The sequence below is a fragment of the Morchella sextelata genome (assembly GCF_020137385.1).
Source record: "Morchella sextelata strain SCLS chromosome Unknown scls_10, whole genome shotgun sequence".
NCBI lineage: Eukaryota > Fungi > Ascomycota > Pezizomycetes > Pezizales > Morchellaceae > Morchella > Morchella sextelata.
Genome location: NW_025408625.1, coordinates 510,776 through 785,608, shown reverse-complemented (window position 1 = coordinate 785,608; position 274,833 = coordinate 510,776). Strand labels below are relative to the sequence as shown.

The window sequence follows — 274,833 nt, the reverse complement described above, 5'->3', positions numbered from 1 at the left end:
AGTTCCTGTACCGGAGCCTGAAGAGATTGAAGGAGAACAGAACTGGGTTGTCCGGGAGGTAGCTGATAGCCGGGTCAATAAGAAAAGAAGACGAGTGGAGTACCTAGTGCTGTGGGAAGGTTATGAGAACGAGGATGCTACATGGGAACCTTGGGAGCATCTCAAGAAGAGTGCTGAAGAAGCCCTTCGAGATTTCCATATGAGGTATCCTAAGAAACCCAAGGACAAGCGGATTGTTGGGGTGTAGTTTTTTCCTTTTGGGTTTTCATTTCCTTGCATATCACGGAGTTCCTTGTCATATAGATTGAATAAATAATAGAATGGTTATAGATCTTGGAGACCCAGATCCTGGAAGAGGGGAGTGGTGTAACGGAGCCATTTCAACTGTCTGGTGTATGAGTACACACAGGGCCCGATTACATGCTGAGAGTTATTGTTAGAAGCCAGTTGCGCGGTGATATGCAAGTACCGGCAGTGTGGTTAGCTACCAGCTGTTAGAGTAACTACATTCCGGGCGCTAGGAAGGGGATCTATTCATGGGAGCAATGACTGACGAGTCTATGCCTCGCCAGTGACTAGAAGACCGGCCAGAGTGAAGCTCTGATTGTCCGGTGATCCTCTATATCCTCTGAGCATTGTATGACCGCCAAAGAGGCAGGGACTATGCTAGGGAAGTCTACAATAAGCGAAAGCTCTACAGCAATGATTAAGCTTACACCTGAGCGGCAGCTCATTCATGCAGGCCCTCGGTTGTGTGGCAACCAAGGCTGCAGGTGTTACAAAGGCTTTGACTAAGGGTGGTTGCCTTGGGTATCGGAAACACCTGCTGACGCTTAGAGAAAAGCGGGGTAGCGGTGGTATTGTTTCCGGTACTGAGGGAAGGCCCACCGGAACTTAGTAAAGGAGTTAGGAGCAGAGAATAGAGGCCTTTGGAGTATAAGTACTCAGGTTCATTCTCGCCCTTCAGTCCTATTCTCCCCAGTCTTCATCAAAAAAAAAAACCAAGTTCTTATCGGTAGCAGAGCCCTTAAAGATTATTGAGTTCTAGCGATAGTATCTTTGAATAATCTGCAACCTGATTGTCTATCTTGCACGGCCGTCTCTATTCTATACATATCTATTATCTGTAACGGGGGTCTCTTCTAAGTGGAATAGAATAAAGTAGAATAGAGACGGCCATGCAAGATAGACAATCAGGTTGCAGATTATTCAAAGATACTATCGCTAGAACTCAATAATCTTTAAGGGCTCTGCTACCGATGAGAACTTGGTTTTTCTTTCTGATGAAGACTGGAGAGAACAGGACTGAAGGGCGAGAATGAACCTGAGTACTTATACTCCAAAGGCCTCTATTCTCTGCTCCTAACTCCTTACTAAGTTCCGGTGGGCCTTCCCTCAGTACCGGAAACAATACCACCGCTACCCCGCTTTTCTCTAAGCGTCAGCAGGTGTTTCCGATACCCAAGGCAACCACCCTTAGTCAAAGCCTTTGTAACACCTGCAGCCTTGGTTGCCACACAACCGAGGACCTGCATGAATGAGCTGCCGCTCAGGTGTAAGCTTAATCATTGCTGTAGAGCTTTCACTTATTGTAGACTTCCCTAGCATAGTCCCTGCCCTTCGGCGGACTTACAATGCTCAGAGGATATAGAGGATCACCGGACAATCAGAGCTTCACTCTGGCCGGTCTTCTAGACAATGGCGAGGCATAGACTCGTCAGTCATTGCTCCCATGAATAGATCCCCTTCCTAGCGCCCGGAATGTAGTTACTCTAACAGCTGGTAGCTAACCACACTGCCGGTACTTGCATATCACCGTGCCACTGGCTTCTATCAATGACTCTCAGCATGTAACCGGGCCCTGTGTGTACTCATACACCAGACAGTTGAAATGGCTCCGTTACACCAGGTACTCCCGAAGCACCTTCAGTTCGACTTCGGATAGGGAGTAAACGGGTCCCCATGGTGGTTGCTTCCCTGGTTCGAGGTCTATCGCATGGTCGTAAGATCGATGCGGTGGTAATTTATCTGCTTCCGATGGTAGGAAGACTTTAAGGAATCCGTGGAGCCAAGATGGAAGAGTTTCGCGGAGGTTAACCGATTCATCTTCCAATAGACAAATGCTACCGATGAATTGGGCCTCCGGATCGTCCAGTACACCCTCGTCCATTTCTATTTGAGGTTCCTTATCAGTGAAGCATCGACTCTTGCAGTTCTCGCCATCGTAGGAGACTTCCCCATTTGACCCTATAACCGGCTTATTTTCTTTCAATCACCAGTTCGGTAGTATTGCATCGATGCCAGACGGGAGAGGGGCGATTTCGAACGATAGTTGCGTTTGATGCCCCCTTGACATTATAAGTAATGGTTGTGTAAAGGCGTGTCCCGTGCCCTTCATAACTTCTCCCGTAAATCCAAATACCCGGGCCGGGACGTCTCTTTTCACCTTCGGGACTTCAAAACTATCAACAAAAACAGCAGACAAAACAGGACCAGTTGCACCAGTATCCAACAACACCTTACAAGGTAAACATTTTTCCGCAAAACAAATAAACTGATTAACGATTGGTCGAGGACCATGAATAGGTTCCTCCAAAATTTTTTGTTTTTTCTTCGGTGGGGACTCTCTCCCCTCCTGCCTTTTTCTTTTCATATTTTTTTTGTTGTTTTCCGTCAGTGATAACATAGCAATCTGGGGATACTATTGACCTGACTCATCAGAGTCCCCTTTTAAAAATCCTCGTCGAAATCCATCTCAAATTCCGATCCGCGTTCTCGCACAAACGCTTGCCCACTGGTGTACTCTGCCGCACCCGTAGCAGCCGGCTTCCTAGCACGGTGCCTCATACGCTTTCTCTGAGGTTGGGGTTCCGGTGGTTCCATATCGTGGTCGCCATCGTCATCGCGGGTATGCTTTCGGGAGAAAGAGGAGATAGATGCACTGCTGTTAGCATCTGAACGACACCATTTCCAAAGATGACCCTTTCAGCCACATCGCACACAGACACCATCGGTCTTTCGCTGATCTCGGACCGGCTGTGGAACTCCTTTGGTGGCTTCGTCGTAGTCGTGGAATATTGGTTTATTTCCTGACTTATTCTTGCTGGTGCTCTTCTTATCTTGCCCTTTCTCTTTCTCCTCAGTCTGAGCCCTCCCCTTAATCTTAAACCCTTTCTCCTTCTGCCGAGAATTCCCACCATTGTTCGACTCCCTTCCTCTCGACTCCGCTTTCCCCAACATCTTCATCTGCTCTTGATAAGCCTCGTGAGCCTTGCCGGCTCGTTCCAACTGTTGGATCTACTCGGAGTCGTCATCGGTTGGATCGAAGCGTGAGTGGCGCTCTCGAATTTCATTAGGTAGCCCTTGGAGCAGGGCGGCACGATAGGATGCTCCTTTCATTTGAGCATGCTGGTTCATAATCTCCATCCTCGTCAGGTAGTCGCCGATGTTAGCAGAGTACTTGAACTGCTGCATCTTCATCGCGTTTTCCATAGCCTCCTGAATGCTTAAGAAGCGTTTCCTGATCTCCTGACGGAACCGTGTCCAAGTAGCGTAGTCCGCGGCTGCCGGTCCTAGCATCTTGGTCTCAATATATTCCATAAACCACTCCTTTGCCAACCCACACGTATACGTCCCAGCGAACAGTACCTTGTTTCTGTCCGTTCGGAACTTCTTTGGCTTCTGCTCGAAGTAGATCTCACACTCCATGAGCCAATGCCTCAGGTTATGCTTCCTGGCATTATCGAACTCAAAGGGTATTTTGGCGAGCGAATCTACCATATCGTCGTCCTCAGGCGGCGCCGAATTCCGGTTCCCGCCTCGGTTCATTCTCCAATTCTTCCGATCGTGCGACCATTCGCTGTTATCGTCGTCATCGTCGTCGGAAGGTTCTGGGTCTCCCCCAACATTTCCTCTTGGTGGGTTTCGGGGAGGTAGATTTCCACCATTCCCTCCTACTGGAGCAGCGCCTACCGGTCACCTGCCACTATTTCCCTGCACTGGGCCGGCATCCTCCGGTTGCCTGCCTCCATTTCCTCCTACTGGACCAGCGTTTCCTCCTACTGGGCCAGCATTTTCGGGGTTCTTGCCATTGCCAACAGGAACCGTTTGGGGTGCATTAGGGTTCAAGGGAACACTCACCATGGAGGGTGCTACCGACACATGTTGTCGTAGTCGTTCCTCCATCTCGGCTATTCGTTGGTTTCTTACATCATCGGACTGCTTGAATTGCGCCAACAGCTCCCGTTGTTCCCTTTTCTCTTGCTCTCGCTCTTCTCTTGCAACTCTCAGCTGTCGTTCCGCCTCCAACAGTTGGTTCTGGATAATCCGATGGTTACGATCCAGAACCTCGTGGTCGGCGGCTCGTGCAGCTTCCTGTACTTGTCGAACATTTTCGACGAGCTCAAAGAGCGATTCGAGATGTTGCTTCTGGGCAATGGCTTCTTGCCGTACTTTCTTATCCAGGATTTGCCCACTCCCCTGCACTTGTTCCTGGAGGTTTTGTAGCTGCTGCCAAACGGCCTGTCCAGCTGTACCAAGATCCCTCATTTGTGCCTCATGGGTATCCAAAACTCCTGCATGGACCTCGTAAACTGGGCTTGAGCAGAGCGTTTACTCGTCGACCTAGTTTGTGTAGAGGGTCCTCTCTGGAGTAGAGGATCTGGGCTATCAGCCCTTGATATTACCATAGAATCTTCCCCTCCGGCCTCCTCAGTTACTGCCGAGGTATCTATGAAGTAATTATCCCTTATGGTAGTCATTGCAATTGGGGATAATGATGATAGTTCTTCTTTTTGAGGTGACTTCGTTACTCCAAGTGAACTTGTGAGTAACAATATACTGTGAGGGATGCGTACCAGACCACAAGAGTACACTACGCAGAGCTCAGAGTTCGGCTAACAGCTACAAAGGTAGGAGTCTCCAAGTTCTCTTCAGTCAACGTCGAGTATGAATCTCCTCGATCCGATACGGGCCCCGCGAGCTACGTTATCAACAAAGATTCACTAGAGTTAGTGTATAGGATTCGACCGTCTTCGACGTAATAGTTCAGGTAGAGTCCGAAGTCACAGTAGAGTAAAGTAATTCCAAAAGTATAGTCAAATAAAGTTGTAACTCACGTATCAATGATTTATATTGTTAAGACTCTGATTTCGCCGATGATGGTTTGGCTAGTCAGTGAATGACACAGTATTTATATCCCTCGCTTATGTCTCGAGGACCCAGTCTACTAATAATACAGTATACACTCGGGGCATGCCCGAGACCCTGAAAAACAACCCAGAACATTTAACTCCTAAGTCCGTAACCCAAACTCCTAAACCCGCTGAAACCCCTCAACCTATTTATCCACTCTAATGCACGTTTCCGTGTCGATGTTTCTTCTCCATCGGCCGTCTGGTGGATAATCGTCAGCGTCGGCTATTCGGAGGTCTCGGACGGCAAGGCTACCTACTAAGGCCTCTTCCCACATCGCTTTCCCACATAGCAGAGTCCTCTCATGCCCACAGGTACCGCCGATAGGTACTCGGTCGGCTGGTAGCTTGCGCCGATTCGCTCCGGGTGGTCCGATCTTCGATCCGATTGATTCCAGCTGTCCCTCATATATCCACCGGTCCAAAGGCACTCCCCTCCGGCGGTTTGACGCTCCGGGGGTTATTATTGGGGTCGAAAACGTGTTTTTTAACTAGGAAAACCGCAACTCCGCATTTGGTCGCATATTGATCGCACCGCACCTCGTGGGTGCGAACCGGAGTTTGACATTAGTGTACAGAGAGTATTGTGGTATCTACTGGCCTTTTCTCTTACTCCCGTAAATGCTTAGCATGCCCGTAACACTGGAGCACTACTTACGAGCGTTCTGCAACTACGAACAAGATGATTGGGCAGAGCTCCTCCCGTTGGCGGAGTATGCTTACAACAACTCGGTTACCACCGCCACGGGTCAATCTCCGTTCTATACCAATTACGGTTATAACCCAAGAACCAACTGGCCGACGGAAGCCGAAGTGGTCAACCCAACCAGTGACCTGTACGCTCACTTCATCCGAGGAGTTCATGATTCTGCTCTCGTTCGCTTAACAGATACCAGAGAGAAGATGGGGAAATACTATGATCGGAAAAGGGACGAACCGCCTAACTTCAAGGTGGGAGACATGGTTATGCTCAATGCGATCAATATCAAGACCCGTCGCTCCACCAAAAAGCTCGATCATAAGAAACTCGGCCCGTTCAAAATCATCCGACTAGCCGGAAAACGAGCCTGTGAATTGGAACTGCCACCACAAGTCAAAATTCATAACCTGTTCCACATCGAACTCTTGGAACGTTATCGACAGAGCAGTATCCCAGGCCGCGAACAACGTCCCCCAACTCCCGAAGAGGTCGACAAGGAAGGAGAGGTTCTGTATGAAGTGGAAAGTATTGTGGGAAGTCGGAAGAGTAGAAAAGGATTAGTGGAATACCTGGTGAAATGGCGGGGCTACTCAATGAGCGACTGCACTTACCAAGTCATGGACGTTATGGACGAAGATGTACTTGATCTAGTCCGCGACTTTCATCGAAGGAACCCCAAGGCCGTGAGGGACCAACGCCTGAGACTATAGAGGTACCCTACGGGGCTAAGTCCTTCCCCTCCACAGACACCGCGGGTGATATGTGGAGCAGGTTTACTGGAACCATTGTCTGTCGGAAGATGTCCCGAGACGTGACACCCTGGAAGGGGGGTAAGCTGTTACGGGCATGCCAACCATTTACAGGAGTAAGAGAAAAGGCCAGTAGATACCCCAATACCCTCTGTACACTAATCTCAAACTCCGGTTCGCACCCACGAGGTGCGGTGCGATCAATATGCGACCAAATGCGGAGTTGCGGTTTTCCTAGTTAAAAAACACGTTTTCGACCCCAATAATAACCCCCGGAGCATCAAACCGCCGGAGGGGAGTGCCTTTGGACCGGTGGATATATGAGGGACAGCTGGAATCAATCGGATTGAAGAACGGATCGTCCGGAGCAAATCGGCGCAAGCTACCAGCCGACCGAGTACCTATCGGCGGTACCTGTGGGCATGAGAGGACTCTGCTATGTGGGAAAGCGATGTGGGAAGAGGCCTGAGTAGGTAGCCTTGCTGTCCGAGACCTCCGAATAGCCGACGCTGACGATTATCCACCAGACAGCCGATGGAGAAGAAACATCGACAGGGAAACGTGCATTAGAATGGGTAAATAGGTTGAGGGGTTTCTGCGGGCTTAGGAGTTTGGGTTACGGACTTAGGAGTTAAATGTTCTTGGTTGTTTTTCAGGGTCTCGGGCAGGCCCCGAGTGTATTCTGTATTATTAGTAGACTAGGTCCTCGAGACATAAGCGAGGGATATAAATACTGTGTCCTTCACTGACTAGCCAAACCATCATCGGCGAAATCAGAGTCTTAACAATATAAATCGTTGATACGCGAGTTACAACTTTATTTGACTATACTTTTGAAATACTTTATTCTATCGTGACTTCGAACTCTACCTGAACTATTACGTCGAAGACGGTCGAACATCATACGCTAACTCTAGTGAATCTTCGTTGATAACGTAGCTCGCGGGGCCCGTATCGGATCAAGGAGAATCATACTCGACGTTGACTGAGGAGACCTTGGAGACTTCTACCTTTGTAGCTGTTAGCCGAACTCTGAGCTCTGCGTAGTGTACTCTTGTGGTCTGGTACGCATCCCTCACAGTTGTATTCTTGTAGCCTACTAAGTACTTTGCCGACCAGCTCCGTGTGTTCCTCTCGGGACTTGCTATATATTAGGATATCATCAAGGTATACTACTACACCTTGATCCAAGAATTCTCTCAGCGCATCATTCATCATATTCTGGAAGGTCGCCGGCGCATTTGCCAGCCCAAAAGGCATGACGAGGTACTCAAAATACCCGTACCGCGTACGGAATGCTGTCTTCCACTCATCGCCGTCTTTGATCCTGATGAGGTTGTAACCTTCCTTCAGGTCAATCTTCGAGAAGATAACCGCCCCTGCCACTCGACCTCACAGTTCGTCCATAAGCGGTAATGGATACCTGTTCTTAATGGACACACGGTTAAGTCCACGGTAGTCAACGCAAAGTCGCAGACTACCGTCCTTCTTCTTCACAAATAGGATTGGGGCTCCTGCTGGGGATTTGCTGGGCCTAATCTTTCCCAGTCGCAACATTTTGTCCAGGTACTCCCCAAGCACCTTCAGCTCGACTTCGGATATGGAGTAAACGGGTCCCCATGGTGGCTGCTTCCCTGGTTCAAGATCTATCGCATGGTCGTAAGATCGATGCGGTGGTAATTTATCTGCTTCCGATGGTAGGAAGACTTTAAGGAACCCATGGAGCCAAGAGGGAAGAGTCTCGCGGAGGTTGACCGATTCATCTTCCAAGAGACAAATGCTACCGATGAATTGGGCCTCCGGATCGTCCAATACACACTCGTCCATCTCTATTTGAGGTTCCTTGTCAGTGAAGCATCGACTCTTACAGTTATCGCCATCGTAGGAAACTTCCCCATTTGCTCCTATAACTGGTTTGTGTTCTTTCAACCACCAGTTCGGTAGTATCGCATCGATGCCAGGTGGGAGAGGGGCTATCTCGAATGATAGTTGCGTCTGATGCCCCCTTGACATTATAATTAATGGTTGTGTAAAGGCGTGTCCCGTGCCCTTCATAACTTCTCCCGTAAATCCAAATACCCGGGCCGGGACGTCTCGTTTCACCTTCGGGACCTCAAAACTATCAACAAAAACAGCAGACAAAACAGGACCAATTGCACCAGTATCCAACAACACCTTACAAGGTAAACATTTTTCCGCAAAACAAATATACTGATTAACGATTGGTCGAGGACCATGAATAGGTTCCTGAAAAATTTTTTGTTTTTTCTTCGGTGGGGACGCTCTCCCCTCCTGCCTTTTTCTTTTCATATTTTTTTTGTTGTTTTCCGTCAGTGATAACATAGCAATCTGGGGATACTCCTGACCTGACTCATCAGAGTCCCCTTTTAAAAATCCTCATCGAAATCCATCTCAAATTCCGATCCGCGTTCTCGCACAAACGCTTGCCCACTGGTGTACTCTGCCGCACCCGTAGCAGCCGGCTTCCTAGCACGGTGCCTCATACGCTTTCTCTGAGGTTGGGGTTCCGGTGGTTCCATATCGTGGTCGCCATCGTCATCGCGGGTATGCTTTCGGGAGAAAGAGGAGATAGATGCACTGCTGTTAGCATCTGAACGACACCATTTCCAAAGATGACCCTTTCGGCCACATCGCACACAGACACCATCGGTCTTTCGCTGATCTCGGACCGGCTGTGGAACTCCTTTGGTGGCTTCGTCGTAGTCGTGGAATATTGGTTTATTTCCTGACTTGTTCTTGCTGGTGCTCTTCTTATCTTGCCCTTTCTCTTTCTCCTCAGTCTGAGCCCTCCCCTTAATCTTAAACCCTTTCTCCTTCTGCCGAGAATTCCCACCATTGTTCGACTCCCTTCCTCTCGACTCCGCTTTCCCCAACATCTTCATCTGCTCTTGATAAGCCTCGTGAGCCTTGCCGGCTCGTTCCAACTGTTGGATCTACTCGGAGTCGTCATCGGTTGGATCGAAGCGTGAGTGGCGCTCTCGAAGTTCATTAGGTAGCCCTTGGAGCAGGGCGGCACGAGAGGATGCTCCTTTCATTTGAGCATGCTGGTTCATAATCTCCATCCTCATCAGGTAGTCGCCGATGTTAGCAGAGTACTTGAACTGCTGCATCTTCATCGCGTTTTCCATAGCCTCCTGAGTGCTTAAGAAGCGTTTCCTGATCTCCTGACGGAACCGTGTCCAAGTAGCGTAGTCCGCGGCTGCCGGTCCTAGCATCTTGGTCTCAATATATTCCATAAACCACTCCTTTGCCAACCCACACGTATACGTCCCAGCGAACAGTACCTTGTTTCTGTCCGTTCGGAACTTCTTTGGCTTCTGCTCGAAGTAGATCTCACACTCCATGAGCCAATGCCTCAGGTTATGCTTCCTGGCATTATCGAACTCAAAGGGTATTTTGGCGAGCGAATCTACCATATCGTCGTCCTCAGGCGGCGCCGAATTCCGGTTCCCGCCTCGGTTCATTCTCCAATTCTTCCGATCGTGCGACCATTCGCTGTTATCGTCGTCATCGTCGTCGGAAGGTTCTGGGTCTCCCCCAACATTTCCTCTTGGTGGGTTTCGGGGAGGTAGATTTCCACCATTCCCTCCTACTGGAGCAGCGCCTACCGGTCACCTGCCACTATTTCCCTGCACTGGGCCGGCATCCTCCGGTTGCCTGCCTCCATTTCCTCCTACTGGACCAGCGTTTCCTCCTACTGGGCCAGCATTTTCGGGGTTCTTGCCATTGCCAACAGGAACCGTTTGGGGTGCATTAGGGTTCAAGGGAACACTCACCATGGAGGGTGCTACCGACACATGTTGTCGTAGTCGTTCCTCCATCTCGGCTATTCGTTGGTTTCTTACATCATCGGACTGCTTGAATTGCGCCAACAGCTCCCGTTGTTCCCTTTTCTCTTGCTCTCGCTCTTCTCTTGCAACTCTCAGCTGTCGTTCCGCCTCCAACAGTTGGTTCTGGATAATCCGATGGTTACGATCCAGAACCTCGTGGTCGGCGGCTCGTGCAGCTTCCTGTACTTGTCGAACATTTTCGACGAGCTCAAAGAGCGATTCGAGATGTTGCTTCTGGGCAATGGCTTCTTGCCGTACTTTCTTATCCAGGATTTGCCCACTCCCCTGCACTTGTTCCTGGAGGTTTTGTAGCTGCTGCCAAACGGCCTGTCCAGCTGTACCAAGATCCCTCATTTGTGCCTCATGGGTATCCAAAACTCCTGCATGGACCTCGTAAACTGGGCTTGAGCAGAGCGTTTACTCGTCGACCTAGTTTGTGTAGAGGGTCCTCTCTGGAGTAGAGGATCTGGGCTATCAGCCCTTGATATTACCATAGAATCTTCCCCTCCGGCCTCCTCAGTTACTGCCGAGGTATCTATGAAGTAATTATCCCTTATGGTAGTCATTGCAATTGGGGATAATGATGATAGTTCTTCTTTTTGAGGTGACTTCGTTACTCCAAGTGAACTTGTGAGTAACAATATACTGTGAGGGATGCGTACCAGACCACAAGAGTACACTACGCAGAGCTCAGAGTTCGGCTAACAGCTACAAAGGTAGGAGTCTCCAAGTTCTCTTCAGTCAACGTCGAGTATGAATCTCCTCGATCCGATACGGGCCCCGCGAGCTACGTTATCAACAAAGATTCACTAGAGTTAGTGTATAGGATTCGACCGTCTTCGACGTAATAGTTCAGGTAGAGTCCGAAGTCACAGTAGAGTAAAGTAATTCCAAAAGTATAGTCAAATAAAGTTGTAACTCACGTATCAATGATTTATATTGTTAAGACTCTGATTTCGCCGATGATGGTTTGGCTAGTCAGTGAATGACACAGTATTTATATCCCTCGCTTATGTCTCGAGGACCCAGTCTACTAATAATACAGTATACACTCGGGGCATGCCCGAGACCCTGAAAAACAACCCAGAACATTTAACTCCTAAGTCCGTAACCCAAACTCCTAAACCCGCTGAAACCCCTCAACCTATTTATCCACTCTAATGCACGTTTCCGTGTCGATGTTTCTTCTCCATCGGCCGTCTGGTGGATAATCGTCAGCGTCGGCTATTCGGAGGTCTCGGACGGCAAGGCTACCTACTAAGGCCTCTTCCCACATCGCTTTCCCACATAGCAGAGTCCTCTCATGCCCACAGGTACCGCCGATAGGTACTCGGTCGGCTGGTAGCTTGCGCCGATTCGCTCCGGGTGGTCCGATCTTCGATCCGATTGATTCCAGCTGTCCCTCATATATCCACCGGTCCAAAGGCACTCCCCTCCGGCGGTTTGACGCTCCGGGGGTTATTATTGGGGTCGAAAACGTGTTTTTTAACTAGGAAAACCGCAACTCCGCATTTGGTCGCATATTGATCGCACCGCACCTCGTGGGTGCGAACCGGAGTTTGACATTAGTGTACAGAGAGTATTGTGGTATCTACTGGCCTTTTCTCTTACTCCCGTAAATGCTTAGCATGCCCGTAACACTGGAGCACTACTTACGAGCGTTCTGCAACTACGAACAAGATGATTGGGCAGAGCTCCTCCCGTTGGCGGAGTATGCTTACAACAACTCGGTTACCACCGCCACGGGTCAATCTCCGTTCTATACCAATTACGGTTATAACCCAAGAACCAACTGGCCGACGGAAGCCGAAGTGGTCAACCCAACCAGTGACCTGTACGCTCACTTCATCCGAGGAGTTCATGATTCTGCTCTCGTTCGCTTAACAGATACCAGAGAGAAGATGGGGAAATACTATGATCGGAAAAGGGACGAACCGCCTAACTTCAAGGTGGGAGACATGGTTATGCTCAATGCGATCAATATCAAGACCCGTCGCTCCACCAAAAAGCTCGATCATAAGAAACTCGGCCCGTTCAAAATCATCCGACTAGCCGGAAAACGAGCCTGTGAATTGGAACTGCCACCACAAGTCAAAATTCATAACCTGTTCCACATCGAACTCTTGGAACGTTATCGACAGAGCAGTATCCCAGGCCGCGAACAACGTCCCCCAACTCCCGAAGAGGTCGACAAGGAAGGAGAGGTTCTGTATGAAGTGGAAAGTATTGTGGGAAGTCGGAAGAGTAGAAAAGGATTAGTGGAATACCTGGTGAAATGGCGGGGCTACTCAATGAGCGACTGCACTTACCAAGTCATGGACGTTATGGACGAAGATGTACTTGATCTAGTCCGCGACTTTCATCGAAGGAACCCCAAGGCCGTGAGGGACCAACGCCTGAGACTATAGAGGTACCCTACGGGGCTAAGTCCTTCCCCTCCACAGACACCGCGGGTGATATGTGGAGCAGGTTTACTGGAACCATTGTCTGTCGGAAGATGTCCCGAGACGTGACACCCTGGAAGGGGGGTAAGCTGTTACGGGCATGCCAACCATTTACAGGAGTAAGAGAAAAGGCCAGTAGATACCCCAATACCCTCTGTACACTAATCTCAAACTCCGGTTCGCACCCACGAGGTGCGGTGCGATCAATATGCGACCAAATGCGGAGTTGCGGTTTTCCTAGTTAAAAAACACGTTTTCGACCCCAATAATAACCCCCGGAGCATCAAACCGCCGGAGGGGAGTGCCTTTGGACCGGTGGATATATGAGGGACAGCTGGAATCAATCGGATTGAAGAACGGATCGTCCGGAGCAAATCGGCGCAAGCTACCAGCCGACCGAGTACCTATCGGCGGTACCTGTGGGCATGAGAGGACTCTGCTATGTGGGAAAGCGATGTGGGAAGAGGCCTGAGTAGGTAGCCTTGCTGTCCGAGACCTCCGAATAGCCGACGCTGACGATTATCCACCAGACAGCCGATGGAGAAGAAACATCGACAGGGAAACGTGCATTAGAATGGGTAAATAGGTTGAGGGGTTTCTGCGGGCTTAGGAGTTTGGGTTACGGACTTAGGAGTTAAATGTTCTTGGTTGTTTTTCAGGGTCTCGGGCAGGCCCCGAGTGTATTCTGTATTATTAGTAGACTAGGTCCTCGAGACATAAGCGAGGGATATAAATACTGTGTCCTTCACTGACTAGCCAAACCATCATCGGCGAAATCAGAGTCTTAACAATATAAATCGTTGATACGCGAGTTACAACTTTATTTGACTATACTTTTGAAATACTTTATTCTATCGTGACTTCGAACTCTACCTGAACTATTACGTCGAAGACGGTCGAACATCATACGCTAACTCTAGTGAATCTTCGTTGATAACGTAGCTCGCGGGGCCCGTATCGGATCAAGGAGAATCATACTCGACGTTGACTGAGGAGACCTTGGAGACTTCTACCTTTGTAGCTGTTAGCCGAACTCTGAGCTCTGCGTAGTGTACTCTTGTGGTCTGGTACGCATCCCTCACAGTTGTATTCTTGTAGCCTACTAAGTACTTTGCCGACCAGCTCCGTGTGTTCCTCTCGGGACTTGCTATATATTAGGATATCATCAAGGTATACTACTACACCTTGATCCAAGAATTCTCTCAGCGCATCATTCATCATATTCTGGAAGGTCGCCGGCGCATTTGCCAGCCCAAAAGGCATGACGAGGTACTCAAAATACCCGTACCGCGTACGGAATGCTGTCTTCCACTCATCGCCGTCTTTGATCCTGATGAGGTTGTAACCTTCCTTCAGGTCAATCTTCGAGAAGATAACCGCCCCTGCCACTCGACCTCACAGTTCGTCCATAAGCGGTAATGGATACCTGTTCTTAATGGACACACGGTTAAGTCCACGGTAGTCAACGCAAAGTCGCAGACTACCGTCCTTCTTCTTCACAAATAGGATTGGGGCTCCTGCTGGGGATTTGCTGGGCCTAATCTTTCCCAGTCGCAACATTTTGTCCAGGTACTCCCCAAGCACCTTCAGCTCGACTTCGGATATGGAGTAAACGGGTCCCCATGGTGGCTGCTTCCCTGGTTCAAGATCTATCGCATGGTCGTAAGATCGATGCGGTGGTAATTTATCTGCTTCCGATGGTAGGAAGACTTTAAGGAACCCATGGAGCCAAGAGGGAAGAGTCTCGCGGAGGTTGACCGATTCATCTTCCAAGAGACAAATGCTACCGATGAATTGGGCCTCCGGATCGTCCAATACACACTCGTCCATCTCTATTTGAGGTTCCTTGTCAGTGAAGCATCGACTCTTACAGTTATCGCCATCGTAGGAAACTTCCCCATTTGCTCCTATAACTGGTTTGTGTTCTTTCAACCACCAGTTCGGTAGTATCGCATCGATGCCAGGTGGGAGAGGGGCTATCTCGAATGATAGTTGCGTCTGATGCCCCCTTGACATTATAATTAATGGTTGTGTAAAGGCGTGTCCCGTGCCCTTCATAACTTCTCCCGTAAATCCAAATACCCGGGCCGGGACGTCTCGTTTCACCTTCGGGACCTCAAAACTATCAACAAAAACAGCAGACAAAACAGGACCAATTGCACCAGTATCCAACAACACCTTACAAGGTAAACATTTTTCCGCAAAACAAATATACTGATTAACGATTGGTCGAGGACCATGAATAGGTTCCTGAAAAATTTTTTGTTTTTTCTTCGGTGGGGACGCTCTCCCCTCCTGCCTTTTTCTTTTCATATTTTTTTTGTTGTTTTCCGTCAGTGATAACATAGCAATCTGGGGATACTCCTGACCTGACTCATCAGAGTCCCCTTTTAAAAATCCTCATCGAAATCCATCTCAAATTCCGATCCGCGTTCTCGCACAAACGCTTGCCCACTGGTGTACTCTGCCGCACCCGTAGCAGCCGGCTTCCTAGCACGGTGCCTCATACGCTTTCTCTGAGGTTGGGGTTCCGGTGGTTCCATATCGTGGTCGCCATCGTCATCGCGGGTATGCTTTCGGGAGAAAGAGGAGATAGATGCACTGCTGTTAGCATCTGAACGACACCATTTCCAAAGATGACCCTTTCGGCCACATCGCACACAGACACCATCGGTCTTTCGCTGATCTCGGACCGGCTGTGGAACTCCTTTGGTGGCTTCGTCGTAGTCGTGGAATATTGGTTTATTTCCTGACTTGTTCTTGCTGGTGCTCTTCTTATCTTGCCCTTTCTCTTTCTCCTCAGTCTGAGCCCTCCCCTTAATCTTAAACCCTTTCTCCTTCTGCCGAGAATTCCCACCATTGTTCGACTCCCTTCCTCTCGACTCCGCTTTCCCCAACATCTTCATCTGCTCTTGATAAGCCTCGTGAGCCTTGCCGGCTCGTTCCAACTGTTGGATCTACTCGGAGTCGTCATCGGTTGGATCGAAGCGTGAGTGGCGCTCTCGAAGTTCATTAGGTAGCCCTTGGAGCAGGGCGGCACGAGAGGATGCTCCTTTCATTTGAGCATGCTGGTTCATAATCTCCATCCTCATCAGGTAGTCGCCGATGTTAGCAGAGTACTTGAACTGCTGCATCTTCATCGCGTTTTCCATAGCCTCCTGAGTGCTTAAGAAGCGTTTCCTGATCTCCTGACGGAACCGTGTCCAAGTAGCGTAGTCCGCGGCTGCCGGTCCTAGCATCTTGGTCTCAATATATTCCATAAACCACTCCTTTGCCAACCCACACGTATACGTCCCAGCGAACAGTACCTTGTTTCTGTCCGTTCGGAACTTCTTTGGCTTCTGCTCGAAGTAGATCTCACACTCCATGAGCCAATGCCTCAGGTTATGCTTCCTGGCATTATCGAACTCAAAGGGTATTTTGGCGAGCGAATCTACCATATCGTCGTCCTCAGGCGGCGCCGAATTCCGGTTCCCGCCTCGGTTCATTCTCCAATTCTTCCGATCGTGCGACCATTCGCTGTTATCGTCGTCATCGTCGTCGGAAGGTTCTGGGTCTCCCCCAACATTTCCTCTTGGTGGGTTTCGGGGAGGTAGATTTCCACCATTCCCTCCTACTGGAGCAGCGCCTACCGGTCACCTGCCACTATTTCCCTGCACTGGGCCGGCATCCTCCGGTTGCCTGCCTCCATTTCCTCCTACTGGACCAGCGTTTCCTCCTACTGGGCCAGCATTTTCGGGGTTCTTGCCATTGCCAACAGGAACCGTTTGGGGTGCATTAGGGTTCAAGGGAACACTCACCATGGAGGGTGCTACCGACACATGTTGTCGTAGTCGTTCCTCCATCTCGGCTATTCGTTGGTTTCTTACATCATCGGACTGCTTGAATTGCGCCAACAGCTCCCGTTGTTCCCTTTTCTCTTGCTCTCGCTCTTCTCTTGCAACTCTCAGCTGTCGTTCCGCCTCCAACAGTTGGTTCTGGATAATCCGATGGTTACGATCCAGAACCTCGTGGTCGGCGGCTCGTGCAGCTTCCTGTACTTGTCGAACATTTTCGACGAGCTCAAAGAGCGATTCGAGATGTTGCTTCTGGGCAATGGCTTCTTGCCGTACTTTCTTATCCAGGATTTGCCCACTCCCCTGCACTTGTTCCTGGAGGTTTTGTAGCTGCTGCCAAACGGCCTGTCCAGCTGTACCAAGATCCCTCATTTGTGCCTCATGGGTATCCAAAACTCCTGCATGGACCTCGTAAACTGGGCTTGAGCAGAGCGTTTACTCGTCGACCTAGTTTGTGTAGAGGGTCCTCTCTGGAGTAGAGGATCTGGGCTATCAGCCCTTGATATTACCATAGAATCTTCCCCTCCGGCCTCCTCAGTTACTGCCGAGGTATCTATGAAGTAATTATCCCTTATGGTAGTCATTGCAATTGGGGATAATGATGATAGTTCTTCTTTTTGAGGTGACTTCGTTACTCCAAGTGAACTTGTGAGTAACAATATACTGTGAGGGATGCGTACCAGACCACAAGAGTACACTACGCAGAGCTCAGAGTTCGGCTAACAGCTACAAAGGTAGGAGTCTCCAAGTTCTCTTCAGTCAACGTCGAGTATGAATCTCCTCGATCCGATACGGGCCCCGCGAGCTACGTTATCAACAAGATTCACTAGAGTTAGTGTATAGGATTCGACCGTCTTCGACGTAATAGTTCAGGTAGAGTCCGAAGTCACAGTAGAGTAAAGTAATTCCAAAAGTATAGTCAAATAAAGTTGTAACTCACGTATCAATGATTTATATTGTTAAGACTCTGATTTCGCCGATGATGGTTTGGCTAGTCAGTGAATGACACAGTATTTATATCCCTCGCTTATGTCTCGAGGACCCAGTCTACTAATAATACAGTATACACTCGGGGCATGCCCGAGACCCTGAAAAACAACCCAGAACATTTAACTCCTAAGTCCGTAACCCAAACTCCTAAACCCGCTGAAACCCCTCAACCTATTTATCCACTCTAATGCACGTTTCCGTGTCGATGTTTCTTCTCCATCGGCCGTCTGGTGGATAATCGTCAGCGTCGGCTATTCGGAGGTCTCGGACGGCAAGGCTACCTACTAAGGCCTCTTCCCACATCGCTTTCCCACATAGCAGAGTCCTCTCATGCCCACAGGTACCGCCGATAGGTACTCGGTCGGCTGGTAGCTTGCGCCGATTCGCTCCGGGTGGTCCGATCTTCGATCCGATTGATTCCAGCTGTCCCTCATATATCCACCGGTCCAAAGGCACTCCCCTCCGGCGGTTTGACGCTCCGGGGGTTATTATTGGGGTCGAAAACGTGTTTTTTAACTAGGAAAACCGCAACTCCGCATTTGGTCGCATATTGATCGCACCGCACCTCGTGGGTGCGAACCGGAGTTTGACATTAGTGTACAGAGAGTATTGGGGTATCTACTGGCCTTTTCTCTTACTCCCGTAAATGCTTGGCATGCCCGTAACACTGGAGCACTACTTACGAGCGTTCTGCAACTACGAACAAGATGATTGGGCAGAGCTCCTCCCGTTGGCGGAGTATGCTTACAACAACTCGGTTACCACCGCCACGGGTCAATCTCCGTTCTATACCAATTACGGTTATAACCCAAGAACCAACTGGCCGACGGAAGCCGAAGTGGTCAACCCAACCAGTGACCTGTACGCTCACTTCATCCGAGGAGTTCATGATTCTGCTCTCGTTCGCTTAACAGATACCAGAGAGAAGATGGGGAAATACTATGATCGGAAAAGGGACGAACCGCCTAACTTCAAGGTGGGAGACATGGTTATGCTCAATGCGATCAATATCAAGACCCGTCGCTCCACCAAAAAGCTCGATCATAAGAAACTCGGCCCGTTCAAAATCATCCGACTAGCCGGAAAACGAGCCTGTGAATTGGAACTGCCACCACAAGTCAAAATTCATAACCTGTTCCACATCGAACTCTTGGAACGTTATCGACAGAGCAGTATCCCAGGCCGCGAACAACGTCCCCCAACTCCCGAAGAGGTCGACAAGGAAGGAGAGGTTCTGTATGAAGTGGAAAGTATTGTGGGAAGTCGGAAGAGTAGAAAAGGATTAGTGGAATACCTGGTGAAATGGCGGGGCTACTCAATGAGCGACTGCACTTACCAAGTCATGGACGTTATGGACGAAGATGTACTTGATCTAGTCCGCGACTTTCATCGAAGGAACCCCAAGGCCGTGAGGGACCAACGCCTGAGACTATAGAGGTACCCTACGGGGCTAAGTCCTTCCCCTCCACAGACACCGCGGGTGATATGTGGAGCAGGTTTACTGGAACCATTGTCTGTCGGAAGATGTCCCGAGACGTGACACCCTGGAAGGGGGGTAAGCTGTTACGGGCATGCCAACCATTTACGGGAGTAAGAGAAAAGGCCAGTAGATACCCCAATACCCTCTGTACACTAATCTCAAACTCCGGTTCGCACCCACGAGGTGCGGTGCGATCAATATGCGACCAAATGCGGAGTTGCGGTTTTCCTAGTTAAAAAACACGTTTTCGACCCCAATAATAACCCCCGGAGCATCAAACCGCCGGAGGGGAGTGCCTTTGGACCGGTGGATATATGAGGGACAGCTGGAATCAATCGGATTGAAGAACGGATCGTCCGGAGCAAATCGGCGCAAGCTACCAGCCGACCGAGTACCTATCGGCGGTACCTGTGGGCATGAGAGGACTCTGCTATGTGGGAAAGCGATGTGGGAAGAGGCCTGAGTAGGTAGCCTTGCTGTCCGAGACCTCCGAATAGCCGACGCTGACGATTATCCACCAGACAGCCGATGGAGAAGAAACATCGACAGGGAAACGTGCATTAGAATGGGTAAATAGGTTGAGGGGTTTCTGCGGGCTTAGGAGTTTGGGTTACGGACTTAGGAGTTAAATGTTCTTGGTTGTTTTTCAGGGTCTCGGGCAGGCCCCGAGTGTATTCTGTATTATTAGTAGACTAGGTCCTCGAGACATAAGCGAGGGATATAAATACTGTGTCCTTCACTGACTAGCCAAACCATCATCGGCGAAATCAGAGTCTTAACAATAGAGATCGTTGATACGCGAGTTACAACTTTATTTGACTATACTTTTGAAATACTTTATTCTATCGTGACTTCGAACTCTACCTGAACTATTACGTCGAAGACGGTCGAACATCATACGCTAACTCTAGTGAATCTTCGTTGATAACGTAGCTCGCGGGGCCCGTATCGGATCAAGGAGAATCATACTCGACGTTGACTGAGGAGACCTTGGAGACTTCTACCTTTGTAGCTGTTAGCCGAACTCTGAGCTCTGCGTAGTGTACTCTTGTGGTCTGGTACGCATCCCTCACAGTTGTATTCTTGTAGCCTACTAAGTACTTTGCCGACCAGCTCCGTGTGTTCCTCTCGGGACTTGCTATATATTAGGATATCATCAAGGTATACTACTACACCTTGATCCAAGAATTCTCTCAGCGCATCATTCATCATATTCTGGAAGGTCGCCGGCGCATTTGCCAGCCCAAAAGGCATGACGAGGTACTCAAAATGCCCGTACCGCGTACGGAATGCTGTCTTCCACTCATCGCCGTCTTTGATCCTGATGAGGTTGTAACCTTCCTTCAGGTCAATCTTCGAGAAGATAACCGCCCCTGCCACTCGACCTCACAGTTCGTCCATAAGCGGTAATGGATACCTGTTCTTAATGGACACACGGTTAAGTCCACGGTAGTCAACGCAAAGTCGCAGACTACCGTCCTTCTTCTTCACAAATAGGATTGGGGCTCCTGCTGGGGATTTGCTGGGCCTAATCTTTCCCAGTCGCAACATTTTGTCCAGGTACTCCCCAAGCACCTTCAGCTCGACTTCGGATATGGAGTAAACGGGTCCCCATGGTGGCTGCTTCCCTGGTTCAAGATCTATCGCATGGTCGTAAGATCGATGCGGTGGTAATTTATCTGCTTCCGATGGTAGGAAGACTTTAAGGAACCCATGGAGCCAAGAGGGAAGAGTCTCGCGGAGGTTGACCGATTCATCTTCCAAGAGACAAATGCTACCGATGAATTGGGCCTCCGGATCGTCCAATACACACTCGTCCATCTCTATTTGAGGTTCCTTGTCAGTGAAGCATCGACTCTTACAGTTATCGCCATCGTAGGAAACTTCCCCATTTGCTCCTATAACTGGTTTGTGTTCTTTCAACCACCAGTTCGGTAGTATCGCATCGATGCCAGGTGGGAGAGGGGCTATCTCGAATGATAGTTGCGTCTGATGCCCCCTTGACATTATAATTAATGGTTGTGTAAAGGCGTGTCCCGTGCCCTTCATAACTTCTCCCGTAAATCCAAATACCCGGGCCGGGACGTCTCGTTTCACCTTCGGGACCTCAAAACTATCAACAAAAACAGCAGACAAAACAGGACCAATTGCACCAGTATCCAACAACACCTTACAAGGTAAACATTTTTCCGCAAAACAAATATACTGATTAACGATTGGTCGAGGACCATGAATAGGTTCCTGAAAAATTTTTTGTTTTTTCTTCGGTGGGGACGCTCTCCCCTCCTGCCTTTTTCTTTTCATATTTTTTTTGTTGTTTTCCGTCAGTGATAACATAGCAATCTGGGGATACTCCTGACCTGACTCATCAGAGTCCCCTTTTAAAAATCCTCGTCGAAATCCATCTCAAATTCCGATCCGCGTTCTCGCACAAACGCTTGCCCACTGGTGTACTCTGCCGCAGCCGTAGCAGCCGGCTTCCTAGCACGGTGCCTCATACGCTTTCTCTGAGGTTGGGGTTCCGGTGGTTCCATATCGTGGTCGCCATCGTCATCGCGGGTACGCTTTCGGGAGAAAGAGGAGATAGATGCACTGCTGTTAGCATCTGAACGACACCATTTCCAAAGATGACCCTTTCGGCCACATCGCACACAGACACCATCGGTCTTTCGCTGATCTCGGACCGGCTGTGGAACTCCTTTGGTGGCTTCGTCGTAGTCGTGGAATATTGGTTTATTTCCTGACTTGTTCTTGCTGGTGCTCTTCTTATCTTGCCCTTTCTCTTTCTCCTCAGTCTGAGCCCTCCCCTTAATCTTAAACCCTTTCTCCTTCTGCCGAGAATTCCCACCATTGTTCGACTCCCTTCCTCTCGACTCCGCTTTCCCCAACATCTTCATCTGCTCTTGATAAGCCTCGTGAGCCTTGCCGGCTCGTTCCAACTGTTGGATCTACTCGGAGTCGTCATCGGTTGGATCGAAGCGTGAGTGGCGCTCTCGAATTTCATTAGGTGGCCCTTGGAGCAGGGCGGCATGATAGGATGCTCCTGTTACGGGCATGTTAAGCATTTACGGGAGTGAGAGAAAGGCTAGTAGATATCCCTATACCCTTTAATACTAATGGCAACACCACTTTCAACTCCGGTTCGCACCTACGAGGTACGGTGCGATCAATATGCGACCAAATGCGGAGTTGCGGTTTTCCTAGTTAAAAAACACGTTTTCGACCCCAATAATAACCCCCGGAGCGTCAAACCGCCGGAGGGGAGTGTTTTGGTATTGGTGGATATATGAGGGACAGCTGGAATCAATCGGATCGAAGATCGGACCGCTCGGAGCGAATCGGCGCAAGCTGCCAGCCGACCGAGTACCTATCGGCGGTACCTGTGGGCATGAGAGGACTCTGCTATGTGGGAAAGCGATGTGGGAAGAGGCCTGAGTAGGTAGCCTTGCCGTCCGAGACCTCCGAATAGCCGACGCTGACGATTATCCACCAGACAGCCGATGGAGAAGAAACATCGACAGGGAAACGTGCATTAGAATGGGTAAATAGGTTGAGGGGTTTCTGCGGGCTTAGGAGTTTGGGTTACGGATTTAGGAGTTAAATGTTCTTGGTTTTTTTTCAGGGTCTCGGGCAGGCCCCGAGTGTATGCTGTATTATTAGAAGACTGGGTCCTCGAGACATAAGCGAGGGATATAAGTACTGTGTCATTCACTGACTAGCCAAACGATCATCAGCGAAATCAGAGTCTCAACAATATAAATCGTTGATACGCGAGTTACAACTTTATTTGACTATACTTTTGGAAATACTTTATTCTATCGTGACTTCGAACTCTACCTGAACTACTACGTCGAAGACGGTCGACCATCACACGCTAACTCTAGTGAATCTTTGTTGATAACGTAGCTCGCGGGGCCCGTATCGGATCAAGGAGAATTATACTCGACGTTGACTGAAGAGACCTTGGAGACTTCTACCTTTGTAGCTGTTAGCCGAACTCTGAGCTCTGCGTAGTGTACTCTTGTGGTCTGGTACGCATCCCTCACAGTATATTGTTACTCACAAGTTCACTTGGAGTAACTAAGTCACCTCAAAGAAAAGAACTATTATCGTTATCCCCTATCACAATGACTACCCGAAGGGATAATTACTTCATAGATACCTCGGCCGTAACTGAGGAGGCCGGAGGAGAAGATTCTATGGTGATATCAAGGGCTGCTAGCCCAGACCCCCTACTTACGGGAGGACCCTCTACAACAACTAGGCAATCGAGTAAACGCTCTGCTCAAGCCCAGTTTGTGAGGAATATGCAGGAGTTTTTGGATACCCATGAGGCACAAATGAGGTATCTTGGTGCAGCTGGACAGGCCGTTTGGCAGCAGCTACAAAACCTCCAGGAGCAAGTCCAAGGGAGTGGACAAATCCTGGATAAGAAAGTACGGCAAGAAGCCATTGCCCAAAAACAACATCTCGAGTCGCTCTTTGAGCTCGTCACCCATGTCCAACAAATGCAAGAAACCGCACGAGCCGCCGACCACGAGGTTCTGGACCGTAACCATCGGATTACCCAGAACCAACTGTTGGAAGCGGAGCGACAGCTGAGGATGGTACGAGAAGAGCGGGAGCAGGAGAAAGGGGAACAACGGGCTATGTTTGCGCAATTCAAGCAGTCCGATGAGATAAGAAACCAACGGATAGCCGAGATGGAGGAACTACTGCGACAACACCTGTCAGCAGCACCTTCCGTGGCTAGTGCTCCCTTAGACCCTAACGCTGTGAGGGATGCGTACCAGACCACAAGAGTACACTACGCAGAGCTCAGAGTTCGGCTAACAGCTACAAAGGTAGAAGTCTCCAAGGTCTCTTCAGTCAACGTCCAGTATGATTCTCCTTGATCCGATACGGGCCCCGCGAGCTACGTTATCAACAAAGATTCACTAGAGTTAGCGTGTGATGTTCGACCGTCTTCGACGTAATAGTTCAGGTAGAGTTCGAAGTCACGATAGAATAAAGTATTTCCAAAAGTGTAGTCAAATAAAGTTGTAACTCGCGTATCAATGATTTATATTGTTAAGACTCTGATTTCGCCGATAATGGTTTTGGCTAGTCAGTGAATGACACAGTATTTATATCCCTTGCTTATGTCTCGAGGACCCAGTCTACTAATAATACAGATTACACTCGGGGTATGCCTGAGACCCTGAAAAACAACCAAGAACATTTTAACTCCTAAGTCCGTAACCCAAACTCCTAAACCCGCTGAAACCCCTCAACCTATTTATCCGCTCTAATGCACGTTTCCCTGTCGATGTCTTTTCTCCATCGGCCGTCTGGTGGATAATCGTCAGCGTCGGCTATTTCGGAGGTCTCGGACGGCAAGGCTACCTACTCAGGCCTCTTCCCACATCGCTTTCCCATATAGCAGAGTCCTCTCATGCCCACAGGTACCGCCGATAGGTACTCGGTCGGCTGGCAGCTTGCGCCGATCCACTCCGAGCGGTCCGATCTTCGATCCGATCGATTCCAGCTGTCCCTCATATATCCACCGGTACCAAAACACACCCCTCCGGCGGTTTGACACTCCGGGGGTTATTATTGGGGTCGAAAACGTGTTTTTTAACTAGGAAAACCGCAACTCCGCATTTGGTCGCATATCGATCGCACCGCACCTCGTGGGTGCGAACCGGAGTTGACATTAGCATACAGAGGGTATTGGGGTATCTAATTAGCCTTTTCTCTTACTCCCGTAAATGCTTGACATGCCCGTAACAGCTTACCCCCCTTCCAGGGTGTCAGGTCTCGGGACATCTTCTGACAGACTATGGTTCCAGTAAACCTGCTCCACATATCACCCACGGTGTCTGTGGAGGGGAAGGACTTAGCCCCGTAGGGTACCTCTATAGTCTCAGGCGTTGGTCCTTCACGGCCTTGGGGTTCCTTCGATGAAAGTCGCGGACTAGATCGAGTACGTCTTCGTTCATAACATCCATGACTTGATAAGTACGGTCGCTCATCGAATAGCCCCGCCATTTCACCAGGTATTCCACTAATCCTCTTCTACTCTTCCGGCTTCCCACAATACTTTCCACTTCGTACAAAACCTCTCCTTCCTTATCGACCTCTTCGGGAGTTGGGGGATGTTGTTCACGGCCTGGGATACTGCTCTGTCGATAACGTTCCAGGAGTTCAATGTGGAACACGTTATGGATCTTGAGTTGTGGTGGCAGTTCCAATTCGCAGGCTCGTTTTCCGGCTAGTCGGACAATTTTGAACGGGCCGGGTTTCTTATGATCGAGTTTCTTGGTAGAGCGACGTGTCTTGATATTGGTCGCGTTGAGCATAACCATGTCTCCCACCTTGAAGTTAGGTGGTTCGTCCCTTTTCCGATCATAGTATTTCCCCATCTTCTCCCTGGTGTCTGTTAAGCGAGCGAGAGCAGAGTCGTGAACTCCTCGGATGAAGTGAGCGTACAGGTCACTGGTTGGGTTGACCACTTCGGCTTCCGTCGGCCAGTTGGTTCTTGGGTTGTAACCGTAATTGGTATAGAACAGAGATTGACCCGTGGCGGTGGTAACCGAGTTGTTGTAAGCATACTCCGCTAACGGGAGTAGCTCTGCCCAATCATCTTGCTCGTAGTTGCAGAACGCTCGTAGGTAGTGCTCGAGGGTTTGATTAACCCGCTCGGTTTGCCCATCGGTCTGAGGGTGGAAAGCCGTACTCATTCTTATCCTCACGTCCAATAATTCCATAAGGGATGCCCAAAAGCTTGAAGTAAACTTGGCGTCCCTGTCGGAAACTATATCAAGAGGCAGCCCATGGAGTCGCCAGATTTGACCGAGGAATATCTTCGCTAAATCCTACGCGGTCGTTTTTGCTACTAGGGGGATGAAGTGCGACATCTTTGAGAACCTATCGACTACTACCCAGATTTGGTTGTATCCCTTTGATTCCGGTAACTGGACGACGAAGTCCATTGATATCGATTGCCAGACAGAATGTGGCGTGGACAGTGGTAGAAGCACACCGTATTTCTTATGGCGGCTGGGTTTGTTGCGCTGGCACTCGTCACATGACCGAACGTCATCATCAATCCACTCGTTCATTTTTGGCCAATAGAAGTTACGCGTGATGAGTTCCAAGGTTTTATCCTGTCCGAAGTGTCCTGCCACCTTAGAGTCGTGTTCTGCCTGTGCTATTCGGATCTTAATACGGTCGTCTGCCGGAATATAGAGTCGGTTCTTATAGAAGAGTAGCCTGTCTTTCTCAGTAATATCCTTCAATTCCCCCAGCTTCTCCCCTTGCTCAACTCTCTCTTTCAATCCTACCCATATCGGGTCTCCCGATGCCGCCTGCCTGACATGATCCAGAAAATTCTTAGACCAGTCAATCACCCCCTTGGAGGCAAGCGACACCGCTGATACCACAAACTCTTCCTCCGCCAACTGCCCGGGCTTAAAGAACTTGTCTATCGGCTGTTTCCCAAGCGTGCCTCCCCCTTCAGGACGGTACTCCGGCCGTCGCGATAGTGCATCTGCCTTCCCATTTTTGGTTCCCGGGCGGTAAATAATCTTGAAGTCAAATTCCGCCAAAGACTCAGCCCACCTTGCCTGTCGTCGGTTAAGAACCTTGGTTGTAGAGAAGTACTCTAAGTTCTTGTGATCCGTATAGACGAGAACCGTTCGGCTAGGTCCTTCGAGGTAGTGACGCCATTGCTTGAAGGCCGACACAATTCCTAGCATCTCCTTATCTGTGAGGGATGCGTACCAGACCACAAGAGTACACTACGCAGAGCTCAGAGTTCGGCTAACCGCTACAAAGGTAGAAGTCTCCAAGGTCTCTTCAGTCAACGTCGAGTATAATTCTCCTTGATCCGATACGGGCCCCGCGAGCTACGTTATCAACAAAGATTCACTAGAGTTAGCGTTTGATGTTCGACCGTCTTCGACGTAATAGTTCAGGTAGAGTTCGAAGTCACGATAGAGTAAAGTAATTCCAAAAGTATAGTCAAATAAAGTTGTAACTCGCGTATCAACGATTTATATTGTTAAGACTCTGATTTCGCCGATGATGGTTTGGCTAGTCAGTGAATGACACAGTATTTATATCCCTCGCTTATGTCTCGAGGACCCAGTCTTCTAATAATACAGCATACACTCGGGGCCTACCCGAGACCCTGAAAAACAACCAAGAACTTTTAACTCCTAAGTCCGTAACCCAAACTCAAAAATCCGCTGAAACCCCTGAACCTATTTATTCACTCTAATGCACGTTTCCCTGTCGATGTTTCTTCTCCATCGGCCGTTCAGGCCTCTTCCCACATCGCTTTCCCACATAGCAGAGTCCTCTCATGCCCACAGGTACCGCCGATAGGTACTCGGTCGGCTGGCAGCTTGCGCCGATTCGCTCCGAGCGGTCCGATCTTCGATCCGATTGATTCCAGCTGTCCCTCATATATCCACCGGTACCAAAACACTCCCCTCCGGCGGTTTGACGCTCCGGGGGTTATTATTAGGGTCGAAAACGTGTTTTTTAAGTAGGAAAACCGCAACTCCGCATTTGGTCGCATATTGATCGCACCGTACCTCGTAGGTGCGAACCGGAGTTGATAGTGGTGTTGCCATTAGTATTAACGGGTATAGGGGTATCTACTAGCCTTTCTCTCACTCCGTAAATGCTTAGCATGCCCGTAACAGCTTACCCCCCTTCCAGGGTGTTACGTCTCGGGACATCTTCTGACAGACTATGGTTCCAGTAAACCTGCTCCACATATCACCCGTGGTGTCTGTGGAGGGGAAGGACTTAGCCCCGTGGGGTACCTCTATAGTCTCAGGCGTTGGTCCTTCACGGCCTTGGGGTTCCTTCGATGATAGTCACGCACTAGATCAAGTACGTCCTCGTTCATAGCGTCCATGACTTGATAAGTACAGTCACTCATCGAATAGCCCCGCCATTTCACCAAGTACTCCACTAATCCTCTTCTGCTCTTCCGGCTCCCCACGATACTTTCCACTTCGTACAGCACCTCTCCGTCCTTATCGACCTCTTCGGGAGTTGGGGGACGTTGTTCTCGGCCTGGGATACTGCTCTGTCGATAACGTTCCAGGAGTTCGATGTGGAACACATTATGGATCTTGACTTGTGGTGGCAGTTCCAATTCACAGGGTCGTTTCCCAGCTAGTCGGATAATTTTGAACGGACCGAGTTTCTTATGATCGAGCTTCTTGGTGGAGCGGCGTGTCTTAATATTGGCCGCATTGAGCATGACCATGTCGCCTATCTTAAAGTTCGGCGATTCATCCCGTTTCCGATCATAGTATTTCCCCATCTTCTCCCTGGTGTCTGTTAAGCGGGCGAGAGCAGAATCCTGAACTCCTCAGATGAAGTGAGCATACAGGTCACTGGTTGGGTTGACCACCTCAGCTTCCGTCGGCCAGTTGGTTCTTGGGTTATAACCGTAATTGGTATAGAACGGAGATTGACCCGTGGCGGTGGTAACCGAGTTGTTGTAAGCATACTCCGCCAACGGGAGTAGCTCTGCCCAATCATCTTGCTCGTAGTTACAAAACGCTCGTAAGTAGTGCTCGAGGGTTTGATTGACTCGCTCTGTTTGCCCATCGGTCTGAGGGTGGAAAGCCGTACTCATTCTTATCCTCACATCCAACAATTCCATAAGAGATGCCCAAAAACTTGAAGTAAACTTGGCGTCCCTGTCGGAAACTATGTCGAGAGGCAGCCCATGGAGTCGCCAGATTTGACCGAGGAATATCTTTGCTAAATCCTGCGCGGTCGTTTCTGGTACTAAGGGAATGAAGTGCGACATCTTCGAGAACCTATCGACTACTACCCAGATTTGATTGTATCCCTTTGATTCCGGTAACTGTACGACGAAGTCCATTGATATCGATTGCCAGACAAAATGTGGCGTGGACAGTGGTAGAAGCGCACTGTATTTTTTATGGCGGCTGGGTTTGTTGCGCTGGCACTCGTCACATGACCGAACGTAGTCATCAATCCACTCGTTCATTTTTGGCCAATAGAAGTTACGCGTGATGAGTTCCAGTGTCTTGTCTTGTCCAAAGTGTCCTGCCACTTTCGAGTCGTGTTCTGCCTGTGCGATTCGGATCTTGATACGGTCGTCTGCCGGGATATAGAGTCGGTTCTTATAGAAGAGTAGCCCGTCTTTCTCGGCAATATCCTTCAATTCCCCCAGCTTCTCCCCTTGCTCAACTCTCTCTCTCATTCCTACCCATATCGGGTCTCCCGATGCCGCCTGCCTGACATGATCCAGAAAATTCTTAGACCAGTCGATCACTCTCTTGGAGGCAAGCGACACCGCTGATACCACAAACTCTTCCTCCGCCAACTGCCCGGGCTTAAAGAACCTGTCTATCGGCTGTTTCCCAAGCGTGCCTCCCCCTTCAGGACGGTACTCCGGCCGTCGCGATAGTGCATCTGCCTTCCCATTTTTGGTTCCCGGGCGGTAAATAATCTTGAAGTCAAATTCCGCCAAAGATTCAGCCCACCTTGCCTGTCGTCGGTTAAGAACCTTGGTTGTTGAAAAATATTCCAAGTTCTTGTGATCCGTATATACGAGAACCGTTCGGCTAGGTCCTTCGAGGTAGTGACGCCATTGCTTGAAGGCTGACACAATTCCCAACATCTCCTTATCCCAGACGTCGTAGTTGAGTTCCGCTGGGTTAAGTTTTCGAGAATAGAAGGCAACAGGGTGAGTCTTTCCGTCAATAACCTGGGATAGAATTGCGGCGATAGCAAAATCACTTGCGTCCGTTTCCACGATAGTCTGGCGATCTGGAGAGAAGTGTACCAAGATCGGCGCAGACATAAACAGGGTTTTGAGTTTTTCGAAGGCTGCTTGGGCCATCATAGACTAGACAAAGTTCTTAGCATCACTCCTGAGACAATCGGTAATGGGTTTACAGACCCCGGAGAAATTGTGGATAAACCTTCTGTAGAAGTTGGCAAAGCCCATAAAGATCTGTACTTCTTTAACGCTGCGCGGGGCTTGCCAATTCGTAACAGACATAACCTTATCCAGTGCCATGGTGACACCTGCTGGGGCAAGGATGTATCCGAGGAACTCGATTTCGGTGAGCTCGAAGAACGATTTCTTCGGGTTGGCGACTAGGTTGTATTCTTGCAGTCTGCTAAGTACTTTACCGACCAGCTCCCTGTGTTCCTCTCGAGACTTGCTATATATTAGGATATCATCAAGGTATACTACTACACCTTGATCCAAAAATTCCCTCAGTGCATCATTCATCATGTTCTGGAAGGTCGCCGGCGCATTTGCCAGCCCAAAAGGCATGACGAGGTACTCAAAATGCCCGTACCGCGTACGAAAGGCTGTTTTCCACTCGTCACCGTCTTTGATCCTGATGAGGTTGTAACCTTCCTTCAGGTCAATTTTCGAGAAGATAACCGCGCCTGCTACTCGATCTCGCAGCTCGTCCATAAGCGGTAACGGATACCTATTCTTGATGGACACACGGTTAAGTCCACGGTAGTCAACGCAAAGTCGCAGACTACCGTCCTTCTTCTTCACAAATAGAATTGGGGCTCCTGCTGGGGATTTGCTCGGCCTAATCTTTCCCAATCGCAACATTTTGTCTAGGTACTCCCGAAGCACCTTCAGCTCGACTTCGGATAGGGAGTAAACGGGTCCCCATGGTGGTTGCTTCCCTGGTTCGAGGTCTATCGCATGGTCGTAAGATCGATGCGGTGGTAATTTGTCTGCTTCCGACGGTAGAAAGACTTTAAGGAACCCATGGAGCCAAGAGGGAAGAGTTTCACGGAGGTTAACCGATTCATCTTCCAATAGACAGATGCTACCGATGAATTGGGCCTCCGGATCGTCCAGTACACCCTCATCCATTTCTATTCGAGGTTCCTTGTCAGTGAAGCATCGACTCTTACAGTTCTCACCATCGTAGGAAACTTCCCCATTTGCCCCTAGTACCGGCTTGTGTTCTTTCAACCACCAATTCGGTAGTATTGCATCGATGCCAACCGGGAGAGGGGCGATCTCGAATGATAACTGTACTTGATGCCCCTTTGACGTTATAATTAATGGTTGTGTAAAGGCGTGTCCCGTGCCCTTCATAACTTCTCCCGTAAATCCAAATACCCGGGCCGGGATGTCTCGTTTCACCTTCGGGACCTCAAAACTATCAACAAAAACAGCAGACAAAACAGGGCCAGTTGCACCAGTATCCAACAACACCTTACAAGGTAAACATTTTTCCGCAAAACAAAGGAACTGATTAACGATAGGTCGAGGACCGTGAATAGGTTCCTCCAAAATTTTCTGTTTTTTCTCCGGATGGGACGCTCTCCCTTCCTGCCTTTTTCTTTTCATATTTTTTTTGTTGTTTTCCGTCAGTGATAACATAGCAATCTGGGGATACTCCTGACCTGACTCATCAGAGTCCCCTTTTAAAAATCCTCGTCGAAATCCATCTCAGATTCCGATCCGCGTTCTCGCACAAACGCTTGCCTACTGGTGTACTCCGCAGCAGCCGTAGCAGCCGGCTTTCTAGCGCGGTGCCTCATACGCTTTCTCTGAGGTTGGGGTTCCGGTGGTTCCATATCGTGGTCGCCATTGTCATCGCGGGTACGCTTTCGGGAGAAAGAAGATATAGATGCACTGCTGTTAGCATCTGAACGACACCATTTCCAAAGATGACCTTTTCGGCCACATCGCACACAGGCTCCATCGGTCTTTCGCTGTTCTCGGACCGGCTGTGGAACTCCTTTAGTGGCTTCGTCGTAGTCGTGGTATATTGGCTTATTCCCCGACTTGTTCTTGCTGGTGCTCTTCTTATCTTGCCCTTTTTCTTTCTCCTCAGTCTGAGCTCTTCCCTTGATCTTAAACCCCTTCTCCTTTTGCCGCGAGTTCCCACCATTATTCGCCTCCCTTCCTCTCGACTCCGCTTTCCCCAACATTGTAACGGAGCCATTTCAACTGTCTGGTGTATGAGTACACACAGGGCCCGGTTACATGCTGAGAGTTATTGTTAGAAGCCAGTTGCACGGTGATATGCAAGTACCGGCAGTGTGGTTAGCTACCAGCTGTTAGAGTAACTACATTCCGGGCGCTAGGAAGAGGATCTATTCATGGGAGCAATGACTGACGAGTCTATGCCTCGCCAGTGACTAGAAGACCGGCCAGAGTGAAGCTCTGATTGACCGGTGATCCTCTGTATCCTCGGTGCATTGTAAGTCCGCCGAAGGGCAGGGACTATGCTAGGGAAGTCTACAATAAGTGAAAGCTCTACAGCAATGATTAAGCTTACACCTGAGCGGCAGCTCATTCATGCAGGTCCTCAGTTGTGGGGCAACCAAGGCTGCAGGTGTTACAAAGGCTTTGACTAAGGGTGGTTGCCTTGGGTATCGGAAACACCTGCTGACGCTTAGAGAAAAGCGGGGTAGCGGTGGTATTGTTTCCGGTACTGAGGGAAGGCCCACCGGAACTTAGTAAAGGAGTTAGGAGCAGAGAACAGAGGCCTTCGGAGTATAAGTACTCAGGTTCATTCCCGCCCTTCAGTCCTATTCTCTCCAGTCTTGATCAGAAAGAAAAACCAAGTTCTTATCGGTAGCAGAGCCCTTAAAGATTATTGAGTTCTAGCGATAGTATCTTTGAATAATCTGCAACCTGATTGTCTATCTTGCACGGCCGTCTCTATTCTATCTTATTCTATTTCTCTTAGAAGAGACCCCCGTTACAGATAATCTTTAAGGCTCAAATCACCTTCAGATTATTCTTTCTCTATACAAAATGTCCGCCCTCTCGGCTCCAGATGCACTCCTTCAGATTGAATGGCAGCCGGTGCCCCTCCAACTGGATGCCACCGGGCAGACACAGCTTGTCAAAAAACCCAGGACCGCTCTACAGACCTACATTCCTGGCTGTGAGCCTGCCTGGCAGGATACCGATGAGATCTCCGTCCAACAGTTCTTTACAGAGCTCCAGACCTACCTCCAACACAGCCTGCAGAATCAGTTGACCCGGGGCAGTCAGGCCCTACTCATTGTACAAGAGCGCCAGGCAGCACAGAATGCTCTGATGGCAGAGGCTCTTGAGTACATGAGGAGGGAGGTCAACTCTGTTCAGGAAGAACTTCGGAAGTATGTGGAGAGGGATGAGCTGAATGCCGATGCCATGGAGATTGAGTGGACAAACCCGGCTACTCCACCAGACTTTGTTGCCGAGATACAGAGAGCCCTTGATGAAGGAAGACTGGTGGTGGGTAGACCAGCAACTCCGGCACCAAATCCAGGCTCTAGGTCCTCGTCCAGGGCAGCCACCAGAACAATGCAGCGGAAGACCAGTCCCTTCGCAGCATTTCCGGTCCGATCCACTAGGAGAGTTATCCCTATTGTGCAGCCAGCGGTGGGGGCTTCACCCTTACCACCTAGCCACTTCGGTGGAACACACCCACTCCTTGGAGGAGCTGACCGATCCTTTGACTATGAAGGAGAGTTCTTCTCAGGTACCGGCCGAGGACCTCCCAGTCCGCTAGCCAGGAACCCGGGAAGGTTCACCATGTCTGGGGCCGCTCAACCAGCAGCAATCTCACCACTGGCCAGCAATCCGGCACCAGTAGCACCTGTGGCCTCTTCTGCTGCGGCCACCGCTCCCCCTCCAGCCAATGCACAGGGTGGAAGCGGTGGAAGCCAGAACCCTCCAGCCAATGCACAGGGTGGAAGTGGTGGAAATCAGAACCCTCCACCTCCCGTGGCCCGCGCCCCTGCTCCTGGGGATTCAGACAGTTCTGACAGCTCAGACTCGGAACCAGAAGGTGGTAACAGGAGAGGATGGCGGAGATACCTTAAGAAGAAGTTGGAGAAGCAACAGAAGAATCTGTTGGCGATGATGTCCCAGCAGTATCAACCTCCGGCCACCTCTCACCCTTCTACTTCCACCAGAGCTCGAGAACCAAAGGCACCACCACCCTTCAAGTTTCAGGGCAAGGCGGAGCAAGTGGAGACCTTCATCCGGCAATGTGAGAATGTGTTCTCCATTGAGAGCCTGTCATTTACCTCCGAGGAGGTCAAGATCCGATATGCAGGCAACTTGATGGAAGGGGAGGCAGCGATCCGATGGTATGAGGCATACCACAATTCAATTGATCAAGCCTCCGCCAACCGCCTTGCTGGAATACCGGTGCAGTTGGATCAGAGATGGAAGCGCTGGGATTCCTTTGTGGATGCTTTTAGAGCTGCCTTCGGTGAAGCCATCTCTAGAGATGATGCTTTAGCCCAATGGAATACCCTCACCCACACAGCTCGAGGAGGAATAGACCTCTTCCTGAATACTATTATTCAGCTGATGTGGAAGACTGGCTATGAGGGTCAGTTGGTGGATGATAAGATCCATAACTCCCTCCTCCCGGACCTAGGCATGAGTTGGGCTCTTTTCAACCCCAAGCCAAAGTCCTTGATGGAGCGGATAGCTGCTCTAAGAGAGTTAGGGCATACCCATGAGAGGTACCAAGGGATGGCAGCTGAGAAAGCGCACCCTCGGACCAAGAAAGATCCTCCCGCTCAGAAGGACCAGCAGCCTAAGAGGAAAAGAGAAGCTGCGAGCTCCTCCGGACCTCAGAAGACTCCAGGACCTAAAGACAAAGCGGTGGAACTGAAGGGTATCCCGGGGGATATTCTAGAAGAAAGAAGGAAAGCAGAAGTATGCTTGAAGGTATGACCTTCCGGTACTCCCTATTGGTAGAGTGCATAGACTGACTTGTGCAATAGTGCGGCAAGTCCAGACACAAATGGACCGATTGTTGGTCCAAGGAACCTACTGTTGTCCGAGTGGCAGCAGTGAGAGTACAAAAACGGAAAAGAGGGAATGGCAAATCCAACTCTCAGAAGAAGGCTAAAGTGGCTGCTGTAGTAGCAGAAGATCCACTTGTTGTACTCCCGGAGGTTACAGAAGATTTTGTTTTTCAGCCTGAGCAAGACTCGGACAATGAAATCATCTGGTAGAAAAAGTGTCTGTTTTAGTCTATGTTTACTAGTTTTCTTTTATATGGGGTTTTGGTTTCTATGTTTCTCTTGAATAAATTATGATTGTGTTTCCGCCTATTTGATTGCTCCAAGCACTCTGAGGATGGGTTTAAGACCCGAAACAGCTGGTCTGTCAGTGCTCTACCAAAGTTATATTTTGCTACCAAGACACTTCCAAACCGCTGCTAAAAAGACTACTACACAATATATCTGCTATATTACCGCTTGGGAATAGAACCAAAGGATCTCTGATCTTAGTAGTGCCCGAAGCTATTAGCTATGTTGAAAAGACAAAGAGAAACAAGTTCAGAACCCGCTGTTAAGCAAAGAAGGTTGGAACAGAGGCTTCCCTCCTTACCAGTACATGGAAAAAGACCTATACTAAAGGCAGGACTGTCATGGACGGTCAAAGGAAAGGATGAAGGCGCCCAAGGGTCTTTTCTGTTTGACACCGGTTGTACAGGAGCTATCCTCAACCAGAGTTTTGTCAGGAAACATGGAATTCCCTTAGTGCGGCGGGATCAACCTCTGACAATGTTTGATGCACAAGGAGATGTCATGATGGGAGGAGGCGAGTATTACACTCACCCGGTCCGCATGACTATGGGAGATCATAAAGAGACACTCCGATGGGAGGTGGCTACACTGGAAGAAGGAATGACCGGTTACCTGCCAATTAGTTGGGCTAGGAAGCATAACCCGGACATTAATTGGGAACTCAACACCATGAGCTGGAGGAGTGACTACTGCAAGCAGAATTGTCTCCCAGCGGCCACCAAGATTGAACTGATCTCTCCATACCAAATGTTGGAAGAAGAAGAGACAGTCTATCAATTGGTTGGTTCAGTATGGCATGATGAGGACGGAGGTGATATTGCTGAGAAAATACACCACCTATACCGGGATTGGGCTGATGTGTTCAGTCAAGAGAAGATTGAGGAAATGCCGCCGCATTCCCATAATGATCTGAAGATCAAACTCTTGCCTGGGACCGCTCCCCCATTTGGCCCGCTATACCCATGCTCCGCTCCAGAGTTGAAGGCCCTCCGAGAGTACCTGGACAAAGAGTTGTCTTCAGGAAAGATCTCTAGATCGAATAGCCCTGCTGCGGCACCCATACTGTTCATTCCTAAGAAGGACGGGACTTTGCGGATTTGTGTGGATTATAGAGGTTTGAACAAGGTCACTGTCAAGGACAAGTACCCGCTGCCTATCATGAGTGAGCTCAGAGACAGGTTGTTCAAGGCCAAGATCTTCACAAAGATAGACCTGAAGAAAGGCTTCAATTTGATCAGGATAGCCGAAGGTGATGAGTGGAAAACCGCTTTCAGAACCCGCTATGGACTGTATCAGTACAATGTGATGCCATTTGGCCTATGCAATGCTCCCTCCGCTTTCCAGGCAATGATCAATGATGTGCTAAAGGAACTACTGGATGAAGGAGTAGTTGTCTATATCGATGACATCCTCATCTACTCGGAGACTGAGAAAGAGCATGAGCTATTGGTCAAGAAGGTACTACAGAAGCTTAGGGAAGCTAAGCTCTGTGCCTCGATCAATAAGACATCCTTCCATGTCCGAGAAGTAGAATACCTAGGCTATCATATCTCGGAACAAGGAGTATCTATGTCAGAAGACAAGGTGGAGGCAGTTAAGGAATGGCCGGTCCCTGAGAATATCAAGGCAGTACAGGCATTCCTCGGATTTGCAAACTTCTATCGCCGCTTTATTGAAGGCTTCAGTAAGGTTTGCAAACCACTAACTGACCTCCTGCAAAAAGACAAGAAATGGTATTGGACAGCAGCACATGAGCAGGCCTTTGAAGAACTCAAGAGGCTGTTCACAAGCGCTCCAATCCTCCTTCATTTTGACCCTAGTAGGAGAACGGTGGTCGAGACAGATGCCAGTGATTTTGCCAAGGGAGCGGTGCTCTCTCAGTATGGGGATGATGGGAAGCTACATCCGGTGGCATTCTATTCTAAGAAGTTCTCCCCTGCTGAGATCAACTATGACATTCATGATAAGGAAATGGGAGCTATTGTAGCCTCTTTCCGGGAATGGGAACACATGCTCAAATCCTGTGAGCAAGAGATCACGGTTTTTACAGACCACAAGAACTTGGAGTACTTTAATTCTACCAAGGTTCTCACTAGGCGGCAAGCTAGATGGTCTGAGGACCTCGCAGGCTACAATTTTAAAGTTGTCTACAGACCGGGAGAAAAGAATGGCAAGACTGATGTGCTATCTAGGCGCTGGGATCACCGCCTTGGAGAGGGAGGTGAAACTCTGCAGCCGGAGCCACAGATCTTTTTTAGGCCAGGTCAATTGGTTTTGGATCCTGCAAAGCTAGTGGCTGTCAGGGTGAATCAATTGCAGAATACATTCTTAGAGCGCCTATACACGGCTGCTAAAGAGGATAGTTTCTGGCAGGAATTGCACCGCTCCCTGGTTGAAAGGAAACCAAATTTGGACCAGAACTTGTCGGTCAAGAACGGTCTCATCTTCTACAAGAATAGATGGTACATACCCAAGGACAAGAAGCTTCAGATGGAAATACTGTCCGATACCCATGACTCTAAGGTGGCTGGTCATTTTGGCCAATTTAAGACACTAGAGCGGGTGAAAAATAACTTCTTTTGGCCCAACATGGATAAGGATGTTGAGGAATATGTCCGGAGCTGTGACAGCTGCCAGAGGAATAAGACCTCAAGACACAAGAAGTTTGGTATGCTCCAACCGTTGGAGATACCCTATCGGCCATGGACTTCCATCTCTATGGACTTCATTGTGGGACTACCGGAATCTAGTGGGTTTACAAAGATCTGGGTAATAGTGGACCGCTTTTCGAAGATGGCACACTACATCCCTCTTCCTACCCTCAATAAAACGGAAGATTTGGCTAAATTGTTCTTGAAGGAAGTTTGGAGACTCCATGGTTTGCCTGATGACATAGTCTCGGACAGAGATAGCAGGTTCATTTCTCACTTTTGGCAATCTCTCATGAGTCTCCTCAATGTGAAGCTGAAGATGTCCACATCTTTCCACCCCCAAACGGACGGCCAGACAGAAAGAGTTAATCAGACCCTGGAACATTACTTGCGGAGTTATTGTTCATATCAACAGGATGACTGGGCAGAACTCTTGCCTCTGGCAGAGTATGCTTATAACTCGGCGGTCTCTGAGTCTACCAAAGTATCGGCTTTCTATGCCAACTATGGATATGAACCCAGGACCAACTGGCCGGCCCCAAAGGAAGGAGTAGAATGGAACAATCCAGCAAGCGAGGTCATGATATCTCAATGGGAATCTACCTGGCAGGCTATGAACGCCAGCTTGGGTAAAGCTAGATTAAGGATGGCCCGGTGGTATGATGCTCATGCCCTGGCACCGCCTGAAATCAAGCCCGGAGATGAAGTAATGTTGGACCGGCGCAATGTGCAAACAAAGCGGCCTTTGGGAAAACTGGATCAGAAGAAGATGGGACCCTTCAAGGTCTTAGAAGCTATTGGTACCCGTGCCTACAAGCTCTCTCTTCCCCCTCAAATGGGATTCCACCCGGTCTTTCATGTCTCTCTTCTGGAACCTTACAGAGCACCGGTAGATCCTGAGAGAAGAGTTCCACCACCGGAACCTGAGGAGATTGAAGGAGAACAGAACTGGGTTGTCCGAGAGGTAGCTGATAGCCGGGTCAACAAGAAGAGGAGACTAGTGGAATACCTAGTGCTATGGGAAGGTTATGAAAACGAGGATGCTACATGGGAACCTTGGGAGCATCTCAAGAAGAGTGCTGAAGAAGCCCTTCGGGATTTCCATATGAGGTATCCTAAGAAACCCAAGGACAAGCGGATTGTTGGGGTGTAGATTATTTCCTTTGGGTTTTCATTTCCTTGCATATCACGGAGTTTCTTGTCATATAGAATGGTAATAGAATGGTTATAGATCTCGGAGACCAAGATCCTGGAAGAGGGGAGTGGTGTAACGGAGCCATTTCAACTGTCTGGTGTATGAGTACACACAGGGCCCGGTTACATGCTGAGAGTTATTGTTAGAAGCCAGTTGCACGGTGATATGCAAGTACCGGCAGTGTGGTTAGCTACCAGCTGTTAGAGTAACTACATTCCGGGCGCTAGGAAGAGGATCTATTCATGGGAGCAATGACTGACGAGTCTATGCCTCGCCAGTGACTAGAAGACCGGCCAGAGTGAAGCTCTGATTGACCGGTGATCCTCTGTATCCTCGGTGCATTGTAAGTCCGCCGAAGGGCAGGGACTATGCTAGGGAAGTCTACAATAAGTGAAAGCTCTACAGCAATGATTAAGCTTACACCTGAGCGGCAGCTCATTCATGCAGGTCCTCAGTTGTGGGGCAACCAAGGCTGCAGGTGTTACAAAGGCTTTGACTAAGGGTGGTTGCCTTGGGTATCGGAAACACCTGCTGACGCTTAGAGAAAAGCGGGGTAGCGGTGGTATTGTTTCCGGTACTGAGGGAAGGCCCACCGGAACTTAGTAAAGGAGTTAGGAGCAGAGAACAGAGGCCTTCGGAGTATAAGTACTCAGGTTCATTCCCGCCCTTCAGTCCTATTCTCTCCAGTCTTGATCAGAAAGAAAAACCAAGTTCTTATCGGTAGCAGAGCCCTTAAAGATTATTGAGTTCTAGCGATAGTATCTTTGAATAATCTGCAACCTGATTGTCTATCTTGCACGGCCGTCTCTATTCTATCTTATTCTATTTCTCTTAGAAGAGACCCCCGTTACAAACATCTTCATTTGCTCTTGATAAGCCTCGTGAGCCTTGCCGGCTCGTTCCAACTGTTGGATCTACTCGGAGTCGTCATCGGTTGGATCGAAGCGTGAGTGGCGCTCTCGAAGTTCATTAGGTAGCCCTTGGAGCAGGGCGGCACGAGAGGATGCTCCTTTCATTTGAGCATGCTGGTTCATAATCTCCATCCTCATCAGGTAGTCGCCGATGTTAGCAGAGTACTTGAACTGCTGCATCTTCATCGCGTTTTCCATAGCCTCCTGAGTGCTTAAGAAGCGTTTCCTGATCTCCTGACGGAACCGAGTCCAAGTAGCGTAGTCGGCAGCTGCCGGACCTAGCATCTTGGTCTCGATATACTCCATAAACCATTCCTTTGCCAACCCACACGTATACGTTCCAGCGAACAGCACCTTGTTTCTGTCCGTTCGGAACTTCTTGGGCTTCTGCTCGAAGTAGATCTCGCACTCCATGAGCCAATGCCGCAGGTTGTGCTTCCTGGCATTATCGAACTCAAAGGGTATTTTGGCAAGCGAGTCTACCATACCGTCATCTTCAGGCGGCGCCGAGTTCCGGTTCCCGCCTCGGTTCATTCTCCAATTCTTCCGACCGTGCGACCATTCGCTGTTATCGTCGTCATCGTCGTCGGAAGGTTCTGGGTCTCCCCCAACGTTTCCTCTTGGCGGGTTCTGGGGAGGTTGATTTCCACCATTCCCGCCGACGGGGCCAGCTCCCACCGGTTTCCTGCCACTATTTCCCTGCACCGGGCCGGCGTCCTCCGGTTGCCTGCCTCCATTTCCCCCTACAGGACCAGCATTTCCTCCTAATGGGCCAGTATTTTCAGGATTCTTGCCATTCCCAACAGGAACCGTTTGGGGTGCATTAGGGTCCAGGGGAATACTCACCATGGAGGGTGCTACCGACAAATGTTGTCGTAGACGTTCCTCCATCTCGGCTATTCGTTGGTTTCGGACGTCGTCGGACTGCTTAAATTGTGCCAACAGTTCCCGCTGTTCCCTTTTCTCCTGCTCTCGTTCTTCTCTTGCAACTCTCAGCTGTCGTTCCACTTCCAACAGTTGGTTCTGGGTAATTCGATGGTTACTGTCCAGAACCTCGTGGTCGGCGGCTCGTGCGGCTTCCTGCATTTGTCGAACATTTTCAACGAGCTTAAAGAGCGATTCGAGATGTTGCTTCTGGGCGATGGCTTCTTGCCGTACTTTCTTATCCAGGATCTGCCCACCCCCTTGCACTTGTTCCTGGAGGTTTTGTAGCTGCTGCCAAACGGCCTGTCCAGCTGTACCAAGATCCCTCATTTGTGCCTCATGGGTATCCAAAACTCCTGCATGGACCTCGTAAACTGGGCTTGAGCAGAGCGTTTACTCGTCGACCTAGTTTGTGTAGAGGGTTCTCTCTGGAGTAGAGGATCTGGGCTATCAGCCCTTGATATTACCATAGAATCTTCCCCTCCGGCCTCCTCAGTTACTGCCGAGGTATCTATGAAGTAATTATCCCTTATGGTAGTCATTGCAATTGGGGATAATGATGATAGTTCTTCTTTTTGAGGTGACTTCGTTACTCCAAGTGAACTTGTGAGTAACAATATACTGTGAGGGATGCGTACCAGACCACAAGAGTACACTACGCAGAGCTCAGAGTTCGGCTAACAGCTACAAAGGTAGGAGTCTCCAAGTTCTCTTCAGTCAACGTCGAGTATGAATCTCCTCGATCCGATACGGGCCCCGCGAGCTACGTTATCAACAAAGATTCACTAGAGTTAGTGTATAGGATTCGACCGTCTTCGACGTAATAGTTCAGGTAGAGTCCGAAGTCACAGTAGAGTAAAGTAATTCCAAAAGTATAGTCAAATAAAGTTGTAACTCACGTATCAATGATTTATATTGTTAAGACTCTGATTTCGCCGATGATGGTTTGGCTAGTCAGTGAATGACACAGTATTTATATCCCTCGCTTATGTCTCGAGGACCCAGTCTACTAATAATACAGTATACACTCGGGGCATGCCCGAGACCCTGAAAAACAACCCAGAACATTTAACTCCTAAGTCCGTAACCCAAACTCCTAAACCCGCTGAAACCCCTCAACCTATTTATCCACTCTAATGCACGTTTCCGTGTCGATGTTTCTTCTCCATCGGCCGTCTGGTGGATAATCGTCAGCGTCGGCTATTCGGAGGTCTCGGACGGCAAGGCTACCTACTAAGGCCTCTTCCCACATCGCTTTCCCACATAGCAGAGTCCTCTCATGCCCACAGGTACCGCCGATAGGTACTCGGTCGGCTGGTAGCTTGCGCCGATTCGCTCCGGGTGGTCCGATCTTCGATCCGATTGATTCCAGCTGTCCCTCATATATCCACCGGTCCAAAGGCACTCCCCTCCGGCGGTTTGACGCTCCGGGGGTTATTATTGGGGTCGAAAACGTGTTTTTTAACTAGGAAAACCGCAACTCCGCATTTGGTCGCATATTGATCGCACCGCACCTGTAACGGAGCCATTTCAACTGTCTGGTGTATGAGTACATACAGGGCCCGGTTACATGCTGAGAGTTATTGTTAGAAGCCAGTTGCACGGTGATATGCAAGTACCGGCAGTGTGGTTAGCTACCAGCTGTTAGAGTAACTACATTCCGGGCGCTAGGAAGGGGATCTATTCATGGGAGCAATGACTGACGAGTCTATGCCTCGCCAGTGTCTAGCAGACCGGCCGGAGTGAAGCTCTGATTCTCCGGTGATCCACTGTATCCTCTGAGCATTGTAGTTCCGCCGAAAGGCAGGGACTATGGTAGGGAAGTCTACAATAAGCGAAAGCTCTACAGCAATGATTAAGCTTACACCTGAGCGGCAGCTCATTCATGCAGGTCCTCGGTTGTGTGGCAACCAAGGCTGCAGGTGTTACAAAGGCTTTGACTAAGGGTGGTTGCCTTGGGTATCGGAAACACCTGCTGACGCTTAGAGAAAAGCGGGGTAGCGGTGGTATTGTTTCCGGTACTGAGGGAAGGCCCACCGGAACTTAGTAAAGGAGTTAGGAGCAGAGAATAGAGGCCTTCGGAGTATAAGTACTCAGGTTCATTCTCGCCCTTCAGTCCGGTTCTCTCCAGTCTTCATCAGAGAAGAAAACCAAGTTCTTATCGGTAGCAGAGCCCTTAAAGATTATTGAGTTCTAGCGATAGTATCTTTGAATAATCTGCAACCTGATTGTCTATCTTGCACGGCCGTCTCTATTCTATCTGCTTCTATTTCTCTTAGAAAAGACCCCCGTTACAGATAATCTTTTAGGCTCAAGTCACCTTTAGATTATTCTTCCTCTATACAAAATGTCCGCCCTCCCGGCTCCAGATGCACCCCTTCAGATTGAATGGCAGCCGGTGCCCCTCCAGCTTGATGCCACCGGGCAGACACAGCTTGTTAAGAAACCCAGGACCGCTCTACAGACCTACATTCCCAGTTGTGAGCCTGCCTGGCAGGATACCGACGAGGTTTCCATCCAACAGTTCTTCACAGAGCTTCAGACCTACCTCCAGCATAGCCTGCAGAATCAGTTGACCCGGGGCAGTCAGGCACTACTCCTTGTACAAGAGCGCCAGGCAGCACAGAATGCTCTGATGGCAGAAGCTCTTGAATACATGAGGCATGAAGTCAACTCTGTCCAGGAAGAACTCCGAAAGTATGCAGAGAGAGATGAACTGGAAGCCGATGCCATGGAGATTGAATGGACAAACCCGGCAACTCCACCAGACTTTGTTGCCGAGATACAGAAAGCCCTTGATGAAGGAAGGCTAATGGTAGGGAGACCAGCAACTCCGGCACCAAATCCAGGCTCCAGGTCCTCGTCCAGGGCAGCCACCAGGGCAATGCAGCGGAAGACCAGTCCCTTCGCAGCATTTCCGGTCAGATCCACTAGGAGAGTTGTTCCTATTGTCCAGCCAGCGGTGGGAGCATCTCCCTTACCTCCTAGTCGCTTTGCAGGAGTAAACCCATTCCTCAGATTAGCCGACCGATCCTTTGACTATGAGGGAGAACTCTACCCAGGAGCAGGCCGAGGACCTCCCAGCCCGCTAGCCAGGAACCCAGGAAGGTTCACCATGTCTGGGGCCGCTCAATCAGCAGCAACCTCACTACTGGCCAGCAATCTGGCGCCGGTAGCACCTGTGGCTCCTCCTGCTGCGGCCGCTGCTCCCCCTCCTGCTTAGGCACAGGGAGGAAGTGGCGGAAATCAGAACCCTCCAGCTCAGGCACAGGGAGGAAGTGGTGGAAATCAGAACCCTCCACCTCCAGTAGCCCGCGCTCCCACTCCAGGAGATTCAGACAGTTCTGACAGCTCAGACTCGGAACCAGAAGGTGGTGACAGAAGAGGCTGGCGGAGATACCTTAAGAAGAAGTTGGAGAAGCAACAGAAGAATCTGTTGGCGATGATGTCCCAGCAGTATCAACCTCCGGCCACCTCTCACCCTTCTACTTCCACCAGAGCTCGAGAACCAAAGGCACCACCACCCTTCAAGTTTCAGGGCAAGGCGGAGCAAGTGGAGACCTTCATCCGGCAATGTGAGAATGTGTTCTCCATTGAGAGCCTGTCATTTACCTCCGAGGAGGTCAAGATCCGATATGCAGGCAACTTGATGGAAGGCGAGGCAGCGATCCGATGGTATGAGGCATACCACAATTCAATTGATCAAGCCTCCGCCAACCGTCTTGCTGGAATGCCGGTGCAGTTGGATCAGAGATGGAAGCGTTGGGATTCCTTTGTGGATGCTTTTAGAGCTGCCTTCGGTGAAGCCATCTCTAGAGATGATGCTGTAGCCCAATGGAATACCCTCACCCACACAGCTCGAGGAGGAATAGACCTCTTCCTGAACACTATCATTCAGCTGATGTGGAAGACTGGCTATGAGGGTCAGTTGGTGGATGATAAGATTCATAATTCCCTCCTCCCGGACCTAGGCATGAGTTGGGCTCTTTTTAATCCTAAGCCAAAGTCCTTGATGGAGTGGATAGCTGCTCTAAGAGAGTTAGGGCACACCCATGAGAGGTACCAAGGGATGGCAGCTGAGAAAGCGCACCCTCGGACCAAGAAAGATCCTCCCGCTCAGAAGGACCAGCAGCCTAAGAGGAAAAGAGAAGCTGTGAGCTCCTCCGGACCTCAGAAGACTCCTGGACCTAAGGATAAAGCGGTGGAACTGAAGGGTATCCCGGGGGATATTCTAGAAGAAAGAAGGAAAGCAGAAGTATGCTTGAAGGTATGACCTTCCGGTACTCCCTATTGGTAGAGTGCATAGACTGACTTGTGCAATAGTGCGGCAAGTCCAGACACAAATGGACCGATTGTTGGTCAAAGGAACCTACTGTTGTCCGAGTGGTGGCAGTAAGAGTACAAAAGCGGAAAAGAGGAAATGGCAAGTCCAACTCTCAGAAGAAGGCTAAAGTGGCTGCTGTAGTAGCAGAAGATCCACTTGTTGTACTCCCCGAGGTTACAGAAGATTTTGTTTTTCAGCCTGAGCAAGACTCGGACAATGAAATCATCTGGTAGAAAAGTGTCTGTTTGGGTCTATGTTTACTAAGTTTTCTTTTATGGGTTTTCGGTTTCTATGTTTCTCTTGAAGAAATTTTTGATTGTGTTTCTGCCTATTTGATTGCTCCAAGCACTCTGAGGATGGGTTGAAGACCCGAAACAGCTGGTCTGTCAGTGCTCTACCAAAGTTATATTTTGCTACGAAGACACTTCCAGCCACTACCAAATTACTATACATCATACCTGCTATATTATCGCTTGGGAATAGAACCAAAGGATCTTTGATCTTAGTAGTGCCCGAAGCTATTAGCCATGTTGAAAAGACAAAGAGAAACGAGTGCAGAACCCACTGTCAAGCAAAGAAAGTTGGAACAGAGGCTTCCTTCTTTACCAGTACATGGAAAAAGACCTATACTGAAGGCAGGACTGTCATGGACGGTCAAAGGAAAGGATGAAAACGCCCAAGGGTGTTTCCTGTTTGACACGGGTTGTACAGGAGCAATCCTCAACCAGAGTTTTGTCAGGAAGCATGGAATTCCCTTAGTGCGGCGGGATCAACCTCTGACAATGCTTGATGCTCAAGGAGATGTCATGATGGGAGGAGGTGAGTATTATACTCATCCGGTCCGCATGACTATGGGAGATCATAAGGAGACACTCCGATGGGAGGTGGCTACTTTGGAAGAAGGAATGACCGGCTACCTGCCAATTAGTTGGGCTAGGAAGCTATCACGGGGACCGTAAGCGATACACTATAGTGCCAAGGAATACAACCTAGGTAGTGACGTAGATGTGGACGTAGACGTAAAGGTATGCTTTGACTATGGACTATGGGTGGCTCTACCTGGTATGATAAACCGATCAGAGCCCTATGACGTAGTGCGGACAAGAATAGTATTCGTAGAATAAATACAGAGGTTGCGTAAGGAAAGAAGAGAAGAAGGAAAACAGACAAAAACACAAGACAACGCCTCCTTATATATCCACCCATAATCCAACGATGACTAATACCTTCACGTAACAGAAACCAAAAGAATGTAATAGAAATCCCCATTACAAATCCTAATTCCACTGCACAATACCTCCTTCCCTCGTTCCAGTTTATCGCCTAGCCAAAAATACCTGATTGCCGTTACAGACCACGCCTCCCTCTAAGGCCTACCTCCTGGTAGGCTTAGGCTTTCCTGGATAACGCTCATGGAATCGTTTGACAATATCAGGTGAATGTTCAAGGTCTGATAGTGGTTGCCAGGAGGCTTCATCATATCCTCTATATCGTACCAAGTACTCAAACCTTCCTCTTCGTTTCCTCGAATCCAAAATATCTTCGACTTCCCATTCTTCTTCTCCTTCGATCTCAACCGGAGGTGGTGGTAACTGTTGTTGTCCCGGTAAAGGATCATTCGCAATAGGTCACAATAGTGAAACATGGAATACTGGGTGAATTTTCATTGACCGGGGAAGTTCCAACTCGTAAGCGTAGGGATTAACAATGCGCTTAACACTATAAGGTCCAATACGTTTCCAGTCGAATTTCTTGGAAGGTCGTTTGGTTAGAATATGACGAGTCGATAGGAAAACTTTATCTCCTAAATGGTACCGAGGAGCTGGAGTTCGATTCCTGTTGGCTGATTCTTCTTGTATCCTTTGCGCTCGAAACATCTCTTCTCTTAGGAAATCTACTACATCCTTCATTTCTCTTGCAATACGGTTCGCTTGATCCTCAGCCGTTGTTCGACCATGTTCCAAAGGGCCAAAAGTCATTCTCGGATTCCTTCCCGAATTGGCATAGAACGGGGAGACCTTTGTTGTTTCGGAAGCATGGTTGTTTGTCGCAAATTCGGCCATTGGTAGCATTCGAGCCCAATCATCTTGTTGGTAGGAAACATAACTTCGGAGGTACTGTTCCATTACGGCATTGATTCTTTCCGTTTGTCCATCTGTTTGGGGGTGAAATGCAGTAGAGAATTTTGGTGATATTTCCAACCGATTACAAAGCGACTTCCAGAATTCTGCAACGAACTGTGTTCCTCGATCAGATACAATGGTATCTGGTAGTCCATGCAGCTTCCAAACATAATCGATATATAGCTTTGCTACTTCCTTTGAGTCTGCCTCTTTGGTCGTTGGTATTAGATGTCGCATTTTGGTTAGTCTATCCACTACCACCAAAATCGCATTATACCCATCACTCTCAGGAAGATCAGTTACAAAATCCATCGAGACGTCTGTCCAGGGTCCATCGGGAATTGGCATGGGGCGAAGTACTCCATAAGGTGCATTGTGTGATGCCTTGCTACGGGTACACACATTGCAATTCCTAATATACTGATCGACGAACTTCCGCATCTGTGGCCAGTAATATTCTCGACTTAGGAGCTCCAGAGTCTTCGCTCTACCCGGATGTCCTGCAGATGGTTTATCATGGTATTCTTTTAAAAGCCTTAGTCGAAGGTCATCGTCGTCTGGTACATATAGCATGCCTCGATAAAGTAGCCGACCGTTATTATCTTCCGTACATTCGGCAAGCGAGATTTTATTTGAGTGGCGAACACCATTCCGAAGCATAGTGAGGATCTTATTTGGAAAACTATCGACTTGATAAGCTTTTGAAAATAATTCCTCTACAATAGACGCTCCTTCAGCGGATTCATTTGACAAAGAACCCGCGAACAAACTTAGCTTAGTATCCAAATTTTTTCGCTTCAAAATCACTTGACTCTGATGCGTCAACCGTTCATCCCCCTCTTTAGGTAGGTCACCTGACCTTCTAGTCAATGCATCTGGTTTTGTTCCTTGTTTTCCTGGCCGAAATTGTATAACGAAATCAAAGCGTGAAAGAAATTCGGACCAACGGGCTTGTCGACGATTTAACAATTTTGTTGTCATAAAATATTCAAGATTCCGATGATCGCTAAGAACTTCAATTGGAAATTGAGCTCCTTCTAGGTGATGTCGCCATTCTTCGAAGCATCGTATAATTGCTAAAAGTTCTTTGTCATAGATTTCGTAGTTACACTCTGCAGGAGAGTGTTTCTTGGAAAAGAAAGCGACTGGATGTAGAATTCCTTCGTTGTCACGTTGAGATAGAATTCCTGCTGAAACATAGTCGGATGCATCGGTTTCTATCACAATTTTTCGATCCGGATTGAAATGAGCTAGTATCGGTGCCGTTGTAAACATCTTTTTCAAAGTTTGAAATGCTTCCTCTCTTTCATTCGTCCATTCAAATTTAACGTTTTTCTTTGTCAAAGCTGTAAGCGGAGCAACAATTTTCGAATATCCTAGAATAAATCGTCGATAGAAATTTGCAAATCCTAGAAATACTTGGACATCACGAAGGTTTGTTGGTGTGGTCCATTCTAAAACATCGACGACTTTCTTTGGGTCCATTCTATTCCCATTCGGAGTAAGGATTAGACCAAGGTATTTTGTTTCTTGAACCATAAATTCACATTTTTCAGGTTTAAGGTGAACATGATTCTCATCAAGTACCTTCAGAACCTTTTGAATATGTTCTTTATGTTCTAATAGGGTCTCGGAATAGATAAGGATATCGTCTAAGTATGCCGTTACGAATTGATCGAGGTAGGGACGTAGAATGTCATTAATCCAATGTTGAAATGTGGCAGGAGCATTAGCTAATCCAAACGGCATTACTGTATATTCGAAATGTCCATATCGAGTCCGGAATGCTGTTTTCCATTCGTCCCCCTCCGCTATCCTGATTTGATTATTGTAACGGGGGTCCTTTCTAAGAGAAATAGATTTGTATAGAATAAAGACGGCCGTGCAAGATAGACAATCAGGTTGCAGATTATTCAAAGATACTATCGCTAGAACTCAATAATCTTTAAGGGCTCTGCTACCGATGAGAACTTGGTTTTTCTTTCTGATGAAGACTGGAGAGAATAGGACTGAAGGGCGGGAATGAACCTGAGTACTTATACTCCGAAGGCCTCTGTTCTCTGCTCCTAACTCCTTTACTAAGTTCCGGTGGGCCTTCCCTCAGTACCGGAAACAATACCACCGCTACCCCGCTTTTCTCTAAGCGTCAGCAGGTGTTTCCGATACCCAAGGCAACCACCCTTAGTCAAAGCCTTTGTAACACCTGCAGCCTTGGTTGCCACACAACTGAGGACCTGCATGAATGAGCTGCCGCTCAGGTGTAAGCTTAATCATTGCTGTAGAGCTTTCGCTTATTGTAGACTTCCCTAGCATAGTCCCTGCCCTTCGGCGGACTTATAATGCACCGAGGATACAGAGGATCACCGGTCAATCAGAGCTTCACTCTGGCCGGTCTTCTAGTCACTGGCGAGGCATAGACTCGTCAGTCATTGCTCCCATGAATAGATCCTCTTCCTAGCGCCCGGAATGTAGTTACTCTAACAGCTGGTAGCTAACCACACTGCCGGTACTTGCATATCACCGTGCAACTGGCTTCTAACAATAGCTCTCAGCATGTAACCGGGCCCTGTGTGTACTCATACACCAGACAGTTGAAATGGCTCCGTTACACCACTCCCCTCTTCCAGGATCTTGGTCTCCGAGATCTATAACCATTCTATTACCATTCTATATGACAAGAAACTCCGTGATATGCAAGGAAATGAAAACCCAAAGGAAATAATCTACACCCCAACAATCCGCTTGTCCTTGGGTTTCTTAGGATACCTCATATGGAAATCCCGAAGGGCTTCTTCAGCACTCTTCTTGAGATGCTCCCAAGGTTCCCATGTAGCATCCTCGTTCTCATAACCTTCCCACAGCACTAGATATTCCACTCGTCTTCTCTTCTTATTGAACCGGCTATCAGCTACCTCTCGGACAACCCAGTTCTGTTCTCCCTCAACCTCTTCGGGTTCCGGTGGGGGAACTCTTCTCTCAGGATCTACCGGTGCTCTGTAGGGTTCTAGGAGAGAGACGTGAAAGACCGGGTGGATTCCCATCTGGGGGGGAAGAGAGAGCTTGTAGGCACGGGTACCAATAGCTTCTAAGACCTTAAAGGGTCCCATCTTCTTCTGATCCAATTTTCCCAAAGGCCGCTTTGTTTGCACATTGCGCCGGTCCAACATAACTTCATCTCCGGGCTTGATTTCAGGTGGTGCCAGGGCATGAGCATCATACCACCGGGCCATCCTTAATCTAGCTTTACCCAAGCTGGCGTTCATAGCCTGCCAGATAGATTCCCATTGAGAAATCATGACCTCACTTGCTGGATTGTTCCATTCTACTCCTTCCTTTGGGGCCGGCCAGTTGGTCCTGGGTTCATATCCATAGTTGGCATAAAAAGCCGATACTTTGGTAGACTCAGAGACCGCCGAGTTATAAGCATACTCTGCCAAAGGCAAGAGTTCTGCCCAGTCATCCTGTTGATATGAACAATAACTCCGCAAGTAATGTTCCAGGGTCTGATTAACTCTTTCTGTTTGACCGTCCGTCTGGGGGTGGAAAGATGTGGACATCTTCAGCTTCACATTGAGGAGGCTCATGAGAGATTGCCAAAAGTGAGAAATGAACCTGCTATCTCTGTCCGAGACTATGTCATCAGGCAAACCATGGAGTCTCCAAACTTCCTTCAAGAACAATTTAGCCAAATCTTCCGTTTTATTGAGGGTAGGAAGAGGGATGTAGTGTGCCATCTTCGAAAAGCGGTCCACTATTACCCAGATCTTTGTAAACCCACTAGATTCCGGTAGTCCCACAATGAAGTCCATAGAGATGGAAGTCCATGGCCGATAGGGTATCTCCAACGGTTGGAGCATACCAAACTTCTTGTGTCTTGAGGTCTTATTCCTCTGGCAGCTGTCACAGCTCCGGACATATTCCTCAACATCCTTATCCATGTTGGGCCAAAAGAAGTTATTTTTCACCCGCTCTAGTGTCTTAAATTGGCCAAAATGACCAGCCACCTTAGAGTCATGGGTATCGGACAGTATTTCCATCTGAAGCTTCTTGTCCTTGGGTATGTACCATCTATTCTTGTAGAAGATGAGACCGTTCTTGACCGACAAGTTCTGGTCCAAATTTGGTTTCCTTTCAACCAGGGAGCGGTGCAATTCCTGCCAGAAACTATCCTCTTTAGCAGCCGTGTATAGGCGCTCTAAGAATGTATTCTGCAATTGATTCACCCTGACAGCCCCTAGCTTTGCAGGATCCAAAACCAATTGACCTGGCCTAAAAAAGATCTGTGGCTCCGGCTGCAGAGTTTCACCTCCCTCTCCAAGGCGGTGATCCCAGCGCCTAGATAGCACATCAGTCTTGCCATTCTTTTCTCCCGGTCTGTAGACAACTTTAAAATTGTAGCCTGCGAGGTCCTCAGACCATCTAGCTTGCCGCCTAGTGAGAACCTTGGTAGAATTAAAGTACTCCAAGTTCTTGTGGTCTGTAAAAACCGTGATCTCTTGCTCACAAGATTTGAGCATGTGTTCCCATTCCCGGAAAGAGGCTACAATAGCTCCCATTTCCTTATCATGAATGTCATAGTTGATCTCAGCAGGGGAGAACTTCTTAGAATAGAATGCCACCGGATGTAGCTTCCCATCATCCCCATACTGAGAGAGCACCGCTCCCTTGGCAAAATCACTGGCATCTGTCTCGACCACCGTTCTCCTACTAGGGTCAAAATGAAGGAGGATTGGAGCGCTTGTAAACAGCCTCTTGAGTTCTTCAAAGGCCTGCTCATGTGCTGCTGTCCAATACCATTTCTTGTCTTTTTGTAGGAGGTCAGTTAGTGGTTTGCAAACCTTACTGAAGCCTTCAATAAAGCGGCGATAGAAGTTTGCAAATCCGAGGAATGCCTGTACTGCCTTGATATTCTCAGGGACCGGCCATTCCTTAACTGCCTCCACCTTGTCTTCTGACATAGATACTCCTTGTTCCGAGATATGATAGCCTAGGTATTCTACTTCTCGGACATGGAAGGATGTCTTATTGATCGAGGCACAGAGCTTAGCTTCCCTAAGCTTCTGTAGTACCTTCTTGACCAATAGCTCATGCTCTTTCTCAGTCTCCGAGTAGATGAGGATGTCATCGATATAGACAACTACTCCTTCATCCAGTAGTTCCTTTAGCACATCATTGATCATTGCCTGGAAAGCGGAGGGAGCATTGCATAGGCCAAATGGCATCACATTGTACTGATACAGTCCATAGCGGGTTCTGAAAGCGGTTTTCCACTCATCACCTTCGGCTATCCTGATCAAATTGAAGCCATTCTTCAGGTCTATCTTTGTGAAGATCTTGGCCTTGAACAACCTGTCTCTGAGCTCACTCATGATAGGCAGCGGGTACTTGTCCTTGACAGTGACCTTGTTCAAACCTCTATAATCCACACAAATCCGCAAAGTCCCGTCCTTCTTAGGAATGAACAGTATGGGTGCCGCAGCAGGGCTATTCGATCTAGAGATCTTTCCTGAAGACAACTCTTTGTCCAGGTACTCTCGGAGGGCCTTCAACTCTGGAGCGGAGCATGGGTATAGCGGGCCAAATGGGGGAGCGGTCCCAGGCAAGAGTTTGATCTTCAGATCATTATGGGAATGCGGCGGCATTTCCTCAATCTTCTCTTGACTGAACACATCAGCCCAATCCCGGTATAGGTGGTGTATTTTCTCGGCAATATCACCTCCGTCCTCATCATGCCATACTGAACCAACCAATTGATAGACTGTCTCTTCTTCTTCCAACATTTGGTATGGAGAGATCAGTTCAATCTTGGTGGCCGCTGGGAGACAATTCTGCTTGCAGTAGTCACTCCTCCAGCTCATGGTGTTGAGTTCCCAGTTGATGTCCGGGTTATGCTTCCTAGCCCAACTAATTGGCAGGTAACCGGTCATTCCTTCTTCCAGTGTAGCCACCTCCCATCGGAGTGTCTCTTTATGATCTCCCATAGTCATGCGGACCGGGTGAGTGTAATACTCGCCTCCTCCCATCATGACATCTCCTTGAGCATCAAACATTGTCAGAGGTTGATCCCGCCGCACTAAGGGAATTCCATGTTTCCTGACAAAACTCTGGTTGAGGATAGCTCCTGTACAACCGGTGTCAAACAGAAAAGACCCTTGGGCGCCTTCATCCTTTCCTTTGACCGTCCATGACAGTCCTGCCTTTAGTATAGGTCTTTTTCCATGTACTGGTAAGGAGGGAAGCCTCTGTTCCAACCTTCTTTGCTTAACAGCGGGTTCTGAACTTGTTTCTCTTTGTCTTTTCAACATAGCTAATAGCTTCGGGCACTACTAAGATCAGAGATCCTTTGGTTCTATTCCCAAGCGGTAATATAGCAGATATATTGTGTAGTAGTCTTTTTAGCAGTGGTTTGGAAGTGTCTTGGTAACAAAATGTAACTTTGGTAGAGCACTGACAGACCAGCTGTTTCGGGTCTTAAACCCATCCTCAGAGTGCTTGGAGCAATCAAATAGGCGGAAACACAATCATAATTTATTCAAGAGAAACATAGAAACCAAAAACCCATATAAAAGAAAACTAGTAAACATAGACTAAAACAGACACTTTTTCTACCAGATGATTTCATTGTCCGAGTCTTGCTCAGGCTGAAAAACAAAATCTTCTGTAACCTCCGGGAGTACAACAAGTGGATCTTCTGCTACTACAGCAGCCACTTTAGCCTTCTTCTGAGAGTTGGATTTCCCATTCCCTCTTTTCCGTTTTTGTACTCTCACTGCTGCCACTCGGACAACAGTAGGTTCCTTGGACCAACAATCGGTCCATTTGTGTCTGGACTTGCCGCACTATTGCACAAGTCAGTCTATGCACTCTACCAATAGGGAGTACCGGAAGGTCATACCTTCAAGCATACTTCTGCTTTCCTTCTTTCTTCTAGAATATCCCCCGGGATACCCTTCAGTTCCACCGCTTTGTCTTTAGGTCCTGGAGTCTTCTGAGGTCCGGAGGAGCTCGCAGCTTCTCTTTTCCTCTTAGGCTGCTGGTCCTTCTGAGTGGGAGGATCTTTCTTGGTCCGAGGGTGCGCTTTCTCAGCTGCCATCCCTTGGTACCTCTCATGGGTATGCCCTAACTCTCTTAGAGCAGCTATCCGCTCCATCAAGGACTTTGGCTTGGGGTTGAAAAGAGCCCAACTCATGCCTAGGTCCGGAAGGAGGGAGTTATGGATCTTATCATCCACCAACTGACCCTCATAGCCAGTCTTCCACATCAGCTGAATAATAGTATTCAGGAAGAGGTCTATTCCTCCTCGAGCTGTGTGGGTGAGGGTATTCCATTGGGCTACAGCATCATCTCTAGAGATGGCTTCACCGAAGGCAGCTCTAAAAGCATCCACAAAGGAATCCCAGCGCTTCCATCTCTGATCCAACTGCACCGGTATTCCAGCAAGGCGGTTGGCGGAGGCTTGATCAATTGAATTGTGGTATGCCTCATACCATCGGATCGCTGCCTCCCCTTCCATCAAGTTGCCTGCATATCGGATCTTAACCTCCTCAGAGGTAAATGACAGGCTCTCAATGGAGAACACATTCTCACATTGCCGGATGAAGGTTTCCACTTGCTCCGCCTTGCCTTGGAACTTTGATGGTGGTGGTGCCTTTGGTTCTCGAGCTCTGGTGGAAGTAGAAGGGTGGGAGGTGGTCGGAGGTTGATACTGCTGGGACATCATTGCCAACAGATTCTTCTGTTGCTTCTCCAACTTCTTCTTAAGGTATCTCCGCCAACCTCTTCTGTTATTACCTTCTGGTTCCGAGTCTGAGCTGTCAGAATTATCCGAATCTCCTGGGATGGGAGCACGGGCTGCTGGAGGTGGAGGGTTCTGATTTCCGCCACTTCCTCCTTGTGCCTGAGGTGGAGGGGGAGCAGCGGCCGCAGCAGGAGGGGCCACAGGTGCTACTGGTGCCGGGTTGCTAGCCAGTGGTGAGGTTGCTGCTGGTTGAGCAGCCCCAGACATGGTAAACCTTCCTGGGTTCCTGGCTAGCGGACTAGGAGGTCCTCGGCCTGCACCTGAGAAGAACTCTCCTTCATAGTCAAAGGATCGGTCGGCTCCTCCAAGGAGTGGATGTGTTCCACCGAAGCGGCTAGGTGGTAAGGGTGAAGCCCCCACCGCTGGCTGTACAATAGGGATAACTCTCCTAGTGGATCGGACCGGAAATGCTGCAAAGGGGCTGGTCTTCCGCTGCATTGTTCTGGTAGCTGCTCTGGAAGAGGACCTGGAGACTGAAAGTGGTGCCGGAGTTGCTGGTCTACCCACCACCAACCTTCCTTCATCAAGAGCTCTCTGTATCTCGGCAACAAAGTCTGGTGGAGTGGCCGGATTTGTCCACTCAATCTCCATGGCATCAACATCGGCATTTAGTTCATCTCTTTCTGCATACTTCCGGAGCTCTTCCTGAACAGAGTTGACTTCCGACCTCATGTACTCTAGAGCTTCTGCCATCAGAGCATTCTGTGCTGCCTGGCGCTCTTGTACAATGAGCAGTGCCTGACTGCCTCGGTTCAACTGACTCTGCAAGCTATGCTGGAGGTAGGTCTGAAGCTCTGTGAAGAACTGTTGTAAGGGAACCTCATCGGTATCCTGCCAGGCAGGCTCACAGCCGGGAATATAGGCCTGTAGAGCGGTCCTGGGTTTCTTAACAAGCTGTGTCTGCCCGGTGGCATCAAGCTGGAGGGGCACCGGCTGCCATTCAATCTGAAGGGGTGCATCTGGAGCCGAGAGGGCGGACATTTTGTATAGAGGAAGAATAATCTGAAGGTGACTTGAGCCTTAAAGATTATCTGTAACGGGGGTCCTTTCTAAGAGAAATAGATTTGTATAGAATAAAGACGGCCGTGCAAGATAGACAATCAGGTTGCAGATTATTCAAAGATACTATCGCTAGAACTCAATAATCTTTAAGGGCTCTGCTACCGATGAGAACTTGGTTTTTCTTTCTGATGAAGACTGGAGAGAATAGGACTGAAGGGCGGGAATGAACCTGAGTACTTATACTCCGAAGGCCTCTGTTCTCTGCTCCTAACTCCTTTACTAAGTTCCGGTGGGCCTTCCCTCAGTACCGGAAACAATACCACCGCTACCCCGCTTTTCTCTAAGCGTCAGCAGGTGTTTCCGATACCCAAGGCAACCACCCTTAGTCAAAGCCTTTGTAACACCTGCAGCCTTGGTTGCCACACAACTGAGGACCTGCATGAATGAGCTGCCGCTCAGGTGTAAGCTTAATCATTGCTGTAGAGCTTTCGCTTATTGTAGACTTCCCTAGCATAGTCCCTGCCCTTCGGCGGACTTATAATGCACCGAGGATACAGAGGATCACCGGTCAATCAGAGCTTCACTCTGGCCGGTCTTCTAGTCACTGGCGAGGCATAGACTCGTCAGTCATTGCTCCCATGAATAGATCCTCTTCCTAGCGCCCGGAATGTAGTTACTCTAACAGCTGGTAGCTAACCACACTGCCGGTACTTGCATATCACCGTGCAACTGGCTTCTAACAATAGCTCTCAGCATGTAACCGGGCCCTGTGTGTACTCATACACCAGACAGTTGAAATGGCTCCGTTACAATTATATCCCCAACGTAAATCCAACTTTGTATAGTATTTTGCTCTTGACAAATTAGCTAGGGTTTCCTTTAACAATGGTAACGGATATCGATTTTTGATTGTGATCGCATTTAGGCCTCGATAGTCAACACAAAGTCGAAGAGTTCCATCGTTTTTCTTTACGAACAATATAGGTGCTCCCGCTGGTGATTCACTGGCTCGAATGAATCCTTTAAGTAAATTTTCATCAAGATATTCCCGTAGTGCTTTCAACTCAATTTGAGACAACCCATATATAGGTCCATATGGTGGTCGTTTACCTTCTTCCAGTATTATTTCGATGTCGTGGGATGGTCGATGTGGTGGAAGAATTGAAGCATTGTATTCTTTAAACATATGGAGACGATGGTGAAATTCCTTCGGTACTAGTTGTTCAATGTCGACAATAGATTTTTCAGTTGCTGAAACGATGACCGTGTGGTATTCTGGTAAGGGAATTGAAATGCCGTAGACAATTACTGCAGTTCCACTGAGTGAACAGTGTTGACAACAGCTTTGAGAGTCAAAAATAAGTAGATTTTCTTTTGGTCGAATCGTAACATCATGTCGTCGCATCCAAGGTATCCCCATCACAATCGGATAGTGTCCTAACTTCGTTACAAAACATGGCACAACTTCCCGATGACCATGAATGTCTAGCGAGACATCGACAATATGGGTAATTTTTCCTGATTTGATAGGCCTTCCATCTATAACGTCTACATGGCGAGGTATTTTGAGGGGGGTCATTGTAAGATTGTTGTGGCGTACAAAAGATTCATCAATAAAAGCATATCCTGATGCTCCGGTATCAATAAGAGCGTAGGTAGGTATGAAAGAATTTTTATTCTGTGAAATCGAACAAGTTACTACAAGTTGATTTCCGTCCATTTCCTCCTCAGATACCGAAAAACCAGAAATACACATCATAGAAAAATCCTTAAATGGTCCCTGGGCTAAGCCACTTAGTGCAGGGACAAATCTTTTGCCGACTCGTTATCGCTTCCGTCATTTTCTTCCACTGTCAATGCCGCTCCTCTCATCACAGGCCTTCTTGGTTGATTTCCAGTTGCCCTCGCTTGGGGGCAATCCCTAACCATATGTCCAACACCTCCGCAATAGAAACATCGGCCCTCAACTAAGCGGGCATTTCTTTCGGTAGGGGAGGGGCGACGACGTCCTCCAGATAGATCCATTGGTACATCACCTCCCGGGCGGGATGAGGGATGACTTTCAGTAACGGGTGCATTGGCGACTGGGGCAGCAGCACGAGGAGTAGAAACAGGCTGTGGTGGAGGACGAGGGGCCGGAGTAGTAGTAGTCCAAGGTTTTTTACTTCCTCGCTTAGCTTCTGCCGCTCGACGACGATTATCCAACCGTTGTAGAAGTGTCGCACAGGCATTTACTGTCGCGGGAGTGTCATGGTGTATCATTGATTCATCGAGTTCCGCATTAACACCTTCCATCAAAGCCTCAACCCGAGAGACTTCATCCATACCCGACTCAGCAGCATATCGTTGGAACTCAGCGAAATAATCGGCGAACGTTCGATTTCGTTGACGGATGTTCCTAAGATTCCTCCTAGCCGTACGCATCCGATCGGGGTCCCCAAAAGCAGTGTCCAAAACCTCATAAAATCGTAGCATAGAGGGCAAAGCAATGCCTTCTTCACCGATGTATTGTAAAAACTGATTAGCGGCAACGCCTTCCAATCTGCTGAATGCATAAGACAGTTTGGACTGTAGTGTGGGATAGTGATCGGCATTTCCCAATAACTTAATCTTCATTTGTTGCTTAAACAGGTGTAGTCTTTCTCGATCACGATCCCCCTTGAATACTTCAGGATCTGGGAGCTTCTCCGACCGATAGATGGTATCTGTAGCGGGTGGTACTGGGGGTGCAGGTGGAACATTGTCTTCGACGGGTGCTTGCACAGGGGCGACAGTCTCAACAGGAGTCTGTTGAGCTCGGGCAGCAGCAAGATCTTGCTCAAACCTTCTCCTCGCACTCTCGGCCTCCGCTTCTACCTCCTGTAAATCCGTTGCATATTGAGCAAGACCATGTCGGCACTGTTGGAGAAGTGCATAGGCTTCAGTTCCAACAGTATCATCGACTCGTGGATGCGCTTGAAAAAGGGCTTGGAGACTATCGCTGAGTTGTTGATAATCAATAGGTGCATGTTCCGACATTGTAAACTATGGTATTGTATTGGTTGGCGATAGAGGACGCAACCTACGTATCACGGGGACCGTAAGCGATAGACTATAGTGCCAAGGAATACAACCTAGGTAGTGACGTAGATGTGGACGTAGACGTAAAGGTATGCTTTGACTATGGACTATGGGTGGCTCTACCTGGTATGATAAACCGATCAGAGCCCTATGACGTAGTGCGGACAAGAATAGTATTCGTAGAATAAATACAGAGGTTGCGTAAGGAAAGAAGAGAAGAAGGAAAACAGACAAAAACACAAGACAACGCCTCCTTATATATCCACCCATAATCCAACGATGACTAATACCTTCACGTAACTGAAACCAAAAGAATGTAATAGAAATCCCCATTACAAATCCTAATTCCACTGCACAATACCTCCTTCCCTCATTCCAGTTTATCGCCTAGCCAAAAATACCTGATTACCGTTACAGAAGCATAACCCGGACATCAACTGGGAACTCAACACCATGAGCTGGAGAAGTGACTACTGCAAGCAGAATTGTCTCCCAGCGGCCACCAAGATTGAACTAATCTCTCCATACCAAATGTTGGAAGAAGAAGAGACAGTCTATCAATTGGTTGGTTCAGTATGGCATGATGAGGACGGAGGTGATATTGCTGAGAAAATACACCACCTATACCGGGATTGGGCTGATGTGTTCAGTCAAGAGAAAATTGAGGAAATGCCGTCGCATTCCGATAATGATTTGAAGATCAAACTCTTGCCTGGCACCGCTCCCCCATTTGGCCCACTGTACCCATGTTCCGCTCCAGAGTTGAAGGCCCTCCGAGAGTACCTGGACAAAGAATTGTCTTCAGGAAAGATCTCTAGAAGTAACAGCCCTGCTGCGGCGCCCATACTGTTCATTCCTAAGAAGGATGGGACATTGCGGATTTGTGTGGATTATAGAGGTTTGAACAAGGTCACTGTCAAGGACAAGTACCCGCTACCTATCATGAGTGAGCTCAGAGACAGGTTGTTCAAGGCCAAGATCTTCACAAAAATAGACCTGAAGAACGGCTTCAATTTGATCAGGATAGCAGAAGGTGATGAGTGGAAAACCGCTTTCAGAACCCGCTATGGACTGTATCAGTATAATGTGATGCCGTTTGGTATATGCAACGCTCCCTCCGCTTTCCAGGCAATGATCAATGATGTGCTAAAGGAACTACTGGATGAAGGAGTAGTTGTCTATATTGATCACATCCTCATCTACTCGGAGACTGAGAAAGAGCATGAGCTATTGGTCAAGAAGGTACTACAGAAGCTTAGGGAAGCTAAGCTCTGTGCATCGATCAGTAAGACATCCTTCCATGTCCGAGAAGTAGAATACCTAGGCTATCACATCTCGGAAGAAGGAGTATCTATGTCAGAAGACAAGGTGGAGGCAGTTAAGGAATGGCCGGTCCCTGAGAATATCAAGGCAGTACAGGCATTCCTCGGATTTGCAAACTTCTATCGCCGCTTTATTGAAGGCTTCAGTAAAGTTTGCAAACCATTAACTGACCTCCTGCAAAAGGACAAGAAATGGTATTGGACGGCAGTGTTACGGGCATGTCAAGCATTTACGGAAGTAAGAGAAAAGGCCAGTAGATACCCCAAGACTCTCTGTACGCTAATATCAACTCCGGTTCGCACCCACGAGGTGCGGTGCGATCAATATGCGACCAAATGCGGAGTTGCGGTTTTCCTAGTTAAAAAACACGTTTTCGACCCCAATAATAACCCCCGGAGCGTCAAACCACCGGAGGGGAGTGTTTTGGTACCGGTGGATATATGAGGGACAGCTGGAATCAATCGGATCGAAGATCGGACCGCTCGGAGCGAATCGGCGCAAGCTGCCAGCCGACCGAGTACCTATCGGCGGTACCTGTGGGCATGAGAGGACTCTGCTATGTGGGAAAGCGATGTGGGAAGAGGCCTGAGTAGGTAGCCTTGCCGTCCGAGACCTCCGAAGAGCCGACGCTGACGATTATCCACCAGACGGCCGATGGAGAAGAAACATCGACAGGGAAACGTGCATTAGAGTGGATAAATAGGTTGAGGGGTTTTAGCGGGTTTAGGAGTTTGGGTTACGGACTTAGGAGTTATATGTTCTTGGTTGTTTTTCAGGGTCTCGGGCATGCCCCGAGTGTATTCTGTATTATTAGTAGACTGGGTCCTCGAGACATAAGCGAGGGATATAAATACTGTGTCATTGTAACGGGGGTCCTTTCTAAAAGAAATAGATTTGTATAGAATAGAGACGGCCGTGCAAGATAGACAATCAGGTTGCAGATTATTCAAAATTCTATCGCTAGAACTCAATAATCTTTAAGGGCTCTGCTACCGATAAGAACTTGGTTTTCTTTCTGATGAAGACTGGGGAGAACCGAACTGAAGGGCGAGAATGAACCTGAGTACTTATACTCCGAAGGCCTCTATTCTCTGCTCCTAACTCCTTACTAAGTTCCGGTGGGCCTTTCCTCAGTACCGGAAACAATACCACCGCTACCCCGCTTTTCTCTAAGCGTCAGCAGGTGTTTCCGATACCCAAGGCAACCACCCTTAGTCAAAGCCTTTGTAACACCTGCAGCCTTGGTTGCCACACAACCGAGGACCTGCATGAATGAGCTGCCACTCAGGTGTAAGCTTAATCGTTGCTGTAGAGCTTTCGCTTATTGTAGACTTCCCTAGCATAGTCCCTTCTTCTTCGGCGGACATACAATGCTCCGAGGATACAGAGGATCACCGGGCAATCAGAGCTTCACTCTGGCCGGTCTTCTAGACACTGGCAAGGCATAGACTCGTCAGTCATTGCTCCCATGAATAGACCCCCTTCCTAGCGCCCGGAATGTAGTTACTCTAACAGCTGGTAGCTAACCACACTGCCGGTACTTGCATATCACCGTGCAACTGGCTTCTAACAATAACTTTCAGCATGTAATCGGGCCCTGTGTGTACTCATACACCAGACAGGTGAAATGGCTCCGTTACAGTCATTCACTGACTAGCCAAACCATCATCGGCGAAATCAGAGTCTTAACAATATAAATCGTTGATACGCGAGTTACAACTTTATCTGACTATACTTTTGGAAACACTTTACTCTATCGTGACTTCGAACTCTACCTGAACTATTACGTCGAAGACGGTCGAACATCATACGCTAACTCTAGTGAATCTTTGTTGATAACGTAGCTCGCGGGGCCCGTATCGGATCAAGGAGAATCATACTCAACGTTGACTGAAGAGACCTTGGAGACTTCTACCTTTGTAGCTGTTAGCCGAACTCTGAGCTCTGCGTAGTGTACTCTTGTGGTCTGGTACGCATCCCTCACAGTCAGCACATGAGCAGGCCTTTGAAGAACTCAAGAGGCTGTTCACAAGCGCTCCAATCCTTCTTCATTTTGACCCTAGTAGGAGAATGGTGGTCAAGACAGATGCCAGTGATTTTGCCAAGGGAGTGGTGCTCTCTCAGTATGGGGATGATGGAAAGCTACATCCGGTGGCATTCTATTCTAAGAAGTTCTCCCCTGCTGAGATCAACTATGATATTCATGATAAGGAAATGGGAGCTATTGTAGCCTCTTTCCGGGAATGGGAACACATGCTCAAATCTTGTGAGCAGGAGATCACGGTTTTTACAGACAAAAAGAACTTGGAGTATTTTAATTCTACTAAGGTTCTCACTAGGCGGCAAGCTAGATGGTCTGAGGACTTCGCAGGCTACAATTTTAAAGTTGTCTACAGACCGAGAGAAAAGAATGGCAAGACTGATGTGCTATCTAGGCGCTGGGATCACCGCCTTGGAGAGGGAGGTGAAACTCTGCAGCCGGAGCCACAGATCTTTTTTAGGCCAGGTCAATTGGTTTTGGATCCTGCAAAGCTAGCGGCTGTCAGGGTGAATCAATTGCAGAATACATTCTTAGAGTGCCTATACACGGCTGCTAAAGAGGATAGTTTCTGGCAGGAATTGCACCGCTCTCTGGTTGAAAGGAAACCAAATTTGGACCAGAACTTGTCGGTCAAGAACGGTCTCATCTTCTACAAAAATAGATGGTATATACCCAAAGACAAGAAGCTTCAGATGGAAATACTGTCCGATACCCATGACTCTAAGGTGGCTGGTCATTTTGGCCAATTTAAGACACTAGAGCGGGTGAAAAACAACTTCTTTTGGCCCAACATGGATAAGGATGTTGAGGAATATGTCCGGAGCTGTGACAGCTGCCAGAGGAATAAGACCTCAAGACATAAGAAGTTTGGTATGCTCCAACCGTTGGAGATACCCTATCGGCCATGGACTTCCATCTCTATGGACTTCATTGTGGGATTACCGGAATCTAGTGGGTTTACAAAGATCTGGGTAATAGTGGACCGCTTTTCGAAGATGGCACACTACATCCCTCTTCCTACCCTCAATAAAACGGAAGATTTGGCTAAGTTGTTCTTGAAGGAAGTTTGGAGACTCCATGGGTTACCTGATGACATAGTCTCAGACAGAGATAGCAGGTTCATCTCTCACTTTTGGCAATCTCTCATGAGTCTCCTCAATGTGAAGCTGAAGATGTCCACATCTTTCCACCCCCAAACGGACGGCCAGACAGAAAGAGTTAATCAGACCCTGGAACATTACTTGCGGAGTTATTGTTCATATCAACAGGATGACTGGGCAGAACTCTTGCCTTTGGCAGAGTATGCATATAACTCGGCGGTCTCTGAGTCCACCAAAGTATCGGCTTTCTATGCCAACTATGGTTGTGAACCCAGGACCAACTGGCCGGCCCCAAAGAAAGGAGTGGAATGGAACAACTCAGCGAGCGAGGTCATGATTTCTCAATGGGAATCTATCTGGCAGGCTATGAACGCCAGCTTGGGTAAAGCTAGATTAAGGATGGCCCGGTGGTATGACGCTCATGGCCTGGCACCGCCTGAAATCAAGCCCGGGGATGAGGTAATATTGGACCGGCGCAATGTGCAAACAAAGCGGCTTTTGGGAAAATTGGATCAGAAGAAGATGGGACCTCTCAGGGTCTTAGAAGCTATTGGTACCCGTGCCTACAAGCTCTCTCTTCCCCCTCAAATGGGAATCCATCCGGTCTTTCATGTCTCTCTTCTGGAACCTTACAGAGCACCGGTAGATCTTGAGAGAAGAGTTCCGCCACCGGAACCTGAAGAGATTGATGTAACGGCAGCTACGTATTTTGGCTAGGTGATGAACTGGGATGAGGGAAGGAGGTATCGTGCAGTGGAATTAGGATTTGTAATGGGGATTTCTGTTATGTTCTTTGGGTTTCTGTTACGCGAAAGTATTAGTCATTACTGGATTATGGATGGATATATAAGGGGGCGTTGTCTTGTGCTTTTGTCTCTTTTCCTTCTTCTCTTTCTTCCTTACGCAACCTCTGTATTTATTCCACGAATACTATTCTTTGTTCGTACTACGTCATAGGGCTCCAATTGGTTTATCATACCAGGTAGAGCCACCCATAGTCCATAGTCAAAGCATACCTTTACGTCTACGTCCACGTCTACGTCACCACCTAGGTTGTATTCCTTGGCACCACAGTCTATCGCCTATAGCCCCCGTGATACGTAGGTTGCGTCCTCTATCGCCAACCAATACAACACCATAGTTTACAATGTCGGAACATGCATCTATTGATTATCAACAACTCAGCGATAGTCTCCAAGCCCTTTTTCAAGCGCATCCACAAGTCGATGATACTGTTGCGACTGAAGCCTATGCACTTCTTCAACAATGCCAACATGGTCTTGCTCAATATGCAATGGATTTACAGGAAGTAGAAGCGGAGGCCGAGAGGGCGAGGAGAAGGTTTGAGCAAGATCTTGCTGCTGCCCGAGCTCAACAGGCTCCTGTTGAGGCTGTCGCCCCTGTGCAAGCACCCAACGAAGACAATGTTCCACCTGCACCCCCAGTACCACCCGTCACAGACACTACCTATCGGTCGGAGAAGCTCCCAGATCCTGAAGTATTCAAGGGGGATCGTGATCGAGAAAGACTACACCTGTTTAAGCAACAAATGAAGATTAAGTTATTGGGAAATGCCGATCGCTATCCCACACTACAGTCTAAACTATCCTATGCATTCAGCAGATTGGAAGGCATTGCCGCTAATCAGTTTTTACAATATGTCGGTGAAGAAGGCATTGCTTTGCCCTCTATGCTACGATTTTATGAGGTTTTGGACACTGCTTTTGGGGACCCCGATCGGATGCGTACGGCTAGGAGGAATCTTAGGAATATCCGTCAACGAAATCGAACATTCGCCGATTATTTTGCTGAGTTTCAACGGTATGCAGCTGAGTCGGGTATGGATGAAGTCTCTCGGATTGAGGCTTTGATGGAAGGTATTAATGCGGAACTCGATGAATCAATGATACACCATGACACTCCCACAACAGTAAATGCCTGTGCGACACTTCTACAACGGTTGGATAATCGTCGTCGAGCGGCAGAAGCTAAGCGAGGAAGTAAAAAACCTTGGACTACTACTACTCCGGCCCCTCGTCCTCCACCACAGCCTGTTTCTGCTCCTCGTGCTGCCGCCCCAGTCGCCAATGTACCCGTTACTGAAAGTCATCCCTCATCCCGTCCGGGAGGTGATGTACCAATGGATCTATCTGGAGGACGTCGTCGCCCCTCCCCTACCGAAAGAAATGCCCGCTTAGTTGAGGGCCGATGTTTCTATTGCGGAGGTGTTGGACATATGGTTAAGGATTGCCCCCAAGCGAGGGCAACTGGAAATCAACCAAGGAGGCCTGTTATGAGAGGAGCGGCGTTGACGGTGGAAGAGAATGGCGGAAGCGATAACGAGTCGGCAAAAGATTTGTCCCTGCACTAAGTGGCTTAGCCCAGGGACCATTTAAGGATTTTTCTAGGATGTGTATTTCTGGTTTTTCGGTATCAGAGGAGGAAATGGATGGAAATCAACTTGTAGTAACTTGTTCGATTTCACAGAATAAAAATTCTTTTATACCTACCTACGCCCTTATTGATACCGGAGCATCAGGATATGCTTTTATTGATGAATCTTTTGCACGCCACAACAATTTTACAATGATCCCCCTCAAAATACCCCGCCATGTAGACGTTATAGATGGAAGGCCTATCAAGTCAGGAAAAATTACCCATATTGTCGAAGTCTCGCTAGACATTCATGGTCATCGGGAGGTCGCGCCATGTTTTGTAACGAAGTTAGGACATTATCCGATTGTGATGGGGATACCTTGGATGCGACGACATGATGTTACGATTCGACCAAAAGAAAACCTACTTGTGTTTGACTCTCGAAGCTGTTGTCAATACTGTTCACTCAGTGGAACTGCAGTTATTGTTCATGGCATCTCGATTCCCTTACCGGAATACCATACGGTCATCGTTTCAGCAACTGAAAAATCCACTGTCGATATTGAACAATTAGTACCGAAGGAATTTCACCATCGTCTCCATATGTTCAAAGAATACGATGCTTCAATTCTCCCACCACATCGACCATCCCATGACATCGAGATAGTATTGGAAGAAGGCAAGCGGCCACCATACGGACCTATATATGGATTGTCTCAAATTGAGTTAAAGGCACTACGAGAGTACCTTGATGAAAATTTACCCAAAGGATTTATTCGGGCTAGTGAATCACCAGCGGGAGCACCTATATTGTTCGTGAAGAAAAGCGATGGAACCCTTCGACTTTGTGTTGATTATCGAGGTCTAAATGCGATTACAATCAAAAATCGATATCCATTACCATTGTTAAAGGAAACCCTGGCTAAGCTGTCAAGATCACAATACTATACCAAGTTGGATTTACGATGGGGATATAATCAAATCAGGATAGCGGAGGGAGACGAATGGAAAACAGCATTCCGGACTCGATATGGACATTTCGAATATACAGTAATGCCGTTTGGATTAGCTAATGCCCCTGCTACATTTCAACATTGGATCAATGATATTCTACGTCCCTACCTCGATCAATTCGTAACAGCATACTTAGACGATATCCTTATCTATTCCGAGACCCTATCAGAACATAAAGAACATATTCAAAGGGTTCTAAAGGTACTTGATGAAAATCATGTTCACCTTAAGCCTGAAAAATGTGAATTTATGGTTCAGGAAACAAAATATCTTGGTTTAATCCTTACTCCGAAAGGGAATAGAATGGATCCGAAGAAAGTTATCGATGTTTTGGAATGGACTACACCGACAAACCTTCGTGATGTTCAAGTATTCCTAGGATTTGCAAATTTCTACCGACGATTTATTTTGGGATATTCGAAAATTGTTGCTCCGCTTACAGCCTTGACAAAGAAAAACGTTAAATTTGAATGGACGAATGAAAGGGAGGAAGCATTTCAAACTTTGAAAAAGATGTTTACAACGGCACCGATACTAGCTCATTTCAATCCAGATCGAAAAATTGTGATAGAAACCGATGCATCCGACTATGTTTCAGCAGGAATCCTATCTCAACGTGACAACGAAGGAATCCTACATCCAGTTGCTTTCTTTTCCAAGAAACATTCTCCCGCAGAATGCAATTACGAAATCTATGACAAAGAACTTTTAGCAATTATACGATGTTTTGAAGAATGGCGACATCATCTGGAGGGAGCTCAATTTCCAATTGAAGTTCTTAGCGACCATCGGAATCTTGAGTATTTTATGACAACAAAATTGTTAAATCGTCGACAAGCCCGTTGGTCCGAATTTCTTTCACGCTTCGATTTCGTTATACAATTTCGGCCAGGAAAACAAGGAACGAAACCAGATGCATTGACTAGGAGGTCAGGTGACCTACCTAAAGAAGGGGATGAACGGTTAACGCATCAGAGTCAAGTGATTCTGAAGCGAAAAAATTTGGATACCAAGCTAAGTTTGTTCGCGGGTTCTTTGTCAAATGAATCCGCTGAAGGAGCGTCCACTGTAGAGGAGTTATTTTCAAAAGCTTACCAAGTGGATAATTTCCCAAACAAGGTCCTTAATATGCTTCGGAATGGCATACGCCACTCAAACAAAATCTCACTTGCCGAATGTATGGAAGATAACAACGGTCGGCTGCTTTATCGAGGCATGCTATATGTACCAGACGACGATGACCTTCGACTAAGGCTTTTAAAAGAATACCATGACAAACCATCTGCAGGACATCCGGGTAGAGCGAAGACTCTGGAGCTCCTAAGTCGAGAATATTACTGGCCACAGATGCGGAAGTTTGTCGATCAGTATATTAGGAATTGCAATGTGTGCACCCGTAGCAAGGCATCACACAATGCACCTTATGGAGTACTTCGCCCCATGCCAATTCCCGATGGACCCTGGACAGATATCTCGATGGATTTTGTGACTGATCTTCCTGAGAGTGATGGGTATAATGCGATTTTGGTCGTGGTGGATAGACTAACCAAAATGCGGCATCTAATACCAACGACAAAGGAGGCGGACTCACAGGAAGTAGCAAGGCTATATATTAATAACGTCTGGAAGCTACATGGATTACCCGACACCATGGTATCCGATCGAGGAACACAGTTCGTCGCGGAATTCTGGAGGTCCCTTTGTGATCGATTGAAAATCTCGCCAAAGTTCTCTACTGCATTCCACCCCCAAACAGATGGACAGACAGAAAGAATCAATGCCATAATGGAACAATACCTCCGAAGCTATGTTTCCTATCAACAAGATGACTGGGTCCGATGGCTACCGATGGCTGAATTTGCAACCAACAACCACGTTTCCGAAACAACAAAAGTTTCCCCCTTTTATGCTAATTCGGGAAGGAATCCTAGGATAACATTTGGGCCTTTGGAACACGGTCGAACGACGGCGGAGGATCAAGCGAACCGTATTGCAAGGGAAATGAAGGATGTGGTGGACTTCCTAAGAGAAGAAATGTTCCGGGCGCAAAGGATACAAGAAGAATCAGCCAATAAGAATCGAACTCCAGCTCCTCGATATTATTTAGGAGACAAGGTTTTTCTATCGACCCGTCATATTCTAACAAAGCGACCCTCTAAGAAATTCGACTGGAAACGTATTGGGCCTTATAGCGTTAAACGAATCGTTAATCCCTATGCTTATGAGTTGGAACTTCCCCGGTCGATGAAAATTCATCCAGTATTTCATGTTTCGTTATTGTCACCTGAAGCGAATGATCCTTTACCAGGACAACAACGATTACCACCACCTCCGGTTGAAATCGAAGGGGAGGAAGAATGGGAAGTCGAAGATATTTTGGATTCGAGGAAACGAAGAGGAAGATTTGAATATTTGGTACGATATATGGGATATGACGAAGCCTCCTGGCAACCGCTATCGGACCTTGAGCATTCACCTGAAATCATTAGACAATTCCATGAGCGTTATCCAGAGAAGCCTAAGCCTACCAGGAGGTAGGCTTTAGAGGGGGGCGTGGTCTGTAACGGCAGCTACGTATTTTGGCTAGGTGATGAACTGGGATGAGGGAAGGAGGTATCGTGCAGTGGAATTAGGATTTGTAATGGGGATTTCTGTTATGTTCTTTGGGTTTCTGTTACGCGAAAGTATTAGTCATTACTGGATTATGGATGGATATATAAGGGGGCGTTGTCTTGTGCTTTTGTCTCTTTTCCTTCTTCTCTTTCTTCCTTACGCAACCTCTGTATTTATTCCACGAATACTATTCTTTGTTCGTACTACGTCATAGGGCTCCAATTGGTTTATCATACCAGGTAGAGCCACCCATAGTCCATAGTCAAAGCATACCTTTACATCTACGTCCACGTCTACGTCACCACCTAGGTTGTATTCCTTGGCACCACAGTCTATCGCCTATAGCCCCCGTGATAATTGAAGGAGAACAGAACTGGGTTGTTGAGGGATGCGTACCAGACCACAAGAGTACACTACGCAGAGCTCAGAGTTCGGCTAACAGCTACAAAGGTAGAAGTCTCCAAGGTCTCTTCAGTCAACGTCGAGTATGATTCTCCTTGATCCGATACGGGCCCCGCGAGCTACGTTATCAACAAAGATTCACTAGAGTTAGCGTGTGATGTTCGACCGTCTTCGACGTAATAGTTCAGGTAGAGTTCGAAGTCACGATAGAGTAAAGTATTTCAGAAAGTATAGTCAAATAAAGTTGTAACTCGCGTATCAACGATTTATATTGTTAAGACTCTGATTTCGCCGATGATGGTTTGGCTAGTCAGTGAATGACACAGTATTTATATCCCTCGCTTATGTCTCGAGGACCCAGTCTAATAATACAGAATACACTCGGGGCATGCCCGAGACCCTGAAAAACAACCAAGAACATTTAACTCCTAAATCCGTACCCTAAACTCCTAAACCCGCTAAAACCCCTCAACCTATTTATCCACTCTAATGCACGTTTCCCTGTCGATGTTTCTTCTCCATCGGCCGTCTGGTGGATAATCATCAGCGTCGGCTATTCGGAGGTCTCGGACGGCAAGGCTACCTACTCAGGCCTCTTCCCACATCGCTTTCCCATATAGCAGAGTCCTCTCATGCCCACAGGTACCGCCGATAGGTACTCGGTCGGCTGGCAGCTTGCGCCGATTCGCTCCGAGGGGTCCGATCTTCGATCCGATTGATTCCAGCTGTCCCTCATATATCCACCGGTACCAAAACACTCCCCTCCGGCGGTTTGACGCTCCGGGGGTTATTATTGGGGTCGAAAACGTGTTTTTTATGACTCTGGGTTTTTTGGTCGTAATTTGGTCGCACCACACTCCGCGAGTGTGGTCAAGAGTTGATATTAGCGTACAGAGGGTATTGGGGTGTCTACTAGCCTTTCTCTCACTCCCGTAAATGCTTGGCATGCCCGTAACAGCTTACCCCCCTTCCAGGGTGTCACGTCTCGGGACATCTTCTGACAGACTATGGTTCCAGTAAACCTGCTCCACATATCACCCGCGGTGTCTGTGGAGGGGAAGGACTTAGCCCCGTAGGGTACCTCTATAGTCTCAGGCGTTGGTCCTTCACGGCCTTGGGGTTCCTTCGATGGAAGTCGCGGACAAGGTCAAGTACTTCCTCATCCATAGCGTCCATGACTTGATACGTACAGTCACTCATCGAATAGCCCCGCCATTTCACCAGGTATTCCACTAATCCTCTTCTGCTTTTCCGGCTGCCCACGATACTTTCCACTTCGTACAACACCTCTCCTTCCTTATCGACCTCTTCGGGAGTTGGGGGACGTTGTTCTCGGCCTGGGATACTGCTCTGTCGATACCGTTCCAAGAGTTCAATATGGAACACATTATGGATTTAGACTTGTGGCGGCAGTTCCAGTTCGCAGGCTCGTTTCCCGGCTAGTCGGATGATTTTGAACGGGCCGAGTTTCTTGTGATCGAGTTTCTTGGTGGAGCGACGTGTCTTGATATTGGTCGCATTGAGCATAACCATGTCTCCCACCTTGAAGTTAGGCGGTTCGTCCCTTTTTCGATCATAGTATTTCCCCATCTTTTCCCTGGTGTCTGTTAAGCGAGCGAGAGCAGAATCATGAACCCCTCGGATGAAATGAGCGTACAGATCACTAGTTGGGTTGACCACTTCGGCTTCTGTCGGCCAGTTGGTTCTTGGGTTATAACCGTAATTGGTATAAAACGGAGATTGACCCGTGGCGGTGGTAACCGAGTTGTTGTAAGCATACTCCGCCAACGGGAGTAGCTCTGCCCAATCATCTTGCTCGTAGTTGCAGAACGCTCGTAAGTAATGCTCGAGGGTTTGGTTGACTCGCTCTGTTTGCCCATCGGTCTGAGGGTGGAAAGCCGTACTCATTCTTATCCTCACGTCCAATAATTCCATAAGGGATGCCCAAAAGCTTGAAGTAAACTTGGCGTCCCTGTCGGAAACTATATCAAGAGGCAGCCCATGGAGTCGCCAGATTTGACCGAGGAATATCTTCGCTAAATCCTGCGCGGTCGTTTCTGCTACTAGGGGAATGAAGTGCGACATCTTCGAGAACCTATCGACTACTACCCAAATTTGGTTGTATCCCTTCGATTCCGGTAACTGTACGACGAAGTCCATTGATATCGATTGCCAGACGGAATGTGGTGTGGACAATGGTAGAAGCGCACCGTACTTCTTATGGCGGCTGGGTTTGTTGCGCTGGCACTCGTCACATGACCGTACGTAATCATCAATCCACTCGTTCATTTTTGGCCAATAGAAGTTACGTGTGATGAGTTCCAAAGTTTTGTCTTGTCCAAAGTGTCCTGCCACCTTCGAATCGTGTTCTGACTGTGCAATTCGGATCTTGATGCGGTCGTCTGCCGGAATATAGAGTCGGTTCTTATAGAAGAGTAGCCCGTCTTTTTCGGCAATATCCTTCAATTCCCCCAGCTTCTCCCCTTGCTCAACTCTCTCTTTCATTCCTACCCATGTCGGGTCTCCCGATGCCGCCTGCCTGACATGATCCAGAAAATTCTTCGACCAGTCAATCACCCCCTTGGAGGCAAGCGACACCGCTGATACCACAAACTCTTCCTCCGCCAACTGTCCGGGCTTAAAGAACCTGTCTATCGGCTGTTTCCCAAGCGTGCCTCCCCCTTCAGGACGGTACTCCGGCCGTCGCGATAGTGCATCTGCCTTCCCATTTTTGGTTCCCGGGCGGTAAATAATCTTAAAGTCAAATTCCGCCAAAGACTCAGCCCACCTTGCCTGTCGTCGGTTAAGAACCTTGGTTGTTGAGAAATATTCCAAGTTCTTGTGATCCGTATAGACGAGGACCGTTCGGCTAGGTCCTTCGAGGTAGTGACGCCATTGCTTGAAGGCTGACACAATTCCTAGCATCTCTTTATCCCAGACGTCGTAGTTGAGTTCCGCTGGGTTAAGCTTTCGAGAATAGAAGGCAACAGGGTGAGTCTTTCCGTCAATAACCTGGGATAGAATTGCGGCGATAGCAAAATCACTTGCGTCCGTTTCCACGATAGTCTGGCGATCTGGAGAGAAATGTACCAAGATCGGTGCAGACGTAAACAGGGTTTTGAGTTTTTCGAAGGCTGCTTGGGCCGTCATAGACCAGACAAAGTTCTTAGCATCACCCCTGAGACAATCGGTAATGGGTTTACAGACCCCGGAGAAATTGTGGATAAACCTTCTGTAGAAGTTGGCAAAGCCCATGAAGATCTGTACTTCCTTAACGCTACGCGGGGCTTGCCAATTCGTAACAGACATAACCTTATCCAGTGCCATGGTGACGCCTGCTGGGGCAAGGATGTATCCGAGGAACTCGATTTCAGTGAGCTCGAAGAACGATTTCTTCGGGTTGGCGACCAGATTGTATTCTTGTAGCCTACTAAGGACTTTGCCGACCAACTCCCTGTGCTCCTCTCGAGACTTGCTATATATTAGGATATCATCAAGGTATACTACTACACCTTGATCCAAGAATTCCCTCAGCGCATCATTCATCATGTTCTGGAAGGTCGCCGGCGCATTTGCCAGCCCAAAAGGCATAACGAGGTACTCAAAATGCCCGTACCGCGTACGGAATGCTGTCTTCCACTCGTCGCCATCTTTGATCCTGATAAGGTTGTAACCTTCCTTCAGGTCAATCTTCGAGAAGATAACCGCGCCTGCCACTCGATCTCGTAGTTCGTCCATAAGTGGTAACGGATACCTGTTCTTAATGGATACTCGGTTAAGTCCACGGTAGTCAACGCAAAGTCGCAGACTACCGTCCTTCTTCTTCACAAATAGGATTGGGGCTCCTGCAGGGGATTTGCTCGGCCTAATCTTTCCCAATCGCAACATTTTGTCCAGGTACTCCCGAAGCACCTTCAGTTCGACTTCGGATAGGGAGTAAACGGGTCCCCATGGTGGCTGCTTCCCTGGTTCGAGATCTATCGCATGGTCGTAAGATCGATGCGGTGGTAGTTTGTCGGCTTCCGATGGTAGGAAGACTTTAAGGAACCCATGGAGCCAAGAGGGAAGAGTTTCACGGAGGTTAACCGATTCATCTTCCAAGAGACAGATGCTACCGATGAATTGGGCCTCCGGATCGTCCAGTACCCCCTCGTCCATTTCTATTTGAGGTTCCTTGTCAGTGAAGCAACGACTCTTGCAGTTCTCACCATCGTAGGAAACTTCCCCATTTGCCCCTATAACCGGCTTGTGTTCTTTCAACCACCAGTTCGGTAGTATCGCGTCGATGCCAGGTGGGAGCGGGGCGATCTCGAATGATAGTTGCGTTTGATGCCCCCTTGACATTATAATTAATGGTTGTGTAAAGGCGTGTCCCGTGCCCTTCATAACTTCTCCCGTAAATCCAAATACTCGGGCCGGGACGTCTCGTTTCACCTTCGGGACCTCAAAACTATCAACAAAAACAGCAGACAAAACAGGACCAGTTGCACCAGTATCCAACAACACCTTACAAGGTAAACATTTTTCCGCAAAACAAAGGAACTGATTAACGATAGGTCGAGGACCATGAATAGGTTCCTCCAAAATTTTCTGTTTTTTCTCCGGTTGGGACGCTCTCCCTTCCTGCCTTTTTCTTTTCATATTTTTTTTGTTGTTTTCCATCAGTGATAACATAGCAATCTGGGGATACTCCTGACCTGACTCATCAGAGTCCCCTTTTAAAAATCCTCGTCGAAATCCATCTCAGATTCCGATCCGCGTTCTCGCACAAACGCTTGCCCACTGGTGTACTCCGCAGCAGCCGTCGCAGCCGGCTTCTTAGCACGGTGCCTCATTCGCTTTCTCTGAGGTTGGGGTTCCGGTGGTTCCATATCGTGGTCGCCATCGTCATCGCGGGTACGCTTTCGGGAGAAAGAGGAGATAGATGCACTGCTGTTAGCATCTGAACGACACCATTTCCAAAGATGACCCTTTCGGCCACATCGCACACAGGCTCCATCGGTCTTTCGCTGTTCTCGGACCGGCTGTGGAACTCCTTTGGTGGCTTCGTCGTAGTCGTGGTATATTGGCTTATTCCCCGACTTGTTCTTGCTGGTACTCTTCTTATCTTGTCCTTTTTCCTTCTCCTCGGTCTGAGCCCTCCCCTTGATCTTAAACCCCTTCTCCTTCTGCCGCGAGTTCCCACCATTATTCGATTCCCTTCCTTTCGACTCTACTTTCCCCAACATCTTCATCTGCTCCTGATAAGCCTCGTGAGCCTTGCCGGCTCGTTCCAACTGTTGGATGTACTCGGAGTCGTCATCAGTTGGGTCGAAGCGGGAGTGGCGCTCCCGGATTTCATTTGGTAGTCCTTGGAGCAAGGCGGCGCGGTAGGATGCCCCTTTCATCTGGGCATGCTGGTTCATAATCTCCATCCTCGTCAGGTAGTCCCCGATGTTAGCAGAGTACTTGAACTGCTGCATCTTCATCGCATTTTCCATAGCTTCCTGAGTGCTTAGGAAACGTTTTCTGATCTCCTGACGGAATCGAGTCCAGGTGGCGTAGTCTGCGGCTGCTGGACCTAGCATCTTGGTCTCGATGTACTCCATGAACCATTCCTTTGCTAACCCACACGTATACGTTCCAGCGAACAGTACTTTGTTCCTGTCCGTTCGGAACTTCTTGGGCTTCTGCTCAAAGTAGATCTCGCACTCCATGAGCCAATGCCGCAGGTTATGCTTTCTGGCATTATCGAACTCAAAAGGTATTTTGGCGAGCGAATCTACCATATCGTCGTCTTCAGGCGGCGCGGTATTCCGGTTCCCGCCTCGGTTCCTTCTCCAATTCTTCCGACCGTGCGACCATTCACTATTATCGTCGTCATCATCGTCGGAAGGTTCTGGGTCTCCCCCAACGTTTCCTCTTGGTGGGTTTTGTGGAGGTTGATTCCCACCATTCCCACCAACTGGAGCAGCTCCCACCGGTCCTCTGCCATTATTGCCCTGTACTGGGCCGGCATCCTCCGGCCGCCTGCCCCCATTTCCTCCTACTGGACCAGCGTTTCCTCCTACTGGGCCAGTATTTTCGGGTTTCTTGCCATTGCCAACAGGAACCGTTCGGGGCGCATTAGGGTCTAAAGGAGCACTTGCCACAGAAGGTGCTACTGACAGATGTTGTCGCAGTAGTTCCTCCATCTCGGCTATCCGTTGGTTTGTTTCCGCATCGGACCGCTTGAATTCCGCAAACCAAGCTCGTTGCTCCCCTTTTTCCTGCTCCCGCTCTTCTCTCACCATCCTCAGCTGTCGCTCCGCCTCCTGTAACTGGTTCTGGGTTTGTAGATGACTTTGCTCCAGAACCTTGTGGTCGGCGGCTCGGGCAGCTTCGTGTACTTGTTGGACACTGGAGACGAGTTCAAAGAGCGATTCCAGATGTTGTTTTTGGGCAATGGCTTCTTGCCGTACCTTTTTGTCCAGGATTTGCCCACTCCCTTGGACTTGTTCCTGGAGGTTTTGTAGCTGCTGCCAAACGGCCTGTCCAGCTGCACCAAGATACCTCATTTGTGCCTCATGGGTATCCAAAAACTCCTGCATATTCCTCACGAACTGGGCTTGAGCAGAGCGTTTACTCGTTGACCTAGTTTGTGTAGAGGGTCCTCCCGTGAGTAGGGGGTCGGGGCTAGCAGCCCTTGATATTACCATAGAATCTTCTCCTCCGGCCTCCTCAGTTACGGCCGAGGTGTCTATGAAATAATTATCCCTTCGGGTAGTCATTGTGATAGGGGATAATGATGATAGTTCTTCTTTTGAGGTGACTTCGTTACTCCAAGTGAACTTGCGAGTAACAATATACTGTGAGGGATGCGTACCAGACCACAAGAGTACACTACGCAGAGCTCAGAGTTCGGCTAACAGCTACAAAGGTAGAAGTCTCCAAGGTCTCTTCAGTCAACGTCGAGTATGATTCTCCTTGATCCGATACGGGCCCCGCGAGCTACGTTATCAACAAAGATTCACTAGAGTTAGCGTGTGATGTTCGACCGTCTTCGACGTAATAGTTCAGGTAGAGTTCGAAGTCACGATAGAGTAAAGTATTTCAGAAAGTATAGTCAAATAAAGTTGTAACTCGCGTATCAACGATTTATATTGTTAAGACTCTGATTTCGCCGATGATGGTTTGGCTAGTCAGTGAATGACACAGTATTTATATCCCTCGCTTATGTCTCGAGGACCCAGTCTAATAATACAGAATACACTCGGGGCATGCCCGAGACCCTGAAAAACAACCAAGAACATTTAACTCCTAAATCCGTACCCTAAACTCCTAAACCCGCTAAAACCCCTCAACCTATTTATCCACTCTAATGCACGTTTCCCTGTCGATGTTTCTTCTCCATCGGCCGTCTGGTGGATAATCATCAGCGTCGGCTATTCGGAGGTCTCGGACGGCAAGGCTACCTACTCAGGCCTCTTCCCACATCGCTTTCCCATATAGCAGAGTCCTCTCATGCCCACAGGTACCGCCGATAGGTACTCGGTCGGCTGGCAGCTTGCGCCGATTCGCTCCGAGGGGTCCGATCTTCGATCCGATTGATTCCAGCTGTCCCTCATATATCCACCGGTACCAAAACACTCCCCTCCGGCGGTTTGACGCTCCGGGGGTTATTATTGGGGTCGAAAACGTGTTTTTTATGACTCTGGGTTTTTTGGTCGTAATTTGGTCGCACCACACTCCGCGAGTGTGGTCAAGAGTTGATATTAGCGTACAGAGGGTATTGGGGTGTCTACTAGCCTTTCTCTCACTCCCGTAAATGCTTGGCATGCCCGTAACAGAGAGGTAGCTGATAGCCGTGTCAACAAGAAGAGAAGACGAGTGGAATATCTAGTGCTGTGGGAAGGTTATGAGAAGGAGGATGCTACATGAGAACCCTGGGAGCATCTCAAGAAGAGTGCTGAAGAAGCCCTTCGAGACTTCCATATGAGGTATCCTAAGAAACCCAAGGACAAGCGGATTGTTGGGGTGTAGATTTTTTTCCTTTGGGTTTTCATTTCCTTGCATATCACGGAGTTTCTTGTCATATAGAATGAATGGTAATAGAATGGTTATAGATCTCGGAGACCAAGATCCTGGAAGAGGGGAGTGGTGTAACGGAGCCATTTCACCTGTCTGGTGTATGAGTACACACAGGGCCCGATTACATGCTGAGAGTTATTGTTAGAAGCCAGTTGCACGGTGATATGCAAGTACCGGCAGTGTGGTTAGCTACCAGCTGTTAGAGTAACTACATTACGGGCGCTAGGAAGGGGATCTATTCATGGGAGCAACGACTGACGAGTCTATGCCTCGCCAGTGACTAGAAGACTGGCCAGAGTGAGACTCTGATTGCCCGGTGATCCTCTGTATCCTCGGAGCATTGTTTGTCCGCCGAAGCGGCAGAGACTATGCTAGGGAAGTCTACAATAAGTGAAAGCTCTACAGCAATGATTAAGCTTACACCTGAGCGGCAGCTCATTCATGCAGGTCCTCGGTTGTGTGGCAACCAAAGCTGCAGGTATTACAAAGGCTTTGACTAAGGGTGGTTGTCTTGGGTATCAGAAACACCTGCTGACGCTTAGAGAAAAGCGCGATAGCGGTGGTATTGTTTCCGACACCGAGGAAATGCTCCACCGGAACTTAGTAAGGAAGTTAGGAACAGAGAATAGAGGCCTTCGGAGTAGAAGTACTCAGGTTCATTCTCGCCCTTCAGTCCTATTCTCCCGGGTCTTCATCAGAAAGAAATATCAAGTTCTTATCGGTAGCAGAGCCCTTAAAGATTATTGAGTTCTAGCGATAGTATCTTTCAATAATCTGCAACCTGATTGTCTATCTTGCACGGCCGTCTCTATTCTATCCGATTCTATTTCTCTTAGAAAGGACCCCCGTTACAGGTACTTGCATATCACCGTGCAACTGGCTTCTAACAATAACTCTCAGCATCTAATCGGGCCCTGTGTGTACTCATACACCAGACAGTTGAAATGGCTCCGTTACATCGAAGGTTTTCTCTATTATATAATAGGATCACTTCTCGGGAATGTGGCACTAGTAGTGCCCTCTTCTACAAAATGAAATCTCGCTACCGTATCAGGAACATCCCCTTTTTTGTTCTTGTAGTTTAATCATACGTCTTTCATTCTTGAGGAGTTACCCGGAAAAATTGATTTCAGGGGGAGTGTAATGCCTTGATTGATAGTATCTCAAGAAAGGCAAGTCAGTATTATGTAGCAAATGGGGGTCACATAAAATGTTATCTCAAATTTCCTTACCTTACGATCTCTTTATCACATATTATTAATATCATGTGAATTCGATAGGTGTTTGTTAAGATATTTACATTTTTATATTGGTTCGTGGTTTTTACTGCCATGGAGGTGGTGCTCCGGAAGCTACCCAGACACGGGTGAACCTACATGGTATTTTTTTTCTTTTCAAGTTGATATCAAAGATCGACATTCTCATCCCATTTCTGTTCTAATATTTGTTCCGACCTGGGGTTCACTGGAACTCCTATCACCTTTCGCCGATCCCTTTTTTCGTGCAACTCTTGTACCTGGCAGAAAACGTCTATTCCCACCCGTAATAAACAAGAGCTCACCCAAAACCACCGAAAGCTAGCATCAGATTTATCATTGTAGAAACAATTTAAGGTTGACAACTCCAAAACCCAGATAGGTACTTGAAAACAGCTCCCTTAAACAAACATACCAAAATCAATCAAAATCCCACTCTACTAAAACTCTTTATCTGCGCTGCGTGGTATTTGGCCGTATTTCTACAAATTAGTGACCAGTTTCCAGAGCCCACCGATTGTTCTTTTCCAGGTCTCTCCATACGCTAACTCGATCAATCCTATTGATAAGATGTAAGTACGTGGTTAAAACAAAGGGTTATGAGCATAGAAATAACGCACCTGTAGTGAAGTTCAAACCTCTATCTCCATTTCTAATAGGATAATCTACCACCGGTGGGATCGCAGTACTCAACAAGCTAGGGAATATGTCCTCGCAAACTGCCTTCAGATTACAAACAGCCCGTAAACCTTCCTCGCCGGCAAATCGACCATAACCAGAGCCTTTAACTCCACCGAATGGGAGTGACTGGTTAAGATAATAAACCCCAAAATCGTTTACTGATACCATTCCGCTTTTCATTTCTTGTACAACCTTTTGGAGATCCCTCTTATTTCTTCCAAAGACAGACCCGCCGAGACCAAATTCCGTCCCATTCGTGATATCAACGGCATCTTGAACATCACGAGCCTTCATTAGCACGAATATTGGGGCAAATGTCTCATTTTGTGCAATCAACATGTCAGGAGTTACGTCGATGAGAAGTGTAGGTGAAAAGTAATGTCCTTTGGGGTGTTTGGGATGCAAGTATCGTTTCCCTCCTACAAGACACTTTGCACCCTTTTGGACCGCGTCATGTATCCATTCTTCAAGTTTATCAAAGCCGGCCGATGAGATCATTGCACCGCAATCCACTTCATCGCCATCTAAGATCGATCCGGGCCGGAGAAGCTTTATTCTCTCTTCTAAGATATTAACAAGCCGAGGATAGACCTTTGGGAGTGCGATCACCCGCTCGATACCCACACAGTTCTGAGAAGCACTCTGGAATACACCACGCATGAGGATTGAAGAGAGGCTATTCACGTTCGGAATATCGTTAAGGATAATAGCCGCATCCTTTCCGCCAAGTTCAATGCAGAGAGGTATTAACGATTTCGAGGCCGAGGCAGCCACGTGGTGGGCCACCGGGCGTGATCCGATAAAGGTTATATGGGATATTCCAGAGTGAGATGTGAGATGCGGAGCCACCTCAGGCCAACATGTAATAGACTTACGTAGCATATGTCAACTGATGATGCTGTCAAATACATAAGACTTGAGTATATTACCTGTACCAGATCTGAATTGTGTCCGCAAGCTTCAAGCGCACCCTTTACAATTGAGATAAAATAACGGGAACTCCACGCTGTGTTTTCACTTCCCTTGACTGTATTCCTTGTTATTTCACAGACCTTGAAGTACTCGATATAATAGAACTTACCAATTATTCCATTACCAGCAAAAATAGAACTGATAATAGGACAAAGCAAGTTATGAAACTGCACGTGAGTTAGATACTCCAACGGTTCTAAATATACGTCTAGCGTAAAAACTCACCGGATAACTAAGTGGAAATACCATGTTAGAGCTAGCTCCAGTAGTTATATGTAATATAATAGCATGACTGATCTATTATGAAATATGAAAGAAACGTACTTCCAGGAAACGCAAGCACAGACAACTCCCAAAGGCTCATAGCGTACTTCTGCCTTCTTATAGCACATCAGTGGCCATGAAACGGACCTTCTGTCGGGTTTCAATGCGTTCTCTCCGTAACCTAATATCCACTTGATTTTCTCAACTAAAACCAAGATCTCACCCAAGGATGCATCGATACGCGTCTTGCCTGAATCAAGACACGCTGCTTTGATGATTATATCTCGGTTTGAAAGTATATACCTACCGATGAGTCCATCAGATTATCAAATACCTACTAACAAATGAATTTAGCTGCTCTATAGACTTACTTTTGGAGAGTCCTGAGAACTCTTTTCCGTTCTTCAAACGATGTTCTGGCCCATTGTTTCTGAGCTACAGCGGATTTTGCAATCGCGTTGTCAATATCTTCTGGAGATGCCGGTGTAACCTTTCCCAGAAACTTTCCATTGGCGGGACAGTAGCAATTGATGTTGTTATCTGTAGCGGTCTTTTATTCGTAAGTTTTGGTAACATCATCCGGGAGCGAGCTTCACTAACCCTTATAGAAGGATTGTCCAGGATATCACCTGTCCATTCTTCGCTGCATTGCTTTGGTACCGGAATTTCGTAGGATACTGCTGCATACTTAAGAGATTGCCAATAGCGAAATACTAAAATCGACGTAATTACAGTGATAACTGAGATTGCGAGAGACTGGGTCGAAAGCAAGGTGTCATCGAAGGAAGATAACGAGAAATTATCCCGTGAGATTGAACAGCCAACCGTGAAGCCACTGACGAGAAAGTCGAAAGAGACTCTCATGCTCATTGATTTCTGTGTGACGTGAAAGCACTTGTGTTCTCTTGCCCGTCATGGAGCTTAGCTAGACTATCCGTTCTTCATTTAGTACTTGTATACGCCTAGCTTTGAACCCTGCATCTCATTCGTCTCATCTCAGTTTTCCGGGTAATGTTATGCACTTAATTACCCTCTTGCTACAATCGAGGGTTAGAAGGAGAAGATCGGGCCACTCCAAAGAAACCCTAACCCTCCTGAGTACCTATCGACAACAAACGATCCAGAACCATACCTGATATTACAAATCTTATCGATAAGGATACAAGAACGCAACGTGAACTTGCCTGCGCATTGAGAACGTGCCTTAGAGACTTCATGGATGATGATCTTGCTCGCCGCCTGGCAGCGTTGAGACACTCTCTGGATTCAGAGTAAGTAGAAGCTTTCCTCATTGCACATATGCATATATATCACTATAGCTAAAAAAAAAAAAAAAAAAAAGACAAAGTGGGACGTCAATGAATTGCCTTATTAATGAATATTTATAATATAGAAACACCGCTGCGCCCATCACTCAGGATTCTGAACCACAATCAAATAATGATCATGACGATGTGTTAGTCATGCGTTTCGAGAAAATGTTCCAGAAACCACCAACCTCTCAAAGGAGCAAGGGCCTATCGGAAAAGATTGCAAGTGATAGATACTATGGATTTGATAAAGAACTACCCATACAGGTTTGAGTACCAATTCATAAAAAACGTGAATATCTCTCACTCTAATCTCTAACCCACCACCCATCACATTCAGGAACTTATCAACGCATTGAGTTCGGAAAAGGAATCATGGGCAGCAGATGAAATCGATGAGAAGCAGATTGAACAGCTGCTCGCGGATATAAAGATACCAACCTCTATGCAAGAAATTAGGAGTGGAAAGGAAGTTAGCGTTGAGGTGGTACCAACTTGGCTACAAAGCAACATATCTGAAGAAGACATTAAAAGCGATACAGACGCGGAGGAGGATATTTTGAAAATGATCAAAGATGAGATAGAGTTTGAAAGGGCACACGGAATCACCACGAATGACTTTGATGAGGAGAGACCGCAAACGCGCGACCGGGAGAGGTCCCCTGCCCAAAAAAAGATCGAACTTGATGAGGATCTTCTCAAGCGATTTGAAGCTCTGGGGGGGTTGGAACTCCCGCCTGCCCCTAGAATGGATCCGAGAACGAAGCAAGGGTTTGATGTAGATCCAGTCCTGGAGGAATCGGATACATGGTGCTGTAAGTCTTTTCCCTATTCCATATTACAATAGCAATAGGCTTTAAAAAATTCTCACTATATATTTTATAGGTATATGTAATGAAGACGGAGAGTATCGGTGCTCAGGCTGCGAAAATGATATATATTGTGCGAGTTGCCTATATGAAGGTACCGCACACCTTGATAATCTCCCTACAAATTCATTTTACTCACATGACATGTTTGTAGCACACACAGGGCCGAACGCTGGCTACGAGGAAAGAAAGCACAAATGGACGAAATACACAAAGCCAAAGAAACTCGCACTTTGCTAGCTCTACCTTCACCTAACCGTGGCACCCATTGTAATCTTTCCATCACATGTCTTAATCTCCATCTTTTAATTTTCCACTCTAAGTTCTAGCTAGCCATTGACCAATATGTCGATCATATTATCTCACGAAATACCTGAACCCTGATCCTAAACGAAGATACTGGATGTAAACAAAAAATTTCTCTCAATCATATCTCTGCGCACACCATCATAATGAAGGTTCGTTGGTTGTTTTTGCATGACTATCATACAAAGTACATCTAGATCGATCTATTAGTCTGTGTAACAGCCAAAATAACAATGTGTGTCTATAATACAAATGAAAACCGAGATGCAAATGGATCTGCTTGATCTCTTGTTTTGTCGCACAAGTTCGATCTATATGCTAGGTTCCGACTTAAGTAGTTATAGACCGCTCTGGCAGTACCAACGTATTTTTTTCCAGGAACAATATATAGAAAACCGATTTTTCGTGGAGGTACATATATACGTCGTATAGCTTCTTAGATACACATTTATGGATCCTTTACTAGGTGCTGAGACATGCATCTTGTAAGCTTGTCTTGAATAACTCGTCTTAAACAGCAACAGCAGCAGATCAGTAAAGTCCATCATATAACTCGCGATGTGCAGGAGGGTACATATTTCTCGAGTAATGTTTGTCTTGATTAATTATCTCGACCCATACACGTACATACATGTATCTCGAGGCGTTCTGTCGATGTTTCTCAGGTCTTGACATATTGAAAGCTCCAATCAAGTCAAATGCGATTATGGGTATAAGCAAAATTTAAGCTACATTCTTACATATAGTACTAGCAGTTTAGATAGATCTAGAGGAAAATGAGGGTTGATTGATTCATTTCAAGAGATCGGGGGACGGCTTGCAAGTATAGTTTCGATTATGACGATCGGTCCACGGGGACGAGCGCTAGCGTCCGTCCTCGTGTCTGTATCTCGAGGACATCGCCTCGACGATATATATATGAGGCCAGTGTTCTACGAGGCGGAGGTATATACTAGCGAGACCAGTATATATGGCCCTACAGATGGCCAGAGACTTTGAATCTTTGCTAATTAATAATGTATAGAAATTGTCACAGTTTGGATTTGGGACCTTTGAAGAGAACAAGATGCTACGTACTAAGCTCAGATGTAATGGAAATTAATTCTCTATCAACAGATTACCCCGTGCTTCCATAACTTAATTAATTTGCAGTCTGTAATATTCATAAACTCGATATACAGGTCAGCCTCGAGAAATATCAAAGCACCTCGAGACACGTACACCTCAAGGCGCCTCGAGGCCAAACTCCTAATAGCTTAGGCCAGCTAGACAAGTATAATTGCTCTCGTGGACTACAATGTTTCGAGGTCCTTCCAGCAAATATATATATATATATATTTATGATTTAATAGCTTAAATTATTATAATGATCAGATCCTACCTAGAAATCACTTCTTGTATACTACAGTACCCAAAATGGGGATGCAATATGTCTTGTACTAATATGGAATTATGTAAAACTTCCGAATTTCGAATCAAATCGGAATCCTAACCTATATTGCACTGTAGCAATACTGTCTCTACCAGACATGTAAATGCATCTTTTAATACATCTTTTTGGGGGGTACGGGTAATGCATATTTTTTTGTATGGGTGAGCTCGTCCGAAAGTAGTATTTAAAATGTGTTACTTTTAATATATATATGCGTGGAAATGCATCAATAATGGATCAAAAAATGAATCTTTTAATGCATCATTTAATGCATCAATTGATGCATTAAAGTACACATTTACCTGTTTCCCATAGCGGTAATAAAAAGCAAAAGTGAGCGTTGAGGGATTTGAACTAGAGTCAATCTCTAAACTACTCAATATTCTAGGCCTATCTACTGCGCCATCACTTCCGGAGGTCAATGATTTGTATTGCAAGATATTCCGGATCTTCTACCAAGTACAAGAGCAAGCGAGAAGAAACGCGTATGGCAAAAATAAGAGCTTTTACCACGGGAGGACACTTGAATTTAGAGGCCTTACATTCGTAAGAAATACAGGGCCGGGTCTTTAATAATATAATCCACTTTTGATAATATTTACTGCTTTGGTAATACAAGCCGATCGCGAGACGAATTTAAGAATATTATAATGATATAAAGTATATATATAATATGGGTATTCACTTGCCGGAATACGTGCTCTTATAGGCATGTGCCTATATGAACCACTTAAAATAATCGGCAGTCGCGTATTCTGGAATATGTATGAGGAGAAAATAAGCATCACCAACCTACCTTATTGTCCAGACTATTGCCCATATATGTGTACCATATAAAGGTGATTGACTAGTACACTAAGCACAAATCTTAAATTAATATGGTAACAGATTTACTCCACAATATGGCATGTGCACTCCAGAGGTATTCAGATTTTTGAAAATTCCAGTGCCATATAAGCGGCGTTGTAATGCAGCGTACGTTATAAAGGCACATATTTCTAGAAGTGAATACCCCTAATGAATATTATAGCCATGGTATATATACGTGTAATTATGTATACGGCTTTGTATGCTGTGCCATTTGTGTAGACCTTAAATTATCGTGGCTTGATACGCGTACGATACCTTTCACAAGAACAATTAAGGCCTGCTATCATCTCGTGTATATTGTTTTCCTGAGACATACGTGAGAAATTAGGTAGTTAGCTACATAGCAGCTAGCCAAACCATGCCTAAAGCAAGTACTGACTCTATAGCGTATGGAAATGTGTACTTGAAAAATATTTAGTTAAGTCGCTTCGGGGGAAAGCCGCGTCGGGGGAAAGTCGTTATAAGGGGAACTGGATAATCTTCAAGATCACTTTACTGATACCTTTATTAATACTTTTATTTACAAGTAATGATGCTTTCTAATGAGTACTTTTGGGTCTCTATATATTTGAGGGAATAAGCCTTGGCAACTGGTGATGCTTCATGTAATTAAGTAAAGACATTATCAATGTTACAAATCATCAGTACAAGTCAGCTCTCTATAGCATGTATACATGTATGTATCCTATAGAAATATCAAGTACACATTGCTTGCACAGAAACTTGAGACCTTGGCGGGCACAAATTTCCCAAGGGCCGAGCCCCCTTGAGCTCACCGTCAGTTATCTCGAGTCACAATATTTCGAGCTTGCTTATAGGCCGTACCAGTACTACGACTCCAGCATCTAGTTAGGCGCACATATATACATGTACGTACGTACCTCCTTAAATTATAAAGGTATATTCTTTCACTCAAGATATATGACTACACGATATATCAATACATGTAGTTCTCTCTAAAGGCTTCCGTACCACACGCAACCAAAGTACTAGCTCCCTTTAGCTGCCTATAACTACATATGTACGTATACCAGTAGGAATATCTCGATCTATCACGAAAACATTGTACTAGAAGTTTTGAATGGTGTCTAATTAAGAGAACTTTGATAATATAATGGTCGGTTTGACTATTTCTGGTGGAATTAAACATCTCGAGGCAAGGACATGTAGGTACATTGTATATATGTAGATATATGTGTATGACGATATTACTAGTAGTGGCCCACCTCGCGACCGCGAGTTGTACTTTGGATTATGGGTATCAATCAAGTGTTCAATAATTGTGAAAGGCCTTCAATGGGGGGGCCTTCGGTCCCTCCCCCCTCCCACTTCTACCTCCTACTCTCTCCAATTCACACTCTCTCTACTATGGGGACCTTCGGCCCCATTCAATCGTGAGCACTCAGAATTTTGATGTGTCGTGCTTACTGAATCGCCCCTGTCTCTCACGACCAATCAGATTGAATGAGCGTACATCAGAGAGTAACGATAATACATATTAGAAGTACATGTACTTACGCACCTTAGTTATTATACGAGAATGGAACAGTTGTCTTGGCGCCCGGACCGAGTGATTCGCCTTGACTCAGAGCGCTCGAGACTTTCCCCAAGCGATTGGAATCGCCTAAAAACAGTGATGCATGCTTTGTTTGACTTTCTTCGCTTGTATACAAGTCCTATCAGAATTCAGACAGTGTGGCAATTAATTAATTGGAGATTCTTATATAATATCAGTACTTTATATATATATGGGTATATGTACTTCCTGCCCATTCTGGGGCTATATTGCATACTTCTCATATGGGCCGGGTCTTAGCAATATATACGGCGTGCGAGAAACCCGACATCGACCTTGAGAGCTATTGTGGGATATTGATCATTTAGAATTACAAAGATCGGCTCTGTGTAATATCTGCCTTATACAAATTATGAGGGTTATAAATTAAATACTTAAAGCTAGCGGAGCTACCGCACATTCGAACATCATTGAGTAGGCAAGTACGGTACATGTAGTACTCAAATCTGCATACAATATATCCTGTTTTGAAGTTACCCGGGCGGGGACTTCGAGCTAGCCTAGATCGTGTATGGAAAGTATGAATTATAATTAGCATGTGCTAATCTCATTGTCGAACCAAAACCCAAGACCGGACCCCATATGATCTGGGAAATACCGGTACGTCAAATCTTATTCCTGGGATTCGTAGTCTTGACATGCAGCGGCTTCTTCGGCGTTTACTTCCTCTTGCGGCAACAAGCATCAACAGTGGCAATTCTTTGCATGCAGCGGTACGGAATTAAACAGGATGAACCAGCACCTCGGTACCTAAGAGATCTGGTACTACTCGACAAGGCTGATAAAACTCGATCGGATGTAGGGGATCATTAGCCTTATGAAAAATAATGAACGGCCCCCAACTGTTTTCGAGTGGGGGCGCCGAATGCTCCACGGACATGGTCAATTAATTGAACCCCTCATTCAAGGTCAGTAATATGATTACTACATACTATTTTCCATTGAACCTGATATAAATATCACAATGTTATCATTCGACCCTCCAGATAACTACCCTATTATAAATAGCCACTCTTTTTAAGTAAAAAAAAAAAAAAAAAAAAAAGACATAGAAAGATCTTTCATTAATGCCGATCCCCAACAATCCACAAAAGTTTGAGAAATAAAAAAGAAAGAAAGAAGAAAGCCGGGAGGATCAAGGGAAAAAAAAATCTTATAACGATCAGACAAACTAGCCCCCTTGAAGAGAAAAAAGCGAAAAGGATTACCCCGTATAATAAGATCTGGCGCTCGAGCAAGCAAGGAGGAGGAGAAATCATTCCAATAACTGATAATGGGGAATAACAACAAACCAAAAAATCAAGGTCCACATAAAAAAAACACCTTCCAAAAATACATGTTTATACACATAGCCAGCACGCCAAACGCAATGGAAATCGAGCAAAAGGAAATGAGAAATGAAAATATCAGTGCTGCGGTCACCGCATATTGGGATTCAACAGTAAAGAGGGATTTAGGAGACAACTTATGAGATTTGTTTCAAGTTCCTCGATAATGTGCAAGGATACCAGTGAAGCGTGGACATACTGCCGCATCTTAGTGAAGATCTCGAAGTCGTCGGTGCTCGTTATTTCGGGGGTTAACGACTTCTTCGGCCGGCCTCTGACCGCAGGGCTGTCGATGGTGGTACAGTCTCAGGTCTGTCTTGCGACGGTCCTGGAGTGTTCCATACAGTTTCCCCGCCAAACGGGAACGGTCGTTTGTTTGAATCGCTGAAAACGGCGGCCGCAGCTACAGAATCTTGCCACATACCAGGGGACACGAATGAGTGCGAAACCCCTACAGTTGTAGGCACATAGGAGCTTGATGAAGGTGGACGCCCACCGCCAAGCGGATCAACCAACCCACTTTCATGATGATGTCCGGCTATACCAGAAGGTATAGCTGACACAGAACCATTTATCCCAAACGCAGTATTCCAATTACTATGAAGCCATCAGTATCCTACAACAGTCAACTTCTTTAGGGGAACGAACTCAAATAGTCTAGAAGGATTCCACCCCATGTTGTCTACGATCGCGGGGGGGTTCTGAGTTCCTTGACCTGCCGCTAACATCACTAATGACTGGACAGCTGCCGGGGATTCTCCTTTTGACTCGCCGTCGCCTGTGGAATGTGGTGGAGACAAAGGATGCGAATAATTCGCTGGGCCACCAGCTGTAAGGGTCGAGTGTGGGCTTTCCCCTTGAGTGTAAGCTCGAGTGATACTTGGATCAACGGCTGCGGAAACGCCTGGGTAAAAAGGAAAATTTGGATTTAAAACAAAAGGTCGACTTAGGTCGAGTGAAAAAGCTTGACGCAAAGTCTCGATTTGACCTTTAACCTCAGATGAGGCCGAACTATCAATGCAGTTTTCTAAGATCCTCATTGTTCTCGTGAAATAATCTTTCGCGTCTGAGTTGAATTCTGGGTCCGGGCACGTGGCCGCGATCTGTTATTGAAGGTCAGCCAAGACATCGGAAGAGCCTATATAGAAATTTCAATTCACCAGATGTATCATAGCACAAGTGAGCAAAGCGTATATGGTGAAATTGACACCCCGGAGCATGCATTGTAACCCCAGCATCCCATACTGCTCAAAGACTGTTTCTTCCAATCTAAGCATAGATTTCGCTGCGTTTGTACATATCATCATGTGTGTCTTCCACTCTCCACCCAAAGAGAAAGTCTTTCCGAAGGCCAACGCAGGACGATGGAGCATTATCCGAGCTAAATGATAATAAATCTGAAGATTTCCTGTAAAGTGAGAGTCTATCTGGGGACCAGGGTGACTAAGATCAGTGACTACCACCACATGAAGATTCGGTGGGAGCTCATAAGCCCAGGTATCAAGGCTTGGTCCGGAATCCAAGAATTGAGGATCGTTCCTCCAGTTTGGTGTAGCCTTAAGTTTTGCATGCACATCATTCATCCGACGAATATTCTTGATAAGCCATACAAAGTATATAAAGTTGCGATATATAGTTACTTCATTCTCATCCAAATCGGGTGAGCCAAGTGGTGTGGTCAGATCAATGCTTTCAGGATTAATCTGCATAATGTCACGGCCTGTCGAGTTGTGAGAAAATGACGGTCCGAATCAAAAACCAAGGGCATACCTTGCGGAGCGCAAATCATAAGTTCGAAAACGAAACATGCTTGCCAGACACGAGTTCGCGTCATGCAATCGAGGGGGCTCTCTCCGCATCCTACTCCATGCTTATGCAAATCACTGTGTCTATCAAGACCGAGATCACGAGCCATCGCTATTATACTGACTACGCTCATCCACGAGCGGAAGAAATAACCTCTTTGCGGCGCAGATTCTCTTGCCTTGAGCAGAAGCAACAAAGCTTGAACCGTACTAAGTCGCGGTACATCGAAAAAACAGTCAACATGTCCTGGGCACAGAAAGGTGAGCAATTCACCTCCCATCTAGTTGCAAGAATTAGAAACCAACTTGTTGCCATGCTTATCCACTTGAGCCCCTTCGCTGGATCTGTTGTCAATCTGCCAGCACATGCAAAGATTGTTTCAAGAAGTAAAGGTGAGATTGAGTCACGCGATGCACTCCATTGTCGATAAAATGCTGCCTTATTGACGATCGGTATGTATGGGTGTATGTGGTTAAAGAATATGCCAAACATTTCCATAGCTTCTTCGTCCGTAGGCATGTCTTCAGGCCTTATCTTGACTGCAAATTCATGCTGTCCAGGCATAAACGACGGGTTCGGCTCAATTTCTTCCGTCCATGGTTCATATGCAGGCGTCTCCGCAAGTCTTCTTCCTTGGGCCGATATGTAGTTTGCTGATCCGGATTTTAGCGTTACAAGATCACTCTTTTAAACCAGAAAGACGTAACATACCCACACCACTATCGTCAATTTTTAGCTGCCCTAATACCCCACTGACATGGGCAGCAGATGCATAGTCGCTCTCTGCCGCCCATTGGTCTTGCTGCCTCATCACGGGCTGTGTCTGATAAACAGGAGCTTGAAAATGAAGTGGTTCTACAACCTCCCCAGCTGTGATTCCCGGATACGCGAGCGTATTCGATGGTCTATGCGATGGTCCATGATGTTCAGAGGGTGAAAGTGTTCGAAAGGCGGCGTTTCCGTCCCTACTGTGATATCCGGGGACAGTTGTCCTGCTTGTCTTCCTTACGATATGCCCCGAGGCATGTTGCATAAGGTCTTCTTCGCCGCTCGCACTTGAATTCTCAAAATCCCCGTTGGTTTCTTGTTCCATAACAACCTGACTGGGTGCGAAATCGCGATCATACTGTACCATGGGCGGAACGCAGTGAAGTTTCAAGCGTACACAAGCTGAGCAAGGCCATGTATTCGTTGTGGCAGCATCGCATTTAATTTTTCGGCGTCGACATCCTTCGCATGCTCGCATAACTGAACTCTTGGGTTAGTTTTACGGGCCAAATATCCTAATATCAAATGAACGCTAACCCTTGAGCCTTTTGTGTCGGTTGTGTTCATCAACAAAAACATAATCTTTGGTGATAGTGATAGTTAGCTAATGACCAAAGACATCGACAGTTCTCTCTTTTCAAGAAATTTTTAAATTATATTATTTTTATGTTTGAAGGGGTGAACGGAAAATTATCCAGGGGGAACATACTCCTGTGGTTCTCCCTTTGACCGCCGAGGTCCGTCGGGGAGAGATTTATGCTTTGCTGCATGCTCATTGCTTGTTGAGGTAATAGTCGCCGGGGAACAGAATCGACAGCCACTTGAGGCAACATAGACCGCGAGTTTGGAGGATGAGCGTGAGTGAGATGAGTAGGATTGGGGCGACGCAGTGAGGTTCACTCAGTAGAAGGGGAAAGTTCGCGATGCGTTTGAAGCCGATGACTGGCGGGGGGAGGGGGGGAAGGGCGGGATTGTAGAGGGCAGGATGCGCAATTGTGCGACAGAGACAGACAGATGTCTAAATGTCCAAATTCTAAGAACGGACAGCTTCAGCAGCGCGGGAACGGAACAAGGAGTACCCTCAGCGGTTGTTTTGCTGTTGCGTTATAAGTTATAAGTACCTCCGTACCACGGACCACACAAGCCAAAAATCTTCAGGATTCCCCACCTCCTCAACAACAGTGCTTGTGGTACCCGTGATCTAATATATGCTATGTGCAGTGAAAGTTCCTGCGCGTAGATCAGTGTGACGCACTAGAGGCGAGGCAAAGTGCGGATAGTCTGGATGGATGGATGAATGGTTAAGTTGCTCTCCAAATGGGAACGTCGGGCTTGTCAGGGTCTCGGGGGGAAGGAATTGCAATTGTAGGAGGGGGGGGAATTGTTTTGTTATTGGGGTTTTGCCTGTGTTATGGGTTTCTTTTTTTTACTTTTTCTTCGTTCTGTTTTTTTTTTCCTTTCTTTCTTTTCTTTCCTTTCCCGTTTCTCTCTCCCTTTTTAATTATAGATTTTCTTAATTGATTTTCTCTTCCCGAAAAACAAAGGAAGAAAACCGCAAAACAAGTACTTGAGAAATTGGGTGGAATAGACGCTTTGGGCGGGAGGGGAGAGCAACACGAGCACAACCACTACCACCGCCGCCGTGAGCTGGGTGTTTGATAATGGCAGATCGAATGGCGGGCCCGCCGGAGATGGCAAGAAGAAGATATCAGTTGAACGAATTTGCACGTTTACCAGGTTTGTGCGTATTTCTGTTTCTGCTTGCCGCCGTTGTGCTGCCTCTCCTTCTTCTCCTTCTCCTTCACCCTCTTCTATGCCTGGGAAAGGGGGAGGGTAACGGGGAAAGGGGACGGATAGAGTGTATATCCGTGGGGGAAAGGCCTTCACGGCCAACCAGTCTTATGAGATCTTGCAGGGAATCAATCTCTCTCTTTCCACTGGCAACCCCCGTCACTTTTCAACCATGCAGTTATGTACATCTGTACTCACATTAAAATGTACATACCTGATTAAGCTGTAACACTGGGCGCTGGCTTCAGCAAAGCACCAGCTATCTTTCATCCTTCTCTCCTGTCTTTTCCGGGTTCCCATTTATAACTCACCATCCCCCCTCCCTCCACCCCCCCAATTGTTTCTCACAATGCATACATGCCCGTCAATCGCGAAAGGGAGGTACGCCCGCGGGCGAGATTCTTCGAGAGCAGGGCTAGTGGGAAAGGCCGTGGGATATTCAAGACAAGTTGTCCAGGGCCTGGACATGTACATAAAAGATAATTATTTCCCCATTTGTCCAACAAAGTCCCGAGTTGAATTCAAGAACACCAACGAGACAGTACATAGGAACACTAGATATCAATGTAGGTACAAGTCCAGAAGAGACGGTGAATCAATGACCAAACATTTGGGTGAGTGTGTGAAGCGGCGATCTCTCACGTCCGGGGATTTGTCTAAGTATGTAGATACACATACAAGACTGTTCTAGGAAGAAGGGCGCTTTGTCATTGGACGGGTGGGTGTGTGTGTAAACTTCAAGTAGGTAGCTGCATAACACGTTGTTTTCATAATCCAAGTCCTTATTACAGCTAGAGCGTTAAGAGTAGTGTTGTGTTATATCCACTAGTAGAGAACTCAGTACCTACTAACATGTATCTGCTCTATCGTGCTTTACCTGGCGATTGTAACGGGGGAGCATGGCAGTAATTATGAATGTTGACCTGTATCCACAGGTACATGTACTTATAGTGTGAAGAAAGAGGCTCTGTTGGATTCTCCTCATGCTCGTCATCAAACATTACTCGACGTAAATGGGGCTCTAAAACGAGGCAAACCACGGAGATTTCCACTTGCCGTGTGTGATGCAAATCCACTTACGAATGTGTACTGTAGGTACTCTGCTCTCACCTACACTACGGGCCACCACCTGCCTCTCCAGAAAAACCCTTGTGAATGATCAGCGCCCTGTCAATTTTCGTAAGCCTTATGGGTCCGGACCATGGATGAAGGAAACGCATCAGATATGGTAACAGCTAAATTGGCGAATCTGAAGCCAGACCCGAACATTGCGAGGAGGGACTTGGGTGCTACTTAGCCCGAAGTCGACCAGGAAGGACTGGGATAAAATACATGCTCAGTAGCCGTGCACGGACTTACTGAGAAGCGGTACTGGGAGGTGGCAGTTGCATAATCGTCTGTGCTTACTTCCCACACTTACGCAAGCTTTAACTGCATGCTGATGGTTGTGGTTGTACGGGTGGGGCTGCGCGTTTGTGGCACGAGGTGGGATCGAGGGGAAACAAATTAACTCTCCTAGCCTACTGACCTAACGTTGCAGTATCAATTAAATAGTAGAGACTTCACTTATCGTACTGTACTGCTACTCTACTATACATACTCTATCTATACATCGTATCGGTAATATTGTACGAGACACTATCTCAAGTCGCAATGAACGCCATGGCGCCAGCTGGAGTCAAGGGATGTCCATATCCTCAGCTTCAACGTTCACAATGCATACCAGGATGGCTGTACTTTCCGTGATACAGCGAACCATATTATCATCATGATCACCACCATCTTCTTTTCTTAATATTATTCCTCCTTTCTTGCTTTCTTTCGCGTGCACTTTTCTAAATTAGAAACCGGGAACATATAGAAGAAGTAAATTATACAGGGTCTGCCTGCCTACCAGCTGCCTTTATGTTTTCCTACGTACTAGGAAGCCTGAGCGATTTTCGTAGCCACATGAAAATGAGAGCGAGAAAGAAAGAGCTAGAGAGATCGGAGTCAAGGGATCACGCCAACACTCTTATCCCGGCACTCTGAAGCATCTCAAGCTGGTTCTAAACATATTATAGTTGGTGGGTAGGCAGAATTAAACTACCCGGGGAGGTGATTTCTCAACCTCACACCCTAACCCACTCACCGAAAGCCCGGCGAAGGGTCCACCAGGCGCTAGCAAAAGTACCGCTGACACCAGCCAGACGAAAGTGTGGGGATCTCGACAACGGATACACTAGAGTTTCTCTAGTATGTATGTGCTTGAACTCTACGAGCTTCCGTTTGAGCTGTCAGACATCCCCTCAACTGATTTGAGCTGGTGCCGTCATATTAGGGACTTGTATGCGACGTGTCCCCATCACCTATTCATGCATGTGGTTTTGTACCTTTCATGTGAATTCATGACTCGATGTGTCGCTAACACCAACCGCCCCGTACACATACTTACATATATGTATACATACATTGTCCCGAGTGTCGATACTGGCGCTAGATGTACAAAGTAATAACGGTCGCGAATTGCGGGTTTCGTTCATCCTGATAAATCCCAGACTCTGGGCCGGGGGCGCTATAGTACCAGTACAGCAGCCGCTATCATAAGGTATCAAATTGCATGTTGCAGCCCTTAGATCTTACATATCCCTCCGGCTCCAAGCTGCGGCGAATATTCCATAGCGGCTGGTACTCGAGTTAAGCTTTTGCATACATGTAGTTCTTGATCTAGCTGATCTCCCTTTCAACAATATTCACCTCAGAATAGAAACCACCATCAGCCGGAAAATCCGCCTAGTTTCACTCTTATTCCACCAGCGGCTACTTGTACGTACTATATATCCACGCACATGTCAACAACTTATACTCTACGAACCCTTATAAATACCTCTTGTATCTACATGTATATTCGCACAATCATGTACACATATGTGCAGAGCCTAATGGTACTCTAGCATATATAAAGGGCGTTTTCTTACCGATAATCCCTATAGACATGGAGAATTCATACATTTACACGTTAAAGCCAGATACATGTACATATATAGCGCATGTGCGCCTTATTTTAACAGTAACGTATAGTACCAAAAGCGGGTGTACTCAGCTAGTATTTTATCTAGTGGCATATCTAGAATACCACGAGACTGAGCTCCACACAACTCCATAAATGTACAGTGCCCATTACATCCTCTGGGAGTCTTCAGGTTCTAATTATCGGACATTTATCAGTTTTGCCGCGGGTTCATCTGCACTTCCCCAGTCAAATATCTCCAGGCTGAATAGAGGGAGTACGTGTGTAACACAAAATGTTCCATTTAAATATTCGCTGTTTTTGCCCTTTGCACATTAATACGTATACCATAATACCACACTTACGACAAATAATTACAGGGAATAAATAGTTTCGTAACGCTACCCATCCCCTACGTTGTTATGGTTTGGAAATTGTAGTATGTACAAATCATTTGTAGTACGTCTACACCTGGCTTAGGTATACACTTGATATCATATCATCAACTATACCAGATCTACTATAGACAATACTTTGCAATAGATACATGTAGCTATAGTCGATTTAAACGTAGCTTATCGAGTACTTTATATGTACATGTAGCTATAATTATATATTATGTGCACATGTATCGATCGTTTATATCTCATTTTCCTGTCCTATAGTAGCACGCGTCTATAGCTATAGGAGCACATACGTACATGTATCATTATTGAACTTTCGAGTCCAATATTGATATATATCGCAATTGAGGCAAGGGAGGGTACTGATTACCTTGCTCTAGAGGACGGGTCTATAAATGTAGTATTAAGTAAGTATAGATCATCGCGAATATCGATACCGTAGATCTATAGCTATAGATCTATATATATATAGGCAATAGCTGATCACGGGCTTTAATTCTCTCTCCTAATATATTAGCTATAATATATATATCTATGGGGGTAATCATATAAAATTAATTAAGCATTTCTCACATGAGTAATCCTTTTTCACTGCATCAAAACGATGCATTTCCCGTCTAGAGTTTTGGAAATGCATCAGCTGATGCACTTCCTGATGCCATTACCTACATAGGGGACGATAAAATCGTTGAGATAAGCATCTCAGGATCGAGACCAAAAGCGCATTTCCTGATATATGCACTTCTTGATAATTCCCCCATGCACCCGTCTTTTTTTTTTTTTTTTTTTTTTTTTTTCTTTCGATGCATGCATCCCCAATCAGCGCGGTAAAAATGATGTTTTTCCCGTCTTAGTCTGTAAAAGATATCGTCGGCCCATTAACATGCGACGCCGACCAGGCTGCGTAATGTTTATAGGTCAGCTGCTGTGCAGCGCCTGCCGTTGGGAACGTTTGATCGGCCATATGGCCATTGTGTGTATTAGATATGTACACACGCGCACGTCGTACTAAACGTATTAAATCAATGTCGCAAGATAAACCTGGCCCAGTGCATTTATTACATGTACATGTAGTATATACATACCTGTGATCTGATAAGTGACTTCAACAGTTGCGCAAGACAGCGGCGCCAGTGCGCCGCTGTTAAGTACATGTACATCTTATGATATTATTGATCTTAAACATACTTGAGTAGGTACAATATATGCTTTCTCGCATGTGGTTAAGGTGGGTTAATTTTATCTTCAATGTCACAGTACGTACGCGTATATATCGTGTATACATGTAGTGAATGACGATTCTTGTTTCCATCTGGTGAAGATAAAGTGGATACATACATGTATATGGCACATGCTGTAAGTGTATGCAGCATTAGTTATATATACATGTAATTATAACTAAATAGTAAATTTGAAGCCATCTTACTAGTACAGTACAATTAATGGTCAGTCGGAATAAACACGACCAGAAATGTTTAAACCAAATTAAGTACTTAAACATCATGAATTTAATGAGTATAAGCTTAAGGATAAATACGATTTCTCGAATTAATAGCGCCAAAGGCGAATTAGCATATCTTGGGGAAATCGGAGGTCAATTAAACGCACGTGGCTTTCCGGCCATGATGGGGGTGGGGAATGACCACTCCGCAGTGGAGTACAGCGGCCATCATTCCGGCACTTCCTAGATCACGCATTGATTGCCCGGGAGCTAACCACCGAGTACCAGCTGTAGTACCCTACGTGAAACATTAACAAAACATCGATGTAATAAATTTATTGAGAGATATACAAATAGTGAGTAATCGACACATGTATGTACAGTCTGGTTATTGTTAAGAAACCTGAGTTTGTGCTCAACACAAGATAGTGCTTGCTGTAGGGTGGACAACCGGTGCCCACACAATTGAAGAACTACTATTTCGAAGTTCCTCTACAATAACATGATTTGGCTTGGACATGGAGCACATGCGGACTTATTTCCCGAAAGCGTAACATCTGTCCGTTCCCCACCTCCTGCTCATCCCGTGGACAGGGTGAATCTTAACATGTCCTTCGGTTGACCTGGGAAGGTGGGCTGCTAGCTAGGGCTGCTCGGGACATACCGCCATTAGACATTCGATTGGTCGAAGTGAACATACGAGTATTTGGGATCTGTTTACATAGCTCATCAAGCTCCTGCTTTGGCCAATTGGGCTGACAACTGAGTAGCGCAACCGTCATAGAGACGGTACAACGCGATCATACATACACTACATAGTAGAATACAATATTTATAAGTATATGTAGCTATAAGTACTGCTTGTTAATTCAATCCCTATGGTATTGTAGATTATGGTTGATGATACTTAAGGCTACATGCACCTACATACAGGATAGACTGTAAATTATTGATGTGAGGCTAGAGTACTATACTCGCAGTAGAAATACGCTCGGGATTGCCCTCAATAGCCCTCAATATATGGGTGATCATAGTCACCTAAGCGGGCCCTATATTCTCGTCATTAGTATACAATTGTACAAGTACTCCCATAAAAAATTTATAAACAAAAAAATAACAACAGTACCGATACTAGCTTTAATTGTTTGTCAGAATTAAAAGTAAGGGTTATCTTCCGCTCTTATGATCTTCAGACTCTACAAGATGTTAAAAGGTTATTGATATAGATTATAAACTAGATATCGTCACATCACCGGGAGGTATCTGATTGTCTTTAGCAGTCAACCACAATTGTACAATTGTACATGAAGTCATAAAGCCGAAGTGGTAAATTCACGGGTCTCTGATCATTATCACGGTTGTCGACACCTGATTGCCTAATTAAACCCACCAAATTCCTAAACTTACACTCAACCAGTTGTGATAATCATCATGATCAGCTCGTCCTAATATTGAGAGGGTATCCGCAATATTTGCGCTAGAGAAAATTAATCTTCCATATTTCCGGACTATAAGCAACAAGTAATGCGATTCAATGTCCTTTGGTTATAGTTTATTGCCTGATATTGATCTTGGGTAGCAATAAGCTAATTGAGATTTAACGAGCGAGTCAAACCCAAGCCTATTACGAGCCAGCTCGAGACAAACCCGAATTTCAGCTTGCACCAGCTCGTGGGGCGCAATGACAGCGATAACTACAACTATATAAGTGAGCTATTGGTCGATCTCGCGCGCGCGGTTCTCCGAGATCTGAACCAGCTCAAACTTATAGATATATTAGGCTCATGCATGGACCACAACACTGTAGTCATCATGCATAGCTATATAGTATCACCATTAGTACTAGCACTATAATTAGTTAACGAGCCATATGATCATTGTAAGGGTGTATAGTATCGAGTACTTCGTCGTACTATATTCAGTCAAGCAGACAATCCCTGTACACCTCGCTCTCGATCATATCTTGACCTTCCCATACCAACTCAACAGATCAGAGATGGAAATAGGATTCGAGTGATTGTGTATGATGGAGCTCGACCATGTTGTTGTTAATTCATTTACTGCATGCAACATGGAGCTCGACTAATTTGCTTAATTGATTGATTGGTTTAGCTAATTAGTATATACTCGACGTCTAGTGTGATTAATTGATTGGTTTTTGATTCATTTAGTACATGCAGCCTTCTGCTTATATTATGGTACTGTTCTCTCTAGCTGCATATATATGTATATATGTATATAGATATTTGCAAGTGCATCGTTAAATGAACCCCACAATGCATTAGTTAATGAATCCATAAATGCATCAGTTAATGCATCAACAAATGAATCACTTAGTCTTTAATAGTAAAAAAACTCGACAAAACAAAAAGAACTGTGCAGGAATTGAACATCTGACCCTAGGGTAACCTAGTATTCTTTTAACCACTAAACCATTGCTGGTGAATTTTCCTAACATAGATTGCTATCAGAAACCATGAGTTTATTGAAAATCCGAAATATAATGTGTACCATAATGTGTACCATAATATGTACATTGCAAATGTGTAGTGAAATGTGTATCATATTGTGTAGGATAAATGTAGTGTAATGTGTATCTGGTAAATGTGTAGTGGAATGTGTAGTGAAATTTGGTAAATGCGATAAATGTGTAGGGAAAGGCATCTCATGATGCATTTACAAAGGCCTCGACAGGCAATGCACCATTTGATGCGATACCATGAAATATTTGTATGGGTAATGTATCAAATGATGCATTTCCAGCCGTAGTAGAGTTATAACGTAGCTCCGAATCCCTGGTATAAAATTAAGTACGTGTATATGCGTGATTTACCACAGCTACATACAGGTCCAATTGCACACAAGTAGAATGCGGCCTCCGGCCGCGTAGTGTAATGATATTTTGTGAGTACAATTATATTTCAGTCTATGCCAGGACCTCCGGATTAATTGAAGCCTATATTTATGTGTACCGAGTGGCCCCTAAATGTTGTCCAATCTATTTACGATCATCTCTGAATGGCTCTAGATTTTTCTAGTCTATTTACAATCATCTCTTTTTATAGTAAAATAGTTAGCTTAATCTTTCTTTCGAAGCCGGTGAGGTCTGACCTGTACTGAAAACCTATGTTTCATACGTGCACGTATGTATAACCTGAATATATATGCCTATATCTTGAGGTGATAGCCAACTTGGTGTTGTATGCCGCTGTCTATATCTAGTATTTAGATATGAATATGTTGAGTTCTCATTGCCTATATAGAAAGAACACCGGGAGAGAAAGATGAGCTGAAGGGGCGAAGAATATCTCAGATATCTTTCTGTATGGAGTAAACTATATTAATGACTGTAAATGTGTAAAGTTTGCTTTTTTGATGATCTATATTGACATAAAAGACACTCTTCTTTGTTCAAAGACACCATGCTACATCTCTTCCGACGGTAGTGGTTATTTATCCAATCCAGGCAAATTGATCCAACCAATGAAAATGCTTCGCGATTACAACGAAGAAGCTTATACCATTTATGAGACGATCGACAAGACTACTGTTTAGATATATAAAACTATCATGCAGTAGAAAGAAAATATTTGGATTCTCGACGCGCGATCAGTGATTCGTATAGCTAAGTTTACATACTTAGTTTTAATATAAGACCTTTCTTATGTTGATAAGTCAGACATACCTCTATTTCTGCATACATATTACAAAGACGATTTAGTTCAATATATATATTAATGAGACGCTTGGACAGGACCTACAGCTCAACCCAGTGGCGAGTTTCTTCCTTTTGCTCTGTTTGGTTCAGTCAGCAACTTACTCATTTCCATTACCGGATGCCGCCTCTTTATGAATGTATGAAGATTCCACATGCTGCTTTATATAATTAGTTTAGTCTCAGTATATGCGGTAGTTATTCTCTGCAGAGTTTCAATATTGAAATACTATTCGTCAAATTAAAGCGATAAACAGCCGGACATGAGATATCACTCGGTATAGGTTCGCTCGTGAGTGTTGAGTTAATGACTTCTAAACTTGAGAGGATAGTTCTGTTGGTATTATATAAGTATAGTTTCGTCTAGTGAGATTTTTAAAACCGTTCTATATGGTCATGTCCGGATCCTGATTATATTTATATATTAGGCAGGTCTTATTGCTGTAGCTAATCAAGTCATCCGTATTTCTCTCTCAGATCATATTCACTCTTACCTTTAATGGCAACTAATTTTTTCCAGCATCTTTCCCTATTATTCTGTTATCATCGTTTATGTGGTGTCTCAAGACATATGTAGTAGCTAGGCTTAGGCGTTAGTAGGATTCGGTATTGCGTGAGAAGGAGAGTAGTTGCCCATGTGCTATCTAGTGCATGAAGGGATGGCCTTTCATCAGTTTCTTGTTCTCGGGAATATAAGACCTCTGCAATTGTTGACAAACCTCATCTATTTACCAGGGACACACCCAGTCGGATGAATGAATCAATCGGTCAATCAATACCAGCAGCGCACCGTTGACGCCCATGTACTGCTGGGATCTGAGCGAGACTTCTGAGCCCTCCTTAAACCCTTGGAGAATGGCATACAGATAATCTGTGGGACCCCCCGACCCCGAGAGTTCCCAAAAGTGGTCAGGAACCGTCACTTTGGCCTATCGGAGTGTATGTTATGACTGAACTTGCCACAATCTAGGGTCCCAGCCGGAGCAGATCCTTTGCTGAGCCGTACTCTGAGGCCGTTAGAAACTTCCAGCCAAAATATATCTGGTCATGTATGGTAAATAGAGATTCTGTATTTAAATATTCGGAACTCAGGCCCAAGGGTTTTAGGTATTAGAGGAATTTCCGCAAGTAATGAAACGTCTTCTATTGTAATAAACGATATGATCTATCGAGTCCCTAAGAGATTGGATATCGCAAGGGGTCTAGTTTTGTACCCATCCCTTACGGGCAGCAAGCTGCGGTAAGGGGCAAATAACAGGTAACCAAACCAAATCCTGAAATATGGTAGGTGCGTGGTATCCCTTCGTCTGTATTCAGGACTTGTGGCAATCTGTGGCTCACCACACAAAATTCACTGCCTAGCTGGAAGCGGCGGTCGGCGGTGCAAAATTGTCTCCACTCGTCACGCAAAAATCCTCAATCGAGTAGTGCTTTAAACTATCGTCGTTAGATTTTGGTTCATCACGACGCTGTTTCCACGCTAATAGGCCGTGATTCGCGGGAACAGACGAAGGGATGCATGCACACTCATACCGTGTATATATCTTTGATGAGTTTATCAATTATGGATATATGAAGACTTTCTGACTATGGGGTTGTTCTAGCCAGGAAAATTAGTGTCAATGAATGGGAAGATTAATACATAGATCAGGTGTACCAGCCCCAATCCTTATAGACCTAGAGTATGTAATCGTATGGAAACGGCTTTATACCTCTCCGGGATCGCAAAATGCCTAAAATCTGCTCGTTCATGTTACTGTATGTACGACTCATGAGGATGAGTTATCATAGCTACTCGTTCGTACCCGTGTTCCCTTGAAAATGACATTTTCTGTCTCGAATTTCCAGATATTAGTCTTTACGCAAAAGACTCCAGCTCTAAACTCGGATTATATGATTGGCGAATGGGAGGTACTCTATATAGTTAGAGGTCTGAAAGTCGCTTCACGACCCAACTCTACACATTACCTGGGATGCAAAGCCCAATAGTTATTAATATTGCATGTTACAGGGATTATCAGATCGAGATTTACCCCAGGTTACGGGTCTTCGCTTGTGGTAGGCATGTGTTTGTGTCGAATTACGTCATAACGTCGTTGGTCTCCCGACGTCACCAACCCTTTCCAGCAATTGTGCAAGCTTATCTTGAAATTTGAGATCACGTCACCCCTTTAATAGCAAGTAGATTTATAGGTAGTATAAAGGTTGAGCCCTAAATTACCAAATTACATTTGCCCTGTACTTTGTTCTTAATTATATTACTTACTTTCACAATGAGCAAACTCTGGGGCCCAAGAAAGCCTGACGATACCGAAAGCCTGGAATCTTCTCATATGTCACATAGCCAGGACCCTAACGAAAGAACTAGTCTTCTAGCCCCCGAAAATGGACACCGCCCACTCAGTCCAGATGATCCAGCAGTATCGCCGTACAATCTTCTTTCTGTGCGATCGCTGAGATGGGCATCGATTCTTCTCTTGACAGTTTCTTTACTTTGGTGGATTTTGCTTTTGATTTCAATGTTTGTCAGCCCTCCAGGAATCTATCCTAGAGGAAGCGGGTTTTTTGATTTTGCGTAAGTCCCTAGTCTATCTTAGCTTCACTCGCTTTTCCTTATCACTAGCGAGAACGAGAGCAACATCTAATAATAAATACATGTACCCATCGTTAGCTTCTCTACACTTGCTACTGGCAGCTTGGTATTATTACTTCTATTCTTCGCTACTCCCGCGAAATCTGAGCAATATTCATGGATCATTCTATCCGTTTTATTATTTATCGACACAATCATCATTTTGGCCGTTCCGCGTATTCGTGGTGAAGAAGGCTGGGTTGGAATCGTGTCTGTAATTTGGGCTACTGTGATTAGTACCTGGGGTGTTTGTCTCTCCTTTCACTCTGAGTTAAACTTACGCTGACTCAACCAATTTAGATCCTCTGCGACCGTGTGGTCGCGTATGGTAAGAGAGAGGAGGAAGAGCGTCTGACTGGCCATCGTGAAACCAGACGTTCTTTGGCTGAATGGTTATCGGTTTTTTCTGCTACTATCGTTCTTATCGTCTTTATTGCAATCGCCTTCCTCTTTACCGCAACACTCATCCTCCGTTCTATCGACGCATCCCTCACACCACCAGGAACTCGATATTGGGTGGAAGGCCATGGATATGAGATACATCTGTTTTGTACGGGGAATGCTACGACGGCGGACGGAAAGAGAGTAACAACTGTACTTGTGGAAGGAGGGGAAGATCCTGTAAAACACGGTTTGGAGGGATGGATTTTGGGTACATTCCAGGATAAGCAAATCGAAAGATATTGTTACTGGGATAGACCCGGCATTGGTTTCAGCGATAATGCACCAAGCCCGTTGTCGGCAGGTATGGCAATTGACGTTTTGTCAGAGGCACTTACGAAGGCAGACGAAAAAGGACCATGGGTGCTTGTTTCCCATGGTGTAGGGGGGTAATTATTACTTCTAAATCATTTCAATTGATTGCTCTTTCAAAATGGCTAATTTTTCTCAGAATATACTCTCGCATTTTTGCCTCCCGTCATACCACTGAGGTTAAAGGACTGCTTCTGATAGATGCTCTCCCCGAATCCCAGCTCCATCGAATTGGCTCTGCTGGTAGAGGATTTTTCCTTTGGCTCAGGGGGATCATCAGTCCAATTGGGATTGATCGATTGACGGGAGCCATTTTCATGGGTCGAGGCCGTGCAGATCGCATATATGGGCGTTCTGCGTATCAAAGTGGAAAGCAAATCAAGGCAAAGCTTCAAGAGAACTTGGTAGCAACAACATTCACGAAGAACGAGATCGCGGCTGCTAAAGCAATCCTACCAAAGAACGTACCTGTTGCTGTTATAAGCTCAGGAAAGTCGGTCAAGCACGACCAACAATGGAACGACGGCCAAAGAGAGTTGACTGAAATCACGGATAACCTGGTGGCTTGGGATGTGGTCAACCATGCTCCACACGATGTTTGGAACAGCATAGATGGAGCGAATATCTTACAAAAAAGGTTAAAAGAACTTTTGCTCAGGTAAAACTTTGAGACTTACAGAATTTATGACTTTTCCCTTACCGTTTCACTTTTTCCACTCGTTTTCGACATGTATCTCATCATTATCTCATCTTTGTTTCTTTGCTTCATTGTTTTCAATGATTATATCAGCATTGGGAACATCATTTAGGGTCCAGTAGGGATATTATTCCATGTATAAGCCGCCTCGTCAAGAGGAATGTAACGACGAATGACCCCCTCAAAATTTCCCGGAGGGTATTAAGTAATTCAATTATAAACTTGTGAAGTTTCACCTACGTGATCCAAAGTCTAGATTGATGGTCGCACACTGCTTAGATTCTTAGCTATATGTGTATACACAAATGCATGTACATCTAAGCACATGGCATTGTAGGCTCCTCAGGTAGTGCGTACCATAATTGGATTGGATTCGATATCAAACGGTTTCGTATCATCGCTACATGCATATACATGTACTTTAGGCCCGGTTCGCCGCACTTACGGAGTCGATAAAGCAAGTCAGGGTCTAATCGAACAATGATGGAGAACCCCTAACCCTATGCCTTGTCCCGAGTGAGACTCCATGAGTACATGATCTATGTAGTCACGAGTTACATGTCAAGTAGTTCCATATCATTCAGAGAGCAATATACTATTTTCTAATACCTGTCTCGAGCAATTAGATTTTATGCTTCGTCGGTTAGTGCGTTTAATGCTTACCTCTACTTTATCTACATGTATATAATACATGTATATGCATGTATAATTCGGCAGCTTAACGCTGGATGCAGAGTTTTTCTACATGTGATCAATAGATCATATGCATATGGCTGTCTAAAGATAGCACGGCCACGTAGGCATAAGCTGATAGTACTCTACTTTTTCCTGAATATTTAAAGCAATATATACACTTCCTCCTTTCTTTGATCATGGAAGAAAGGCGCCTGAGGCTATTAGATTAATAAAATGTGCATCCAACAAACAAACTATTCTCGGCACTACGGGGAAGGGGTAGTCGGTTTTCAGCAGGGAAAACTATATATATGAAGGGCAAATCCTTTTCTAAAGTTATGGATGGATCCATGTAATATCATTGTTACCAGTAACGTCAGACCTAGGCCTAATAACAACTAAACTTACAAAATTTGTATGCCAATTATGACCCATTTCCCAGTTTAGATCTGGTACGGCACCAGGTTAAAAAACGTACTTACATACATATCGTAAAATCTGAGAAATTCCGTTGCGCTGCAACCGGGATATTCTACACCAAAACTTGTATATTGACGTCTAAAGACTGCCTCTGGTTGGCCTATACCCCTGTTGTCTCGCAACGAATATTCTCAGATTTTGCGGTATATCTACATGTAGGTCGTCAATCACTCTTCGCGGTGGTAACACCGGGCCAACCCCTAGTGTACATACATGTATATACATGTATACAATACTAAAAAAGGGTATGGATTCGCTACGTTATTCTCGTTAATGCGCTAGTAATGCAGCAAGAATACGGCATTACTACGGCATTCTTTTTGTAATGCCGGTTTGATTCCATATTATTCACTAAATCCCGTTGTCGTACAGTATGTACAGATTTCACCTCGTTTTTTCGTACTGTATATATTATATCATGCTCCGCATGGAATTCACCAATATGAAACATTTGAGAACCTGACTAGCTGCCTTCTAGCCCATCAAACTACATGTAACCAGGATCTATCTACCGCTGTACTAACACTCCGTTCGGCAACACCCCAATATCATGATATTCAGCCCAATATCATGATATTCAGCCCAATATCGTGATATTGAGAAAATATGCAATATTTTTTCTAGTGGCAGTGTTCTGGCAACCACAAAATATCAACTTTCTCAATCTGCTATCTGCCCAATATCACGATAAAAAATATTCTGCTCCAACCTAAATATTTGAAATAGCGCCACTAGAATTACCCTTACATCCCAACTTGTAGTTGCAGCCGAACACGCCAATTGTAACCACAATATTCATAAATATACTAGATCACAGAAATCACATATTTTGTTGTAATCTTTTCAGGTTGCAACCTCGCCATATTCATATCGTAGTTTTGCGGAACGGAGTGTTAGGTTGTTTTACCCAACCCTAACCCGGTGCCAAGCCTCACCAAAATCTTATGTTGTCTAACCTGAGATTAGGGTTAGGGATGACGTTGATAAGCACCACAATATGGATTTTAAGACAGCTCCTCGGGTGAGCTTCTCTGTCTCCAACATTTGGGACATTGATTAATTATGGCACACTGTCGGCATTGTATTTATATATAGGCAGATGGAGTTCCTTACTTAACTGTAGAGTAGTGTTTCCCCACTAGTACCTCCGTGAGTCCGATTAGGATCCGAGCCTAAGCGGTAATCACCGGTGTCTAGTTATTCCTAACCCTGAGGTCTGACTGACCAACTGACCTTGCAGCCGGCTGCTTGTAGAACTACTGCTGCGTGTTATGTAGCTCGTGCGTTTAACACCTTGTAAACTCCATATTATATCTAGTGACCTTTCTTTCCCCGCACTCTTCATCCGAATCCCGCATTTATAAGCTCACGTACGTTCATAAGCTCTTATTTCTACTTCTGCTCTTACTAAATTCTCAATTGACACGTTTCTTTGTGTTTTTATAGCTATGTCTGCTCGTAGACTGCTCGCACGTTCTGTTTTTACGGCAATGTCTAAACCACGTTCTCCAACCTTTCACCTCGCTGCTGGGACCTCCGAAAGCTTAACCGCAACTCGAAGGCTTCATGCTACCGCGAATCACCTCAACCCAGCTGCTGCTGCTCGTTCAGTAAATTATCCCAGGTCACATGAAAAGATTGCATCGCCAGAGAACACGAAGCATTTTATCGACAACAAATTCACCGAGTCTCAAGCTGAAGTTTGGATCGATTTACATGATCCTGCTACGAACAACCTTGTTACTCGGGTTCCGCAATCAACAGATGCCGAATTGAAAGCAGCTGTTGACTCCGCCGAAAAGGCATTTGCAAAATGGAAGGCTACAAGTTTGTTAACTAGGCAACAGATCATGTTCAAGCTTGTTTCTTTGATTCGGCGAGACTGGGATAGGTTAGCAGCAAGCATCACCTTAGAACAAGGTAAAACTATGGTTGATGCAAGGGGGGATGTCTTGAGGGGTCTACAGGTTGCCGAAGTAAGTTCTTTGACTAAAAAGCGAAACCTTTGCATATCATTCTGACAAGAATGCCATGTATATAGACTGCATGCGGTATCACTACCCAATTGACCGGCGAGGTTTTAGAGGTCAGCAAAGACATGGAAACCAGGAGTTACCGTGAGCCTCTGGGCATTGTCGCTGCTATTTGTCCTTTCAGTATGTTTTAAATGCCTTTTGCTCTGTCTTATTACACCTTCGTGGGGTTGACTAATGTGTTGGTTCGTAGATTTCCCTGCTATGTTTGTTATCTGTGGTTCTGTTCGATGCTGTGGTGGCTGATTTTTATTAGGATCCCATTATGGTGTTTACCTCTGGCTGTTATAACTGGTAATTGCATGATCATGAAACCTTCGGAGAGAGAGTAAGTTCGGATCCCAGGGCCATCTTTCCGTAGAAGTAGCTAAAATTTCAAGTCCTGGTGCGGCAATGATAATTGCAGAGCTCGCTAGGGAAGCCGGACTTCCTGACGGCGTGTTGAACATTGTCCACGGTTCAGCAAAGACTGTTGACTTTATCATTGACGAGCCTAGAATAAAGGCTATTAGCTTTGTTGGAAGTGACAAAGCCGGTCAATATATCTACTCTCGAGGCTCAGAGAAAGGCAAACGTGTGCAAGCCAATCTTGGAGCTAAGAACCACGCTGCGTAATACCCCTGGAAATCACGTCTTATTAGCAAGGTTCTAATGCGTTTTACAGAGTTATGCCCGATGCCAATAAGAATGCTACTATTAATGCAATTGTTGGTGCTGCTTTTGGTGCTGCAGGTCAACGTTGTATGGCCCTCTCAACCTTGGTCCTTGTCGGCGAAGCGCAGAGTTGGCTACCAGAAATAGTGGAGCAGGCGAAAAAGCTTAAGGTTGATGGCGGTTTTGAAGATGGTGCCGATTTAGGTCCCGTCATTTCTCCACATTCAAAACAGAGGATAGAGGGTTTGATCCAGAGCGCTGTTGACGAAGGAGCAACACTTTTGCTCGATGGAAGGGGGTACAAACCATCGAAATACCCCAACGGAAACTTTGTAGGTGGTCTTATTCTTCGGTTATTCCTTAAGAAAAAAAGAAGAAAACAACTCTCTTGGTTTTTTTTACTTGCTTTTCTTTTTTTTTTACTAACATGATTATCCAGATCGCCCCCACAATAATTTCAAATGTGAAGACCAATATGAAGTGCTATCAAGAGGAAATATTCGGACCAGTGCTTGTCTGCTTAAATGTTGACACATTAGAGGATTCTATTGACCTGATCAACTCCAATAAATACGGAAATGGGGTAGCAATCTTCACCAACAGTGGAGCAACAGCAGCACGGTTTCAAAGAGACATAGAAGCTGGGCAAGTTGGAATTAACGTCCCAATCCCAGTCCCTCTTCCAATGTTCTCGTTCACTGGAAACAAGGGTTCCATCGCGGGACAAGGAGGGAATTACTTTTATGGCAAAGCTGGACTCAACTTTTACACCCAGCTGAAGACTGTTACATCGTGAGAATACCTTGTTTTAAGCTCTCTATACAGAACTAATATTTTTTTTACAGATTATGGAGAAGCGAGGATGCTATTGCGACCAAGGCCTCGACTGCCATGCCCACTCACTCCTAGAGGCTTTTCTTTTGTCGGACGGGGGAACGGTGGCCATCAGGAAAATACACATGTAACTAGTAATCTAAAGCTTTCGTCTTAACTAGGTTTGATATATTATTCAGTCGTCACTTGCCCTTGGTAAATGCTATCATAGGCAGTTGGATGTTCTTCACAATCTCGGATGTGCCCTACATGTATGGTTGGAGGACCTCAGCCAAACTGTAGCGGCTTTCTGGGGAACATGACATCTAGCGTTGTAATATATCATAGAAGTTAGTACATATATCTACTTATGATCTATCAGTGGCATTACATCATCCAGACACAAGGTGCCGCACTTCGCTGTGGTTTATCCCTTGCTGATATTGAAACGATATGCAAGATTCTCTTTAGTGATCTTGGGTCCGCAATCTCAGCCCGCATAGATCGCATTCAACCTTAAATAACGCCTTTGCTACTTGGTTGTTATTTAAACGCCACCGTTCAAACTTCTGATTGTTGCTAGTAGATACGTACGTAGTGCCATGTAGTCTATCTTGTACGCACCATACTCTTAAAGCACATACATGTACCTACATGAGATTTCCTTAGGTTGGGTGTTTTAAATTAACACTAACAAGAGCGACGTCGCTTAAGGGTGCATACTGCAAGTGACGATGGACTAAGTCTTTCCAGTTCGTCGGGATTGCACCCTTGGCAGTGATTGATAAGGTCTGTAACATAAAAACGGGATTTCTCGGGTTCTTTCGTTGGAAAAATTGGAAAGAGTTCTCCTAAGTGCGGCTTAAACAATATATGAAGCAGTTACAATACATGTCACACGCATTTGCTTGGTCGAATGCTTCTCGCAGGAGATTCATATCATGTCAGACCCTCAAACATGACGATTTTTATCCATTTACGGAACACAATGACAAGATGACATCTCGAAATCTGTCATGGAAATTCGGCGGCGGACAAACAAGTAGGTATCTCGGTGCCCGAATACAGAGAGGTTCGGGGCGGTTGGGTTGGCGATGTACCTTATCAACCCTTGGCTCAAGATAAGGCGGCTCCGATCAAAACCTGAAGCTCCCCATGTCACTTATGTCTGCCATTCCAAGCTTGCTATTACCTGGTTTGCCCGAGAAAAAACGTCGGTATCTATGTTCATTTTACTTTATCGCATGTACAGGCCGGGCATGTACGTACACTCAGCAGTAGCTATTACTTGTATCTATTGATATAATACCTTGCATCAGCCAAGCCGAGAACTTGATTATCCCCTCTCTCCAAGTCTTTCAGATGCAAGAGTAATAGGATCTGATGAGATCTCACATGATGGTTCTTCGTCAGATTGTGCCATTTTAGGCCCCTGGAACTATGTTTGTTTATTTACCCCTCGCCTTTATAATTGCTTTCTTTACATACTTAGTAGCGCTATCCGCCTCTCTTTTGTGGCCTGTTCTGGTTTCCGCGTCTAATACTCTCTATCCTTTCCAATATCTCGCCCACCTTTCCTTGTTGACTCTGCGCACCCATCGAACAAACCTACCGCTAGTTTACCTCTTCGATAACAAATAAAAGAAGGGAAAGATACAGATACAATGACAGAAACCGTTTCTCATGGTCGTGGAGGTATACGAGTCTCGCTTCCAACTGCTGGCTTTTGCGCGACGTCATAGTTTGGACCTCAAGTAGCAGGACCGATACTGATACAGACCATGGAATCTAGGACAAGGGAATATTGGCCCCGATCAAACAGAATATACTGATGGAGCTATCCGCCGCGCTGGAGACCCAGCTGCTTCGGGCGCTGCGTATTCGGGGGGAGTAAGGCTGTCCGATACTACCCTGCGAGATACTAGAGCTGATACCTTGATAGAGAGGTGGAGCTGGGAATATAGGATCCCCCCGCCAGGAAGCTGTGGCTACTGGTCGTGACGACGATATTATTCCTGATGCGGCAAGACTAAGTGTTAATCCTGAAGAAGCGCATCACACTGGGGTGTGTCCCTCTTTTGTTTTTGTTCTACTCGCGCGTTAATTAAGTCCTGAGAAATTTTGTGAGGTCATTGCTACCAAGAATTCTCAGGACTTAATTAATGGGCAAGTAGATACCTATGAAATGTGTGAAACTGATTCTTGCCATAGAGGGGTGGCGAGGGGAATGTTATAACGCCTAAGACTAAGGCAAATCCCCACGAAGGTCTTGCGGAGAAGCTTAAGAGGATGCTCTTAAGCTTCGGAAGGAAGCGATCGACTTAGCTAGTACTCATGAGATTTGAGTACGTAATAAGCAAGGTAGGGATGCAGGTTCAAATGTTCTTTTGGTGGTCGCTTGTTTGTGTTCGTCTTTGATGCGCAATGGTCTAATGGGTATCTGTTTGTCATGTTTGTTGCGTCTGTCGCTGTAATTCTTTATTGGAGAGCATAAGTATCTCCCTGTTTTATAACAAGCATATGTTTGTATCACTTGCATGTAATTAAATGATACTGTTTTTATTTAAAAAAAAAAAAAAATCTCAAGGACAGCAATCTGACTGCTGGTTATACAATGTACTAATAGACCATAACCACTTCTAGGCGGTTGTTTTAAACAGTGTTTTGTTTACTATATTTGTTGACAGACCTTTTTTCGCAGCTTCTCCAGACGGAGAATAACTACATCATAGCACATATATGTACCCACATGCACGCATGTAGTCTTGTCCCTAGAGTATTTTGATACTACATACTCTACGTAATCTTGAACTGCGGGAACGATACCAAATATATACATTGTATCTAGCTCTACGTATCTATTTGGGACAGAACCGAAGGATGGACATATGTACCGGACCCACTTACAGTTTCCTCAGACATAGGTAAAAACTTTCAGATCATACATACTCTACACTTGCTATCTACATATTGTATTCTAGGTACTACATATTCCCGACCTTGATTGTACATGTAGTTTCACATGTGAATCTTTGGTCGCAACGAGTGCTTGTATGTGATGCTAGGTGGTCACTGCCAAGGACAGATTGCTCCAACTAACTGCATGTGTAAAGTATATTACCTGAGCTTCGACGCTGACATGGTCAACTCCCCGTCTTCTCTCTTCAAGTTCAAACGATTACCCCCTCAAATTGCATACAAAACCTCAGCGTAACATAATGCCGCCCTCAATCACATCCGAAAAGATTACACTTACCTACCCTATATTCTGCGCCGCCTTTGTTGATGAAGACCGGCTTCTTGTTGGTGGTGGTGGAGGGGAGGGGAGAAGCGGTGTAGGCAATAAGATTGTCCGTGTTCCTTTCTAGATTATCTGAAGCGTTGCTATTCGTTTTGACAACCTCCATGTATCTGGTTGCTGATTATGCCGACAGACTCTTCTTGATGTTTCTGAACCCCCTACTGTGAAAAAATCTCCAACCGATGTAGCGATCAAGGTGTTAGCGGAAATAGAACTCAGCAAACAAGAAGACGCTGTTATGTCACTTGCTGTGGTTTCCAAAAATTCGTCTTTATCACCATCAGAAGAGAAATCTCACCAGTCAAAGAAGCGGAAAACGCTCCCACCCAATGACCCACCAACGACTACGAGCGAAGCACACGAGCAAACATTAGATGAGTGTGAGGAAAGAAGCTGGTTAGCATTGACCGGTATCAATTCATCAGAAAGTGTGCAGCAAGCGGGGAAAAATGACCATTTTCGCGTTTTCAGAGTGTCCGCTGAGACTCCCGACTCGGCATCTATCTCGCTTGCGTCACAACATGAGTTTTTTAGTTCTGCTGTTGATGCCGGAAGCTATCAACGATTGATGCGTACGAATGGTTCAGTAGCGGCAATCGGTAGTGGTGCTGGGCTAGTAAGCAAAGCAGCGTCGGAAGTTGTGATTCTCGATATCCCTAGCCTAGACATAAAGAGACGGATACGGCTGCCTGGGAAAGAAGAGTGCGCAGATCTAGACTTATCTGCAGGTGGGCTTGTAGTGTATTGCACTGCGAAGGAGATTTTCGTTACATCTACTATAGGGAAAGACGGTGATGAACCCCCCCGAAAGATCACTTGGCAGTCGTCTACATCAATGAAAGGAAGCCTCCGATCTGTGCGTTTCTGTGGTCCAGAGTGCATTGTAGCAGTCTTGAACCATCCTGCGCGCACTGGCTCAGAGCTTCTCCTTATCGACATCACCGGCAGTGGCAAATGTCTCTCACGAAAAAATCTTCATAAAAATGTTAAAGCTGCGACCGCAATGGATGCGATCTCACTTGGGCCCCATCAAACTATTGTTTCCATCGCTGGTGCAGATCAAAGCGTTGAGGTTCTCGTTGTCGAGAATTACAAGATCGCAACAGTCAAAACGTTCCGCGAAGTACACCCTTTCCAGATTACAAAAGTTGCATTTTCCCCCGTTCCTGTTGCCCGCGAACATATACAGCTTGCGAGCACGTCTATAGCCAACACGGTTGTCGTTTTCACACTCCCACTTGTCTCAGGACACAACGGGCATCGCAGTCTCCTCCGGGGGAGCTCCATAGTAAAACAGACCTTCCTCTCAGTTTTCCTGTCTTTGATAGGAGTCGTTATATTTGCTGTTGTTTTGCAGCTTATGTTTGAAGCGCGTGCTGGGTTGCCACTGCCAATGGAACGAAATGCTATCTTGTCGAGATTTAATGAGGTTCTCGGGGCGAAGACGTCAGAGACCGCAATGCCAGAAGTTGAAGAGCCCTTTATGGTTTTGAAAGAGGTTGAAAATGGCGACGATAACTTAGTCGATATTGTCGATGATGTTTCCGGTGCATACTGTTCAAGAGCCGGTAGTCTCGGAGAGCCCTATTACTGACGTTGAATGATTGAACGGGTTTTGGATAATTCATTCTTTTTAAACCCTTTCCCTTACCTTCATTTGATTACATGTACGTAGATTATGGGCCCTTAACAAAAGATGTATATTATTTTGTCTAATGCCGATTGAGGAGTCACCAGAGTTAATTCTTGGCTTATCATCATCGACTGTACAGTTGTAGACACACTATTAAGGCAATGGCCTTTTTGGCTTCGATACCTACTGAACTACCTTCAGTGTTAGAATTTTCAACCTATCTCGTCTTATTTCCGCATGACCTTTAACTACAGATTGACACCTCCTCGTATAATCATCATCGAGCAGATAGGATTAGCATTTGTGTGATCTCCAGCTTTTTGCGAAATGAACTCTGTACGAAGTGATTCTACACCCGAAACTACATATAAATCCTAACCATCTCTGTTTACCTAATCCTCAAGAGAATAAATGAAATATATTGGATCCGGAAGGCCTCCGCTAAGACTGCTTTTTTGGGCGGTTTGAGCTGTAACTGCAGATAGTCTTCTCCCATCCCTACAAGATATGTCGCCAACCTAGTATTTCGGATCTTCCCTTCATGAGATCCGTTTAAATACTTATACGCTGCTTGCCCCCCTGGTTGCGGTTGTGGTCAAATTTTAGCTATTTTCGTTAGATAACTAATGATCTGTACGAGGTAGAGTACTGCTGTTAATTGACAACTATTTATACATGTCCGAAACCTTGGGGGGAAGGACCAAGGCGGATCTATCATTCCGCTTGTAAAAATCCACCAACTAAAGGCCCCACTGCTGTAAGTAGATTACCCAGTAAGTAGAGGGTTAAGAGTAGAGAAGACTTACAGCGCTTGCACACTTCTCCGGCGCATCCTCATGTACAAAGTGCCCCACCTCAGGTAGCACGAGTAGTTGATACTTTCCCTGCATTTGTCCTATCATGAGCTCTCGATCAAGTCTATCAGTGCCTGCCAACACTAATAGCTTTCCTCCCCGCGCTTCTAAAAACTTCTTACTCAATCCTACGAACCAGCCTTCCCAGAATGGCTGGGTTGCTCCTAGGTCTGTACGCCAACGCCATGGCTTAGGGCTGGCGGATTCTGCCTCGATAAGGAGCGCTGGGACTGAGATACGCGCAGAAGTTTGGTTGCGGATTGTGCGGGAGCGAGTGCTAGAACGGAAAAACCACCCGGTTAACCCGTATTTATCTTGTATTGCGGGGGAGGGGTTACTTACTGCCATTCGATGCCCTGTGCCACTGATGAAAATCCCAATGGCCTCGTAGAAAGGTATGTTTGCATACTCTGCAGCGCATCAATTGCGCTCCCTTCAACTACATCTAGCACTGCATATCCCAACACTCTCTCGCCTAGGGCAAAGCTCTTTGCAACCTCGGCCACTACAGCTCCGCCGAGAGAATGGCCAACTAATATGAGGTCTGGAATCTTATCCCATCCACAGCGCACTCTACAGAGGTTAACAATAGATACAAGATCCCCTGCAAGTGTTGAGAGAGACAAGTCTTCGTCGTTAGTTGTTTTCGTCTCGCCATGGCCACGGGCGTCGAAAGAAAGGATACCAGCAGAGGGAAGGAGCGACCGAATGGAGGATGCTAGAAGTGCGAATGAAAGGCCGGATGAGCCAGCACCATGGTGAGTTACAAAGAGAGGACCAGAGGGAAGCGGGGGAGTGATATAGGCGTGGTAGGTGCAGTCGGTAGAAGGGGAGTGAAGATATAGCTTCTGGGAGAAGTAGGAACTCCAGGCGAGTGGCTCGAAAGTTGTTGACTTTCGTTTAGGCCTGCAAGATAGCATGTTAGCTCTGACATCCTAGAAGCTAGGATGGAACTCACAGTTCAGGTCTTGTGAACAGGCCAGGACGTATGGTTGATGTGGATGAAGCAGAGGAAGCGGAGGAAGAGTCGTCGTTTATTGGTGATGATGGGACTTCACCGCGGAATGCATCGTAACCTAACGCAGCATCTTCTTCGGCTTCATCAAACATTGAGAGATGCGGTGGCGGGGCATTCCGAGGCATCGGAGGCTCGAGGGGGAGATTCGCGAGCTTTGCTTTGAGGAATGAGCGTTGAAAGTCACTCATGGCGGTAGAGCCAGGTACATCTGAAGGTTGTATTTTTGTTATTATATCACATCCAGGAGGGACGTAGTAGTTGTTATATTGACAATCCACCCCAGAGAATATATCTATCTAGAGTAGGGCTATGTGTAGTGCAAAAGAGGCCTTAGAGTGGGGCATGTAGTTTGAATCTCTGTTATCACGCTCTGAAACCCCAAGCAGTGCGATAGGTGGTAGGTTGCCGTTGGAGCAGCCACTGTGGATTCTGAATTCACCATAGAGAAAATTGCGGAGGGTAATAATATATAACATGCAAGGAAAGCTCTTTTTTTTTTAAAAAAAAAAGAGAAAAAACCTAATACGACTCATAAACATGGTAGATACAATATTGTAAGTAGCACTTCTGATGCTGTGGAGTGAGGATCATACAATACCACTTTGCTGTTGTCCAAGACATGGGTTGTGGGGCATTACAGGGGCCAAATTCACAGACTCTCAACTACAGCCATGAACTCCAGAGGACTCGGGGGGAAAACAAGTACATGTATGTAAAAGAACTTGTGGGTCCAATATGCATGCGTAGCTTTCAGCACTAAATAGGGTCCCTTTACTATCTTCATCCTGCCTGCACTCATTGCGATTTCCTCTCGTGATCCTTTCCGTCTGTATCGTCTTCGTTCGCGGCCACAATAATGTACCCTATCAGAACGATATTTGCGACCACAGCTGCAGTGGCTGCCGCTAGAGTGCTGCTGCTTGAGCGATCTTGTATATATTAGTATCTTAAAGCTATATGAGGGGTCTAAACAGCACCTTTAAAGATTGTGTTTATGGTAAGATAGTAAGAACTCAGAGGAAAAACAATCATGGCAAATGTGAACATGAGAAGTTTCACAAGCACGGATCTAGAAGTGTCAGTACGAACATCGTGATGTTTTGTTTTTACTTTACATACCTAGGCACAGCGGAAGCAGCTGTAACGTTCTTGTTCGCAGCAGCAATTGATACCGGATTGCTAGGGACATCTTCGTTCCTGATAGAGTCCTTTTCTGTCTTGACAGGGCGTCTGGTAGCCATGAATGATGATGATAAACGTGTGCAGTTGTAGTGATAGCTGAGCTGTGAAAGTAGGTAGTGAGAAGTGGTTTTTGTTGTTGTCCTATGAACTCAGTTCACTTGATCCTAACGTTTAATATTCCCTTCTTTCTTCGAAAGGTTTATTATACTCTTTCCAATCCTTTTAGTCCTAGTTGTCTTCTTCAATTGATCTTGGACGTTCGGCATCCAGGGACTCAGGCAACTGTACGCGTTCAACTCTGAGCTTTACCTAGTTGGGAGTTAATTGTCCCGCGAAAAAATATCTTGGCGTCGCGTTCTTTTGCTTTTTCTGGGCGCGACTTTGCACTTCACGTCAAAACCCCAAAACACGGTTTGGAAGGTTTCTTTTCCCTGGCTACGCTCGGGTCTGCCTCTAGCGGCAGTGCTATTGACTCTGTTTCTGTCTTCTGCCCCCATCCTCCTAGATACCTGTATATCCCATTTGCGCATTATCATAATCAATCACCATTGGCACTTTCATCTTTCTCTTACGCTTCTTTATCTCTATCTTTACCCCCTCTACCCTCATCTCTGTCTCTTTATATCTATTTCCACTCCACTAACACCATCCGCCACCTCTATTAGTAGTGCCACTACCATGGCTTCGTCCCTTGCCAGACCCTCTCCATTTGACTCCTCCGCTGCTCCGACCCCTAAACGGCGAAAGTTTTCACAACCCTCGAAGTCATTCGATTCGGATGATGACAGCGGAGATGACCTCTTTTCTAACGATGTGGCTACCCTCCCTCTCAATTCCTCATTCTACAATAAGATTCCTGAATCAGACCCTATACTTGGTTCATCCCCACCACCACTCAGCACACAAGCCACACAGCTTCTTCAACCAACTCTTGATGGAAGCCCTTCAATACCTCAACCCCCTGTCGTCCAAGTCGCTGCATCCTCCCCATTTAGGAACATAGTATCTTCGCCGCCACGCGTAGCACAGGTTCGCCAGTCTCCCCTGAAAAGCTCCTCAATTATCCAGGCAGATGGCAGCGTGAAGCCATTTGATTTTTATCCCAATGGAAGGAAGACAGATCTCATGGATGAAGGGCCGCAGTATATCGGAGTCTCATCAGACGATGGTTCTGATCATGACATCAAGCCAACATTCCTCAAAGGTTCTCTTTCGAGTAAACCTGTACCGTCTGTGAGCTCTATGAGGGATCGTAGGGATAACGCGGCGGACATTGTGAGAATTGAAGAGACGCCGCCTGTACAGTCTGCGTTTAAGTCCGCAATGTCTAAGTTTGCATTCAATGGGTCTGCGCCGCAGGCGCCTTTCAAACGATTGGACTCTATAACCAAAAAGCCACCAATCACGTACTCTTCCGGGGGCGGAAGTATTGCTGGTGCGCGACCTAAACTTCAACGGCATCCGGATCGCGCAAAGCCGTTGATGGATATTTCAATTGAGGAAATTCAGAATATAGAACACAGGAAAGTGGTTCAACGAATGGCATCGATTCTCCCCGATAGGTCGATTTCTACGCTTTTGAGTGCCCTGATTGAAAAACAAGGCAACTTTGACAATGCGATAGAGTACCTGACGGGTGATGATGGGATGGTAGATCTTACTCTATCCAGCGATGAAAAACCACAGCGGGGAATGGCTCAGATTAAGACCTCAAACCGTGCCGCGAGGGTTCCCAGAATGGGAATCAAGGACAAATGGTCATCTACACAAGCGCAGCCCATCCTCTCGTCTCCTCCTGCACCGCCAGCGAAAACCAAGAGACGCCTTGTCAGGGGTTCCGGTAGGAATTCAAGAGATAAATCTTCTTCACCACCTGCGCCTACATTCACCATCAGTGACGACGATTCTGACTCGGCAGCTGAGGCTGCCGAGGATTCGGATGGTGAAAGAGAGCTTGAGAGAAAAGTGTTGAAGTACATCAATGAGTGTACCGTCAAGGAGTTATCGGATATCGCAGCTACCACTGAAGAGATTGCAGAAGTTGTGTTGTCCCAAAAACCGTTTAGATCACTTGACGAGGTTCGAGAAGTATCCAGTGATACCACTGCAAAACCTAAGGCAAAAGGAAAGGGTGCGCCAAGGGGTGCCAGAACGCGAGCAATTGGAGACAAAGTTGTCGATGTATGTTTAGAAACCTGGAGAGGATATGAGGCGGTGGATTCGCTCATTGCAAGGGTAGAAGAATTGGGAAAGCCAATCGCAGAATCCATCAAAAAATGGGGTGTCGATGTATTTGGGGGCAATAGTGATAATCCTGCAGGGGAACTGGATATGACTGACATTAAAATTGACTCAAGGGCTGAATCGCTAAAGGATTCTGCTATTGGAACACCTACAGATGCTGGAAGCTCTGATATAGTAATGATAGATGATGGGGATGAGGTTATCAGGAATAAGAGGGAACACCAGGCAGGTCAATTTTTTAAGAACCAGCCAAAACACCTCGGTGAGGGCGTTGTTTTGAAGGATTATCAGCTTGTAGGTGTCAATTGGCTGAGTCTCCTATACGAAAGGAAATTGAGCTGCATTTTAGCAGACGAGATGGGTAAGATCTTTTGACCATGGGGCTATGGCGGAGTTGCTAACACCAAGCCAAGGTCTTGGGAAGACTTGTCAAGTTATTTCATTTCTAGCACATTTGTTGGAAAAGGGTATCCAAGGCCCTCATCTCGTCGTTGTGCCTTCATCTACATTAGGTATGCCCTCATCATTGTTGTTCTAGTCAACGAAACCGAAAAATGTCTAATCGTATTTATAGAGAATTGGCTACGCGAATTTCAGAACTTTTGTCCACTATTGAGGGTAGAGCCTTACTACGGATCCCAGAAAGAACGAGCAGAGATGCGAATGGACCTGACCAGAGATCGTGGCTGGAACGTACTTGTCACAACCTATCAGCTTGCAACTGGTGACAAGCTTGACAAGAAGTTTTTGAAAGACCAAGCATTCAACGTGTGTGTCTACGATGAAGGACATCTCCTTAAAAACAGTTCTTCCAATCGTTACGATGCCCTTATGCGCCTGCCTGCCAACTTCCGGCTCCTATTGACAGGAACGCCTCTTCAGAACAATCTCCAGGAATTGGCTTCTCTGCTTGCCTTTATTCTTCCGGAGGTTTTCAATGAGAAGAGGGAGGACTTGGCTAGCATTTTCAAATACAAGGCAAAAACCACGGATGAGGATGAAAGTAATAGTGCATTGTTATCTGCGCAGAGGATTAAACGGGCGAGGGCAATGATGACGCCGTTCGTATTGCGGAGGAAGAAGGCACAGGTATGTAATTCTTACCATAACAGCCGTTACAGGAACTGACGTTCCCTTCAGGTTTTGAAACATTTACCAGCCAAGACCAACCGCGTTGAATATTGTCCTTTGAACCCTACTCAAAATAGTATCTATGTTGAACACATAACTGCCGCTAAAGAGGCCATTGAAGCCCGGGCTGCCGGAAAAAAAGGATCCAAGTCCACTTCTAATCTAATGATGCAGCTTCGGAAGGCTGCTATCCATCCTCTCCTCTTCCGCAAGATTTACACCGAGGAGAAAATAAAAAAAATGTCTCATGAAATTTTGAAAGAGGAGGTTTATCGTTCTAGCGAACAGCAGTACATTCTTGAGGATATGGAGGTCATGAATGACTTTGAACTCAATCGCTTATGTACTAATTTTCCTAAGACAATTGGAAAACACGCCTTACAGGAGCAGGAATGGATGCAAAGTGGTAAGGTGGAACAGCTGAAGGCGATGTTGATTGAATTCAAAAAGAAAGGAGATCGTGTTCTACTCTTCAGCCAGTTTACACAAATGCTAGATATCCTAGAGCTAGTGCTCACGAGTCTAGACCTGGGCTTCTTGAGGATAGATGGATCGACCCCTGTGGATGCCAGACAGGATTTGATTGATCAGTATCATGAGGAGGACGATATTATGGTCTTCTTGCTCTCGACAAAAGCTGGTGGTTTTGGGATTAATTTGGCATGTGCGAATAAAGTTGTCATCTTCGATAGTAGCTTCAATCCTCATGACGATGCACAAGCTGCTGACCGAGCTCATCGTGTTGGGCAAAAAAGAGAAGTTGAGGTCATCAGGTAAGTTGTATCCAACCTCATGTTGAACTTGAATCTGACAAACAACAGACTTGTAACAAAAAATACAATCGAAGAACAAATCCTTGCGTTAGCAAACACTAAGCTTGCACTCGATCGAGGGATATCTGAGGATGCATTGGAGGGAAAAGCAGAGGAGTTGGTAGCAAAAATGTTACTGCAGAGCACAAGTGAGAATACTAAGGACCTCGAATTTAGCGATAAATGATTTCTACAAAGTCTTTTTCTCCGCAATCCACTTTATTGTGCGGTATCAGTATAGATGGGCCTTTTCCCTATTGGCTCCTTGTTTATTTCTTTTGGCTTTCTTTACTTTGGATTTATTAGATTTATTATCACTTTTTTCCCTTTTTTTTTTCTTTCCTTTTTTTTCTTTCATTTTTTCTTTCCTTCTTTCTAGGAAGAAACGGGAATAGTAGAAGCATCCAACATAAGAAGACATTGTTGAGACGGAGCGTAAAAAAGGGTTTTTTTTCTTTTTTTTTTTTTTCTGGAGAAATAAAGTAATGTCGATCATGTTGAGGTGGCGTTTCTGAAGCTTCTAGTTTGTTTGGCTGTATTTGTATTGTATTCTACATTATATTTCATCCTTTTCTTTCTTAATGTTATGCTATACTAGCTCTACATGTTATCTAGAAGGATGGCCCCGGGACTATTGTTTTGAATGAATGGAATGAATCATGATGACCCTATATCTAATGTACGTTTACTAGCATAAAAGACGGGTTGGAAACCGGTCCCGCATAGGGAGACATTATTAACTTTAAACAACAAGATGGACGGGAGGTTCCACAATGAAAAAGCGGATCTCTAAATAGTATGCAGACCTTGAAAGACTACATAATTGAATTGCAATTTCTAGAATCATGTTCATGATTTATCACTCGAAAAACGAGAGACACGACCCGATCGAATACAGTATATAAAAGACATCGCCTTCATTTGCTTGAGAAGGATGATATATAATCTATACCTAGATATCAAAAGGTAGGGCACCTCGAGGCCACTGCCTGCCTCGAGCGGCCTATGCTTCCTAGACCGTACTACTTGGACCTCTCCAGATTAATTTAATGAAGTGATCAATCAATCTCCAGATTAATATTCAGCCTTCCGTGATGATGGACTAAAGATAATCACCCTTTCGAAATTGACTCGCTACTACTATAAGTCATTTGAATCTAGCTAGTGATATGAAGTGACAACTGGCTTTCTGTTAGTACCTTGCTACGAAAAAAGGGAGAAAAAACAGGGTGACTCACTATGAGAGCAGTACGGGATTTAGCGAGGAATACCAAAGTCATACTAGCTCCTAAAAGCAAATAGGATTAATTTCATACTCCTAGTACTTTTTTTTTTTTTTTTTTTTTTTTTGGGGGGGGGGGGGGGGGGGAGAGGAGGCTCCGTAGCAAAAACATCCTCAATTCTCGTATCAAAATTATCAGTTAACTTCGTTTTTAGCGGTGTGTTTTCACGAACGAGTGCTGTGGGGACTAGGCCACAAAGATTGCCTTCACAGGCAAACAAATTTAATCTCACTCCGTGAAGAACCTCATTTGGCTGTGAATGCACCGCCCGCAGCCTATAGGTAGTTAAATTTACTAAATACCACCGCGCCATCGTAGGCCGAACATGTCTCCGGAATTGCGGGGCGCACGAGGGGATTGTCTTCCCATCAAGTTGCAGAGAATCCCAGGTACCAAGCTCTCGACTAGATCTAGATTGGAAGATCCCTGGAATTCCAGTGTACGAAATAGATGTGTACGTATTTTCCCGGGAGTCCGCAAGTCGCAGTGTCCGCGGTCAGTAAGTCCTTCGATCTTGAGAAACTCGACGATCACCTCATACGGACAATGTCTGTGTGTGTGTGTGTGTGTGTGGAGGGAGGGAGGGGGGTAAATCCTGGGGAGGAATCTAAATTTTCAGGCTTCAGCTTAAGAGAATACAAAAGGGAGAGATGGCCCGCAGAAAGCAGAAAGGTTGTTCTGCTAAATACTATAGCTACCCTAGCTTAAAGGTCAGAGAGGTTTTGTTTTTTGTCGGTATTTTATCACTAGCCTGTTGCTATCGATATCGGCTGTGATAAAAATGTCACGTTCTCCTCACATAACTCCCCAGAGATGGAGACTAAATGGGGCCAGGCCGCCAACCAATATTGTAATGTAGGTACAAACACAAGGTTTGATGCGAGTGATAGTCTGTGCTTCATATCCATAAAGTGCTTCGTGATGCACAACAATGCACAAAAACCAAATAAGTTTTTATTAACTTAGTCGTCTAATTTTATGCGGTGAAATAAGTTGCCCCTCTGTTTTCAAGACCTGTGGCTTTTTAGATAGGTTAGGAAGACTTATACATACTTCTTAGAGATTATGGGTTTTATAGGCTGCTTTTTGATACAATCTCCCACCCCTTAAGGCCCTCTCCAGAATTACTGCAATGTTTTCCTGATCTGTTTAGAAATACGCCTGACTAGGCTTGTGTAACAATGCATGTTGTAGAATACAGGTCATTTTCCCTATTGGCTCGCTAACATCATAGCAATATGGAACATATAACATATATCATCACACTTTTACTAGCTCTGCGGTATGTTTCGAGGATAACTAGCCTGGCATCTGAGTACATATCAAATGATTTTCGGAGCAAAAGAGCCTTGAATATATAGTAAAGAGAAAGGTCCAAATATTTGATATTGAGTTTGGTGAAGTAGCATTAACTTACACACGCCCAGCTAGTACTAGTGTTCCATTTTTTCCGTGCGCCGAGTAACTAGAGTTCGGAACCAGTCCTAATAACCAGAGCCGTAATCACCGCCGCCGCCGCCGTAACCTTCAAATACGTTAGCATCATTATCCATGTAGGCACGCGTCTTAGTACTCACCGCCGCCGCCATATCCACCTTGTTGATAGCCTATGAGATGTTCGTAAGTGAATGAAGAATTGATTGAAATCAGTGACAAACTAACCACCACCACCTCCACCACCTCCGGGTGCACGACGATCAGTGGCCTTATCGACACGGATTCTACGGCCGTCAAACCTATATAGCCTTGATTAGCGAAAAGGTGACACAGGTCGAAAACGAATACCTACTCAACATCGTTCATAGCCTCCATTGCAGCGGTGGCATCAGTGTCATTTGTGAATCTGACAAATCCAAATCCACGAGACCTTCCGGTATCACGATCCTTGACGACGACCTGTAGTATGAAGAATCGTGTCAGATATATCTATTTAAGGGTGTACAGTGTAGATAAAGAGTGTCTGGGGTACATACCGCCTCTTCGACAGTACCAAACTCCTCGAATTTGGCTCTCAGAGTCCCATCATCGGTGTGCCAGGCAAGGCCTCTGGTAATGGCACATAGTTGATTAGAGGAAGTATCAGATAGGTTTGGGAATGCCAGATCATTAAGTAGATGAAGGCCATGATATAAATAATGGAGTGGTGCCAATAATGACAATGACACAATGATATACTGACCCAACAAATAGTTTTGACATAGTTGCGAGGTTATCGAATTCCGTACGGACACCGAAACAAACTGGACGCACAATTTAACACCACGGCGGAACTACTTGCAGGGCGGTTGCCCGAGAGAAGACGATGGGGAGAAAATGCATGCCTGAACGTATCCAAAAAGGGAAAAAAATCGTAAGTATTGGGTTGTTGCAAAGAAGGTCGACCTTATGGGTCAGAACAGATAGAGACTGGGGGAAGTGGGTTATGAAGTATGGGAGGGGGGAAGATGATGATTTTGAGGGCCGAGAGAGGGGGAGAAGAAGAGCAGGGAAAAGTATGGGAGGCGTGTGTGCAGCGTGTGGGGTTGAGATAAACTGGGTGTGCTGCCCAATTATGATGTGGGTAGAGCTATGGGTGTGATGCAGAACAAAGCGGGCCACACACACGTTTCACGAAAGTAGCTCCCTGATCATAACGATCTGGTTTCTTCTATAGCTAATTCCTGTATCAGCAGTCCTAGTAGTTAGAGGTTTTGGACCCTCCCAGTTATTGGCGGTTCATACCTCCACGCATGTCGCCTCGAGCATGATACCCTCTACAGATGGATATGGAATTGGCATGCACGGAGATGGATGGATGATTCAGTTTACGATTGCAGCTCAAAGTCTCTCGGACCGATCGACAATTGTTTTACCTTGAGCCTGTTGACAGCAAGGTGAACGGTCAATTCAAACAGCTATCCATGCTCCTGAAGGATGCACTCTTATGCTCTAGGTACATCTCTTGAGATCTCTCGTTATGACTTGAACTTGAAACGTGAATTGCGGCATCTTCTCAATTTACAGGTTAGCTTATTGCTTAACAAGGTATGACGACGTCATGCCGTGCCCCTCACCCCACAAGCCCAAGAACCTTCCGAATCCCACCATTCTAATGGTCCTAGACAGATCTCCTCCATCCAGCTGTACAATTCAACAACAAGAACCTAATAATGTGATCTTTAAGAATCATAAAAAGAGTATGTAGCACACACTAGATATGTAGCTTGCGGAGCTCTTTGTTGTTTACACCTATGCAAAGAGCTCTTATTACATTCATACAGCTGTGTGTGTGTACGGAGCTGACCGATGTGAACAGGGATACTTCTCTGCGGCAGACAGAAGCGACGAACTTGACTATGCAACGACTGGGCTATTTAGAAAACGAGAAAGCTCTCGGTTTCAATGCTACAGTACCGTACCTATACTACATTATCTGGTTTGCTCATCAAGATGCGGGACGATGTGGGCAGATGCTTTTGATCACTTCCGCTGCGCCTGGCTGTTATGAGTACATATCGATTCTGTTCATCTTCACGCATATGCCGGCTAGCAGAAGTCATCAGAGTCGCCGAAAGCTGGGAGTCGTTACAGAGTCCCTGAAATCGACTGGGTCTTTGATCGAGATGATTTTATTCCGCGAATCATGAGAGCATTGAGTGGAGAGTTTACGCCACCTCCAACGAATCTGTGCTCAGAAAGGTCGGACCAAGTGTACTCGGAAGACAATGCGGGTTATTGTGTGATCCACGGACATGGGACTGTTAAGGTCACCTGCCCACCCAACTTTCCTCGTTTTGTTCTAATAGCCGAAGTCGCCGCACTCTTGGCTTGGTCAATGAGCATTCAATTCATATGAGAAACGATATCCTTGAAAAAGGAAAACGGTTCTCCTCTTCCCCCTATCCACGTAAGTGTTCTGCTGATAAGGAAGTGGATAACCATATACACCTGGCTATGTGCGAATACGGTTTTGTCTATGCGCTCGACCCTCTACAAATGCCTCGCATACCTTACTCTACTCTACTCGAGGTACATCGTTCATGCACATAGGGCCCAATTAACACCAGGGAATGCCCGGTTTGGTCTAGCCCAATTCTTTGTTACTGAATTTCTTTCACAGCTCAGTGTCATTTCATAAAAGAAATGTTCGAACGAATGAAAAATGAAAGTAGTTCCACGATGGGCCACTGCAATCTCGGACATTTTCAGAAGGTCTACACTTACATTCTGTCGCTAGGGTACTCTGTTGCCAATACCGGCATTTTTCGCCGTAAACAAAGAGAAAACTAGGTAATCCACCGTTGAACAATTGGCCGTCAACGTTAGACAGACGGAAGTAATCCAACAGCGGAATTAAAGCTGTTGGACAACGCATAAGGCGTAAGTACATACGGAAGCATCGATCACCCAATTCAGGATTGGCATCGTAACCAAAGAATGAATTCGGCCAGGATTACTAAAATTCGGGTTGAAAATCGAGAGAGTTTATCCAGTCAAAGAGCTAGCCAAGTAGCACTAGCGATGAGCAATTTCTATTATATGTCGAGTGCAATTTCATGATTCACCTATTAAATGATATCCGGGTTCAAAATTTAGTAGGGCCATTGATAGGAAGACTTTCACTTGGTCTATTTACATATTTAGGACCCGCAATAGGCTCTTTTATCGTACATATTTATAACAATCGTTAAATGGATCAGGGTAGGGAACACGGACCAACTCAGTGTGCACATGGTTCTGTAGTGTATCCACCGAGCTTTCGGCTATGTAAACAAGTAAAATCATACTACATACACGTAACAATACTGAAGACTCTATAAGCGTGTTATTTTAACTTTCACAATAATTTGTTTTTCATCCTACTCTAAGTGGCTTCAACTGTATGCAGAAAACTCAAAATTGGTTAGTTGAATACCTAAACAAAGCAATTGCGCCTTCACAATTAATCGTTTGTTGATTCATACGGAATCATACCTATCCTCCGTGTGCAAGTAGTCTGAGAAATTTTCAGTGTTTTACTAGTAAGGTCTGGAGAAGTGCAAGAAGCCAGTGCATACTGCGGCATCTGACGAAATTTGACCGGACTGATGCTGAAAGTAAAATGTTTATTCGCGTATCTGGCCTATATGTGGTTATAATTAGGCTGTTGAACAGGTGTGCGTTGAGGTTTTTCTGTAAAGATCAGGCCAATACTAACAATCCTACTCGAAGGTAAGATTTCATCAGCCAACATCTCGAATACCTCACAATCAAGCTATTCCCAGGCATTCGTTGAACCAACCCCGATTGAATCTCTGTATATTGTACAGTCTGGTTATAGACGAAAATGAGCAATAAAGTACAGGAATGGCTACAGAAGGTTTGCGATTTTCATTACTTCATGGATCCAGTTTTCAACCCAGGATACTGATTGTCTAAGGGAGAGATAATTGCAGCTCGAGAAAATGTTCAACGATATAGAAAGCCGGTGGATATCTACACCATCCGCAGCGATAGCGTAGAGGATCATATGCATACAACGTTAATAGCAGCCAGAAAGCAAGAAAACCCGTCGAGAAAACATCATAAGAAAACATTATCATCGGACAGCTCTGTGATACCGTTTGCTGAGATTAGCCCTGCTCGTGAACGTGTAATGGGCGATGTAGTGAACGACAATAAGCAATCTAAACAGAGATTTCAGGATGTCCGTGAGATCTCCCCAGAAATATCTCCTAAAGTAGATGGTCGGAGGACGAAGGACTTCCAGCGGAGGCCTCGTCACAAGATGCGGAGCCCTAGTCAAATTAAGCCAATCACCGAACCAAAAAGAGAGAGAAAAAGGGCACCTGCCAAGAAGAAGGAATCCAAATCCTCTCGTCTAAAGGATAAGAAACAAGGGGACATTTTAATTGATGAGTTCTCCGCAGATAATTTCACCAAGGACAGACTCACGGTATTTAAGACTCCATGTTTATAAAATAGAGATCACCGTTAACCTACTTAGCGCGATAGCTGCGCCCAACCCATAACCTTGGTATATTCAAGAAAGGTCGGGCTTCGACTCCAGTCAAAAAAGGGTGTAGGTCAATCCAGATGGTCGATCTGATATGATAGTCCCAGATGTTGACACATGTTTAGTGCCCGACCTTGCGTTTTCTGAAATGAAATTTCTTGATGGAAGATCTTTTGATCTGCCTATCGCCCAAAAGGCGTCACCAAAACACAAAAAAGACGAGAAATCCCGGGGTCGCAAAGAGGACAATGAGCCATTCTCCTACTTCGAATCCTCAAAAAGGCGTCTTGAGGAGAGAAAATTGCGCACAATTACAATTTCTAGTGACGGCTACACCGAGCCAAGGAAAAGGCGCAGAAAGAAGGGCAAGTCTACACCTGAAAAGTCATCTACTGTAGTTCTTATGACGGAGAGCCCGATTAGGCCTTCGCCGCGGAGCGCAATGGCCGATGTCCTTCGAAGAAGGGGTATATATTCCCTACCGGCAAATATATCCTCCCGAGACTCAAATTGCGGTTCAGTTATTACAAGCGAACGAAACAGAGATGGAGAAAGTTCCGATGAAGATGTCCCTAAGAACAAAGATATAGACGGTCTATCAGAGTATTCTCGTGCTGGATTTCAGAAACATTTTCGACCAGAAATGAAAGAAGCAGTGCACCTACAGGAACGGGGGACCTCAAGTCCTACCCTAGAAACTCTGAAATATGCTAAAGAAGCCCACAATTCCAAAGGTAGGGGAAGGGACAGCAGCTACGCTTCTTCGGCCGTAGTGAAAGACAGGAAATCAGAAGCGGAAGGCGTAGACCGAGCAAGAAACCGTGCACCAGAGATGGTAATCACGAAAAGTAAATCACCCGCACCCAAAAGTAGGTGTACACTAGATCCGGCCGAGCTTCAGAAGGTAAGTCTGTTATCCGTTACAGCTAGAATAAAACAACTCACATTTTTTGAAGATTCCAGGCTCATCTTCACCTCTGGCCGCTTTGCTGCGCGTTTGTGCTGATTCGCCAGAAAGGTTAGGGGCTCGAAAAAGGCATGATAGTAACCGTGATGATAAAGTAGGGCGGAAGGGTCATCAATCCTCGAAAATACCCCAAAGACCAGTGTTTTATCCTCAGAAGAGTGTTCCAAGTCAACCATCAGTGGTTTATCAAGATCGTCCTAGTAGGCCACCAAGACCCTTGGATGTACCCCCCGCGAGGCAATTGACGAAAATGGAAGGGCTCCATCAAGAATGGAACCATTTTGAAGGGCTTATGGATAACTATGCTATTCCACCTCATACTCTATGTGCAAAGGCTGATAGGCACCCTTTGAATGAAATCCAGCAGAATGAAGAATCCGGAAATTTTAATACCTGTGGTCAGGCTATGGCTAAAAATTATTCAAACGAAAAATATCTCGATGATTACGCTGACGATTATCCCGAGAGCCCGTTGTCGGAAGCGATAGAGGATCAGTGCTTATCGGACCTCGCTCTCTATGAATATACCAAGGATAGAGACGGGCGAAAAGAGTTTGTGGAGGATCCATTTATGGATTCTTCATCTGACTATGCACCAGAAGGCTGGGTAATTGATGATCCTGATATATGTCGCTTGAATGGGTCGAGCGAGGAAAGGCAAATCCACGAATTGGAACATCCATATACGGCTAAAACAGTACTAAGACGGGGTCGGAGTCCCACCATGAATGAAGGGCAATGCTATATGGAGGACAGTAGGCACAGCAATGGTGGTTATGTTGAACAGGTGCCAGAAGATCCTGGACCCAAAAGGGAGAACTTCTGGAGAAAACACACGCTTTGACCATGGATGGATTTTTGACACTTTTGTTACCAATTGAAAGAGACTAGAGAATAAGCTTTCTTGTTTATATTACAGGGATGATATGAAAGACATGCTTGGGGGCGCAGATATTCCCTGCATAAATCTGTACTAGTCCCTTTTGATACATATGTTAGATGACAAAGCCGAGTGATTATCTGTGAACCACCATCACCTGACGCCAAGATATAGTGTGTATTAGAGCAACACACCCTTATCCACGCCGGGCATCCTCCTCTTCTTTTTAATCCGCTCCCCACAATATTTGTACTTGGGTATAAGAGTATAAAAACCGAAAACGGGAGTCAGAGAACTATCTTTGCACGACTCCACACAAACTTTGCCTGACTGGTCCTAGCTTTCCCGATACCTGATCTACTGTCTACCATAAAGCAACACTTCCCCCCCCCCCCCCCCCTAGTGAGCCCGCGTTACACGAGAAGGCGCTCTCAACGCAGATACATCGAGGTGGATGTGACGTGACCTGTCATATAGACTATGATCTCTTGGTACATATCGGCGCCAGACTAGGCTAACCTGTTACAATGTGTAACATTCCCACGGTGGCCCAACACCCCCCCCCCCCAAATCCAAAAAAGGTTAAACGGCGGTGGTAGTCTTGGCCTTCCGCTGGAGGGGACTGTTGGGTGAGATGTGGGATGGGATGGGATAGAGGGAGTCATGGATTATCACTCGGTGGTCGGGTGCGTGCGGAGAGTTGGTGTTTTATAGGCCGGCTGGTCGGGGAGAGGGTGTCGTGGGTGGCGGGCCGCCGGGTTAGATACATGTAGGCCCGGCTGTTGAATGTGAGAGGCTCTCCACTGATTGCACCTCAATATCCCCATGCATCGATCCCCGGCAACCCTTCCCCAACGTTACCACTAGCTCCACCGGCCGGCTTCAACATGGATACATGTATATATACATGAAGTACAAGTGGAAGACACGTGCCACACACCAGAACCCAAGCCAAATCCCTACCCGCCTATAAGGTCGTGATGTAGCTGGGCTAGCTGCTGTTATGGGCTGGATGAGTGCCCAATGCATCCACATTCACGCAGCTGCCTACATGTACGCATCTGTTCTGCACCCCAAACGGTACTTGCTACGTAGTATTTTATAAATACTGATTCGACCCATCGTAGCTACCTGCCACCACCCACGACGAGAAAGAGGGCGTTGTTGCTGTCAAGAACACGGGAACGTGTGGTCCAATGGATCGAGGAGGAGCAGCGGGGGCGGCGGCGGCGTGTTCTGGCCGGTTTGAACCCGGCCGGTAAAAGCTGGCGAGTGATTGCCTGTGACTAGTGACCCTGTGGGGCTGGGTTTAGGTTGGGTCTTTGGGCACTTGTACCGCCCCCCCCGCCCCCCCCCACAGGGCGCGAAGAAACAAGCTGCATGTAGTTAGTGGTCTACATAATACTAAGCCCACAGCATCATGACGGATATAACACCGTGCCGGCGGCCCTACGGCAGGCCAAGCCCCAACCAGCATGATGCCTTGTGATAGCTAGTATGAACAAATGACTAGAGAAGAAGCCCAGACGGACACTTGACCCAGTCAGCAGCTTTTGGGGGGGTGGTGGATCGACGATTAGCCGATCCCGGCTCTTGAGAGCTCGCTGTTCTTGGGAATGTAGGTATATGTAGTACTTGGGGCGGTACTCAAGGGTTGATACGGTAGGTAGGTGATATAGAACACCTTAGCCTAGCATGAAGGAGACAGCATAACGGAGACAACACGGCGCAGAAAAACAGTACTCTGCGTACTGGGGCTACAAAGCCTTTAGCTCTGGCCGATCTCCTGCCAGAAGGAATGATGGAAAAGGCACGTGATACGAGGTGATTAGTAGGGTTATATAAGAAGCGTTTTGATAAAGGTGATTAATCACCTAGTGTTGCAATATTAGCCCCCCAAAGGTGTTTTGGGGCTTTATAGGTTAATTCTGTGGGCTGCGAGCGAGCGGGGTAGTGTTGTATATATAGTGGGTTATGGTATGGTAATTACAAAGGGGAGGTCCGGGGTTTATAGATGTAGATAGGTAAGGGATTGTAATTGGATATGTGTTTACCTCCGGCTCGGTATCTCACGAGATGATGGGGATAAAATGCACTAGCTACATGTAGCTGTATAATCGGACCAGCTGTCTACTACAGCCAGGAGTTATCAAGCCCTACCCTCTACCTACCTACCTGCCCAGAGCTACCGGCAAATGAAGCTGGACCCCATGGTAGTGTCTTAGAGCTAGAGGTTGGTTCTCAACAGCTTACATAGGGGGGGAGGGGTTCATGAGCGTCTTTATATAGCTAGCTCTCCATAGCTAGGTGGAGATGGTGGTGATATTGCAGCTAGCTACTGTACGTGCGTTTTAAGTATCACACGCCATCACTCGCCGCGATTTTAATACAAGCATGGTCTGTGATGCGGTACTGTGCTGTAGAAAGGGGAGAAAGAAAATGAAAGGTATCATAGCTATATATATGAAAAGAAAAGGAAAAGAGAAACCGACAGCTAAACATATAAAAAAAAAGGAAAAGGAAAGAAACCTATATGGGCGATATATAAGCCCCACAACCCACAAGCCCACCGCAAGAAACAGGAAGAGGAAAAGCCCATGAGCATCCATCCTACCTGCAATATATAAACCCCAGGCCACAATCAATATGCAATACCAAGTGAAAAATAAAACGCACTACCGCCTCCCCGGCGGCCCCCCACTCGGCGCAATGCCCAACACCGACGAAATCGCCAACATGCTCCTCGTATGCTCCTCGCGCGCGCGCTCCAGCTCCTCCTCCTTCATCTGCGTCCACTGCACCATCGTCGCCATCTCCCTGCTGAGCCGGCGCGTGTCGTCGCGGTCGCGCGAGGTGCTCCAGATCTCGTACATCTGCAGCTACGTCAGTACAGGTGCTTCAAGGGCTCACTTTCAATGGCTCGCTACGCTCGCCTCGCCTCGCCTTACCCAGTTCCACATGTCCAGCTCGCGCGCAATGCGCTCCTTCTCGTCGCCAACGGCGTGCAGCGCGGCCGTGAAGCGCGCCAGGAACGAGGGCCAGTCGTGGGGCGGGAGCTGCAGCAGCAGGTCGTCGGTTTCGGGGGCTGCTGCTGCTGCTGGTGGTGGCTCTTTTTCTTTTTCTTTTTCTGCTAGGGGTTCTGCTGGTGGTGATTTTGGGGGTAGGGTTTGGTTTTGTGGTGGTGGCGGGGTTTGTGAATGCTGTCGCTGGGGCTCGGGACGGGGGGGACTGGGGGTGGGAGTGGTGCTGTCGCGGAGGGGGGGAGGTTGCGGTTGCGCGGAGGGGGGTGTTGCGGGGGGGTCGTGGGGTGGGGATGTGGTGGTGGTGGTGGTGGTGGTGCGGGGGGGCTTTGGTCGCGGGGTGGGGGAGGCGGGTTCGTGGTCTAGGTCGTGGTCGTGGTCGTGGTCGTGGTCGTGGTCGTGGTGGTTATCGTACGGTGGGCTCTGATCCTTCTGGACGGGCTGTAGTCTCGTCCCTGCCCCCGCTCCCGCTCCCGCTCTCCAGGCGAGCCCTGCACCCTCTCCACATCCCTCGGCGGGCTGCCACTCGGCGTACCCCCGTCTCTCTCCTCCCTATAACTCCCCCCACTCCCCCTCCCCTCCTCCCCATAGCTGCCCCTGCTGCCCCTACTCTCCTCTCTATAGCTACCCCCAGCACTCCCCCTCTCGCTGCGATAGCTGCCCCTGCTCCGCACGCGCCTCTCGGCGCCCGGCGACACGGGCGGCGTGTACGAGACGGGGCTGTGCACAATCGTCGTCTGCTCGTCCAGGCCGTCGCGGTCGTCGGGCAGGAAGTCGCGCGAGCGCTTCTTTGTGGTGGTGGTGGTGGTGGTCATGCTCGGTGCGGGCGTGGGCGGGCTGCGCGGGCGGTAGGTGCGGATGGGTTGGAGCGTGAGGTGCGTGATGTGATGCAGGGGCATCGTGGGGTGGGAGGGATGAGGTGGGGTGGGTTAGATAAGCTTTGGGTGTGACGGAGAGGCACAGAGGCACGGGTGGGGTGCATGTATCTGGACACAGATGGACACAGATGGACGCCGAGAGACACTGTGCAGAGTGACGGAGAGTGACAGTGGCGGACATGGCTACGGGCGGGCGGGGTGGGCGACGTCGTTCTGCGTAGTGGCAGAGAGCGCGCGGTTAGCCAGCTGTGAGTGGACAAGTGCTCGCCCGTTCTCTCTTGCACCCTCGCGAGAGTCGATCCATAGCACAGGCAATCATTGGCCCGTCCACAGACGTCCACAGACCGGCCCGGCTCGCTTCCTTTCTATCTTTCTGACCGCTGCACCTGCTCGGCTTGACCTGACCTGACTCGGCTGACTTGACCTGGCTCGGCTGACTCAACGCATCACAGCAGCGATCCTCATCTGAGATCACATCACTGTGCAGCCCTGATTCTGCTGCTTCACCTCTACACGAAAGTCCTCACAGCTCTAGAAGGTATCATCATCAATCACTAGACGAAAGCAAACACTCACCTTTCCTGAATCACACACACACACACACTCTCTCTCTCTCTCTCTTCTCTCTTACTCTCTTACTTGCACACTCACAGTACCCATCTACAGAGAGAGCTCCAGTATCGATAACATACAATATCTGCCCCACCTCACCTCTCATCTCACCTCTCACCTCTCACCACCAACCACCACCACCACCACAGCTCCCAACTCCCCCACAAATCTGCACAAACACAAGCACCACCCGCCATATGCCCCCCTGACCACACCCACCATGCAATGCGGCATCTGCACCACCGAAAAGCGCCACCTCACCTGCACCTCCTGCTCGCAGGAGCGCGCCTGGGAGCTGCGCTACGAGACGCTCCTCCGCATCACCGAGCGCGACGCCCTCGCCGAGCGGGTCCACGACTACCTCGAGAGCAGCCGCGGCTCCGTCGACGCCCTCGCCGCCCAGGCCGCCGAGGCCCGCGAGCGCATCAGCAAGATCCGCGAGGAGACGCGCCGCCTCAAGGAGCTCAACGCTGCTGGTACTCTACCTGTGATTGAGTTGGAAGGAAGGAAAGAAAGCTAATAGTGTGTGTGGAACAGATACAATCAAGCTGAACGAGCTTCGAGCCAGCACCGCCGCCCGCCACGACACCCTCACGGATGCCCGCGCGGCGCTGTTCCGCCTCCCGCAGGCGTCGCAGGCCCTGACCCGCGACACAAAGCGCCTGACCACCAAGCACAAGACGCTGCACACCCGCACCGCCGAGGCCCGCACCTTCCTCTGCCGCGAAGCCGCAGCCCTCTACAACCTACGGCAGAAGCGCAAAAAGGCCCCGCCACCCCCCACCACCACCACCACCACCACCAGCACCACCAGCACACAACCACAACCACCACCCCCGCCGCCGCCGCCGCAGCCAACATATCACATCGGCGGCGTACCCATCCCCAACCTCCTCACGGACCTCAACACCCACGCCCCCGCACAGATCACCACGGCCCTAACACACCTCTCGCACCTCCTCGTCCTCACCTCCCACTACCTGGGCCTCAAGCTCCCGCACGAGATCCTCCTCCCGACCCGCGACACGCCCACAACCTCCATCCGCGGCGTCCTCAACAACCGCCACCTCGCCACGCGGCCGCTGCACCTCGCCGTGCCGCTCGCGGCCCTCGCGCGCGAGAACAACGCCGGCTACACAAAGTTCATTGAGGGCCTCGGCATGCTGGCCGTGGACGTGGCGTGGCTGTGCTACTCGCAGGGCCTCGACGACGTCAACAGCGTCGAGGAGGCGTGCGCGCCGGGGGCGGCCATGTGGCGGCTGCTGGTGGCGAAGGAGGTGGTGCCGGGGTTTGGGCGGTGCAGCCATGCGACGGCCGCGGGGAATCTGGCGACGGCCGGGGGCGCGATGGGGATGAAGGGGTTTAGGGTGGGGTTGGCGGCGGTGGTGGAGAGGGTGAGGTTTACGGTGATGGGGGAGGCGATTGGCGCGGAGTGGGATCTGGTGGAGGAGGTGGAGAGGGGGGTGGAGGGGAGTGGGGAGGTTGTTGTTGCGCCGGTGAGGGGGGAGGAGGGAGGGGGGGAAGGGGGTGGTGGTGGTGGTGGGTTTAGTGGGTGGAGTCAGTTGCAGGCGGCGAGTGTGGGGATTAGTGGGTGGACGAGGATTAGGAGTAAGGCGGAGAAGGAGGGGAAGTAGTTGGAGGGGGGAGAGGGTGTATGGTAGTTTGGTTTTTTTGTTTTGTGTTTGGTTTTTATTAGTTGGTCTGTCTTCTGGTTTTTTCTTTCGTCTTTTTTCTTGCTTCCTTTCTCTTGCTTCTTTTCGCTCTTCTTTTCTTCCTTGTATGGGCTGGTCTTTTGTAGCTTTTTTTTTTTCTTTCTTCCCCTTCCTATTCTGTTCTGGTCCTCTCCTCCTCCTCATTGGATCCCGCGTATATAAAAGCAAAAGGGGGGGCACTCGCAGCCAGCGGCGTTTATTGTAGTGGTTAGTTAGTTAGTGTGTGCATAAGGCATAAGGCATAAGGCATAAGCATAAGCATAAGCATAACGGCATGGTATGGTATGGTATGGTATGGTATGGTATGGTAGCATCATATAGGGTAGTGTGGTAAAGAATATAGTGCGTTGCATATAGTCTGTGACGGTGGTGGTGGTGCTTTGCTTTTGTTGTACTGTTGTGCTGTGTGCTGTGTGCTGTGTGTGAGAGGGAGTGTGGAAGTGGGTGGTGGTGGTCTACTCCTGTTATGGTTATATCTACCGTTGTACCTACAGTTGCAGTGATGGGGGCAGTCATGGTGTGTCACTCGTGCGGGTTATCACCTTGGCGTGGTGGTCGTTGTTGTGATGGTGGGAGAGTTGGCTATACATAAAGTACATACATGTATGTAGCTATAAGGCTGTCCCTTGGGCGAGTATAGATACATGTACATGTATCTCTAATTGAAAACTCTCTACGGACTACAGTCGACTCTCGTTGTAGTGATACTGCAATATAGTGATACTCTTATTATAAGGATAGCAAGCAGTGGCCGCGAAATGCTGTTTTTGCCTGTCTCTCCTGACTTTTACTTTAAGGATACAGATTTTTGGTACTCCTGGCCGTATCCTTGTATCGAGAGCCGGCTGCACATACATACGTACATACAGCTGGCCATGGTGTTTTATTAACCCCCCCCCCCCCCCGGGAGAGCTCCTGGACTGTAACGATAGATACATGTAGTATACCAGCACAAACACCCCAGAAGCTATACACAGGGCCAGTCATACATCCACCATATGCACCCAAGGACTTTACTACTCCTTCTCTCTGATCGTGAAAATGAGAAACTGGGGGAGCTTGAGGGCAATTAGTACCCTTCTAGATTTTTTCCTCGTCGTTTTATGCCTGCGTGCTTTTTTCTTGTGCATGTCCCTTGCGTATATACATTCACGGTAAACTTCTCCGTCCCGTATAGTTGTATGTACATTTATGTAGTTGGCAAACCAGTGCACTGTTCATGTGCGCTAGCAGCTGGCTCGCCTCTGCTGGATGGGGGCCTGGTGATGCAGAAGTAAGTTGTCATGTAGTGTGTCCCGCTGGATAAAGAAGAGGCCGTGTTGTAGCCGCTCTTCTGGAATTGGGGGGGTTGTGTATCTATACAGCATTGAAGAAGAAACGGCCGAAACGGTGTAATGCGTAGAGCGGGACCCTGGGACGAGGGAGAGGTTAGGAACGAGAGCAGGAAGAAGTACTTCAGGAATGGGTAGGGGGGGAGGGACATCTAAAACAAGGAGCTACATGTATGTAAGAGGGGAAGTTAACATTTATAAACTAAAGGCTCGAGAAATTGAAAGATTCCCAAAAAAGTATCAAAAAAAAAAATAAAAAAGAACAAAAACCGAAGCCAAAAGCCTCTCGAGATGCCCAAAATGCCCCAAAATGTCCCCCAAAAGCCCAAACACCGAAGGAAAAGACATGCCAAAAGCTTCAAAAAATTGCTAAAAACTGCAGCCCAAAAGTCCAGAAGCCTAACCCAACCAAAGCAGAATCATAAAGAAGCCAAAGTACCACAAATAAAGAAAGCCAAACCCATTAATTTCTTCCCTCAGCTCCTCGGCCAACGCCCAGAAACAGACAGGGGGGGAGGAAAACACACCAAGGAGAGGGAACACACCTGGACGAGTTTAAGCAGGAGGGCTAATACCAGAGGCATTAACCCCTCTCCCCAAAACCGTCCAGATGTGTAACGTCTTCCCAGTGTATCTTCCCCCGCCTGTGTTGTGAAGATGGCGATGTGTGTGTGTGTGTTGATGGATGAAGAAGAGGAAGGTAGGAGAAGGTGGGAAGTTGGGTGGTTATAGCCCTCCTGGTGCCGAGACGTGTTAATGAGTGAGGACTTGGTGTAAGGCCTACTCTGGGCTTATGCTAAGGTTGGCTACATGTAACCTGCGTGCCGCACACTGTTTCAACCCTAAACCTATGTTTCGAAGACACCCTTCCCCGGAATATCTACCACATTTCTACTGGTAGGAGAACATCCATTCTTATCCATCCTGAACTGGCTGTCCTAATTCTATAGATACACTCTTCATGAAGGTACTAGTCCAGGGAATCGTAGAGGTAACCCCCGCTCATGAGATGGCCGACCTTTTTGGTACGCACGTAGTACATTTATTGTAGCATTGCGTGAAAGCTCATTACATATTATTACATTGTGAGAAGTGACTTCAGACTCTAGCTATACTTTTGTGTGCCGTGGCATCCATCAACGGATAATTCTATGGCTTGTCCTTGGCCGCCCGGGTTCTATAGTCGCTAATTGAGGAGTGAGTGACAATGATTGGGACGAGCATCCTTCCACGGAAACATATCGACCTAAGGCATGACTTGAATTGATGGACACTCGGGTTCTTAGTGGCCACCAGAAACGATTCAAAAACCCGTACAAGCAATACATGTACGTTCAATGCCATGTGCGCTCCGATCAAGCCCGTTGAATAGACTATAGCGACCATTGCCAAAACTTGACTCATTGAATGAATGCCCGCTTCTGATAGTTACAAACCAGCAAGGAAAGAAGTGGCTTCGAGTCAAACCAAAGGTTTGAGGGTAAATTGTGAATAAAAACGAAGCTGCCAGTCGAATTATTCGTGGTAAATACTTACAGAAGATCTTCAAACATTTTTGGGGGGTCATGTGCCGACGCCTTTCACTTTGCACAGACACCCAAATTTGTGTGCGAGTGATTTATGGTGATTTAATTTCAATAGTCGAAGACACACACAATTTAGCAGGGTTGAAATAACCAACCTCACTAAAAACACCTCTTGTGCTCCTACAATACCCTATGTTTTCAGCAATGGGATGGAAGTAAAGTACTACCTGTACATCATCTTGGTACTGGGTTAGGCTCGGCTCAACTCTGTGCTCGATTGTTAGATACATACCGCCACATGAGGTTTAGGATCATGCGCCAAGCTACCATGCGGAGACTCGGGATCCCCGGACTACATCAGGTGTATAGGAACATATTGGGTATTGTTCATAAGGTTTCTTGGGTACATATGCTTTGTTCCTCCTGTCGGGTTCGAAAACCGACAATCTCCCAGGAAATTCTCAGCTCGAACTCCTACCCGAATACATAAGTGACTGGATAGCGACCCACTCACAGATACAAATAAGTACACCTTCGTCTTGAATGGTCGAATATCATGGTCACGTACGGCATATTTTCTCCGAGTGATATTCTATGACTATTATTATGGTGCGGGGACCTGACTATACAGGATTCGCCGGTGGCTTTTAGTCAGTCTAAAAGTTGTAGCAATAGTATTTGCTTTCCCAGTGAGTTTTTTATCAAGTGTAGGTGTTGCGGCTGAAGAAGATGAAGAAGACACTGTCTTCTTTTTTCTTCGATTACTGTCGAGGCCACAGATCGATGTGATCTGAGCAGATTCTTCTATTAAACCAGTCTGATATATCTTATTCAAGCTCTTGCTGCAAGTCTTGATCATTCCACTGTCTTTGTTTTCGTCTCCCCGTCAATTATTGTTTGCTCTAAGAACTACTTAACGTTCTACATTTCTTCACAGTACACAATCCTTGCGGAACGAATAGAAGAATACTTTAGATAATGTCATTTGTTCTCATCTAAAAGCTATCCCTCAACTGATTTGTATACTATCCTCACATGCCCAAGAAAAACAAGTAAACTCCTCCAAACAAGTAAAGAAAACGATATGCTAAGTAGGGCCCTGCTCGCTGCAATTTACAGTATTGTACAAATACCCCCTTCGGGGTACCCATAGTTTCCAGAACTGAAGCAAGTGCTTATGCGGTAAAGTGATAATAAAAGTAAAGTAGGTAATATTTGCCCATCGGGGTAGTAAAGGGGGAGGGCATAGGTATATTGCACACACCACACACCAATGAGATAAAATAAAATTGAAGAAAAAAAAGAAAAAAACTTTATATATAGGGAATACATTCTTTGTAAACAAAGTATCCAAAACAAATACAACAAGATCTTATTTTTCGGATAAAATCACATCATGTTTATGATGGAACAGCGAAGACTGAGACGCTCTTCTCGCAGCCCTTGACGAAGTCACTACTCAGTGCATCGGCAAATGAAGTATCCTCATCGAGAACCTTGATGGTAACACTCGTACCCGAAAAAACAACAGCAGCCTGGATAGACTTTGAGTAAGGCCTGGCAAAGAAGTCGGGAGCACCACCGCCTCCGTACTTGCCAATGGCACCCTGCTTGGAGTGGTAATGGGTCTTGAGGAAGTCGTCGGCATCAACAAGGGTCTCGAAGAGATCGATCTCACCACATCCAGTGTCCCAGCAAGAGCATTTTCCGTATTGAACGTTGCGAGGGATTTTAGCGTTGAGTGCCCAGATAGCGGGAATGTTGCGGTTGAACTCGGGACAGTTCTTGTCTTCGGGCATTTGGAACTCGAAGAGGAAGACCTTGTTATCGCCTCCAAATCCGTCTACAAGTGAAGAAGCGTTAGTACACACTGATATCATTCTTGTAATTCAAGACTAGAGCACTCACGGTAGGCTGGGATTCCAGGGCGGTGGACCCCACAGTCATTTCCTTCGCATGGACGGTCGGTCATAATAATGAACTCGTTATTGGAAGGAATCAGAATATCTTCCAAAACAGTGGGCTTTGCAGAACCGCCATTGGCGGTCCCGTTGGCGTAAGAGATTGAGTTTCCGAAGCAATTGTCGAATGTTCCAGATCCTTGCCCACCCATGTGGTTCAAAAATACAAGGCCATCAGCTTTACCTGCCTCGGCGTCGAAGAATGAGATTCGGTTCCAGTCCCCGGTGACAGCACTCGCGCTACTTGCAGCGGGGGCGGCAGCAGATGTCTTAGAAGATACAATATCTGCATTGTCTTTGTCCTTGCTTGAAACAGTATCAACATTCACACCCGAAGCTACAGCTCCAGTACCTCCGTAGCCTCCATTGCTTCCTTGATCTCCAGAACCTGGAGCTGGAGTGGCATCTGGAGCAGGAACAGTGATTGTGATGGTAGTAGTTGAGGTGACTGTGAGAACATTATCGTTACGCTTGCGTAGGTGGCCATGGGCATGACGGCGGACGTGATCCTCATGACGCTTGGCCTTTGTGTTGGGGGTGTAGGCAGCGAACTTCTTGAGGATGATAGGCCCACGGAAATGGAGAGAGAGCTAAATTTAAGAATAAGTTTAGAGATTTATTCTTTGTAGTTATGGGCAAGGATTAGGGCGTTATATAAAAACATACCTCCTCGTTCAAAGGAGCTAGTCCACCAGAGAAGTCCTTAGGCGTGAAAGAGCAAGTGCAAGAATCCATATCATAGCTGGAAACATCTTGATAGGTACCGGAGTCAGCGATGTTTGAGTAGGTGATGGCGGTCGTTTCCTGGCAATAAGGAATATAGTTGATAGGTTGATGCTGGCAAGTGGTTGCATATGCCAATTGGGTGAGAGCAGCGAAGGCAGCGAGACCGCTCAGAAAGGTATTGGAGCTAGGCATTGTTGAGATTGATTTGCAGATTTTTTTATTTTTATTTTTTGAGGAGAAATTTATATCCTTAAATATCACTGAAGAGAGTGTGGAGAAGTGAAGATGTTAAGGAAAGTAATACCACCACCACGCAATTAAGGAAAGACTGAGGAAGTATTGAGAACAAAGAAGTTGGGGAATAGAAAAGAAGGAGGGGGAGAAGAGGGAAAGAGGCGTTAGATAAAAGGAAAGCTACAAGAGGCACAGCCTACAGGCCAAGCCGCGTCTTGTCAAATTCTAAGGTGGGTACGAAAACGTAGCACCTGTTCGTTCAGTCATACTCTTGGGGGTATGCGAACAGGGTGTGAATTGGGCTGGCTAGGCTGGGGCTCTCTCCCGAGCAAAAAAAAAAAAAAAACACGACATGTAGGTACACACATGTACTACAATTGTGGGAGCATCCAATGCAGGTACGAAGCATACACACACAAGAAGGAAATTGTCACCACCAACGCCGCCGCAGCGCCGCCGCCGAGCATCAGCAGGCTGTTCCGCTGCCATGGGTGGGCTTTTTTTTTTCCCCTCCTCCTCCTTTCTTTTACACACCACTCTCTAGAATACCCGCTGCCTGACAAAGGGAAGAATAAGAATGGGTCGGTACCTTCAGCATGTTTGGACACCACATGGCACAAACAAAATTCACGATACTTATCAAGGTTTTACTTTACTATCGAGTAGGTGCTTTTTTAGTTTAGAGATGTGCAAACCTATACTAACCCCGAACCCTGCAGAACGGGTCTTCGCACTAGGGGCACGTTGGAGGATCCGCAGGAAGGTTGTTGGCGCACACCCAACTCGCTTTAGTCTCCAGTACTCCACATCACACAGGGCTCTTCCTTAGCTTATTTATGCAATGAGGCTCGGAAACTCTATGCGCATTGAAACTCAACCTCCCATACTCGTCGTGGATTCTGAAGGACAAAGGAATGTGGATCACATCAGGCACAACGCCAAAGCTATGGTCGCATTGAAGATATGTAATCAAACAATTCTATATCGCCTTATCTCAGCGGCTAAAGCTCCGTAGGAAGAAGATATTACAGGGCTGAAGCCGCATTGTGCTTATACATAAGTTTACTGGCCCTTTCTATTTCTATTTCTCATCCTAGGCAAAAATGGTCGGTAGACTTGTAGAATATTATTATATGTATTGTGCATACAATTGTAGAGGCATTTCTGAACGGACAAACAGTTTTGATGGCTGTTGTTGAAGGGCCAAGCATTTTATCCAAAACGCGCTAATGCAACCCTAAGAGATTTCAGGGGCACAATTGGGGGCCAGCAGCCAATCAGCCGTTCATGGTGCCTGGTCCCTGAAAATCCACCCACCACCCAGGTAGGACGAGATGCGCAACTGATTTTAGAGACATCTGTGTTGATTCGAGGTGAGTGCTCAGTGGTGCTGCTCGCTCCAGGACGAGTTTGGTAGCGAGCGATTAGAATAGAGTAGATAGTGCACAGGCAAGGGTGTCTCTAGTGGATATAAATTCCGAGATCTTGGAGACTTGATCTGCGACTTCGAGTGGACTTGTTTAAAGGTCTGCATATCCAATAAATGGTGAGTGAGTAAGACTGCCCCCCCCCCCCCCCTCTTGGTACCTTGTGGCCTCTAGAGTACTCTGCCCTATTATTTAGACAGTTCTAATTCCGATTCCTGGTATCACCACCACCGCCGGCCCCGTATCGAGTACGCTGGAAATCTAAAGTAAAAAAAAGCCTGGTCTTGATCCCCAGATATATACACCTAGAAAGAGGCACGCGTACTGAACTCAAATACATGCTCAAACTACAAGTGAACATACATAGCCCGTCCACGCAAACTAGTGAATCCACAGGGTGTTTCCTGGCGGCCGTGTAACTCCATAACAACCTCAATCCACTTTTTAGCACGGCTACTACATACTGGACGGGAGATAAACACACAGTGCTCTAGTTGTAGCCATCACCAAGTGGCTTTTCCCATAGGTCTGTGGGTTCCTGTTAGAGTCATTATTTAGCGACCTTGGAAGCTGTGAGCCCTTCCTTCAACGCCCCCATGGAAATTAGCGAATCTCCAGATCATCCCCACCGCTCGGGGGGCGTACCGGCTGTTCTAAAGAAGGTTGTTGTGGTATGTATTTAAATTTGGGGTTGGGTGGGGGAGCTTGGGGGGATGACTGCTACACCTGGAAGGAGAAAAGTTGCTGCGATCACTTGTGCACTTAGTGGGTGGGGGGAAACATGGGGTACCGATTCTCGAATCGAGTCTTGATGTTAATAGGCAACTGACAAAAAGTTGCTACTTGCCGCCAAGAACGTACAGTGATGTTGTGTTGATCCACACGCAAAATCAAGGCTAAGATAGTGAACTGTTATTCTTTCCTTGCCCACGGATGATAACGAGATCGGGTATTTGGATTTCGCAATCTTCTAGCCCATAAAAGGGAACTGAGCTGAATATCACTGATCTAGATTTCACCACTCAAGACAAACACTGGCTAGCATCAGCAACAGCAGCCACAGTTCGCGAAAAATGTCCTCGACCGACCAACTAGACTTGAAATCAGGGTTCAGCTGTTTCTGCATACTCTAACGACGAGAGAACCTGGAATCGAATCGATACAGAGGATCACAAGGGCCCACTTTGTGTTCAGCCCAGCCCAGCCGGCCAGCCTTTAGAGTTTGGATTAGGGATGATGTCTCAACAAGAGTTGACAGAAACACTTTATGCAGCCCTCGCACACACACCCCCCCCCCCCCCCCCCTTACATCTATCCGTCCAAGTGATTGGGCTTCAGCAGACAAAGAAATTACCGCCAACCGCCGGTGAGAGGGAAGGTCGAATCCGACTCTCCCCTGAGGAAACACACACCCTCCCCTCCGATAGCAACCTACGTGAAAACCTTAACTCAATAGCAACGTGTCAAAAACGTCTGTGAAAAAAGTATGTTTAGCACCGATTCTTGGAGGCTCGCCAATCAATTTACTGGTCGCACTGATGACAGGATGCAACTCCCCGACTTGCATCATCAAGGCTCACTCGTGGACGTGGGGAACAGCGCACCACGGAGACAGACGGCCTGGCGAACAGCGCATCATGGACTAATAGAGTATTAATGAGCATACCCCCTCGCGAGAAGCACCCGCTGCCTGTTGCGCTGGAGAGAGCTGTTTGCACCCCGATTCGAAAGGGTGGTACCGGGTGCACACTCAGATGAGATGCGGCATTGAAGGTGCAGGGGGACTTTTTCTTCCTCGAGATATAGAAAAACCTTCCCCGATGATTACGGCCCGGCTGCTGGTGTTTGGGTACTGGGAGTGGGAGTGGACATACATATGTACTTTCAAGCACATCAATCCTTTGTCCAGATAAGTTCAGCCTTCCGCCTACCGCCTCATGGAAAAGACACCACAGTCAAATAGTCGTAACATACGACACATCCGGCGAATTTTGACATTCACACACAATCACTCGGGGACATAAATACCTAATGACGAATTATATGTATGCCAGATACATATCTTTTTACATATCTCAACCACTCATGGGCCCACAGGTCTACCAATTTCACGATACTTTACCTTGTGCTATCTCTTTTACAAAAGGTGGTTCTGCAAACATAATCTCCGAGGTTACGGGCTTGAGGCGCGGCATCATCCATGTTGGCCGGCTTTAAATTCTCGAGATTTGACTCGTGTCACGTGGATCGGAAGGAGTTATTTGGACAATCCCATTCGCCTGTCCGCACCCGCAGAAATAGGTACCTAGTTGTGAGAGGTACGCTGAAGACGAGTGCATCAGCAACGATGCTATATCTGCTGTATCACCTACCTACTCGGGGTGGGTGCAGTTAGGTCAATAGTCACAAATTATCACTCGTATCCGCTATTCCTATGGCCTTGATATCGCGGTTCGACATTATAAAAATTCCGTTATCGCATGGAATAATGGTAACCCTCATTATCTTCAGACCCGCGCGGCAATCAACATCCATGGAGTTATCAGCCACATGTAGTCATAGTCATGCAGCTCGGAAAAGCAAAAGTAAAAAGAAAATAAAGAAATAAGGCCTCGATCCACGGATGAAAAAGAAAACATGCACGAGAAGTGGAAACATCTAATCTCACGCAGTTCTCCCACATCTTTTCAGCCCTCGAATGAAAGCTTGTTTCCACATGATGGGAGCTACGTAGATAGTAGATGGGCGCACCGCGCAGGGCGGGATATTCTAATGCCTCTCGGCGAAATGGTATTATCGTAATTTCTGCGACTGAAACCCGGGATGCCTGCAATCGCGTACCGCGGGCTACTCAACGTAGAAGTAGGGTATTATTCGGACGGAGATGCGCGGAATATATATGTCTAGGCCACCCGCGCGCCGGGGATCCATCACGCTTTCAGTTGATGTCAATGCTGTTTTTGGTCGTTATTGAGTCACCACTAGCCGTTGATGAGGATATATGCACTGACAGGGGTATATAGTATATACTGCCGATATTGGCGTCATTGTCTTTCGAGTTTAGACCAGCGCCGTGCCGGCCATAGTTGCTAAATGGACATGGTTTGATGGTGCGAGGTATCAAGTTTCAACTCTCCTTCTAGGTTTTTGATTTTATATAATAGGCCTACAGACGCCTTGGACATTACAGGTTTGGTATTGAGTGTCAATTCATACAAGGAGTCCAGATTCATCTTCTTAACTAGAATAACTACCATAAGTACATGTATGTAGCTCAGCGAGTTCGGAATACATTCTTTCGTTAGAACCCTATCTCTCATAAAAGTCCATTGCCCCATTCTTCATCCATAAGAAAGAAGAAGCACAAGCATGAGAAAAGACATCCTTAATCCCGAGTTGATATCTAGAGGGGAATTTCTTTTAAGAAGTCTATTGATTGAACTGGTGATTATATACCTGCACTGTACTATGCGTTAGGGAAGCGTTGTTTCAAGGCAGGACCATATGAACCATATCTTCAAGTATCTGCGGACCCTTTATAGTTAAATCTAGTAGAGTACCATAAAATAAGTCAAAATTAAACATACTTTATCCATACACCCTTGAGTGCCTTCAAGCATGATGTATTCGAGTGATTTCTCATGACTGCACGTATGTGAAACACAGAACGGCCACAACTTAGAAGTGTTAATTACCCGCATTTGTCCGAAACAGCTGATTTTACCCTAAACAACATCTTTAAGGAGTATTAGTCCATAATCTGGCTCCTCTGATGGATTTTTGGTACTTGGCCAGGCTCGCTCACGGAATATCACTCGCACTTATATTGAGCTAGGCCGGGCCCACTCATCCATCTGAGTTTAAGGTTGGGGGTATCGTAGCCGTAGACAAGCTTCTGTAGTGTAGTGATTAACACACCAAAATTTAGCACGTAGGAGATAGAGCTGTGAGGGGATCTCGGGTTTGAATCCCAACTGAGGCCTTATCATTTCTCTTTTTACTTGTTTTTAACTTTGTTCGTTTCCTTCCCTCCCTCCTCGTATAATTAGTGTTTTCATTTTAATCTCACGTCCTTCTCTTGCTTACATATATCTAGTCTTGTTACTAGACTTTACGGTGTTTTCTGCATGGTCGTGGGCAATTTATACTTTGACACGGTTGGGTCACGTATATCGTAGTCAACACCAGTAACTGGCGTCTGGTGGGCTTTGGCATAGCAACTGGGTTTTTGGCATATATAGCAGCCAGACCAAAAAAAGGACTTGTACAAACCTTTTTAGGTAAGCACACCAGAAATATCACCATCTAACCTGTATAGATCGCAGGAGTACATATGGGCGAGTACGGGCGGGAAGAACAAATTGCTAGGAGGGAAACATTTCAGAAGTCACTGTTTTTATTGTATTTCCTATTTGTTATTTTGTGAGAGGTGGAGGAGGTTGATGGGAAGTTCTAGTGTGATATTGCCGTAGCTGTAAGGCTGCATCCAATTATTGAATTAAACAAAAGAAAATCACCATCTAGCCGTTGCCATTCCTGCGTCGTCATTAGTTAAAGAATCTCTTGGTTCTTAGCACCGTTTTCCATGGCTATGCCAGCTTGCCCACGATTTCCCTCGAAATACAACCCCTCATGATCACTAATTACTACGTGTATTATGAACGCATATCGTATACAACATGCTCACTTCGATCGGCTGCTCCTCAATTCAGCAATGAAGCTAGGTGGTTAATAGCGAACAGACACCCAGAAGCAGCTGCAGATTAAGATAAACGAAGTGGCAACCACCCTTTAACAGCCAATGAACCTGCTTGTCTTTGGCCCAGTAACGTTCTCATATACGTGTACACACTCTTTCCGTACAAACTAGTGCCCGTTTGATACTACTTACTCTCTGTTCTTTACACTAGTAATACGATGTTTTCTTCTCGCCACTCCGCTTCCGAGCATCCCCAGCAGACAAAAACTCTGTTCTATATAACTTTTAGAATGGCCTTGAATGGTATATAGGTATTCCATCAGCAGCTTTGGGACACAGCTGGTTTAAATGTTTTTAGCTATAATATTTCATGCACACGCGCATGGGTCGATACGTAGCAATGCATATGCGCATAATACTCCTTACTTCTTTCACCTTATATGCTCTATCTCTGCCAATAAATGTGGGGGCGTGCGTCCTCGATCTGTCCAACTCTAGAGAGGAGTCTATCAGTATGGAGTTCTGGAGAGTAGATACAGGCACAAACCTTCTTGGCTAATCAGGTACATTTATTGTGTGGAAGATATATAGTGAGTTGAATCCGAAACTTGGGAAATGGCATAACTTATAAAATAATGTTCGATTCAATCCAGAGAGGAAACACCAGAAGTTGCAAATATGATGTGATGTTACTGGCTAGCCTAGCTGAGGTGTATTGGTATTTGATATATCAACATGAGGGCTCAATAATCACCTGTGTTGAAGATGAAAACAGGGAAACTACCTATCTTCGTTACATACTGGATATATATTATGATATTAATGGGCCTGAGAACGGTCTATTACGGATTATACGGATGTACTTTCACTTCGACAATGATGGGTAAAACTAATTGCGTCAATGGGTTGCTCGCGGGTATTTCGCCCTCTAGGGATGATCTTCACCTACTAACTCGGATCAACGTTTTGGCTTAATGGACCACCGACACTAGAACAGGGTCAATGATTTTACATGGACTTTCTATTCATATGCCCAGTTGCACGAACATGCTTGGAGACAGCCCCTGCAGAGCATTCAGATATCCAAAATCCCGTCTACAAAATTACCTTAGAGAAGTCGATCTTGAAATCACAAATTACCTGTTCATACGGTATGATCGGTAATGGCAGTATTGTTCCTGACGAGAATTCTGACAAGATTATCCTTATCGAGCCAATAATGGATGGCAATCATTATTGCACTCGGATAGGAGCAAAATGGATAGCGTATACGATAGTCAAGAATTTCCACCCCTCCTACATCGACGCGTATATAAATTTTATAGGCAGCTCTTTGGAAATAGAAACAGTTCCCACCATACGGCTGCAGGATTGCTCTTCACTTCCTATGCAGATTTGTGGTTTCAAGGCCGCATAAGCTCAACAAAGAGATCCCAGTGAGCGAGCTCTCAAAAGAACGGTGTGTAAATGGGTTCAGTGGTCACTGAACATAGATACATCCTCTATTTCTATCCAAACGCATAATTATAATAAAGACGTAATGTTTGATGGGTTTGTTTTGAAATTCGCCCTTGATGGGCACAAGCCATCGAGGCAGCTTACATCGACGATTTCAAAAGTGAAAAACAATCCAATGTGGGTAGAGATAAACATTTTTTTTTACCCTAGAATGCGGTAGTTCTCTTAATTATCTGGATTTGTGGCCGAAATAGACACGATAGGAATATGGCGCCAGACCATCGTCTCATTTGAGGGCTAAATCATTCACGAAAAAAACCGTGCGAGGCTGGACATATAGTATGAAAGAAGATGATAGTAGAGGAGAATGGAAATATGTCTAATGGGACCTAAATCTCTTACATAATTGATGAATTATCAATTAACCTGGATCTCTCCTTTCCATGAAATCGTGGATGGCGAGTGATATTGTATGATCTAGACCACTATTGGATCGGTTGCTACTACTACACGGAACCTAGGAGGACCCTGTTATGGATTTAAGTCACGTAGGGTAGGGGTCTGCGGGCCAAAGAACGGACCGACCAGTAACCTCAACCTAACACGTGAGAGTGAGAAGCTTTGACCGACATCACCACAATATTTCTGATGCCAATGACCGCAGACTAGCTATATACCCAAACCCTCTATGGCATTTATTTCCACTTAAATCAAACCTGTCACAATGGCCAGGCTTATTTTTTGACGTGATGGATTTTGACCTAGCTTACTAGGAGACATTTGAAAGTGGCGAGGTTAAAATGCGGAGATGTTTTAGCTTTGAACCGATTGCCGAGGTTTGCACCGTCCGCAGCATGAGCTTGCTTCCTTTCTTTTTCCCTGTAGCAACCCTCGATCGAGAATAATAAAATTTCGAGATAGAGATAGACAGTACTCCATCCTCTATTTTTTTTTTTCTCTGCTGTGGGCTCCGTACTTTAATCGTGTTAAATAGTTGTGATCTGTTTCCTGTACGTTGTGGTTTCATTTTATTTTTACAGCCCCGTCACGAAACACTTCGGCATCGGTGCCCAACTGAACTGGCCAACAAAGTCTCGGTTTTTCATCGCCAGCGAATAAGTACAGCAGAAAACCAGCAGAAGAACAAGCAGAAGAACAAGCAGAAGAAAGATTCTCGCCCACTGCCTCTTCGCCCCCTCCCGATCTCCGTTCTTCCTTCTCCTTCTCCATGTCCCAGCCCTCTCCTCCTAAACCCTGGGAGCGAAACGGTACTATCAGTGCTCGTACGTGTTAACCTATCCCATCCCAACCCGTCCTCCTCTTCCTTCCCTTTCTTCTTGTCAACCTTCCTCCCTCACTCTCCACACCTCTCTCCCCTATCTATCGATCGATCTAGCCACCACACTCGTTCTAACTTGTCCCTTTCCTTCTCTTAAGCCTCTATCCTTTCATCACCCCCTGTACAAACAATGACCGCCCCGGCAACGCCAGCAGCTTCGGCCACAACAACAACAGCAGCAGCCCCTGGTGCCCCAGCGCTCCCGGCACGGCCGTCGAGTTTAACAAACGCAAATGCCAACCGCTTCGGTGCCGCCGCGACAACGGCTGGCGGCGCGTATGGAGCCTACAATCGACCGCCTGGCTACGGTATGGGCGCCGGCTATGGGGCAATGAGTTCATACTCATCACCATATAGCCGATTCGGAGGTTATGGTGGCAGCATGTACGGCGGTGGGATGGGAATGGGAATGGGAATGGGTGGGCTTGGTGGTTTTGGAGGAATGGGTGGATACCCAGGCGGAGACCCCAATGACCCAAGCAGCCTTACCCAAGGCATGCAGAATAGCACCGCTGCGACTTTCCAGATGATTGAGAGCATCGTTGGTGCTTTTGGTGGGTTCGCTCAGATGCTTGAATCGACATATATGGCGACACACTCTTCGTTTTTTGGTATGTTTCTTGTATTCACATTTGCTTTATTTTTACTTGGAGCATTGGCTGATCGCTCTTGTCTATAGCTATGGTACAAGTCGCCGAGCAATTCGGAAACCTCAAAAATACCCTCGGCTCCATTCTCGGAATTTTCACAATGATGCGGTGGGCCCGCATTGCCCTTGCCAAACTCACTGGCCGACCTCTACCTGCATCAGCAAGCGAGTTGACGGCCTCCAACTTTGCCGCCTTCGACGGTGTTAACGGAAAGAGCGGCCGAGCAGGTGTTCCTAAGCCATCGAAGAAGCCATTTTTCTTTTTCATTGTCGCTGTATTCGGATTGCCCTACCTCATGGGTAAACTTATCCGTGCCCTCGCCAGCCGACAGGAAGCCGAGGAGCGAAGAAGGATTGAGGCCGCTGGTGGCCCCGAAATGTTTGCTGCAGGCGGTGCAGCCAGCATGGACCCCACCAAGCTCGAGTTTTGCCGCGCAATGTTCGACTTTACACCTGAGGTTCAGGGTGGAGTTGAATTGGACGTGAAGAAGGGGGATCTCGTTGCTGTCTTGAGCAAATGCGATCCCATGGGCAATCCATCGCAGTGGTGGAAGTGCCGTGCCAGAGATAGCAGAGTGGGGTATCTTCCAAGTCCCTACTTGGAAGTTATCACCCGGAAGAATGAGCTTGCTGCCGCAAGTGGTGCGAAGCAAATCACAGACGGCTCAGCAAGCAGAACAGCAACAATGACAAGCGAGATGGCGGGAGAAATGGTAAAAGACACAAAGCCAGGCGATATTAGTATCGAGAGCTTTCAGAAGAGCCAATTTTTCTCGTCATAAGTTTGAGATCGGACAGTTTAAGGTGTTGGGTAATAGATAGGATAGGGGTCACTTTCGTTTGTAGGATGCTGAAAAGTAAGCAGCGGTATACGTTATTGATAATTCTGTCGTTTCGCGTTTCATTTTATCTTTAAATTTTTATCTTCTTTCTGTATCATAGGGATGCATCTATTGCTTGCGTTCTTTGTCACTGGTGTTCACTCTATTTACTTATGATTTTTGTTTTGTTTTCTATACCTGGCGGGGTTGTATTTCGATTAAGAATCACGAATAAAGACAATCATACTACTACGATGGTATCCCGTACAATCCGTACAATCAGAATCAAAGGGTCCTTATCTCAATCCGGTTTCCACTGCAGCACACCGCAGTTAGAACCCAACCACTCACCTCCCCCCATCCCCGCACAAACCCAGCTGAAAAAGCGAGGCCATAAGCTCTAACCAACATTCTTCTCAAACCACTCGACCCATTGGCCCAGCTCCCACCCACTCGAAATCGCATTCTCGACGTTACCATTGAATATGACGGTGGGGCTCACATGGACTCCTGTCAGTCGCGCCGCCTTCACATGCAGCTTCAAGTCATTCGTTACCTGGCGCTATCATCAGCCCGAGTCTCCTCCCTACCACTCACTCATCACCACCAACACGACATACCTGGTTACCGGTGTTTAGAGCGCCGTCCACAGGTGTATCCCCGATCTTGAGTAGGTCATAGATGGTCTTCTGGTCGGCGCCTATGGAACCGGCGAGCGCAGCGAGACGGCCGTAGGTCTGGTTGCGTGTCTCGTTCACGACATTGACGTCGAAATACGAGGTCTGGTCACGGAACAGGGCTGCGGAGAACTGCCAAAATTTTGAGGGGTCGGCACGTTCGACGGCGAGGGCGGCTTCGTGTACTGGTGGACGGATGGGCGAGTGAGAACTGGTGAGTGAGAAGGAGGGGAGGAGGGCGGCTTACCAAGTGTGGAGCTGGGGTGCCAGGGTTGCAGTTGGTGTCTGAATATGAACTGGGAAGGCAGGGTTAGTATCGTTTTGGGGGTAGATTGGTTGGCTTTGCTACTTACCTGGACCTTGCCGGGGTATTTCTGCTCGACGTGGGGTTTGACGTCATTGTAGATGCGGTTGAAGAGCTTTGCGGAGAACTGGATGGAGGGTTAGCTGGATGAGTTGCTAGTTGAGAATCGATAATTCAAATATTGACTGTGAACTCACAGGGCAGACGTAGTCGAGGTCTAGTGTATATATCGAAGCTATTCAGCCTCGAATTTCTTTAAATATGAGAGCAAGGTAATGATATTACTTACAGAGCTCCAACGTGTGTACTGGACCCGCCGGAGCATTCAACACATGAGCTGCGAATTTCGGAGCGACAGCCATTGCAGTGTTGGATAAGATGGGTAGAGGGTATTAGGCAACTGAATTGGGTGTTTTAAACTTCTCAATAGTACTGGTAACTAGTAGTGACGACGATGGAAGATGAGATGGCTTTGTTGTAGTGTTGAGAGGGGTTTATTGAAGCTTTATATCCACCTCCTTTGAACACCTTAATAATACATAGAGCTCTGCAAGCGTCGTACAATAAATCATTTAGATAAAGTAGTATTACGTAGGAGTCATCCAAATATCGCCATTCCGGCGGCCTTTGCCGCTGCGCAGGCAATCTTCCTTTCTTCCTTCCTACTCTGTGAACTCGTGCGCATCCGGGCGAGTGCTTGCAGGATGTTGTTTCCTACTCCAGAGAGATAAACATAAACAGCATGCTAGTTATCGTTATCGATAAGCGTAGCAGCACCCAGGAGGAAAGGGGGCCTTGGCGACAACTGCACCTTGTGCGACAGTGAGAGTGGGTCGTCGTTCCGCAAGCAGGCTGGCTGACCCCGCCATCATCCATCTCGTCCACCCCACACAGAAACTTTAGCATCATCATCACAAACACGCCTAATTAGAGCTCCTGTCCTCAAAGAAGAGAATTCCTGATTCACTTGTACCACTTTCATCCCATCACCCTCTTATAACGACAGCCGTACAGACACACAATGTCTGGCAAGTCGGCAGCAGTCAGGGAGCCTCCGAGCGAGCTCAGTTCGGTGAAACAGTACATTCGGCGCGGGAATCAGCTTCGCAATGTTGATCCTGTCATCACGTACTATTGTGAGTTTTCTACTGTGAACAGCTTATCTTAGTTTTTGTCAAGAGTGGTACTGACTGATTTGGCTTGGGATAGGCTACTTTTGGGCAATCAAACATATTCTTGCCAATTCCCTGCATTCACAAAGTCCGGAATGCACTGTTTGGACTACCGACCTTATGGATGAGCTCGAGCGGGTACTTTACACTACATTTCGTCTTATCTAGACCATTCACTAATACCAATACGTTGAGATAGCGGAAAGCAGCCCTGGAGGGCAACGAACTAATTACCGACGACATGGCCGCCCAAGCCTACGTCGAGAATTTCGCCCTCAAGATCTTTAACAACGGTGCCCAAATAATCGATACCAACAGAGCCACCAGGTACCTTACTCACCCTACAAACCCCCACTACAAGCTATGCCAAACCTCTAATTTACCGCAGTCAAACCGCCGATACCCTGCTAGCAGGCGTAACTCTCCTCGAAGTTTGCCGTGTATTTGGCGATCTCGACGCAGACGTACCGTCCCTCTCTTCCTACTCCCTCAAATACCTTAACTAACACCTACTAGACCCACAAAAAGATTATATATGGTAAATACCAGTCTAGTCGTATCTTGAAAGCGATCCAAGCCGGTCAGGACCCCAACCCTCCCAAACCCGCCATTCCAGAGCCCGCCCCCTCGGAGCCCGCCCCTATCGTCCACACCGAACCACCCCCAGACATCTACGGCAACCAGCATACCGAGCCACCCCCCGATATCTACGGCAACGCAAACCGACCCCCCGCCCCCAGCATCGAGGAGGTCCCCGACGAGTCCGTCGATCTTGAGCCACGCCTTGCCCGTACCTCATTACACTCCACCCCCCCGCCCGCACCGCAAACACCCGTCCTCCCCAGCCCCCCACGGTCACCAGAAAAACCCCACGAGTACCTCCCCGAGGTACCAACCGTGCACGAACCCAGTGCGCCTAGCCTCTTCCCCACAACAATGGGACCGGCGAATACCTCGTTCCCCGATATATCACCATATAACCCCCCGCAGCCTCCTCAGGCTCCCTACTCGCAGACTCCGTACTCACAGCCTCCTCCACGGGCCCCCTACACGCAGCCTCTTCCCCAGACCCCCTACGCGCAGCCTCCGTATGCACCATCCCCGTACTCGCAGTCCCCGCCGCCGTTGAACCACTACCATCAGGCACCAACGCCGGCGCCAGCGGCGCCGCCAAAGAGGGTTAAGAAGGAGGTGACGCCGGAGGAAATGACGAAAGCACAGAAGCATGCCAGGTGGGCTATTAGTGCGCTGGATTATGAGGATGTGGAGACTGCAATTGCGCAGTTCCGCTTGGGGCTGCAGCTGCTGGGTGCCGACTAAGGGTATAGATAGAACTAGCAGCGCGGTTATCTTTATATGCAATGCTTTTAATACCTTGGTGCATTGAGTGCTCATTTCCTTTCTTCTTTTTTCGTTGGTTGGTTCCCTTCATTGTGGGGTCACAGTTATATTCCTCTTTCTTTTGTTTTGAAGACTATTTCGTTTTCAAAATCGCTTCATCTGTAAATTAGCTAGTAAGGAGTTGTGGGTGGCTTTGCGATCATCATTTCAAATTCTAAAAAGTTGTGGTGCGGTGTCTTAAATCTCAGTATCATGTATTTTCATCATTGGCATCCAGTAACTGCATAATATGTATTTACATATTCATCCATTCATTCCTTCCCTAGAATAGGACATAGACATAGACAACTGTTTGCCGGGGAATTAACTACATGATGCACCTACAGCAATGCTATACAAGGTAAACCCCCAAACCCAGCGAGAACACAAAGAAAACGAGAAGAAGAGAAAAAAAGAGAAATAAAGCTAAACCCATGCATGATATTTACTACATCAGTTTACATCATAAGCACCACCACCACGACTCCCACAGCGCCCATAACCACCCCAGTACCCATCCTCGATCCCGCCGGCGCCGCTCCTCCAGTACTGCTGGTAGCCTGCGCGCTAGACGAAGCGTTCGTCGACCCCTCACTACAAGTCGTCGCCGCCGCAGCGGCATCGCCATACTCAAACGGTGCAGACCCAACGCCCGTGGAGTTGAAGCACACATCTTCACCCAGTGTCTCCGCCGCCTCCGCCGAGAAAGTGATATCCGCACACTAAATTATTGCGTCACGTGTTATCACTCGTCATCCTTGGCTTGGGGGGTGGAGAGGGGGAAAGGAGGAACATACGTTGTAAAGCGCACCACCGTTGTGGGAGAGCTGGACTACTTGGATACTGGCATTGAGGCCCTCAGTGATATCGAGGCCCTCGGGCAGGGTGATATGTGGGAAGCAGAAGGTACCGTTGCCGGTCTGGTTGAAGGGCCCAATAAGGGTTTGGTTCAGGCTAGTCACGTTGTTGCCGAAGCCGATGTTGACATAGGTTTGGGCGGATGTGTGGGAGGGCTTGAAGACGAGGGCGCCGCCGTCGAGCGGCCAGAGGGTGCGGTTGGTGTCGGAGATGGATTGGTCAACGCCACCGCCTAGAGAGGTGGGTTAGTATGGATTTGTGTTAATACATTGGAATGACGGGATGAACGCATACATGGGTAGGTCCATTGAGTCTTGAAGCTGTTGCCACGCCAGTAGGGGTAGGTCACTGAGAAATGGGCAGAGACTGCGGTGACACTGAGCGCGGCGAGGAGGAATGACTGGATCTGCATTTTGGATCGGTTTATGCTGGAGTTCTTGGTTATTGTCTGAGGGAGCCGATATATCGAGACAGTACCAGTGAAGTGCAGTGCAGTAAGAAAGTTCTCACAGATGGAGGGATTTCGTTCTCTTATATATTCAACTAATCTCGCAACCTGGTACTAGGTTCCATTGAAAGGTTATTACACGAGACATTGAAAACGTGCCTGTGTCCATGCCCGCCTTGCACAATACTGTATATCCAAGAGATTTATCCGACGAGGCGTAAAACTTGCTCAATTTACTTTCCTTTACCAGCCAGAACTCAACTTGTTCTTCTTGGCACGAAGGGTGGAGCGAGTGATAGAATTATTGCAGGAATTTCATTGGCCCAGCCAGCAATACAAACCCTGCCCCATAGATCCCTATTTCTCGTTTACCTCCATAAAAACCAGAAGAGTAGAGCCACTAATGACCCGTTTTTCTGGTCCAATTGGCAGGAGAACCGAAATATGAGAATCGAACCCGAAAGAAACCCGCCTACCTGGTACACACATCAGGATCGTGTAACGTGCATAGATCCTGGTGTGTGATGGTTACCTTGAAAATAAGAAGCTTAAAATTCACTCGTACCTTTAAATCGAAGTTCGAGTCTATTGAGTTGTATTAATTCCTGTATTTACTGGGTTTTTTTTTACAGTACATCGAGTCTGCTCGATTGCTTGTAAACCCAGAATTGACAATAAACGAATAAATAGGTAGAGGCATTGGCAGCCTCGCTCCACCTTCTTTCTCGTCCGTTGTGGACGTTGACCCCTCTCGCACAAATCGTATGTGTTGTTGTTGTTACTTTTGCCAAGGAAATAGTAAGGTTGCGCAGGAATGAGCGGGTTTTCAAGGCGGGGGGGCCGCTATGTACTACTCGGGGCAGGTAAAAAGTACCGGACAATGCAAGTTTTGTCTCTGGGGTTTTTTGCAGTAGCTCACGCCTAGCACGCACACCCATTGGTGAACCAAAAACCTGCATTGTCCGGTACTTTTTACCTGCCCCGAGTACAGCCCGCCGTATTTGTAATCCCTGTCACCCCAAGGTTTTGAGCTAGTTTTCCTTTCTTATTTTCCCCAGGAACGTTCGCGCTTCTGAAAAAAAAAAAAAGCATGCGTACGATTCGGAGGCTTCCGAGGCTGAGAGTTCTCGCGTGGGGTATTTAAGGTTAGTTAATTATCCAGCCAATTCCATGAAGTCTTTATTGTGTAGGAGTAACCTGAAGGTGGTTTGAGACAGTTATGCCGATTCGGGATGCGTGCAGGCCCTCACAGGACCAGGATCCGCAGCAAATTGAGCACTGAATACCTTATATTTAAGCATAGAGCCCACACTGACACGACCGTAATAGCCTGAGAAAACCATTGCCAATAGAGACACTATTGGCGATCATAGGATCCTTATGTGGAAGGTATGTAGCTTTGTTAACTTTCTCAGCGGTACTATACTAACTAATACTAATCAGCACATCCAAGAATACCGAGGATACTTATATTGAGAACTTCGCCTCCACCATAACTCAAGGCCCGGAGCCTCGGACGGGGCCTACGAAAATGGGACCGCGATGGAGAAGAGGAAGGGTTGGGGGATGATTCTGTTGATGTGATGGCTCTCTGAGCCCTCCTATAGCTATTTATCGACTCACTTGTAGCTCTACGGTGTCCTTTACAGTGCCATTTGTACCACTGAAAAGAGATCTCCCGACACTTTTATGATACGTACTTCATAACTCCCGCCAATCCAGCTGCTGCTTTGATATTAGGAATATGTGTGTCGTTCCAACGATATCCACGTGCACCGTGGCCAACACTTCAAGTATCCACAAACCCATGGGCCATCTTGTTTGATCGATTTATACCAATTCCACAACTCCCGAGTACTAATTTTCTTCCCCTTAAGCTGTGAGATAATTGCCGCGGTGCATGCCAAGTTAGCAGCAGGGCCTTGCGTGTTCATGAGGTATCACTCGTTAATAAATACTGCCGCATCAACAGGTGCGATCCATCACGAAGCTCGCAAGATGTGTTTTAAATAGTCCATCTTTCTATAGAACCATTAAGGATATCTCCAGGACAGCTAGTTATTCCCTGGTTCTTCCGGGGTCGGGTGTACTCCGTTGTTAGGGCCGTCGTGAATTTCGTCAAGTTAATGAACATTCCCTTCGATAACACTTAAGCCTCTGTGCCGTCTTTTCTTTTGATCTGTATATATTCTCGCGAAACTTGCTGTTTATCTCTTTTGATCGCTTGGCAAAATATTAGAGTCACTGTCAGAGCTTCCTTTACTGATGAGTGAATCATAGCCCATCACTCGTATCATGATCCCGGTGTGTGGGTTATCTCTTTTAAAATCCAAAACCTCACACCTCGGGGTATGAAAACCGGCAGTATAGATTTAATTGTCTGAAGCCCACGACCTGAGACTGGTTTCTCTCTTGATCCGTCATTCGAAAGGAAAGGCGATATTGGTAGAAGAGAAGAAGCATGCCAGGTTACATTGTCTGATTAACCCTGACTGCTTTCTAATTTTATGTCTTGATAGTGTGGTGTCGTCGTGTGTAAAAGAGATGTATGAGAAGGGAAGAAAAGTGTGGAGGGGCTGGTAGTCCGTTCGTATGTACAAGCGCCAAGAGATCTTTAGGTTTGATGGTTATGTATCTCTCCTGGCCTGCTTCCTTTCCGCAACACAAACACGAACACACCACCCTCCATCCCTCACCCCCTGAATGATCTTCTCCGGGCCTGCAGTATAATTAACTCTGATTAATCAATAGCTCCTCTGCTACGACGATGATGATCGAAGGAAGAACTACGGGCGAATGTACCCCAGTGGTATATAGATCCATCCTCTAGCATCCAGGCTTTCACCACAAGTATTAGGTAGAGCGAATAGCTAAGTATGATTCCCTTACCCCCAACTTTTCTATCCCCCTTTATTAACTTCAGCTACATATAGCTACATGTTTACTGGTGGTCTCGTACCCAGAGTGTATTTTTATTGATATCTGCACTTGATATCTGCACCAAAGTCTAGGGGCAAAACCAGCCTCGGGCTTTGTATTCTTGAAACCGCCATCAAGCAACCCTTCGTCAGGGTAAACACGGGAGCCCAGGTGCAGATCGATGAGTCCTCCAGACTAGTATTATTGAACTATGTATGTCTGTTGTGGGCAGATGAGTCCAATTACGGCCCAGGGACTACATAGACTCGCCTACAGCGTCAATTGAAGATGAAAAATAGAATGGTGCTCACACAGATCGGCATCAACGATCTTTACTGAAGGTTGCTGGAACCCAAGGATGCAGCTTCACCAGGACAGGATAATAGCGTGTACAGTCACCACGTATCACTCGCTAGGCAGACAGGGTTGATCTTCGGACGTCTAAAGCCACATTTATTTCCGCTTGCTTCTCTTCTCGCGCGCTAAAATCTCCCACAAGGAAAAAAAGCCAATCAATTGTTTTCCCCCCAATTCTTGAGTCAAGCTAACAAACAAAAAAGTCTAACACGAGCAACAACACGAACAGCCATCAAGACAAAAACTACTCAGGAAAAAGCCAAAACCAATATGCCATCCCTCCACTATTTTGAGTAAATGGAGCGAAAGTGTACCGGGGCTGGGGGTATGATACCGGGGAATCAATATCAAAAAAGCTCCCAATTATCATGCCGAAGAAAATGTTGTTTCGAGATAAAAATAAATAGGAAGGAAGGAAGAAAATACTGAATAAAAGGAGACAGCATCGTGCCACTAGGAATTCTCCATTCGATCAAAACAGAATACTTTGTTGTTTCAGTGAGTTTTCAACGCTGACGGAGGATTTCTAAACCGGGGGGGGAGCAAAGGGGGGAATTCATTAGTCGGAGGTTTGGGTGGAAAAACTCCTAACTTCAAGTACATGTGAACTTACCAGTCAGGAACTCTTCGAAACTCAATGTTATGTACCTACATCATACCACGCCGGTTAGTTTACAGTGATCAATGACGAAAGGGGGGAGGAAGAATTACCCGTCTCTGTCATCATCGTATTTCTTGAAGACCTCAGTCATCCGCTTCAGTGAGATACAACTCTGCACAAACAGATCAAAGCTAATTGCGTCTTGACCTACACCATTGTTAGCCTAGCGATGCAGGGAGGGCACCGCAGCCCACCTTGCGGGACAACAGCTGCCGGTTGAGGATCCTGACCTCTTCGGTCATAAGACCTGAAAAGCAGCTGCACGAACTGGGGCGAGAGGCGGTACCCGAATGCTTCATGGAATATGTCAGTCGTCTTCTTCCTTTGCTTTAGTGGGAGTGGGACAGCAAGCGATACGCACCAGCCAGGGCATTGGTGAACTCTTGGTAGGAAATATTGCCACTTTGGTCAGTATCAAAACGGTCAAAGAGGGCTCTCCAGGCTGCCAAGAATCCCCATAGTCCACTATCCGAGTTTGTTAAATTAAAAACCGAATTTCGAGGGAGGTATGACGGTAACAAACCAGAACTCGTTGAAGCCAATAGTTCCTGAGCGATCGGTGTCAAACATTCTACATATCCCAGTTATTTACAGATGCCCCCCAAAAACCATGAAGAGAAAGCTCACCTGATCATCATCCTGACCGTATGCGGATCAAACGAAGTCCAATCTCCATTCACCAGCGCTGCGCGCAACTCTTTCTCACTAAGCTGCCCACTCCCTATTAAGAAACCACCAAAATCAGTCAATTATACCTACAAAAAAACTTTCACTAAAATCCCAAACCCACCATCCTTATCTACCGCCTTAAAAAGTGGCAACAAAGTCGGATCGACTCCTTGTGGCGGCGCCGGGGTTGGTGGTGGTCTCGACACCGGTGGCGGGCGTTGCTGTGCAAATGAGCCAGGTGGGGGGTTGTTATAGTGACCTGGCGACGGCGAAGCATACTGCCCCTGGTGCGGGCGATTGTATCCCTGTTGCTGTTGCTGCCTGTAGGGGTCATGTACGGGAGGAGACATGGGCTTCTGACCGCCCTGGGAGCCGAAACTTCCTGCGGGTCGGGCTGGGGGCGGACGGTTCTCGTAACCTCCCATCATTTGCGCGGCCTACGGATTTTTAGTTTTTAAGATGCTTGGAAGGAGTGCGCATATGATCGCACCTGTTCGGGCTCGGCATGACTGCGTAAGTATGTTAGCGCGCGTGTTCAGATGGTACGGTCGGTCTGGTGATCCACCAAGACATGAGGTTCTGAAAAAAAGATGGGGAGGTGGTTTTCTTACGCTGGTAGCTCATCGGGGTTGGAGGTATTTCTGTAGGCCATAGTATATCTGGGTAAAAGAGATGTAAATATGTGGTTTAGCGGGGTTCGGGGCTGAAGGAGCTCTAGGTCAGTAGTGTATTACATAAAGCAACAACGAAGTAGAGGAAGAGGAAGCAGTATTTAAAGAGTGCCCATTTACTTACCGAGTTAAGGACTGTAGAATACTTCTGATAGGTCAAGGTAGAGGGGGTGAATAGGGAGGGGAAGTTTGAGATGATGAGGATGAGATGCGGACAGTCAAGGGGGTGGGATCCAAGGCAATAAGAACTTCTTTGAATAGGCCGAGAGGTCTTGGTGGGGTTCGATTTGGGCTTCTGTGGCTGGAGATAACCCCTCCACAAGGCGTAGAAGGGTCCGGAGACGTACCTACATACATGTAACTAACGTATCCTTACCATCCTTCTTACCTATTCTATCTATCATCCCTGGATGCCCCCTCGTCCGTGACGTTGACATATTATCCCTACAATACCCCACTGAACATCTAAACATCTGAACACCTGAACACCTGAACATCACCATTGAAATGACCACTGAACACTCTCCAGAGTACTGGCTATTTGGCTATGGGTCTGTACTCTTGGCCCACAACTAAATCTCAGCTCTCCTCCGCATTATCGAGGCGCACGCAACCACCTAAGGGCAGTTTTTGACTGATTTGTGCTTATTCGAACCACAGGAGTCTCATTTGGAAACCGCCTCCGCATTACGGTAGGTAGGAAAATATTCTACAAGCACTAACAAGAAACAAGCAAACATACCTACATACATTGCCTGTGGTTCTATAAACTCTAACAAACCCACAGACCGGAGGATTCCTGGCTACATTAGAGGCTACGTGAGGCGCTTTTGGCAGGTATGGGCCACTATACCCAGGAACCAAGTGTTACCACGCCAACCACCACTGCTGACAATCTCGTTCTGCAATACTTAGGCGAGGTTGGTTCGCCTGGGATAGCACACATATGCACACAACTACACAGCCCATCGCTCCATAACCAACCCCCTCATCGATACGTAAATAGGCCAAGGCTGACCGGCTTCTTCTATCCAGTGAAGATCACAGGGGTACTCCAGAAGCGTACGTGTGGCACCGTCGTCTTTTCCAAATAAAAATACTCGGCGATCATGAACTACACGAAGTTACTAGCAATTAACTCTGGGATCTCTTTTGGGATCTGTTACTATTTCTGAGAAAGAGAATACTAGTGTGAAACGTATCCCAAAAGAGATATCGTTTTAAATGCTAGTTCGTGAGAAAGCTGCCTTTGAGTGCATAGGCTAACTAGGCTCTATGAGTTATAAAGTCCCGGTCGAGTCGTAACGTTGATCTCCAGATCGGCCTGGGAGAAATTGAATGATCATGTAGTCTCCCTGCTGTTGAGCACCCCGAGCTCATATATTAAAGCTCACTAATTTCAAATTTCAGCACGAAGCCGACGATATTGTATGGGGAGTAGCATGTACGTGCCGCTAAGTCTGTCTCTATCCATCGGGAATCTTTTGAGGTAACAGTTAATATAGACAGGATCGAAAAATCCAAGGTGGAAGAAGTAAAAAAGTAATTGCTGTCCGCCCCGTGACAAATATCTGGTGGTGGAAGAAAAGCGAGGGTATGGCCTTCTACGGCCACGATAATAATAGATATCAATGCCATACCCGGGCTTTATCCACCCACCAGTGCCCTCTGGGATCTTCTTTCACGTACTCACCTCACACCAGATACCTTGACATCCGCGAAATTAACGGCTACTCCATTCACACCGTCCCAGTGCATCAAGCAGACCCCACCCTCCCCCCAATCATCACAACCGTCTACATCGGCACCCCCGACAACCCACAATTCGTCAAAGATATCCCATCTGCCGAAGATCTTGCTAGGCATATCTTCAATTCTCGTGGACCCTCGGGCGAGAATAGAGAGTACCTGCTACATCTGCATAATGCTATCATAGAGCTGCATCCAGGGTCGAGAGATAACCACATAGCAGAACTTGCAGAAATTGGTTTGTAGCGCTCTTGCTAGACGTTGGAGGCTTTAGCTGACCATAGTGGATGCAGTGAACATGCTGATAGTGAAGGATGGGAGAGGATTCTCTGACCCGAGGAGTACGGATGAGCAGGAAGAGGTGGAGAGTTGAGCATTAAAGTATAACCGGCCAATTTGCGAGTACTTATCACCTTTTAGAGTCTGGCTGTAAGGTTTTATATATATGTAACTGGCACTGCGATATTCTTGCGATAGATGATATGGGTATATAAAGTGGTTCGACCTCAGGGCGAAGCTCATATACACAGAGAGGCCGATTGACCAATAGACAGTCATAGCAATCAATTCTTCCATAGTTATAACACTAGCTTCCGTCGGACGTGTATTGTGATACACTTTCTGAGGCCTTGATAAGCCACTACTATCCCATGGAGGCTATGCCCTCTATAGGGCTGCTTCCCTTTCAATTGAGTCCAATTGCGGCCGTCGACGATATATTGGTCGATGATAATTGGCCAATATCTAACTGTATGTGACTACAGATAGTAGACTTGTGAGCTTGCTACATCAGAAAATTACCTACAGGGTACGTGGGACCTTACGTTCCTTTTTTATTCAAACGATGCATGTGGTTGAAGAGAAACGAGGATCTGGGTGATGTTGTGGGTGATTGAAATAAAATATTTCCCCATCAGACATAAAGATACGGTAAACTTGGTACATCCGGTAGCTACTACATGTACGTAGAGGGAACGTTGACCGGGCTTGGCTACTCCTATGCAGGATTGGGTACGGTCGAGTGATCTTTCGTGATTTCACCCTTGGCTCGATCTCAATCCTTGCTTTGGTATAGTTTCTGGGCTTTCTTAAGCAGCATTGAAGCTGCTAGGTTGGGGGATGCGGAGATACAGTTACCCAGTCGCTACAACCCCCCCCCCCCCCCCTATATCTCTTACATACATGTATACACAATGACGCCCCGCTATTGTTTATCAAGCTAGCTTCTACCTTCGACCTGCATGATTGGGGGCATGTAGCCAGGCAACCTGATCGAGTACGTAGCCTAGCATGCTTTGGTACTGCCACCGTCTCCTATTTGACATCTTTTGTCCTCTTGATTTCTGGGCTACGGCCGGGGAATTAAAAGAGCGGGCTGTGGTTCTGTAGGCTTTTAGCTTGTGTGTTTGGCTGGCCTATGGATTTGGTATGATTTCGCATGTAGGGTGAGCTCGCTCCTCGTATACTTTCGAACTTTGGCTCCTGTTTCTTGACCTGTTCTTTGTAGATTTGGCACTGCTGCTCTACATAATGCTTGGATTTCTGGTAGATCGATCCTACCTCCATTTTCTTCTTCCAGTCTTCTCTATCATTATTTCGTCCCGATAATCTTTGGTGGTTACGGTAGGGAAACACGCTACAGTCAAATCTCCCTATAAGGGTACGCTCGAGACCGGAAATTGGCACCCTTATAACAAGGGACAATTTGTACTCAAAAGGCCGAATAAGAACCGAGAGCTAGAGCGATTATTTTTATAGAAGGTACCCTTATAGGGAGATTCGACTGTATTAGCTTTAGATCTTTGAAGAGGAAACCTTAACAAAATCTTTAGCTTTTTGTGGGAGATTCTACCTTATCTCATACAGGAGATGTGTCCCTCCTCTTCATCTTTATTCAACAGAATTAAGTCATTAAAACTTAATCTCTTGCCCCCAGGGTGGGATGCCGAAACCCTCATCTACTACGAACCCTTGGCTCTTCCTTTTTTCAATTTCCCTCACAGTCCGAAATGGAATCGGTGCTCTATAAACTAGGGTAATTACTGAATAATATCTCTCTTTGATGCCGATCGGCTATACCCGATTGCAATGCCGGTGGGGGATGTATAGAATAAACTCTGTTGGAGGAACATCGAGTGATAGTCCATGGCTGCGTCGATTTAGCTTTATATATTAATTGTATGGAAAATGTCCAAAATGACACAGTTTTCGGTATACGTGCTCTACAATAACACATGATACAAAATGACACAGTTCGCTATGATCCAAAATAGAAAGTTTACTCGACCTTACGCCGAGAGCACAAAGATCGGGCAAAGCCAGTAATAAGGGTCGATTCCCTGCCCATCACTCACCCCTTCCTCCTCTAGAGAAATCAAAAATCAAAATAGCCTCCTAATTTATTTCACTACAAAAAAGAACAAAAGGTACTGCAGCGACTTATTGATCAGTGAGCGCTACTACCCCCACCCCTGGTTTGAACCCAGGACCTTATCCTGGGTAAACACTCGGTGTCTAACCCGACGAGCAGTCCAACGGTTAACCACTAGACCACTCGCCCATGGTGGACGCTGCGCTGGAAGTGATACTTGAGCTTGGCAGTGTGCCAAGATGAAGCAAGACCCCTAACCCTTCGATAATGCTCAGCCATCCATAATATTCAATACTTGCTCAATCACATCCCCCCATAGCGAACTATACTGATATCTTACATCATGTGTTATTGTAGAGCACGTCTACCGAAAACTCTATCATCCTAATTAGACCTTTTCTATAATTTTTATCTCAATATTTTATAGATATTAATTTTCTTGATAGCTGGGACCGAATTCGAGTGGTATATTACGGTCTACATAGATACTTACATACCCTCTTCTTAAATTGGGGAGCCGGATTTTTGCAGCTATAGATCTTTCTATCACATTGTGACTCTGGTCCAGAAGACTATTTGAAAACCTTCTCAAGTAATCTCATTAGCAATCAATGAATTATCAATCGACCGATCTCATCAGCAAACTCTCAGTACTACCAATTAACTCAACATGATGGGGTGTTTTGCCACTCCTCGGTCTACTACACCGGTCTCTTACTACAGTCAGTCTGATATAAATCCGATGGCATACCGACTTATGTTCTATAGCACTGTAACAGTCTAGCTGTCCAGCAGCTACATAATTGCCTCACACCTTGAACATGTTCCGAGTGACATTTTATGACCCTATCTCATCACCGAAGTATCGAAATGGCAGTAACTACAATTTCAGAAATTTAAATTTTATTGCTTTGGTAAATCGAGCAACCTTTTATGTTTATTCTATTGGTTGCATGTGTAATTTGACCAACGCCTTGGAATCTCGTGATAAATGAAACAACCCTATGATACAATGATTGACCCGATAAAGAAACGTAATGCTTTTTAAAATGCAAATTTCTAGTCATAGCGGTAATGACCAAGCTTATACGGCCTCTTCACTCTTCTTTCTGCTCTTCCGCGCTTTTGCAGGTTGCGCCGATTCAACCTTGTCGCTAAGGTGGTGCCGGCCTACATGTAAGATAAAGCCAGTTAGCATAGATCAGATACCAAGCAGTTAAGAGTAGAGATTCTATAAACTGAGGGGAGGGGGTGGGCTCATACCGATTCCAATTGATGCAAATACAGCCAATATCGCCACAGCCATGAAGAAGTACCACATGGTACTCAACGCCTTCGCGTACGCATCCTGCGCGATAATCTTCTGCTCCTCTGGCAATTGTTGGACATAACCAACGGACGCCGCCGCTGAGCTCCCAGAGATCGCATGCACCGCCTCCCTCGACAAGGATGAAGCCGCCAACTCTGCCGACTGGTTCTCCATCATATTCTGGAACACAACAAGGCCGATACAGATCGCGAGCGCAGTGCCGAGCGATCTAACGAAGGAAAATGTGGTAGTGGCGGTGCCAACGTCTTTATGGTCAATCGTCGCGTGGATTGCAATTAGGGGAGATTGGAAAAGTGGTCCACAGCCTATCACTCGGTTAATTGATTGGTTGGTTAGGTAGGTTAGTAATCATGAGGGGGGAAATGATTGCACTTACCAATTCCTGCCAGAATCTGGTATATGGCGAGTTTTGACCAGCTGCTAGTTCGGTCGAGGTTGACAAGGAGGCCTATTCCAAGTGCCATTATGGCTGTTCCGCCCCAAATTACCTGCTGATATTGGCCTTTTATAGGCGATTAGTAAACGGCTACGGGTCAACGCTTAATACAGGGTTTACCAACCTGTTCTTGCAATGAGGAAGCCGGATGCAGCAGACACTAAGGAAAGCACGATGACATATGGCAATACGAAGACCCCTGATAGTAGGGCTGAATCTCCGCGTGCAGCTTGAAAGTATCTGTATTGGTGTGGAGAAAGAGATAAGCTTTAAACTTGCAATAGTCAGGGATGGAGGGGAACTTACAGTGGAATAAAGTAGCATCCCGCAATGAATATCATGCCATGTAGGAAACCGATCAGATAGCAGCACGCATTAGTCCGATGATTAAATAACCTCAGGGGCATGATGGGTATTTTGGCTATCTTCCATTCCACAAATACAAAAGTAGCCACCAAAAGCAGTCCGATGATGATGCAGCAAAGCACCATTGGCGAATCCCATGGATGGGATACGCCCCCAAACTCCAAGCCGAGCAGAAAGAGCACAGTTCCAGAAACGATAAGAGCGGTCCCTTGAATTTAATTAGTAAATGGTACCATCTCGTCAGAGCTCCATGAGGAGCATATACCTAGCCAATCCACTCTTAGTAGGCCCTCGCTGAAAGAAATTCGAGGTGATTCAAGATGCAGAAAAATCACCAATCCCAATATCGCAATTACACCAATTGGGATGTTGATCCAGAAGCAGAGCCTCCATGTTGCCTTTTCGGTGAAGACACCCCCCAACACTGGACCAATTGCAGAGGCGAATGCCCATGTGAGCCCGACGTAGGATAGGTATATGCCTCGTTCCCTATTAAGACACCTTGTAAGCAGGCGCCCCTATATCCACCTGGATTCGCTGGGAAGTCTGTACCTCACGGCTATCAGATCCGATATGGTAACGTTCACGAGCCCTAGCTGTCCACCTGCCCCAATTCCCTGGATCACTCGACCTGCCAGCAGCATCCCGATATTTTGTGCAGCGGCGCATAATATACTATCGCATGAATCGCATATGAGCTTTTGAAAATCTTAATGAAAGCGGTAACACAAACATACCTCCCAATCAAGAATATAATGCAGGCAGATAATAGGACTGGTTTCCGACCCCATATATCACTTTAAAAATTGGCCCATTCAGTAAACGTCATGCCCATATCTCTTAGGAGTGATCCTTACCTGAATTTACCCCATGATGGCAGTAGGCTGCATATCCGAACCTTGAGTTAGTAGACTGTAATTTAAGGTGCGATCTGCAAGGGGGACACCAACGCTGCTGAAGCCAATAGATAACTACAAGCAATAGCAAACCCTGGGGTTAGCCTAAAACTTCAAAAAACTGTACATGGGACGGATAGACTAACGAGCTGCCGATCCAAGTATAAGCTGCTGGCGACTTGAATCGCCCAGCTATCACAGGAATGGCGGTTGTTACTATGATTCGTTAATATCAGCTATAGCTTCAAAAGCCATACAAGCATATGATCACTATTTCATATGTTCTTACTAATTGTTTGATCAAGAGCAGACAAAAACACGCATAACTAGAAGAATCAGTCAGCATACTCAAGCCCCAGACCAACCCTTCTGGATCCTCCAACTCCTCGAAGATTCTTTAAAAAGAGGTAAACCTACACAAAGCGCAAGCACAATGATGGCTTTCCTGCGAGAGTTTAATTCTTCTGGATGCTCATCCTCCGCTGGTCTATTTGTTTCTGGTGCTTCATGTTGCTTCTCCGTTGGGACATCAGAATTGTTAGCACCCAATTCGTCATATGTCGAACTTGACGCTTCGGTTTCAGTCGAGACATCCTTCTCAGACCGATGATCTAACGATGATGCAGCTCCCCCTGTTACGGGAGGGTGGAATGCTGCTGCTGCAACGGTCCCCGAAGAATTCTCCATGATATTTCTTTAACTGAAATTTAGGAGTTTCGGGTGAAGGGGGGGGAGACTATTATAGCGTGATGACGGTCTCGGGTGAACAGATACCTCTACAAAGGTTTGGCAAGTTCCGAAGAGAAGAACTAAGAAGAGAAAGAAGAGGAACAGAAAAAAAATAGATTTGAATGGGGTTTTCGAACTATTGTACGAAACTCGTTGGGTCATAAATAATCATTCATGGAGAAACTAGCCTCGATTCCGCCTTTAACTCTTCTACTTGCACGAATCTAGAATCTAGACGCATTATCACCACCCCCTCAGGCCCACTGGCCTAACAAGCCTTAAACTCGCCAAAACAGCCATCATAAAGAAGCGAGCGAGGGTAATCAAGCCCAATACGGGATTTGATGCCTGCTACCTTTCGGCTTTGTCCGGTATGCAGGAAACGATATCCTAGTCGATCCCCAGGCTGGGGTAAGTGTTGGTAAAGAGGCAAACAATAGAGCCAATGAAGAGCTAGAATAAGACGATGAAGTAAATTATCCGGTGACTTCTACAGGCAGCACATGGCTGAAAACTTCAGTGCCTATCGCAGTTCGCCGTAAGTACATAGAGAAAGCAATTCAAGTACCAACTTTTATGCCGGAAGCATTCAGGGCTTGGCCGGCTCTGTCGGTAACTATCCACATGTATGTCGCACCTTTAACAACGTCCAATTTGCTTTTTCTACTTGCAATCAATCAAACGTCCAACAACCGCCGTTCCCCGCCGAAGAGCATTTCCTCGCTTTTTCTGCCCAATATCACGGAGTTCTCCACACCAGACCAGTCAATCGGGGATATACGGCACTTTTGAACGTTACACTGCACCCACCAACTTGCAGAAATGTCATCAACTAGCAGCGGCATTCCCTCTAACGACGAGGAGGCTGCCCTCAAGGATGTAAGTCTCGGGCTTTGCTAAGTCTATCGATCCAGTTCTCAATTGCAAGCCACCAAATGTTCATTCTGCTTAGGAGCTTGCAACCCTCAGGATCGTGCGCGCAACACTAGAGTCGATGAAACAGCTTGTGGGCGCGATCCATGAAGATATAGAGACGGCTGCTAAAAATTGTGAGGACGTGACAGGTATGTTGTGTCTTGTGTGACTTTGCGTGTAGGCCTTTTGACGCGTTCTACGCCGCGTACGTGTTTAAGCGTTATTTTTTGTTAATACCAAATCTATAGGGCTACACAAGCGCTGGGACTTGGCGATCGAACAGAGCCGGGAAGTTGGGGCAGATCAAATTCAAAACACCTCTGCCCAGAAGCAATGATAGGCCCATAGTACTCTCGGGACAACAAGGACAAGCTGTAACCGCCTCCCCCCAAATTTAATTGTGTGGGGGTTCATCTTAGTTTTATTCGAACTGGCACCCTTGTACTTTCATCTGAATCACCTCTACTTTTTTCTTTCGTTACAGGCAGTAATATACACGGATACCCTTTAAACTCTCCTTCTCATCAAATTTATTTTTGAATTTGTACAAGTCAATAGCTACGTACTTCATACTTCATATCCCTTCCCATCAAGTCTTTCCAGGAGTTCCAACCAACACCCAATGGCAATCAAACTCAGTCAGAATGCAAGATACAAAAATAACAAGAAGACCCAACCATGCAAATGCAAGCTGTAAAAGGAAAACGGTGGAATGAGAAATCGACCAGAAGTCCATAATAAATAAGAAAGTAAACCAATAAAAGCCAACCCAAACCATATGGACCGAGAAAGTGAAAGTGGGCGAAAAGAAGGAAAAAAAAGCCGGCAAGACAGCCCGAAGAATCGTGACAATGGAAATAAAAACACAACGAACGGATAACGCCGATTTCCGTTCCCAGCGTAAAAAGGAAATTCGTCCACCCCTTCCTACTATCATAAAAAACAAAAGAAATAAATGTGAAAAGATCAAGCGAGTGCCTATTCAAACCGAAAAGGGACGCCACGAAAGAACATTAAAAACTGTATGAACTCAAACAAACGATGCCTCCCAGTAGGATTACCATAGTAAGCCTTCTATGTTTTCACACGTTTCTGAAAGGACGATATGGCTCCCTCATCCTCATGGTCCGATGAAGATGGGCTTTTCCTTTTCCCATTGCTCTCTGGAGGATCCTTGAAGATATTGCTTGCTGTGCCTACTACTGGTGTAGTGTAGTTGATGGGGCTGGGCAATATATTATCAGTGGCTCGATGGTTATAACCAGGCCAATCCGCATAGAATACCGAAGGTGACGGCAGCAACCCATGATCCACAAAACGACTAGGAAGAGCAGATATAGGGGTTTGCTCAGTTGGTCCAGTTGTAGGGGGCGGACGAGCAAATGGATTTACCGGGCCAGTGGCGCCTGCACTCAAAAGAGTTCCAACACTTGGTGAAGGAGGTGGAAGAACAGTATGACCTCCCTCGTTCACGCCCTTTGCCGAATGGTTTCCTGTAGTTCCCGAGGATTCATGTGCAGATGATTCCCCGGTAGCACTACCGGCGTCTGAGTGCTCACTGGGAATTTGCACCTTAAGCCTAGGTCTAGATCCCCCCGGTTTGCCGGAATTGGAAACCATACTATTGGTACGAGAGGGTGGCGGTGGAATCGAGTCTTGGCGAGTTATGGGAGGGATCGTGTTTGCAGGCTTTGGAGAGGACTCTGAGATATTATCGGGCTTTGTGCTTTCTGGAACAGTTGTATTTGCGGCCGGTCTTGACAGGGTAGCAACATCTACAGAGTGCGATCGTTGTGACCCTTGCACCCGGTCGCCATAGAAATGTTGCGCAAGTAGGGAATCACTAGGGCCCACGGGGGTGAACATACTTCGAGACTTTGCTGGAGCGCGCTTCTGTATGACACTGGCAGGGTGCGTGTCAATGCGCGGCGGCCCTTCAGAAGGCATCCTGTCCGGCCCCGACGGAAAAGCCGGTGGCATTGGCATAGGCATAGCTGGCGGCATAGATTGTCGCCTATTGGCCTCACCTATGAATACTTGGGCCTGAGATTGAGCCTGTGTTTGCGGTTGCTGCTGCTGCTGCTGCTGCTGCTGTTGCTGTTGTTGCTGCTGCTGTTGGAAGGCTTGGTACGACTGTGCTTGTTGCACAGACATCCCCATGACTGAACTATTCGTTTGCGGGTTATAAACCGAAGTGTTTGGCATGCCATATGCTGGATATCCGTTCTGTTGCTGAGCCTGGGATGTTGGGTAAGGATTCTGGGGTACTAGATTTGAGCTATCCCGCCTTTGGTTTCGCGAGTTGGGGCGCGAAGGCTGTGGCGTCGTACGCGCTACCATCTGAGGCATCGTTTGATATTGTCCTCCTACAAGGTTCTTTGGAGGTATGGGTGGGGACGCAGAGGCAGTGTGTTGCCTATTGTGCATCTGGGATGGTGCATGTAGATGATGAAGCACTGAAGCTTCTCTCTCTAGAGGGACATCATCAACATCGTCGTCATCGTCATCATCACCAGCGTCCGCCTTGGCCTGAAAATCGGCTGGCCCTTTATGTTCGTGCGCGTTTTCATACTGCTGCGAGTTAGCTCATGGTTCGCGATCAGAAAGAACCATCCGGGGAGGAATTACATACATAGCTATGCCGACTAATGATCTCCTGAACGTCTGCTGATGAGAACTGGTACAACTTTTTGTTGGCGCCGAATATTATAACGGCAATGTCAACGTTACAGAGCACGGATAACTCATGCGCTTTCTTGAACAAACCACCTTTACGTTTGAGAAACGTTCTATCGAGAATGTCAACACAAATTGTCCGACAACGGATAAATAGTACAAAAAAAGATGCTTACACTTGACGGTTACGATCATCTTTGATCGGTTTAATCTCAATCTATGCGACGATGTGTTAGCCGTTTGCGCGATCAAAGAAAGGGGATCTCGGACAACGCGTGAGCAAAATAGGATAGAATGAAGGGAAGTGCACGCATGTATAGTATGTACCTTTCTTCGGCCCATGGTGAAAGCTAATTACTAGCCAGGACGCCAAAAAATAGAAGAACGCGCCAACTGATTATCAAAGATCGATAATTGTACAGTCGCTATGAACTCAAGTGAGGTGGGGGGGGAATGTGTACTATTAATGAAACAGTGTGGACTGGGCGACGCGACGGAATTGGCACGGGTTATAATAAGAACACAAATGGGTGCTAGAAGGATACGTTCTATGCAATAGAAGCGATAACGGTTGGGTAGTGGGAATGGGGGGCAGATATATTTAAATAGAAACAGGTTAAAAGTGGAGAAGCCTCTGCCTTTTCTACTTAAACAATAGGATGGGATGGGATGGGAGGTGATGATAATGTTGCGTGAGGGTAAGTAGAGTCTGTTCTGAATATAGAAGAGAGAAGTGTGGACGATGTTCCCCGAGATATATAGGAATATCTGAGGGGTGTGTGAAAGAGTCAAACACGTCGGGGGGGGACCAGATTCGCGTGCTCTACTGTTTTTTGCCTATGGTGTTCGGCTCTACTGTGAGAGGTGTGAACGGACGTGCGGTAAGAGGGTGAGTATGAGAGTCCCTTGAGAAGGCCAGACAGTGGGGACATGCAACCTCTTTAAAATAGAAACTTCGCCTCCCAAAAATAACTCACAGGATGTCCCTAAATTAGACCGAATAAGTCAATTTGTGTGTTTTTCCTTCCGCTCTTCTTCCCAATGCGGTGCGAACGAGGCTAATGTCTCGGTTGAACGTCGGACCACGCCTAACATCCATGCTCCTTCGCTGACCTCAACGGGGCGACTCAACGGCCGCACTCCAGGGGTCTTTCCTACCTATTAGACTGGCATCGCACAGGGCGAAATCCGTCCCGCACACACCAACATGCAAGTCATTTGGAGCCTCCTCCACCATCATCAGCAGCTCTCTTTTAATACCCATATGTTGGTACCGTACATGTATGTTGGTAGGACTATTCTGTAGATCTATGGTATTGCTAGTACATGACCATGACACGATGTGTGCGTACTTTGCCCAGCTACGTTTTTATGGCGTGTGCCCCGTAGAAATACATGTAACTACATGGTTGATTCTGTAAACATACGCCTACCAGTGTCATGGACTTCTTTGTACTCTGCAGCATTCTTGGCTTCTCCTCATTTGCTGGATCTCCGTGATAGGACAATATTGCTTCTTGGCGGTATAATAACCGATAGGTTCTTCCAACAAGCTTTAGTCCCTGGGATTGCATGTAGCTACTCCACCACACAACTCTCGTGGTGGGTGGGATACCTAGCCAGGCTGGTGGTCCTGTATGCATATCGCACGCGCGCGCTGCTAGAATTGAGGCGTAAACACCATTACGAGCGGAAAATTATCATGCAAATTCCTTCTGGAACACTGCTATTTCTATCCCCCACATATGTTTATGCTGATGACCACCCTTGCCTTATTAACATTGCATTGCCCCACGCACAGAGGGGCGTTTCATATCTTTCTAGGTCCCACGTTTTTATGATGCTGGTCAAGTTAACTGCGAAGTGACTGCATGTGGGATTTCTGGATCTTGGATACACACTAAGAAGACTCGGTGACCGAGAGTCCTGGCTCCGGGGTTTTGAGCGAGTCTCCATGTGATATTAGCGCTGACTTTGATACCTATCGGGCCGATTCGAAACGATGGAGCTCAAGGAAAAATAAATTAGATCTTATCCACAACTATAAGTTTGCCTCATTCCTTCAATGCATCGTGTCCCCAATTCTTCAGCGACTTATAACTCTTACTGTTCGTATTCTTCTTTGCCTGTTCCTCTTGAGCTAGATGCCGCTTACAATACGATACGACTTTGCGCATGTGGTCTATGTCCCCATCTCTGTATTTCTCCGGGACCATGTCAGGATTGTTTTCGAGGATATCAACTATATGACGGCCACTGTAAGATTATCCCCGTTAGATTTCTGATCGCTTATTTGAGGACACCAGTGGAAACCCGTGCCGCGGTATCATACCTCTGATGCCCAACTGTTTCCCCGGTACCATCTTTGGTCCATCCAGAGGAGATGGAAGCATCTTCCTTCAACCATTCCGATAACTCGCCAGATGACATGTTGACAAGCCCATTAAACTCACTACGAGTCCTTTCGTCAGAAATTCACTCCTAAACAGTAATTATGTCATCCAACACTCACTCAATGACTGTCGCCTTATCTTTCATACTTGAGTGATTTCGGGTTGTCGGATGATGAATATTTGGAAGTCGTGAACTTTGTGGTCGGATAGGAAAACGCTTCAGACTGGTAGAGGGGAGGAGCATGCGACTTGGTGACATTTTCGCTTACTACATGAATGGCAAGCGAAGCTTTGACCAGTTTTTATTCTCCACAGTTTTAAATCGACGTCATTATTCGTCTACAATACCGACTCAGATGACTGAGATAACGACCTCGGCGATCTCGCCTTCACATTCGACGTCCCGGGCAGCTTGCTACAAGCAATCGGTACCTTTGTAGGGATCTAGGATGTATGTTCGCAATGCTCGTATCAAAAGTCCAAGGCATGTATGTACCCGTGTTTTCTATGCACATGTATGTTCCCGTTCGCCGGATCTCATATTCCAGTGTCTCCAGTGCGACAGCTTTCTTGAGAATGTCGCTTCTGCAATTGTGTATCAGGCCGGTTATCAATGCCGAGAAACAATTGACGTATAAATCGTGGCCCTTTGCGGCTCCCCACATAAAGAAGTTTTGTTCAATCCAATTGTTCTTTGAAGAATCACTCAAATCGAACCTGAACATATAACATTGCATGCAGCAAATCACGAGATCTGGCTACATATCAAGACATGACGCTGCTTGGCAGCGGATGTTGGCTGTTCGAAATCACCACCCGCGATTTTCAGGTCGTCAGATCCGATCTTTGGTGCCTGCTTTGAGCTTCTCACTCGCTATCGCGTGTTGATGCCCAAAATAGAAACACATAAGCTGTCACTGGGCGGGCGTATAAAATACGGCGCTAGGCTGGGAACGATATGGGTGGATGACTGTAAGCCTCTTTCGTTATCAGGGGTGTTGACCGGAACAGTCCCTGACACCCTGTACATGTGGCTGGAACGATCCCTGAAGGTGCTCACATGGGAGCTTACCAGGCACCATGAAAAATTGGGATTAAAATTAAAAATTTAACCAAAAGGTACAAGAGTTATCGGGTCGCTCGGGCACCCTGTCTAGTCTAGTCCTTTAAGCTCGCTATTAAAGTTGATTTCCAAGACGGGAGAGGTTCATCTATCGAGCAATCTCAGCTCATAATCGATGCCCCCCATAAACTTGGGATGTCCTGGTGTGCTGGAAACAAAGGATGAAGCAGACTGAGATCGAGGGTGAAAACATTCATCAGCTCTCCTAGCCCAATCATGAGACCTCTTGGGAATGCACTTGAACATCATCTCAAGTCGACCCAACTAGAGGGGAAACGGACAGAAAGAAAAAAAACAAATTCACAAGTGGACCTTGACCCGTGTGTTTCTGCCAAGAATTCACGAACCGCAACATATTGTTTCTACTAGGGAGCTCTGGTTGGATGTGTTGCAGAAAGAGAGTCTCAGCTAGACCTAATGTACCTAAAGAGATAGACCCCAAAGAAGAATCTATGAAGTGGAAGGGATGGAAAGGGGGAATGGTCGCAATTGTAGTGGAGTCTGGAGGGAAGGCTCATTGTTCACTTGCTCGTCTGTCCGCTGTTCCCTGACGTGAAGTTTTTTCTTCTTCTTGTTCCTGCGCTGCTCCAGGTTCTTACTGGGTTTCTCTCTCTATCTGGGTCGCCGTCGCTGCTGTTGTACACTGCTTTGTTGGCAATCCCCTTTCGCTCTCTACGTCCAACTCATCAATACGCTTCCGCGAGCTCTGCAGCCAGCACGCCCACCCTGTAACTTTTCTGGGGTACATCCATACACCTATTCGATCAGATACTCTCCCCGCAGACACCGGCTGTCGACAAATACAAGTCTTTTCCCTCTTGCCCCATTCCTTTTGGGATCCATTCCATTCCTGTTTGTAATTTCTTGTCCCCGTCAAACTCACATCAATCGCTTCATCTCATCTCATCTCCTATTTTGGCCCATCAGGAATTATATACTTCCTATCTAGCCTGAAAACATTCCCTAAAAAAAAAAGTATTCCCACCACCCCACCCCAGTCCCGTCATCACGGCTCCTCCTTCGCTTGTGCAAGCTCGGCGAGAAGGAGTGCAAGGACTTAACTGCTGCACGTTTTCCTGTCTTCCGTCACGTCAGTCAGCTGCAACATCTGATAATCATTCAACCCCTTCCCCAATGCCGGCCTTTCTCAACAAAGTCTTCAAGAGGGACAACGCTGCCGCTATCAGAAAGGCTGAAGCAGAAGCTGCTGCTGCAGCAAAGCCTGACGAAGTCAAGTACGCGGACGCGTGGTTCCGAACCTCTGTAACCCCGGAAGAAGTCCAAGAGCTTCTGAGGGGATGTACGAACGAAATCAAGCATAGAGGTATGTACCTACCAACCTCAACCCAACCACCAATTCGGTTCAATTGAGCTCTATTACGCGTGGGAAACCTCAAGGGGATATCTTGAGAGTTGCTGATTTGCTCGAATTTATTTTTCATTTATAATTAGGGCTGTCCACACCTTTCCTACTATTACCGTTTAGACCAAATTCAGATCCTAGCGCCGCGCGAACCTTCATCCGCAACTTCTTTGACCCGGCGACCGGGCCGTTGCGCGGAGAGCATCTGCAGCAAGAGCTCAGATTGACCGAACCTGTGGTATGGAAATGAGTTAGCCCCCCATACCTTGTAAGCTTCGTGCCTGACACGCTTTGCAGGTACTATGTAGCACGTTGAAATGGTGCTGGAGTCGACTTCCCGGCGGTGTGGTAACGTGGGATGTCTACGAGCTTTTTCGTCAAGGGGAAATCGGTATGTTTGTTCTAGAAAACTTCCAAATTGGATGGAATTCATGCTGACAGCTACCCTGCAGAGTCTGGCATGGCCCGTGACTCGTTTGCGACCTTTATCCCTATCAGTGCCGAGTCAGAGGCTAGATCAAAGATCATTTTCGACTTTTTCGACCTAATCTCTGCCATTGCTGCTCATGGAAAACATAACGGGCTGGGTGGTTTGAAGTTGTCAAGGCTCGCCGGATGGTGGGCTTTTGAGCACAGCGACGGTGGTTGGGGTTTTGAGGGCGGATATGCATCGTGGTCAAGGTAAGTGAGTCGGTTAAGTCAACTTAGTAACGCTGTCTCACAGTTATTGCTCTTACTAGGGGTGCAGATGCCACGGCACATATGTTTTTTGCATATCTTCGCTCGCTTTCACCTGCTGAAGGTACAAAGGGTGTCTCTGTTTTACCAATTTCGTTGAAGGCCCTCCTTGCTTCCGTGGACTACCCGCCTACTACGCCATCCCAGCTCCAGTCACCATCAGTACGGGTTGTCGTGACAGTTGATAACGTCTCGCCTACTCCATTTGCCCTTCTACGACGTGCCAAAAACTTTCAATATGACCCCAGGGAAAAGGCTCTGCAGATATTCATGCAACATGATGATCCCGTACAAGGCCTTACTGATGAATGCAAGCGTGTCATGAAATGTATTTCTTCTACAAATCAATCATCTGCCGGGGCTTTCAAAACCTCAACTGGTCTTCAGGAGCAGTCCTGGTCAAGATTCCAAGATATGGGATTCTCTGGGCTATTGGAAGAACAGGGGAGCGATTCTGAAGGTGACGTTGATGGATTGTCAATGCGCGGGTCAGATACATACCGTAGAAGAAGAGCTTCAACACAGCCTGCTACACCGCGTGGTGATATGGACCTGATAGACCTTGCACGCCCGCAAACCCCGTCATGGGCAGATTTCATGCAAAGTGGGTTTGGAGAACGTGATCAGGGAAACAACGGTCCTAGACCTCTGTTATTGCCCCCTGACAAGGTTTTGCCTCCCATTGACACCGATTCCCGGGTTAAGACTTCGGCATCTCACAGAAGAATCGATGAATCGATGGATCCTGGTGAATTGTCCACAGTGGCTCCCATGAATATGGATGACGCATTTTGGTGGGTCTGGATGTCAAGTTTGGCAGGCGAGGAACCAACACAGCGTAAGGCTGTGTTTGGAAGGTGTGCCTTGATTGAAACTGCCATCGAAGATGGAAGATGGTTGATTGTTGAAGTAGGCTCTTTATATCTGTCCCGTACCCGAAGCACAAACTGACTGTTTCTTAGGAAAAAGTAAGAGGTGCTGCAGTAAAGCCCGACGATGCACTACTACCAAAAGATAAAAAGAAATCTATGAGAAGTATGTTGAGTAGAAGAAAATCAGTAGGCCATGCTAGTATGCCTATCGAGCTTCCAATGAAATTTGACCCCTCAAACCCCCCTCCTATGCAACGGACAAGAATCGCGCCAGACCAGACAGCCAAAATCCAGCAGGCAGCACAATCTCTCAAACAGCAACAGACCCAGACTGAGAAGAGTCATCTAAGGTCGACTCCTGGCGGTCAAAGGTCCGCTGGCCAGAAGACAAACAGTGTCTTTACTTTACAGCCCGTAATTATGTCCGAGGCTACGCCAGCGATGAAATGGGCAAGCAAGTACGATCGCGATGCTATTAGAGATGCATACCTTAACGGTCTTCCTCTACCTGATACCAATACAGCTTCGCGCCCTGTTACAGAAAGATCACTACCAGCTCTACCTACAGATGAAGATGACGATGATGAGAGGGAGGAAGAACCACCACGTCGGCAAAGGCCTGTGAGCATGCTACCACCGCCCAAGGACAGGCCAGAGCCCATTAGCAAAACTGAGCCTGTCAACAGGTCTCCAAACAAGCCTGCGCCTATCAGCAAGGTCACAGCTCTTCCATCTCCAAATTCCGGCCCTTTGAACCACCCTGCTTTGAGTCTTCCGTCGCCCACTACAAACGGATATTCGTCTCCAGCACTACAGAGTCCTCCCCTTCCCTCGCCAAAGTCCAGAACATCTACCAGCTCTACCCCGGAAAAGATCAGGAAAGTCAACCGATTCAAATCTTTCTTCAGCAGTAAGAAGACTGAAACTACTGCCACGCCGCTCGCCGAAACCCCAAGCACCGCCAGTCTCACTGTTAAAAACACACTTCCCAGCAGGACGCCATCTCTATCTAAGAGGAACGGCCCGATCAAGTTCCAGGCTGCCGTCTCTGCGTCCACTATGATCCCAAACAATGATTCTCGCCCCAAGCTTCACGACAGAGAATCATCAAACCCGGGTTCCGAGGAAGTGCGTGCAGCGACACAAGTATTTTCATCCTTTGATCAAGGCCCACTTACAGACCAGCCTGCATTCGTTCAAGATGACTCTACCGACAGCTCTGTGCACCACTCTCCCGTCGAGGAGCACGTGCCAGTAGTTCACGAACCTGTTCATGAGCCTGTACACGAGCCTGCACATGAAGCCGTGCATGAGCCTGTTTATGTGAACGAAAAGATTTCCGAGGAGCATAGCCCAGTCTCTCCTGTTGAGCCCGTCCCTGTGCAGGACAGATGGGCACAGATTAGGAAGAACGCCGCCGAGCGGTCGAAGGTCCCCGCCCAGACCGAGGAGTTCTCTGATGCCAGAGGAAGCCAGGATGATGACGAGACCAGTGGAGAGGAGACCATTGAGTCCAGAGTTGCCAGAATCAAGGCTCGCGTTGCTGAGCTGACTGGTAACATGGAGCCCAGCAGGGCTTAAATGGCTGGTGTGAGTGGATTAATCCAATTCTAGCACATCATTGACCGTCCAAAATATATCTCTTTTTCTTTTTCTTTTTCTTTTTTGGAGTCAATTAACTATATCTTTTTATCTCTTTTGAAATTCAGGACTGTTCTTGAACGCGTCTTCTTGTTCAATCTCTTTTGTCACTTCACTTCACAACTTCTCATAAGTGGAAAGTGGTCCCTTTGGAATAGCACTCTCTTTTTCATCTTCAGACCGATTGAAAAGTTTTAATACCTACCTATTTTACTACCATCGTCGCCACCATACTACCTTCGCTATTTCCATATATCAAATCTCTTATGTGCTCCCTCCATCACGACTCTTTTTTTTGACTACTTAGTTACAAACCCAAACAACTAGTTTTTAGTTTTAGTCTTTTTTTGTCCCTATTATTTATTTCTTTCGGCGAAAGCAAGATACCCGCACGCAATCTAGCACTGCAATCGTTTACAACGTTATTTCCTTTCTTTTTCCTTCTTCTGAGAACCATTGGTGGATTGTCGGCCCGCGCCATAGGGATCCTCCTCCTCCGTTTTAGTTCTACCCGCCTATAGTTACCTGTACGTACTCATTCGCTTGTCGGGTGCGTTCGCGGTCAGAAAGTTATTCTTTGGTCCTGTTCCATTATTCCGTTCGTTCGAGGAGTTAGTTACATCTAGTTAGTTAGTGCGAGATCGAAACTTAAAACTCCGGGGGCCTGCTGGAGTACATGTATGTACTTTGGCGGCCCAGTTTCTTCTTTTAACAAATTCTCCGATCCGGTTTTGCCTCGTCTCGTCTCATCGAGTCCGTCCCGTCCGTCTGGGTGTTCGTCTGAAAAGGAATCTTTTTCTTTTTCTTTTCTTTCCTTTTTCTGTTCACGTCGGGCCCGTATCTGTAACGCTGCACTGCACGTAACCACCCGCCCGCCCACCCACTAGTACTAATCTACATTGTAAGTACTTTTTTGCACAAAGGGCAGATCGTAAGCTCACAGAGATGCCCTATCTGTGACCTACATATGTACTCTAGCTTTGGGGGTGAGTGGGTTTGCCTCGTATTCTGCACAAAGTGAAAGCGCGTCCCTTGCACCTTGCTGGAATGGCAGGTTGGCTGCACAGCCACGTGTGCCTATTTTAAGCACAGTCGGTTGTGGGGTTGGGAACATGAGACATCACTCGCCTGTTAGAATGGCAGAGTACGATAGCTGGTGGTTGATTGACCCCGCGTACCTACCACGTTGTTGCAATGTTGCACATTTGGGGAGAGACAGGAAGAAAAGTGCAGAAGAATAAATAGATATGATGTGCGGACGCGTTTGCGTGCAGATGGAGAGAGGGTAAGAAGGAACGTTAACGTCAGGAAGAAAAAAAAAAATCAAGAAAATTTTGCCTTGCCCGCGTCTTTTTTTTCTCTCTCGCCCAGTACAAGTCGTGCAGTGTGAGTGTGAGTGTGGGATCCGCGGGATTCACCATGGGTTCTAGACGCTGACATGACACGAGATCGATATCGTGCAAACCACCACATAACTTTTCGCGATCTGCAGAAGTTATGATAGACTCCTTCACCGGGGTATGGTCAACACGGGGGTGTGGTCAATTCCAAGCTTTTGAATGGAAACCAAAAGGGTATTCGATCAGCTCCCTGCGTATTATATATCACCCCAGCGTATATTTGAGATTGACCATACCCCCAGGAAGGAGTCTAGCTCAGCTGATCCGGTTAGAACTGCCAATGATCAAAAACACATCTTACTCTACTATTTACCAAGCTTTCTGTTCGCCAAGCTGGATACGGCTAGAGCAGGGAAGGGAAGGGAAGGACGCCTGCAGCGGAAAAACCCAACCCCACACTCCTTGGCACTGACATTGACACTGGCATGGGCATTTGACATCTTCACCCAACCCAGCTCCTCACGTGCGTCCAACAACTTCAATCCCTCCCCCCAATACCCCAGTCTCCAACCCCCCAATTGCACCCCCCAACCCCCAACTCCCACCCGCGCTATGCCCCCCCACCCCTCCATCCTCATCTCCATCTCCGGCGGCTCCTCCGCCGGCAAAAAGACCGTCCTCACGGGCCTCGAAAGCGCCCTCCGCGCCGCCAGCAACAATACCCTCTCCATCACGACCCTGCACCAGCGCGACTTCCTGCGCCCGCTCACGGAGGCCCAGCATACCACTGCTGCCGCGGGGAAGTTGGATTTGGAGAAACTGGGTATGCCCCCTTCCCCCTTCCCCCGGAAGAGGGCTGATGTTGGGCTGGGCTGACCTGGGGGCGGGGTAGGCGTGTACGACCTGGACCTCATGGCCGACACTATATCGGCGCTGCTAGCCGGCGGGGGGAGTGTGGGGGTGCCGGTGGTGGACGTGCAGCACCGGCGCAGTGAGAATAGAACGGTGGTGGAGGCGCCGGACGTGGTGATCGCGGAGGGGTGTTATTTGCTGACGCACCGGCGGTTGGTGGAGCTGGCGGGCGTGAAGATCTTTGTGGACTGTGATGCGGACGTGAGGTTGGCGCGGAAAGGTATGTCCGCCCCTCTCCCATATTCGTGATATATGTATCTATGACCCATGCGAATTGGGGGACTTATGATTGCCTGAGTTTGGGGGGAATAGTCGTGCGCGACCAAGAGACCAGCAAGCTCTCGCTCGACGTCATCCTGGACCAGTATGTGCGCCACTGCAAGCCCGCGTACGAGCAGACGATCCTGCCGACGAAGACGGTCTCCGACATCATCCTGCCGGCGGGCGCGGAGGGCCCGGGGATCGAGTTGATTGCGCATGGGGTGATGGATGATCTGAAGGGGAGGAGGAGGAGGCCGTCGCTCACGCTGACGAGCTACTCGTTGAGTGAGGTGGACTTGACGAGTGGGGCGGGGTCGTATTATCAGGCGGTGTAGTGGGGTTTTTGGTTTGGGGGGTCAATGATGGGAGTGGGGATGGTAAATGGTAATATAGCAATGATAATAACGCACGAGGACTGATGACTATTTCTTTTATAGAGTACAACTACTACTAAGTACTGGTACTGCTACCAGTAGTGCTAACTAATACTAGTATATGAACTCGTCTGGCCAACTCCCCTCCCCTCCATTTAAGAGTCCTAAGCATTGAAAATGGTAAAAAGAAACAAAAAGAAAAAGAAAAGCTAAGGCAAGAGCAAAATAAAAATCGAAATCGAAATTGTAAACTTTGAAAAGGGGAGAGAGAGAAAGAAAATATTTGGGGAGTCCGTCCGTAAAAGAGCAAAAAAAGATCCTAGCCATTAAATCTAAACCTTACGCCTGCCCTAATCGCTCGGTTCATTCTTCACACTCTCCTCGTTGCTGTTAGTGCTGACCGCACTGTTCTTCCGTGACCGCTTGATCCTTTCTCGCAAAAGTTTCTCTCGGAGCTGGTATTCCCGTTGCTGAAGTGTCAACTAACCGTCCAATTGTTAAATCGCGCCCGGAGTCTCTCTTTTTCTTTTAAAAATACAATAGACAAAAAGCAAAAGGCAAAGAAAGCAAAAAAAAATATGAAATGGTGAAATCAACAAACCTCTGGATCTTCCTTTCTGCCATCATCCTTCTTGGAGCTCTCAGCTACCTCCCTCTCCCTTGGCTTTGGAGACTCACCAGCTTCGGCCGAGACCGACCGTCTCCTCTTAGTAGGAGTAGTATCCCTCACCCTGTCCTCTGGCGAGTGGCGACGGCGATCATTGTGGTGGTGGCGTTGGTCGCCGCGGGGACTTCGGCTTCGTTCATCACGTCTTCCTTTCCTCTCATCAGCATGCGACTTCGTGTAAGAAGGTGACCGTCTTCTCCGATCCACTCCACGCTCTACAGATACTGAACGCTCCCTCCGCCGACTGTTAGAGTCTCTCTTACGAGCAGGCGGAGACCGAGATGGAGATCTCGAGGACGAGTCATATGACGACCTGGAAGTTCGGGAATGGGAAGATGAAGATCGGGCAGACGACGGCGTGGTCGATCTGTGTCTATCCCGGCCCTTGCGTTCCGGCGACAGCGCCCGTCGTTTCCGGCCATGGTCCGAGGACCGGGACCTCGAGCGGTCTCTCCTGTTGTTGCTGCGGCGAGGCTCCGGCGATCTGGAGTACTCTGGCGAACGCCTGTTGGTGTTGCTCCTGCGATAGTCATCTCTCCTACGTGGGGGCGGCGAGCGTGACCTTGACCGGGAACGTCCAAATCTGGTGTTCCTGCCTTCACGGTTGTCAAAATCACGTCGTTCATATCCTCTACGTGACGGAATGTACGTGTCTGTCTCTCTGCGCTCCCTAAACCTCTCTCTGCGCGCTCCTCCTCTGGGTGGCGGTGATGCTTCGCGTCGTGGTGGCGGCCGAGATGCAAGGATTTCAGGGGAACGGCGGCGCCGGTTCACCGGTGATGCCGAGTGACGCGGCCGCGGCTGGTAGATGTCTCTACCGCCCCTCTCGGGTGGTGGTCCACCGCGGCGGCGCTCGCCGCGCTCGCGATCCCGTATCTCGTTCAAGCTCCGGTCCTTCTGTTCCTCTTCTTCCCGCTTACGTTGTTGTGCTTCGGTGATCTTGGCAGCTTCCGCCTATGGGGTCGTATAAGCATTGTGTGATCAGTCTGTACATAGCGAATAAGGATGAGTTACCCGCTGCTGACGCAATTCCTCTTTTTTCTGCTCTAGCAGCTCCGTCGGAACTCCTTGCGGGTTTGCTTGGGCGCTCAGGAGCAAGTTCCACATCTGCTTGCAAAACGCAGCCGTATCCTTTTCTAGAAACCCTGTGAGATTGATTTGTATTTTTTTCGGATCAGGCTGAACCTATCAGTAAAATTCCACTTTGAAGGAGCTGCATATAGCGGGGGGAGGGGGGTATAAAGGTAAAACTCACAAATCGCTCCTCCTCCAGCATGCCAAAGATGAAGTCGATAACAACATCGTCCTCGTTACCTAATATCCCAATGACCTGCCCGGAGATCCATCTTTGTGAATAAACCAGTAAAAGTCAGCTCACAACATAGCATGTTAGAAACAAGGCTGGAAGGGAAAACAAACTGCTTCATAACCTCCAGGTTGACCTTCTCCCTGTCGACTTTCTTGGAGTACTCGGGTGGAAACTTTGTGCTCTTGAGCAGTTTCGCATCAACACCGCTAGCCATTATTGTAGGTGATTGGGAGTTGGGGGTTTGTTGTTCGTGATGGTATGATGAGGTGCTGTTGTATTGGGTAGTGGCAGTGTAAAGATGGGCGCGGAGGACGGGGAAAAAGAAGGTTGGATACGTAGCGGCCGAAAAAGACCAGCGGGACGCGCGCTTAGTCAGCGCGGAAAGAAAAAAAAATAACAAGCGCGCTTTAGGCTAGTGTGCCTCAATAACGAGCTGTCAACGTCGTCTAGGTAGCGTGTAAGGCAGCTAGCTAGCAAGGGCCCTTTTTTTTTTTTTAGCGATTCTGGGCGTACGAGTTTTTGGCTGGTTCCCTTTAATTTATATGTGCTCAAGGCTTTTCCTGATGAATTTCATCTTAATGTTTCAAATCGTGCTGCGGGGCTCTAGCATGCAGAAGTCTTCTCTGCAGATACATAGATAAGCAAACGCCTTCAGTCCTCTAGACAAATCGGGTGAATGCCTTGGGAGAACTGCTACCGGGTAATACCTTATGACACCTCTATGCATTTATAAATCCCCGTTCCAGTTAAAGCCAGCCCCGAGTAGCTACATGCTTTAAGATTTACTGAAAAGTGATCTTTCGAAGGATGGTAAACATGGAAAAATCTGTGTTCACCCGCCTCCTCCCGTTATCCAGGTCCGAATATATAGCTGTCTCCAATCATCACGGACGTAACCATCTCCACGGTAAAATAACATTGGGGGTGTACTTTAACGCAGCTGTCTGTGTATTTAGGTGGGTTTTCGTCCCGGATGTCACGTTAGGCTCTGTTATCGATATGGCTACATGTATTGAAACGACAGCGAGGCCAGATCCGTGGACACGTCATGTGCTGATTATACACGATTTCCTGATTATACGACAAAGTATCCTATTCGATTCGTGACCATAAAGTTCGCCGGCTACAATTAAACCTCCGAGTCTTCAATATAATCAGGCTTCTCTTACTTTTCGATCTCGTCTCACCAATACCTGAAACATCCGAGTGGTCGAGTGATGCCTTGTGACTAATATATCCCGTCTTGAGCCAACCTCAGGTTCTTACGTTTTCTCTGAATTCCCCAGGCTCTCCCCAAGATTTAGCTTCAACATCGTTAGTGTTTAACGATTGTTACACCCTAGCCAAGTTTAAATGGTAAGTAATATACCCTACTCTTGTTCCCCTCCAGTGAGGAACCATTTCTTCACCATGCGTAAACTTCTTCCCCCCATATGCGTGGTTGTTGCAGCTAGTACTTATGTTTTTCTCCCATTTAGTGATTGCTACATGCTCCGGGGTACCACAAGCTATGGATATGGAGCCGAGTGTTGACTACCACAGACATGCAGCACCTATCACTATCGTTATAAGAATTTCCTCTCGCCAGAATTACAATATATGGCGAGCACTTGTGCATAAAACGCTTGAAAACACACCCGGGGAGTTCATAATTCTAATGTTATTGGTTTCATAATCTCTTCAAACCACTTATGTCTGCTCAGGCCCAATGAGAGAAGGTACGCGTATGTGCAACGCACATGTGGTTATGAGTAAGGGAGCAATTATGGACAGTCATAGCTCAATGCCAGAATACCGGTTAATTTTACTATTGGGCTAACTGTAGTTGGTTACAGCAGTTGGGTTAATGTCTGTTCATTCGCGCTTGCCTGACTTTATGGGAAGGTGGTTCAACTACATATATCCGCAAGGAAAGAGTCACTACGCTATGAGAAATTGTTACACGAGTTTCTCACAGCCCGTGCCGTGGTTCCCCAAGATCTGGCCAACCAGTTGAATGGTATGTAAATCGGAGGTCAATGATTAGTATACGTGTAGATATGGCTGTACGCACATCAGCCAAAACTCATGCCGGAAAGATCGGAAGGATCTCCCTCCTTATGCCTGAGGTTTCTGAAGACTGCGGGGAAAAGGGGTTTTCAAATTGACGGGATCGGTAAGTACAGACAGCTCTCCCTGGCAAATCCCGAAATGGTTGTCTTATCGATTGGCTATAAGGTCTTTGACTCAATTTAGAGACATACTCTGTCAGATACATGAGAAATCAGCGTTACACAACCAAGATTTCAAATATCAGACCCCAGCCTCAATCCCCGGTAACTGCACTAGTGCTGAAGATTGTCCTCCCGGGGCAGTGGATCTCGGCATATCGCACAGATGAGTGACGAGAACAGCTGATAGCTATCCTAGCTTCTGGGTTCAATATAAAAAGCCAAATCCCCTGGGTTTTTATTTGTCAAAAGTGAAAATTTAATTAATCCTCACAATGCTAGGAGCTCTTTGCAGCACACTCCTGCTACAACGGCAGCAATCCGACACCGCCCTCCTCAACTCCCAAAACACAGATTCGACAGCTCCTACAGACTCAAATGTGGTCGTCGTAGGCTCCGGCATCCACTCCCTGATCTACGCCATCCATGCCATGAAAATCGATCTAAGCCAGCCTAATGGCGGGTCAACTTCGATCACAGTACTAGAAAAGTCAAATAGCCCCGGTTATAAGATCGGTGAGAGCACATTAACAGTTTTCGGCCTGTGGTTAAAAACAGTCGGTATTGATTCACCACTACTATGGTGCCTTTTCGGCCCAAAGGATGGTTTGGCTTTCTACTACCTTCCCCAGAGTGGTGATCCAGAAAAATATACGTCGTTCTGCGCGAATGGTCCGCCGGGTGATTTTGTACCGACCCTGCAGATTGAGCGCAAGATTAGTGAGTTGCTGCTTACGCTGTTTGCGCAGCGGCTTGGGGTGAAGGTGTTGCATGGGCATGCGGTCGATATTGATGCAACGAGGTTTGAGGAGAATGAGAGTACGGTTAGGGTTAAGAATGTTGAGACAAAAAAGGAGTCTGAGATTCGGGCCCAACTGGTTGTGGATGCTACGGGGAGGTTCCGGCGCTTTGCGTCGAAGGCGTCGAGGATTAAACGTTTTGAGGGGTGGAATACTGATGCTTTCTGGGCTTATTTTGAATGTCCTGGGGATGAGTCCAACATCCCATTGAGTAATTACGAATCGTGCAATACCAACCATATATGTCTCGCAGAAGGGTGTGTATTATCTTCAATACGCATGAAGACTTGAAATAGCTCTAATAGGCTTCTCATAATAGATGGGCCTGGGTTATCCGACTACCCTCCTGGGAAGGCAGCTCAATCCCAAATCTGATGTCAATGATCAACCACCTCCTCGACCTCAACGCCCGCAACACCCCCGCGACCAATTCCCCTCCTGTCACGAACTTGCACAGAAATTCAACCTCAAATTCCGCTGGATCGTTAGTATCGGCTTTGCGCTGCGCAACGACGTCGTTTACCCTAGCGACCTGTCTGCCTATGGTACCCACGAGGGCGAAAAGCGCTTTAACTGGATCGTCTCTCGCTACCCCAAAATGCAAGGCCTCATGAACCAACACGTCCTCATCCAGGATCTCTATGGACCCAACACAACATGGTTCATCCGTAAGCAACTTACCTACCAATCCCCGAAGGTTTCCGGGAAAGGTTGGGTGGCCATCGGCGATGCCGTCGGATTCACAAACCCACTTTTCTCGCTGGGAATCAATGCGAACATAGGAACCAGTGTATTCGCCGCAGAGCTTACGCAGCACTACCTGGTAGACCCGGGATCCCGCGCGGAGGTACTAGGCAAGTACGACGCTTACTGCGAGAACCGCATACCAGGGCTGCACCGCATGAACGTATTCAATTACGTGTGTATGCGCTCGCCCGCCCTGGGACCTCTGGGTCCACTATGGCAGTACCTGGCTGGTACCGGAAACACGAACTAGCAAAAGATCCGGTCGTACGAGTTCAGCAACGTCAGCGAGATGCTGATGGGCTGGGACTGGGGCGCACACGAGGCTGAGTACGTCGCCTTCGTGACGCAAGCAATTGCCCTGCTGGAGGGCCCGCCCACCGAGCCAGCGCCGGAGGTGGTGCAGGAAGTGATGAGGTTGTCGGACGAGGCGGTGACGAGGGTGCTAGCATCGGGCAGGTATAAGAACCGGTGGGCGGGCCTGCTGAGGTGGTATGACGATGATCTGCGGTTCTGTGGGGATAAGGTGTGGAAGGACGTGCTGTCACGGCGGTGTGGCGGGTGTGGGAACTGGAGGATTCTGAGGCAGGATTTGTTGGGGTGTGCGACGTGTGGGCACCTGTCGTCGCAGGAGGAGTCGTGCAAGATTCTTGTGTAGTAGTGCTTTTCCTGTTAGGTGTGGCGGGCTTGGGGTCAGTACTGACGGCGGACAGTTGAACAGAGGATCTGGATCGAGTTAAATCATGAAGCAATAGTACATTATAATGCAAAGACATCGTGAGCACATACCTATATGAATGAAGCTTTGAGGATTGGCGCCCATTTTTGGGTGACATACATACGCTTGGTGTGGGACCCTTGATGTTCTTATAATTATGTAAATAGCAGATCTCAAAACAATCCCCGGTATCCCCAGGCCCCAAGCCGTCGCCATGCCTCTCTGCGCAAATCTGGTGTTGGGCACACATCACACATGTTGATCATAGCTATCGATATCAACCACACCTGCAGCTGCACGAGCGATCACTCGACATGCCATCCCAGCCTAACCCAACATAGCACAACCACGCCCCAACCCTAGCCCAGCACACACACAATCTCACGATGCCCTTACCCTTTCCGTCATCCATCCACACACCCTTGCCCACATCACACCAATCCAAACCCCGGACCGAGTGATCGGCCATGACACACCCAATCACCGCCGATCACCCCAAAAACAAAAAGCTTATCCCCGCCCAACCCGCATCAACCCGCATCAACACATCTCGCCAAGCTGGCAGATAGACATTCCACATCCACAATTAACTCACTCTGCCAAGAAACGTAACGCGTATGGATCCAGAGTAAAAAAATAAAGAAAAAAAACGATGACGCAGCTACATGTAGCTAGGCTTACTTTACTGGAAGAGTAATATGGCTACCGGAGCCGTGGAAATTCGGAGTAGAGGGGATGGAGTAAGCTTTTACGTAGACGTACATACATCTAACCGGCGGCCGTTGCGTTGCTATACTTAGTGCTTGGTGCGGGTTTTGTCCTTTTGGTGGATGGATGGATGGATGGATGGATGGATGGATGGCGGCGACGGCGGATTGGGTAAGGGGAGGTGGATTAGTAACTGGGAGTACGATTTACTATGCTTAACGAGGCAGACAGAGAGAGCCTCAGATCATATCATGTGTAGTCTGAGTGAGCGTGAATGGGTGAGGTGAGGGTGTGGCATCATACCATACACTACATGTACTCTACCTGGTATGGTCACGAACTTGTACTCCAATGGTTCCTTACGCTACGCTGCGCGGGTATACACAGCGAACGAGCGAGTGAGCATGGGAAATTGGAGGTGCAGCTACCCTTCCTTCCCTTCCCTACCCTTTCCTTTCCTTTAGGCTTCGCTCCCTATATTCCCTACCTCTAGAGTGTATGTAGGGAACATATGGAGGTTAGAGTAGGTAGTGCCTGGCGGCGGGCGTACATAGAGTACGTACGCATGGCCGCTCACCCAGTCTCTTTCTGTCTCTTCCTGTCTCGTCTCTTTCTCATCTGGGCCTTTAGAGCACCCTAGTTAGATACCTAACCTAACTTAGAGTACCTAGATGGGATGGCTGGATACTCTATCTGTGTACCACTCCACTCAACACGAAACAACGGAGCCACCACCGCCCTGGTCCTTTCCTCCTTCGTTCCCTTGTTCCCTAATTCCCTATTTTCCTTTCTACACCACGAGGGGGAGAGAGGTGTGGTAATAATAATAATATAGCATTGCACCCGGTAACCCAACCCCCAGATCTGCTCTACTCCGCCATGCCAGCCAGATACATAGCCAGCCAGATACATAGCCAGCCAGATACATAGCCAGCCAACCAGTCAGAACAGGGCAAGTGACTGCCGGCTACCGGCAGAAAGAGAGTGTAACAAGCCTTCCCTAGCCGCCTAGTGTGTATATGTATGGACTAGCAGACCGAGTGATGGAGCATGCCCGACATCAGAGACAGAGGCAAAAACGTGGCTACATATGGCACTCTAGCTTAGAGGTCGAGAGGAAGAGAGAGTGGTGAATGATCGCCCATTTGTGGCTTTGTGGAGGAAACCAGGACATCGGGAGTGTGTGATTCGCGGGGGGTATGATGATATTGGGCATATCATAGGCAGAGTAGAGTACGTACTGCGAGATGATGAGGATATCTCTACTCTATCGAGTGAGAGGGTGGGAGGGACCCTATGATAATGATATTGATACACACACCTACACCCACGTGCACCCACACAGATTGAAGAAAGGAAAGGAGGGAGGGAGGGAGAAAGGTAGGTAGGGTAGGCGGAAAAACTTTAACTCCTGTTTTCGATATCGAGGCTATGTATGCTGCCATCACTGTACTTAATCTATTCTACCTACAGCCACTCTATTCTCCGCCGCCCTACACACACGCACACACACACACACCCATCTCGAGTCCCCATGAAGAGTGAAAAGTAGAAGTGGCCAGACAGACAGACCGCACAGAAAGAAAAAAACAGGAAAAGGAAAAGGAAAAGGAAAAGGGGAAATGATCGCCCTCCGCTTTTCCTGTTTCGTTTCGTCTGCAATAACAATAATAAGGGATAATAGAACGGTAAAAAGGGGGGGTTGATGAGAAGGGAAGAAAAAAATAAAAGTGAAATTATTGAATCTCGATGCCATGCACGACTGACCGATGGTATATCGGACATGAAGGCCAGGGAGAGGGAGGGACGGTATATTCCACCCTCCTAATGAAGTGTGTTTGGTGTGTGGTGGTGTGTAGGTGGTATGGTCGATCATGGTGGTGTGTGGGTGTAACGAACGAAATGAAATTGTCCGCCCCGATGGCCATGGTCACCGTTGAAAATATTTACATAGGTATGTAGCTTAACCTAAATTACCCACATCACACCCCCTCCCTCACCTCCCGTGAACCTTTGGGGGGTGGGGAGAGATTTCGTGGAGTAGGTAGTGAGATGATAGACTAGATCTTACGGCGGGAAATGATAGATGACGGGCATTATGCGAACCAATGTTTCAAGAGCTACCAAACGAATGGAAAACTCCAGTGTGTGCAGCAGCAGCTGCCCAGACTCCAGAGTTGACATCATGGGTACTCTAACGATATATTAGGAGAATTCCGTCCACCCAACGTTTCAAAATCAACAGCCATTGGTTCTAGAAATCCATTGCCGTGCATATGCCCAGCCTTGTACTCTATCCTGATCTCCCAAACCCAAACGTAAAGAAAATGGAACATTCCGAGGAAGCATGAGGAAAAAAAAAAGTGACACCCGGTAGCCCATATATCTTGGCATCACCGTAACTCTGGGACCCTCTAATAATCATTTTTTTGCTCTAACTTCTCCTAGGAGAGAGATACTGGGCTGGTGCTTAGACGATGACAAGCCAGCAACGTGGGCACAACGTGCGGATGTTAATCCTTCTGTCTGCCAGCGGTATGGGGCTCCTCCAGAGGGGGAGGGGGAGGGGTTCCATTTGAGCGGATATTACTATACTCTAGAGCCCTCTGCGCAAGGCCTAAGGGCTCTAGGTCCTCTCTAGTTACCTATCAGAAAAACGTTCCTTGTTAGAGTAGAGTACGGGGTGCGGGTTATTGCATGTGTGTTGTGTCTGTTCAGGTAAAGTAAAGTAAAGTGAAGTGAAGGTTCAATGAAATTTCGAGGTTTGATGTTTCTACTCTACTGCTGTATGCGGTACAAGCTAGCAAGGTACTGAATCGATCAGATATGAGCAACTGCACGCGATCCTGGCCTGGGAAAACACCTCGCCAAGGCCCACCACGCTCACGATTCCTAGCCCAGATCGATGCGGTAAGTGCAGCCAAAAAGGCTTGATGCAATCCAAGGACACCCTGCTGCCATCAGGAGGAAGAACCGAACGTGTGTCCAGATCTGGCCAGGGAAGACGCGATAAGTAAATTGCGGGGAATACTTACATAGATTATTAAAAAAAAGTGTCTAGTCTTTTTTTTGGGCGTAGGCTGCTCTAGCCAGGCCTGGATATTAGCGCGCACGGACTCCCAAGGCGCGATGTGATCTGTTACTTTTTTTCTCCGGTGAGGGAGTTGAAGGACCAGTTTTTGCCGGCGGTGGTGGCTTTTTTGGTGGCTTTTTTGACACGGCGGTTTTCCCCAACCTCAATCGATAGGCGAAAAGCTATTGAAGGAGCCCCCCCGTCGGGATTCACTACCAATCTGGGGTGAAAGAGAGGGACATCCCAAAAGAGCGACCAAGCGCAGACAGGTTGTTGGTAGGATTAGGTAGAACCATATGTACAAGGGGCGTTTCGTTGTTGCTTTCTGTATCAGCGTAACGTGCCGATAAGTAGTAGTAGCGTTTGGGTAGTACCGGGAATAATATCGGGATTCTCTTGTAGGAACCCCGAAAAGTGTGCTTGAGGTTGCGATATGATTTTGGCAGGCACCAAAATCAAGCAAGCACTGTGCCACAAACAGCATCGTGCCATCGAAGGGAAATTCTCGGTCGCAAAATAAGCTGCAGCGGCAGCAACGTACGGTTAACAAAGAGTGATGCCCTGGTAAAGGGGAAATCCGGGTGACGGATTGCAGGGATCATAGACGATGGGACCGGTGGTGAGGAATTTGATGATAGCTGCTTCTCGACTGCGTCGTATGTTTGGTGCTGGTTGGTGCAATTGGTGATTACATGAACGCACCTGATCGGATGTGACTCGGTTACCTAAAGATGTTGGGCATTGAAACAAGCGAGCCATCTTCTTGGGATCAAACAGTGTGCGCTTTCAGCTCAACTCAGCTCACAGCTAATTCGTTCTTTTTCCCATGTAAGTTGTCTGTCTGGCTTGCTCATCGAGACGATGAAAAATGGAGTTGGAGCCTAAGCGGTAGCGTGCACTGAACTGTTCGATATGCCTGTCTGTGATGATGGTGATATTCCGTGACTCTCCCTCATCGCTAAAACAACAGATTGTGTTATTGTTTTCTGTACCTGCGTGCAAAGGTTGTGCTATTTGATCCCGGTTGTAGCAGCGGTACCCATGACATGTAGTGCTTGATTGCTTGCTGCTGCTGCTGCTGCTATGCTGCCTGCTCCAGTTACCAAAGCTCTTTAAATGTCGGGGCGCATAGGCAAATCGAGGGTCTAATAATAAAATACTCACGATGGTTGGAGAGATTGGCTGTTCCTGCGAGTAGCACAACACACAAAAAAACAAACCTTAAAACCACAGCCGTTGAACCACCGGGAAGCTCATCAAAACGGTAAAGAGGCTTACCCCACAAAAACCCTCATGCGCTCTTGTTTCCGTAACAAGAAGTGGCAGGACCCTTAAATGTCCACAAAAGGGTGTAGTTTGTGTCACCGACGGAGATTATTGCTGTGGGTGGGTTCTTAGAAGCGTCTTTCTAGAATCCAGCCGGGACCAAGATCCAATCGCGGCTCCATGAGGGGGCACGAGCCTACCTCTAAAATCAACGTCCCGGAGTTTTCGCGGGTTTTGGTTTCGTCTAACTCGTCTGTTCCCCAAACCCGCTGCCACCACCTAATTTTTAGTCGGAGATATGTGTTAGGGAAGGGACGTTATGTTTTTCGGACCCAAATACCACTTACAACAAGCGCCCGTTGTTCAAAATTGACAGCAGCAGCAGCAGCAGTAGAACAGATGTTGGAGATAGGAGATAAACCTGGATAATGACCTCGGGTACGTATCTCTCTCTCTCTCTTTCTATAGACTCTTCCCTTTCCCTTCTCTTTCCTACTATTCTCGCCGCCGCCTCACCGCTGTAGACACAGGCATAGCTTTTCTTGAGCCTGGCAGTTGTGAAGTGGGGGCTGCCTCATATCCTATGCCTATGCGCGGTACCTGTAGAGTAAACCGAATATCTGTGTCTGTCTATCTGCCCTGTCTGCTCTAATTCCAGATCGCATATGTCAAGTTGAGGGAAAGCAAAGACCAGGTCATCCTTCTTCCCCGCTTCTTCCTTGGTTTTTGAAACCAACCTCCTCTTTTTACGTGACAACCGTTCTCACACACCAAAAACCCCCACCGTTCCGGCTTCATGTCGACCGCCCACCTTACACTAAGGAAGGCCCTCTTCGAGGCAGTCGACCTTAGCTCGCTCGACAAGGTCTTTGGCCTTCCAGAGCTCCAGCACACCTTCTCGTCTGAGGTTGCAAACGCAATCGGAAGCAGAGACCACCGCGACTCCTCGCAACTGAACACCCTCCTCTTGTTAGGAACTATTCAGCAAAACAAACAGCTCGCCGAAGCAGTCTCCAAGCTAGGAGACGAAATCAACTCCCTGAGGGAGTCAATCGCAGCCCCCAAAGCTGCTCCCACCCCCTCAGACCCTCTCATCGTCCAAAAACTGGACACCCTCATCGGGAGAACCAGCCTCCCCCCTCCCACACCCCAGGCCCCCCACAGACCTACCCCGCCCGCCAAGCCTGCCCAACCGAGGGCAACCCCCATGTATGCACAAGTGGTTCGATCCACTCCCAACCCACCCAACCCCCCCAGCAAGAAGGCAGCCAAGGCAGCCGCAGCCCCGGCCCCAGGATCCACCCCGAAGGTGAAGCCACTACCGTCTGCCCACCGCCGCTTCTTCGCCACCAGGACAACCCCCAGTCCCATCGCCAATGCCGAAAGGCTGTCGGCAACCCTCCCACGCCTCTTCGGCCAAGCCCTGGCCCGAAGCCACCAAGTCGCCCCCGTCACCTCCCTCACCGTCACCATCAACAACAGAGGCACAGTCTCTGTTACCGCTCCCCCCACCGTCCCATCAACGGTCTACACACCATTCTTCGAAGCCCTCACCACGATCCTAAACGTAGAGGTAGCCTCCCCAGAAAACCCCTACACCACCTTCCGCCCTGCTCCCACCAACGTCGATCTCGCCATCCATGGCGTCCCCCTCTACGAGCTCCCCAACCAGGAATGCCTAGAGGAAATCCTGCCCTCTGCGCTCAAACTAGCCGTTGGCATCACCCCCTCTGCCGTCCGTTTCCTAAACACGGACGAAACCTCCCGCTCCTCCAAGGCCACCACCTCTGTCATCGTCTCCGTGACGGCGGAAGAGGCAGCAACCATTGGAACCACCATCCGCCTCTTCTCCCGCCCCAGACGCTGCAATGTCATGTGGCGAGCATCCTCCACCACCCAATGCAGGAACTGCTGCTGTAACGGGGGTCCTTTCTAAGAGAAATAGATTTGTATAGAATAAAGACGGCCGTGCAAGATAGACAATCAGGTTGCAGATTATTCAAAGATACTATCGCTAGAACTCAATAATCTTTAAGGGCTCTGCTACCGATGAGAACTTGGTTTTTCTTTCTGATGAAGACTGGAGAGAATAGGACTGAAGGGCGGGAATGAACCTGAGTACTTATACTCCGAAGGCCTCTGTTCTCTGCTCCTAACTCCTTTACTAAGTTCCGGTGGGCCTTCCCTCAGTACCGGAAACAATACCACCGCTACCCCGCTTTTCTCTAAGCGTCAGCAGGTGTTTCCGATACCCAAGGCAACCACCCTTAGTCAAAGCCTTTGTAACACCTGCAGCCTTGGTTGCCACACAACTGAGGACCTGCATGAATGAGCTGCCGCTCAGGTGTAAGCTTAATCATTGCTGTAGAGCTTTCGCTTATTGTAGACTTCCCTAGCATAGTCCCTGCCCTTCGGCGGACTTATAATGCACCGAGGATACAGAGGATCACCGGTCAATCAGAGCTTCACTCTGGCCGGTCTTCTAGTCACTGGCGAGGCATAGACTCGTCAGTCATTGCTCCCATGAATAGATCCTCTTCCTAGCGCCCGGAATGTAGTTACTCTAACAGCTGGTAGCTAACCACACTGCCGGTACTTGCATATCACCGTGCAACTGGCTTCTAACAATAGCTCTCAGCATGTAACCGGGCCCTGTGTGTACTCATACACCAGACAGTTGAAATGGCTCCGTTACACCACTCCCCTCTTCCAGGATCTTGGTCTCCGAGATCTATAACCATTCTATTACCATTCTATATGACAAGAAACTCCGTGATATGCAAGGAAATGAAAACCCAAAGGAAATAATCTACACCCCAACAATCCGCTTGTCCTTGGGTTTCTTAGGATACCTCATATGGAAATCCCGAAGGGCTTCTTCAGCACTCTTCTTGAGATGCTCCCAAGGTTCCCATGTAGCATCCTCGTTCTCATAACCTTCCCACAGCACTAGATATTCCACTCGTCTTCTCTTCTTATTGAACCGGCTATCAGCTACCTCTCGGACAACCCAGTTCTGTTCTCCCTCAACCTCTTCGGGTTCCGGTGGGGGAACTCTTCTCTCAGGATCTACCGGTGCTCTGTAGGGTTCTAGGAGAGAGACGTGAAAGACCGGGTGGATTCCCATCTGGGGGGGAAGAGAGAGCTTGTAGGCACGGGTACCAATAGCTTCTAAGACCTTAAAGGGTCCCATCTTCTTCTGATCCAATTTTCCCAAAGGCCGCTTTGTTTGCACATTGCGCCGGTCCAACATAACTTCATCTCCGGGCTTGATTTCAGGTGGTGCCAGGGCATGAGCATCATACCACCGGGCCATCCTTAATCTAGCTTTACCCAAGCTGGCGTTCATAGCCTGCCAGATAGATTCCCATTGAGAAATCATGACCTCACTTGCTGGATTGTTCCATTCTACTCCTTCCTTTGGGGCCGGCCAGTTGGTCCTGGGTTCATATCCATAGTTGGCATAAAAAGCCGATACTTTGGTAGACTCAGAGACCGCCGAGTTATAAGCATACTCTGCCAAAGGCAAGAGTTCTGCCCAGTCATCCTGTTGATATGAACAATAACTCCGCAAGTAATGTTCCAGGGTCTGATTAACTCTTTCTGTTTGACCGTCCGTCTGGGGGTGGAAAGATGTGGACATCTTCAGCTTCACATTGAGGAGGCTCATGAGAGATTGCCAAAAGTGAGAAATGAACCTGCTATCTCTGTCCGAGACTATGTCATCAGGCAAACCATGGAGTCTCCAAACTTCCTTCAAGAACAATTTAGCCAAATCTTCCGTTTTATTGAGGGTAGGAAGAGGGATGTAGTGTGCCATCTTCGAAAAGCGGTCCACTATTACCCAGATCTTTGTAAACCCACTAGATTCCGGTAGTCCCACAATGAAGTCCATAGAGATGGAAGTCCATGGCCGATAGGGTATCTCCAACGGTTGGAGCATACCAAACTTCTTGTGTCTTGAGGTCTTATTCCTCTGGCAGCTGTCACAGCTCCGGACATATTCCTCAACATCCTTATCCATGTTGGGCCAAAAGAAGTTATTTTTCACCCGCTCTAGTGTCTTAAATTGGCCAAAATGACCAGCCACCTTAGAGTCATGGGTATCGGACAGTATTTCCATCTGAAGCTTCTTGTCCTTGGGTATGTACCATCTATTCTTGTAGAAGATGAGACCGTTCTTGACCGACAAGTTCTGGTCCAAATTTGGTTTCCTTTCAACCAGGGAGCGGTGCAATTCCTGCCAGAAACTATCCTCTTTAGCAGCCGTGTATAGGCGCTCTAAGAATGTATTCTGCAATTGATTCACCCTGACAGCCCCTAGCTTTGCAGGATCCAAAACCAATTGACCTGGCCTAAAAAAGATCTGTGGCTCCGGCTGCAGAGTTTCACCTCCCTCTCCAAGGCGGTGATCCCAGCGCCTAGATAGCACATCAGTCTTGCCATTCTTTTCTCCCGGTCTGTAGACAACTTTAAAATTGTAGCCTGCGAGGTCCTCAGACCATCTAGCTTGCCGCCTAGTGAGAACCTTGGTAGAATTAAAGTACTCCAAGTTCTTGTGGTCTGTAAAAACCGTGATCTCTTGCTCACAAGATTTGAGCATGTGTTCCCATTCCCGGAAAGAGGCTACAATAGCTCCCATTTCCTTATCATGAATGTCATAGTTGATCTCAGCAGGGGAGAACTTCTTAGAATAGAATGCCACCGGATGTAGCTTCCCATCATCCCCATACTGAGAGAGCACCGCTCCCTTGGCAAAATCACTGGCATCTGTCTCGACCACCGTTCTCCTACTAGGGTCAAAATGAAGGAGGATTGGAGCGCTTGTAAACAGCCTCTTGAGTTCTTCAAAGGCCTGCTCATGTGCTGCTGTCCAATACCATTTCTTGTCTTTTTGTAGGAGGTCAGTTAGTGGTTTGCAAACCTTACTGAAGCCTTCAATAAAGCGGCGATAGAAGTTTGCAAATCCGAGGAATGCCTGTACTGCCTTGATATTCTCAGGGACCGGCCATTCCTTAACTGCCTCCACCTTGTCTTCTGACATAGATACTCCTTGTTCCGAGATATGATAGCCTAGGTATTCTACTTCTCGGACATGGAAGGATGTCTTATTGATCGAGGCACAGAGCTTAGCTTCCCTAAGCTTCTGTAGTACCTTCTTGACCAATAGCTCATGCTCTTTCTCAGTCTCCGAGTAGATGAGGATGTCATCGATATAGACAACTACTCCTTCATCCAGTAGTTCCTTTAGCACATCATTGATCATTGCCTGGAAAGCGGAGGGAGCATTGCATAGGCCAAATGGCATCACATTGTACTGATACAGTCCATAGCGGGTTCTGAAAGCGGTTTTCCACTCATCACCTTCGGCTATCCTGATCAAATTGAAGCCATTCTTCAGGTCTATCTTTGTGAAGATCTTGGCCTTGAACAACCTGTCTCTGAGCTCACTCATGATAGGCAGCGGGTACTTGTCCTTGACAGTGACCTTGTTCAAACCTCTATAATCCACACAAATCCGCAAAGTCCCGTCCTTCTTAGGAATGAACAGTATGGGTGCCGCAGCAGGGCTATTCGATCTAGAGATCTTTCCTGAAGACAACTCTTTGTCCAGGTACTCTCGGAGGGCCTTCAACTCTGGAGCGGAGCATGGGTATAGCGGGCCAAATGGGGGAGCGGTCCCAGGCAAGAGTTTGATCTTCAGATCATTATGGGAATGCGGCGGCATTTCCTCAATCTTCTCTTGACTGAACACATCAGCCCAATCCCGGTATAGGTGGTGTATTTTCTCGGCAATATCACCTCCGTCCTCATCATGCCATACTGAACCAACCAATTGATAGACTGTCTCTTCTTCTTCCAACATTTGGTATGGAGAGATCAGTTCAATCTTGGTGGCCGCTGGGAGACAATTCTGCTTGCAGTAGTCACTCCTCCAGCTCATGGTGTTGAGTTCCCAGTTGATGTCCGGGTTATGCTTCCTAGCCCAACTAATTGGCAGGTAACCGGTCATTCCTTCTTCCAGTGTAGCCACCTCCCATCGGAGTGTCTCTTTATGATCTCCCATAGTCATGCGGACCGGGTGAGTGTAATACTCGCCTCCTCCCATCATGACATCTCCTTGAGCATCAAACATTGTCAGAGGTTGATCCCGCCGCACTAAGGGAATTCCATGTTTCCTGACAAAACTCTGGTTGAGGATAGCTCCTGTACAACCGGTGTCAAACAGAAAAGACCCTTGGGCGCCTTCATCCTTTCCTTTGACCGTCCATGACAGTCCTGCCTTTAGTATAGGTCTTTTTCCATGTACTGGTAAGGAGGGAAGCCTCTGTTCCAACCTTCTTTGCTTAACAGCGGGTTCTGAACTTGTTTCTCTTTGTCTTTTCAACATAGCTAATAGCTTCGGGCACTACTAAGATCAGAGATCCTTTGGTTCTATTCCCAAGCGGTAATATAGCAGATATATTGTGTAGTAGTCTTTTTAGCAGTGGTTTGGAAGTGTCTTGGTAACAAAATGTAACTTTGGTAGAGCACTGACAGACCAGCTGTTTCGGGTCTTAAACCCATCCTCAGAGTGCTTGGAGCAATCAAATAGGCGGAAACACAATCATAATTTATTCAAGAGAAACATAGAAACCAAAAACCCATATAAAAGAAAACTAGTAAACATAGACTAAAACAGACACTTTTTCTACCAGATGATTTCATTGTCCGAGTCTTGCTCAGGCTGAAAAACAAAATCTTCTGTAACCTCCGGGAGTACAACAAGTGGATCTTCTGCTACTACAGCAGCCACTTTAGCCTTCTTCTGAGAGTTGGATTTCCCATTCCCTCTTTTCCGTTTTTGTACTCTCACTGCTGCCACTCGGACAACAGTAGGTTCCTTGGACCAACAATCGGTCCATTTGTGTCTGGACTTGCCGCACTATTGCACAAGTCAGTCTATGCACTCTACCAATAGGGAGTACCGGAAGGTCATACCTTCAAGCATACTTCTGCTTTCCTTCTTTCTTCTAGAATATCCCCCGGGATACCCTTCAGTTCCACCGCTTTGTCTTTAGGTCCTGGAGTCTTCTGAGGTCCGGAGGAGCTCGCAGCTTCTCTTTTCCTCTTAGGCTGCTGGTCCTTCTGAGTGGGAGGATCTTTCTTGGTCCGAGGGTGCGCTTTCTCAGCTGCCATCCCTTGGTACCTCTCATGGGTATGCCCTAACTCTCTTAGAGCAGCTATCCGCTCCATCAAGGACTTTGGCTTGGGGTTGAAAAGAGCCCAACTCATGCCTAGGTCCGGAAGGAGGGAGTTATGGATCTTATCATCCACCAACTGACCCTCATAGCCAGTCTTCCACATCAGCTGAATAATAGTATTCAGGAAGAGGTCTATTCCTCCTCGAGCTGTGTGGGTGAGGGTATTCCATTGGGCTACAGCATCATCTCTAGAGATGGCTTCACCGAAGGCAGCTCTAAAAGCATCCACAAAGGAATCCCAGCGCTTCCATCTCTGATCCAACTGCACCGGTATTCCAGCAAGGCGGTTGGCGGAGGCTTGATCAATTGAATTGTGGTATGCCTCATACCATCGGATCGCTGCCTCCCCTTCCATCAAGTTGCCTGCATATCGGATCTTAACCTCCTCAGAGGTAAATGACAGGCTCTCAATGGAGAACACATTCTCACATTGCCGGATGAAGGTTTCCACTTGCTCCGCCTTGCCTTGGAACTTTGATGGTGGTGGTGCCTTTGGTTCTCGAGCTCTGGTGGAAGTAGAAGGGTGGGAGGTGGTCGGAGGTTGATACTGCTGGGACATCATTGCCAACAGATTCTTCTGTTGCTTCTCCAACTTCTTCTTAAGGTATCTCCGCCAACCTCTTCTGTTATTACCTTCTGGTTCCGAGTCTGAGCTGTCAGAATTATCCGAATCTCCTGGGATGGGAGCACGGGCTGCTGGAGGTGGAGGGTTCTGATTTCCGCCACTTCCTCCTTGTGCCTGAGGTGGAGGGGGAGCAGCGGCCGCAGCAGGAGGGGCCACAGGTGCTACTGGTGCCGGGTTGCTAGCCAGTGGTGAGGTTGCTGCTGGTTGAGCAGCCCCAGACATGGTAAACCTTCCTGGGTTCCTGGCTAGCGGACTAGGAGGTCCTCGGCCTGCACCTGAGAAGAACTCTCCTTCATAGTCAAAGGATCGGTCGGCTCCTCCAAGGAGTGGATGTGTTCCACCGAAGCGGCTAGGTGGTAAGGGTGAAGCCCCCACCGCTGGCTGTACAATAGGGATAACTCTCCTAGTGGATCGGACCGGAAATGCTGCAAAGGGGCTGGTCTTCCGCTGCATTGTTCTGGTAGCTGCTCTGGAAGAGGACCTGGAGACTGAAAGTGGTGCCGGAGTTGCTGGTCTACCCACCACCAACCTTCCTTCATCAAGAGCTCTCTGTATCTCGGCAACAAAGTCTGGTGGAGTGGCCGGATTTGTCCACTCAATCTCCATGGCATCAACATCGGCATTTAGTTCATCTCTTTCTGCATACTTCCGGAGCTCTTCCTGAACAGAGTTGACTTCCGACCTCATGTACTCTAGAGCTTCTGCCATCAGAGCATTCTGTGCTGCCTGGCGCTCTTGTACAATGAGCAGTGCCTGACTGCCTCGGTTCAACTGACTCTGCAAGCTATGCTGGAGGTAGGTCTGAAGCTCTGTGAAGAACTGTTGTAAGGGAACCTCATCGGTATCCTGCCAGGCAGGCTCACAGCCGGGAATATAGGCCTGTAGAGCGGTCCTGGGTTTCTTAACAAGCTGTGTCTGCCCGGTGGCATCAAGCTGGAGGGGCACCGGCTGCCATTCAATCTGAAGGGGTGCATCTGGAGCCGAGAGGGCGGACATTTTGTATAGAGGAAGAATAATCTGAAGGTGACTTGAGCCTTAAAGATTATCTGTAACGGGGGTCCTTTCTAAGAGAAATAGATTTGTATAGAATAAAGACGGCCGTGCAAGATAGACAATCAGGTTGCAGATTATTCAAAGATACTATCGCTAGAACTCAATAATCTTTAAGGGCTCTGCTACCGATGAGAACTTGGTTTTTCTTTCTGATGAAGACTGGAGAGAATAGGACTGAAGGGCGGGAATGAACCTGAGTACTTATACTCCGAAGGCCTCTGTTCTCTGCTCCTAACTCCTTTACTAAGTTCCGGTGGGCCTTCCCTCAGTACCGGAAACAATACCACCGCTACCCCGCTTTTCTCTAAGCGTCAGCAGGTGTTTCCGATACCCAAGGCAACCACCCTTAGTCAAAGCCTTTGTAACACCTGCAGCCTTGGTTGCCACACAACTGAGGACCTGCATGAATGAGCTGCCGCTCAGGTGTAAGCTTAATCATTGCTGTAGAGCTTTCGCTTATTGTAGACTTCCCTAGCATAGTCCCTGCCCTTCGGCGGACTTATAATGCACCGAGGATACAGAGGATCACCGGTCAATCAGAGCTTCACTCTGGCCGGTCTTCTAGTCACTGGCGAGGCATAGACTCGTCAGTCATTGCTCCCATGAATAGATCCTCTTCCTAGCGCCCGGAATGTAGTTACTCTAACAGCTGGTAGCTAACCACACTGCCGGTACTTGCATATCACCGTGCAACTGGCTTCTAACAATAGCTCTCAGCATGTAACCGGGCCCTGTGTGTACTCATACACCAGACAGTTGAAATGGCTCCGTTACACCTGCAAACTCGGCCACGCCACCCAGGGATGCAGGTCCCCCATCGCCTGCCCCCTGTGCACCCTCCCCCACAAACTCCAAGACCACCGCTGCCCAGTTGCCACGTGCAAAGGAGCATCGGCGCCTCTTGAAAACTGCTGCGAAATCTCTCCCGCCAAGTGCATCAACTGCAATGGGACCCACCGTTCTTTCGCCCCAGCCTGCCCCAGCAGGAAATCCACCACTCTCCCGCCCCCCCCCAACCCCCAGACCGCGATGGAAATCTCATAAAAACGCCGTGCCACCCCACCACTACCTCCAGGAGACTAGGTTCTCGGAGGCCCCATTAAGGATCTTCCCCATTTTATATTTTTCTTTTGTCTCTTAGTAAGGTTTTTATAGGCGGAAAAATAGCCGGTCGGGGATAGGTCTTTACGCCATAGTTTATACTTTATGCGATTCTTTGTACCTAGAAACAATAGAGCTTGATTAAAAAAAAAAAAAAGCAAAGACCAGGTTCGCGTCCAGCGGAACGGTGGTGCGTAAGGAGGCGTTCGGAAACGCATGGCTGAACTTCCCCGCTGCGCCGTGACGTCAAATGCGTTTCGGCTTCGTTTCAAGTCGCATTCTCGAAGCTCTTGAACAGGCAGCAGAGCCGGCGCAGGGAAAAAAAGCGCGAATTGACCGAGGAGATCGACATCGGGGGAAGAGCCAAGAAAAAGTTCTGTAAGTGGGTAAATAATGGTAATTAAAGTAACGAATAAAATTATTTATCTAATTCGGACCCTCCACCGAATCGTTCTATTTATTTTTTCAAAAAATTAAATATTGAAATCCCCATGAGGAAATACGGTTTCTTCCGGACATTTTTCAAATGGCCGGATTTGGCTGGAGAGCTCGGGAGAAGTGCCGAAGCAGGGGCTATCCCTGTGAGATGATGTCACGGCTAGCGGATGACGATTTGATCGGTGGCGAAATTGCTTCAACTTGACAACTTGTGTCTCCCCAACCTTCTGCGCAAAAACCATTCTCGAAAGGATCAAATTGTCGCCATCCTCTGGGGGGAAGGGGGGGTTATTTTGGGGGGGGGGGGGGGGGGGGAGTGGTGAGAGATGCCAAGAATTGTTAACAGCTGTGGTTGGTTGGGTTGTTTGGTTGGTTGCACGAACACCTTGCCATACATAGGCGGCGTAGGGTTCATAGGGTAGATGTAGTATTAGGGTAAGGAGGGTAAGGGGGGGTGTGGAGGAGGGTGGGAGGGTAGGGTAGGGGTGTGGTGTGGTGTGGTGTAGGAATGGTTGTGGTACTTTAGGTGCCAGTGCAAAAAGAGTGTTACAGGGTCTCTCTGTACGATTCATTCCATGTACATACGTTCACACGACGTACGGTACAGTTCTAGGAATTATATCAATCCCTAAAGAGACTGGCAGGTAGGGTCTGGCAGTTCCAGTCAGTTTGCTGATCAACGAAATGCTTCATTTGGGAGTGCAAGTGGGTGGACGTTTGTGGTCTTCGATGATATACATCTTTACATACCGGTAGAAACTGACTGTAGAGTTGGACAGAGACAGGTGCGTGCATTTGAGAGGGTGTGGTGGGATGTGTGATGAGTGGACTTCTTGGCGCATCCAAAGCACGGCTGCCTGCCGGGGGGGCTTGCATTTGAGAGAGATTCGAGACTGGGGCTTGCAGTCGGCTCCACCCTTTGCGCCCGCATTTTTGATCCTCCCATCCCGCTCCGCTTCGTCATAGGGTCTCACACACTCGGGGGTACCCCCTGCTTCTGAGATAGTCCATCGTCATTTGCAGCCCTGTCGGCTTAGTACGCCTTCACCCTTCTTATTTCGATGTTGCTTGGTTGGCTAGGCCCCAAATTTAGACCGCCGGACGGCCAGAGCAGAGGAAAAAAAACCTGGAGATGAGAAAAAGAGGTCTTCCTTCCGTCGCCGACCACACCCATCACAGCATCATGTTCCATCTGTGATGGCATCGCGCGTCTCCCCCCATCCTATTCGGTTGTTCTCGCTTCACCCTTTCGCGAATAGTTGGAAAAACCTGCTCACAAAAGGGTTCAATTTGTGCTGGGACGTGTGTGTGTGGGGGGTAGGGAATGCCAGAAGATACATTCAACTGGTGTTGTTGGTAAAATGTAATAATTTTTCTGCGTGCGATCGGAGTGTTGGTGATGAAGTTTGAGGATTTGAGGGTTCTCTGTTGAAGTGAGAGAAAAGTGGGTCAAAAACGTTGGAGATAGCGACGATTTTATTTCAAAAATTTCTGCTGCCAGATACTCTCTTCCTGTTTGTCAATCCTTTCTTGACAGATCGACTTTAAGCCATCATCATCATCGTAGGTACAAAGTAGGCAAAGACCCCTGCGTGGGTGCAAACCAGCAGCGACGTTCAGTTGTCCCTTGTCCAACATTACTCAATCAGCCTCTTTCAACCTCCTTTGTGTGAACGATGGATACATGTATGTACTGATGAAGACACTGTTTTTTTTACCCTCCTGATTTTTATTTGCTTTTGGATCCTAAAAAAAGTACATCTAATAAAAAAACAAAATTTGTTTTATGTCGCCGAAGTGGATTCGGAGAAAGCTACAAACAAGTTGCTTGGTACGTATAATTAAATACGAGCTTTTTTGGCTCCCATCTCCCTTACATTACAGCTCCCATTCGCTGGACAAGTTTACAAGGTTCCCGTAATGTCCTTTTTCTTACCATCTCTGGTAATATTATCACCATGAAATTCTCGGTGGACAGGGTCCTTCTTTTATTTCTCTCTCAATTTCTAGTTTTGTTTTCCTACCTATCATCAGTGCTCCTGAGGGCAAACCGGAAACTGCCCTCCATCCGCTGCCGCGCCAGTCCACATTTGCGCTAGCCATTCTTGGCCCCCCGGCCAGTGCACAGGGCACCCACACCCTTCACCAGTCATCCCTGTTTGGCGGGCGTTGGCATTGCTTCTTGAATTTGCTTCTTTCCTGCTTTTGAGAGTCTTGGAGGCAGTCGTTGCTGGCTGGTGCTTGTGGGTTGTGGTTCAATTCGCGCTTTTCCTATCATACATTCATACATCTTTCTCTGCTGCTGCACACACTCACTTTACCTACCTGTCTGCCCCCGGAAAGGAAAGGGATACATTACATTTATATTGATAGTAAGAAAAATAAGAATAATCCCTCTCCTTGAATGCTGTATCTCTCTATTTGAATCGTATTTGGACCGGATCTATTGCTCCGCCGCAGTAGTACTAGTGGTAGTAGATATAGACAGAGTGAAGGTTTGGCATAAACAAAACGGGGAAGAATAATATAATTAAGAGTTTTGACAAGTTGCTTTTCGTCGTGTACTGATCTACCGTCATCTCTCTTCGCTTTTTCGCTTGGGCCTTGGACGACGATCCCCGGAGCCTCTTCTAACTTGGTTATTGAAGTTAAAGAAAGAAGGGCAAAATACAGTACTGTAGTGTACTTGCTTGCTTCAACTGCTTCAACTGGCCGATTAGATACCTGCTACTAAGACAAGTAAAGATAGTACTTCTTAGGGAAATATTGCAAATATTCTGATATCTTGTCTGTGCTTGGCTGCCTGCTCGTTCTGCTTACATTACTTTGCTCTGCCTGGTCCTCTGCCCTGCACAACCTGCTTTTGCTCCACCAAACAGCCCTTTCTCGATACCGCCTACCGCCTACCGCCTGCCTCCCCCAATAATTACTCGAGCGTCCCAGCGACCCGACTCTGCTGCCTACTTATCTAGATACTCTCCCTCTAAGACCGACCTTTTTCCAGCTTATTACTTTACAATACTCTTTTTCACTCTGCTCCCCCCACTATCATCCATTCAACACTACCAAAACTACTCACGACTGCTACAACATATCTTCAGGCAACATAAGATTTACCTGCTGCCCACATCCCATCCCATCCCATCATCCCGTTGTTGTTATTGTTACTGCACACTCCACACCCACACCCACACACACCCCATACTTTGATCGACTGTCGACCAGCATTCGCTCGCTATCGTCTCATCTGCTAAACTGCTACCGTGTCGGGTTGATGATCCTGAGTTCGTTCTATTAGGTATTTGCGCTCTGCAATCTTTTTTTTTGGTCCTGTGTTGTGCCCAATATCATCCACCTGCACCAAAGATATCTGAGACTTTATTGTCCTTAAACCTCTAACTCTGTCGCCTTAAAGACTTTCAAACATTAAGGGTCTTCAGAACTTGACGTCCCTCACGCTCATCTACCATACAACATCTACAAAATAATAACATGGCTCTCGATAACCAGCAGAGACACTCGATGCACACTGGCTTCCCATTCCAACCACCTTCATCACTCGGCACTCAAGTACAGTTCACAAACCCTTGGACCTCAGGACCAACAGCACAACACCTAATGGCTTCATCAATCCCCGAGATCCGCGGACTGGGCTCGATGGTCAAACCAGAAATGCGAACGTCCGTATCAGCACCATACCAGAACGGCATTCCAACAACATCAGAAATTCCAACTTCCAATCCTGGCAGGCATATCACCTCAAATATGCTGTCGTCCCACCCGAACGACTTTTTGAAGTCAGAAATGTTGAATTTTGGAAACAGCAACTCTTTTGCGGGTGACATGAGTATGTCTGGGTCCTCAGCACCGTCCCCCACTGCTATTACTTCGTTCGTCCCTTCATTCGCGCCCCCAGTAGACTTCTCGACCCACCACAGGACTTCATATCCGATGAGCAATAACGATCGACGCATGTCACAACCTGCAATGTCTAACACTATGTTCTTGGGATCTCCAGTTGAAGCACCGCGACCACGGCAAAACTCTCTTATGGAGTGGACCACGAGCAGCACGGCGAGACCGATCGTTCAACCTCCCCGGAGTACAAACAACCAATTCTCAGACACCCTCGACTCGGCTCGAGGGATGGTTGCCATGAGCCAAGCGCCACGGCAGCACAGGCAACGGGCGGACGGCTTCTACCCTGGCCACTCGACAAACTCGTCAATCTCGTCCACAGCTTCGTACAACGGATACTATGGGGGCGGATCTGTAGATTCGTCAGCAACAGACTACTCAGATCCAGCCGGGTTCACAACGGAAGGGTCTCGCCCATCGCTTCCCAGACCTAGCGGCATCCAGTCAGTACCTGTACAGGGCGCGCTCATGACAACGTTCAGCTCAAAAATCACATCGAGCACACAAAAGAAGCACAAATGTAAAGTTTGCGATAAGCGATTTACAAGACCAAGTTCTCTGCAAACGCACACTTACAGCCACACTGGCGAGAAACGTAAGCCCTTCTCTCACTTCAAACACTTAAAGATAAGCTTAAAAAGCTAACAGCTTCTTTTAGCGTTTGCATGCGAGGTCGATGGCTGTGGACGAAAATTCTCCGTTGTTTCTAACCTGAGAAGACACAAGAAGGTTCACAGCGGTAAGAACCAATAAACGGGTTCAGTCTTTCCTTGCCACCTCATTTCACCTGGAGTTTGTTGTATGCTAGTAGGGTTCCACTTGTTTTTTGTGATTTTTTCCCTACCGCGCTGGATGTCCATGCGGTGGATGTGGGTTTACATGATAGAGCCTAGGACTTTGTCCTGTTTATTTTCTCTTTATTTAAGGACGAGAATGTAAGTATGGTTTCGTTTCTCATCCTCATTTGCGACGGTCTATTTCTTTCATGTACACTTTGGTCCTTCTAGGGTTTATTTTCCTCATGGTCGGTTGGGAGTGTATTAGTGCTTGGTCTGTCGTTACCATTACATAGTACGGTTCATGTTTTTTTTTGTGCATCTTGCGGATTATATCTTTTCTTCTTTGTCTTCTAACCTTTTTAGTTTTCTTCTCTTTTTTTTTTAACCTTTTTTTTCCTTTTCATTTCTTCTTTTCATCTTCGGTTACTCTCCGCGGAACCAAAAGAATGGCATAGGGATATTCGGCTTTGGGATCTTTACGGGTGGGAAAATGAGGGTTGTGGAAATCTGCGTGATATTTTTTTACGCTGTGGATGGAACATGGGACTTTTTTGTGCAAATCTGTATACTAGTTTCTTAACCCTTTATCTTTGAGAGATGAGATGAGTGATGATGGATTGTTTACTTTGTTTTTGGTTTTAGGATAACCTTATTACTTGTAGTTGCTGGGTCTGTTTAGTGTTTGGTAATGACTTTTGGGCCGGTTGGGTTGGTTGGGTTGGTTAGCAGTACTGGTAGTTAGTAGCAGTAGTGCGACGATCCAGGGACCTCTGATCTTGCTTTTAACTAGTAGGGCTCCTTTTACGAAATATAGTTAGATCATCTTATTGAACTAGAAGAGCACACACAACCCCAACTTTGCAACTTTGTCTATCATCTACCCCATCTGTGTTGATTGACGCAAACAAGCTTAGGCTTAGTATTCTTAGGCGCAGCAGATAGATTGTTGCTTGTTTGACCTGCTTACTTCGTTTGGTGCAGGCCGCATCATCAGATTCATCATCACCTCTCTCCCTTCCCCTTACCCTGCCCTCTGCCAAAGATCTAGGCAATGAAAGAGTGGGGGGGAAAGAAAAAGTCTTGACCGAAGTTTTACCGAACTCTACCGGGATTTACCTGGAGGGGGTGCACGGGGGAGGGACGGTAGATTATAGATTCACTACTAGCAAGCTTATGTAGACAGAGTGTGCTCTAGAAGTTAAGGTTAATGAATTTTATTTTTCCCGGTGTTGACGAGCTGTTCGGCTTTCGGCACCGGCGTCGGATTTTTAGTTTGTGGTAAGAAGTTTAAGTAGAGGGCAATCAAATCAAACCAACCAGGCAAGTAAAGTAAGCAGGCAGGCAGGCAGGCAGGCAGGCAAGCTCACCTACCTACATATACAGCTTTAGGCAGTCCCTGTCGATCTGGAAAGGGTAGGTGGTGGCCTTGCTAGGTAGAGTCTCTAGAGCACAGAGCAGAGGTAGGGAAAAGTAGAGTGTGGTGTGTGCATCTATCAATGTTATCACGATGATCAATCAGCCTATCGCCCCTCTTCCCTTTTTTGACTCTACCGTCTTTTTTGCTTAGAGTAGAGTTGAGGTAGAGTAAGCTAGCTCGTTCGTAGCTACCTACGCCCAGACCACCACCACAACCACTTTTACTATCGGGAGGCAGGCAGGCAACCATCCGCCAATTAATCCGCTCTATCTAAAAAGGCGTAAAGTGCATGCACTCTTTCGCTAATCACACCCCACCTCCCTCCTCTCCCCGCAGCTTGCATGGGGTTTGTGAAGGGGGTGGTCGAGTGAGTGAGTGAATGAGTGGGCAGGTGCGTGATGTGTGTGTGGAAAGGATTGTAGTTACTCATTCACCACACACCCATTCTTCAGCTGAGAAATGGTGACTCTGGACTCACTCACTCACTCTATCAATGTTTCAGCCTCTCCTCTGCTCTCTTATGTATGATGAGGAGGGAGGGAGGGGGGGCATCCCTGATTTGATCCCCCTCTTTATTAACCCCCGCTCTGCGCGGAGGTAGATCACCTACTGTAGCTAGAGCGGAGAGCTATATGTAAGCCTCAATTAAGCAAAGCAAGCTCATTGTGCAGCATGCCCCAACTAACAGAGAGAAACTACTGGGGCGCCAAACCCGTGATCTGGAGCGGGCTCGGGTGAGGCGGGGAGGGGGAGGGGTTGGGGCGCAGAGGGGAGGTGTTCAGCTGGAGTAGGTTCGGCTCAACTAGTCGGCCAAATACGATGAGAGGCGCGGACAGTAGCTGGTACCGCCAATACTTACTTGAGCACTCATTACATGTCATGTAGTTGGCCCCCACTAATCTAGCTATGTAAGATTGTAAGTAGCTGCTCTACGTAGTGGCCCAGTCGGAACTGTTTCAGAGCCGCGAATGGGGAGTGCTGATGATGGATGGGGCCTGAGATGAAGGAGGAAGAAGAAAAAGAAGCTGGTTTTGGCCCGTGTAGTCTTCTGGTTTGCCGCCCGAGTTTGTATTGGGTAGAGATCGGGACGGCTCTAGCAGGTTCGGAATATAATTACAGGATATTTTAGAATTAGTCAGGGCCCTCTGAGGTCCCGATGATGATGATGGTGTCTAATTAATTATCCCTTTCGAACTCTTGGTATGATCGAGAGGTTCCTATAGGCCCGCCGTATGGTTCCCAAAACCTGAATAAGTCGTCGGGACTTTACATATACATAGCATCAAACTCTCGTCATCTGGATGGAGCAACAGGAAGCTCCTGCTTCCTCTCCTACTTCATCCTACCTGCTTCATGATGCTTAGTTCCTGGTAGATAGAGTAGTCCTGAAGACGTGGCCATGTAACTGAGTGAATAGTGAGCTGGCTGATTGGCTAGTGCCTGCCAGAACTGGCATGGCGTATAGTTTGGGTTAGGGGTACATCGTGGGTTTCGGCCAGGAGTCCTGTTGTATGAGTTTTCTCCGACGTCGTCGTTGTTGTAATTGTTGTTGTCCGTCGCGGGAACTTGAGATCTTGAATTTGTGAAAAATCAAATCGTCAATCTTCCAACGACAGGCTGAGGTTACATGATAATTTCAATTCTGGCGACACGACGTTGTGAGGTCATCGCGTTGGGACCCTGAGGACCTTGGGGGAGCAGCAGGGCCCGCGAACCCGTTCTGTGACATACTGCGGCGCTGCGGAGTTCGTTTTTTCTATGCAGGTGCAACTTCCTTTTTTTTCCTGTTGCTGCTGAAAGGGTTTCTTTGCTGGTGACGATGGAACCTCTTGGCAGCAGATATGGGCTAGGGTGTTTTTTAGTTCCTGAAAGGGTCCTTGAATGCCCCATTGGATCGTGCCCTACTGACTAAAGGAGCACAGTAGCTAACAACTCTGCCCATAAAAGCCCTTCAACCACCGCCCCCTGTTCAGCAGCAGCAGCACAGCATTAACTTTTGTCAACGCCTCCTGTCGAGTGTTTAAATTTCCGATTCGTCGATCTATCCTCAAACCAAGGCTTGGAAAAAACTGAAACCCCCCCATGGCTGCTGCTGAGGATAGTCGAGTGCTGGCCATCGCAAGTCATGTATGAAAATTCTTCCCTCCCCACCCCCCCTCCAGCCCCCCATGTAACGCTCAGTTCTTTTCCCGCCCCCGCCTCCCAGTCCCCAACCCACAGCTAGATTATCCGTACTTTACCAAGATTTCACGAGATCTGAGGCTGACGGGTATGCATCGTGAAAGGTTGTATCTGGGTATGCATACATACGATCATTGATTAGCCTATTCCACACCCTACCCTTCCTCACATCCCCCACAATATCGTGGGGGGTGGTGGGGGGCCTGAGATATCTAAACTGCTCTATATAGTCAATGGAGAACACCTCCGGCCCAATTATTGCATGTAAACGTAGACTAATCAAACTATTTTCCTGCGTCGCGTACGGGGGAAGCTACGATTCAACAGTTATGTCGGAAACTGCGTCACTACATTTGTGCTCCAAGTGATGGGGCTTGAGGTCTCGCCGCTCAATACGGTGCAGTTCAGTAACCACTCAGGGTACAAACAGACGAAAGGGTACCGCACTACCGGTGCGCAGATTAAGGAGCTCTATGAGGGCCTCAAAATGAATGGAAATGACGACTTTGGCATGTTGTTGACGGGGTATATACCCGGCGCCGAAGGTGTCGAGGTCGTCGGTGAGATAGTCAGGGATTTGAAGGGGAGAAAGAAGGTCTTTTGGTGTAGGTTTTCCATCTCATTTTTCCTAGCTCTAATTGGCTGCTAGAGGTTCGTTGTGTTGATGAGGTTTTGTGCAGTGTTGGACCCGGTGATGGGAGATCAGGGCCGGCTGTATGTCGCTGATGATGTGATCCCAGTATACAAGTCATTGCTGCCACTAGCGGACTTGATAGTACCGAACCAGTTTGAGGCCGAGTGAGCATCTAAGGCTATATCTCCATTTCCCAAGCTAACGACTCATAGGCTTCTCTCTGGTGTCAAGGTTGACTCTCTCGAGTCTCTCTCCCAGGCACTCACAACGCTTCACCAAATCTACAAAGTCCCACATGTCATTATCACTTCCGTGACTTTTGGCACCAGTGACAAAAAGATGGAATGTGCTGGCTCCACTGTCACCAGCACGGGCAACTCCCGGAAGTTCGTCGTCGACGTCTCCATCATCGATGGCTTCTTCTCGGGCACTGGCGACATGTTTGCCGCGCTTACCATGGCTCGATTTCGTGCGGAAGCGGAGGCGGATGGGCTGCTGGGGACAGCATCCTGGATGTCGCCGGATGAGGTAGACGCGTTGGAACTACCGCTCGCTAGGGCCGTCGAGAAGGTGTTGGGGTCCATGCATAACGTATTGCTGAAGACGCAGGAGGCAAGGGATCGCAGGATGGTGACCTTGAGAGCTGCGGTGCCGGATGAAGCTTTAGAGGAGCGCGCAAGACACGTAAGACTCACGAAGGCATCGGAGCTAAGGCTGGTGCAATCTCAGAGGGAGTTGCTAGATCCGGGTGTGTGCGTTAAAGCTGCGAGGCTCGAGTGAGGGGCTGTGATCGGCTCCACATGCATACATACATACATACATGTGCTGTAGCTTTTTTCTTCTTCTTTCGGGTATAGATTAAAATTGGCGGATATTTGATGTTTGGAGCGTTTCTGCGCAATACCCCGCATGAAATTTAATAGATATCAACTTTTTGTTTTACTTTGTTTATTTTTTTGATCATTCCTGCCGTGAAGAGTGAGGGTGCTTGCAATTGTAGACTGCACTGGCCCTTTCCTATTCCGGACTGGTATCGCGTTTGATGCATGGTGCATAAGGCTACTCAGCGAAAAGAAGGAAAAAAAAGCTTTCCCCTCCCGCCCCTCGTAGGTAGAGCTTCTACTTTTTTTTCTTTAGCCAATCAGCACCAGAGGGGGGAAAAGGCACAGATACTTAAATTCCCACATCTCATTCCGGCGCGTCTCCCTTACACCTTGCAACACGACACTTGATCATTACAATCCTCAAAACACCTCACGGTTTGCCCCATTACTCATCCTCAGAATGTCTTCAGTCCTTGCCCCCCCACCTGTCGAGCCGGCCATGAAGCTCTTGGTCAAGAAACTCTCCCCTAAGGCACAGCTCCCAACCCGCGGCTCTGCGTTTGCAGCTGGGTACGACGTTTACAGGTAGTAAATTTCCTTGGTTTGCTTGAACGTACTGTGCTAGAGTGTAGTAGTATTGATAGCAAATAGCTCCCACGCTACCATTATCCCAGCCCGTGGGAAGGCTCTGGTCGATACTGATATCTCCATCGCTGTCCCTGCCGGAACCTGTAAGCCCCCAGTCAACCATCAATCTCTCGCCTCTATCAAGTCCTAACCCACTATATATAGATGGGAGAATCGCGCCCCGTAGCGGCCTTGCGTCCAAAAACTTCATTGATGTAGGTGCGGGCGTCATTGATGCCGACTACCGTGGCCAGGTGAAAGTGCTGCTTTTCAACCACTCGGATTCCGATTTTGAAGTCAAGGAAGGAGACCGTGTTGCACAACTTGTGTTGGAGAGGGTTTGTTCTTTCCCTTTTGTTCAGCGTGGCGGGGGTTGTGGCTAATGAATGTAGATCTACACCCCCGAAGTTGAGGAGGTCCAAGATTTGGAAGAGTCTGTGAGGGGTGCTGGAGGGTTCGGGAGCACCGGCATTTAGATTGGTTTGAGACCCTATTAGGTACTAAATACCATAGTTAGTGGCGTGAAAAATAGAAATAAAACGCATGCTTGCTTAGAACTTTAGAGACGAGGGATGATTTATTTGTTGACCTGAAGTGGCTAGTAGACAATTAGTACTGGTTACTGAATTTAGTAGTGGTGCTTGAATTACTTTCGTGCTAGCGGTGTTTCAGAGCCAATTATTAAATCTGAAAGTGGTCAAGTGGAAATTTGCCCTTATCATCTCTTTGATCGACATAAGCCTTATCAGGCTGATAAGCATCGTCTAGGCTGGGTCAAGGGTTGAAATAGCTGGTGGCAAACTCGCCTTTGCTTGTTATGCAAAAACGCTCACTGAAATCTGTAGCTTTGGTGGCAGAAAAGCTTGTCACGAACAGTACGTGAGGAGAACACCGGTCTAGTTAGTAGTAACTTGAAGCAAGAAAGAAATTCTGAGGCTGACGCAGTCATAGAAACTTGAATAGGATAGATTATCCACTTAAAGGATAAATATTTGAATGTTGCCACGTAACTATATATCGCATAGGGATGTGGGTGTACAACATACATAGCTATTAAGTAAAGGCTAACAAGTTGCATTTACCCATAACACGTCACGATCTTTGTTCTATCTAGAACTCTTGCGATTTTAGATTAAACGGATGGGTGGATAGATATAATTATATAATTGTATAGTGATAAAAAAGAAGAATCTTACTGAAGAAGGGCAAATATATAGGCCCCCAGCTTGCTCAGAGAATCATTTTAAGCCCCGACTTATTGAGCCTTTACACTGAAACTTCTATTGTCTCCGAAGACTCGTTGACAGAGTAGTGGTTTTAATATCTTCCGTGATAGATATAATAAAGATACTATTAGCAGCAGTAAGGCCCGGAGCCTGGAAGCTCTCTACGCTGGATTAAGTACGCTCTTTTACAAAACTAAAAGCCTCAAGTATTGTCTCTGGCAATACTCTAAGGCCTCCACATGGAAGGCTGAATTAGAACTGGGCTGGGTTTCTACCGTAAGCCAATCAATAATTGGCAGTGCTCGGAAAACCATCTCGATATCCTTCGACCAATATTTGCTGAACAGATAATCCTTAACCCGTAGCCAGATTCTCTTTATCGTATAGTGCGGTACACTTGTTGACATCATCTATATAGGCCTCGAGGTAGGATGTATAACTGGCTACGTATCTTGGAAGTGTAAATCATGATCGCTAATGGCCTAGTCACAATATATCACTCGCACATATTTTGTGTGATGATTTTTTTTTTAATTCATTAATTGCATGCAACCTTACAGTTATGGCAATGAAGATGTTTGTTCTTTAATTGCGTCATGATATAAGATAGGCCTATAGGAGAATTTCTGATATTAACAATTAACGGGGGGAAATGTAGTTTGATTAGCAAAAGTACGTTTCTTCAACTCGAAAGTCATGGCGAGACACCTAGTACACCGAGAACAGTTTTCGTAAATTTAAGTAGGTGTACTTAATAGTAAATGAAGGGCCCCCTACGGCCTTTCTAGTTCCCGGAGATATATCGCAACCCTAATTCTGCAGCTATTCCTACAAATCAATTCAAACACCCGCCCTCGTTGTAAAATTTGCCTTCTCTTCATCCGACAGCAAAAAGAAAATAAAGGGAAACATCATTTGTGATAAATGTAGCACAGACCAATATGTATAAAGAATTGCCAGAACATTAAAAAGGTCGTGGAGGGAAGAGAAGGAAAGCGCTACATAATATGGAAAGGAAAAAAAGAGAGAAAAAAAATAGCCCCCTAAAAAATTGGCACGATAAAATAGGCCACATGTAATAAAAGAAATCACACCTCAAACCCCAGATTCATGTGGTTTGTGTTATTATCCCTTATTCAACCCCCTTCCTCACACCCACCCTAGATCCACAGAACCGGTCTACTCTGCTACCTCCTGTGACTGCTCATTTATCTGCTGCTGTTGCCTCCCCTCTACCTCGTTTTCATATCTTCCACACTTCCCACACAACCATTGCGCCTCACCCCTCGGAGCCCTCGATTTTGTGGTTGATAACAGGCAAGCTCTATGGAACCCATGTCCACAATTTAGGTGTATAATCTGTGTCTGGTCTGGTGGCAGCAGTGCGATATTGCCGGCGCTGAATTCAGGATTGATGTTGCCAAACTGGTGTTGACACATGGACATATCTGTGTAATCACACTGATCCTGTGAAGCTGCTGAAACGCGTCTTGAGCCGGAGACTTGGAGGTGAGAAAGTGGGGAAATTGGGGAAGGGTCGATGTTAGGGGTTTGCTGCTGTTGATACATTCCTTGCTGTTGCTGTTGACGTTGCTGGCGTTGTTGCCGCTGCTGGTATACCTGTTGCTGCTGCTGCTGCTGCTGTTGTTGCGCACGAACAGCGGGATTCCACGGACATCGTGGCACACCATATTGGTTTGGGAGCGGGGCCTGTGCTGGATTATCAGGCGTGATGTTCGTTGTTACGGAGGAATATCCTGGGGGAGGAAGCCCTAAGGGAGAAACACCGTACATGCCGATCATCGACTCTGGGGTGATCGGCGAGCTATGGTGAGCAGTAAGTACCTCTGGGTACGGTTGATATTGAGATTGTCGTAATGAGTGTCTGTGAGATTGAGAGCGTTGAGGCATGCTCGCTGGTACATGTGGTTGATCTGGTTGATTCATCATCTGCTGCTGCTGCTGCTGTGCATGTAAGGCGGTGCCTGTATTATGGAACACTCCATGAGCGAAAGCAGGAGAACCAGCAACTCTGTGGATATGTCCTGGGTGGTGGGGACCACAGACCCTTGGTACCGTCTGCTGAGTAGGCATTACTGGGAGCCCTGCCGGTGGTAGATGGCGGTTCATCGATGCCTCAATTCTAATACTCGGAAACGCACCACCAACCATGCTCATATACTGCGAATACTGATTCGCAGGTGGTGCCGGTGGTACATGTGGACCTGCTACCACTCCCGCTGCCGCTGCCATCCATCCTGCTTCTCCTGTCACGCCAACCCGTGTTGCTACTGTTGCTGGCTCCAGCTGCTCTTGTGATGGAGGGGCAGCAAACCTTTGCTGCCGAACAATCACCTCTACTTCTACAAGCCGGTTCACTGTTGCCTCCCGTCCCACACGCCTACTTGACACTCCTGGGATATGACGCAGATCTACACCACCAACCCGCCGACGATTTGTTGCCATGGCGCCCCGTTCATCCTCTTCAACAAAGTCCACCTCCTTGCGACAAGTGGGACATGTGCTATGATCCTTAAGCCAAAGCTTAAGGCAATGAGAACCAAACATGTGGCCGCATGGCATCTGAAGGGCGTTCTCTTGTTTGGGTTCATCAGTGGATGCTTTAATGTCCACGAATGGTTCCATACAAATAATACAGCAGTCATCATCTTCTTTAAGGTCGATTAAGCGCATGTGCTTAAGTTCTGAGATCGCCTTTTCTGAAGCGCGGCGCTTTCGATTACGTCCACTTAAAGGTTGTGGGATGGGAGGTGAGGGCGGGGCTTGTGTATGTATCCTCTCATAGCGGCGGTCGACACCTAACCGTGCTGGAAATCCCACTTGTGGTGGCTGTTGCTGCCCGAAGAACGCCATAGGATCCATATCAATGATAGGGTGGTGGTGAAGAAATGGGGGGAGCCCAGGAATCCTTCCTCTTGTCAAGCCTGGGCGGTTTTGGATTGACGAATGCATAACTGAGCGACCGCTAGCATGGTTGAATACGTTGGAAAAGCTAAGTAAAGAGTCGATGGGGCCACCTTCGCCGAAAAATTCGTTTTCTGGAAAACCTGTCCCGAACTCAAAATATTGGGGAATATCCTGGTTAGACATAGCTCTCAGTATCTGACTGGAGTTGATATTGAGAGGTATTGGAGTTGTTCCCTTAAGTAGCGAGTGGTTTAGAGTGAAATTTTTCAAATTCAAGAGAAATGGTTTTTTTTAAAAATTACTGATTTGGCTCTGTATTATATTCTTTGCTTGATGGGATGTTGTAATAGCGGAATTGTGGCGCCTATCAATCAGCGTGGAGTTCAGGCACTAGTGCGACAATAAGAGGTGTAAACTAGCGATTGGCCAAGTGGCAATACAAACACGAGGCAAGCAACGACGATTAAGACAACCCGGCAAAAAAAATAAAAGAAGAGTGGTGTGGAGAATCTGGCGATGAGGAGAGGAGGGGCGTCGATGAAAGAAAAAGGGTAGATGGGTGGCTAGTCCGTGGGTTGGTAGTGGTGCTTGCTTGTTGACAGCAAAGTGAGGGGGCAGAACAGAACACCTGAGGTGCTGAGGTGCTGAGTGGGACGGAGCAACTCCGGAGACTTAGGAGAGAGTAAGGAAGAGGGGAGAGGATCGAGGACACACAAAGACAAAGACAAAAAACGACGACAATCGCAGCGGTAAAATAATAAAAGCCATTGCCCCCCATGTATACGAGTATATCCCACATGAATTAAGGGCCCCCTCGCTCGTTCGTTCGCTCGCACTATTTGTTCTACCCGTTCCATAAACGTGCCAGTCAAATGTTTTCAATTCCCAAATCTAGAACTCCCGCGGCATCGACCTCCTTGTATCACAGAAGATGCCCTGAATAGTGAACTGGGCATATCGCATGTTGCTTCTCCCTCCCCCCCCTCTCCATCTCTCTGGCCCCCAGACGTCACACCATCTCTAACATCCCCCACTCACAATCACTGCATGACTTTGCCGCTGCTTCCCCACAAGTCGGGCATCTGTTACTTCTCTCTTGCTCGCCTAGATCCTTGTATGCGCGAATCAGTCAGTCAGTAATCAGTCCGCAATCAGTCAGTAATCAGTCAGCAACTCAGCCAGCTGTAGTAAATCAGTCAGTAAATCAGTCAGAATTAAGCCAGCCAGTCAATAAAATCAGTTTGCAAATCAGTTTTTGAATCAGTTGGTAGATCAGCTGTACAGCTGTGCAGTTATATAATTCCTCCTGTCAAATTTCACTTGCATCAGTTAGTGCCCTACGAATCGGTGCCTTACGGAGCGAAAAAGGTCACCGGGTAGGTACCTCCGCCAACTAAGCGGCCAAAGCGGTCTAGAGCCGCAACTCCGATGCACATGCCCGCACCACCGTAAATATTGGATTATCGTTGGTCGCGAATAGATGCAACCCCTCGATCGCGAACCAAGAGTCTCCGAACCTCAAACAACTAAGCCACTGCTCGAGTTGTAATAGTTGTAGGACAAAAAAAAAAGAGTGACTCGAACCCCTCCTCAAAACAAGACGGGAAGAAATAGGTTCGCATACTTCTCTAACTCAGCCCAGCAGTCTACAGAATCAGTCGTTCCTACATGAATCTAGAATAACTGATAGATAGATAAGTAGTCAGCTAGCTCAGTCGGACCTGGCTCAGCAAAAACTTGAAACATCCATTGCATCTGACTCTATTACTGAAATCGGAGTTGCGTCGGAAGGTCATATATTATCACTCACTCACATCTGGTTTGGCATAACGATATCCGTTTTATCAACACATCGACCTGCTAAGATCTTAGATCCCCATGGGTTGTTTCAAAACTGTTCATCCGATCCTGGAATGATCCTTTCTTGGCAATCGTACAATTCAACCGAATAATTACGGAGGTGACAAAGTTGACAGCCGCGCTTAATGGGCACAATTTCCCCTCCTCGATCGGTGTCGGTGTCGATACCCGGGAATGAAAAAATCAAAGCAACTGGAAGGCTTGGTTTCTTAATACACGTAATGACATGTATGGTTCTGTCGCCAGAGACCTGGCATGTAGATGATTTGCCCATGGGAAATGTGACAAAACTTTGTCACATTAATTGATGCGAGCGGCAATTGGGCAAATGAATGACGTTGGTAAGATAGATCCATCACGGCTTATCACCCATCGTTTTATCTGAAAAGATGTGAACTAATAACGGTTCCAGGCCCAGTAAGTCAAAGCTGTTTTTATCAATACAGTGGAGTCTCGATAGTAGTATATGGTCGGGAACGGATTTTCGTGTGCTACTATCGAGAATATGCTTGTATCGAGAACAAATTGCCCGTACCGACTCGTCTGGGATTGCCCAACTATATGCTACAATCGAGGATATGCTATTATCGAGAATGCTACTATTGGGACTCCACTGTATAAAATTCACTGGCATAATCTAACTACTGCTCTGGAATTAATGGGATATATGAAGCAGTTGTAACAGAGTGCTCAGTTGCATTCGTTACTCCCAAAGGCGACTCTGCTAGGGTTTTGTTAGGGTTAATGAAGTCGAATATAGCATCCATATATAGGTCTGTCGTTAGGGCGCAGGATAGCCTAATTAGGTTTAGAAACGAAAAAAAGTGTGATGGTCTAAGGGTAAATATGCGATAGACACGAGATGTGCAATAACACGCCGTGATCGTTGATCTGGAGCGCGACTCAATCAGTTTGATGAAGGTGAGCTGAAAACGCACGTGCCTGGCGGAAGTCGTTGAAGGAGTGTCCTTGTGGAAGAGATAATTGGGTCTTCGATCTCAACGAAGCTTCATAGAATTACACCTATAATTGCCTTATATATATACATAGTCATGTATCAACGGTGATAAACATGTATGCTCATACAGGGGAAGGAGTAACAAGTCAAGCATTCGATTGCAATGAATCGTTGTATAGCATTCAATCTGTCAATCTATTCGCGATTTTCCGGTCGTGGAGCTACTTTTAGGTATTTTTATCGTGTAGGGTGGGCCTAGCTCTCGAGATCATTAACTTATATGTATACGCATGTATTAGGAGGGTTACTTCTATACCAATGATCTCATATTTACCCGCACCGGGCTGGTCGGCCCAAATGCTGATGGATACGGTATGATTGGTAATCTCACGTCGATGTTGGGGTTAGAGGCCTAGTTTCTCTTTTTCACATTTTTGTAACGTGTCACCTCTATATATGTCATATGGACGTGTCGTTCTGGGAAATTTGATTCGTGACGATCAAGTGTCTGTCGATCGTAGCGATCGAGCGAGTGATATTCGGTGACCCAACCAAATAATCCCCATACTTGCTGTATACATGTGTTCATGTGAGTCGCCTGGTAATGGGCTCATTGGTGAGCCTTTCTCATGAGGCTTGTGTGACCGTACTTTTAACCATAGGAATAAGCATATTGCAATTAGCTTGATCGGTAATCACATCCACTAGAATGATCTTAAGTACTAAAAGGGTTAATAAACTAGAGCTCGATAGTAGTTGTTGGCCTGCCTTAATACTTTTTGTATAATCGCCTGTTTTGGTGCTTGAGCAAGCGGTCCTGTTATAGCATCAGATCTCACAAAAACACATCATTTATAGGCTGTTCTCCGTGATCTGTGTAAATTTGGCTTAGTCATTCCCTGACAAAGAGGATCAAGACCACTTCATTTATGTTGTCTCACGAAATTCTTTCAAAGCCAAGGAAATCTCGAGACCTATCGGTCGTACCTCCACGACTAGATCTAGAGTGGCCGTCTAAGAACAAGCTATATATAATTTAGGTATTATATATCCGTGTTATATCCCTATCTTTTCAAATATTCTGCTTTCCGCTGGGGGTGAAGTAGTAATATATACTCATTTAGAGTAAGGCTTGTCTCGAGGTTTCTCGTTTTTATGTAGGTTGGTTTTGTTGATAATGATACCGATAATAATGACAAATTCAATATCATATAACCACACACTCATATTTGTGACGTTTGAGGCTTAGAGCAGTGGAGAAGATGGCGAGAGAGGGGATGGTGAGACTTGGTAGTTTCTACTAATAAATCAATACTTAGCTTTTATTTGGAGTCTGGTTTTAGGAGTTAAGCCTCGCAACTCCTCGTCTAACTATCCCCTTCACTGCGAGTCTAATTAAGTGTCGTTGAGAACTAAGTTTATATAACTAGCGCATCGCTGGCGCTTAGTGTCGATTTATTGTGTTTTCGATCATTGGCATTTGCCAAGAACCAGAACCGTGCAACCATGTATGTAATCGTTAATGACTCGATCACTACAAATTACTGATTAGATACTGTCAATAATTTTTTCCTCGAAGGGCTTGTTTGGTATCGATCTTACGGGCTTTGTGGTCGCTATGATCGAGATGGACGCTGGGGTATAACCATTTGAGGCATATGCTCATGTGTATTTTGGGCTCAAACAATTCTGTTGAATGAACATTGGGGGTATACCTGGGTGGGGGTTTTATTTAGGTGTTATAACCCTTCAGGTTTGAAAGAGTAGTTGGTAGAGTGACAAATTATGATGAGTCTATCCCGAGTGATCGACCATGACTTGAACAAGCTCAAGGAAATCTGAGGCTAGAATGCAACGAGCTTATTTATTGTAAATATCCATAATAACAATTGTAAGTCTTCCTACTCAAACCTGTAACCCCATCCATGTATGCCTAGACGTCCTTTTGTGTGAACCTTGACGCCTTAAAAAGTTATAAGAAATACAAAAGAGAAAGAGAGAAAAGAATAGTTTTGGCAGAGACATACGTGTACTGCCAAACCAATTTTAATCCCTATAGCTTGTCAGGGTATCAAACTGTAGGATCGTCATACACAAATCTAATATGCCTAGGGGACCTTCCAGCGCCAAGGACGAACTGTTCGTCACCATGAGGTCGTTCTGGTTATCTTATCAGTATATGTCAACTAGCTGACATAGTGACATGCGTACCATTCTTGGTGTTGCCTGTGAGCATTGACTGAATTGACATGCAGACGGATTCCACACTCTGGACGGGTGACCAGCCGTTGCCAGAAGAGAGGAGATCTAGGCAGATGACGCCATTGGAGTAAATGTGAGGGTGCATGGGGATTTCTGGAGTTGTGTTAGCTTAACCTGACTTATCGATTCAGGGATCCAGAACGCACCTCGATCAATAGCTCTAACAAACATAACCTCTGGCGCTTCTATTGGGTAGTTTTCTGTGAATTTGAAGTTCAGGCGAAAGATCTTGCCATGGTAGATTGGGTTTTGGTCAAGAACTTCGATATCCATCTGCCACTGTGTAAAATTTTCTGTGTTGACCATTGTGATCCCTGGCACTGGCACGTCTTGGTGCATCTAGAAATCTTAGTAAGTGTAATATTTCTAGGAGCTCAATCCAGGGGATTATGCTAACATACTTTCTGAAGCTCCCGTTGGAGACGCCTTGCATGTGACATTGCTGCTTGAGAAAGAGAAAGAAATTACAGAAAAGAAAACAATGATGTGAAGCTTGGTTTGTTTGTTTCTGGATTTTGGATTAGCTCAAGTAGCTAGCTGGTATGCGGGCTTTTATAAACCCGGACCTGAGCTAGCGGGGCAGTGGTGTAAAATCGGGACGCGGGGGAAAGAGGCCGTTACACAGTTAGGTAAGCGGGACAATCCACGTGGCTGGGGCTATGATGGTTGGTGGCCTGAGGTTGGGATAAGATGCGGCTCAAGAGGGGTTACAGGGCGTACCCTGGATCAATCATGTGATAGCTGTGGTGACAGAATGGCCTGGATGTGTTTGGGGCTGAATATCCGAGTTGATAGATGTTTCCTCACAGGTTGTGGCTGGGTTTGGTAGATGCACAATTTACTTAAATCTCGAGGTAAAGGCGCCGCTATTGATGAGCGTACCATACATGTACATGTGGTATCGTAGAAGGATCTGTGCGAATGCGACTATGAGGTAGAATTAAGGTATCAATTAAGTCTCATAAATAGGTGGAATATAATTCATCTAATTCTAATTCATCCAATATATCCACTATGAGTTTCCAGTCCAAAGTGCTTCTTTTCCCCGGGTAGTTCACCGATGAGTATCCCTGCGCCCGATGCGGCGCCCACTGACCGCTAGTATAGTAACGTTCAATGGTGCAACAGGGCTGATGGAGTTTCCTCTGTGCAGCTTTTCCGGTTACAATGCCCGGGCAGTGTGGGAGGGCTGGGCACGAGCCTACATAAGCTAGGGAACATACGATAGAGTACATGAATGTGGACTTGAATGTGAGATGTATCGACTGCAGGTGCCTCCATTCTATGAGGATTCCACGAATGCGTTCAATCCTGGCAATGAGTAGTATTTGTTACTCTTGAGTTGTTGTAGGCGCGGTTTCTCTGTGCGTACATGTAGCCTTGTAATAACCCTAACCTTGAGGTGAGCGTTCCTAATCTGCGAAGGGGTTGCCCCGCCCCCGCAGCTGCATTCAGCTCACGAACCCTTAGAACGTCAAAGCCTATTTCTCCCCTGGAATCCCCCGATCAGCCCTCTACCTTCCTATCTCCATTCTCGAGACAGTCAAATAAATACATCACCCGCTTCCACTCGCTCGCATACTCATCCAGATAATCCAATAATTAGAGACATCTGTTGGTTCACAAGTGGTTAATCGAGAACATGAGCTGTAAGCTTCCGTTTGATTTGTCTCTCCTTTTCTGTTCATTCCCGTTACATCCTTCTACCCAAGCCTTTCTATCATTTGTGTTTTATTATCTCGCCTATCAACATAATATCGCGTGTTCAGTATCGCAAGGTGCTTTTACAGTTACTTACTCCTTATCGTGTTCTATTAGTTTCCTCGGTCCTTAACAAGCTACACGGGCAGCCGCCTACCTATGATAAGAAGTGAGAGATACTCAGCTTGATAAAATCAGCTATTCCTCGCGCAATGTTTTTTGGAATTAGCTTCGGTAGCTTTAGAAGAAGCCAACTCACTGACGATAACGATGAACCATTCAGGGTCCAGTACAAAATGGGCCGCACTTTGGTTAGTCTCCCGCTCCTTCCTTCCCCTGAAATTTTTGTGATTATAGAAACCGAAAAAAAAGATTGACCGAGCTTTGCACGTATATTACAGGGTGCAGGTACCTACGGAATCGTTCGCGAAGCCGATGGCCCCGAAGGGAAAGTCGCCGTAAAGATCATTTTGAAGAAAAATGTCAAGGGTAACGAGCAGATGGTGTATGACGAATTAAAGCTACTACAGAGGCTTCACCATCCGCATATTGTTCAGTTTCGCGATTGGTTTGAGTCAAGGGTAAAGACTTGCGATTTCTTTTGCTCCACCAGGGCTGTGATCTTTCGTAGTTCGGTGATACTGATTCATCCGTTTGACAGGACAAGTACTACATCGTTACTCAGTTAGCTACCGGCGGCGAACTTTTCGATCGTATTTGCGAATACGGAAAATTCACCGAGAAGGATGCATCGCAGACTATTCGCGAGGTTCTACAAGCTGTTGACTACTTGCACAGCGTCAACATAGTCCACAGGGGTAAACATTTATCAATCTATAAAGACTTATGAGGGAACGAATAAAAAGCTGACACAATCGATCCCATAGACTTGAAACCTGAGAACTTGTTGTACCTTACCCCTGATGCGAATTCCTCCCTCGTGCTTGCCGATTTCGGTATCGCCAAGATGCTTGACTCAAGCAACGAAATGCTCACCACCATGGCCGGCTCCTTCGGTTACGCAGCTCCAGAGGTTATGTTAAAGAAGGGGCATGGAAAAGCTGTCGATATGTGGTCCTTGGGTGTTATCACCTACACCTTACTTTGCGGGTACTCGCCATTCCGTAGTGAGAGTCTTGCAGACTTGATCGACGAATGTAGTAATGGGAGAGTTATCTTCCATGAGCGCTACTGGAAGGAAGTTAGTAGAGATGCAAAGGTCTTTATCGGAGATCTCTTGCAACCTAAGCCAGAAGACCGCCCCACTAGCTCGGTAATACTGCCCTTTATCTAACATTATTTTGGAATTGTGGACGACGACTAATAAATTCGTCTACGATATAGGAAGCACTCAAGCACAGCTGGCTCAAGGGCGAAACTGCCACCGACTATGATATCTTACCAGAGATTAAGTCCTACATCGCCAAGGCCCGTCTCCGCCGCGGTATTGAAATGGTCAAACTCACCAACCGTATCGAAGCCCTCAGGATGCGCGATGATGATCCCGACGAGGGCGATGTACCGGCTGATGCAAAGGAAGCTGCCAAAGAGGGGGTCACAAAGCCCAGCGATTCTAAGCCCTCTAGTTCTACTACTACTGGAAAGGGTACCGGCAGACTCTCAAGAGCGGCAAGATCTGCTATTTTCAGGGAGGTAGTGTTGGCGAAGGTTAGGGAGATGAAGGCCGAAGAGGAGAAGCAACTCACGGAGAGGACTTTGAGTGAGAAGAAACCAGGTTCAAGGAAGTAATGTTTGGCAGGAGTCGGTTCGGATATACCATTTTGATTTTTGATGCACCTCTTCCTTGAATTGATTCTGTATCTCGTTTCTCCGCATTTGCCTTTGTAAAGATGTTCGAAAGTTTAGGATCCAGGAAAAGAACTATATATGCTTTGGTACCTAATTCTCCATTTTTTGTGGTGGAGCCTTCAAAGGTTTTATTGTTAAGTATGCATGTATTCTTGTATCGCGTATTAGTTGAACTATTACTAGGTGAGTACAGGATCACGAACAGTAAAACACCTAGTCCTTCGCCTCTTCTGGAATCCCAAAGGAAAATATGAAAGATTATTGAGGTATTCTACTCCTTGAGGGTTACGTTGGGTTTAAGTACTACTACATGTAGTATGCAAGCTAGGCGTAAAATGTCAAAGTAGATGTAATCATCATGTGGCGGATAAATGATTGATAAGTTGAATCCTACATTTCATAGTGGCTGGCCATGAGACATTTCCTTAAAGTCTTTCCGTTCTAAATTTCACCTAAAGTGATGTATTTCTTTATTATTTTTACACTAAAGTCTTTGCACTAGAATTTGTATAATTATGCACGTTTTGTTGAAGCACGTACATATCTGCTGAATCATATGGTCCTCCTGCGCTTACAAGAAAGAAGAGGATATCTGCCAGTAATGAGTGCTCTTGAGCCCCATGTTACTCTATAGAGGACATGGTCCGTGCACCGTCGCATTCGCTAACCCCACACTCCGTCCCAATCTCTTTACCGCAAGTTTACACAACAAGATGAATTCTATAAGGTCCCTACGACAATATTCTGCAGTGATATCTGCCCTGCGAACAAATCATGGTGCCATGAGGCCTCGAGTAAGCCACGCGAGGAGAAGCTATGCTACTGCAACTAAAGCAGATCTGTACGACGTTGTAGTTGTTGGTGGTGGGCCGGCAGGACTGTCGTTGGCGAGCTCTCTGCGTATGTTCAACCCTAGTTCACAGGGATAAAATTATCTCTCTCTGATTCGTGTTGTAGGTTCATCAAGTGTAACAAACGGCCTTCGGGTTGCACTTGTTGAGGGTTTCGATTTGGCTCCCGGGAGAAATTGGAAGCCTGAGCCTCAAACATTTTCGAACAGAGTCAGCTCACTGACACCAGGGTCGGTTGGGTTTTTGACGGATATTGGAGCATGGAAGCATGTGGACCGTGACCGTGTCCAGGCCTATCATGGCATGCAGGTACGAAGCTTATTCTAAATTTTTAAAGGCCGGATCATTAATGTCGTTGTGCAGGTTTGGGATGGCATTTCGGGCTCTCGTATTCAATTTAATTGGAATCCATCCGCCAGTGAAACAATCGCATACATGACTGAGAATACCAATCTCGTTCACGGTTTACTCTCGCGCTTGTCCGAGCTGGGTGGGGTAGAAGTGATAGACAAGACCCGCGTTGAAAATATATCTTTCGGAGAAGATAACGGAGAGCTTGATCTTCGGACATGGCCAACAGTAGAGATTACAGGCGGGAGGAAGCTAACGGCGAGATTGTTGGTCGGTGCGGATGGTGCCAATTCGCCCGTCAGAACGTTCGCTGGGATTGAGAGTCGCGGATGGGACTATGATCGCCATGGTGTGGTTGCCACTGTGAAGTTGGCTGAGGGGAGCTCCTTGGGAATGGAAAAAACGGCATATCAGAGATTCTTGCCGTCGGGACCAGTGGCACTGCTACCTGTAAGCCTCCTCTGAATTTCACTCATCTTTGCAACGCTGATAAACTGTAGCTTCCTGGTGATTTTGCAACCCTCGTGTGGTCCACAACCCCCCAGAACGCGGCAAAGCTCAAGACCTTGGCACCTGCAGATATGGCTGCTATGGTTAATGCTGCGTTTAGGCTGAGCCATGTAGATATCGACTTCATCAAAGATCTTGATTCTGGAATCGCGGGAGAAGTGCAGTGGAGAGAATCAGTGACTCAATTCGATTATACCCGTGTGCCTGGAAGGGTCGTGGGCATACAAGACAAATCAGTTGCCTCGTTTCCGCTAAAATTGAGGCATGCCGATACGTATATTGGGGAGCGGGTTGCATTGATTGGGGATGCTGCGCACACAGTTCATCCACTTGCTGGCCAAGGACTGAACCAAGGAATCGGCGATGTTCAATCTTTAATCAAGACTGTTGAAACAGCTGTGCAGAACGGGCAGGATATAGGTAAACCTTATCATTGATTTTTAACCCTTTACGCCTGACATTTTTTGACAATGCATCCAAGGTTCCGTTCTTTCTCTTGAGCCATACTACTCCGAACAATACTTCAAGAATCACCTTATGTTGGGTGTCGTTGACAAGCTCCATAAGCTGTATGGAACAACATCTGCTCCAATCGTGGCGTTGAGGTCTTTTGGGCTGAGTGCGGTTGATGCAATGACTGGGTTGAAGTCGTTAATCATGAAGCAGGCTTCTGGAGGCAGATAAGCTATTTATGTGCGAAGTTGGAATATGGTTAACGTTGTTTTATTGAGGCGCTAGAAGGCGAATTATGGATCGAATTTTATTGACGATTCCTTTTCCGTGGTCCACACGAGCTCAGAATGTATATTCTTATTGAATTGGTTGGGCAAAGTTATATCCCTCGTTGGTTTGTTACTTTTGACTTTATGAGAAGGTAGCTGTAGGCCTGGATACACACGTGTTAATGCGCTTTTAATGATACATAGGTACCTCTCTCTTCATATACTATCACTCGATGTTATTAACAGCAATGGAGAATATATTTCGCGGAAGAGATTTCCTTCTATATCTATAGATATTTTGATGCGGAAAATTAAGTCCATTTTATTAACTGTGGAGAGATCTCGAGAGCCATAGGTTTTGCTCTAAACAAAGATCTGATCCACCAGAAGAGATTTGCTACGAAATTCGCATTACAATACATGTATGTTTTTTTTTCTACAGCAATGGTCTAAAGTAAGCATACATGTAACTACGTTTTCTAAAGGGTTAGAATAAAATAAAGAGATAATTCAAATTATTGTATTATGTTATGGATAATATAATCCAAACCACCCGGCACAATGTAAACAAATGTTTTGATTGGTCCATTACAACCGCAATTCACACTGGAGCGTATTTTTGTCAATATTGTTGATGTCACTCAATTACACTATACTTTATAATTTAGAGGATTGAAATGAGATTATGTAGTTTGGACTTGCAGCAAAACATCATTTTTATTTTCTCACGCCCCCAACTCAATCTAGCCTATTTGCGAGAGTCGGCAATAGTGCATCATGTAGGTAGGTCTGGGGAGATGGCTACTTACATGTAATCATGATAAGTTGAATATATGTAGTCCGAGACGGAGATATATACCTTAGATTCTTGCAGCTTCTTATGTCTACTACTGCTATCATAATTACGTTTAATCATCCTTCACTTTTATCAGTTCGTTGAGAAGAATTAAAACGTGAATACAAATAGCAGCGAAATGTGGAATTCACGAGTGACGTGAGAGCTAGACCTGATAATTGTTGTATAATTACCCGGCCGCAATGAATGAGGCTCATTGTTGCACTAACAATTTTCTGAAACCTAACTTTTTTTTCTTCAGCGCCCCACTATCGCGAAATCTCACAAATGGCCGACTCAAAACTTCAGCAAGCACCATTTGTGAAGCAATTAGCGGCGAATGGTAAGGTCGTTCTACTAAATGTTTCGAATAATATTATAATCTCTGACACTTTTAAATAGACCGACCAACCCGCGATAAAGCTGTAGCGTCGCTGCGCAGCTACCTTTCCTCACAACGCAATTTCACTCAGATAGAGCTTTTGAAGCTATGGAAAGGACTTTTTTACTGTAGGTTGCGCAAGCGAGTGGTCTTTCTCTGTCTGGGATACTGAAGGGTAGCTTAATAGGCATGTGGCTGTCGGATCGCCCACGGACTCAGCAGCGACTCGCTGCCGACCTAGCAGAGCTTTTAACACCCATGGAGGAGAAGAATTTTGTGTTGTTTCTTGAAGCATTTTGGATTACCATGGTTCGTGAATGGAACGGAATTGATGTGTTGAGGATGGACAAATTCTTGCTGCTCGTCAGAATGTACTTGGCGAGTAGCTTCAGATACCTGCGTGGAAGGAATTGGGATGCTGGTCTCGTTGAGAGTGTTGTGAAGGTTATGAAGGAGGTACCTCTAAAGTAAGTTTTCATGGAGTCTCTGGATACGAATGGGAAAGTGGGGTGAACTGACAGGCATCTCAATAGTCCTACTGACAACAAAGTACCCAACGGCCTTCGGTTTCATTTGACGGATATTTTTGTGGATGAGCTAGAGAAACTGAGTCCAGAACACATGAAGGATCAATTGCCTGTTGAACAGCTAGTCGAGCCGTTTCAAATACTGAGCGTAAAGTCACCGACTAAAATGGTTAGGGTAAAAGCAAAGGAATTATTGCTTGACGGGAGATTGGCCAACTGGGGATTTGAAAAGGCTCCGGAGGGCGAGATTAAGAAAAAGGTTGCTCAAACGGAGCCCGAAGGCGAAGATGAGGATGAAGAAATGGAAGATGAAGAATGGGGCGGTATCGATGATTAAAATCATTTCTTTTTGTTCAATGTGTATAATTCTGTGTACCATATTCCTGGCTTTTTTTTCTAATTGATACATTGCTTTTCTCACAAAATATAAAAACATTGATGTAACACAATCGACGGCTTTACTCAATGTCCTGTTCGTAAGTGTTGTACATGTGTTTTAAAGTTTTATGATTCTCCAGCATAAAAACCGTTGGCATCTGGGGGTTTCCCAATTTATTCATTTCATTCTTCATCATCACTATCCTCACAGCCAAAACCAAAGCTAAAGCCTTGCCCATTTGTATTAGTAAGCGTGTCCCACTTTGTCTTTTTCTTCTTCTCCAGCTTTTCCAAAGCCGCCTGGAGCTCCACTGGATATTGCTCCTCCATCCTTTTTATGAATAATCCATATGGATCCCTCACTCTTTTCGTACTGAACCCAGATACTGACCCCGGTTGATCCCGTAGAAACTCTATCGCGGCCGAAAGCTGGGTTGGAGGTATGAAGTTCTGGGTCAATGCAAGCGATGGTGAAAGGTTAACCACAAGATGCCACCATCCTATATGGAGGTTATTAGAGGCAGCGATGATTATTCAAATGACAGAAATTACCTGATGGGACGTATAGTATCTCGCCAGCTTTACAAATACCTTCTCGACACCCTTTTGTTCTCCTTGCCTCTCGGTGAAAGCCTACAAGCCACTCTGCGATACTCAAGGGCGATGTAACTTCGCTATGGTCTTCAGATTCATAGACTCCGGGTGGAGGAGACCCTGGTGGGAACATTATCCAGTACTTCTCTCCCTCAATAACGGCATTCCAGGCCGAGGTCGCATTTGGGTCCTACGGCCGGTTATTAGAACTAATTACCTCTCCTAAAACACAAGACTCATGATTCCTTACTTTATGAAATGTACTGCCGCTTCGCTCAGGTCCCAGGATCATCCACCGTCTATCAGGCCTCTCATCTCCAAGAACCTCGAAATAATCTTTTCCAAAGCATTCAGGCACTGTGAAACCACGTCCTAGCTCTCCATCTGTCTTCTCTACAAATGCCCGATCAAAAAGATACAGCGGGCTTTCGTCCGTTTGGTCTCTCATATAATCGTAGTAATCACTGAGTCGCCAATCTACACTTTCGGCACGAAAGCGGACGTCACGGTACCTGTCCACTAAAGATGCAATAGTCCACTCCTTGTATCCTGCCCAGTCCTTGACTGGACGGGTAAGTATGAATGGTGTAGTGGAGTATTTTTCGTTAAAATCCTCTGCAGTCATGTCGGGGAGACAAAGGATAGCATTTTGTGAAGGGATCTTAGAAGCATAAGGCTTAAGCGGAATTTGAGACATATGAAAAGGTCTATGAAGGGGATCAGAAAATAGGTCTGGAGTTGGTATCAGAACCTCTTTACTGAAAGGTAATGATAGATGGGTTCGACGCCAAGTTCCACGCCAGGTGAATGGAAGCTTAGACATAGGTGATCTGAGAGATATATGGTTAGCAAATACTACAGGCAAAAATATCGGCGGTACATAGTCGATGTTGCGAAGGCCTGGCTCTAAATGTGAGGATTATGCATACTCTATAAATAGCGCTTTCCATAGCTCTTCATGACGACTAAAGGCATAAAAACCCCTACTCGTAAATCCCAGTTGAGTAAGGCTTTCGGCGTCTAGATATCCTAATATATCGATAATCAATTCGTCGGGAATGATTGCAAATAATCCCGTTGAGGTATCACGGAGATTCGATTCCGAGGTGTAGGCATTTCCGCTGGGCTTTATTCGAAGAGGATGGGGAGAAATAGTCGCTGTATCCTCAAAGTCTTTTTCATCGGAAGTTGAAAGAATATCGGCTTCTGTATTCACACCTGTCACTGAAAATATTTTCTGACGTTTTGATGGTGGAGAGGGTATAGGATCTGTAAGAGTTGTTGAAGGAGCCATCACTGTCCACTTGATATCTTTTTTCCAAATTTATAAGTTGTGATGTAAGGTTTTGATTTTACCTCCTAGGTTTGCTAGTGTGACTGTGGCTTATGCCTGCCAGTTTGTGTTCATGCTCAGCATTACGCCCTTAATGGAATTCTTACCATAGTATTGATATGCTGATAACGCTTAGAATTGGTAGATCTATTCTATTCTAGACAAAAGTGGCTGAATTAGTTAGTGGGGGGATGTGGCGGGTTACATCGCTTGGGGAAAAAAAAAAACAGTCTGCACTTGTGGGCACCCCTCGTTTTTTTTTTTTTTTTTTTGCTTTGCTTTATTTGAACTGTTGCCGTCCCCTCCTCCTCTCCATTTCTCCTCTCATCTCACCAACCTTACAACCATCATCCACCACACTCCAGTCTCTCCTATTAGCAGAGACTCATTTGATAGCTATTTACTTTAAAAAGTATGGATTTCTGGTTTACTGGCTAGGATTTTCTAGGGGAAGACTTGACTAATCCGTTTTCTTCAGCATTAAAACAAAAACTTCACTACCCACCCAACATGGCCACCGAAGGTTTGAAAGACGTCGAGGTAAGCCCAAAGTTTCCCCTCCCTTAAACATTTCCTCCCCGTCCTGTTGGCTCTGGCTGCCCATATCACGCTCTCTCCCCTCCCTCGGGCCTTTGCCTCACAGGGTTGCGGGGCTCTCTTTGGCGGGGTTATATAGGCACTTAAACTTACATGATTTTCTACTCCTTAGGGACAAATCGAGTCCAACTATGATGAAACCGTCGACAACTTTGACAGCATGGACCTCAAGCCTGAACTTTTGAGAGGTTAGTTTTGAAACATTTCTTTGATGTTCCAGTAGCGCTACTATGCGCTGCCAAGACAAAATTTCACAAGCTAACATTTCTGATATAGGAATTTACGCCTACGGGTAAGAAGACTCAAATGGACTATTTTTTAATTTCAATTATACTCACCATTAAATAGTTTTGAGCGTCCCTCTGCTATTCAGCAGCGTGCGATTCTCCCCGTGATCAACAGTGAGTACTACCCCTCTTTTGCCCCACCGTCCCCCCACTCTGCATGACAACCACTGCGGCTGCATGTTGTGTAAAAAATATCCGCGGACCCCCCTCACTAAATCACTCTTGTACCAGACCGCGATGTCATCGCCCAGGCTCAGTCAGGAACCGGAAAGACTGCCACTTTCTCTATTTCCGTCCTCCAGAAGATTGATCTCAACCTCAAGCAATGCCAGGCATTGATTTTGGCCCCTACTCGTGAGCTCGCTCAGCAGATTCAAAAGGTCGTCGTTGCTATCGGTGACTTCATGAACGTTGAGTGCCATGCTTGTATCGGAGGAACTGTCGTTCGTGACGACATGAAGATCCTCCAGGACGGTGTTCACGTCGTTGTTGGAACCCCCGGTCGTGTTAACGACATGATTCAGCGCCGCGCCTTGAAGACCGATGCGATTAAGCTTTTCGTCCTTGATGAGGCCGATGAGATGTTGTCTGTATGTAAACTACTGACTGGACTCTTCCTTAAGCACTACTAACATTTCTCTCTCTCTAGCGTGGATTCACCGAACAAATTTACGACATCTTCCAGCTTCTCCCACAGTCGACCCAAGTCGTCCTTCTTTCAGCCACCATGCCCCAGGATGTGTTGGAGGTCACCACCAAGTTCATGCGCGACCCCGTCCGCATTTTGGTCAAGAAGGCCGAATTGACCCTTGAAGGTATCAAGCAATTCTACATTGCTGTTGAGAAAGAAGACTGGAAGCTCGACACTCTCTCCGATTTGTACGAGACTGTTACAATTACCCAGGCAGTCATTTTCTGCAACACCCGCAGAAAGGTTGATTGGCTTACCGAGAAGCTCACTCAGCGTGATTTCACCGTTTCCGCTATGCACGGAGATATGGACCAGACTCAGCGTGACTTGATTATGAAGGAGTTCCGTTCAGGGTCTTCTCGTGTCTTGATCGCCACTGATTTGTTGGCTCGTGGTATCGATGTCCAGCAGGTCTCCTTGGTCATCAACTATGACCTTCCCGCTAACCGCGAGAACTACATCCACCGCATCGGTCGTGGTGGTCGTTTCGGACGAAAGGGTGTTGCTATTAACTTCGTCACTGCTGTAAGTCAATCCGCTTGATATACCTGAATATTAGGTAGCTGACCTTTATAGGATGATGTCCGCATGATGCGTGAGATCGAACAGTTCTACTCGACCCAGATCGAGGAGATGCCAATGTTTGTATCCTGCTTAATCTATCATCGCCATAATCTTCATGCTAATTGGGTTTTAGGAATGTTGCCGACCTCATTTAAATGCCATTAAGTACATCAAAAAACCGTTTTAAAACAATAAAAGTTACAACGTAGGAATTCTGGCTTACCCAAAGCAAATATAGAAAACCTACGGGTGGTGGTGTTTTATCTCTTATTTCTTCATTTCTAGTCCATGGATACTTTGATATTCTATACGATTGTATGTGTGTTTGGTTTTTACTCTGGGGTTTGGGGGATGCATTCTGTTTTTTCCAAAATTCAAAAACAATATGGCTGGACAGCTGCAATTCTCGAGCTTACGCGGGTAATGGGGGTTGTGAGGAGCGGGAATAGACCAATTCTCGTTCCTTTTTTTTTCTTTCTTTCTGGATTTCCTTTTTCCTTCTCCTTTGTTTTGTAGAATTTGAGAAGTGGTGTTTTGAGGAAGGTGGGGGAAAAGTAATGATATCTACGTTCTATGTTACAGTTATCCTTCTCTGCATTCCATATGTATCATTGCTCGTTTATTAAGAAGGCCTTTTCTTAGTGCACTGCCATTCATATCCATCCCAGTTGCCCCTGATCTGGAGAAATGTTGAAGATGCAACTGTAGCTCCAGGTCTGAGTAGGTACACGATGAACTAACCACATCAATAGACAAGAAATGATGTGGGGTGCGGGGAAATTTCACTGGTGCCAATGATATAGGGTAATCCCAATCATCTTGACCCGACCGATCGGATCGGGCTTACATCAGCCAAATGCGGCGATTCGGGCTGCAACTAGGACGGGGTGTGCAGTTGATATCCTCGGTGATCTACTGGATAGGATCGAAGATGTGGGATAAAGTGGGGTTTTCTTTGTGGGGGGTGGTTGCTGAGGCTCGTTCCAAGTGTGGTACATAGTAGGTGGATTGGCAACAAGCCTAGTAACTATCCGTTATCGTTGCGTTTACGGAGGTTTCATAACGAATGACAGGTCAAGGGATTGGGTTAGGGCTTGTTCTGACAGCTGCAATTTATCGTTACCGGCGACTTCTATATGGCCGTCTGTTCCGATTTACCCCGATGCGATCATTCGTTCCCCTCTCCTCATTGGAATTGATCCAAGATTACGATCGAGCATAACCTCCGAGTGTGAAGATTCAAAGGGCTGTTTATCGCCGTAGGTACAGGGTGTGCTTGGCTTTAAGGGTACACCTGCAGGACCAGTTGGCCAATAGTGGAAAAGCCGAGAGTTACTGCCCAATGAGATAGTCAGCCCGATCCTCGGCCGGGGCCCGGGGGAGAGGAAGAGAGGGGAATGATACCTAGGTGTAGTATTATAATACTTGTATGGGGCTAGGGTTCTCCCGAGCCGGAGGAAACCAAAAAAAGCGGTCTGGTAATTGGCACTACCAACGCCAACTTATTAATTAATATATTGCGGCCCCAAGAAGCATAATCTGTTAGAGAGCGGCGCCGTAACCCTGTTGTTAATAGATAGAAAAAAGTGTGCACAGCCACATTCATAATATTAGGCGGAAGCTTGAAGAACTGTTTTGACTTTATATCAAATACGCTACGAGCGTAGCCAGAGAGGTTTCAACCAGCGTCCTAGATATAGAATACCACGGTGATAAAGTATCTATACTTTCCCCAGCATAGAGATATCATCCTCTGCACATGTTTGCAACCCAGCGGCCAGTAGTAGGTGATAAATGGTCCCGTCAAGATGTAAGCCCAAGTAGACGGACAAGGATGAAGTTATCAACTCTGCAACAAGGAGTCCGAAGTCTTGCTCGCGAACTTGAGCGTCAAGCTGAATTGCAGTTGGCCCCAAGTCCCAAAAGAAAACTGAGTACAACGTTCCAAGATGGCCCTATTTAGGATGGATGGAGTGAAGGCACTTCTAAACCTCATGAAAAACAGATGGAGAGTGGACTAGCTATGTCTTCTTCCAATCTCACCCCACCGTGTCTTATATTGTCAATTAGTATATGTGCTAAAGACATTGAGCTGATGTTCCAAAGTCCAACGGGGAACCACAGATAGTTTGGACAAAAGGTAGAACCAAAGACGAACAATTGGGCCGGAACTCGTTCCTAAAAGTCAGCAGTCAAATAACCAAATAACCAGAAGAGACTGGTCTCCCTGATAGAAACCATAAACTAGACTTGCAGGCCAAAATACCACGATCAAAGCTCTCTGCTCCCTAGTCATATTCTAATTTAGCATGGAGGTTAACAATCCCCAGCGTGCCAAAGACAACAGACTTTATGTCCGTCAGTTTATCTGGCCCGGAAGAGAAGTGGTTAGGACTCTGAGCGCAGACAAAAATAAAATGAAGACGAGCAAAAAGCAAAAGCCAGCAGTCTAAAGGTAAAGGGGTTGGAGGAACTGGTCGAAAGCCAAAGTCAAAACTCGCAAGCAAAGACCCTCTAATACAGGCCCCTTTGTTTCTTGGCCATAATTCAGTTTAACATGAGAGCTGATAACGATCCCCAAAACGACTCAAGGGTATACATACTAATGCCCATAGAACCAATTCCTACAGAATCAACACCAACCCAGAAACTGATAGAGCGAAGGGGGCACTCTCATAGAGGGGCATACACCAAGCAGAGAAGATGCTGCATGGCTAGGCCGCTCTTGGTACTTGACGAGGGCGGGGGATTTTGTTTCGTCATATGCGGGGGGGGTATCTCATCATATACTCAGTGGAGGGGGATGTGTGTGGGAAGAGGAGAGGTACATGTACCTAAAGTTAAGTTAGTGTGGAAGGGTGGTAAGGTGAGCGGGTAACACCTCAAGTCAGGCTTGACGGAGAGCTTTTTCCTTGATAGACCAGCTTGCCCATCAGCGAGCGTCCACCCAAAATTTGGTGGGTAGCAACCGTTGCAGCGGGCGAAATAGCGGGCAACGCTCGCGCTCGCTGATGGGCAAGCTGGTCTAGCTGACGCATCAGAGAGGGTAATTGGTAGCCTCGTGTCTATCTCCACTAGTGACAGTAATTAAGGCTATGGCCAGTGAGGCGCGCAAAGGCACAGGCGGGCAGCCGATGGCTCTAGATCTGTTGATGTACCGATTCTTAAAATCTTCTCAGTGGGTTTGACCTGTGCACTATCTATATATCGATAGTTTGGCAAATAGCGACGAAGGAATATAGACCCCGATTTGCCATCGATATCACTAAGCCAAAACTGCATACATTGTGACTGTAGCTCTCTGTGCGTGCTGCAGTGCTTCTGTTATTGAAAAGAGTCTGCATTCCAGGCCTACGGTCCAGGCGAGTGATATATCATGATTGCCAGTGACCACAAGGTGTTGACTAGTATCAAACAGCAAGAATTCTTTCCATTAGCCTCGACGAAGATTCCATATAACAGATTATACTCTTCATATCTGGGTCTTCCTGGCCCTTCTCTCAACCATCCGTCGCAGACGGTTGAGTATTAGCTAGCCCAAAAGTTGGATCCACCCATAACTGCCAGTTTGCCACCCCGTGAAAAGTAAAAAAAAAAAAAAAGGAAATATAAGCAGACAGAAGATCTACAAGCAGCCCCGGTGGCTGACAGGAACGCCTCTCCGTGTTCAGCTGGCAGCGAGTGATGCCCCGTGTCTCACCGCCAAGGCCAACGACGTAAACTGGCGGTTCTGAAACCGTCGTACCTATCACCTTCCCTGCCACACCCCCTGCACGTACCTACCTCTCTCCCCCCCCCCCCCGCCATCTCCCCTCCATCTCCTATTCCCATTTACTCAACATCAACACCATATATTCAGATTCTGCCATCACACACAGACATATACACGCTACAGAGATATGGATGCTTTCGACGACGTGCAATGGAGGAGCGGCACCGATGATGACACAGACAACTCACGGCCCGCTACGTCTCACTCCGAAGACTATGCCCAACATACACTACACGATGACGACGACGACGACGACATGGCACCACAGGCCGGACCCAACGCTGATGCCGTAGATCTAGCTGGCGTAGGCGACGAAAAACTCATCACAACTGTTGGGGACCCACAGACAGTGCACGACGGGACCAAGGATGCATTTGTTTCCTATCTTGTCACGACCGACGTGAGAAACACACCAAGCTCCAAGCTATCCCACCCCATACAGGAGAGCTATAGCTAACACCCCCAACCTTGCCCCCCCTCCCACCAGACCGACTTCAAGACCTTCCAACGCCACCACATTACTGTCCGCCGGCGTTTCACGGACTTTGTCTTCCTGTACAAGGCGCTCTCGCGGGAGTTTCCGCAATGCGCCGTCCCGCCGCTGCCGGACAAACACAAAATGGGTGCGCTCATCTCCAAGACCTTCCAAGCCACCGCTCCTCGCGCCGCGCCCACTGACTATCTCCCAGAGTACGTCCGAGGGGACCGATTTGGCCCTGACTTTACCTCGCGCAGAGCACACTCGCTGCACCGCTTCCTGAAGCGCCTCACGCAGCACCCCGAGCTCCGCAGAACGCCGCTGCTGTTTATCTTTCTAGAGACGCCGGATTGGAATGCTCACATGCGGAAGAGGCCCGCGAAGGGTGCTCCGGCCAGTGCTAATGATCAAGTTGGTGTGTTTGAGGGGTTGACAGACACATTCTTGAATGCTTTCAGCAAGGTGCATAAGCCCGACCGGCGCTTCATTGAGGTAAGAGAGCGCGCAGACAAGCTAGATGAGGACCTCGGCCATGTCGAAAAGATCATTACCCGTGTGGTCCGCCGCGAGGCCGATTTGGAATCAGACTACGCGGACCTATCGAAGGAGTTCTTGAAGCTGGTGGACCTCGAGCCGGAGCTGGCGGGGCCCATCGCGGTATTTGCAGATGCGGTGCAAGCGACAAGTACGGGATTGAAGACGTTGAAGGAACACACGGATCAGGACTACCTCGGCTCACTTAGGGACATGGAAAGCTACATCGTTGCTCTAAAGTCTCTTCTCAAGACCCGGGAGCAGAAGCAGCTCGACTACGAAGCGCTGACAGACTACCTCACCCGCGCCGCCGGGGAGCGAGACCAGATTGCCTCTGCGCCCTCGGGAACCACGGGGCTAAGCGGGCCAACAGGATTCCTGCGGTCCAAGATCGAAGATGTCCGCGGCGTGGACCACGAACAGAGCCGGCGCGACCGGATACGGAAGCTCGAGATGAAGATTGAGGAGCTGACGCGGGAGAGCGAGAACGCGCGGAACGTGACGGAGATGTTTGACGAGGAAGTGGTCAAGGAGGTGGCCAACTTTGAGAGGATCAAGAGCAACGAAATGAAGGATACGCTGGGAGGGCTGGCGGCGGCGAATGTGGACTTTTATAAGGGCATGATTGAGACGTGGGAGCGGATGCTGATGGAGGTGGAGAACGATGTGGTGGAGCATGAGCAGCAGCAGCAGCAGCAGCACCACCGTGCGGTCTCGCCATAGGAGGAGGGGCTGGTTCGTGTGGGTGTGGGTGTGGATGATGCGGATGCGGATGCGGGCGTTTGGGATTGGGATTGGATGGAATGTTAATGGGGGCCTACGAGGGCCAATGTAGTTTTATCTTTATGGGACCTCAGGGCGGCTGAGCTGTAGCGCCTCTCTTTTTTTCTTTCTTTTTTTTCTTTCTTTCTTTCTTTCTTGTTTGTTTACGATTGTCTCTTTTTCTTCTTTCTTGCTATTTTCTCATTCGCAAAAAGGGTTGTTTCTTCTTCAACAGGATAATGATGGGTCTACATGTTACTTTTTATCTCCCTCTTTCCTCTCCACAGTAGTAGTCATCTAGAACCTCTCGAAAAATAAAAAAACCTCACAGCTTCTAACCATTTACATTTACCTACCCAACTACGTACCTCCCAGTACCTCCCCATCTACGCCCCATACCCCCCCACCCGATCCTCCACCCGAACCTCTATCCTCCCCTCCTCAATCTCCCTGCCGCCCACCCTGATTCCCGCCCTCATCACATCGCCCGCCACCACCTTTCCAACACCCTTCGGCGTCCCCGTCAGCACAAGGTCATCCTCATACAGCGTCGTCACGGCCGTGACATGCTGCAGCAGGCGCGGCACCGCAAACAGCATCAGCGCCGTGCTGTCCTGCTGCCGCACCTCCCCGTTCACGCTCAAGTACAGCTCCGCGTCCTGCGCGTCGGGGATCAGCGCCCTCGGGATGAAGCCCGACACGGGGAGGAAGGTCTTGAAGCCTTTGCAGAGCGTCCAGGGGAGGCCTTTGGATTTGGCGGTTTCTTGGTCTGCTCATACTCCCCATCCACATGTCAGCATACCGCACCACCCTATACACACACAGAGAGAGAGAGAGAGAGAGAGAGAGAGAGAGAGAAAGAGGGGGTATACAGTTCCGCGCCGTCATGTCAATCCCCACACACCACCCCTTGACGGCATCGAGGGCATTCTCGGCCGTGAGGTCGTCGGCCTCGCGCCCCATGACGGCGGCGAGCTCAACCTCGTAGTGCAGGTCGACGCCGCGCGGGCAGAGCACGGGCCCGGCGTTGGGGTGCAGCAGCGTGCCGGGCGGCTTGAGGAAGAAGAAGGGGGTGCTGGGGGCGGTGTTGTTGAGCTCTTTGATGTGGTCGGCGTAGTTGCGGCCGATGCAGGCTATTGTGTGCGGGGTGCGGAGGAGCGTGCGCTGTGGTTTGGGGGGGGGGGGGGGAGTGTTAGTGGTGTGGCTAGGAGGGAGGAGGGGAGGGGGGGAGGTACGGTTAGTGACATGGTGGTGCAATTGATGTGTTTGATATTGATATTGATACTGATATTGATACTGATATTGTGGGGTGTTGACGGCGCTTTTGTAGCTGCTGCGTCGGGGGGGTGCCGAGGTTGTTGCGGGGTGCTGGCCGGGTGCTGAGGGCGCTGCACTGCAAGGATCGGGTGCTGGGCGGGTGAGTTTATAGCCTGGGACGGGGAATTGGTAACGAGTTGCTGTGGGAGCAAGAGCTTGTGCAGATAGCTCTAGCTACAGGTAGTGAGTGAGCTGCAGATGCTTTGGGGTCGAGCCGCAGCTGCAGAGGTGCTCTGGCCAGAGCAGATGCCTGGCGCTGTAGTCAGCTGTGCGGCGCCAACGAGCCAGCTGCGGGACTGCGGGGCTGCGGGGCTGCGGGACTGCGGGACTGCGGGGCTGCCTTTCCTTCGCCTGGGCGCGAGCAGAGAGCCGGCATTACTAATCCGCCTCTCTGATGGCTCTACTCCTTTTGTTCGCTCGTTGCAGTGATCGACGGTGCTGCTGCTCGTGTAACCAAGCGTTCACTGAACACCATCTCCACTCTTCATCTTCGCTCACCTCTCCACCCTTCATCTTCGCTCACCTCTCCACCCTCTCTGTCACCGCCCCCACAACTCTACAACCCCGCTCCCACAACTATCACCACCACACACACCCACAATGCCCTCCACCGAAGCCGACGCCGCCACCTACGCCACCACCTCCACCACCGACTTCTACGACCTCCTCTCCATCCCCACCACCGAGACCTCCCCCTCCGCCCTCCGCAAAGCCTTCCGCAAACAATCCCTCAAATGGCACCCGGACAAGAACCCGGACCCCTCCGCAGCAGAGACCTTCCACCTGCTCACCATCGCCTACGACGTCCTCTCCGACCCCGGTACGCGCGCCGCCTACGACGCCGCGCGCACCGCCCGCCAGGCGCGGAAGCGCCGCACCGCGGCGTTCGACGTCGACCGCCGCCGCATGAAGGAGGACCTGGAGAGCCGCGAGCGCGGCGCGAAGCGCGCGAGAACGGAGGTCGAGGAGGCCGAGGAGGCGTTTGAGCAGATGCTGGGGAAGCTGCAGAAGGAGGGGGCGGAGCTGCGGCGGCGCCGCGAGGAGGCGCTGAGGGCTGCGGCGAAGGAGGAGGAGGAGGAGGCGGCGGCGGCGGCGGCGGGAGTGGGGGAGCCGACACGGTTTACGGAGCTTGATAGGACGCTGAAGGTTAGGTGGAAGCGGCGCGGGGGTAAGGACGAGGAGATGACGGCGCGGCGCATCGAGGCGCTGTTCGGCCGCTTTGGCGATGTGCAGGACGTTGTTGTCCCGCCGGTGACGGCGCCGAAGGAGGGCGAGAAGGAGAAGAAGTTCCGGACGGCGCTCGTCGTGTTTGTGTCTATTGTTGCGGCGCACGCCGCTGTCTGTGAGGCCGCCGCCTCCGGGAGCCGCGGGGAGCTGGCGGTGTTTAAGGATGTCACGTGGGCGGGCGGGAAGGAGCCGGATCTGACGCATGAGCCGGCGGCGGCGGCGGAGAAGAAGGTTGAGCCGCCGAAGGCGAAGCCGAGGTTTGCGTCGTTTGGGGGAGGGGGTGGAGGAGGAGCGGCGGCGGCGGCGGGGGTGCAGGGGACGGATTATGAGAGTATTACGTTGATGCGCATGAGGGCGGCGGAGAAGGCGAGGATTGAGGCCGAGATACGGAGGCAGGATGAGGAGGCGGAGGCTGCTGAGGCATCGTAGTAGAGGTGTGGGGCTTTGTGGTGATGGTATGGGCATGGGGCGGTAATGAATAATGGTTTAGTTTAGATTCCCTTTTTCGTTTGTTTCTTTTTTTTTTTTTTCTTTATTTTTTTTTAAACTGGGGAAATATGGGTTTGGGAATCGTAGCTATGTGCCTAGGCTTCAGTTCCGAGTGTGAGTTGATGGTTTTCTCGCAGTAGTTAATTGAGCAGGAAAGATCAACCCCGGACGGAATATCAATCGTAGTTTCCACTCTCTTGGATTCAAACCTCTAGCAATAATCACATTGCCAGTTCGAAGTCACAATCCTTAAGAAACATCTCCCTAATGACGCTGAGCCGACGAGCGCTAAAATAATGAGTCCAATACCAAGAGACCCATTCCCATATATCCCATTCCCTTGGATCGCAAAGCTAGGACAAGATATCAGATAGCGGTCATCTTTGGTGTTTGACCTCCGAGTGATTTCCCATGAAGCCTGTCAACCGCTGCGCCAAACACCGCTCCTAGCCCATCCGTTTCCCTCCCCTTTGCCGTACATCTCTGGGATCGCTCCTGTTGATATATATAAAGGTTGTGGATGAGGGGTCTGGAGGAGCTATACTCTGTTAGTCTCCCTTTGGATTTAAGGGTGTTCTCTGTACTTTCATGGTGCTCGCAGCTTCTTCTCCCTATGCCTAGGATAAGCTAGGGTGTCCGCATTAGGGCTAATGGAGTCCCAAGATTCTTCCGAATCTCAGCCTATTGGGCGTGGGTTTTACGTTCTTCATAAGCCCCAGCGCAGTTCCCACCCTTCTACCCCTTGGTCTAGTCTTTGCTGGATACAATGTTGTACATGTGCTGACCACTCAGGCCGAGGCTGCGGTTGACGGGTCGGTAATCTATATGAGCATGAGATTCGAGACCATTATCGTGGGATTGTGGGAGCATGGTGGTAGTCGCGTCTCGTGGCTCTTTCGTGGATGTTCGTGGGTTAGTCATGGTTTATCACTCGGTCAAGACCCTTCGACAGCAGTGGTTCTACTTTCTCCTTTCTGCTTTCTGGTGGGACACGGGATGGAGTACTAGCGCGGTATCTGGTTGGGAGATTTACAGTTCTTTTTACGCCCGTAGGCCTGTAGAGGCAACGATATGGGTGCTCTCAGCGTTCTACGAGGGCCGGAGTGGCACTTTGGATTGATTATAGGACTTAGCTAGCACGATACTGCGGTGGGGGGTTAAGTTGTAGCCAAGGCGAAAGATGAGGCCGTAGAATCTGGATCGGGGACAAAATGAGCTGGGGCCTGGGCGGGGCGGGGCGGGGTGGGGCGGGGCGGGAAATGGAATCATTGAAGTTACCCTCTAGCGGGTAGACAGGTATAAAGGAAGCTCGTTCCTCCCGTTCCTTTCACAACCACATCCCTCTTCCCTCTTCGCTCCTCCCACATATCTTTCATCCACCTTCCCACACTTCTCCATCGCACAACAACATCCCTCCCTCTTCCATCTTCCCACACTTCTCCGTCTTCCCACACGTCTCCATCACAAAACCCAACCCAACCCAACCTTCCCCACCCACCCTCTTTATCTCACGGCCCTACATGTAATTATCCTGCGGTTCGGGTTCGGGTTTGGGTCTGCCCCTCCGCTTTAGCTTTTGGGTGTTGTTGGCTTTGTGCATCGGCTCCTCCGCAGCATAACCAACGGGGACTATATGTGAATCCTGGCCCTCTTGGTTCCCGTGTGGTTTCGCCTGTACCATCTTCTTCCACCTGCCCATCCGTGGGGGGGAACGCCTGGCGGTACAGGGAGATCTATAGGGGGTATCTAGATCTGGCTTTTTGGGATTATGGTTTGGCTCATGGGGTGCTTGGCTCGCGGGTGGCTTTCTGGGGCTTTACGGTTTTATAAAGTGGGGAATAATGGGGGATATCATAATGGGACTGGGGGCATCATCGTGGGGTTTGGCGTTTGGGATTCTTGTGCGGTTTCTTTGGGTTATTGATCTTGCTGGGTTTGGTTCTTTCGGCTCTTGGGTTTCGTCTCTTTCGGCATTGGCTCCTTCACAGAGTGGTAATCTGTGCGTAACTATCGTAATGGAGACTGTGTGTGTGGGGTTCAGCTCTCTTGGTTCCATGTGGTTTCTCCTGTATTGACTGGCAATCCAGTTTTTGGCGTGAAAAGAAAAACAGGATAATACAGGGAGATCTATGGGGGATATCTTGCTTTTGTGGGGTTTTGCAGATTGTGGGGCGTTTGGCTTTCTGGATTCCCGTGTGGTTTCTCCTGTTTTACTGGGGAAGTCATGCTGAGCGCCCTTCATTTGGCGTGAAGAGGAAGACCTGGTAAAACAGGGAGATCTACAGGGGGTATCTAGCCATTTAGGATTTGGGTTTGGATTTTGTGGGTTCGGTTCGTGGGGTGGCTTTCTAGGGCTTTGCAGTTTTATCAAGTATCCACGTAAGTGGAACAATAAAAGTAGTGCGCTTGGAACCGGGGGAATAATCGTCGGATTGGACTCTCGGGATTCTTGTGTAGTCTGTACTTACTAGTCTATAGACATACCCGCACGAGGAGATTGGCCGTGTATAGCAGAGGGATATATATCTTGACTACATATATGGGAGTAAGGGAATCATCGTGGGCCTTGTACAGAAATGGCTGTATTAGCCCTTTGCACAGCTCAGCAAAATAAACTATCTGGGTCTAAGGATTCCCGTGTGATTTCTCTTGTCTTTCGGTAGTAACTTTGCCGCCTTTTGGCGCGGAGAGTGATAACTAGATTGACAAGGAGATCTATAGGGGGTATCTGGGACTTTGTATTTCTTTCTTTCGGCTCTTTCTTTGCTTTGCCATTGGGGTTTTGTGGGGTTTTGCGCTGGGTATGGAAAGGTATGGGGGCTTTGCATCGACTGTAATCTGGCAGGAGGAGCAGGGCTCTGTTACTGGGCTTGCTGATATATATATATTACAGGAAGTAAATTGCAAAGTGGGCTCCCGAGAGTTCCGGGTTCTAGGAATAAGGGGAAGTGGCAGAATACGTACATGTATGCTACGGGGAAATCGTTTATTATAGACCGCAGGAAGAGTTTAAGAACTGTTTTTAGTGCTTATGTGTAATAAAGATTCGGATTGTTGAGCATGGGATCGACGAGTGCTTGAGCTCATGGTAGAAGCTGCGATAAGACCTCGAATTGAGTTCTTCAAAGTAGTCTGCACGATTGATTCTGGGCCCGTAAATATCTTTTCTCTGCAAGCTTCGCTGCAATGGGGGAGATTCGTCTTGGATTTAAAAGCCTTTTCACGGTAACGAAGCTTTGCCGATCATGATACATCACTCGTGGCACAAGACACTGAGGAATCCGATGTACGGAATTCTCACTAGTGTCAACCGCACTTACACGAGAAGGCTTATAGATCTTGGGAATACGTGGTTTCTTCAGCTTACAAGGCCTTGTAGCGGGCTAATTCGTAAATTATTGCCTGTTTGTGGATGTCAAAAATAGGTTCTTTAACTAATGTATTCAGTGGACTGAGAGAGCCTATACCCTTCTTCTCAAAACTCGAGCTATAGTTATGAGGCTTGATATAACAAAGTCAAGCTATCACTCAAGATGTGGTGCCCCAACTATTGAGATGTTTTATTACCCACGAGGCACTAGCTAGAAACAAGATAACAACAACAGAGTACGAGCTCGCAGCTAAGATAAATTATCGAGGAAACCCTAGTATGGGAAGGATGAAACCAAATCCTCTCTGCCAAGAGTAGAATTTATATTCTCGAGTGTAGATGGTTTCATCCTGACCTAGGGAATTTTTCTTTCTGTGATGAATTAAGTGACTGATTACCCTGAATCAGGATCAAGCTTAAGTAAAGAGAATAGAAGTCCAGATATTGCTAGAAGACTATATAATTGATCATTCTCCTCGAATCTCTGTCTTCATTATAATGGCTTATCGAACCTTGGGGCTCAGGGTAGTTATGGACAGATAACAAGTTATATAGCTATAGACCTACTACTGGCCACCTTGTACAATCGCATGGGTAGCAACACAAGGGTACGTATACGTTAAGCTTGAGTGTACAGAACCGGTTCCTCCTCTTCTTCTTCTTCCTGGACTGACATCCAGCAACAGCTAACCAATGGAAAGGCAAGTCTTTAACGGCCTAATTAATCCAATTATAAGCTTCGTCTTAATTAATTGTTCTAAAGAATCTAGCTAGGGATATCCCAAATGCAGGCACAGTCGTAATTATACTCAAAGTATTCGCACTTTGATACAAAGATCGACGAGCCAACCACCAACGATATTCCGAACAAACAAAACAGCTTCAACTTAAGCAAAGATCGGCACCCAAGGCCAGCTGTTTACCTCGGCGTGGAGATAGCTACCCCGGCATATGTAATCCCGCCGTGCATAAGCCTCGGGAACAACCCCAGACGCCCAAGTACTTTAGAGTAAGTACCCCACACACACACAGACCATGGTAAGTAGCTCCATGTATTCCTATATCTCTCTCTACCCATCCACAGATCCTATATGACCGCTCTATCCCCCGCCTCCGCGGTACCTCCCCCCCGCCTTCCCCTCCCCGCGTTGAAAACCCCCGCTAACCCACCCAGCAAGCCATCGCCAACCTCCGCAACTATGCAGCTCCCCTAACCAACATCTACAGCGCCCTCCCCCTCACCCGCCGCGCCGCCGTCCTCCTCCTCCTCTTCGCCGACCGCCGCGGCGACCTCAGAGTCGTGCTCACCGTGCGCAGCGCCAAACTCAAGAGCTTTGCCGGCCACGTCGCATTCCCCGGAGGTCCGTTTACATAGCTTCCCCCCTCTCTCTCTCCACATACAGCGCGCAGCTCCTAACACCCCACAGGCAAAGCCGACGCCGGCGAAAGCGCTTTCCACACGGCGCGGCGCGAAGCCTTCGAAGAGATTGGGCTGCCGCTAGACTCGCGCGCCTTCACAGTCGAGCACCTGACGGAGCTGCCGCACTCGCTGGCCGTCACGAACCTCGGCGTGCGCCCATGCGTCGCCTTCCTGCACTGGGACCGCCGGAGCAACGTCGAGGAGGCGCTGGCCCCGCGCGTCGACGAGAAGGAGGTGGCGAAGGTGTTTACGGTGCCGCTGGAGCGCTTCCTGGGCGTGCGGTACGGCGTTGATCAGGCGCGCGGTGTGGATCCGGAGGTGACGGACGGCGTGGGGTGGTATCAGGGGAGCTGGGTGCCGTGGAATGGGAAAAAGTGGAAGTGAGTCTTTTTGCTCTCTCTCTCCCGTTCACCTGTTTCCCTCTACTCTAACACAGCACCCGCAGGATGCACGAGTTCCAAGCACCAGTCTGGGACGCCGCCACCCTGACACGCTACCGCGTCTGGGGCATGACGGCGCGGATCCTGGTCGACGCTGCGCGCATCGCGTATGGGCGCGACCCCGAGTTTAGCTTTGTGCCTCAGGTGGGCGACGAGGACATGATCCGGGAGCTGCTGGAGGAGGGCGAGCTGAGCAAGCCGAAGGAGAAGGTCGAGAGCAGCATGATATATAACAAGGCCGAGAGGAAGAGTAAGGAGAAGCTGTAATTACCGTAGGCGTTTTCCTAGATTGTTCTGTGTTTTTCGGTCATGTGGTATCACTCGGCTGTGTCGGTGGTGGTGTAACTAGTGATTGGGTTTTTCTGTCTGTGACGTATGTCATGTCCAAATGCCGTGGTGGGAATAATACTGACTCGTCAAAACGACTGTCATGAAATGCAAACAATAAAAAGAGTCTACACTACTTGTACCAAACACTTATCTCCCGCGCTCCCTACATGCTCCTCCTTTCCCAGTAGTTACCGCTAATATACCCCCCCTTATTCTCACCTTGTGCACAATATGATAAGTACATGTAGGCAAGCACGTGGCGGAGCGGAGCGGGACTCAGGGAAAGAAAGCTCATCATCACTACCAAGTACCTGCCGCAAGATATGCGGGGAACGCTATCAATGACCCCATATCCACGTCCTCTATGGATCCCGCTCCCCATCCATTCCATATTCCGTTTTGAAAGCAAGAAAAACGAACGTCCTCCCTCTCGACCATTGGAGTACACCATAGCCTCTTTTTGATATGCAGCATCACGGAAATGCAGTCCTGTAAAAAAGAAGAACTCACGGAATCCAAAGGTCTGGTCTAGCCCTGTGCCTAGACCCCCCGCTCGCTCTGGTATCATGTCATCGTAGGGACTTTACTGATGCATTAAGTTCCATTGCTACATTTCCTCCTCCCATATCTCCCGCCCCGCAAAAAAAGGGTATGCTCTAATCTTACAACCTAGTATAAAAATAAAATAAAAAACACGCTAACCGATTTGTTTTTTTGACCTCGCCCACTCTTCTTGATAGTCCCATTCTTACATTGCCATTTCTGCTCTTACAGTCCCTTCCATGCCAATTTCGCCAGATGGTCTGCCTTCTTCTTGGTATGCTTGACCAGCCCCAAGAACCGCATCTCTGCCAAGGCCCTGTAAAATAACGCTCTTAAAGAACGAACAGCCCCGTCAGACTCTACTCTACATCATGTACTTATGCGGAGGGGAAGATTGCTACTTACTGTGCAGTTGCCTCGTCGCAGTCCTCGCCCTCGTCTCCCCCAATTACTTGGTAGAAGGCCCTCCACAGGTCAAAGATGTTGATCAGGGCGCCGGATTCTAGGTATAGCTGGTATATGATGCTAGCGGGCGGCTGGGTGGCCTTGATGCCGACTTCCTCGCCGCTCTCGTCGGTGCAGCACTCGCAGCCGAGGTAGTCTTGTGGCGCTGATAGTGCTCGTTCGACGGTTGAGCGGGATCTTGGTGCAAATACCTATAGATGCGCTGTGTTAGATTGCTAGGCCGCAAACAAGCCGATGGGAAGGATGCGTGCGTACATCACGATGCGGGGAGATCAGATCGTAAAAGAATAGCTCGTGTAAGAATAGCCCTTGCAGTCCCTTTAGGTTCTCCTTGAAATAGGACTCGGCGACGTCATGGACCTGCTGGACTAACTTGGAGTACTCCGTGTCCTCCTTTGTTAATGCTGATTTCTGCTCCCCGAGCTGGATCCGCTTCGATACAGCTGTAGCACGAAGCGAGTCTTTCGTCACGTTGAACTCACTGTTGAGAGTTTTCTTCCCAGAGCTTTCGGCTGCTTCTACAAGGGCTATGATGCTTTCACGCAATGGGGCCACCTTCTCAATGAGGTAGGGTACCTGTACCTCTTTGGTGACTTTGTCGAGGAGATTCAAGAGGGAGGTAGAGTTCATCTTCTTCATTGATAGTAAGAGATCTCGAACCAAGGGGGTGCCACTATGGAGCTCTCCCGAAAGGACCTGTGCGTATAGCTCATATCGAGGGATCCGGTTCTGATTCACCTGGCAGCTGCGGGCGATCTCAAGTACCGTTAGGGCCTGGCCTATGCAAACTGCGTAGGAACGGCAAACGGCAGCAGATGCTATGACAGTTGAGCGGACGTGGTCATCGTCCCCGAGAAGCTTGCGAACTTCAGCGACATCTCTGTCGTTGAGCTTTTGCTCAACGTATCTTTTGAATGAAGGAACATTCCTGATAGCTTCAATGTGTAATGGTGTCAATAACTCCCCTAGATCATCCAATTTATCCATAAATGCAAGAATGATGCTGAGAGGGTTGGCATAGAAATGCGACATATATGCGTACTTTTACTCGTTAGCAAGAGATAACATGTAGATATTTACGGTGCGCCATACCTTAAGCGCGCCTGCGAAGGCCTGAATACTCTGGTTATGGTCTCTATATCGTACAAGTAGGAAATCACAGACTGTTGGGCCAAGCCTCAAGATCGGGTTTTCTCCGACCATCGAGTCGTTGAAAATCTGTGCGAGACATTCCTCAGCGCGCTCTACGTCGAATTTGTCGCCCTTCATCAAACGAATGGTAGACTTTGGAAGCTTCTCGTGGAATATTTCAACGGAGGTTGCAATTCCCATGAGTAGAGTGAAGGGTATGCGATCCATGTAGGCGCTGTTTTGTCGGGTTAGCATTTTTTTTTTTTCTTCTAGAGAAAGCCTCAAGATGCAAACCTGAATAGAGAAACCAAATCCGAGAGGATAGTTCCATCGAATGCTTCCGTGTCTTGTATCGCAATAACGACCTTTTGCCCTTCATGCAACTTGCACCAGTTTTGTAAGATCTGAAGGTCGTAATTGAGAAGCTTCGAACCCCTACGCCCCACAATCTCTTCCTCTTCATCGTCTATACCTTCGTCCTGTTGCGTAGCATCTCTGATCAACTTTTTCAATATGCTCTTCAAATTCGTCGCATCTTTTGAAGTGAGGATAACAACCGGCCCAATCTTCTCTTCGTCCCGTATACGACTAGCCAGTTGTTCAAAAAGGGGAGCATGCGATGCGATGTTTGGGCCGGTCAAAATTAAGGCTGTAGGTATTTTCCCATCACAACTACCAGGTGTTAACACAGAATATGCGACAATTTCAACAAGATCATCAATTACCTTTCCGCTGTAGAGCTTTTAACAAATCCGGAAACATCTTCGAGCGTTTTATTATTGAAAGATTGGAGAATCGTCTACTCCGGTGGTCAGCGCTAATTACTCTTATTATTAACATACACTCCCTTACATTTGTCCTCTCCTGTTGCTCCCCCCATAGTCGGCAATACGTCTCATATCGCAACTTGACCATTTCCTCCTTTTCGCCTCCATTAAGCAGAACCGGAAATGGACATTTGTTACTTGATTCTTGTGCACTTTCTGTCTCGGTTTGTTTGGTTTTCCCTTTTACCGTACGGCGACGTTTAGTTGGTCGGTCATCTCGATCTTCTGGCGTGTAGACGTAGCAGGCCTGTTACAACAGTCAACACAATTGAACTAAACGCATCTCTAAGAGGTATTACCTGATGCTCCTTGGAGTCAAAGTCATCGTCCTGCAGCTCTTGTGACGACAATCCTTCCATGCTTTTTTTTTTTTTTTGGCTTTGTCGCGGTTTTTGAGCTTGGTATTGACACGCTCACGCGTGTGGTCGTGTTACAACCCCGACGTTGCGTCTAAAGCAACCCTAGCCCTTAATAGTACCAATTAACACGTGCTTGCAGACGTCACTTCTGCCTGACTAAACCGCAATTCCTTTAGCGCGTCTAGACGATTCCTCTGTGTAACAGGGCTGAAGCCAAGGATTCGGAGACCGGAAAATAAGTTACTGTAGGTCATGTACAGTCGTGTTAAAAAAGTCCTGTCAATCAGCACCACACGAAATATTAAAATCCTTCCCACTCAACAACCATTAAGTGAATTAGATTAAAACAAGATAATTATGCATCATAGACATCCAGAATACAGTTGTTCTTGCCTACAAAATTATATCTGTATTTCTGCTCTTGTGACATAGTGATTAGTGAATACTATAATTTCGATACTTCTAAGAGAATAGCTACACATGCACTAGCCATAAAATTTCTGTGGTTCTATCAAAGGTATTCAGGGTCATATACTCGAGATAGAAATTTAGACCTTGAAGAAAGCTCTTATTGGTGTTGAGATTGTGAGTAAAGAATTTGGGCCCAAATCACCATTTACAGCTGAAATTTCTCATTGAAGCAACACATTTAATATTAATTGCAAATTCACAAGACTTCAAAGTATAATAAATAGTATCCTAAATATTCTATCCTCTTAATTTCAAGCCCTTTAGACTCATAATTGTTGAGGAGAGCTGTGTTCAATGTGCCGCTATCGCGTTGTCATCCACTGACAAGACTTGTTTAACACGGCTGTAGTCCCAAAGAGAAAAAAAGCCGTTCGCATACATATCCCCTCGCAGTCACCGTACCCACGAACATGTCTAATAGCACTCCTTAAAGAAAGAGATCATCATTACCATCTTTGAGATAACAAAATCTGTACTAGGTGTGCAGATATAACTGGAGTTTTTGGATGGATATTATGACACCAATTAAGGATATTCCAAAATCGATCCATTAAGCGTATAAACAGATAGATACTATTCCCCAGGTGTCGTGTCATCTTCTCGAGTTTCCAACCTAGGATTATTTAGACTCCGATAGTGCTAGGTGGCTTTAATACGTGCTACATGTACCTTAGTTATCCTACCTGAAGTTCGGCATTCTTACACAATGCCACATCAAGAAGATTTGACCAGCCGCATCTCTCTCTTTACTTCATTATATCTTTTTCCAGCAGGGCCAATCTTCAATCTAAAATTTATACTTCTGCAAGTAGATAGTTTTTGCAAATTGCAAATCAATATTATTATCTCCTATGTAAGCAAGTATCCCCATCCTCCCAATATTATACAGCCCGAAATTTCCCAACTGCCTACATAACATACATGCTGTAAAGTAGAAAATCACCGCCTAACAGCCTTAATTTTAGTTTCCTATCTAATGCTTACCCTCCCCGGTCTACCCACCGAGATCCTCGTGAAAATCGGGTGCCAGCTTGATGCCAAAGACCTTAGTTGTCTCATCCGCACAAACAGAAGACTTGCTATTGTTCTTAACCCAAAACTTCAGCGGATGGCTATCGAGTGTCCTGAACTGGGATTCGCGGCACTTCTCTCGGCAGCAAGCAACGAAAATATACCGCTTGCCAAATTGTATATTAACCATGGCTTGAATGATGCCAGGCTACAGCCTTTGGGAAAGTTGAAAAAGTTGTATGATTTGCCTGACGATTATACGCCATATTGTCCGGGTTTTTTATTTTCAAGGAATCACCAAACTGCATTTCTCACAGCGGCTATGGGAAGTAATGAGACTGCTGTCAGAGTAATATATGAGACTGGCATCCAGACAATCGTGTCAAGGAACTATCTACGGCAAAGCGCTCTTCACATGGCGGCGTCAAACAAGGATATCGGTCCCTTGGAGTATCTTATACGGAACGGTGCCGATACAAATGCTCGTGATCGGTATAAACAAACGCCTCTCCATCATGCTGCGGCAGGCTGGTCCGGGGCTAGCCACAAGCACTTGAGGACGCTCATACGAAACGGAGCGAGAGTCGATGCACTGGATTTCCGTAAACGAACACCACTTCATATGGCTTGTATTGGGGGTTCATGGCCAAAAATCAAGACACTGTTAGAAAATCAGGCTGATATGTGTATCAGAAATGATACAGGGTACAGAGCAGTTGATTACCTAATAGAGTTTATGCATTATAAAGTCAAAGTATGGCTAGTAATGAGAAGGTTGACAGAACGGTTCCAGAGGTGCTGCCAGAGGTGCTGCTGTCATTGAAGTCTTATGGTTCGTTTCTTTAAGGACTTGAGAAGGTCGGGTTGGAAGAGAAAAGTTTCTAGACTCTTTGAATGTCGGAAACTTATCTATATCCTACTATCATGTTATAACACCAACATCTCCATATACCAAGTCAACGAGTACGCCTAAGCTAGAATGAAACCACGATGAGCCCGGTACTCTATGGCGAGATAATCTCATGGTACCATTAATAACACCAGATGTATTATTTTTAGATGTACATTAGTTAGTCATAAATAAGATAGCCTCAGTATGTCCACCTTCAAAAGCCTCCCGTTCACACACCAGGATACAGACCTAAGATTCTCAGTTAGGATCGTTATATCTCTTTATCATTCAGATAAGCGTGATTCGACATGACTATAGGAGTTATCACGGTTACTAATAATTTACCATACTAATTTATAACGTACATGAACATGTATATACTTATATAATAGTTACCTATGAGAACCTTTAATCTACATATAACAATGATCAGTACACTTTAACCATCAATAGATTGTAAGATATGAAAATATAAGCAGAGGCCAATTACAATCTAAGGTACTCAGAACCCAACCACTTTGTAACATATAAAGGGTATGATTACAGCGTATAATTATCCACATAAAAGTTTGTAGGAATGACAGTGCCAGAGAGACCAAAATCAACTTCTCGGGGCGGAAGAGACTGTGGCCAAAACCGAATGATAAATCATGACTACTAAATGCAACCTTAATTTTTTGTTTGTTTGTTTGTTTAATTCATTAAACCTTAATTTGGTTAGATGTAAAGTAGAGGTCTACAAATTTCTGTTTTCGAATGTATAATCCATATATATAAGCTCGGTCACATCGCATTCATACTCGAAAAGAGCATACAACCCAATAAATTTAGGTTGAAAACGCTAACCCTTAGCTTTGTCGGTCAGTGCGGCGCCTATAAATAGGAATATTACAAAAATTATCTATTTCGATCTAGTGAGGACGTCTTGTGGCCAAGATTTTCGACAAATTACTAGGTAAATCTAAAACGAGTAGCTACTATATGTAGTAGTACTACATGTAGTAGCTACTAGTAGATACAAGTAGGATTACAAGTAATAAAATAAACATTAACTACATGAATTCTCCACGCGGTTTGATATATGAAATGTATATTTTTTAAGCCCGAAAAAGCCGGTTTCTTAAAGGAGTTACAGTCCTTCCCTCTAGCTAACAATCAATCTTGCCGGTATGTTGACCTGCTTCTCATGGTCATCTAGATTTTTCACCTGGAAATGATCCATTATGAGTATTTTCTGATTACTCTAATTCGGATTGCTCTTCGGATAGGGACACCTGAGTTTGGGAACAAACTATGTCTAATGAAATACGCCTAAATTGTTTACCTTTAGCCAGATGGGTTTTCCATGTCTAATAAAGCCCATATGCAAAGTGGTGAGGTTTAGGATTCGTTGTGTCCGTGCGATGGACTGGTGTGAGGTGAGACATGTAATATTTATCTAGACTTTTTTCCGCTGCTAAAATAAAACGCCAACCACCAAATAAAATTACTTTCTCTACGCATGCCTTAGCTGATAAATCTTACTTAGAGAAGATTACGTTCAGCCTCAAACTGAACGGAAGTCCAGGGTCTGTAATTGCAACCTCCTCGCCGCTATCCATCAGGTCCTTCAGTTTTTTATCAAGATTTGGCCTCGTCATTTCCATCAGCTGTGGCGGCCCTGCATAGTAAAGTTTCCGGCGTTCTGTTGAGAGGGTTGGTTTTTTAATTTGACTATATATTATCAGCATCAGGTATTTTGTGTGGGGTATTTAATGGTCTTACATGTCAGGCTTCTCCTTCAACCGCTCAATAAACTCATCCAATGTCCACTCGCCACTCGCCTCATAGTCCGTCGCCAAAGTTCCACAAACAGGGCATCCCTCTTTCTTTTCGTGCTCAAAAGTATGAGTATAGACGCCTTCATCGCCCATATACATCATATAATTATTCATAAAAGGACTGCAACTTGTTATGATCTTCAAAGCCTCATTGCAGCACGATGCCGCAATGATGGCATTCGTGGATGCGATGGCTGGGATGATATTCTTGACAACTCCTTGAGTCATACTGTATGTCACACCGGAAATATTGAATTCCTTCGCACGCTCAAGAGCTTTTTCATAAAGCCATGTGATGTGTTCTGGATCATCGTTGTCAAGTTTTTTATCTGGAATTTGTAAGTGGCTTGTTTAAGTGAGATCAATGCCCAGGGCCAATATTACCTCCCATGATCCGTGGCCACTCTAGGATACTTGCCCACTCGATGCAATGTGCCGGTTGGCGGGGTATAGACGCAAGTGTACACATTGGTACTGCGGCCCTCGGGGTCAGCATATCTAGCGAGCATTCGTAACACGAGCTCAATGTTGGTAAGATGACTCTCGACTGTCCCTTAAACCCTATCACCACAATTAATATTTCACCTTCCCACGTGATTATGAAACCCACCCTCAGTACCACCATCTATCAAGGGCTTCAGGCTCTCCTGATTCTCTGGATCGACCATATCAACCAAAGTTGCATTAATCCATCTTCGAGCCTCCACTGAATCCAGTCCACAGATAACCAGCTGAAATTGCATGTAATAATCGGGCCCTTTGTCCTGGATAGCACCGTAGTATGGAGTTATGGTAACACCCTTCACACGCCTCATTACGAACTCGGCTGCCACAGTAGCTTTAGGCTTGCCTACATCTGCGGCCCGAAAAAGAAATTGGCGGTTCAAGTTGGAGACATCAATTGTATCTATAACATATTCAGGTCAGCTGAGCCATAGACCCGACCTGGACGAGGCAAAACAAACCCATATCAATAACATGGATGTCCGTAAATCCAGACAGCGCCAGATTTTTGAGAATCTCGCATCCTAGACCCCCAGCCCCGCTTTGGCAAAAGTTAATATCTAGCTCATTAGGCCATGATCTATTCATAGCTTAAGACTGAGACTTTATATACATACATAACCCTACCGCAACCTTTATTAGCTATAACCTTTCGAACAGCTTAGCGGGACAAGAGTTTCGCTCTCGGGGGTCTTACAGAATCTTACTCTTCGCCAAAAATGCCTTCTGTTCGTCTGGATCATAGCCCTCTTCTGTGAACGGTCCCACGCGGGAGAGAATTCTATTGAGATGTTTCCTGTTCACCGGGGTTATATTAGCTATCTAGGGGGTTCAAATTAGCTATCAGAACTGATGGGTCGTGAGCGCTTTACCATTTGGGGTGATCAGCAACGGTCATATTCGCCTTGTCTGTTGATTTTGGTTATAGGTGCGTAAAGTAGGTAAGATACAGCTCGCTCGGCAATCAACGAAGTTGTCGTCTACATAAGCTTTGGTGGGGCTGCTTGGGGCTGAATAGGTTATTCTTGGCATCGATTTAATACGGTCAATATGTACATGTAGGTACATACAATAGTTTAACTACTTCTGGAAACCTCAAACTAAATCTACTGCATCGGACAGTGCATTCTAGATACCCCCAGCAATGCATAGTATTTTGGCAAATATAACTACATGTAGGTGTGCACACTGAAAAGATAGAGACAAAGAAGTGAACTTTGTGGGTATCATTGTATAGGATGCTTCATTACCTGATATTCTAGAGTACACCACCGTATCTCCTATTGCACCCATCGATAAAGATGCTATGAATAAAGAAATGAAAGGCCAGAAAATGTGATAGATGCTACTCTGAGCTCAACCACAACCTATTTCATAGGCTCATTATTTCGTGCAATTTTTGCGATATCGTAAAATTCAATTACAAGAACGCCCGCCCCACCCATGAACATTGCCATTGATGTACCAAACAAAAAACAAAAATTCAACCGTGTAAAAGCCCTGTTAATTTAACGCTTCTTGACAACTGGTTTCGGCTTTGCTTCATCATCCTTAATAGGATGAAGCATGACCTTAATTGGGTATTGCGGATTGTTAGATTGATGACCTTTGCTCCAATCGTAAGATATAGCGTAGGCAAATATGGAGCCATTTCTGTTGAATGCGGTGGCAGGGATCGTGCCATTGACAGAAGGATAGCCTTTGAGACGATGCTTTGCATCCTTGTCCCTGGTAGGGAGTTAGTGAATTTCCGCTTGCCAAGGTAGAAATAACTACGTACCAGAAATGAAAAGTTCCATCTGAACCGGCGGTTGAGAATGTGCCATATGTTGGATGAAAAGAAATAGCGTTGACGGAGAAAACGTTGACGTTAGGAGTACCCACGGGGCCCACGGGGCCCACGGGGGTTTCCCGGTGACATTTAAAAGAGAAATTCATGCTGTGTAGTTATTAGCGGTGTTCACTACAAACAACAGTTCAGGGTTGGAAACAGATGACATACTTTGATTGCTTCTCGTCCACATACTGAATCGCACATCTTCCCTCGATACTCCCTACCGCAAATCCGGACGCATCCGGAAAGCAGGTCACAACCCTAGTCTGCCATTTCAACGGGCTTGGGATTGTCTTCCAGATCGCAGTAGGATTCGCAAGATTGACAATTTCAATCTGCTTCTCAGCTAACCCAACAACCATCAGGCTCTGTGCGACATCTAGAGTATAAACCCTCTCAGATAACTGCAATGTAGCCACAGGTGCTTGTTGTCTTAGATCCCAATACTTCAAGCTTTTGTCCCAAGACCCCGTTACCAACATTTCCGCTCCGTTCGGTGGCTGGATGAAACGACAAGCTCGAATAGGCTGATCATGGACTGCTACTTGGGTGCTCACGCCGGATTGGAGGTCATACATGCGAGCTGCTTTGTCTGCACCTCCAGAAATAACTTTCGATCCATCCTGTATGTTTTTTCAGTACGTATCCAACCACCTGTGGTTCAAAGATCGGAGGAAATGCGAACTCACTTTAGACCAAACTACCGATAGCACAGGACCTTCATGATCGTACGCGGCCTTTCCAACGGAGCTCCCAGTATCAGAAATTTCGTATATTCTAACCTTCTTGTCCCAACTCGCAACAGCTAAGTGTTCCGACTGCGAAGAAAACGAGATGTCGGAGACACTATCCTCTGGCGGCGATGAGAGCTCTATATCTTTACTTAAGTCGCCTTGGTTGTTTGCGTTGGCAGCGGCGGAGGGGCCAGACTGAGCAGTATTTCCGCCGAAGAAAGCCATAATGATTTGTTGATACTTTGCTTCTTCCGTGGGATAGGAGATTGTTGGTAAGGAAATGGGGTGAAAGACGGCAGCGGTGTTGCGCGACTGAACTGGGCGCGCGAACAGATTTACGCGCTGTGACTAAGGTGACAACAGCCGCACCTAACCCTTGATGATGTCAATGATTGCTTTTTCTCTTGGGTGAGTCAAACAGAAAGTACCATCTACATATGGCTCGAGAAGCTATGGTGGGTAGGTGTGTAAACTTCGGCGTTTGCAGCCAATCAATCTATAGAAATTGGGAGATCTACTCACACAATGGTACTAGCGCCTAGCCTAACGGTGGAATTTTCTCTAATTCCCATACAAAAAGGTTCCTCTGAAGTTGACACACCCACCCCCTATGCCTTCTCGCGCCATACTTAAATACAATACTCATAGCTAGAGATTCTAATTTCACGAATTGACTCAATATCAAACAATATCTTTTGTTGGATAACTATGTATAGCTGTATATACATGTACTTGTATGTATGTACATGTAGTCGACAATATATAACAGGAACTGTTTTGTACATATGTAGTACATGTTAACAGAAATGTTAAATTAAGTACAGTACGATGTAATTACCGTGCCGTAGATACTAAATACCACACGCTACGAGTCGGATCAGATACGGGGATAGTCCATAGCCTCAAGTACAGCTAATTAGACTTCGAAAGCCCAGTGTAGGCAGAGAGTAGTCGAGTGATCTCTCATGATTAAAGCACATCAAAATTGACACTCACGTGCAGAACTATCGATAAAAGCATGCCAATTTATTATTAATTAAAATACAAGGGTGCCATGGAGGCGTCTCCTCGTCAGAAACCTATCAGTCTAAGTAGTCTGAGCCATAAAAGAAAAGAACAATATCCTAAATAATCTTTTGAACTCCGTAAAAAATGAATATCATCAGTAAACCAGGTTGTCGTGCATGCATATATATATATATATAGCACACCGATAACTACTAGTCAGAACTCAAGTCTGAATCGCAAAGATCCACGAGTCGACCGCGTTTCTTCTCGGCTACTGGCGCCACCGTCTGAGTTACATTGATGTCGAACCAAGGGCCATCCTCCTCGTCGTATATGTCTTCTATATAGTCATTGAAATGCAGCTTCTCACCAAGATCCTGGCTTGCATCTAGGATTTTCCTAGCTTCTAGCTCGCCCACTTTCAAGTCTTCCATTATGAGACGCACGCCGAGTTCCGGTACTAGAACTGTTTGGATAAATGCACTTACACCTCCTTGCCCAATTAATCTATCCTTTTTAGCAGCATCACCGATAAAGGACCCGAGCCTTGTTGTGATTTCGTGGAGCCTATAAAGAAAGGCTCAAAATCAGCAAAGTGATGAATTAAAGGAACTGGGGAGTAATGAAGGTACATACAAAATTGAGGAGCCTCTTGGACCATAATAGCCGGGGTATTGTAACCGAACATCTTTGCGTAGTAACATCGCTGCATTACCTCTTGTTTCCTTTTGCTGTGACACAAGGACATCTCTGAATGGAGATGTAACTTTATTCGTGACGATGTCAACCAGAATCTGGTGGTGGCGCTCTACTCTTTTCTTCAGTTCTCCCCAATTGATCACAGGATACCCCCTCTTGTCCCATTGTTCTTGGAATCCTGCCTCCTTATGTTTATTGCAAATTATGGCCCATTCTGCCATCCGGATTGGCTTGAGCTCCCCGTCGTCATATCTCCAAGCATCCAATGTGCCGATTGGGAGAACCTCATTGCAGATGACACAGAGGTCGGATATGCTGGTTATTGCTTTCCGCTTTTTTGCCTGTTCCCGCAACTTAGTCTCTTGTAGTATAAGACTGATCTCGTCCATGTGCCGCACTTGAGAAGATGATTGTGATTCGTTAACAGAAAACTCAGCGTCATCTAGCGATGAAAACCCGCCATCCTTTCCAATCCGATCTTCTTTCGAATTCAAGTCAATAGCTTTCGATGCCTTTCTTTTTTTTGAGTCTGTCTTCAATTAACATGTGGGGCGGGCCAAACGATACTTTGAAGTTCATACCTGCTTTCTCCGAACCCTTAAAGCTAGCAATGTCATCGCCGGGGTCATCTACATAGTAAGTCCGCGCTTGTGATTCCTTTTCTTCGAATTTATGGTTGTCTAGACGTCCACATCAGCTTTTGCTATTAGTAATTAAAATTGAAATCTCACGCTTCAGATTGAAAGAATTGTTGAACGGCGAGAATTTTGGACTTTTTGGTTCTGGTGTTGTGCCTTTGGACAGTTTATACATCTCCGTCGGATCCTTGAACCCAGGAAATTTTGATTGTGGGGAATTTTCCTCCGTTGCTATAAAATGTAAGTTTTTATGTGCTGGAAGGCGTAGGTGTAGCATACTATCTTTTTTCGGCGGCAACGGTGGAGGAATTCTAAACTCTTTCTTGGAAGCAACAATTTGGGCAGAAACATCTTCTTTGATTTCTTTCTCTGGAAGTGCATAGAGCTTAGTAGGATCCCTGAATCCATCAACTGGCTGCGCAGTGCTAAAATTTGATGACTCAGATTTAGATTCTTTCTTGTTCTCGTCCTCAAAGTCTGAGTCCAAATTTGTCTTTGTTTGAGTACTTTTTCCTATTCAAGAGTCAATAATAATATCCATGAATGGTAAGGCGGTAAATAACCACATACGGTTTCGGCCACCAAATGTCGCCTTCCTTTTGTACGTCGAGAGCTTCTTCTTGGTCGGCCCAGTATCCCAACCACTCCCTACGGGTGTTTTCTTTGCCATTTTCTTAACCCCTTCGGTATCAAAGCCTGCCCCTCGGATGTGTTGTGGATTCATCCGTCGCTTTTCATTCTCTCTTAGCAACATTTGTGTTTCTTTTCTCCACTCCTCATCCTCTTTTTCCTTGGTGTTTTTGCTCTTCCATACTGTTGGTTTAATATCTCCTCTCCGTTGCTCATCCGCGAATGGAGTGTCGTCCGAAAGGTTCCCCAGCAATGATTTCGCCTTGGGCTGTTTAGGTGTAGGAAAGTCTTCAACATCGCAGTAAACATCCCCCAATTCATCGCTGACTTTCGTACTGAGAGATGAGGTTGGGAGGCGAGCGCGGGCGCCTTGTGATGATCCGGTGACAGACGGTGCTCGGGTGCTTGTAACTTCCTCCTCTTCATCGTCTTCTTCGTCCTCGAAATTTATAAATGAGCCATTACCTCCTGAAGCGAATCCATTGCTCTGGCCAGATGTTCCCATTTTCTTTTTATTAGTATCCCGGGATTCAAGGCCGCCTGTGGGGTTTCTGAAGGTAGATAACAGCGAACCCTTCGGTCCATCTGTCGCCCGCATTCCTACTCTCCTCTTCCCGCCCCTAAGATCGTATTTGGGTGAATTGAGCATAGGATTCCTGTGGAGTTAGCCTGGCCAAGGGAGGTATCCGTGGATATGGGGTGGTGATCGCTTGTATGTAAGATGTATGTAAGGTCCTAACTTCACACTTTAAAGGGCACTCTAGGTGCGGCTCTAGAGGCTCAAGAAACCCTGGAACTCTGCATGGATGAGCGCACGTGACCCTCTTAGATCGTCCGTTGCCAAGCAATCACACATTTTATGGTCTGAGAGTGTATGTACTAAGTAGTGGAATGAATAACAAAAAGATGCTCTTGAGCCTATTAAACAACTTGCTACGATCCCACTCTAAGGTTTGAGAGGAGCAAACACCATCAAGAGAACATACTACATCTGTTTTAATTATTTTTGAACTGCTTGCAATTGATTTTATTACTCAGATCTCTATATAGAAAAGTCCACGAATTCCCTTCAAGCTAGCTAGTTGACCTGTCTGTATTTCAGGCCATAGTAAAATAGTCCATAAGTAGCCTGAGTTCTCTGTCAGATACTGGACGTATTGTATTTGGGCACACAGGAAAACTCACCAGCACGCTCAATCCCTTTACATTTCAGATTCTTGGTTAGTCTAACAATCAGAAAGATGCATATAGACTTCACAAACTTACAATTGGAAGAGGTTTGCCAGTCTGCATAAAGATATTAGTCTAACGAATATCAAACTTAAATTTGTCTAGCCTACCTTGATGGCCCTGGGAAGGCTGGAAGCTCCTAAGATCAATGAAGCAAGTAAAGCTGTCTATACGTTGTAAAACAGTTTGGTCAGTTTTCTTCATTGGCCCTAGTAACATATTTTCTAGTATACCTCGATACCGTAAGGCTGTCCGTTCTTAATCCGAAGCCCTCCGTATCCATAAAGAGCGCCAACACCCACACCGGCAACTAGATATCTCGGATCAGTAACACTTCATAGATGCTCTATCAGAGATATTGGAGAATTACCGACGGACGGAACAGAGCCTGTGCGACTATTTGTTTGTTTCCGGACGTGTCAGATATCAGATGGCCTTAAGTTTTGTCTAAGGATTTGGTCTCATACATGTATCCCATAGTTCCTCCGAAAGCGCACAAGGCACCCAGAATGAGAGCGGGAAGATCAGCCTATGGAGGATATACTATGTCAGAAATTTTCCGCCAGATTTAACAAAATCAAATAGTTCAGCCCTACCATTGTTAATTTGGTTTGTGTTATATGTTTGTTTGCGCGGGGTTGGCAGTGATGAGTGTTATCGTTAGTAAACGAGTGGTAGGGATATTTCGAGGGAAGCTCTCAACATGCAACGCGGCTTCATGACAACGTCGCCTGTACCATTCTCCCATCCTAACCCTCATCAGTAAAATCCACACCAACAACTGCAGAACCATACCGAACCCTCAAAGAAAAAACTTACAATGGCACCCAAGAAGAATAGTGCTTCTACTGTCAATACACCGGCGCCCTCGGCGCCCTCTGCGCCCGCGACAACAGTTGCTTCCGCACCCTCAAAAGCTTCTGCTTCCTCAAATAACCCATTCACCATCTTTGGCAAGGTCTATCAAAATTATACCAGCTCCACAGCTCAGCGCACTAAGCTGATTGATGCCTTCTTGGGCTTCTTGGTTATCACGGGAGTCCTGCAATTTGCTTATTGTGTGATTGCAGGGAATTATGTATGTCGCGTCAGCTCTTAAGGCCACGATAGCCTTTGTTTGCCTGCAGTATGGTGAAACAAAGCTCGGAGACGATCTTTCACTAACATTTTGCAATAAATAGCCATTCAATGCCTTCCTAGCTGGTTTCTCTGCGACTGTGGGTCAATTTGTATTGACTGGTATGAACCATAAATCCGGCTCTCTTTGCGCACTATTGATTCCAGATCAACTACTAACATCAATCTTCTCAGCTTCTCTACGTATACAATCCAACCCAGCAAATAAAAAGGAATTCTCTAGTGTTTCTCCTGAACGGTTTGGCTCCCCTCCGATATCTTTTCAAGCTTTATTGGGAAAAATAAGGCTCACGGTATCCTGTAATAGGGCATTCGCGGATTTCGTTTTTGGCAGTGTCATCCTCCACCTTTTCTGTACCAACTTTATCAACTAGATCCGGTATAACTTTCTTTCCTCGTGTGGGTTCGTTTTTGTATTGTATGGATGTTTAGGTCTGGAACTTTAAAAAGCTTCAATGGGATACCAAAATTCCTGTACTACAGAAGGATAATATATGAAGCTTAAATTATGATACATATATATGCTGATTGGCCTCATCTAATGAATTCAATTGAATAACCCTCATAAAGCATGCGCAGTGACTCCAATGGCTAGGCATGTTAGATAAACTGCTTGTATGTACATGTATAGTGGTATTGTGTCAATTTCTAATGTCCGACCTCTAATCCAGTTTGAATATTTTCTGGATCGCAGCTCCGAAACGTTTAATAGCTTCAGTCATGGCAGCATTCTATATAATAAAATCTAGTTAGAATGAATTACCTATGAGTAGGAGCGAAGACTATTACTAACCTCAGCAGCAGCAAACGTAGCTCTGAAAAACATTTCGTCGTGCTCAACATTCTTATCCGCCGAGAACCAGCTTCCCGGAGAAATCAAGACATTCTCGGCTACAGCCGCAAGAAAAAGTTCATTCTCAATTGTGCGGATAGACTTGGTCCCGAAATCGGGGTGCTTTTCGACCGCAATCTTGATCCAGTGGAACATACCTGCCGCAGGGGGTGTCCAGCTGGCAATTTCTGCAGGCAGATAGTCCTCGCACGCGTGCAGTAACACATCTCTTCTTTGTGTATATTCCGCCCTAAGGTTAATTAACCAATCCAGATAACCAGCGTGGCCCCATTCTTCGTCCAACAGTTTGTGGAGAATCACCTGCGCAAATCCGGATGGATTCTGAACAGAGACTTCGTTATGTCTGATCATTCGCTCACAGATCTGTGCAGTTGCGGTAATCCATCCCACTCGAGATCCCGGTGCAAGGACCTTAGAAAAAGAGTCAACGCGAATCACACGTCCATCGACATCCATACGAAGAAGAGATGGAACAAGAGATTTGAGGAACTCTTCGCGGTTCTTAGGCAACGGTACAGCAGGAGCATCTCGTCCTGTGTAGGGCTGCATTTGAAGAAAGTAGTAAGGTTCGTCTTCAATGATAATCAAATCATGTTTTTGAGCAACCTTGTAAATTTCTTCTCTGCGCCCCGTACTCATAGTTGCACCAGTTGGGTTCTGCCCTGATGGAACTGTATAGAGTAGGAATGGCTTTGGTGCACCCCGGGCACCCTCGTCCCAATTCTCAAGGAGCTCATCGAGAGCTTCGGGGAGCATTCCTTCAGCATCTAACTTCACGCCAATCATTCTGCAGCCCAACGGGAGAGCAGTTTCTACAGCTGTAGCAAAAGTGTACTCCTCGGAGATGATGAAGTCTCCCCTGTTTAGGAACATGCGGTAAATCATGTCTAGTGCAGATGTACTTCCAACGCTTGTGACGCACTGCCAGTCTTGATAAGGAGGGTCGTGAACAATCTAGAGAGGTGATTAATTAGCATTTCCTCTCTGAAGACCCCTTGAACCCAACGTCCTACCTCAGTGTGCTCAGTTATCCATCTAAGGATTTGAGCTGATCCTGTTCCTTGTCCATAGTTGAGTGAAATTGAAAGATCAAACGCAGATTTGCCTTCTTTAACGTCATGCTTTCCGATATGCATAACTTTCCCCGACTCTAAAGTTTCGGCTTCCGAGAACTTTCCAATGGAAGGAATCTTGACGTCTATGTACTGGAAGGGGAAGTAACTGCTTGAAGGAAGTCCACCGCCAAGAGAAATCATCCCTATGAGCAGTAATAAGTCAAAAATCTTATATAAAGAGGAGGAAAATTCTGATGCATACCAGGAGTAGACAGATACTTAGCTGCATTCTTCAAAGTTGACGCTTGACGGGATTTGCTCTCTCCATTCAAACGGTCTGCAGCACCCATTGTTATTATGGCTCTAAGCCCTTACAAATCTAATAGCTGAATTGTAACATTTTGCAAGCTTCATGTAGTTGGGGAATCACTCACGGTCCCATTTCTTTGAGATAGGCTTCCATGTAGCCTGTTTGGAATCGAAGTCAGAAATGCTCAAAGAAGGAAGGCAGCAGGGACAGAACTTACCTTTGATTTGAAAAACTCACTGCTAGTAGATGCAGCTACTCCTCCTTTGAAAGGACCAGATTTTGATCGTCTTGCAGTAACATCGTCACAGGTGAGAGGATCAGGAATTGTCACGGCGGTGGTATCGCTGGTGGCATGAACACCAACATCTTGAATGCTAGGAGGGGACATGATTGCAGAGATGAAAATTCAAAGCTAATTAACAGGACGGAAGAACAAAGGCTCGGAGGTTGCGGGGAGGCAGAATTTAGTGTTCAATTTTCGGCTAGTGTAGGCTTTAAGTCACGGGGACGACTTATCACTAGTAGAAGTCTGTATTTAGACAACTTCAAGTAACAAGAAATTGTATAATCGCTGTGAAAAACAAAATGATGGCTAGTACAAGAAGAAAAAGAGCAAATTCGAAAAGGACGGAGAGAGGAATTTAAGTAGAATGAGAAAGAGATCCCATGATATACGACACCAGCTAAGAATTACCTGTACCGACGTACTAAGAATGTGTGAGAAAGTGCAGGATGGTACACAATTGGCTAGTGGCCTCCACGGTATCTAGAGTAAAAGTGCGAATTCAGGGCACAGATCAAGGCCGTCGAAGGCATGCAGCGTGTTGGTTCGCTGTAGTCACCCATGTAGGCTTTATCTTACTTAAGGTCTATCAACAACAACCACTCACCTAGAAGCTCGGTTCCCTGCGGCATTACGATGACCTTACCACCATCCACACCAGCGGCATTCTCGAATCTCAAGCTGTTGATCACCTCGCGCTTCAAACCCGGTGCCCATGCATCATTATCGAAGTCCGGAATTGGCCGACTCGATCCGATCGACCCCTGGAATGTTATCTATGCTGTAGCATAACTGTACCTACGTAGAGGTACTCTACTACTCTAGATCCGATACTACCTAAATACATGTAGGTATGTGTGTAGGGCCCATAATAGCTTATCCCGCATCCAATAAACTGATACAGTAATACACTCAGTCCCGCCGCGCCGTCGAGCTGCACGAAGGACATAACCCTCTCTGACCTCACACGACGTCTAGCTATACATAAAGTCTAGAGCGGGTAACTTCGGGTCATAATGTATCACTCGGCCATTTATACAATGGACAACACAAGAGCAGACGTACCTGTGATATAGGTTAGAACGAGATTTATATTGTCATATTGTGTTAGTACGTATTGGCACTGAGAGAATTCAGATAATAAGTTGAACTACATGTAGCTAGCACACCAAGCTCGTCCCGCTTACGTTTCACGCAGCGGAAAGTATATACATGTATATACGTTACGCGTATCATACATGTATGTACTTTATGTATCAAAGTAAATTAAACACAAACACATGGGAGCTCCTAATTGCCACCCTCTTTAAGGACATCTATCTTAAGTATGTACCTATATGTAGTCATAAGACCTTGGGAGCTAGCAGAGGCCAGCCAATTGGCACTAATATGTTAATATATGTTTCAACTATTCCTATATCTCAAGTAGCACAGGATCGACGACGTCCGTAAACCAGTCGCGCAAATATGGAATACGCTCGAACACTGTTATCTCAGACCTCATTTCCTAGATACAAAACCCAAGTGATAAAATATTCG

The 274,833-nt window shown here is 47.1% G+C and overlaps 78 protein-coding genes across 78 annotated transcripts; 34 read left to right on the top strand and 44 right to left on the bottom strand.

Annotated features, from left to right (window-relative positions):
- Positions 1-5,822: 5,822 nt before the first annotated feature.
- On the top strand, positions 5,823-6,602 carry H6S33_001189 (uncharacterized protein; the record flags this gene model as incomplete). The annotated part of the gene is made up of 1 exon (XM_044832539.1): positions 5,823-6,602. The coding sequence occupies one exon, from the start codon at positions 5,823-5,825 to the stop codon at positions 6,600-6,602; it is 780 nt and encodes a 259-aa protein (XP_044694156.1).
- A 998-nt stretch (positions 6,603-7,600) lies between these two features.
- Positions 7,601-8,951, bottom strand: H6S33_001188 (uncharacterized protein; the record flags this gene model as incomplete). Its single annotated transcript, XM_044832538.1, has 3 exons — positions 7,601-7,651; positions 7,710-8,020; positions 8,084-8,951. 3 exons carry the CDS (start codon positions 8,949-8,951, stop codon positions 7,601-7,603), a joined length of 1,230 nt encoding a protein of 409 aa, XP_044694155.1.
- Positions 8,952-9,028: 77 nt separating this feature from the next.
- H6S33_001187 (uncharacterized protein) lies at positions 9,029-9,538 on the bottom strand (the record flags this gene model as incomplete). Its single annotated transcript, XM_044832537.1, has 1 exon — positions 9,029-9,538. The coding sequence occupies one exon, from the start codon at positions 9,536-9,538 to the stop codon at positions 9,029-9,031; it is 510 nt and encodes a 169-aa protein (XP_044694154.1).
- A 2,582-nt stretch (positions 9,539-12,120) lies between these two features.
- Positions 12,121-12,900, top strand: H6S33_001186 (uncharacterized protein; the record flags this gene model as incomplete). The annotated part of the gene is made up of 1 exon (XM_044832536.1): positions 12,121-12,900. The coding sequence occupies one exon, from the start codon at positions 12,121-12,123 to the stop codon at positions 12,898-12,900; it is 780 nt and encodes a 259-aa protein (XP_044694153.1).
- A 998-nt stretch (positions 12,901-13,898) lies between these two features.
- Positions 13,899-15,249, bottom strand: H6S33_001185 (uncharacterized protein; the record flags this gene model as incomplete). Its single annotated transcript, XM_044832534.1, has 3 exons — positions 13,899-13,949; positions 14,008-14,318; positions 14,382-15,249. The coding sequence occupies 3 exons, from the start codon at positions 15,247-15,249 to the stop codon at positions 13,899-13,901; spliced, it is 1,230 nt and encodes a 409-aa protein (XP_044694152.1).
- Positions 15,250-15,326: 77 nt separating this feature from the next.
- On the bottom strand, positions 15,327-15,836 carry H6S33_001184 (uncharacterized protein; the record flags this gene model as incomplete). The annotated part of the gene is made up of 1 exon (XM_044832533.1): positions 15,327-15,836. One exon carries the CDS (start codon positions 15,834-15,836, stop codon positions 15,327-15,329), a length of 510 nt encoding a protein of 169 aa, XP_044694151.1.
- Positions 15,837-18,417: 2,581 nt separating this feature from the next.
- On the top strand, positions 18,418-19,197 carry H6S33_001183 (uncharacterized protein; the record flags this gene model as incomplete). The annotated part of the gene is made up of 1 exon (XM_044832532.1): positions 18,418-19,197. One exon carries the CDS (start codon positions 18,418-18,420, stop codon positions 19,195-19,197), a length of 780 nt encoding a protein of 259 aa, XP_044694150.1.
- Positions 19,198-20,195: 998 nt separating this feature from the next.
- H6S33_001182 (uncharacterized protein) lies at positions 20,196-21,546 on the bottom strand (the record flags this gene model as incomplete). The annotated part of the gene is made up of 3 exons (XM_044832531.1): positions 20,196-20,246; positions 20,305-20,615; positions 20,679-21,546. The coding sequence occupies 3 exons, from the start codon at positions 21,544-21,546 to the stop codon at positions 20,196-20,198; spliced, it is 1,230 nt and encodes a 409-aa protein (XP_044694149.1).
- Positions 21,547-21,623: 77 nt separating this feature from the next.
- On the bottom strand, positions 21,624-22,133 carry H6S33_001181 (uncharacterized protein; the record flags this gene model as incomplete). The annotated part of the gene is made up of 1 exon (XM_044832530.1): positions 21,624-22,133. One exon carries the CDS (start codon positions 22,131-22,133, stop codon positions 21,624-21,626), a length of 510 nt encoding a protein of 169 aa, XP_044694148.1.
- Positions 22,134-23,369: 1,236 nt separating this feature from the next.
- H6S33_001180 (uncharacterized protein) lies at positions 23,370-24,137 on the top strand (the record flags this gene model as incomplete). Its single annotated transcript, XM_044832529.1, has 1 exon — positions 23,370-24,137. One exon carries the CDS (start codon positions 23,370-23,372, stop codon positions 24,135-24,137), a length of 768 nt encoding a protein of 255 aa, XP_044694147.1.
- Positions 24,138-28,060: 3,923 nt separating this feature from the next.
- On the bottom strand, positions 28,061-30,130 carry H6S33_001179 (uncharacterized protein; the record flags this gene model as incomplete). The annotated part of the gene is made up of 2 exons (XM_044832528.1): positions 28,061-28,574; positions 28,635-30,130. Coding segments are annotated over 2 exons (2,010 nt in total), but the record flags the coding sequence as incomplete, so codon positions are not given.
- Positions 30,131-30,184: 54 nt separating this feature from the next.
- H6S33_001178 (uncharacterized protein) lies at positions 30,185-31,618 on the bottom strand (the record flags this gene model as incomplete). The annotated part of the gene is made up of 1 exon (XM_044832527.1): positions 30,185-31,618. A coding segment is annotated over one exon (1,434 nt), but the record flags the coding sequence as incomplete, so codon positions are not given.
- Positions 31,619-31,695: 77 nt separating this feature from the next.
- Positions 31,696-32,205, bottom strand: H6S33_001177 (uncharacterized protein; the record flags this gene model as incomplete). The annotated part of the gene is made up of 1 exon (XM_044832526.1): positions 31,696-32,205. The coding sequence occupies one exon, from the start codon at positions 32,203-32,205 to the stop codon at positions 31,696-31,698; it is 510 nt and encodes a 169-aa protein (XP_044694144.1).
- An 832-nt stretch (positions 32,206-33,037) lies between these two features.
- Positions 33,038-34,957, top strand: H6S33_001176 (uncharacterized protein; the record flags this gene model as incomplete). Its single annotated transcript, XM_044832525.1, has 1 exon — positions 33,038-34,957. A coding segment is annotated over one exon (1,920 nt), but the record flags the coding sequence as incomplete, so codon positions are not given.
- Positions 34,958-44,235: 9,278 nt separating this feature from the next.
- Positions 44,236-45,273, top strand: H6S33_001175 (uncharacterized protein; the record flags this gene model as incomplete). The annotated part of the gene is made up of 1 exon (XM_044832523.1): positions 44,236-45,273. A coding segment is annotated over one exon (1,038 nt), but the record flags the coding sequence as incomplete, so codon positions are not given.
- Positions 45,274-46,703: 1,430 nt separating this feature from the next.
- H6S33_001174 (uncharacterized protein) lies at positions 46,704-46,922 on the bottom strand (the record flags this gene model as incomplete). The annotated part of the gene is made up of 1 exon (XM_044832522.1): positions 46,704-46,922. A coding segment is annotated over one exon (219 nt), but the record flags the coding sequence as incomplete, so codon positions are not given.
- A 60-nt stretch (positions 46,923-46,982) lies between these two features.
- H6S33_001173 (uncharacterized protein) lies at positions 46,983-49,202 on the bottom strand (the record flags this gene model as incomplete). The annotated part of the gene is made up of 1 exon (XM_044832521.1): positions 46,983-49,202. A coding segment is annotated over one exon (2,220 nt), but the record flags the coding sequence as incomplete, so codon positions are not given.
- A 974-nt stretch (positions 49,203-50,176) lies between these two features.
- Positions 50,177-53,758, bottom strand: H6S33_001172 (uncharacterized protein; the record flags this gene model as incomplete). The annotated part of the gene is made up of 1 exon (XM_044832520.1): positions 50,177-53,758. One exon carries the CDS (start codon positions 53,756-53,758, stop codon positions 50,177-50,179), a length of 3,582 nt encoding a protein of 1,193 aa, XP_044694139.1.
- A 300-nt stretch (positions 53,759-54,058) lies between these two features.
- Positions 54,059-54,292, bottom strand: H6S33_001171 (uncharacterized protein; the record flags this gene model as incomplete). Its single annotated transcript, XM_044832519.1, has 1 exon — positions 54,059-54,292. A coding segment is annotated over one exon (234 nt), but the record flags the coding sequence as incomplete, so codon positions are not given.
- Positions 54,293-56,989: 2,697 nt separating this feature from the next.
- Positions 56,990-57,973, bottom strand: H6S33_001170 (uncharacterized protein; the record flags this gene model as incomplete). The annotated part of the gene is made up of 1 exon (XM_044832518.1): positions 56,990-57,973. The coding sequence occupies one exon, from the start codon at positions 57,971-57,973 to the stop codon at positions 56,990-56,992; it is 984 nt and encodes a 327-aa protein (XP_044694137.1).
- A 74-nt stretch (positions 57,974-58,047) lies between these two features.
- Positions 58,048-59,271, bottom strand: H6S33_001169 (uncharacterized protein; the record flags this gene model as incomplete). The annotated part of the gene is made up of 1 exon (XM_044832517.1): positions 58,048-59,271. The coding sequence occupies one exon, from the start codon at positions 59,269-59,271 to the stop codon at positions 58,048-58,050; it is 1,224 nt and encodes a 407-aa protein (XP_044694136.1).
- Positions 59,272-64,924: 5,653 nt separating this feature from the next.
- On the top strand, positions 64,925-66,148 carry H6S33_001168 (uncharacterized protein; the record flags this gene model as incomplete). The annotated part of the gene is made up of 1 exon (XM_044832516.1): positions 64,925-66,148. The coding sequence occupies one exon, from the start codon at positions 64,925-64,927 to the stop codon at positions 66,146-66,148; it is 1,224 nt and encodes a 407-aa protein (XP_044694135.1).
- A 74-nt stretch (positions 66,149-66,222) lies between these two features.
- H6S33_001167 (uncharacterized protein) lies at positions 66,223-69,705 on the top strand (the record flags this gene model as incomplete). Its single annotated transcript, XM_044832515.1, has 1 exon — positions 66,223-69,705. One exon carries the CDS (start codon positions 66,223-66,225, stop codon positions 69,703-69,705), a length of 3,483 nt encoding a protein of 1,160 aa, XP_044694134.1.
- Positions 69,706-74,900: 5,195 nt separating this feature from the next.
- H6S33_001166 (uncharacterized protein) lies at positions 74,901-76,931 on the bottom strand (the record flags this gene model as incomplete). Its single annotated transcript, XM_044832514.1, has 1 exon — positions 74,901-76,931. The coding sequence occupies one exon, from the start codon at positions 76,929-76,931 to the stop codon at positions 74,901-74,903; it is 2,031 nt and encodes a 676-aa protein (XP_044694133.1).
- A 3,038-nt stretch (positions 76,932-79,969) lies between these two features.
- Positions 79,970-80,828, bottom strand: H6S33_001165 (uncharacterized protein; the record flags this gene model as incomplete). The annotated part of the gene is made up of 2 exons (XM_044832512.1): positions 79,970-80,046; positions 80,108-80,828. The coding sequence occupies 2 exons, from the start codon at positions 80,826-80,828 to the stop codon at positions 79,970-79,972; spliced, it is 798 nt and encodes a 265-aa protein (XP_044694132.1).
- Positions 80,829-81,771: 943 nt separating this feature from the next.
- Positions 81,772-82,274, bottom strand: H6S33_001164 (uncharacterized protein; the record flags this gene model as incomplete). Its single annotated transcript, XM_044832511.1, has 2 exons — positions 81,772-81,954; positions 82,005-82,274. The coding sequence occupies 2 exons, from the start codon at positions 82,272-82,274 to the stop codon at positions 81,772-81,774; spliced, it is 453 nt and encodes a 150-aa protein (XP_044694131.1).
- Positions 82,275-82,619: 345 nt separating this feature from the next.
- H6S33_001163 (uncharacterized protein) lies at positions 82,620-83,823 on the top strand (the record flags this gene model as incomplete). The annotated part of the gene is made up of 5 exons (XM_044832510.1): positions 82,620-82,675; positions 82,798-82,981; positions 83,055-83,529; positions 83,600-83,677; positions 83,738-83,823. 5 exons carry the CDS (start codon positions 82,620-82,622, stop codon positions 83,821-83,823), a joined length of 879 nt encoding a protein of 292 aa, XP_044694130.1.
- A 5,523-nt stretch (positions 83,824-89,346) lies between these two features.
- On the bottom strand, positions 89,347-92,036 carry H6S33_001162 (uncharacterized protein; the record flags this gene model as incomplete). Its single annotated transcript, XM_044832509.1, has 6 exons — positions 89,347-89,692; positions 89,744-90,198; positions 90,256-90,815; positions 90,866-91,147; positions 91,207-91,554; positions 91,613-92,036. The coding sequence occupies 6 exons, from the start codon at positions 92,034-92,036 to the stop codon at positions 89,347-89,349; spliced, it is 2,415 nt and encodes an 804-aa protein (XP_044694129.1).
- A 12,246-nt stretch (positions 92,037-104,282) lies between these two features.
- On the top strand, positions 104,283-106,056 carry H6S33_001161 (uncharacterized protein; the record flags this gene model as incomplete). The annotated part of the gene is made up of 3 exons (XM_044832508.1): positions 104,283-104,453; positions 104,942-105,471; positions 105,534-106,056. 3 exons carry the CDS (start codon positions 104,283-104,285, stop codon positions 106,054-106,056), a joined length of 1,224 nt encoding a protein of 407 aa, XP_044694128.1.
- Positions 106,057-108,736: 2,680 nt separating this feature from the next.
- On the top strand, positions 108,737-110,842 carry H6S33_001160 (uncharacterized protein; the record flags this gene model as incomplete). Its single annotated transcript, XM_044832507.1, has 8 exons — positions 108,737-109,222; positions 109,288-109,402; positions 109,473-109,485; positions 109,536-109,607; positions 109,660-109,890; positions 109,944-110,265; positions 110,373-110,725; positions 110,779-110,842. The coding sequence occupies 8 exons, from the start codon at positions 108,737-108,739 to the stop codon at positions 110,840-110,842; spliced, it is 1,656 nt and encodes a 551-aa protein (XP_044694127.1).
- A 1,568-nt stretch (positions 110,843-112,410) lies between these two features.
- On the top strand, positions 112,411-113,071 carry H6S33_001159 (uncharacterized protein; the record flags this gene model as incomplete). Its single annotated transcript, XM_044832506.1, has 4 exons — positions 112,411-112,441; positions 112,539-112,636; positions 112,689-112,811; positions 112,958-113,071. The coding sequence occupies 4 exons, from the start codon at positions 112,411-112,413 to the stop codon at positions 113,069-113,071; spliced, it is 366 nt and encodes a 121-aa protein (XP_044694126.1).
- Positions 113,072-113,964: 893 nt separating this feature from the next.
- H6S33_001158 (uncharacterized protein) lies at positions 113,965-115,641 on the top strand (the record flags this gene model as incomplete). The annotated part of the gene is made up of 2 exons (XM_044832505.1): positions 113,965-114,096; positions 114,181-115,641. 2 exons carry the CDS (start codon positions 113,965-113,967, stop codon positions 115,639-115,641), a joined length of 1,593 nt encoding a protein of 530 aa, XP_044694125.1.
- A 704-nt stretch (positions 115,642-116,345) lies between these two features.
- On the bottom strand, positions 116,346-117,740 carry H6S33_001157 (uncharacterized protein; the record flags this gene model as incomplete). Its single annotated transcript, XM_044832504.1, has 4 exons — positions 116,346-116,420; positions 116,487-116,811; positions 116,877-117,440; positions 117,493-117,740. 4 exons carry the CDS (start codon positions 117,738-117,740, stop codon positions 116,346-116,348), a joined length of 1,212 nt encoding a protein of 403 aa, XP_044694124.1.
- A 607-nt stretch (positions 117,741-118,347) lies between these two features.
- On the bottom strand, positions 118,348-118,793 carry H6S33_001156 (uncharacterized protein; the record flags this gene model as incomplete). Its single annotated transcript, XM_044832503.1, has 3 exons — positions 118,348-118,481; positions 118,530-118,621; positions 118,672-118,793. The coding sequence occupies 3 exons, from the start codon at positions 118,791-118,793 to the stop codon at positions 118,348-118,350; spliced, it is 348 nt and encodes a 115-aa protein (XP_044694123.1).
- Positions 118,794-119,412: 619 nt separating this feature from the next.
- H6S33_001155 (uncharacterized protein) lies at positions 119,413-123,108 on the top strand (the record flags this gene model as incomplete). Its single annotated transcript, XM_044832501.1, has 6 exons — positions 119,413-121,339; positions 121,392-121,490; positions 121,553-122,067; positions 122,119-122,421; positions 122,470-122,882; positions 122,931-123,108. 6 exons carry the CDS (start codon positions 119,413-119,415, stop codon positions 123,106-123,108), a joined length of 3,435 nt encoding a protein of 1,144 aa, XP_044694122.1.
- Positions 123,109-125,688: 2,580 nt separating this feature from the next.
- On the bottom strand, positions 125,689-126,403 carry H6S33_001154 (uncharacterized protein; the record flags this gene model as incomplete). Its single annotated transcript, XM_044832500.1, has 6 exons — positions 125,689-125,729; positions 125,782-125,811; positions 125,867-125,940; positions 125,994-126,100; positions 126,178-126,250; positions 126,384-126,403. 6 exons carry the CDS (start codon positions 126,401-126,403, stop codon positions 125,689-125,691), a joined length of 345 nt encoding a protein of 114 aa, XP_044694121.1.
- Positions 126,404-129,509: 3,106 nt separating this feature from the next.
- Positions 129,510-131,989, top strand: H6S33_001153 (uncharacterized protein; the record flags this gene model as incomplete). The annotated part of the gene is made up of 5 exons (XM_044832499.1): positions 129,510-129,542; positions 129,603-130,118; positions 130,178-130,244; positions 130,304-131,082; positions 131,135-131,989. The coding sequence occupies 5 exons, from the start codon at positions 129,510-129,512 to the stop codon at positions 131,987-131,989; spliced, it is 2,250 nt and encodes a 749-aa protein (XP_044694120.1).
- A 2,711-nt stretch (positions 131,990-134,700) lies between these two features.
- Positions 134,701-135,944, bottom strand: H6S33_001152 (uncharacterized protein; the record flags this gene model as incomplete). The annotated part of the gene is made up of 3 exons (XM_044832498.1): positions 134,701-134,898; positions 134,974-135,486; positions 135,543-135,944. 3 exons carry the CDS (start codon positions 135,942-135,944, stop codon positions 134,701-134,703), a joined length of 1,113 nt encoding a protein of 370 aa, XP_044694119.1.
- An 811-nt stretch (positions 135,945-136,755) lies between these two features.
- On the top strand, positions 136,756-138,169 carry H6S33_001151 (uncharacterized protein; the record flags this gene model as incomplete). Its single annotated transcript, XM_044832497.1, has 2 exons — positions 136,756-137,011; positions 137,073-138,169. The coding sequence occupies 2 exons, from the start codon at positions 136,756-136,758 to the stop codon at positions 138,167-138,169; spliced, it is 1,353 nt and encodes a 450-aa protein (XP_044694118.1).
- A 4,335-nt stretch (positions 138,170-142,504) lies between these two features.
- On the bottom strand, positions 142,505-143,983 carry H6S33_001150 (uncharacterized protein; the record flags this gene model as incomplete). The annotated part of the gene is made up of 3 exons (XM_044832496.1): positions 142,505-142,947; positions 143,013-143,655; positions 143,732-143,983. 3 exons carry the CDS (start codon positions 143,981-143,983, stop codon positions 142,505-142,507), a joined length of 1,338 nt encoding a protein of 445 aa, XP_044694117.1.
- A 9,095-nt stretch (positions 143,984-153,078) lies between these two features.
- On the top strand, positions 153,079-154,379 carry H6S33_001149 (uncharacterized protein; the record flags this gene model as incomplete). Its single annotated transcript, XM_044832495.1, has 2 exons — positions 153,079-153,559; positions 153,628-154,379. 2 exons carry the CDS (start codon positions 153,079-153,081, stop codon positions 154,377-154,379), a joined length of 1,233 nt encoding a protein of 410 aa, XP_044694116.1.
- Positions 154,380-154,818: 439 nt separating this feature from the next.
- H6S33_001148 (uncharacterized protein) lies at positions 154,819-155,761 on the bottom strand (the record flags this gene model as incomplete). The annotated part of the gene is made up of 6 exons (XM_044832494.1): positions 154,819-154,974; positions 155,039-155,280; positions 155,343-155,391; positions 155,449-155,526; positions 155,597-155,616; positions 155,689-155,761. 6 exons carry the CDS (start codon positions 155,759-155,761, stop codon positions 154,819-154,821), a joined length of 618 nt encoding a protein of 205 aa, XP_044694115.1.
- Positions 155,762-156,420: 659 nt separating this feature from the next.
- On the top strand, positions 156,421-157,891 carry H6S33_001147 (uncharacterized protein; the record flags this gene model as incomplete). Its single annotated transcript, XM_044832493.1, has 5 exons — positions 156,421-156,535; positions 156,609-156,709; positions 156,771-156,898; positions 156,960-157,035; positions 157,088-157,891. The coding sequence occupies 5 exons, from the start codon at positions 156,421-156,423 to the stop codon at positions 157,889-157,891; spliced, it is 1,224 nt and encodes a 407-aa protein (XP_044694114.1).
- Positions 157,892-158,409: 518 nt separating this feature from the next.
- On the bottom strand, positions 158,410-159,221 carry H6S33_001146 (uncharacterized protein; the record flags this gene model as incomplete). Its single annotated transcript, XM_044832492.1, has 3 exons — positions 158,410-158,673; positions 158,749-159,041; positions 159,104-159,221. The coding sequence occupies 3 exons, from the start codon at positions 159,219-159,221 to the stop codon at positions 158,410-158,412; spliced, it is 675 nt and encodes a 224-aa protein (XP_044694113.1).
- Positions 159,222-163,039: 3,818 nt separating this feature from the next.
- Positions 163,040-164,515, bottom strand: H6S33_001145 (uncharacterized protein; the record flags this gene model as incomplete). Its single annotated transcript, XM_044832490.1, has 10 exons — positions 163,040-163,059; positions 163,147-163,181; positions 163,245-163,341; positions 163,389-163,487; positions 163,556-163,659; positions 163,718-163,765; positions 163,822-163,915; positions 163,985-164,300; positions 164,354-164,372; positions 164,475-164,515. The coding sequence occupies 10 exons, from the start codon at positions 164,513-164,515 to the stop codon at positions 163,040-163,042; spliced, it is 873 nt and encodes a 290-aa protein (XP_044694112.1).
- A 566-nt stretch (positions 164,516-165,081) lies between these two features.
- Positions 165,082-166,656, top strand: H6S33_001144 (uncharacterized protein; the record flags this gene model as incomplete). Its single annotated transcript, XM_044832489.1, has 10 exons — positions 165,082-165,085; positions 165,195-165,230; positions 165,322-165,371; positions 165,450-165,458; positions 165,541-165,596; positions 165,823-165,880; positions 165,945-165,978; positions 166,040-166,076; positions 166,238-166,521; positions 166,577-166,656. The coding sequence occupies 10 exons, from the start codon at positions 165,082-165,084 to the stop codon at positions 166,654-166,656; spliced, it is 648 nt and encodes a 215-aa protein (XP_044694111.1).
- Positions 166,657-169,738: 3,082 nt separating this feature from the next.
- H6S33_001143 (uncharacterized protein) lies at positions 169,739-172,369 on the bottom strand (the record flags this gene model as incomplete). The annotated part of the gene is made up of 13 exons (XM_044832488.1): positions 169,739-169,824; positions 169,918-170,289; positions 170,361-170,486; positions 170,545-170,660; positions 170,727-170,994; positions 171,052-171,275; positions 171,339-171,461; positions 171,524-171,583; positions 171,644-171,670; positions 171,737-171,757; positions 171,829-171,898; positions 171,972-172,008; positions 172,100-172,369. The coding sequence occupies 13 exons, from the start codon at positions 172,367-172,369 to the stop codon at positions 169,739-169,741; spliced, it is 1,800 nt and encodes a 599-aa protein (XP_044694110.1).
- Positions 172,370-173,233: 864 nt separating this feature from the next.
- On the top strand, positions 173,234-173,663 carry H6S33_001142 (uncharacterized protein; the record flags this gene model as incomplete). Its single annotated transcript, XM_044832487.1, has 3 exons — positions 173,234-173,290; positions 173,364-173,475; positions 173,575-173,663. The coding sequence occupies 3 exons, from the start codon at positions 173,234-173,236 to the stop codon at positions 173,661-173,663; spliced, it is 258 nt and encodes an 85-aa protein (XP_044694109.1).
- A 737-nt stretch (positions 173,664-174,400) lies between these two features.
- Positions 174,401-176,344, bottom strand: H6S33_001141 (uncharacterized protein; the record flags this gene model as incomplete). The annotated part of the gene is made up of 4 exons (XM_044832486.1): positions 174,401-175,897; positions 175,959-176,115; positions 176,179-176,219; positions 176,330-176,344. 4 exons carry the CDS (start codon positions 176,342-176,344, stop codon positions 174,401-174,403), a joined length of 1,710 nt encoding a protein of 569 aa, XP_044694108.1.
- Positions 176,345-178,056: 1,712 nt separating this feature from the next.
- H6S33_001140 (uncharacterized protein) lies at positions 178,057-178,654 on the bottom strand (the record flags this gene model as incomplete). The annotated part of the gene is made up of 3 exons (XM_044832485.1): positions 178,057-178,258; positions 178,335-178,454; positions 178,515-178,654. The coding sequence occupies 3 exons, from the start codon at positions 178,652-178,654 to the stop codon at positions 178,057-178,059; spliced, it is 462 nt and encodes a 153-aa protein (XP_044694107.1).
- A 1,998-nt stretch (positions 178,655-180,652) lies between these two features.
- H6S33_001139 (uncharacterized protein) lies at positions 180,653-184,072 on the top strand (the record flags this gene model as incomplete). The annotated part of the gene is made up of 6 exons (XM_044832484.1): positions 180,653-180,842; positions 180,971-181,119; positions 181,179-181,272; positions 181,334-181,562; positions 181,622-182,528; positions 182,582-184,072. The coding sequence occupies 6 exons, from the start codon at positions 180,653-180,655 to the stop codon at positions 184,070-184,072; spliced, it is 3,060 nt and encodes a 1,019-aa protein (XP_044694106.1).
- A 2,012-nt stretch (positions 184,073-186,084) lies between these two features.
- On the top strand, positions 186,085-186,980 carry H6S33_001138 (uncharacterized protein; the record flags this gene model as incomplete). Its single annotated transcript, XM_044832483.1, has 3 exons — positions 186,085-186,295; positions 186,365-186,604; positions 186,697-186,980. 3 exons carry the CDS (start codon positions 186,085-186,087, stop codon positions 186,978-186,980), a joined length of 735 nt encoding a protein of 244 aa, XP_044694105.1.
- Positions 186,981-187,358: 378 nt separating this feature from the next.
- Positions 187,359-189,209, bottom strand: H6S33_001137 (uncharacterized protein; the record flags this gene model as incomplete). Its single annotated transcript, XM_044832482.1, has 6 exons — positions 187,359-187,369; positions 187,426-187,501; positions 187,621-188,640; positions 188,701-188,865; positions 188,942-189,032; positions 189,106-189,209. 6 exons carry the CDS (start codon positions 189,207-189,209, stop codon positions 187,359-187,361), a joined length of 1,467 nt encoding a protein of 488 aa, XP_044694104.1.
- A 2,271-nt stretch (positions 189,210-191,480) lies between these two features.
- H6S33_001136 (uncharacterized protein) lies at positions 191,481-193,407 on the top strand (the record flags this gene model as incomplete). Its single annotated transcript, XM_044832481.1, has 3 exons — positions 191,481-192,266; positions 192,325-192,924; positions 193,003-193,407. The coding sequence occupies 3 exons, from the start codon at positions 191,481-191,483 to the stop codon at positions 193,405-193,407; spliced, it is 1,791 nt and encodes a 596-aa protein (XP_044694103.1).
- A 5,215-nt stretch (positions 193,408-198,622) lies between these two features.
- On the bottom strand, positions 198,623-199,179 carry H6S33_001135 (uncharacterized protein; the record flags this gene model as incomplete). Its single annotated transcript, XM_044832479.1, has 5 exons — positions 198,623-198,628; positions 198,715-198,783; positions 198,862-198,935; positions 199,031-199,062; positions 199,115-199,179. The coding sequence occupies 5 exons, from the start codon at positions 199,177-199,179 to the stop codon at positions 198,623-198,625; spliced, it is 246 nt and encodes an 81-aa protein (XP_044694102.1).
- Positions 199,180-199,310: 131 nt separating this feature from the next.
- On the top strand, positions 199,311-200,450 carry H6S33_001134 (uncharacterized protein; the record flags this gene model as incomplete). The annotated part of the gene is made up of 1 exon (XM_044832478.1): positions 199,311-200,450. One exon carries the CDS (start codon positions 199,311-199,313, stop codon positions 200,448-200,450), a length of 1,140 nt encoding a protein of 379 aa, XP_044694101.1.
- An 873-nt stretch (positions 200,451-201,323) lies between these two features.
- H6S33_001133 (uncharacterized protein) lies at positions 201,324-204,905 on the bottom strand (the record flags this gene model as incomplete). The annotated part of the gene is made up of 1 exon (XM_044832477.1): positions 201,324-204,905. The coding sequence occupies one exon, from the start codon at positions 204,903-204,905 to the stop codon at positions 201,324-201,326; it is 3,582 nt and encodes a 1,193-aa protein (XP_044694100.1).
- Positions 204,906-212,467: 7,562 nt separating this feature from the next.
- H6S33_001132 (uncharacterized protein) lies at positions 212,468-213,646 on the top strand (the record flags this gene model as incomplete). The annotated part of the gene is made up of 3 exons (XM_044832476.1): positions 212,468-212,822; positions 212,994-213,488; positions 213,552-213,646. The coding sequence occupies 3 exons, from the start codon at positions 212,468-212,470 to the stop codon at positions 213,644-213,646; spliced, it is 945 nt and encodes a 314-aa protein (XP_044694099.1).
- A 3,525-nt stretch (positions 213,647-217,171) lies between these two features.
- On the top strand, positions 217,172-218,684 carry H6S33_001131 (uncharacterized protein; the record flags this gene model as incomplete). Its single annotated transcript, XM_044832475.1, has 4 exons — positions 217,172-217,216; positions 217,584-217,875; positions 217,951-218,068; positions 218,117-218,684. 4 exons carry the CDS (start codon positions 217,172-217,174, stop codon positions 218,682-218,684), a joined length of 1,023 nt encoding a protein of 340 aa, XP_044694098.1.
- Positions 218,685-219,188: 504 nt separating this feature from the next.
- On the top strand, positions 219,189-219,831 carry H6S33_001130 (uncharacterized protein; the record flags this gene model as incomplete). Its single annotated transcript, XM_044832474.1, has 4 exons — positions 219,189-219,298; positions 219,380-219,459; positions 219,521-219,693; positions 219,748-219,831. 4 exons carry the CDS (start codon positions 219,189-219,191, stop codon positions 219,829-219,831), a joined length of 447 nt encoding a protein of 148 aa, XP_044694097.1.
- A 1,929-nt stretch (positions 219,832-221,760) lies between these two features.
- Positions 221,761-223,692, bottom strand: H6S33_001129 (uncharacterized protein; the record flags this gene model as incomplete). Its single annotated transcript, XM_044832473.1, has 4 exons — positions 221,761-222,156; positions 222,202-222,566; positions 222,649-222,663; positions 222,744-223,692. 4 exons carry the CDS (start codon positions 223,690-223,692, stop codon positions 221,761-221,763), a joined length of 1,725 nt encoding a protein of 574 aa, XP_044694096.1.
- Positions 223,693-228,398: 4,706 nt separating this feature from the next.
- H6S33_001128 (uncharacterized protein) lies at positions 228,399-229,029 on the bottom strand (the record flags this gene model as incomplete). The annotated part of the gene is made up of 4 exons (XM_044832472.1): positions 228,399-228,487; positions 228,539-228,682; positions 228,736-228,928; positions 228,991-229,029. The coding sequence occupies 4 exons, from the start codon at positions 229,027-229,029 to the stop codon at positions 228,399-228,401; spliced, it is 465 nt and encodes a 154-aa protein (XP_044694095.1).
- A 1,557-nt stretch (positions 229,030-230,586) lies between these two features.
- H6S33_001127 (uncharacterized protein) lies at positions 230,587-232,039 on the top strand (the record flags this gene model as incomplete). Its single annotated transcript, XM_044832471.1, has 5 exons — positions 230,587-230,601; positions 230,692-230,871; positions 230,952-231,108; positions 231,178-231,563; positions 231,635-232,039. 5 exons carry the CDS (start codon positions 230,587-230,589, stop codon positions 232,037-232,039), a joined length of 1,143 nt encoding a protein of 380 aa, XP_044694094.1.
- A 773-nt stretch (positions 232,040-232,812) lies between these two features.
- On the top strand, positions 232,813-234,495 carry H6S33_001126 (uncharacterized protein; the record flags this gene model as incomplete). The annotated part of the gene is made up of 5 exons (XM_044832470.1): positions 232,813-232,999; positions 233,057-233,259; positions 233,314-233,751; positions 233,802-234,231; positions 234,293-234,495. 5 exons carry the CDS (start codon positions 232,813-232,815, stop codon positions 234,493-234,495), a joined length of 1,461 nt encoding a protein of 486 aa, XP_044694093.1.
- A 1,161-nt stretch (positions 234,496-235,656) lies between these two features.
- On the top strand, positions 235,657-236,614 carry H6S33_001125 (uncharacterized protein; the record flags this gene model as incomplete). The annotated part of the gene is made up of 4 exons (XM_044832468.1): positions 235,657-235,711; positions 235,771-235,878; positions 235,938-236,217; positions 236,284-236,614. 4 exons carry the CDS (start codon positions 235,657-235,659, stop codon positions 236,612-236,614), a joined length of 774 nt encoding a protein of 257 aa, XP_044694092.1.
- Positions 236,615-236,838: 224 nt separating this feature from the next.
- H6S33_001124 (uncharacterized protein) lies at positions 236,839-237,946 on the bottom strand (the record flags this gene model as incomplete). Its single annotated transcript, XM_044832467.1, has 3 exons — positions 236,839-237,155; positions 237,208-237,439; positions 237,500-237,946. The coding sequence occupies 3 exons, from the start codon at positions 237,944-237,946 to the stop codon at positions 236,839-236,841; spliced, it is 996 nt and encodes a 331-aa protein (XP_044694091.1).
- A 1,146-nt stretch (positions 237,947-239,092) lies between these two features.
- On the top strand, positions 239,093-240,876 carry H6S33_001123 (uncharacterized protein; the record flags this gene model as incomplete). The annotated part of the gene is made up of 8 exons (XM_044832466.1): positions 239,093-239,122; positions 239,292-239,367; positions 239,456-239,471; positions 239,528-239,580; positions 239,698-240,056; positions 240,116-240,682; positions 240,734-240,798; positions 240,855-240,876. The coding sequence occupies 8 exons, from the start codon at positions 239,093-239,095 to the stop codon at positions 240,874-240,876; spliced, it is 1,188 nt and encodes a 395-aa protein (XP_044694090.1).
- Positions 240,877-244,620: 3,744 nt separating this feature from the next.
- H6S33_001122 (uncharacterized protein) lies at positions 244,621-246,228 on the top strand (the record flags this gene model as incomplete). The annotated part of the gene is made up of 2 exons (XM_044832465.1): positions 244,621-244,893; positions 244,981-246,228. The coding sequence occupies 2 exons, from the start codon at positions 244,621-244,623 to the stop codon at positions 246,226-246,228; spliced, it is 1,521 nt and encodes a 506-aa protein (XP_044694089.1).
- A 425-nt stretch (positions 246,229-246,653) lies between these two features.
- Positions 246,654-247,514, bottom strand: H6S33_001121 (uncharacterized protein; the record flags this gene model as incomplete). Its single annotated transcript, XM_044832464.1, has 3 exons — positions 246,654-247,036; positions 247,140-247,431; positions 247,503-247,514. 3 exons carry the CDS (start codon positions 247,512-247,514, stop codon positions 246,654-246,656), a joined length of 687 nt encoding a protein of 228 aa, XP_044694088.1.
- Positions 247,515-248,184: 670 nt separating this feature from the next.
- Positions 248,185-249,240, top strand: H6S33_001120 (uncharacterized protein; the record flags this gene model as incomplete). The annotated part of the gene is made up of 1 exon (XM_044832463.1): positions 248,185-249,240. The coding sequence occupies one exon, from the start codon at positions 248,185-248,187 to the stop codon at positions 249,238-249,240; it is 1,056 nt and encodes a 351-aa protein (XP_044694087.1).
- Positions 249,241-253,761: 4,521 nt separating this feature from the next.
- H6S33_001119 (uncharacterized protein) lies at positions 253,762-254,797 on the top strand (the record flags this gene model as incomplete). Its single annotated transcript, XM_044832462.1, has 4 exons — positions 253,762-253,788; positions 253,845-254,031; positions 254,098-254,470; positions 254,536-254,797. The coding sequence occupies 4 exons, from the start codon at positions 253,762-253,764 to the stop codon at positions 254,795-254,797; spliced, it is 849 nt and encodes a 282-aa protein (XP_044694086.1).
- Positions 254,798-255,628: 831 nt separating this feature from the next.
- H6S33_001118 (uncharacterized protein) lies at positions 255,629-258,185 on the bottom strand (the record flags this gene model as incomplete). Its single annotated transcript, XM_044832461.1, has 8 exons — positions 255,629-255,719; positions 255,809-256,059; positions 256,124-256,909; positions 256,961-257,234; positions 257,294-257,671; positions 257,725-257,798; positions 257,852-258,073; positions 258,126-258,185. The coding sequence occupies 8 exons, from the start codon at positions 258,183-258,185 to the stop codon at positions 255,629-255,631; spliced, it is 2,136 nt and encodes a 711-aa protein (XP_044694085.1).
- A 1,465-nt stretch (positions 258,186-259,650) lies between these two features.
- On the bottom strand, positions 259,651-259,857 carry H6S33_001117 (uncharacterized protein; the record flags this gene model as incomplete). The annotated part of the gene is made up of 1 exon (XM_044832460.1): positions 259,651-259,857. The coding sequence occupies one exon, from the start codon at positions 259,855-259,857 to the stop codon at positions 259,651-259,653; it is 207 nt and encodes a 68-aa protein (XP_044694084.1).
- Positions 259,858-262,079: 2,222 nt separating this feature from the next.
- Positions 262,080-263,781, bottom strand: H6S33_001116 (uncharacterized protein; the record flags this gene model as incomplete). The annotated part of the gene is made up of 8 exons (XM_044832459.1): positions 262,080-262,272; positions 262,324-262,708; positions 262,764-262,940; positions 262,990-263,286; positions 263,345-263,424; positions 263,501-263,506; positions 263,581-263,679; positions 263,756-263,781. 8 exons carry the CDS (start codon positions 263,779-263,781, stop codon positions 262,080-262,082), a joined length of 1,263 nt encoding a protein of 420 aa, XP_044694083.1.
- A 610-nt stretch (positions 263,782-264,391) lies between these two features.
- Positions 264,392-265,676, bottom strand: H6S33_001115 (uncharacterized protein; the record flags this gene model as incomplete). Its single annotated transcript, XM_044832457.1, has 4 exons — positions 264,392-264,611; positions 264,664-264,822; positions 264,886-265,340; positions 265,407-265,676. 4 exons carry the CDS (start codon positions 265,674-265,676, stop codon positions 264,392-264,394), a joined length of 1,104 nt encoding a protein of 367 aa, XP_044694082.1.
- A 995-nt stretch (positions 265,677-266,671) lies between these two features.
- H6S33_001114 (uncharacterized protein) lies at positions 266,672-269,075 on the bottom strand (the record flags this gene model as incomplete). The annotated part of the gene is made up of 6 exons (XM_044832456.1): positions 266,672-267,026; positions 267,096-267,687; positions 267,740-267,838; positions 267,890-268,027; positions 268,076-268,309; positions 268,367-269,075. The coding sequence occupies 6 exons, from the start codon at positions 269,073-269,075 to the stop codon at positions 266,672-266,674; spliced, it is 2,127 nt and encodes a 708-aa protein (XP_044694081.1).
- Positions 269,076-269,504: 429 nt separating this feature from the next.
- Positions 269,505-270,255, bottom strand: H6S33_001113 (uncharacterized protein; the record flags this gene model as incomplete). Its single annotated transcript, XM_044832455.1, has 8 exons — positions 269,505-269,555; positions 269,612-269,626; positions 269,693-269,713; positions 269,767-269,823; positions 269,890-269,966; positions 270,027-270,052; positions 270,124-270,185; positions 270,253-270,255. The coding sequence occupies 8 exons, from the start codon at positions 270,253-270,255 to the stop codon at positions 269,505-269,507; spliced, it is 312 nt and encodes a 103-aa protein (XP_044694080.1).
- A 1,200-nt stretch (positions 270,256-271,455) lies between these two features.
- H6S33_001112 (uncharacterized protein) lies at positions 271,456-273,399 on the bottom strand (the record flags this gene model as incomplete). Its single annotated transcript, XM_044832454.1, has 6 exons — positions 271,456-271,524; positions 271,587-272,600; positions 272,660-272,904; positions 272,964-273,038; positions 273,136-273,169; positions 273,229-273,399. The coding sequence occupies 6 exons, from the start codon at positions 273,397-273,399 to the stop codon at positions 271,456-271,458; spliced, it is 1,608 nt and encodes a 535-aa protein (XP_044694079.1).
- Between the last annotated feature and the right edge of the window lie 1,434 nt (positions 273,400-274,833).